Source organism: Mesocricetus auratus, unplaced genomic scaffold (assembly GCF_017639785.1).
Source record: "Mesocricetus auratus isolate SY011 unplaced genomic scaffold, BCM_Maur_2.0 Super-Scaffold_100691, whole genome shotgun sequence".
In the NCBI taxonomy this organism is placed as follows: Eukaryota; Metazoa; Chordata; class Mammalia; order Rodentia; family Cricetidae; genus Mesocricetus; species Mesocricetus auratus.
The window spans coordinates 34,173,182-34,430,186 of record NW_024429267.1 but is presented as its reverse complement, the minus strand read 5'-3'; the positions used below and the strand labels follow the sequence as shown (position 1 = coordinate 34,430,186).

The window sequence follows — 257,005 nt, the reverse complement described above, 5'->3', positions numbered from 1 at the left end:
CATGCTCCACCCCCACACCTTTTCTCTGGGGCTGGTGATTGAACCCAGTGCTTGGTCGTACTAAGCAAATATTTAATCAGCTCAGTTACATCTCCAGCTCTAATCTATTTTTAAAGATCTATTTTTATTTTATGTGGACGAGTGCCTGTTTGCCTGAATGTGTGTATGTGCCAGGAATCTATCCATAGAGGTCAAAAAAGAGTGTTGGATTCCGAGGAACTGGAATTACAGATGGTCATGAGCCATCAAATGGATGCCAGTGAGGGACCGTCTAGATTAGGTGGGCATGCCTGTGGAGGAGATGTCTTGATTATGCTGATTGATGTAGGAAGAGTCAGTCTAAAAGAGGGCCTTGCCATTCCCTGTTTGGGTCTGTCTATAAGCACAGAGAAAGTGTCAGCTATGGCGATGCCCATCTTTAATTGAGTACTTGAGGCTGAGGCAGGAGGATCTCTGGTTTTTATACAGAGTTCTAGACAACCAGAATTAGAGACACCCTGTCAAAAAACCAAAACACCAAAGCAAGAGAGAAAGTATGCTAAGTACTGGCAAAGCTTCACACATGCTTTGTTCCCTGTCCCTGATAAAGGGTGCGATGGGACCAGCCTTCTCTAGCTCCTGCCAAGCCAGTCCCTGGATGATGAACCGGACCCTGGAGCCACGAGCTGGGTACTTCATCACAGAGCTGGACGGAAACTCAGACAATTGCCTTGGCAACTTCTGATGGTCTCTCCGAAGACTCAATATTGTTGATTTAAAATTAAGGAGGAATTTGTGTCATGATATTGAATAAGACAGATTATTTTATGACAAAGCTATATATAAAATTCAAATTTTAGAATTTCTAAGTAAAGTTTGAATAGAATATAACCATGTTTATTTGTTCAAGCTGAGAGCAGCTATGACGCAGACCATATGGTCCTCAGTACCTAACATATTATTCTCTAGCCATTTGGTGAAGTACCAACACCAGGCCAAAAGCATGCCCAAGGAAACAAGAAATAAGAATCCCTTTAAACCAGATACTATAACAGGTGAAGTTCTGAATATTATTAGTAGACTAAAAATAATTTACTAAAACATGGTTTACCTCAACTCATCTGTCCTCATCTGTCCAACGTGTCCCTCCACCTCACCTCTAACTCACTCTTCAGTACCCTATAGGGATCTCCCATGTGCTTCTACACACTGTGAAGAGGTGTTGCTCTCATTGTTAATAAAAAGCTGATTGATTGGCTGGTAGCTAGGCAGGAAGTATAGACGGGACAACCAAACTGAGAATTTGGGGAAGAAGAAGGAGTTATCAGAGACGTTGCCAGAATACTGCAGACGGAGCAAGACATGCTGGAGGACAGACAGGTAAAGCCACAAGCTGTGTGGCAATACATAGGTTAATAGAAATGGGTTAATTTAAGTTGTAAGAGCTATTTAGTAATAAGCCTGAGCTATCGACTTATTCATATTAAGTCTCTATGTTGGTTTGGGAACTGGCAGGAGGGGGAGAAACATCTACCTACCTATACCACTTTCTTTAAAGAAATCAAATCAGACAACTTTGATTGAAATAAAACCAAGAAATACAACCAGAACTTCCCTACAAATCAAAAAAGTCACAGAGAATTCAACATCTCACTTCCACTCAGATACCTGGATTCAAGGTATACCATGCTTCCTACCCAGGATGGCACAACACTGAGGAAACCCAGTCTCTAGGGTCTCAATGGGGATTTTCTAATACAGAGAAAAGGTCAGGGCACAATTGTAAACCTATAACCCCAGCATTTTGGAGTTTGAGCCTGGGGAATCAGGTGTTCAATTCTTCACTGATTCATCAGGGTTGACATCACAGGACAAATAGCTGTCCTAAAAACTAGAAATACGAAGAACAGCTTCTCAGAAGCCAGGCACTGCTGCAGGAGCCAGGAAGGAAGGCTGGTACAGCGACTGACTAACTGCTGCAGAATGTAAAATAAGAACTCGTTGGGTCCAAATCTGTAAGGATGAGCTTTTGGCAGGGGAAATGAAGCAATCACTGTGAAACAAGCCCAGATGGTGCTGTGTTCCTTAAAATTGGTCGGTCTACAATCAGTAACAACAATAAGAACAACAAAACAAACAAAAACATCAGTTCAGCAGAGCCTGACCAACTTCACTTTTACCTGAGTGAGCCAAAAGTAAGTTCTAGCATCCCTGACTCGCCCAACAAGCTGAGTACCTGTGAAAGTCACTCTCTAAAAGACCGACAGGTAAAGGATGCTTCCCCTTCATGGATGTCATCTCCTCCTCCTCCCAATGTAGCCAAGCCCAGCTTCAGACCTACTGCCAGTCTCCTGCCTCAGCTTCCCAACTGCTGGGGTTACAGGTGTGCAACACCACGCCCGGTTGTATTACAGCATTTGACCCAGGTGGTGCTGCACAGATATTTACTCCCCAAGACCCTGAGTGGCGCACTTCGGTTCTGCCCATCCTCCGACAGTGCTCTGACAGAGCATAAAGATTTTAAACCCAGGAACCAAATGATACTGCTGTCTTCTCCAGTATCACAGAGTACTTCCTTTCCCCCCCCAAACAGCTGGGTTATTGTTCTTGTTCTTTGAAGTTTCCTTCCCCACAGTCATGATCACACGATCTTTTCTTACCTCAGGCAGGTTTTGTAAAATCCAGATCAATCTTAAGGTAGCATGCTGGGTGGAGAAATGGAAGCGACTGACTGTCAACATTAGTTTACTTCTACTGAAAAAGTGAAGGGCTCGGCAGGAGCCACGCAACAGCTGTTTAAAATCAAAAGATATTTTCAGAAAATACATTTAATGGTACTTGATTCCCCCCCCCCTTTTTTTTTAGATAGGGTCTTACTATGTAGTCTTGGCTGGTCCTGAAATAGAGCTCCACCTCCTTCTGCCTCCCAAGTCTTGGGATTAAAGTCTTGTGCCACCAAGTCCAATTTAAGTAGCTGCTTTCTCTCTCTCTCTCTCTCTCTCTCTCTCTCTCTCTCTCTCTCTCTCTCTCTCTCTCTCTCTCTCTCTCTCTCTCTCTCTCTCTTCCTTCCCTCCCTTTCTTTCTTTAAGATTTATTTATTATTTTATGTATGAGTGCTCTATTGACTTCATGCCAGATCCCGTTATAGATCTTTGTGAGCCACCATGAGGTTGCTGGGAATTGAACTCAAGACCCCTGGAAGAGCAGGCAGTGTTCTAAACCACTAAGCCATCTCTAGTCCTTAAGAAGTTTCTTATAAAACAAAACACAGAGGCTGGAGAGGTGGCTCAGTGGTTAAGAACATCTGTTGCTCTTCCAGAGCAACTGGGTTTGGCTCCACCATCCAGAGGGTGGCTAACAACCTTCTGCAACTCCAGCTCCAAGGGATTCAACTCCCTCTTCTGACATCTGTGCACAAACACGCATACAGACAAAACACTCATACACATAAACAAAGAAACGAATGAAGTCTTTAAAAAAAAACATTTTTTTTTTTTCGAGACAGGGTTTCTCTGTATTGTTTTGGAGGCTGTCCTGGAACTCGCTCTGTAGACCAGGCTGGCCTCGATAAAAAACATTTTTTAAGAACAAACAAAAACACAACATGAAGCCTGGTGTCGTGGTGCATACTTCAACCTCAGCACCTGGGAGGCAGGTAGGAAGACCACAAGTTCAAAGTCAGCCTGGGCTCCATAATGAAGGCTAAGCCAGGGGCTACAATAAAAGGTAGGGGACTCTACAATTAAGTCTGCAGCTAAGAGATATTTATAGTAAAAAAGGAAAAACATTTCATTAAAAAAATTACCTTCATTACAAGAGAATTATTCCAGGATTTTACAAGTTCAGCTGCCCTTAGGTCTTGCCAACTAATAAAGTTGTGAAAATGATGTCCTGTTCTCCTAAGAAAGATGAAAACAGTAAAGTATAAATCAGATACCATACCAAAGGTCTGCCACAGAGGGCTGGGTACATTGGTAGGACACTTGCTAGAATGTGGGAGGCCCCAGGTTCAATTCCTAGCATAAAAAAAAAATCTGCCCAAAGAGAAAACATAATAAAGACACACCGTAATTTTAAATAAAAAAGACACTATAATTTCAAAATACAATAAAGTAAATGGAACTTCCTATTGAATTCTCTTTGGTTTTTATAAATTGAACACATGATATAACAATTGTGTGAGATTAACTGGTTCATAGCTTATTCAGCATTTAAGAGGCTGTATCAGGAAGACTGCCAGGAGTTTCAGGCCAGCCTGGGATACAGAATGAGACCTTGTTTCATAAGCAACTGCCCACCCAGAAATATTATGTAACACATAGTATCAGATTTTGAATAAACTTTACCCCAAAAGACTGTCCTTTTGAAACAATGTGATATGTATACTTTCAACAACAAAATTACTGCCCAGGCCTTACACATATGCTTTTGTGTTTTTTGTTTTTGGGGTTTTTTTTGTTTTTTGTTTTTTGTTTGTTTGTTTGTTTGTTTTTTGGTTTTTACGAGACAGGGTTTCTCTGTATTGTTTTTGAGGCTGTCGGTTCAGCTCAGCCTCGAACTCACAGAGATCCGCCTGCCTCTGCCTCCGGAGTGCTGGGATTAAAGGCGTGTACCACCACCTCCCGGCTGCTTTTGTGTTTTAAAGAGCCACAAGGCCTGACATGGTAAGGACAAGCCTTTAATCCCAGCACTACAGAGGCAGCCTGGTCTACACAGCAAGCTCCAGGTCAGCCAGGGCTACACAGTAAGACTCTGTCTCACAAAACAAAAAAATAAAACAAATAAGAAACCAATAGTTTCCCCTTCCTCATGCTTACCTGACACAATCACATACAAACTTCTGACCCACAGCGGGCTACAGGACTCTTCAGCCTCTCCGTATCTCTCAGCTTTAGACCTTGGTATCTAATATGATTACGAAGATGTAGCCAATCAAGAAAAGTCCAGGGCCAGTGAGATAGCTCGGCAGGTAAAAGTGCCTGCCACTGAGCCTAATAACCTGAGTTCAACGTCAGTGGGAGAATTGAACAAACTCCCAAATGTGTTTCTACACACATGGTGACACATGGTGACACATGGCCACACATACAGACACATGCAATAATATTTCATTGTATCTGTATGTATGGGCCTTTTGTCTGCATTATGTCTGCATACCCCATGCACCAAGAGCCTGCAGAGGCCAGAGCTGGTCATCGATCCCCTAGAATTGGAGTTTATTAGCCATATTAGATGGTTACTAGTCATCATGTGGGTGCTGAGACTCAAACATGGGTCCAGCTCCCAGTAATAAAATGTTTTTAAAAAAGAAACTAGAAAAACAAAAGCCAGGCATGGTGACACATGCCTGTAATCTCATTTAGAAGGCCCAAAGCAGGAAGACTGCAGCAAATGCAACACCAGCCTAATCTACCTGGGGTAGATGAGACCTTATCTCAAAATTAATTAATTATCTTCCAGTAGTGGTGGTGGTGGCGGCGGACACAAGTAGGAACACTGAATAGGCAAGAAGATGAGTTCAAGGCCTGCCTGAACTATACCATTCTCTTTGAAAGAACAAGACAAAGCAAAAAAACAAAACAAAACAAAACAAAACAAAAAAACAAAACAAAAAATAGCAAACCCTGAGTCAATACTGTAATAGCAGTACACAGCTAAGAGATATAGAAGAAAAAAACCGTCTTCTTCTGAGGCTCCTGCGGTGGGTACTAATACTTTTCCTTCAAACATTTTTTTTTTTTACAGTGCTGGAGATTGAACCTGGGACCTGAGCCGCACACCCTAGTCCTGACCTCTTCCACCCGAACACAGGTCATTTTCAGCGTCAATGTAAGCCTCTTCATTCCTAATATTATCATTCCACCGTTCACTTGAGTAGCCCCCAGCCGTGGTCACTCCTTCACTAGTTTCAGCAAACATTTCTGGAGGTACTTGTTCCAGAAGACAGAGACAGAAGAGTGAACAGAACACAGGCCTTTTTGCTCTGGGACTCAAATGAATAATGACTCCCTCGCTTACAAACAGCAGGAACAAGCCCTGTGAAGGAGAAATCCAGGCTCCGAGGAACCACAGTGCGAACTAGGAGTTGAGTACTCTGACAGAATCATAGGCCCTAAGGTGGGTGGAGCACAGAGGAACAGAAAGGTTAGCTGGAGAGGAGAAAAATCACAAGACGGAAACGGGGCTAACTTAAAATGCAATACAAAACAACTAGAAGCTGATTTCAAGTGCTGGCATACAGTCCAATATTCATGTGACATCAAGCTAGGTTAGTTTCAGCTCTCTAAGAGAAGAAAACAGAGAGGAACACGAATGACAATACCAAACAAACGGGCTTCGGTCCTGGGAACACTTTAACCCTTCTGTGGCTGTTAACATACTTGGTGTCAGAAACAATTAGTAATAACCATTAAGACAAGGACCAAATGCTACAGTGAAAGCCTCATTTGGCTGAGAACAGAGTCTTATATAGGGCAATGGGAATATAAATCCCCCGAGGGCATTCTCTTTCCCTCGCCTTTGTATTCAGTTCCACAAGCAGCAGAGTCAAGGGCTGAGAACCTCAACAGTTATTGAGTGATCCCAGATTGTGACTCACATTTTACACTGCTAATTGGCACACACCCTGATCTGGGGTTAGCTGGCAAAATTTCCCTGGGAGACTCAGCAACTGAAGAAACAAACAAGTCGTGATTTTTCAAAAGCAGCGAAATGGAGGAAATACGACTTATAATTATTGTAGAAAGCAAGCTAAGTACACCATGGAGTAAACAAACAAACAAAAAAAAGGTTTAGCTGAAAAGAATATATAAAAAAATTAAGGACTAAAGAGCATTAACACTGAGCTTCCCGGCTTTGTGGGAGTGTAGGGCAGGGAGGCTCAAGGAGAAAACATCGTTCCAAGTTTTAAACTTCTTGATACGAATGCCATAAGGAAAATCAGTTTCTAAGGCCGTGAAGACAGGAATATACCATAGTCACAAACAAACAAAAAACAAGGCCCAACATGATGGCTCACACCTGCTATCTCCAATCCAGGGGCTGAAGCAGGAGGATTACCACAAATCTGAGGGCAGTTTGGGCTATTGAGTGATTCGGTGAAAGCTTATCTCAAACAAAGCTACATAGCCAAGGAGATGGCCAGTGGGCAAAAAGCCACATGCAGTGTGCACTTGTAATTTCAGAGCTGGAGAGGCAGGGACCGAGGACCCCCTAGTGCTTATTGGCCAGACAGTCTAGCCAATTGGTCAGCTCCAGGTTCAATGAAAAGCCCTGACTCAAAACTAAGGCAGAGACCAACAGAGGAAGAGTGTTGACCTTTGGTCTCTATATATGTGCACGTACACACACACACACGAGAGACAGAGAGAGAGAGGGAGGGAGGGAGGGAGGGAGGGAGAGAGAGAGAGAGAGAGAGAGAGAGAGAGAGAGAGAGAGAGAGAGAGAGAGAGAGAGAGAGAGAGAGAGAGAGAGAGAGAACTGACTAGTTGTTGCACGGGTTCCAATCTGTCTTTCTCTCAGTGGAACATGACACACTCACTGCTCACTCTGATCTGGTGTTGTCTTTGCCATTTATGGGGAGTAGGTGGATGGTGCCATCTTGACACCATAGTAGCTCACTACTGCCCAGTGGGCAGAATAAGACTCCATTGTTCCATTATAAAACAAGGGTGGGGCCATACACATTTCTTCAAAATGTGTCCATATTTCAGATTCTGCCTGCTAAAAGTTTTTCCAAAATCCATAAAATATAAACATTTCAAGACAGAAAAAGTGAAAACAAATTCACAATAAACTGTTTGACTGTTACACCAGTACGGTACCTGAACTGTATCAGAGCCCGAGCCGCTTTCAGAAAAACTATTGCCTAATACTTGCCTTCCTGCCATGGATGACAGAGCAGCCTGGTTTTAACGAAAACAATTTATGGGACCAATGACCTCCTCTCCAATTCTGACCAATAGGGCTATCTCCAGCAAATCCCTTCCCTGGGAACTCTCTCCAACCTCCAACTCCCCATCCGATACTTCTCACATGCACTTTGGCATTGCTTGGCCAGCCTTCCTCCCCGCCCTGAATCTGTTTAAGGCTGAGGGAAGAAAACCTCAGTGTAAACCTGCGTTCTGCTTCTCTTTTCTCCACACAGTGTCTACCAGAGATAACATGCCTGCTTCTGGAGACTTCTGCTGACTGTTTTCAAGTGAGAGCAATTTTATAGTGTCTGGAGACATTTGAATTTGTCCTGAGGGTGGGACACCTACAATGCACAAAGAATCCTGAATGAGTCACCCAACACAAGGTGCCACAGGCTGGATCTGCAGCTCCCTCGGATTTATTTGGCATTATAGATTTTTGTTTGTTTTTGAGGTTTCACTATAGCCCAGGCCAGCCATGAACTAGTAGCCTCTTCCTGCCTCGGCCATGTGAATGCTGGGATTACCAGGGTGAGCCACCAAGCCTGGCTACATTTCTTCCTCTGGCTTAACATGGAATCAAAAGCCTGATTCTATCTTCAGGCTTAGCTCTGCCTCTCACCTTTTCACCTGGTTGCCCGAGCTCAAGACGTCCTACAGCATCTAGAGCTTCAATTCAATAAAACATCTCAGAGTTTTGTTTCTCCTTTCATTTTGACTTATTTCTCTACAATGCTAGGCTGGTCTTGAACTCCCGGATTTTTTTTTTTTTTTTTTTTTGGTTTTCCGAGACAGCGTTTCTCTGTATTGTTTTGGAGGCTGTCCTGGAACTCCTCTGTAGAGCAGGCTGGCTTTGAACTCACAGAGATCCGCCAGCTTCTGCCTCCCGAGTGCTGGGATTAAAGACGTGCGCCAACAATGCCCGGCTTGAACTCCTGGACTTAAGCAGTCCTCCAGGCCCAGATGCCTGAGTGCTGGGACAGCAGGCACATGCTACCACCATGCCCAGTTCCTTTTCATAGTCATTTTTGGTTGGGGTCCTAGCCTTTAATGACTGAGCCATCGATCCAGCCCTTCTTGTTATTTAAAAAGCAGAACCCCCCCCCACAAATACTGTAGGCACCATGGCTGTACTTGAAAATAACAGGCTTCACAGTTAAACCAACAACAACAAACGAAAGACAAAATGACCTGTGGCTGAGGATACAGCTTAACGGCAGAGCACCGGCCTAGCCCTTTGAGGCCCTAGATCCAATCCACAGCACTTTAAAAAAGTGAAATAACAAACAGAAAAGCAAGCCAAAAGCTAGTTTGGAATCCTGGCTCTAGAGTGTTCTTGAACAACCTACTGACATCTTAGCTTCAGTTTCTTCCCTGGTCTGTTGTCCCGAGAGTGAGTTGGAACAGCAAAGGTGTGTATCGCTTGGCAGCTCTGACACTGCTGTCACCTTGCATACACCATCCCCGCCTCCGATGCTGCAGACACTTACACGCTGGCCTGAGAATGTAAGCCTATGCTAGTGCTGGGCTCTCACATGTTAGGACCTCTGACTCTCTGTACGCATACGGCAACTTTTTCAGACCTTTGGGTTCACTGGGAAAGTCAACTTACCCAAAAGAGAGGAACAGAGAATTTCATCTCCTCATTGTTATTTCAAGTTTTCTTTTGAAATAAATGGGTACTCTCTGTGTTGCCCAGGTTGCCCTCAACTCAGCTCAAGCGATCCTCCTGCCTCAGCTTCTCACGTGCTGGAATTATAGATATGCATGGACCACCCTGCCACTTCCTTTTCTGTAGTTTTGATTTCACTATCTGTACTACTAAGGTGGGCGCCACACCTGGCTTCCTTCTCATTATTTTAAGATCAGATGAGCCCTTTTTAATCCCTTATAGCCAAACACAATTCTTTCCCATTCACAAACTGAAAACTCCCCAGACAGGTTCCCCAAACAGCCAACTCCCTGAAGCAGTGCGGGCCGGGCCACACAAAGCACTTACTTGTTCCACGTAATAAAAGTGGCTCTCTGTGTTGATATGCCAAGTCCGACAATTTGATGCATCTGGACTCCTGCAGCTAAAGAGAGATAGGACAGGTTTAAAAGCCAGTGAAGTTTAATTGTTTAACATACAGTATGGAATCTCTGACAAGAATGTCTGAGCTCAATAAGCAAAGCCTTACTAAGATAAATTTTCCATTATTTTTACTTAAAAGGAAAAAAGATACCCTAATAATAACAAAAACGCATCTTTAAAAGTTTAAATATTAGAAAAACAAATACTGTTCAGTCACACTGCATCTTTTATTCCTGATAATACCAAAAGCCTTTGTTTTGTTTAGGCAATAACCAATTATAATAGAAGCTGCCTGACGATGCTGAATGGAAATATTTAGGGAAATTAGTGTAATTGCTGAAGTTGAGATTGTATTTTTCCAACATAAACAGTATAGAAATAAAATCATGAATTTTGTTTTTGTTTGTTTTGTTCTTCTGAGACAGGTCTAATTTCTGTAGCCCAGGCTGGCCCAGTACTTACTACCTAGCCCACAGTAATCCTCTTGCCTCACCAACTTGAGTGCTGAGAGTATAGGCGTGGGCCCCCCACGGTTAACATTAAGACTTTTATTGCTGTTACTTTGTTATTCCTTTGTAAAGATTTATTTTTATCCATCTGACTTAACAATGGAACCATCTCTCCAACTGTCTTCTTTTCCTTTCCTTTTCTTTTGTTAAAAATGTTTATTTTATGTGCACTGGTGTTTTGTCTGCATCCATGTCTGTGTGAGGGTGTTGGATCCCCCAGAACTGTAGTTACAGACAGTTATGAGCTGCCATGTGGGTGCTGGGAATTGAACCGGGGTCCTCAGGAAGAGCAGCCAGTGCTCTTAACCACTGAGCCATCTCTCCATGCCTCTTTTCCTTTTCTTAAGACAGGGTCTCCTAAGTAGTTCAAGCTGATCTCAAGTGTTACAATGGGTAACACTGCACCAAGGAAAAATTAAACTTATCTTGCAGTAAAGGTAAATGGATTGTGAAGAAAGAACAGTACACGGTAATGGTTTCTAACCCTCTGGATGCTGTAGCCACCAGGAAACCAGATGAGTCCGAGCTGTGGCCTGGGGCATTTATTTATCCTACAGTGGAAAAACTAGGACATGACTGCTGCTATTTTTTCCTTGACAAAGTAGTTGACTGTAAATCACAAATCTCCCAGCAAAACACTGGGAAACTGTAATACCAAGATATATATATATATGTGTGTGTGTGTGTGTGTGTGTGTGTATTATCACATTTATCACATATATAAAATCATACATATGTGATAATATGATAAATGATATATGTAATACAAGAAGACTACATATGAAATATACTATGATAAATGATATATATAAATGATATATATTTGTATTTATATATTTATATGTATTCTATATACTAAAAATGATATATATAACACACAAAATATAAAAGACTATATATATCATATAAATTTATGTATACTATATATGTTACAAATAGAAATCCACAAAATTATCCAAAATGCTGAGGAAAACTCATCAGGAAAAAGTCCACCGTAGGCCAGACAATGGTGGTGCACACCTTTACTCCCAGCACTAGGGAGGCAGAGCAGGCGAATCTCTGTGAGTTTGAGGACAGGCTGGTCTACAGAGCGAGTTCCAGGCCAGCCAGGGCTGTTACACAGAGAAACCCCATCTCAAAAAACAAAAACAAACAAACAAAAGTGCGCTGTAGACTGCAGTCTTTTTGTAAACCCTGTTACCTTTGACAGCATCTTTTATTACAGCAACAAACTGAGCCCAGAGAGCATCAGGATCGATTTCAACCCAGCCAGGCTGAGGGTAAACATTTTCCACCTATTCGTGAAAACAGAAGGTTTAGAGAGAGTGGAGTTAGACCAAGGTGATAATAGCTCATCTTAAGACTACTAGTAAAAATAATTAACATAATTGCATTTAATGATGCTCTACTGTTCAAAAAGAGAGCTGGGTATAGCAAAACTATGGATCCGTTCTCCACCTCACCCCCAAAAGTTGAAAAGAAAGTACATGAGTGAACAGAGTCGTGTACCAACACCAACACAGCAGTATTCATGTGCTTACAGAGGGTTTTACACTCACTTTATTTTAGCTTTACATTCATTCTTCAAGATTTCTACAGTAAGGTGTTTTGTAATGATGATACAAAAGATTTTACACGCATTTTGTGTAAAACAAAGAAAAAACTTCTGAAAAGAAAAGAAGAGGAGGAAGAAAGCATGGCAGTCGGGCTCTGATGCCAGTCCAAGAAGCCAAAGCAGAAAGGGGGCCTCAGGTTGGAACAGCCTGAGCTACACTGTGAGTTCCAGGACAGCCTGGGCTACACAGCAAAACCCTGACTCAAAATTAACAGCAGCAACAACAAAGGTTAACAGGAAGAAAGGAAGGAAGGAAGGAAGGAAGGAAGGAAGGAAGGAAGGAAGGAAGGAAGGAAGGAAGGAGGCAGAGTAGGCAGATCACTGTGAGTTCAAGGCCAGCCTGGTCTATAGAGCGAGTTCCAGGACAGGCTCCAAATCTATGGAGAAACCCTGTCTTGAAAAACCAAAAGAAGAAAAGAAAAAAGAAAGGAAGGAAGAAAGACTAGCAGGGAAAAGAGGAAGGAAAGATAACACGGGAGGCTGTGGATTAACCCCTGGGTTCACAGGAAGCCGGGCTGGTAGGGATGTGTCACTACAGAGCAAACCAAAGATGTTAGATGAAGACAGATCACAGCCCAGTTCCTGCCTGATTACTCGGTTGTGCACACACAAGGACATATTTGAAACAACACAAGATGTGACCCAAGCACAGTGGATCCTAACACTTGGAGGCAGAGGCAGAAGAACCATGAGTTGTAGATCAGTCTGGACTACACAGGGAGGCCTTTGCTTAAGAAACCTAAACAAACAAATGAATAAATAAACCATAATAAAAAAGGCAAGTGAACTATTAAAATGAATGTTCCTGGCATGATAGCAGCACAGCCTATAATATCCTACTAACTGGGAGGCAGAAGCAGGAAGTTCAGGGGTTCATGGATAGTTCAAGGCTAACCTGTGTCATGAAATCAGAGAAGGGAAAGAAGAGGGGAAGGAAGGAGGGGAGAGAGGAAGGCAGGGAAAAAGAGGGAAGGAAAACAGAAGGGGAGGGGGAGAAATCCAGCAAAGTGAAACAAAGCATACATTAGCTGCCTATCAATATCCAACATAGACTTAGATCCAGAATATATAAAGAAAGCTCAACAAATGACAATCCGATTTTAAAATGAGCAGAACATTCACTCATATATGGACTTTAGACATTGAGCAGGGGAGTGCCAGCCTACAATCCCACTGCCAGAGAGTCTGGGAAACAGGGAGGACCACAAGAGAGATATGCACAGTAACCCAGAGAAATGGGACAGGATCTCCTGGGAGCATGGGGCAGTGCGGGAGCTGGGAAATAGAGAGGGGAAGAAGAGGAGGAGAGGGGAGGACATGGGGGAGCAGGAAGGTTGAGTCGGGGGAAGAATAGAGGAGAGCAGGATGAGAGATACCATAATAGAGGGAGTCATTATAGGTTTGAGGAAAGATCTGCCACTAGTGAGATCTACAAGGATGACACCAACTAGCAAACTAAGTAATAATGAAGAGGCTATGTTACATGCCCTTCCCAGATAATGAGATTGACAACTACCTTATGTGCCATCCTAGAGCCTTCATCCAGGGGCCAATGGAAGCAGAGGCAGACACCACAGCTAAACACTGAACTGAACTCCTGGAACCCAGTTGCAGAGAGGGAAGAGTGATGAGCAAAGGGGTCAATACCGGGCTGGTGTAGCCCACAGAAACAGCTGACATGAACAAGGGGAAGCTCATGGACCCCAGACTGATGGTTGAGAGACCAGCATGGGGCTGATCCAGACCCTCTAAATTTGGGTGTCAGTGAGGAGGCCTCGGCAATATATGGGGCTTGTGGTAGTAGATCAGTATTTATCTCTGGCATACAAATCAACTTTGGGATCCCATTCCACATCAAGGGATGTTGTCTCAACCTGGACACATGGGTAAGGGCCTACGTCCTGCCCAGGATGATATGACAGATTTTGGAGATCCCCCATGGTGGGCCTCACCCTCCCTGGGGGGTGGAGTGAGGATTGGGTAGGGGACTGGGGGGCCTGGTGGGGGGTAGGGGGAGGAGGGGAAGGTGACGGAGCTGTGATTGACATGTGAAGCAAGCTTGTTTCTAATTAAAATCTAAAAAATGAGCAGAACAGTAAAACAAGCATTTCCCAACATGGTCTACATATGGAAGCCTTACCTCAACAAAACTTTAAATAAATAAATAAATAAATAAATAAATAAATAAATAAATAGGCAAATAAACAAATGTAAGAAAGAAAGAAACCTGTTGGAATTGGAGAGATGGCTCAGCAGTTAAGAGCATTTTGGCTGTTCTTTTGCAGTGGACCTGGATTCAATTCCCAGCATCCACATGGTGGCTCACATGGCTCTCCCAATTTCAGAAAATCTAATGATTTCCATTCTGGTCCCCATGTGCACTGCACATATATGGTGCACAGACATACATGCAAGTAAAAGAGTCATATACATAAGTTAAAAGTTTAAAAATATAAAAAATTAAAAATAAATAAACAAAACCAGTGTGTTACCACTAACTATAGATAAGAAAAAGGTTAACAATAAACTAGGCACTGGCGAGAATGCTCAGTGATGAAGGTGCCTGACTCCTATCCTCAGAAGTCAGACAAAAGGTAGAAAGAGAACTAATGTCACAAAGCTGCCCCTCTGGCAACCATAGGAGCGCTATGGCATAGTGCCCACACACACACATACTATACATTCCCACACAGGCAGACAGGCAGACAGGCATGAGCAGGTGCACACACACACACACACACACAATAGTAATAGTAAATGTAAATAAATACATAAGCCAAACAGTAATAAATACTGGATGGATATGCAAAATAACTGGGTCTCAGCGATTCTGCTAGAAAGAATGCAAAATGGTACAACCAATGTAGAAAGGGCTAGCTCTTTTTGTTTGGTGTGCTGGCTGTAGTGCTGTTTGATATGATTTTGAGGCAACATTTCACATGTAGTTCAGACTGAGCCCATACTCTTGGTTTAGCTGAAGATGACTAATTAGATGAACTGCTAATTCTCCTGCCTCAACCTTGCAAGTATTAGGATTACAGGTGTGTGTCTACACCCCTGGCTCAGCAATTTCTTACTAAGATAAACATTCCTTTCCAGGCATGATGGTGCCTTTAATTCTAGCATTCAGGAAACAGAGGCAGGAGGATCTCTGTGAGGCCAGCCTTGTCTACATAGTGAGTTCTAGGTCAGACAGGGTTACATAGTGAGCATGTGTCTTAAAAAAAAAAAAAGATAAAACACGTATTTACCATATGCTAACACACCCATTCCTAAGTATTTAACCTAGATAAATGAGAACACACGCTCCCATTGAATTCTGTTTATAGCAAAAATAAATGTTTATATTTTCTATTCATAACTACCAGAAACTGAAAACAATGCAAACATACCTCAATAGGAGAATGAACGTGGTAAGTCTGTACAGTGGGTTACCAACAGAAATAAGATGAGATGGGTTGGGTTTGTGATTCAATTCAGTGGTAGAATATTTGCCTAGCCAGTGCAAGGCCCTGGTTCAGTCCCCAGGACCAGCAAGAAAACAAACAAACAAGCCAAGCCAACTATGGATACACATGGGTGCATCTCCAAAGGGTATCGGCTGAATAAAGCTGCCCTGAGATGCCTACTTACTATATGACTCTATAGAAGACACTCCTGTTTTCATTGTTCTTGGGTTTTTGGTGGTGCTGTTTTTGATTCCAGTAGAGAGAAATGCTTACACAGCACACTGTGTGGAGGGTGTGTGTGTGTGGCAGGCTGCAGAACCACAACCGTGAGTTGCCCCTCCTGCCTCAGCCTCCCATGATTAAAATCACATCCAATTTTTGTATACGGGACATGTATGTTTGTGTGCATGTTTGAATGAATGTGGGTGCACACACAGGCATGTGTGTATGGAGATGTCTTAGTTCCTTTATCTCTTGCTATGATAAAATACCCTGATAAGAGCCAAATGAAGGGCAACCCTTTCTCAGGACTTCCTCCAGTTACATAGGCGCTGTCGTTTCCCTTCTCTTACATATGCTCTCATGCATATGGGTATTTTGGCAGTACATTTGCCTGTGCACCATGTATGTAGCTGATATGTACACCAGAGGAAAGAGTGCGCTAGACCTTTGGAGGCTGGAGTTACAGATGGTTGTGAGCCACCGCGTGGGTGCTGAGAAATGAACTCAGATCCTCTGGATGAACAGCCGGTGCTCTTAACCACTGAGCCATCTCTCGAGCCCTTAGGTTGGTGTCATAAGTACTAAAATTCATAGAACTATATACAAAATAAAAAAAACTCCACCCGAGTGGTGGTGATGCACCCCTTTAATCCCAGTACTTGGAAGGTAGAGGCAGGCGGATCTCTGTGAGTTTGAGGTCTACATATCAAGTTCCAGGACAGCCAGGACTGTTTGACAGAGAAACCCTGTCTCGACTCCCCCTCCCCAAATCCCCATTTTACTTTTTAACTTTGTGGTAATTTTTTTAAAAATTCAGATAGAGTTCCAGGACAGCCTACGCTACACAGAGAAACCTTATCTTGGAAAAACAAAACAAACAAAAACTCCATTCCTTTTGGCTGTTGGGTGGGGTGTGTGTGTGTGTGTGTGTGTGTGTGCGCGCGCCTGTGTGGAGGTCAGAGATCACCTCCAGGTGTCTTCCTCTCACATTTCCACCTTATTTTTTCCAGACATGCTTTCTCTCTCTCACTGTTTCAGCAGGAACGGCTGGCCACTGAGCTCCAGGGATCAAGGGTGCCCATACTAGCATAGTAGCAAGCATGTTAGCCACTGAGCCTCAGCCCAGCCCAGGTGCTCCAGTGACTGAGGATTTGCTATGCAGCTCAGGCTGGCCTTGCTCCTGGTATCTAGCTAGGCTGGGCCACTGCACCTAACCTGTTTTTGTTTTTCATTTTATCTCTGCTAACAGTTAAAATGAAAGTGTTCTAAGGGGATAGAGAGACGGCTTAGTTGCTAAGAGCACTTGCGGCTCTTACTGAGCAGCTGAGTTCGGTTCCCAGCAACCACGTTGGGCAGCTCACAGCTTTCGTTAGCTCCAGCTCTATCCTCGGCAGGCAATGGCATACATGTGCCACACACTCTCACACACTAACATACATACCCATAAATAAAAATTTAAAAGTATTCTTTAAAAAATGTTCTTAAGAGCCTATAGCTTACAGTTTAACTCATGATTTGAACTTATCCCCGACACTTTTCAAGACTCTGCTAAAAGAAAGACTTCAAAATTAGCTTAAAGATAGCCAGGTATGGGCTACACACCTGTTATCCCAGCACCCAGGAGGTCTGCTTTGAGTTCCAGGGCAGCTTGGATTACAAACGGGGACCCTGTTTCAAAAAGAAGGTTCCAGGACATGGACAAAGGGCACAAACAGGATCACACAGGATTTGATATAAGTGCACAGAGAAATGGGCAGTTGCCAAAAGCCCTGCTCGGATTACACTGCCACTCCCAACCCCTCCTCATTTCACTCCAAGTAGAGCCTTTATTCCTTCTAATACCCTATGAGACCCGAGTCAGACTGCCTCTCCTCTGTCCCCAGATAAGGGCACCCACAGGTGTCTCCTCTGTTCATTTTTCCCTCAGCATCTGAGTGCCTATAACTTCACAGGCACCTTGGAGACAAAGGGGGCCTGTGCCAGTCACCAAAACTCTCAGAGAACAGCTTATAGTAGAGACCAGAGATTCTAAGCCTGGGAAAGGGAGGACACAGAAATGGAGTGAAGTCTTTGTAAGGTTCCCTGATCCCACTTAACCCCATCACTGCTTCTCATCGCCACGCACCAGGTACTAGACTCCTCCCTAGGGAGGTTGAGCCTACACATATTTAGCCAGAGTTTGGTGCTTCTGGGAAAGCATGGTACTGAAAAAATGAGCAGACAACCCACCAAGAGAGCCATTTGAAGGAACTTTCCAACATGGAAAGAGTGCTCACGATCGGAAAGTCGGAGGTGACTTAAGTATCAAAGTGATGGGGGGGGGCACTGCTAGTCTCTATTGTGTTTCTCAAAAGCAGGTTCAACCAAATCTACTCTCCTCCCACCGAGCAATTCTGCAAGGCTTTTCTGATTGTTAGAATGTTTCAACTGCACAAACAAACTCCCTTAAACAGCCTTATGTGGGTAACCTTGCTTTAAGTTTCCAAGCCTTTATTACTAATGGTTGGACTTCCAGATTACATCCCCACACTGCACCCATCTGGACAACTCATGCCATATCCGTTTTCAGTTGCTATAACAGAACACCTGAGGTTTTCATAGCTCAGTTTTAGAAGCTTATAGTTCAAAAGTGGGGGCGCAGGGAGGAGGGAAAGGAGGAGGAAGGGGGAAGGAGGAGGAGGAGAAAGAGGAATGGGGGAGAGAGAAGGAAGAGGAGAAAGGAGGAGGGAGGAGAAGGGAGGAGGAAGAAACAGGAAGCAGAGAGCAGGAAGGCAGTGTTCTGGCTGTGTGTTAAGCAGGAAGTACCTTAATCCCCTCTAAGGACAGCTCCCTTGTGATCTGATGGTTTCTCCCTACCACCACTTACAGAGTTACAGCTCTCAAAGCACCACACTGGCTGCCAAGATTCCAACACTTAATTAATCCTTAGGAACAAACTCAAACCACTGGAATCCCTGAACATATAACATGAGAAAGGTGCCCCCCATGGCAGAGGACTAAACCAACAGGAGAAAACAGTGAAAGCGAAGAAGAAAACGCTTTCTGCTGGTTAAAAGGCAGAGAGTGAACCTAGCTTTGCAGTGCCAGAGGTCCTTACCTCTGTGCTGAGCCTTCTATCCTGCTCCTCCACCCATCACACGTTACGGGTTTTCACAGAAGCATGGTGTCCCACTGCCGAGGAGCACGGGAAGTTTTCTCCAATTTCCAAAACAAAGTATCAAATATACATGTGAGGGCTGCAAATATGGACCATTGTTCTAGTAATTAACCCAGATATTTAAGGGTCCATTATAAAGACTTGGGTTTTTTGTTTTGTGTGTGTGTGTTTTCTGTGTGTGGATAAACGCTTGTGCCACAGAGCATGTAAGAAGTCAGAGGACAACTTGGGCTAGTCATTTCTCTCCTTCTATCACCTGGATCCCAGGAATCAATCTCAAGTGATCAGACTTGGCAGCAAGTGACCTTACCCATTGATACAGCTTGATGGCTCCAAGAAAGACTTTAAGAAACAAAATGAAACACAATTACTGGGGTTGAGGATGTAACATGCAGGATCTTGTGGGGGTGGGGGTTCTCCAGCATCATCATAAAGAAATGAAAGGAAAATATTACTGAAGTCTCCTGAGACACCTCATACAAACTCAATGCAAAGGAGTGGATTTCAATTTTAACTTAAAGATCATGGGAGCCTGTCCTGCTTGTGCATCCAAACGACAACCTCTTCTTGCTTTTTATTTCTTTTTCATGTGACTTGTTTGGCTATATGAATCATCCACCTATACTATGATTTTAGTTTTTTATGAATAATACTTCCATTGTATTAGAAGGGGTATGACTTCCATTAAGAAGACAGACACAGGACCAAAGTGACAACTCAGAGGTTAAGAGCATTGGCTGTTCTTCCAAAGAACCTGGGTTCAATTCCCAGCACCCACATGGCAGCTCACAACTGTAACTCCAGTTCCAGAGGATATGGCACCCTTACACAGACATACACGTAGACATAACACCAATGCACATAAATAAATATTTAAAAAGACAGACACAAATTATATGGTTAAGTCACATAGCCCATGAAGTAAAATGAACTCTTAGCACTTTAATTAACTGTATAACATTTATTCTATTTTTACTTCATTTAATTTTGAGACAGGATCTCACTATATAGCCCTGATTGGCCTGAAACTCACTCTGTAGACTAGGCTTGGCCTTGAACTCAGAGATCCGTCCTCCTACCTCTGCATCAAACTCACAGAGAGCCACCTGACTCTGCCTCCCGAATGCTGGGATTAAGGGCTTGTGTCACCACTGCCTGGCGTGTCTACCAACTTGCTAAATTTTCTTAAAATTTATATCTATTGGGGGGGTCACACTTGTGCTATGGCTTAAAGTACAGAGGTCAGAGGACAATTTGCAGGAGACAGTTCTCTCCTCTCTCAATGCCCCTCCCAGGGATCCCATTCAGAGTGTCAAGTTTAGGAGCAATGTAGAGTCATCGATACCTGCTGAGCTCTCTCTCTCTCTCTCTCTCTCTCTCTCTCTCTCTCTCTCTCTCTCTCTCTCTCTCTCTCTAAGACAGGGTTTCTTTGTGGCTTTGGAGGCTGTCCTGGAACTAGTTCTTGTAGACCAGGCTGGTCTTGAACCTCTGCCTCCTGAGTGCTGGGATTAAAGGCTTGCCCTGCCATCTCCCGGCAAGGTGTCTCCTTTTTGATCCAAATACTCATTCAATAAATAGAAGAACTAAAAAGTATCATTGTGTTTGTGATAAAGACTTGCAACACACAAGAGCTCAGTGTCTGCTTTCTATCTCTCCTTTCATGTTGGAACAGGGATGAGTGAAGTGTTGACCATGCTCTTACACAGCTTGCCAGAGAGGGGCTACTGCAGTCCCAACTCACCTCCTAGTACAGAACCCTGAATGAAAAGTCTATTTCCTGCCCAGGGCTGTCACTACTTTCTCACTCTAGCCAATGGGTTTCTGGGAAACTGCGGAGATGAAAAACACCCACCAGGGAGAAGGGCAGTAGCACACTGAAGAAGAGTGCTGCGCTGTAGGGACGGGTTAGATGTCTCGCGTCTTCGCTGAAAGTTTGAACATTAGAAAATGCTGTATTGGCCGGGTAGTGATGGTGCATCAGGAGGCAGAGGCAGGTGAATCTCTGAGTTCAAGGCCAGCCTGGTCTACAAACTGAGCTCTAGGCCATCCAGAGCTATTACACAGAGAAACCCTGTCTTAAAAAACTAAAAGAGAAGGAGGAGGAGAAAATAATGCTGGTATTGAAAGGAGTAAATGAGAACACTACACCAAATCAACTGCATTGACTACTGTATAGAAATCAGCACTCTGGCTGCTGACTAATATCATCGGCAGTTTAAGGCTTTGCTTACAATGACCAACCGTTGGCAGGCTTCTCAAGCCAGAAGGTATTTTTATGAATTCTCAAAGATGGAAAGAAGTACGGACAACTCAGCTTTCAAAACTTGTTCAGTATCTCCAATATCCGTGGAAGTCAGATGATAATGTGAGGACCTAGCATTTTTAGGAACACAAAGATGACAACTAGTAAGATGGCTTGGCAGGTAAAAGTACTTCTACCACACCTGACGACCTGAGTTCAATTCCAGGGACCAACATGATGGAAGGAGAAAACGGATACCCAAGAAAGTTGTCCTCTGACCCAGCAAAGCGCACCATAGTCAGTGAGCACACACAGATACACATACTAAGTAAATGTAATGAATTGTTTTTAAATGACACAACCGAAAAACCTAAGTTTACAGCCCACCAAAATCTGAAGAACTAAATAGTGTGAACACAAGAGTTGGAAAGTCGCTGAGGAAGTGCAAAAAAACCAAACAAATCACAAACCTCCTTCTGTCCACATACACGCAGCCTGCCCACGCCGCCCCGCGAGTCACCTCGGTTCCACCCAGGTAAAGCTAGAACGATGAATCCCGCGGGACAGGAAGCGAGGGACAGGCACCGGGCCACACCGGCCTGAGTCCCCAGAGGTGCAGAAAGGACGAGGGTACAGTCAGAGCCCCAACCCACCCTCCGCACCCAGTCACCTTCTGTGCGCTGGAGCCTCGCACCCGTGCCGTCCGGTCATAGACGTGGCAGCGGATCACCGTGCTGCCCACGTCCAGCCCTAGCACGAAGCGAGAGGGCGACGAGGCCCGCGCGCTCGGCTCCTCGCGCCGCTGCTCTGCACCCGCCTGCAGCCCCGACATTGCGACCCCGCGCACCACCGGCCGCCCAGCGCCGAGCTATAAACGCCAGACCCCGGGCGGAGCGCGCGCGGCCGGGACACCGCCCCCGCCGCGCCCTGCCCCGCCCCTCCGCGAGACCACCGCCCCGCCCCTCAGAGAGATCTGGCCCCGCCCCGCCTCGAGACCCCGCCCCGCCTCGCCCAGCCCCTTCGTGAGGCCCCGCTCCCTCGCCCCGCCCCCTAGCCGCGTGACGTCAGGGCCGCGCGCCGAGCGCCGCGTGGTAACTTGGCGAAGATGGCGTTTACTGCAGCAGTGTACTGGATGTCACGGTTCAGCGACCTTTCCTTTAGGACTTTTAAGTTCCCTTCTGACCCAGATTACTTTTTACGAAGGTCTGCTAAGAAAAATCATGGCACGTGAAGGAAAAGTATTAAGGTTTTTCATGTAGATGTATATGTCTTGCCTGCGTTTATGTAGGTGGCCCGCGTGTGTGCCTAGTGCCTGTAGAGGGCGGAGGAGGACCTGGCATGGTTGTGAGCGGCCCTGCAGGTGATGGGAACCGAACCCAGGTCTTCTGCAAGAGCAGCAAGTTCAGTTAACCACCGAGGCATCTTTCCAGTCCCAAGAAAAAACATTTGAACAAAAGTAAACAAGGTCTCTCATGACTTCTCTAACCAGAGAAGCTTGCGTGTATAATACACAGCAAGAACTAGATGTCCCTGTGATGAGGTAAGGCACCAACGGGCCTTTGCCACACAAAGAAATAAAGCTTAGGGTTATTTTGCATCGCAGCGTCTGGCAGTTGCAGACCTGGAGAATCTGGGAGCCTCAAAGGCGCACTGTATTTCTCACTGCTGCTTCGGCATATGGTAAAAAATGTGCAAGTAGCCCTCCAGCCTCAGGCTCCTGGTCTGTGGGAAGTGGTAATGCCTGCCCCGCCCACCTCCGCTTTGCTCTGTAAAACCGGGGACTGTAGAAGTTCCTTGGCTCTTGTAAAAGTGTCAACGCTAAGTTTCATGAAAATGGTTTGTGGGATAATTTATCAGCTTAAAGGAATATTATCTTCTTATTAGCTTGTGGGCTCACTTGGTTTCCACAGATTTGCTTCATATTTTTATTTGTTTGTTTGCCTCTCTCTTTATAGTCTGTCCCTGCACAACAATACCCATGTGTTCCATATGGCCTCAGCCTGCCCTACCACTGCAGACATTTGGTCAGGAGTGTGTGTGTGTGTGTGTGTGTGTGTGTGTGTGTGTGTGATTCCCACATTGTAATTATTAGTCATGTACATGACTAATAGTCCTATGCTGTCCTGGTTCTCCTGAGAAACTGAAACTGAACAAACACTGGAGGGGAGAGAGAGCCAGGCCTGAGAGCCACAGGTTAGCTTCAGCTTGTTCCTCAAGGCAGTCTTTCACTAGGACTTGGGACTCCCTGGGATTATATAAGCTCTTAGTGTGAGCTCTGGGTATAAACTCAGGCCCTCATGCTTGACTGGCAAGCACTTCACCTACTGAGCTTTCTTCCCTGAGGGAAAGAGGCTTTAAGGAATTTGGTATACAGTCGTGGGGCCTGGCAAGCCTGAAAACTTGAAGGGCAGGCTGACAGGCTGGCAGACAAGGCACATTTCTGTGCCACAGTTTTGAGACTTCCTCCCTCCCCAAAACTGCTCTTGTCCTTAAAACATTCAACTAATTGGGTGAGGCTGAGTCACATTTTAGTGGCAATATTTTTTACTCAGGGACACTGACTTTAGTGTCGATGATGTCTAAAATATACCTCCCACACCAACATGCAAGTAACCTAGTCAAGCTTATACATACAGTTAGCCATTAGTTTCCCTGCCTAAACTAAGGAAAGTTCTAGCCCGGTGTTGATGGTGCACACCTTTAGTCCCAGCACTTGGGAGGCAGAAGCAGTCGGAGCTCTGTGAGTTTCAGACCAGTCTGGTCTTCGGATCTAGTTCCAGGACAGACTCCAAAGCTACAGAGAAATCCTGTCTCAAAAAACAAAACAAAACAATAACAACAAAAAAACAACTAAGGAAAATTCTGTATTACCAATATCACCAATGTTAATATTTGGTCTGTTTCTCACAGCAGTATTTCTTGAGGTTCTTGGACTCTGATACTTCCTTTGTGATCATATTCCAAAGCTCAACCATCAAAGATTCTGAAAATGTAAACCTTAAAAGCTAGAATTTTAAAAACGGTTTTCTAAGTTTTGTTCTATTTCTCTTTAGACAGAGTCTCACTGTACCAGAGCCTGACCTACCACACAAGGCAATTCTCCTGCCTCAGTCTTATATTGGGATTGTAGCAATGTGCCACCATGCCAAGCTTTTCTTTTCTGATTTCAAACGAATCTGAAACCTTGGTGAATGCCATCATCTGAAGAAAACTTGATTTTTTAAATATCTTTTATTCTTTGGTAATTTCATAAATTCACACAATATACCTCTTTAAACATTCAAAAATTATTTTATGTGCATTGGTGTTTTGCCTGCATGTATGTCTGTAAGGATGTCAGATTCCCTGGAACTGAGTTATGAGCTGCCAATGTGGGTGCTAGGGATTGAACTTAGGCACTCTGGAAGAGAGCAGCCAGTGCTCGTAACCAATGAGCCCCCCCCTTTTTTTTGGTTTTTCAAGACAGGGTTTCTCTGTATTGCTTTGGAGGTTGTCCTGGAATTCTCTCTGTAGACCAGGCTGGCCTTGAACTCACAGAGATCCGCCTGCTTCTGCCTCCCAACTGCTGGAATTAAAGGCGTGTGCCACCAACGCCCAGCTGAACCCCCTTTTAAACATTTTTATGTGTATGAGTGTTTTGCTTGTGTGTATATAAGTATATAACATGTGTTCTTGGTGCCCTTGGAGGTCAAAAGAAGACATCAGAGCCCCCTGGGACTGGAGTTACTGATGGTTTTCAGCTGTTATGTGGGTGCTTGGAATCAAACCCAAGTCCTCTGCACAGGCAACAAGTACTCTTACCCTCTGAGCCAATTCTCCAACCCCATACTATTTGTCTTGATTATATCCACCCTCAGCTCTTCCCCTGGACATTTCTCAACATGTCTCCCACCCCTCCCTCTCTATTCTCCCCAACTCACTGGATTCCATTGGTGCTGCCTGCTGGACTTTTAACTGATCTTTTGACTTGATCTGGTCAAGTCAGTCACCAGCAATAGTGAAGTCACTAGTGCAAACGCCATGCCATGTCCCGCAGCGCTCCTCCCCATTCTCCTTTCCTTGCCTCCCTCCTGCCCCTCTTTCATGGTATTCCCTGAGCCTGCTGCAGATGTGCTGTGCAGGGATGAGCACAACTCTTCAGCAAACTATGAGCCTCTTGCATGGACTGCTGCCGACTACATAAAGAAGGATCCCTGGCCAAGACTGACAGCAACACTACTCTGTGTGCATAAATAGAAATATTTACAAGGCAGTTTGACAATGTGAGCACTCAGCAGAACAACAGTCATAGGTTCCCCCCTAGGGCCTCCACAGCCATGGACTTTTGCCCAGGTTTAAAATATCACAGATGAATTTCCTCTTGTGAAGCAGGCCTCAAATCCAGTCAGCAGGTGGTTACCTCCATAACTTTCATACCACTATTCTACCGTTTTAGCTTGCCCAGCAGCTTGGTGGTGTAGCATTTGGAGTTCACTGTGAGGTAGGACCATTGGTGATTTTTCTCCTCCAGCAGTCTGCATAGCTCCTTCCTTCCATCACTATTAAAGCTAGCCAGCAGGGAGGAAGTTTGCAGGTCACTCCAGCTTGAAATCTCTGTGTCCTACAACTGAAGTGTGTTGTGTCTTCAGCAGAAGTCTTACCACCTAGTTAAAGTGGATAACTGAGAACAGTAGAAAGGGCCTGTAGTTTCTTATATAGGGCAGCTTTGTTTCAGTGGGTTTGGTTTTCTGACACAGGATGTGGTGGTTTGGATAAGAATGAGCCCCACAGGCTTGTATATTTGGAAGCTTTGTCATCAGAGAGTGGCACTATTTGAGAGGGATTAGGAGGTGTGGCCTCGTTGGAAGAAGTGTGTCACAGGGAGTGACTGTGGTGTTTCCAAAGCTCAAGTGAGGCTCAGTGTCTCTCTCTCCTTGTTGCCTGTGGATCTGGATGTACATCTCTCAGCTGCTTCTCCAGCACCATGTCCTGCATGCTGTCATGCCGATAATGATTCTATCTCTGAGACTCTAAACCAGCCCCAGTTAAATGCTTTGTTTTGTAAGAGTTTCCATAGTCATGGTCTTCAGGCAGCCCCCCTCTGCCTTTTCTCCCCAGAATTCTCCTTGTCTGGTAGCTCTGCCTATACTTCCTGCCTGGCTACTTGGCAATCAGTGTTTTATTCATCAACTCATAAGAGAAACAAACATACAGAAGGACATCCCCCATTAGTGGTGTCTATTCACAGCATCAGAACATTGACTAAGATACAAGGTCTCATGTAACTCATGCAAGCCTTAAACTATATTGCCAGGAATCACTTTGTACTCGTAATCCTCCTACCTGTGCCTCCCAAGTGCTGGCATTACTGGTAGGTATCACCTGTGCACAGCTACAGGTAAATTTTTCACACAAATAGATATTGGTTGTCAGGGAACTAAACATGCAGGGCTCATTAAAAATCACCACCACCCTAAGAGGACAGATTGCCACTTGAAGAGGCCTGGAGAATTAAAGGGTGTTTCTCCCAGGTTCATCATTCTCAGCCAACACTTCTCACCCTGCTTTGCCCATAGGGAAAAGAGTCCCTGCAGCAGGGGCTTAGAGGTTTCTAAATGACATTTGCTAGTGGGACAGGCAACCCGTTGTGGATTATGCAGAGGCCGCCGCCTCCCATGGCCTTAACTCCCACCTGGTCTGACTAGCCCTCTCCGGCTCTAGGTTTGGCTCTTCTCCCAGGCTCTTTCCCCACCACAATCGCTTCTTACATTGTGTCCTCTTTCCACAGTTTCAGGGTTAGAACCATGCACCTGCCTCCCCCACACTGAAGGAACGTGGACACACTTCCCAGCTAAATCAGAAAGCCACCGTTTCTCCATATTTCAGAGAAATGGATGATACTCCAGGTCTCGATGGCCTTCTTCCTTCAAGGTTACTTGTCCTTTATTGACCCTGCTTTCCCAGGACAGAGGAATTTTCTGGAACACAGGCCAAAGCAAGCTGGACCATTGATGCCCCCCACTCCTCCCAGAGCTTCAAGGCCAGCGTGCATTTCCACCTTCCAAGCCCCTCCTGCACGTGTGTTGGGGGCTGGAGTTCTCAGCGCACTTGTCTAATGGAGAGAAGTGGTGTCCTTGTGATTTCTGTCCAGGATTTCAACTACAGAGTGTTTAGGGGTCATTACTACTTTTAGGCAATGAACTTGAGGGAAGGCACTGGGGCTCAGTCTTTTTCTATTTATTTACTTATTGGCCTCAGGCCAATTAGTGTGTCCACATCCTTCTAAGACCACATCTGCTTGGCTTGACCACAAGACACACAGGCTCCTGAGCCCCTCCTGGTCTCCATGTTAATGGGGTCATACAACCACAGGCACACAGCTGGCCAGCTTACCTGAGAAGCCTGAGTAAGGTGTAGATGACACAAATGCCAAACCACTGGCTTGAAGCTCAGGCAGCAGATCCCTTATCTCCTGCTGAGGCCTAGAAAAGAGTCCTAAAAATTCTCAAAACCTGTGCTGTACAGCGTTTATAAGATGAGGGATTTGGATAAATTGTTTTTTGAAAGCAGGCTTCTCAAATTGTACAAGCTTAGGGTCCCACAGACCTTCATCCCTTCTCCCTTATTTAGTTCTTAGAAATCCCTGCTCTCCTAAGACCTGAACTCCCTCTTCTGCACACTCAAGTTGTGGTCCACAATCCGGCCATGCACCCACCCAGAGTAGCAAACCCACTCCTCACTATCTGAAGCCCCTCAGCTCTGACGCCAGCGGAGGCTGAGCCAATCCTCTCAGATAGCTGTGTACGGTACTGTCTAGCCCTGGCTTCTGGGTGGACAACTCCATGAGCATGAGAGTCCCTTTAGATGAGCTCCTGCCCAGGCCTCACCATTGTTCCATTGAAGTTCATCCCATTCTCTCTCTGGAGCAAATAAATTAGAACGAAGAACTTCAAACTTGCAGCCTGGAGTCCTTTAAGATCTGGAAAAAAAGAATCAGAATATAAAGAAGTATTGGAAATTTCAAGATGAAATAATAACAGAAAACCCACACTAGAGAAAGCAACTTTGTAAATCAAATGAATAGGCAGAAACTTAGTTCCGTGTCTTTTGGCAATCAAGGCTGGGAACCTTGCCATGCTCTGCCCTAGGAGAAAGGATATATGGACCTCAAGACCCCTTTGCTAGTGGGGTAGTAGGACAGCTTGACTGCCTCCTTCTCTCCCTCCCCTGTTTCTTCTTTCTTGCCCTCCCTCCCTCCCTCCCTTCCTTTCTTGTTTTCTCTTCCTCTTTCTCTTTCTCTGTTCCTCTCTTTCTTTTCTTCCTTTCCTTCGTGTGTCAGCACCTCACTGTTTACTTGAGCCTAACTCAAACTCATGACCCACTTGCTTCAGCCTCCCAAGAGCAGGGATCACTACAGGTGTTCACCTTGATCTAGAGGTCACTGCTTCACTGATCTTTACCACCTGACGGACTTAACCTTCACCCGGCCTGGCTACAGCTTCTCGGCTTCTGGGCTTGGCTGCTGTCCTGCCTCTGTCCTCATCTCTGTCACCTTGTATACTCTGTCCTCTTACATAGACCAGGGTGACAACTCAGTGTACCAGCCTTCCACAATGACCCAGAAATCTGGACAGAGTCCCTGGCACTGGGTCAGCCAGAAGCCATCCCAGTCACTGCAATGGAGCTTCCTGTGCGAGCCTGGGTTTAAGTTTCCCAGAAGCCAACAATGGGCCACCACTTTGCTGCAGTAGGTGATGCTACCCTCCCACATAGTGGCTCAGCCCGTAGGTGATGAAAGCAGGGTTTCTCTCTGCTCAGTAGTTCTTTGGGCATCCCAAGACCCTTATTCAGAGGTAAGAACTAGGGCTTGACTTGTCACCCGGATAAGATTGCATAAGAGCCAACAGCTGGGCAAGTTTTATCTCTGCAGCCAGCTTCTCAGCCTCAAGAGAAGCTTGAATAGCCACAGGTTTCATCCTGGCTAGACCTGACCAACGCTGGAGAAATGGTGGTCTTTCTGTAGTTGAGCCTTTGGGAGACTTTAAAAGGGTTACCATCTCATCTACGGGAAACCAAAGTCACAATGACACACCTGCCCTGTGTGTCTGCCCATCTCCAGGGCCCTGGGCAGCATCCAGTATCAGATCATTCCTCAGGCCTTCAGTCCTCCCCTCCTGAGGTTATTAAGTGACAGGAAATCCTTTCACCCAGCGACTTATCTGTATCAGGTCGTGGGAGGGAAGAAAGCACACAATGCGAAGGTGCTCCAACTGACTTCTAAAGCTTATGGCTCCCCGGGGCTAGATATCATTAGAACGATCTTTGAGAGAAGCACCTGCCTCTTGTTCTCCTTTCAGCGACAGTGCTTCCAAAAGATAAGTTGAGGAGGTCTGGATGTCCAGGGCATGCCACCAGCCGAGGCCTGTGGGAGGACTTTGGCAGCAGGCGCTTGTCTCCTGTTATGGGTAGTACATGTTCAACTAAAGCGGAGACATCAGTAGTTGGAGTGTCTGTGGGAGGAAGGCCAGAAAAGCAATCTACATCTGTGTGGCAAGGGGTGGCAAAGCACCTTGATGAGTTGGATCTGGATCTGTTGCGTGAGCACGGAGATACCCTGAGAATAGGTAAAGATTTAGGAAAATGTTTGCAGTCTTTGAGAGGAGCACACAAAAATTCAGAGTATCAATAAATTGCCGAGGAGGGAGCCTGGCCAATGCTGAATGGAGTAAGAAATGCATCTGAGGCCAGGATGGTGGCCAAGCAGGGATTTGTTTGTATAAAGGAAAAATTGCAACAAAAAAGGTAGCTAGCTAGCATCAGTTGGGAAGCTCCACCCAGCCCCACTCCTCCCACTCCAGACCCCACCCCTGAGAAAGCCCACCATCGCTCCCCCCAGATGCTCAAGACCACACCTACAGGGTATTTAAGGCCCTGCCCATAGACTGCCAGGTGTTCTCTCTCCTGCTTCCCAGAGAGTCCCTCGGGAGGGCTCTGCTTTGCTTGACTCTGTTTATTAAATCTGGATTTATTAATTCGGTTTGATTTGGCTTATCACATTGGTGGAGGAACCCAATAACCCAGATCCAATACTTATCAGCACCCTCCGTGTCAGTGTTTGATTTGTTGAGTAATTTAGATATACAGAAGATGACAATACAGGTTATATCTGTGCTGAAGTGCCGACCAAAAAGCTTGGAACGCGAGGGGAAAGTCAGATGAGCAGAGAGAAAAGTGAGGCGAAAATACTAGTAAAGAAAAAGAAAGGCGGCAGAGAGGGCCCAGCGGTGAAGAGCACTCGCTGCTCACGCAGAGGCCCCGGGTTTCACTCCTGCCATCCACGAGATGGTTTACAACCGCCCGTATCTTCAGTTCCCAGGGATCCAGTGCCCTCTTCTGACCTCTGCTGGGGGATGGGGTACCAGGCCCAGACATGGCGTATATACATGCATGCAGATAAAACACTCATACACATCAAAGTAAATGAATCAGCTGCCTGGCAGTGGTGGTGCACACCTCTCGTCCCAGCACTGGGGAGGCAGAAGCAGGAGGATCTCTGTGAGTTTCTGGCAGACGTAACTCGGAATTCTTGAACTTAGCACCGGTTTCAAGCATCTGAAAATGGTGCGGTTTCCAGATGATCTTTAAGCTACTGTGAAGATGATTATTATTTCAGTTGTACATATTGGACTGTTATTGTTTTTGAGACAGGGGCTCACACTGTAGCCCAGCAATGCTTTGCCCTCAGCCTCCCAAGTCCTGGGATTGTAGGTATGCACAACCACACCCAAACTATTCCCCGTCTGCAGGCAGAGCATGCCGTATCATGAACTTTTTTCATTGCTTTGCTAAGATACCCGGGAGAAATGCGTTTTTGGCTGAGAGTTTCAGAAGTATGGGCCAATCAAGTTTGTGATGGCTAATCCCAGCTAATCCTGATTGTCAGCTTGACAGGACCTGGGGTCAACTAAGAGGTGTGTCTGTGGGGAGGTCTGTGACGACATTCCCAGGAAGAGTTATCTGAAGGGGACAGAGCCTCCCACAGAGTAGGCCGCACCTTCTGACGGGCAGCACGGGTATGAATAGAAAACACTTGTTCCTTGACTGTGTCTTTGCTTGTTGCTGGTGAGTTCATGCATTCTTCCCTGACAGCAGACTGCAGCTTCTTGGGCTTTCCCCCCTTGACTACTCATGGACCCTCCAGGCCTTCAGTGCCAGATTGAGACTGCGGAGGCCCCAAGCTTTGTGAGCTAAGCAGCAACTGTCTCCTCGGCCTCTTAAGCGTGCACATGGCTGTTGTTGGACTAGCCAGCCCTGCGTGTCATAAGCCATCCTAGGAAAACTCCTCTGTAGCTTCTGTACCGTCTACACACTCTGGTTCTCTAGAGAACCCTGCCAGATACAGATGGCACGGTGGGAGAGAGAAGGTCACATCAGGGAATGAAGAAGCAGAGAAAAGGCAAAAGGAAGGAGTCAAGGACAGGGACCCACAAGAACCTTCTTCCAGTGACTACTTCCTCTAATGAGACTCCATTTCCCAAAATGTCCAGAACCCCACATGGTGCTTCTAGATGAGGACAAAGCGTCCAAAATATGAATCTTGGAGAGACAGCTCCTGTTAAAACTCTAGCACTGTGGTAATCCAATATACGGAAATGCAAATCAAAATAACGAGACTGTCTGATGTGGCTCTCAGCAAAGGACAAAATTACCAAGTGCTGAGGGGAGTGTTCAGGAAAAGGAACTCTCAGCTCAGGTGCACACCTGGAATCCCCACACGTGGGGAAGTACGGGTTACATGAGAGAGACTGTGTTTCAAAACAAAGATAGAAAGAAAGAAAGGAAGGAAGGAAGGAAGGAAGGAAGGAAGAAAGAAAGAAAGAAAGAAAGAAAGAAAGGAGGAAAACCCTGGCTATGAAAGGAAATGACAGGTGTGGTGGTACATGTCTGTACCCCCAGTATTCAAGAGGCAGAGGTATAAGGATTTCTGCAAATCTGAACCCAGTCTCAGGTACAAAATAAGTTCCAGGTCAGCTGGGATCTTTAAAACAAAGGAACTGTGGAATAGCTCAACTGGTAAGTGATTGCCTTGCAGGCACGAAGGGCCTGTGTTTAATTCCTTAGAACTATTTTTAAAAACAACTGGGCACATGTATAATGCCAGTGCTAGGGAGGCAGAGCCCCCCAGCTAAGGCCAGTGAGAGACAACATCTCAGTAAGAAGTTAGACAACACGGAAGAATACCCCTGAGGTTGAACTCTGTCTCCACAAACATGGGTAAACACATGTAAAACACACACACACACACACACATACACCATGTGCCTGGCGAGAACAAAAGAAATTATAGCCAGTTGTTATGTGTAAAGTCTCTGCTAAACCAGGTGTGGTTGCTGGTAAGCAGCACTTGGTAAGCTGAAGCAAGACAGTTGCCACATCACTGTGATGCCAGCCTGGGGTAGAATGAGACATCGTCTCACAAAACAAAAACAAGGGCTGGGGAAATGGCAGGTAGAGTGTTTTCATATATTTGAAGCCCTGAGATGGGTCCCCAACATCACAGAAAGCTAGGTGAGGTAGCATACGTTGGTAAAAGAAAGTAAACAGTCAACCAATAAGACTGAATTAGCAAATACTGGATCATTTCTCTAAGAAGAAATTGAGATTGGGCTCCTGTACTCAGATGGTCACATTTTCATCCCGTAGTCAATTTTTAACTCTATTTTGTGCATGCTTCTGTCTAAAGTCACCTCATGGAACATGCACTACTTATCATCAGTGTAGAAGCCATGGCCAGTAGCAGTGTCACTGGAGCCTGGGCAAGCCTCACATAGGACACAGCCTCCTTCTTTTGGTTCTGCTTTATTTGGGACAGGTCTTACTTAGCCCCTGTTGCTTTTGGACTTGCTGTGTAGCCAAGAATGACATTGAAATCCTGGCCTTCCTAATCCTCTCAAGTGTTAGGGTTATAGGCATAGCACAGCAGCAGCATTTTAATTGAATTGAATGTATTTACTGGGAGAGAGGCACGCACATGCCCACTGTGTGTGTGGAGGTCAAAGAACCTCTTGTAGGATTGGTTCTTTCCACTATGAGGGTCCACCCACAGTGGACTGGACCCTCCCACATAAATCATTAATCAAGAGGAGCCTCTTATGCTTGAATGTGCCTTTAATGTGTAGACTGGGGGCCTCGGTGGAGCAAAAGGAGACAAGAAAGGAAGCGCCAAGCGGCAGCACCCGAGCATCGTTCCCTAAGTGTCTGGGGCTTTGCTGCCTCCAGCCTTCTTGCTCCTCCCACCTCCCAGTGTAGACCTAGCACCGTGACTCTGGGCCTTCAGCTTTGGGCCAGGCAGGGATGCCTTGATAGTTCCCCTGCTGTGAGGCTTCCAGTTTCTGGAGTGAACAGCTACTGGGCTCTGTCTCTCCAGTGTTGAGTGGTCCACGTGGACTATCCATTCCCTAATCATGAAGTGAAGCACATAAACCTCCTTTACAGCTTGGATGTTTTGAGATGTCACATGTAGGCCAGGCTAGCCTCTGGTTCAAATGTACCTTATAGCCAAAGATGACCTTGAACTTGTGACCCTCTAGCTTCTACTTCCCAAGTGTGCTACAGTTATAGGTATGCATCATGGTGCTACCCCCCCCCTTTTACAACTGTCTGTTCTATGTCCTGTCAGTCCTGTTCCTCTAGGTAAGACCAGATTTTTAAAATTAATTAATTAATTAATTAGTACATTTCCAGTTTTTTGGTTTTTGCTTGTTTGTTTTGTTTTTTTGAGATAGGGTTTATCTGTAGGTTTGGGACCTGTCCTGGAACTTTCTCTGTAGACCAGGCTGGCCTCAAACTCACAGAGATCTGCCTGCCTCTGCCTCCCAAGTGCTGGGACTAAAGGCGTGAGCCACCACTGCCTGGCTGAATCTCCAGTTCTTAAAGTATGTAGTCATCTCAGCAGCTCTAGATATATTTTTTAACATAATCTCAAAGTTACAGAAAAGTTACAAGTTAACAGGAAAAATTTCCATGTGACCCCTACCCACCCGCCAGACCTTAGCATCTTACCAAATACACCTGACCTTTTCTACTTATTTGTGTATATTTTTCTTTTTGAGACAGGGTGTCATGTTGCCTAGGTAGCCAAGGATGACCTTGAACTTCTCATGTTCTTGTCTCCACCTGCCAAATACTGAATTTCAGGCAGTGCCACCTAGACTACTAACGAATGCTGGAGATGGGACCCACACTACTGATGGAGCTATGTCCCTAGCACCAACTGCCCACATTTTATTCGGAGCCATTGGAAATTAGTTACAGGCATGATATTTCTATTTAGACTACTTGACTTAAAATTTCCTCAAAAACAAATTTATTTTCTTACATAATTGCCATAAATAATACTGTGAGCAAATCTAGGGATCTCATAGATATTCAACCCATTGCACAGTTTCCCTTACAGGAAAAGAAAACTCCAGATCATGTTTGCAGGCCATATGTCTTTCAGTCCCTTGTGTTCTGGACCATTGCATAATCTTGTGTTTAGTTACATTGATTTTGTTTATTTATTTAGACATGGTCTCAATAGTTTATGGTGGCCTGGAACTGTTTTACACAGCACAGGTTGGCTCAATCCCATGTTACTCCTGCCTCAGCCTCTTGAGCGAGTGTATCAGGTGTGTGTTACCACGCCCAGATGACCTTTCCTCTTCCTCCCCCTCTCCTCCTCCTCTTCATTCATCTCTTGTTTTTCTTTTCTGTGCTGGGTACCAAAACTTCTGCATGTTAGGAGAGTGCTATCCTCAGCCCTCCTCTCTCTCTCTTTCTCCCTTCCTTCCTTGCTTCCTATGACATTCGAGGGTAGGAGACAGACATCTTGTAGACTTCCCTTCATTTGGGGCTTGTCTGGCCTTACGTCATGAGTACACTCAAGTCACACATTTTTGTCTGGGACAATTTCTGGATTGTGCTCTTGTCAGCAGACCTAGTTTCCCAGTCTGCTTTCTGTCACCGAGATGGACACTTGACCAAAAGCCGCCCGTGGAGGAAAGGGTCTGCATTGACTTCCATCTCTGAGGGAAGCCAGGCCAGGAACCCAGAAGCAGGAACTGAGGGCCATAAAGGAAGGCTGCTTGCCGGCTTCTTCCTGTGACTTGGTCAGCCTGACCACCTGCCCAGGGGCGACTAGGCCACAGCGAGCAGGCCACTCCTACATCAATCATTTATCTAGAAAATGCCCCCATGGACTTGCCTAACGGCCAATCAGATGTAGGAATTTTTTTCAGTTGAGGTTCCCTCTTCCCAGACGGCTCTAGCTTGTGTCAAGTCAGAAAAAACAAACAAACAAACAAACAAACAAACAGCAAACGACCGAGCAGTCAGCACAGGTGCCTAGCAGGCAAAGCACTGCTTCTCAGGTCCCTGCTAGGGCAGAGCCAGCCACGCTGCCTAGTTTGCCACACACCAGTCACCGCTCTGCTTCTCAGTGTGGTGCGAGCAGGAGCACGGAGTCTGCGCAGTGCCGCGTGGTGCCTGCTGGTAACTCGGCTCAGGTGTTGTCGGTCACATTTCCTTATCATACAGTTCTGTTACTGCTTTTGTTGTTAGCCAATGTCTGAGGTACTCTGAGGTCACACATGCGCCCTGTCACTCATCAAGCTTCCACCGGTGGTGTTAACATCCACTGATGACTCTTGGTCTAATTAGTAAGGACAGCGGCTTCGTGGTGAGATTTTCATTCCACTCTTCCTGCTGTACCTGTTAGTTGCTCCTCTGGGGCAGAGAAATTTCCTCCACATTCCATCTCTCTTTATGTTAATATACACTCCTGGATTATGATAATCCAAGGGTCACAACTCATCACTGTCCTTATTCTGATACTAAAATGTGAGCCTCTTTTTTTGTATTTTTTATGACACTCTCATTCTATAAGCATTCCTTAATCTGGAAGCATCTCCATCCTTCTATGTGAGTCCTGGGAGCAGCACTTCTTCAGGAAACCTTTGAGAAGAAAAGAAAGGAAGGAGGAAGGGAGGGAGGAAGCTAAATCTTTTAAGCATAGACAGGTGTTAAAAGGTACACCTGTTTGATGGCTGAGAGGCCATCATGGGACTGATCCAGACTCCACGAATGCAGTGTTAGTGAGGAGGCCTCAGAAATCTCTGGGGCCTTGGGCAGTGTTTACCATGGCGTACGAATGATCTTTGGGAGCCCATTCCACATGGAGGGATGCTGTCTCAGCCTGGACACATGGGGAAGGGCCTGCCTTGGATGAAATGGCAGACCCTGTAGGTTCCCCAAGGAGGGCCTCACTCTCCCTGGGGAATGATGTGGGGATGGGGTGGGGGACTGGAAGGGACTGGTGGAAGGACAAGGGAGGAGGAGGGGGGGAGAGGGAGCTGGGATTGACATGTGATGCATGCATGTTTCTAATTTAAATAAAAACATATATTGGGGGGAAAAGGCACACCTGTGCTCTAGCTATGCAATTGCTATTGGAGCAGAGCTTCATCTGGGTCCTGTCACTCACATACATGGGTATTTCTGTTTGCATTTACATCTATCTAATCTATTTTTTTTCAAGACAGGGTTTCACTGTAGCTTTGGAGTCTGTCCTGGGACTCACTCTATAGACCAGGCTGGCCTTGAGTTCACAGAGTTCCACTTGCCTCTGCCTCCCAAGTGCTGGTATTAAAGGTGTGTGCCACCACCACCCCGCCTAATTTTCTACTTTTAAGGATTTGCTTTTATTATTTTTTAAATGTATGCATCTGTATGTGTACAGGTATGTGCACATGAGTGTGGTACCCACAGAGGCTAGATGTGTTAAATCTCCTGGAGCTGGAGTTACAGACAGCTGTGAGCTGCCTGACAGGAATGCTGGGAACTAAAACAGAGCCTCTTCAAGAGCTGAGCCATTGCTTTTTGAGACAGGGTTTCTCTGTCTTGCTTCGGAGGTGGTCCTGGAACTCACTGTAGACCAGGCTGCTTCTGGAGCGCTGGGATTAAAGGTGAGCCGCTAACGTCAGGCAGAGCTGAGTCATCTCGTCAGCCCTTTCGCCACCTTTTTTATTAAAACTCTATCCCAACCTCTCATGTAAAATGTCTATGGTTGGAGATGAGAGGGCAACTGAAATGGTTCTCTCCTGTCATGTGGGTTCAATGGGTCAAACTCAAGGCATCACACCAGGCAGTGAGTGCCATTCCTCTGGACACAACTATCCTTTAGCTTTCAGAGATTTTATTTTTATTGGCGGATCTGTGTGAATGGATGCCATGTGTGTTTGGATATGTGCAGTGGTCACAAAAGGGAGCTGGAGCTACAGTTCCAGGTAGTCGTGAGCCTCGTGACATGGGTGCTGGGGCCTGGACTTGGGTCCTCTAGCAGCAAGCACTCTTAACACGAGCCAGCTCGGTGGCCCAACCTGTTATGTATTTAGCGTGCATTGGTGTTTTCCTGCCTGTATGTGAGTGTGAGGGTGTCAGGTCACCGCGAACTGGAGTTGCAGACAGTTGTTAGCTGTCGTGTGGGTCCTGGGAGATGAACTGGGAACCTCTGGAAGAGCAGCCAGTGCTTTTAACCACTCGGCCATCTCCCCAGCCACCCCATGCGGTGGAGCAATCTTTGTATGCTGTAAACATGGATCACTCTCATTGGTTAATACAGAACTGACTGGTCTATAGCTGGACAGGAAGACACGGGGCGGGAGAGCAGACTAGGAGGATGCTGGGAAGAAGGGCAGAGTCTGAGGAGGCACCAACAGATGCAGAGGAAGCAGGATGTATAGAAAATGACATAACAAGCCACGAGCCGCGTTGTGGAACTTAGATAAGAAATGTGGGTTAATTTAAGTTGTAAGAGCTAGTTAGTAACAAGCTTAAGCTATTGCCTGAGCATTTATAATTAATATTAAGACTCTGTGTGGTTATTTGTGAACTGGCCAGTTCATGGTGCCCACTTGGGGCAACCTACGCCCACATAAAACCTGAGAAAGCTTAAGTAAAAGTTCCAAACACATAAAAATGGAGCCAAGTGCGGCTTCGAAGTTTTGTGTCTCTCAGACTGCAGTACAGGAAGGCATCTCCTGGCCACTGCCCATGAGATGGAGCTGGCCACCAACTGCCACGCACTAGCACCATGTGTAAACTGAGCAGTGCCAGTGGCCAACATAACAATTTAAGATTCATCTCATGTGATCAAAAAATAATACAGATGCTGAGTAAACACAGATCTAGATGAAAAAAAAACTCTAAACAGGTTAGAGTGTGTTTAAAAATATACATAAGCTTGGGAGAGAAAAGAGAAAAGATATATATAGTCATAGATTAAAAAATAGTTTAAGAATAATAAAATTCTTAAAGAGGAATGAAGTAATAAGAAAATGAGCCATGTAAATATGGGAAATATACAGAGAGTCTTGATCCTGTTATTGTTTTGTCTTTCAATTGTTTGATTCTGATGAATGAGCAATAGATGCTAACAGATACTGGATTATGAAAGCTGCCAGATTAAACCAGCCTATATATTAAACAAATCTTGACTTCAAATGGAAATCAAAAGGTATGTCACTTTGGGGAAGAGGCTGTTTTTATTTCTACAGTAAATAAATTTCTACAGGAAAAGAGAGGCTGTGGATTCATCCTGGGTTGATATGGATCAGGTTTGATTGAGGAAGACCCCCTGAAAATTCTGGCTACAGACATGAAGAAATAAAAACTACAAAATACATGATGCATATTTTACCTGTTCAAATATCAAACAAAAAATCATCTCTGGCTAACTTGTGTGCAACACACAGTCTATAATTGTATTGATGCAGATATGTATGTTACCTTTAAAAGGTTATGAATTTTCAGAACAAGGGACCAGACACCAATAAAGACAATTAACCTAAGTGATCCAGCCTCTCAAAATGCCTCTGTTGCAGTTTCCTCAGAATTCTGCATCCAGGTTGCTGGCTGAGATGGTCCAGCCTCACAAACTACTCCAGCTAAGACGTAACAATTATCTTGATTTTATCAAGGTTCCTTCCCCAAATTTCCAGTGGCCCTAGACAACAGGAAACACTCTGGAAAAAACCATGCACACTTACTCAAAAGATTGGTTATGGATGTTCATCATCATTTAAAGGGAGTTGGTTACAAGTTGTTATTGGTCACAGTCAGAAAAAAAGCTAAGCAAAAGAGTTCAATTCAAAGATCTCTTTCTAAAGGAAAAAAGGGGGGATATAAGAATGGTAGGAAACAAACGAGTAGATTATTGAATCTACTTTAATCCAAAAAACAACTATCAATCTCAAAATATTTTGGATTTTGGTTTATTAATACAAAGGTTGTTTGTGGTATATTGAAGGTTATTTTTGGTATATCGTATGTATGTATATATGTATGCATGCATGTATGTTTCTGCTCTTGTTTGGGGTATTGTGCTTATAGCAGCTCATTTAAAAATGTAATATATGGTGGGGTGTTGGTGGCACACACCTTTTTTTTAATGTAAAGATTTGTTTTATAGAGTGGGGAAAGGAGAAGGGTAGATATAACGGTTACCAATTGGCTGTCCACTGTGTACACACATACCCACATACATACATATACATACACACCAAAAATTCCCCCCAAAAACAAAAAACCACCCTCAAACTGTACCAATACTTCATATTTTGACCAAAAGAATAGATCCTGGGAAGAAGTGCAAAATGCAAAATCAAATGACCAAGAAATGCTGAACAAACAGCATTATTAATATACAAAATATTTATATTACTGAACTAGTAACAGGTGATGTTCTCCGTGTCTGTAAAACTTTGGAACAACAGAGCTGATTGTTAAATCTAGTCCATGCCAGCTTCCAAAACCCAGAGGATTTTTAGTTAGCTTCATTTTTCGATGCTTCATCAAAATTTTCTACAAGATCTGGAACATCATCATCCTCTTCATCAATGTCCTCTGGTTTCGGTGCTTTACTATCCAATACTTGTCGTGGGAACTGTTCAGCTAACTTTCTAAGGCTTGTTAAGCTGTCAGCACCAAGCTGACTTAATATTCCAGGAAGCATTTCTGTGATTGGTTTGGCTTCTGCATGACCAGTAATTGCAAAGGTGTTAGCGGAGAGGGAAGCTTGGACTTTGGGGTTATTGAAATGAATGACTGTTCCATCATCTTTAATCATGTTCACCTCTTCAATACCAGCTATATTGTTCACAGCCAGTTTCTTTAAAGAACTCTGAAGCTTTTTGTCATCAGTGGTAGCTGTCCTATGTACCACCTTCTTTCTGCGAGCTGTGCCCTTGCCCCCTATCCGGACCTGAGCTTGAAGTTTGGCTAACTTTTCTTGATTCATGCTGTTGGTAAATCTCAGTTTCCCTAGCCGTAGACTGGGAGGAGCAAATGAGATGACAACAGATAAGCTGTACAACGCTCAAAGCGTCTGACGTTGTTGTTGTGAATAATGAGTGGTGGGACATGGAGGGGTCTACCCTCCTGGGACTGGATCTGCGAGGCCAGAGCCCCGGCCCGGTTCCTCCACAGCGGGCGATGGTGCTGGGGACCTTCCCTCAGGTGCCGACCCCCAGCTGCGCCGCCCGTAACCGACAGGCCGGGCCGGCCGCCTCCGCCCCCACTCGCCGTGCCACGGCGGAAGTGGCAGCCCTAGCGGACGGCGGGTGTCGGGAGGGGAGGGGGGGGAGACCGGTGGCACACACCTTTGATCCCAGCACTTGGGAGGCAGAGGCAGGCGGATCTCTGTGAGTTCGAGACCAAGCCTGCTCTACTGAGCGAGTTCCAGGACAGCTTCCAAAACAATACAGAGAAACTCTGTCTTGAAAAACAAAACAAAAAAAATGTAATATATAACTAAGAAATACAGATTAGTAGTTAATCATTTATAATAATCAAACTTATAGTCATGTTAGTATGTTTTCAAGGTTAAACAGATAAATTTAGATAGGTTGTCTTCAAACACTTCAAAGACTTACAGAAGATGGCGTTTAAAATGTTTTTTAAAATTTTTTATTAGTTTACATTTTAAATTCCAATTCTACTTCCCCCTTCCTCCTCTCCTCTTGCCCCCCCCAACTTCCTCCTACCTCCTATCTGCTCTTTGGAGAGGGTAAGGCCTCTTCTAGGAAGTCTACTATGTCTGTCCCATCGTCTCATTGAGGCAGGACCAAGGCCCCTCCCCACCCACCACACCTCTGAATCTAGGCTGAACAGGGTATCTCTCCACATAGAATGGGCTCCACTAAGTCAGTTTGTGTATTAGTGTTAGATCTTGGACCCACAGCCAGTGGCCTCATATATTTTCCCAGTCACACCATTGTCACCTATATTAAGGAAGTCTAGTTCACTCTTATGCAGGTTCCCCATTTGTCAGATCTGAGTCAGTGATCTCTCACTAGCTCTGGCTAGCTGATTCTGTGGGTAGCATTTAAAATGTTTTAATAACATAAGGCTTTTCTTGACAGTGAGACACATTTGCTCCTGGTAGCACCAATTTACTTCAAAGAAGATGATGGGGTGTATTTTCTTTATGGCAAAAGCTAGTCATTTGTAGGAAAAAACTACCTTTGTTTCAATTGCTTCCAGTCCAAACTGGACCAGCAGGATGAAAAAAAAAATCATACAAAAACCCAACAAAACAAAATGATTCCAAACTTTGCCAATGTGAGGTAGGACAGTTCTTCAAATTCCCTGTTTCTCAGAAATGTTGGGTCCATATAGGTCAAAGATGGATGCCTCAACATTACAGAAGAACTTTGGCTAACTGTTCAGACAGTCAGATGTTCCTTTTGTTAGGTAATATTCTTTCTGGGGTCTTTGATAAAATTAAAGACTAAATAATTAGACTTAGAGTTTTCCTTAGTTATGATAAAAGGTAAATTAGGTATAAAACTTTAGATTCACAAAGATAAATAATAGAGTATTTTCTCTAATTTTGAAAAATACAAATAGACTGGATATTGTAACTGTAATTTTTGTGTATATAATTTTACTATGTTAATTTTAAAACCTTCCTTTCTAACTAAACAAAAAGGGGGAAAGTCTGTGGAACAATCTTTGTACATTGTAAATATGTATTACTCTCATCACTAAAGAGCTGACTGGCCTATAGCTGGGCAGGAATAGATTAGGCAGGAATAGACTAGGAGGATGCTGGGAAGAAGGGCAGAGTCTGAGGAGTTTTGAGCCAGTCTCAGTGGAGACAGTACATGTAGAAAATGCGGTAAAAAACTATGAGCCTCTTGGTAGAACTTAGATAAGAAATATGGTTTAGTTTAAGTGTAAGAGCTAGTTAGTAACAAGCCTAAGCTATTGGCTGAGTATTTATAATTAATATTATGAATTCTCTGTGTGGTTGTTTGGGAGCTGGTGGGGGTGGGGTGGGGGGCCCCAACAAAAACTTCTCTTACACCCCCAACCTCATTTTGAAGGCACTGTTTATAGTGAGAATTCTGATTTTGATTCTTTGAATGAGTCTTTCTAAATTTTTCTTTTCTGTGTATCTGTAACTCCTTTCTTTGCCAGTGAGAAGTCTCACTCCTATGACTTATGTCTATTTACTAATTCAATTATCTTAGAATGCAAATAAATTACTTTCAAAAGGGCTACTCCATATTTGTGTGAAATCAAAGTCTACTAGCTAGAAGCCAATATTTGTTTAACCTGAGGGCAGAGGGTCAAATGTTCTTTGCTGCAATCCTTTCTCCCCAAATGTGGTTACATTGTTCATTTGAAATATGATTTAACACCAGCTGTTTAGCTCAGTTGCTTACAGCATGGGGCTGAAATATGATTTAGGGAGTCATGTAGTAAATATCAGTACTGCCATCACTTGAGAGGCAGAGGCAGGAGGATCAGTGCAGCCATGAATCCAGATGGTCTATGGAGCAAGGTCTAGGTCAGCTAAAGCGTTATAAAAGAGCCTATCAAAAAAAAATAAAATAAAAACAAGAAAACCACAAAGATTTTAACTTCTCTTTGTATTTCACCTTAGGTTTCCTGGTTTCATTCACTTACATATTTTGAAATATGTAAACATTTACATCTTTTAGAAAACCATAATTATATACAAAGGTGTGCTCAGAGATGACCATCTTCTTGTTCTCATTCTTCTATTCTTTCCTCAACATCCGCATGACCCCAGACAATCTCTCCTACTCATTCCTCCCTCCCCTTTTTCTTTTTCTTTTAAAGCTACATCTTCAGCCTATCATAAATTGTATTTGCTGTATTTTATTTTATTTGTTTATTAATATTTCTGAGACAGGGTTTGTCTTTGTAGCCCTGGCTATCCTGGAGGTAACTATGCATATCAGGCTAGTCTTGAACTCACAGAGCTTCTGCCTCCTGTTGTTATATTTATTTATTAAATTTCCCTCTATTTGTGTGTGTGTGTTCCACATTGTGATTGTAAAAGTTAGAGGCAACCCATACATGTTGGTTTTGTCCTTACACCACATGGGTTTCAGGGATGGAACTCAGGTCATCAGAATTGACAGCAGATCCCTTCAGTCTTCTGAATATTTTCATTTGCCATTGTAGTAGTTTGAATATAACTGGCCACCATACTCTTATAGGGGAGTGGCAGTATTAGGAGATGTGGCTTTGTTGGAATAGGTATGGCCTTTTTGGAGGAAGTGTGTTGCTGTGGAGGTGGGCTTTGAGGTTTCTTATGCTGAGGATACCAGCCAATGTCCCAGTCCATTTCTTGTTGCCTACAAGATGTAGAACTCTCAGCTACTCCTCCAGCACCATGTGACCCTGTACCCTGCATGTCTTGGTAATAATGGACTTAACCTCTGAAAGTGTAAGTGAGTCTCCTCAATTAAATATTTTAATTTGTAAGAGTTGCTGTTATCCTGGTGTCTCTTCACACCAATAGAAACCCTAAGACAGCCACCTTTTTTCCCGAATCCTGCCTACAGGTGTGAACTATCAAGGTTGGTCCATTAAATTAATCTTTGGTTTGTTTTTCTTTTTGCATAATTGAGTAAATGCACTTTTTCCTATCTATCTATCTATCTATCTATCATCTATCTATCTATCTATCTATCTATCTATCTATCTATCTATCTATCTATGTATTTACTTATTTGGTTGCTGGGAAGGCACTCAGGGCCACACCACATCTGATTTCTCTTTTGTTTTCTAAATATTCCCTATAGATCCCCATGTTTACTGTATTTATTGATTTGTGTTACCTTATAGGTAACTTCTCTGACACATTTTCAATCTATTCTCTTTGCAGCCGTGTTTCTGATATAACTAAGTTTTTAAAGTTCTACAATTGAGACATTTTGATGTAATACTATGAATTGTATCCAGGGTACCACCATATCTGCTTTTTTTCCTTTCCTTTTTTTTCTTCTTTAAAATGGGGTCTGGTATAGCTCAGACTGGCCTTGAGTTCACTTTTCAGACAAGTGTGACTTTGAACTCTGGCCTTCCTGCCTCCACCTCTAAGTGCTGGGATTGCTAGTGTGCCTGACTATGCTCAGTGCCTGCTTCCACCCCAAGTGGGGATACAACCCAACCATGGCTTTGTGAAGACTAGACAAACACTCAAACAACTGAACTATATCCCCAGCTCAAATCCTATCTGTTCTTTCTTCTAATGACTGTGGTGATATTTTGTTTATGATATAACAAATAAACCTTGCCTGAAAATCAGAGTGCGAGGCTAGCCACACTAGTTAGCCATAGAGACCAGGCAGTGGTGTCCCACATACCTTTAATTCAAGAGAGAGGCAGATGGATTTCTGTGAGTTCAAGCCACCCTGAGCTACATGAAATTGATGCAGTCTAAAGAGAAACAGAGCTCACACAAAGGTGATCTCATCCCTTGAGATGTCACACCTTTAATCCCAACACTAGATAGGACTATAAAGCAGGAGGAGACAGGAGCTCAGTGCAGTCTGGTGGAGACAGAAGCAGTCTGGAGATGCAGTCTGAGGGCAGGATTGCTCTTTCAGTCTGAGCATTGGTAGAAATGAGAACTCTCTAGTGGCCGGCCGCTCTGCTTCTCTGATCTTCAGCTTTAACCCCAATCTCTGTCTCTGGGTTTTTATTATTAGGAGCAATTAGAATCAGTGCGACAGATGATTCTGCATTATTCTTTCATTGAGTATTTTTTCTTTGCTTTTCTTGTTTGGTTATTTTGAGCACAATAATTGCGAAGTTTCTCACATTTTTTTTTTGCTTATCTCTGGCTCTCAGGGTGTAAATGTTTCCAATTAAGAGTTCTCACTCTCTGCAGTATGTTTCTTTCTATTTTGTTGTTTTTACTGGTCTTGTGTGTGTGTGTGTGTGTGTGTGTGTGTGTGTGTGTGTGTGTGTGTGTGTACCATAGAACTTGAATGAAGATTTGGAGACTATTTAGAAATTAGCCTGTGGGAGTAGGTTCTCTCCTACTACTATATCCTTTCCAGGGATCAGCTCAGGCCTCTGGGCCAAATTGCCAGTGCTTTATTCATTGAGTTCCCTCACTGGCCTGGTTTTATCTTTTTTTTTTTTGCACTGTGAAATTCACTTTCATAGGGTTCTCTATAGAAACTGTCCACGTTATGGATTATATAACAATCCTTGTGCAAGTTCATATTTGCTCTTAAGGCTTCCCTAGCTTCAGGGGAGTTTTTGTGTTGACCTGGGGTTTGGGGGCCTGGCACAGTGGTAGCTCACTTGCCTAATGGGCAAAGCCCTGCCTTCAATCCTCAGCACCAAAAATAAACAGGAAAAAAAAGGAACTTACCTCTTCCAGGAGCTGCTGCCTAGACTGGTTTCTTTATAATCCATGTTTGGGTTCATCAGATAACCGTGTGAACTTTTCTCAGGCCTATTATCAAGCAATAATGAAATCAGTGTACTCTGATTACAGAGGTTTCATGTTGCAGTAAGACAGATTCCCTTTATAAGTCTCTACTTTATTATCTCAGAGGCTGCTCACCATGTACATTTCCCTTAAGACTCAAACCGGGCATTGTGGCTCATTCCTGTAATCCCAGCACTAAGTCAGGATGGCTACTGTGAGGTTTTGAGCTTGGGCTCAAAAAATGACACACTGGGTTTTGTTTATTTGTTTTAAAGATCTTTTAAAAAACAAAACAAAACTGTGCACCAGTGAGATGGTTCAGTGGGTAAGGGTGCTTGCTGCCAAGGCTGGCAACCTGAGTTCAATTGCTGGGCTCTGTATGGTAGAAGGAGAGAGCTGGTTCCCACAGGTTATGCTCAGAGCTCCACAGGTACCTTGATGTGTGTGTGCACATACAAGATAAATTAGGAAATGTAATTAATAATTGAGATGGGCTATGGATGTAGAGTTGCCCAGTATGCATAAGGCACAGGGTGTGATCACCAGCCCCACATTAGCTCTGGAAGATGGCACGCACCTGTAATCTCAGAATTTGGGAGATGCAGGGTCATTCTGAGCCATATAGCAAGCTTGAGGCTAGACCCTCCAAGAGAAAAACTGTAAGTCTTGCCACTCCTTTACTGACTGAATAAATTTTAGCTTGTTTTTATGTGTACAAAAGATACATTTTGAGTTGAGTCTGCCTTTATTCTTAGCACTTGAGAAGCATAGGTAGGTGATCTCTGAGTTTGAGGCCAGCCATGGTTGTGTGGTGAGACCTTGTCTCATAGCAAATTTAGTCATTTATTGGAATTTCCCCACTTAGACAAACTAATTCCTGGCAGGGCCAAATCCATTAGTGTTCACTGAGTTAATTTCCATGCTCCCCTGGTCCTTGGGCATTTAAAAATTTGAAATACACATGAAGCATTAAGCCCTTATCTTATGTTCATTATGGTTTCCATGGTTGTTGATACAGTTGATGATGTAGCCACTATCTAGCTAAGAGTTATGGCCTCCTCATCCATTAAAAGAGACACTATAATTGGGTTATTTGTAGTTTTTTTTTTTTTTGGTTTTTACGAGACAGGGTTTCTCTGTATTGTTTTGGAGGCTATCGGTCCAGCCCGGCCTCGAACTCACAGAGATCCGCCTGCCTCTGCCTCCCGAGTGCTGGGATTAAAGGCGTGCGCCACCACCGCCCGGCTGTAGTTTAACTTTTAACAAATTATTTTGAAAGATGAATGGGATTTAGTTGAGGAGACTCACCATGTCCTCACTGTATTTAACATCTATTACAAAAGCTAAACTCTGTTGATCAGATTTTAAGATTTAAATTTCAGTTTAACCTAATGCCTTGTAATCAGGATACCCAGTTCTTCTCCACCTATCTCTTGCTCATTGAAAATAGATTATTTTCTCATACAATATACTCTGATTGTAATTTCCCCTCCCTCGACTTCTCCCAGTCCTTTCCTTCTTCCCCTCTGTTATGGTCCACTCCGTTTCTGTCTTTCATTGGAAAAGACCATGCATCTAAGAGATAACAATTAAAGATGACAAAATAATATATAATAAGATGAAGCAAAAAACTTTCATAACAAAGTTGTACATGGCAACCGGACAAGAGGAAGAATCCCAAGAGCAGGCACAAGAGTCAGAAATCCACTTGTTCTCATAATCAGGAGTCCCATAAAAATATTAAGTTAAAGCTATAATATATAGGTAGAGAACCTGGAGCAGACTCTGTAGATCCTGTGCTTGCTTCTTCAGTCTGTGAGCTCATATGTGCCTTGTTTAGTTGATTCATCAGGTGTCCTCCAAACCCTCTGACTCTTAGACTATTTCCTCCTCCTCTTTTGTAGGGTTCTCTAAACTCTGAGGGAAGGATTTGATGGAAACATCCCATTTAGAATATCTCTCTCCATCATGTCTGGCTGAGGGTTTCTGCATCTGTTCCCATCTTCTGCCAGAGAAGCCTCTCTGATGGTGCCTGGATAAGGTACTGATATCCTTGAGTATAGCAGAGTATCATTAGGAATCATTTTATTGATTTTTTAAAAAGACTAGTTGTTTTGTTTTTTTCCCTAAGTCTCTGGGCTATCTAAATCTCTGATTCTTGGTTGCCTTAGCAGCATCAGGTATGGGTTCCTTCTCATGGAGCAGGCCTTCAGTCAAATCAGACATTGGTTGGTTGCTCCCACAAGCACTGTGCCACCATGGCCCTAGCATATGTTTCAGGCAGGACAGGTTTTGTGGCTGGGTTAGTATCCGCATTTCTCTTCTGGTAGCCTGCAGAAGACCTTCCTGTACCAGAGACTAGAGCACAGGAGTGAAGGCCCCATGTGGGCACCAGCTCCACTTCTCTAAGTTCAGTGAGTTGTGTACGTGTTGTTCTTAGCAATGGGGCTCCACTATCAGTTTGTGGAGAGCAACCCTTAGCATCAGCCTGGGTTGTTTGGTGATTTCCATGGGACCCCCTTGACCAACAACTCAAATGAATGCAATTCAGCCCCTCCACTGGTAGCCTTGCCTGGCTACAAGAGATGGCCAGTTAAGACTTTGTCCCCCACTACTAGTAGTCCTCATTAGGCTCACCTTCACAGATTCCAGTAAGTTTCCACTGCACTAGGTCCACACTATCCCCCAAATGCCCTCTAATTCCAGCTGTCTCTCCCTATACTCTCTACCTCCATCCCACCCCCCTTCCTTAACACTCCCCGCTAAACCCTCCTCTTTACTAACCTCTCTGAGTCTACAGAGTGTAGATTGGCTATCATTTACTAAATGGTTAATATTCACTTATAAGGGAATACATACTATATTTGCCTTTCTGGGTCTGGGTTACTTCACTCAGGCTGGGTTTTTCTAGTTTCATTCATCTGTCTTCAAATTTCATGTCATTTAAAAAACTAATTTATTTTTATTTTATTAGCAGTGATTGGTGTTTTACCTGCATGTATGTCTGTGTGAAGATGTCACATCACCTGGGACTGGAGTTAGACAGTTGCGAGTTGCCATGTGGGTGCTGGGAATTGAGCCTGGGTCCTCTTGAAAAGCAGCCAGTGTTCTTAACCACTGAGCCATCAATTTAGCTCCACTCATGTCGTTTTTTAACAGCTGAGTAATACTCCATTGGGTAAATGTACCACATTTTGTTTATACTTTCTTCTGTTGAGGGGCATCTAGGTTGTTTCCAATTTCTGGCTATTATGAATAAAGCCACAATGAACATGGTTGAACAAGTGTCCTTGTGGTACGATAGAGTATCCATTGGGTATACTGGGTCTTGAAGGGAGATCCATTTCCAATTTTCTGAAGAATCGCCATATTGATTTCCATAGTGGCTGTAAAAGTCTGCACTCCCACCAGTAGTGGAGGAGTGTTCCCCTTGCTCCACATCCTCACCAGCATGAGCTGTCACTTGTGTTATTGATTTTAGTCATTCTGACAGGTGTAAGATGGTATCTCAAAACAGTTTTATGCGACCCCCGGGAAGGGACCCCCGACCTGCGGGGGTGAGGTGATGAGGGTCGCTACTAATTTAGTGGGCCTTCACGAGCAGATCCGATCTGGAAAGTGAACTTCAAGAGGTTAATGAAATCAGGCTCAAGACAACGTTCGCTGATCAAGAGCCTTTATTTTTTGGGGCGCGCTGGAACTTATAGAGGAAGGACCTCAGGGGGTGGTACAAGCATGTCAATCAAGTCTCAATTCAAATATACACCAAATACGGTAAAGACAAAGCTGTAATTTTCCATCAGTCATTAGTTACATTCCACAAATGCTTGTCAGTGTAAGTCAGGTGCAAGAATTAGGGAAGGATAGGAAGTGTACAGCAGAACGCTATAATCTTGTTAACAAAGACAATTGCTCTGTAAGGGTATTTCCCCTGGCTAGGCGGGTGGGCTGCCCTGTGTAAATTTAACTTTAATGGTTAGCCTTTTCCTTTGTCTCAAGGGCATGTGTGCTCGCAGTCACGTAGGCAGAAGGCCAAGAAACGGTTGACAGACTCCATTTTGTTCAAGGTTCTAGCAGTCCCCAACAGTTTTAATTTGTATTGCCTTGATGCCTAAGGATGTTGAGCATTTGTTCTTTTAGCCATTTGAGATTCCTCTGTTGTGAATTCTCTGTTTAGATCTACTCCCTAATTTTAGGGGTAGTTTATTTTTTTTCTGGTTTTTCGAGACAGGGTTTCTCTGTGGCTTTGGAGGCTGTCCTGGAACTAACTCTTGTAGACCAGGCTGGTCTCAAACTCACAGAGATCTGCCTGCCTCTGCCTCCTGAGTGCTGGGATTAAAGGCGTGGGCCACCACTGCCCGGCAGGGGTGGGGGTTTTAAGGGTTTTTCTGTGTGCCCTTGGTTGTCCTGGAACTTGCTTTGTATACCAGGTTGGCTTCAGACTCACTGAGATTCATCTGTCTCTGCTTCCCAAGTTCTAGGATTAAAGACATGTGCTGACACTGCCCAGCTTCTGTACCCCATTTTTTTTTTTTTTTTGGTTTTTCGAGACAGGGTTTCTCTGTGGCTTTGGAGGCTGTCCTGGAACTCGCTTGGTAGTCCAGGCTGGTCTCGAACTCACAGAGATCCGCCTGCCTCTGCCTCCCGAGTGCTGGGATTAAAGGCGTGCGCCACCAACGCCCGGCTTACCCCATTTTTAAATTACATTATTTTATTTTTTTGATATCTAGTTTCTTTCATTCTTTACATATTTTGGATATCAGTCCTCCCTTGGATGGAGAGTTGGTAAATAGCTTTTCCATTCTGTAGGCTGCCATTTTGTCCTAATGATGATGTTCTTTGCCTTAAAGAAGCTTTTAAGTTTTATGAGGTCCCATTTATTGATTGTTGATCTTAGTGTCTGCACTACCGGTATTAGGTTCAGAAAGTCATCTCTTGTGCTAATGTGTTCAAGGTTGCTTTTTCGTCTATCACGTCCAATGTATCCACTTGGACTTTCAAGTTTTATGTAGGGTGGTATGGATTTATTTGCATTCTTCTACATGCTGATATCCAGTTAGACCAGCACCATCTGTTGACGATGCTTTCTTCTTTCCATGTGTCTTTTTGGCTTCTTTATCAAAAATAAGGTGTCCATATGTGTGTGGATTTATGTCTGGTTTTTCAGTTCAATTCCATTGATCAACATGTCTGTTTTTATGCCAATACCATGCAGCTCCCTCCTGAGGGAACTACCAAAAGAAAAACAAATTAAGCTTAAAGTTAGCAGGAAGGAAGGGAGAACAAAAGAAGTAAGTCAAGTTGAAAACATAAAAATCAGTGAACGCAAAAGGTGATTATTTTATTCTTTTAAAAAGTATCTTTATAGGGTATAGACAGAAGCTCCCGTCCATCCAAGACAGACAAAGTGAAAGCTAAGGCGGAAGGGATGAAGGTCCTGACCACAGAATCCAGACCTCAGAGATATGGGAAGATAGTCCATGGTATTGAGCATAGAGAATTGCAACCCAGGAGCACAGAGGTATCTCTGCTGGAAGAGAAGTTGAATATTTTACAAGCATTGTGCACAACACAATAAGAACATCCATGTGTTCCTTTTTTAACAATGGGGAGAGATATGACTATGAAAACTGTATGGAGTCCACTCCCTTCTGGCTACAGTGGTGCAAGCCACTGTGATAACTGGATCACTGCACTACTCTGAACTTTAGGTGCAGGAGTTGTGCTGTATTATCAATTGGGATTGGACCTCATAACTCTGCATTTTGATTGGTTGTAGTTTTTTTAAAGATTTATTTATTTATTTATTATGGACAGTGTTCTGCCTGCATGTATGTCTGCAGACCAGAAGAGGGCATCAGATCTCATTCAAGGTGTTTGTGAGCCACCCTGTGGTTGCTGGGAATTGAACTCAGGACCTCTGGAAGAACAGTCAGTGCTCTTAACCTCTGAGCCATATCTCCAGCCCTGGTTGTAGTTTTTTTGTAATGGTTTCCATCTGTTGTGAAGTGAAATTTCCTTGATGAGGGGTGAAGGCTATACTCACCTGTATAAAGGCAGATATTTAGGATGTAGCTAGGGATTACACTGGCTTGGTAAAGTAGTGGTTGTAGGTTCTCCTCCAAGATTTGTGATTTCACTAGTCCTGGATTTTTGGCTAGGTTCCACTAGTAGGAATGATTTCCTCTTGTTGAGCATGTTAGAAAAACAAGGTATTCAAAAACCCCTATTGCACCCTTAGGGTTATTGTGCCATACTTGATGTTGTGATTTATAGGTATTACAGCTTGGTAGTACTGCTGGTGGCTTCCTTCCTTTGGAAGCTTGTATGGAATTTTCTGGTACCACAAAAGTGAGTCCTCAGAGAGGTTTTCAGATCAGAATTCAGTTGAGGGGCCTCTGTCACAGTGTGTTTTGTATATTATGCTTCCAGCGATAGGGACTTATATTCCACCTCTGGGGGAAAACTAAGGCAACAGCATCAGCATCTAATGTTTGGTGCATCTCTTGGACAGCCCTGACTAACATCTCAAGAGGGTTTCTCGTGCCTGGTGTTGGGGGTTTTGCTAGATGATCTCTAGCTCTTGGAGGCAATACTGTAAGCACAGATGAGAGAATTTTATTAAAAGAATACATACACACATATGCAGACTTAATGTGTACTACAGGTATTTTTAGGTAGTTCCTAGCATGATTCCCTACCTTTCTAAAAGGATCCCCCACTTTTCCCATGTCCCCTTCAGTTCGCGCGCATCCTGCTACTCCCCCACACATGCACTGGTCCTTTTACTCCCCCGGTTTCTGCAGTTACTCCAGGCTGTGTACTCACACCTCAAGATTTGGAGCTAGGACCTTAGATGAGAGAACATGAGACCTTTCAGCCTTTTTGGGTCTTTTGTTGTTCTGTCATTTACCCAGGTAGACCCTGGGGAAGGGTGTCTGTCTCCTTTCTTTAGGGGTTGCAGAGTCTGAAACAAGAACTTCACATTACTTATGTACTTACAAATAAAAAGATGTAGAGCCATCATGTGACTCATACCATACGATTCTGTAATTCAGACCTTCATCAGCCACGGGCTCAATTTACAGTAACGGAGCACTAGATTAAGAACTAAAAGGACATCTAGGTGGGGCATGGTGGCCTAGGCCTGCAACGCTAGCACGCAGAGTCAGACAGGAGAACCCCATGTTTTGAAAATGGCATGGGAAATGAGACCGACATGAAATACTCCAACTCCCTTACACACAGTGGGGCCGAGAGAGCAGCTCCACTCCCGGCTTTCGTATGAATGCACAGAATAGTAAACAACAAGCACATTTGCCACCCTTCATCTTTAATCCAAACCACAGTGCAGCCAACGCACACACAAGTCCAAACTGTCAATGACTTTTGTATGTAGAAATCCCTTTGCACAAGACATTGAGGCTAACTCCATGCTATGAATTTACAAATGTACAACATAAAAATACATTTGGAGTCCATTCCATGGACATTTAAAATACTTTAAATATAATTGACATACAATGTAAAGATAGTTAAAATAAAAATTACAAAACGAGCACAAAGAAGTCTTCCCTTTGTAATATTTAATAAAATACTGCTCTGCCTAAGATCTAATGAAAAATTCCAGTTACTTACAAAATAGTTACATAAGGAAAGAAATCAAGGGTGATAGATGTGTATGAAATCACACTGTTTAAATGAGGAGACACTTTGATACACAGCATTCCGATTACTCAAATGCAAAATGAAAATACTCAAAGTAATTTATTTAGAAAAAAAGAAATATAAGATACTTGAATCCCCCCACACCCCAAGTTAAAAAATAAAACCCAGCAGTGTGTTGATGCTACACACCTTTAATCCCAGTACTTGGGAGGCAGAGGCAGGAAGATCTCTCTGAGTTTGAGGCCAGCCTGATCTATAGAGTGAGTTCCAGGACAGTCATGGCTACACAGAGAAACCCTGTGTTGAAACACAAAACAAAACTAATATACATACAAAATATGGGCGCGCGCACGCACACACGTGCACACACGTGCACACACGTGCACACACACACACACACACACACACACACACACACACACACACACACACACACACAGCCGTAAAGGAAAGGTAGGATTAAGAGTGTGAAGCACACTGGTCATAGAGCCATACTCTGTAACTTGAGAATCTAGGAGGAGGAGGCAGGGGGACTGAGAGAGCTCTGTAGCAAAAGGAAGGAGGGCAGAGAGGAATGGAGTGGAGAGGGGGAGGAGAGATTGAACCAGAGGGAGCACTTAAAGCAAGCCATGGAGCAAATTCTCACCCCTATCATTCTGAAACAGAATAAGAACTTGGTTTCTAATCCCCAAGCAGCTACACAGAGCATCACCTGCTGCAATAATCGGTAGTAATGGGCCAAGAGTGGGAAAGTTAGCTTTACAGGTTTCACTATGCCAGAGTGCAGTGTGTTGGGAAGCAGTCCTGTCACCAGCTGCACTTGAGACCCATCACTCAGAGCAGGGAGTTTTTGCCTGACACTTGGATTCTCAACATTCTTAACACTTGAACTCTTTTCCTCCTGCCCTCTTTCAAAAGGAAAATCAGTGCTATCTAACTCAGCATGTGATATAAAACTCAGACCGGCTTGTCTGCTCTTTCCAGGTACCTGAGAGCCGCCATCCCTCTCTAGCTGACTCTGTGCCTGGCAGAAACTAGGATGTCTAATGGGAATACAAATTGTCAGTCTGAAAACACTAAAAACTCAAGCTTTATTTTTTGCTGGCAAAGGGAGTGCCTGCAAAAAACACTACTTCGTTAAAAAACCAAACATAAATGCACACAAAGAGCTGCAGTTTGAATCCTGTCACTATCTCTTAAAAAATATTTTAAAAAAAGATACAGAATACCTGTCATAGTAATTTCTAACAGATTCTCTTCTATAGTAAAAGAAAAGTCTGGAAGCAAGATGGCATAATATAGCAGAGAAGTGTGTGAGAGCTTTCTTCAATGGAGAGCCAGAGTTGTGTCATATAAGGCGGAAACTAAATAACCACTATGAAAAAAATCTTTGTTGACACAAATAGACACAAAGGGGGAGCAAATAAAATGACCCTATAGTTTATTTCCTTAAGATAAAAAAGTACATTGAAGTCTACAAATACTATTGGATCTTATCCGACTCCCTCTCTTTGCCTCCTCCGCAAGAACCAAGAACCTAAAAATGTCTAAACACAAAGGATTGGAAGCAGTACCAGGAAAAAAGAAATGGCACCAACACTCTTCACTGTGCTCATCAGAGGAAGAAGGGACTAGCCTGTCTTCTTTGAAAAGGAAGGGAAATCTCGTTTCTAGGCAGCGTCTCCATAGCCCAGGCTTGGCTTCAATTCCAGTCCTCCTGCCATAGCTTCAGAGTGGCTGGCATTAGAGATGGGCAGTACCATTCCCAGCAGAGGAAAACCTTAAACTGAAACTAAGATTCAGAGGAAATAATTTTTTGACACAACAGAGGTTTAGATATTTAAGCCTTTTTAGTCTATGAAGTGTTTAAGCCAATTAATGCATTTTATCTACCAAATTTGAAAATGAAGGTAGTGAACGGTAAAGCACAGAATTGTGAAGAGAAACAATGGCTGAAAGGATCCATCTTTAAATTAACTACATTTGCTTAAAAAAGAAAGGCTTGTTGAACAAGGGCATTTGCAACAGTCTCCAGTGAGGAGAGGAAGGCTTAATCAAATAACTTTTCTAGTTACATGAAAACACGGTCTGGGGGAATCTTTCCTTTTGTGGCCAAAGTTCACCATTTCTTTTTTCTTTTTTGTTTTTTTGAGGCAGGGTTTCTCTGTGGTTTTGGAGGCTGTCCTGGAACTAGCTCTTGCAGACCAGGCTGGTCTCGAACTCACAGAGATCCGCCTGCCTCTGCCTCCCAAGTGCTGGGACTAAAGGTGTGCGCCACCACTGCCCAGCAAGTTCTCCATTTCTACCAAGGCTTATTTTAGAAGCTTGAAGATCTCAGACTACTCTATCCCAGAGGGGAGATCTGTATGACTCCTACAGTACAACTATGTTGCAGATGTGCTAGATCCCTTTAGATGTGCCAAACAGATCCTGTGTCCTTAGAGCTACCCAGCTATTAAGACAGTCATGTCTCAAATCTTCCATAGGTTGCACGTTTTCTAGATGTCAGACTTGCACTGAGAATAGGGCTATGGGGGAAGAGTCATCACACTCTATCTACCAATATGCAGTCCTTTGCTATTTTATTTTCTCCTGAAGCTTGACCCTTAGAATTTTTGTTTTTGTTTTCAAAAGGGAGGTCTCCATATAGAATTACTAGCTTGTGCTCAAACTTTAGAGAAATACTTTCACAGGTTCAATGACAGGATGTTTACTAAAATCTCTCAGGGGGTTTGCAAAAGGAATCCTTCCTCTGGGTTCTACAGGGAACATGGTTATCCACCATGGTGGGATCATTACACAGGAGTAAGTGAATGGTAGAATAAATATCAGTGAGTTTCTTGGAAGGAGTAACTATAACATCATAATAACTGAACATTCCCTTGTGTTTCCAATGGATGCTTCCCTTGAACATAGAGTTTGTGAAGCAATGAAGACAAACACTGAGAATGACCTGACCTTACCCCTGTGTCCCACTGCACGCGAGGAAGTGCTGGGCACTAACAAATAGCTGAACTTCTATTAACAGAAAACAAAGTCACAGGAAGTCACATGACCACAGAAAATGAAGATAATGACCTCTTATAAAGGCACTACTAGCATACATATATCCTGCCATCAATTAGAGAGACACTGAAGTTAGCAGAGAAAGGAATTAAGTTTTATACCAGCATTTTAAAAAACAGTCAAACAATTTTAAGACTTATGGCAATATTTTCAATGAGCTAAGGAAATCACATACAACAGTAAGCAGCTCCATTTAAAGACTGGTTTCTACTTTTTTGTTTGTTTGTTTTTGTTTTTTGAGACAGAGTTTCTCTGTATTGTTTTGGAGCCTGTCCTGGAACTCGCTCTGTAGACCAGGCTGGCCTCAAACTCAGAGATCCGCCTGCCTCTGCCTCCCGAGTGCTGGGATTAAAGGTGAGGGCTACCAACACCCGGGTTTCTACTTTTTAAAAAGTATGATCATTTTACTCCTTAAAAATATAAACATATCACAAAACTAAAGAATAAATATATGTTCATATATAAATGCAGGCCCTGATGTCATTGAGAAGTTTCGTAAAATCCAAATCATTCCAACACTGTGAACACAGACATCTGTGAGGGACATGCAGAGACAAATGCACATCACTGAGTAGTTCAGCAAGTGCTAAAATGCACGGCTAGAATGGGACAGGCAGGAAATAATGTACACACAAACATCTTGGAATTTTTAAAAAGTTTTTAAAAAGTATTCAAAATGATATCAGTCCCAGGAAGCGCTACACATGGACCCATGATGAGCTCTCACATATGTGAAGTAAGCACAGGTGGTGTGGTGATGGCATGGCTGGGATTCCAGAACTGGAAGGTTGCCATGAGTACTAGGCCAGCCAGGACTACACAGCAAGACCCTGTCTCAAAACAAACAAAACCCAAGAAACCTAAGCAAGAATAAAGTGATTAACATTTTGTACTATACTCTACTTGAAGACTGATTTGTAATCATGGTATCCTGTAGATTTTGAAACTTAATTTTATTAGGAATTCTTAATGCTGGCTCTTGAATAATCTAAAAAAAAATCGTCATTTCTCAAATCTAGATTGCTATTCCTAGTTCGAAGCAGTCAGATGAATGACCGGGAGGGTCTTCTAAAGCTGCTTTGGTACAAGGTTTAGAACACAGCAACACTGGCAGCATCAGCCAGTGAGCTGGCTCTGCGGCATCCTGGGACTGATTCTGGCAATAAACTGATGTGAAGACACAGTAAAGGCCAAGACACAGTAAGGGCCATTCTCCCAGCCATGTTGCTACATCATTAAAGAGAAATAAAACCCACACTTAGGAAATTATGAGGCCTAATTCATGCTGCATTTAATTATCCCTCAATAATAGTGTAAAAAAGCTTATTATTATGATAATAAAATGATTAATTTATAGTTCAAGGATGCTTCTAATGAGGAAGCCAACTGTTAGTGGTACATTTAAACTTTAGCCCACTGATAATTTATGTTTTTGGTTTTTAAAGCAAGGTCTCAGGCTGGCCAGGAACTCACTATGTAGTCTTAGCTAACCTTGAATATATGGCAATCCTCCTGTCTCAGCCTCTCAAGCATGAGGGTTATAGGCATGAACTACCATGCCCAGTATGATATTTATTTTAATACAAGATTTAATTTGATTTTTTACAGCTTTATTGAGGTATCACTGATGTACAACAAATTGCACATATTTAAAGTGCACAATTTGATATTTAGTCTTAAATAGCATGAAAAGTGCCTGATAACTTAAAAATAAAAAAACATTCAATCTAAACATATTCTAAAATAGTACATTTCTGACACATAGATATCAATTTATAAAAAGGTGGATGGAAATAAAAGAAATTAATTCCCAGGTATCAAATTTATTCAGAAGGTTTAGGAATGCTAAAATTGACAGCCAGTTTCCTTGATTTCCTTCTCGAGGAGCTCGATGCTGGTTTCTGGTGGGTCACACGATGGCCTTGGGAGGCAGTGTCGACTTGAGACGACTCAGGTTGAGCAGCCGGAGAGGACTTCAAAGAGACTGATGGGCCTTCTTGTGGAATTATTTTGGTGGCTTCAGAACACCCTGGCTTGCTAGTCTGAAGTGGTGTGGCTTGAGAACTCTGGGCCTCCTTAGTCTCAAAATTCTTTCTGTTTGCAACCCTTTTTTTTGTAACCTTTAAGGAATAAAAGCATCATTACTAACAATGTAGGTAGAAAAAACAAACAAAAAAAACCCAAAAATCTTATGTCAGAAAACACCATAAATCAGGCTGCTAATATTTGCCAATCACTGCTGATTTTTGGCTTCTACTTATTAATAGCAGCAGAATAATTGTAATAAGGGCTGGAGTGATGGCTAGGGGATGCAAGGGACCTGAGTTTGGTTCTGGGTATCCATATCTGCTGGCTTGTGACTGCTTCAGGGGATCCAAAACCTCTGACCTCCTTTGTGTACAGCATACCCTCCCTCATGCACATAATTAAACCAGAATAAATCCTTAAAATATTTATATTACTTGCTACAATTAGTATTACTTATTAGAATATAAACTCAGATCAGAGATCAGCTGAAGTGTATCACTACTATAAGCTAAGTTCAAACTAAGGATTTCCAGTTAGTATTGGGAGTCTGGGAGTCAGTTTTTTCCTTCCACGGTAAGAGACACAGGAAATTAACTCAGATCTTCAGGTTTTGCAGCACAATTACCTACTGAGCCATTTCTCTGGCCCTGGTATTTTGAATTTCAAGGCAACCTGTTTCTTTTTATTAAATGTTGTTCATTTCAACCTAGAGATGCATGTCCTTTAGTTCTAAGGACATTTTTTTAAATCACATTTTGCTCTGAATATTTAAAGGAAGTAACTCTGTTAACAAACCAACAACACAATTTTCTTTCCAGCCCTCACCTGCAGAGGTATGAACTGATTGTGCACCCCGCTTGGCATTCCTCCAGCCAAGGGCATGGTTCCAGGATATGAAGGATGATGGAAGGCCTTCCCAGCAACTGGCACTGGTGGTCTCCATGGCACTGAGCCAAAGAGATGAGATGGTGAAGGCATTATATTAGCTGTCAAAAACCAAGATCCAGACATTAAGACTTCTCTCTGCTAGCCTTTTTTTTTTTTCTTAAAGCTCCACCTCATTTGGCCTCAATTGTTACTGTTCTTGTCTATTACATCACTCACCCCTAGGATCCTTTCTTAGGGTCATAATATGATCTATAGAAAAGCAGTTATTGTGAGGCCAATAGTGCCAAATGCTGACATGAGCTTTAGGAACAGTTGTAATTGTGGGACTTGGAAGAAGCTGGACTTTCCTGTGGTATCATTTTGGTGGGTTCAGTGGCTTGCTGGTATGAAATGGTATGGACTGCGAAGAAATCTGGCCCTTCCTTATTCCCAAAATCCTGTTTAATGATCATGAAGCTTCTCCTTGAGGAAGGTCTGGGGATAAAGACAAACCATAATGCTCTCACCTGATCCAAATGCTAAGTTGTGTCCACAGTGAGCTCAGCAGACAAAAAGCCCAAAGCTCATGTCCTGAAATATGATCACTTTCATGGTACAGGTCTCTTTTTTGTTGCCTACTGGAAACACACTCAACTGGTGATTCCTAAAACTGTTTGTCTCTCTGAGACACTTGGAGGGTTTATGAAATGCAGACCCCTATGGAGAGTGATTGAAATCTAGCAAGCCAGATCCTTGAGGTCTCAGGAATCTTTGTATGCAGATCAGAGGACAATTCATGGGAGCCAGTTTTTTCCTTCCACGGTAAGAGACACAGGGATTTAACTCAGATCTTCAGGTTTTGCAGCAAGCACAATTACACAGTTACCTATTGAGCCATTTCTCTGGCCCTGGCATTTTGAATTTCAAGACAACCTGTTTCTTTTTATTAAATGTTGTTCCTTTCAATCTAGAGATGCATGTCCTTTAGTTCTAAGAAAATTTTAACCTACTTTCCTTCTTACTCATCTCTTTCTCTGGAGTGCCTATAACATGGGTTGCAGATCTGTGCATTGTTACTTTAGAGCCTCGATGATTCATTCTCTCTCTCTCTCTCTCTCTCTCTCTCTCTCTCTCTCTCTCTCTCTCTCTCTCTCTCTCTCTCTGCTGTTTGAATATGTGATCTCTTGGCTTTTGGCTTCAGTTATCCATTACCATGTCTCTGTTTCTATTATGGATTCCCCATCTGGTGTTTTATGCCAGCAACAGAAAAGCAACTGATACAGAAGTTGGTACCAGGAGTGGGGTGTTGCTGTGGATTTGTTGTATTTTGGAGGAATTTTGGACTTTGCAAGTTTGGACTAGAAAAGTGGCTGAATGCGGAAACCAGCACTTAATGGGCCATTCTAGGAGACAGAAGGGATGAGAGTAATGCAGAAGATAGAAGCCTAGCTTATGATGACTGTATTTACTACTGCAACAGAGTCAGTATGGTATTTTTGTAAACAATTTCACTGTTTTCTGCCCATGTCTTTAGAATTTACACGAGGCTGAACTAAAAAGACTAATTTCTTTGGCAGAAGAACTTTCAAGACAGCATAACATTGAGTCTATGGCACGGTTCATATTGATAATGTATATACAGGTCTATAATAAGAAAGGGCAGGTGGGGCAGAAAGAGATTTTTAAAAAATGCACAGTCTGGAGATAAAAAGGTGATTTCCCCTTTACAACCATAAGCTAAAATAAACTATTCCTTTTATAAGTTGCTTTTGGTTATGGTATTTTAGGTACATTAGCAAGACTAATGTACTATGAAGGCATGTGCTAAAAGAGGTTGTCATTATTAAGGAGATTAGTGCCATTAAGGAGAGACCTCCTGTTCTGCACTGGAACAATGGGAAATATGCCATAAGGGAAGATCCTACCTATCTAAGCCTCCAACTTGTAAAAGGAAAAAGCCTAAAGGGCAGCTTGTTTCTAGAAAGCAACTGTTTCAGCCAAGGAAAGCTGCTACTAAAGTGGTTGAAGGGGGTGCCATCCTAGATGGCAATCAAACTTGTCAGTGTACCATCTTTGGAGGCATGAAAAATGTAAGAGTGAGGGAAAGGGGGGGATCATGGATTCTATCTTCATGGTTTCAGAGAGGCCCTGAGGCCAGACAATGTGTGACAGAGGAATCCCTGTAAGGAGCCAGTGAGAGATCATTATATATAGCTATGAAAATGAAGTCTGGGTTATGGTGGAGACCCCATGATGTTGAAGATCACAGTCATGAGACATCTGCCAAAGAGAGCTGCATACAGGGAGTGGAACCACACCCACAGAGAGAGAGAGAGAGAGAGAGAGAGAGAGAGAGAGAGAGAGAGAGAGAGAGAGAGAGAGAGAGAGAGAGAGGGAGGGAGGGAGGGAGGGAGGGATGAATGTTGTTGGCAGCAAACCTGGAGCCATCTAAGTCTTGTGAAATTAAAGTACCAGACATGACATAGAGTTAGAGGATTTTGTGTTTACCTTGCTGACCTTAGATTTTGTTCTGATTCACTTCTTACTATGCCCTCATTTCTCCCTTTTAGATTAGGGATGTATATTCTTTTGGCACTGTATGTTTGCTGGAAGTATGTAATTTGCCTTTTGACTTTACATGGGGTCACAGTTAAGGGACTGCATTGGGTCTCAAAAGTGACTTGGGCTTCGGACTTTGGCACAATGTTGAGACTGATAAGACTACTGGGACTTTTAGGGTTGGACTGAATGCATTTTGTGTTATCAGATGGCCATGAGCCTACAGAGGTCAGAGCAGATTGTGGTAGGAGAAATGTGCCTTATAGGCTTAGATGTCTGAACCCCTGTTCTCCCAGCTGGTGGTGCTATCTGGAGACTTAAGAACCTTTAGGAGGTGCAGTCTTGCTGGAGAAAGTGTGTTACTGGAGACAGGCTTTCAGAGTATATAGCCTTGCTCCATGCCCAGTTTCTTTTCTCCATTTCATGCCTGGAGTTGAACAGATGAACTTTCAGCTTCTGGCTGTAGCCCCTTGTCACCATTCCCTCCCATTAGGGACTCTCCTCTGGAACAGTAAACCTAAATAAACCCTTCCTACTGCAGGCTACCTTTTGGTTAGGGTGCTTTATCACAGCAACAGGAAGTAGCACACAACCACAGATCATTTTTTCAATTATTCCTTTTTCATACAATCTTGCTTTTATTTTGCTAGCTCTGCAGAGTTAGAGATTAAATTCAGGGCTTCGCTTATGACAGGCAAATGTGGTCAGTGAGGAGGATGAAGGGCTCTGTAACATCCACTGTAGGGACTGTGGTTTGCAATTTAACCCTGCTCTCTAAACTGATGACTTCAATGTTTTACTCACTGCAAACTGTTTCCAAATTGCTAGTCTGATGATATTTCTTCTATTTCTCCTCAGAGGTTTTGTTTTCAAAATTTCTTATTATGTAATAGAGTTTGGGCAGGAAGCAAAGGTAACCACAGATTATAAGCTTTTTTGATTTTTAGTGACAGTTTTCAACTTAGGCAGTGGGTTCACTGTAATCCTAGTACCCACCACCCAGGAGAAATGAGAAATTCAAAGCTGGTCTAGGATATACGAAACACTGTCTTAAAAAGAAATCAAACCCCAACACCCTAAAAAATGGTACACATTGATGTATGTGTATTCATACTAAATGTGATTAAAACCAAACCAAAACAACCCCCCCAAAGCCCCAACAAAAATGTGGTTCTTTAAAGAATTTAGAGAAAATAATAACTCAAGGATAATACCTAGAAAAGCAAAATATCTTACCAGTGGGTTGGGGGAAAATGGGAGGAACGGTTCCGGAAGGTACAGCAGGAGGAAAATTTGGAAACATTGGTGGAGGCAAAGGATAATTTACACCAAAGGAGCCCTGTAGAAGTATTTAAAAATTATAAAACAACAAAAACATTTTTGTAAAGACTAATTAAAACCTAACAGATGACTTTGGTGGCTGAGAGAGATGGCCCTGAGGTCATAAGAGAGTGGGGGAACAGGCCCTGCACCTCACCTGGGCAACACAGTAGAGCTAACCCTGTCAGCAGGTGAGTCCCTCCAGAGGGCATGAGAGTAGGAGAGCTGCCCCTGCCCTTGCTTGTATGCCATATGTTGGCATGGGGGAGGGAAAGATGCCCTTCCATCCCTTGCCACCTTTGGCAGGTGGGAGAGTTGACCTGAGCACAAGAGCACCTCACCTGAACAACATAGTAGAGCTTGAGTGAGACGTGAGAGGGTGTGAGAGCAGAATTGGCCTGCTCCTTGCTGCCTGCTGCACTGAGTGAGCTAGCTGGGACAGTGCTGGAGAGCTCACTGTGGTGGTGGTAACGAGGCAAAGCTGGCAGGCTGACCGCCCCAGCTGCCACCACACTAGACACAGGCTATGAGCTGGTCCATCCCAACATTCATATCATCTGTGAGCTGCTGGAGCATGTGTAAGGGCTAAACCTATAGATCCAAAGCTGCAGGATCTCCATGACACAAGGTAGTGACAGATTATCCAAGAGGAGTCCCAGTGAGGGCCTGTATCAAGGGTGTAGCAGAAGCTGGAGGCCTCAAACCGGACCAACGACTCATTGCAATGAATACTTACAAGTAAAGATGTATGAAGTAAAGGGGATATTGTGTGACTTACTGTGTCACACTACAGTTTCCATGCTGAGAATTAAAAAAAATATTTCTTATTTTTTTTAAATTTTATTTCATTTTGAGAGGGGAGGTGGCAAGAGCAGAGGGTGGATATGAAAGGATGGAGAGATGAATTCCATCAGGATGCATGGATGTGAAACCCACAAATAATCAATTAAAAAAAAAAAGGACAAAACAAAAACTAACAGGCTGCAGAGATAGCTTGGTTGTTAAGAGCACTTGCTGCTCTGCCTGAGGATCGAAGCTTGATTCCCAGCATGCATGTAGGGTAGTTCACAAGCACTGTAACTACAGATCTAGGGGATCTGACTCCCCTCCCCCTGCTGCTCTCTTACACACACGGGGATACACACATACACACAAATAAATTAATCTTAAAAACTTAGTAGGAAACCCATGAATGATTCTTACCAGTTGTTGTAAAGCAAAAAGTGCAGCTCTCTCCTTGGCTTCACTTTCAGAGTGGCACTGTGGCCCATGGACCAGTAAACCATTAGACAATTTTACCTGACAAACTGTCATTGTCTAAAACAAGAGAATATAGATGTCCATAAGATTATCTGTCTAGGAACTAACTTCTCCTAAAGCTCTGTCAAGTCTCATTTCACTTTCAGGTTTTCAGGAAAACTTTTTAGAATTGTGCCTTATCTTTCTTTCCTTAAAAAAATAAAATAAAATAAAATAAAAACTCAGGGTCTATGTAGTCCTGGCTGTCCTGGAACTCTCTATGTAGACCAGGCTGGCCTTGAACTCAGAGATATGCTTGCCTCTGCCTCCTGAGTGCTGCTCAGCTCAGAGCCTTACCCTTTAACATTTACAAGATAGAATGGTCTCTAGAGCAGGCACTGAAGTCCTATCTTTTTGGAATACTGAAGGGGTGTTGGGGCCTGAATATGATATTTCAGATATAGACCTCAGCTCAATTCCAGGAGCATGATCTCCTATTGTGTTTTAGATGTCGGCTGGTTACTTCTGGATGACCTAGCCACAGCAGAGAATGGCTTCTAGTTTGTGTAACAATAGGCCTAGGCCCAATGCCCATCATGAGGGCTAAGTGGGATGTGGCTGAAGACTGGAATGTCTGAGAGCTTGTGTGTACGTGCATTCTAGGACCATCTCTAGAGCTAAAGGGAGTGTTTCCTAGTCAGCCCTCTATCTGCCATTATCATCCCCCCTGCTTTTGGAAAGCTATTTAGGAAGATGCTTGAACAAACGATGGTCTCCAGGATTGAGTGAGAGCCCTCCTGAAATCATAAGATGTCTTTGTCTTTGTCTTGTCCTTAACACCGCTTGGTAGCTAGAACTTCTCTGATCTACACTGCCACACTCAGAGTCGGAGGGGCTGTTTGGCTGGTTCTGAACACAGCCCCAAAGACATTAGTCCTGAATAGATGGCCCCTGTAGCTTAGGATTGATACAGGTTGGACCCCAGCAAAGGGGAAGACAGGATTGTTTGAACTTAGGAGTTAGAGACTAATGTGACTACATGGGAAACAAATTTAAAAATAGAATAAAAGAACAAGCTATCAAAACAAGACTAAGCATCAAGCATTTCAATGAAAATGAGGGCTAGCAAAGCTTTTTTTCTCTATTCTAAGAATTGGCAAACTAAGCCTTTTGCCTTTTGCTAACAAAGTTTTACATTAAGATACAACAACAACAACAACCCAGCTGTGGTGGTCCACCCTAGAGGCCAGCCTGGTCTACAGAGTGAGTTCCAGGACAGCCAGAGCTGTTACAACAGAGAAACCCTATTTTGAAAAATGTTAAAAAACAAACCAAACCCAAACCAACCCTAAACCCAGAATTGCTTAGGAAGAATTTCCCACTATTGTAGAGATGAGAAACCGTGACAAAGACTGTATGGTCCACAGTATGAAACACTGGCCATTGATAGAAACAGCTTGCACACTTACGTTTCCTATCACCTCAAGCAGCAGTTAGAAATATAACTGCCCAAGTGTGAGAAACTCAGAGATTTTGGTTTGGTTAGAGCCTCTAGCTCACCCCTGCATGGTCTGGAAAGCCCCCTCTCCTCTTTCCCCTGCCCCCTCCAAACCCTTACCCACCCCTAAGGAAAGGCACTAAAAAGCCCAGTTCTGCATTCTTCGTGGGTCTTGCAGCTTCTTCCTCCAAAGTTGCCAGTGGCTCAAGTTCCTGCCTAAGTACTCAGCTTTTGACCGTACTTGGGCACAAACCCAGCTACTACAGGATACATCATCAGCCCTTGCCTACAACCTAAATCTCCCTGTTTTAGTTCAGGCATTCGACTTCTCTGGCCTTGATCTATGGGACTGGAGAACCAGCCTGGAAGGTGCTCTGCCCAATATACTCAATGTTTTATTTTTCATATAGGCTTGGTCTGGTTTACTGCTTCAGCAGAGAAACATGGGTAGATGGGTGCACGGAAACCATTACTGTCTTTGAGCTTTAGTAGTAATCTTATATATTCTGTTGGTACAGTATGTGAACGTGAGGCCTTGAGTAGAATTCCTAGTGCTGTTGAAAAACAACTACTTCTCAAACTACAAACAAATAAAAAACCTCACACTCACAGAAATAAAACAACCTCCACACTATTGTATTTTTTTCTAGCTAAAGATTTTTCAGTCAATTCTGCTCAGTTAAAGATTTATATCTGTGTAGACATCAAATAGCAGCATACCATACCTGTGTTGTTCTCAGAAAGGAAAAATCTGGTTGTGGCATTCCAACAAGGGAGCAAATTCGAGCAAGTTCAGTTACTGGTGTGGACACAGGAGGGATATGGCCAGGCCAACACATACTCTCCACAGATGGAGCATTTTGGTATTCATTGGTACCACGGGGCTTGTTCATAAAGCATGCTGTCAGGAGAGAAAAGGGAATAGCCATGTTAATTAAAATGGTCTTGGACTATCCAGTTGTAATGGTTTGAACTCATAGGCGCCTATATTTGAATGTTTAGTTACTAGGGACGGGAGCTGTTTGATAGCACTAGAAAAATTCAGAGGTGTGGCCTTGTTGGAAGAAGAATGTCACTGGGGGTAGGCTCTGAGGTTTCAAATCCCGTGCTAGTAGGCTCAGTTCCTCTCTGTCAGCCACTGCTTTAGAGCCATGCATGTGACCATGATGATAGTATACTAAACTTCCCAAACTGTTAAGCCCACAATTAAACTCTTTTATAGGAATTGCCTTGGTCATGGGGTCTCTTCACAGCAATAGAAAAGTGTGACCAAGATATCAGTTATTGTAGGTTTTTAGTAAATCAAACAGAAAGCTGCTAAATGGTTAAAAAATGGCAGGCTGGCATGGCGGCTTGCACCTGTGATCTTGAGGCAGATGGATTGCCACCAGTTTGAGTCCAGTCTGGGATACAAAATGAGATTCTGTCTCCAAAAACAATGGCAGCAGGGGCTCTCCTTAAACCTGGGGCTTGGTTTTCTTGGATAGGGTGGAAGAAAGCAAGGACCAGCAATCTTCTTATTTTCCTAGTAGCTGGAATAATAGGTGTTTTTGGGCTTGTTATATGTGTGCCACACAGGTGAACTCTGGTCTGGATAAATATGTGGCAAGTATTCTTAACTGCGGAGCCACTTCTCTAGCCCCCTACTTTTAAAAAGAACAAATGGGGCTGGTGAGATGCTTAGTGGGGAAAGGTGCTGACTGTCAAGCCTGATGACCTGAGTCAATCTCTGGGATATACACAATGGAAGGAGAGAACTGACTCCTCCAAGTCGTCTTCTGATCTGCACATGTGCGCTCTCTATGTAAACACACACCAAACAGACAGACAGGAAGACAAACATAATCACCTGTTTTGGAAGAAACCAAATGAAGCAAACGTTTGGAAATAATATTCACTATTAGCAACTGTACTTGGTTAACTCACCCAGCTTCTTATTTTGTTCAGGATGTGATAGCAGTCCATGCTCATCTCTTTTACTGGAAGAAGCAGTGACTTCATTATCAAATTGCTTCCCATCATTCTTACTGTCTGTTGTGTCAGGGCTATCGATTTTTAGAATTTCTTTTAGCATCCGTGTTCCTTTCTTTTTAGAAAATGATTCATAGGTAGATGTGGGGGGTGAGAAGAAAATAAATGTTAGGCTCATATAGGTTGTTTCTTTTTCTTCTTGGTTTTCTGAGGTTATTTCTTTTTTGTGGTGTTGTCCCTGTATATGCTAGACAGGAGCTCTACTGCTGGCCATCTCCCCAGCCTTTGCTCTTGCTTTTGAAAAGTTCTTGTTGTTAAAATTAAGATGCTAACTAAGCTCATCTAAGATAAATAGATGGTCATGGGCTGAAAAACATTCACATTTCAAGGTACACAGATAATATTTATCCTATTTAACTTTTAGCCCTGTCAACAGCAATGTTTAAAAAGCAGGAATCTATGGTCTAATGGGAAAACAAAAACAAAACCTTACAAAAACAACAAAACATATGGGATGGCTAAATTATTCAAAGCATCCTGGTCTTCCTCTCTTGATGACGATAGCAATGCAAGAGCCAGGTGTTGGTGGCCCACGCCTTTAAACCCAGCACTCAGGAGGAAGAGACAGGTGGATCTCTGTGAGTTCAAGACCAAACTGGTCTACAAGGTGAGTTCCAGGACAGTTAGAGCTGTTACACTGAGAAACCCTGTCTGAAAAAACAAGCCAAAACAAAACAAAAAGTGATACAGGATACCATCCAACACGAGACAGGGTTTGAGCAGACTCACGGGGTAGGCATGCATGGCCAAGGGAAGAGAAATGAGTATAGTTCTAAAGCTGCTAAACACACAAACCATAGCAAACGACTGCGGGGACAGATGCTCCTCATCTGGAGACTCTCCGTGATGAGGTGACTGCACTTCACTTTCTTTAGAGATGCTCAAGGATGCTAAAAAGTTCTCAATTCCAGAGTGAGGCTAAAAGAGTAAATATTTTTTATGAATAAGATAGAAGAATCAAGTAGTAAAACGCTAGATTTCACTCTAAAAATTCAACTTTCACTCAATCATTTCCCTAAATGTAAAGTTTGGGAAGAGACATCTAATAAAGGATTTATTTATTTATTTACTTACTTACCTTATCAATCACATTTGGGTAACCAGCCACAACCTTCTGGGATTCTGAGGCTCCTGGACTTTCATTTCTCTTCAATAGTTTAATATTACATTTGGCAGACCCTCCAGAAGTCTGTAAGAAAGAATAAGTTTTTGTGCAAGTAAACTTACAGCTACTATTTTAACAGTGTTCTAAATAAATTGATCAAAGTATTTATTGATTTTCATGTGTGTTTTCCCTGCATGTATCTCAGTGCATCACTGTTTACGTGAGCTGCTGTGTGGGTGCTGGGAATTGAACCCAGGTCCTGTGGGAGAGCAAGCAGTGCTCGTAACTAGTGAGCCAACTCTCCAGCTCCAAGTACTGCTTTCTTTTAATGCCATAAGAAAAAAAGGGGGGAGAGGACGCTCTTAACTTGAATGGGGGAAATTATCTTTATTTTCATTAATCTGAGAATAAGATTTAGATTTATTTCAATCTCAAATATGGACAATAACCATGGACATGGACTGTGTGTTTGTGCTCCCCCATCTCAATCAGGAGGCAATCAGCTTCAGGAGGTCGTGTTCTCAAGATGGGATTAGCATTTGTAAAAGGAGAAAGAAAACAGTATGCTCTCTCTAACATGTCAGAATTTAAGACAGGAGCCTCTAACTAAAGGTCAATAAGGAAGTCCTTAGAGAATATAGACACTTACCAGATCCTAACTGTATTTCAGTACTGTTGTTTCTCTCAAATTTATGTATTTTACTTTACTATTTAAAAACATTATTTTGGCTGGGGTAGTCATACAAACTTCTAATCTCAGTACTCTTTTGAAGGTAGAGGCAAAAGGACCATGAGTTCAAGGCTAGCCTTACCTACCTACACAGTGAGTTAAGAGGTCAACTTGTGCTACAAGAGACCTTGTCTAAAAATAAGCATTTGCTCCCAAGCCTGGCCACCATTAAAAAAAAAATTTCAGTGGTAGAAACTGAATCAGGGCCCTCCACATAGTAGAGAAGCATTCACCATTATGCTTCCCAAGAGATCCACTCAAACATGTGCAGTAAAGCATGATACTTATGCATAAAAGTATACATAATCACTGGGTGGTGGTGGTGCAAACCCTTGATCCCAGCACTCAGGAGGCAGAGGCAGGCGGCTCTCTGTGAGTTCAAGCCCAGCCTGGTCTACAAGAGCTAGTTCCAGGACAGCCTCCAAAGCCACAGAGAAACCCTGACTCAGAAATGGAAACAAAAAAGTATACATAATCATGTATGCCAAAATTCTTTGATTCTTAACAGTCTACATGCTCTTTATTAAACAGTAGAGACTTTGTAAAACAAAATAAAATGTATGAGCTCAGCTCCCCCATTCTAATTCTATAAAATCTAACTTTTTAAATGTTGCTACCAGTGTATATACAAATAGACACTCTTGAATATTTTATAATATGTGAGAAAAATTTAAGCGAACAATAGTTTATTTCCATCTTAGAGATAAAGAACTTGAGGCTGTTAAGATTTGCTCAAGACCACCCAACTCTTAAGTGGTAAAATGAGGATGACCAATGTCTCTATTCTGAACCCTTGACTACAGCTGTGTAACCATCCATCCAAATGACTGTGACAATAGGTTTTGCCGCATTCCTTACAGATTGTTGAAAAGGCTGTAAAATTCACTTAGACGCTATACAACAGCCAAGTACATAAGAACACGTAGCTTTTAACAATTGCATTTCAAAAAAAAATTACCTGCTTATTGGATGACTTTTGTGTCTGGCACTCAGCTTTAGGAGTCTTATATTCTTCCTTAACTGGAGACAAGAAAACAGAGATTTTGGGAAGCAAAAGAGCTTACTAACCACCAGTTAAATTCATCAACTATTTGCCACAGCAAAACAGTTTTAAAGGATTTCAAGAAAGTGTATAATTTCCTCCTGTGTCTGTGCTGTCAGTGCTGGAGATCAAACCTAGGTGCTGGTCCATGCCAGCCAAGGGCTCGTTCACTGACCACAGCCCCAAATGAGAAGATGCATGAACTGAAGGAATTTATAACCCAGGTGAGATAGAGAAAGATAATTGCAGATGGTCAGATGGGAAAGGAAAGTGGCATCTGAACCAGGCATTGAAGAGTGGTAGGTTCTCCAAGTGCAAAAGAGGAGACTTGGAATACTAGGAAAAAAGATGTGAAAGCAGAAAGGACTAGAAAGGCCTGCACCTATGCAATTCTACATGGGTGAGTTCTGCGGGAGGATAAGGAGTAACACTGAGCTTAGTGGAACTAAAGAGGCACTTGAGTCATATGGAATTAAGTTGTAAGCAATGGGCAAGTATCACAGAAAGGTTCTGAGCAGGTAGTAATCTGATCAGAATTATAATTTAGTAAGATTAAATTATGAGATAAAAGGAGAGAGTAAGAGACAAATAAGTAAACTCTCAAAATTTTATTTCTGAAGTTCGGTGGTGGTGGTAGTGCATGCCTTTAATCCTGGCACTGGGAGGCAGAGGGAGGAGGACCTCAGAGTTTAAAGCCAGTTTGGTTCAGGACAGCCAGGGATACACAGAGAAACCCTGTTTAAAAAAAACAAAAGCAAAAGCAAAACAAACAACCTTTTTTTTTTTTTTTTGAGTTTATGGCATGTTTGTTTTTATGTATGCACATGTGCATGGAGGACAGATGTAAATAAGGGGTTTCTTCTTATCAATTCCCACTTTATTTTTCTGGATAGGGTCTCTCACTGAATCTGCAATTTCCCACCTGGCTAGAATGGTAGGTCAATGAACTCCATGGGTCTACCTCTCTCCACTCCTGCTCCCTCAGTGTGGGAATTGCAGGTAGCAGCCCCAGTGCCTGGTTTCGACATATGTGCCGAGGGTCTGAATTCAGGTCCTCATGCCTGTGCTACAGGCACATTAGTGACTGGAGTATCTCCCCAACCCCTAATCGCTTTATTTTGAGACAAGGTCTTAATATGTATCTTAGTTTGGCCTGGAAATTACTATGTAGCCCAAGGCTGGCCTTAAATTTGTGATCCAATCCTCATGACTCATCCTTTATAATGTTGGGATTATAGGTGTTTAGCATCATGCCCATAAAAAGTAACTTTTACCATTCCTGTTAAGAGGAAGCTAAGAGACAATAGAGGAAATAAGAAATTGAGAGATTATCTTTAGAAGATTTAGGAAATGAAAGGATATAGAGATGACGTACATGAAGGTAGGAAAAGGACAGCAGTTAGTGTGTAATCTATTACTAGATATGCTAGGTTATACAGTTGTTCTATAATTTTTCACTCTTTACCACTAGACTGTTTATTAAGCCAATGTGGAAAGGAAGGAATAAAATACTGGGCATGGCGACACATGCCTGTGATCCCAGCGTTTGGGTAGTGGAAGCAAGAAAGCTGCAGTTCAAAGTTATCTTTGGACACATAAGTGAGGTCCCAGCCAGGCAGGACTTTGGGAGATTCTGTGTCAAACAACAATAATGAAAACATTATCACTACACCAGCAGCAAATAGCAGGTGAGGAGAGAAGAAAGGAAAGGAGATACCGAGGGAAGAGCATGAAGAAAGTCACAGGACATGAGAAGGGAGAATAAAAAAGGGAAGAAAATAAGGAAGACAGGAAAGGAAGAAAATGAAAACGTGAGGACACACATGACTAGAAGCATTTGTTGAGGTTAGGCAAGAATGCTTGCTAAAAACCAAACAAACAAACAGAAATGAATATATGGCCAATGCCTTTAATTCCAGCACTCAGGAGGCAGAGGCACGTGGCTCTCTGTGAGTTCAAGGCCAGCCTGGTCTACACAGAAAGAGTTCCAAGACAGCCAGGGCTACACAGTGAAACCCTGGCTCGAGAACAAAAACAACCAGAAACAAAACAAAAACAAAAATCAAACAAACATAGCTTTATCAATAACAGGATCAAAAAGAATAATAGAGGAATAAATTTAACAGAAGAAAAAGTCTGGGGTTTCTGCACTGTAAATGATAACACATTAATGGAAGAAATTGGAACCAAATAAATGGAAAGGCATTTGTGTTCACAGGCAGGGAAGTGTAAGACACTGTATACAACAATGTGAGCTATGAAAACTACAGGCACATGTTTGAGGAAATAGATAAGATTATGGAAAATCTATATGGAAATGCAAAGACCCAGAATAAATGAAAGCATCTTGAAAAAGGCAAATAAAGATGGAGAACTAAAAAATGCTTGATTTCTACAAGAAAACTGCAGTAAGGAAGACAGCATGCTGTTTATATAGATGTGCACAGATCAGCGGGTTGGAAACAAGAGCCCACAAATCACCAAAAGACAAATACCTTGTTAATGCAATGGGGGAAAGAATAGTCTTTATGATAACTGAGCTGCAACAACTGGGCATCTCCATGCAGAAGCATAACTACCCATTCCTCATCACTTAAGACTTTATAAAATGATGATTGTATCTTATTTGTTACTCTGTCTCTGTACGTGTGTTGTGTGGGTGTGTGCATGCCATGGCACACACGCAGATCAGAGGATAACTCTGGGAGCTGTTTCTCTCCTTTCACCATGGGTGTCTTGGGGATTGAACTCAAGTTGCCAGGCTTGACCCACCTCACTTGCCTGATGAATTATTTTAAAGTATGAATTATATTTCAACAAAGTTGCTCAACAAACAAACAGACAAACAACAACACCAAAACAGACAGCACATCAACACTTTTCTACCTTAGAACTTACATTTTCGGTGAGGGTCATGTTTTCTTTGCTGAATTTTGACACCACTGTCATTAAAGCCAGATTTATGTGGCTGAGATACTTGACTTATTTCTTGAGGTAGAACTGCAACCTGAAAGTTAAAATTCTCAGAAATCATAACCAAATGTTATAACTTCAAAAAAATCTGAAATTTAATTCAATAAAAATTATACAGTTTATTAGAAAAGCACAGAAAACTATATATAATTTTAAAAACTGTCCCCAAACCACTCTGGATTAAGAATCATTAATCTAATGGCCACCACACCAGGATTCCTCTATGTGTTAGTTAGAAAACAAGATAAATTCCCTAAGTTCTCTTTTCAATAGAAATAATTCAATCTAACTTTACATTAAATTAACAAATATAGAAACTAAAGGAAATGCTAATCTTTGAATGTTTCTTCTTAATAGAAACTTCTTTAAATCTCTTTTTAAGATTTCCTTTATTTTAAGAGTATGGGAATTTTCCTGCATGTATGTCTATGCACCATGTATGTGTCTGGTGGTTAAGGAGTCAGAAGAGGGCATCAGATCCTCTGGAACTGGAGTAGCAGATGGTTGTGAGCCACAATTTGGCAATGGCAACCAAACCTAGGTTCTCTGCAAGAGCAACAAGTGTTCTTAACCGATGAGCCATCTCTCCAGCCCCCTAGAAACTTGTCTAAAAATTTCTCAAGATTTGTTTCCAAACAAACCCACTTTTAGTAGAAGTGGGGATAAGAAGTGGGTTGATAGGAGCAAGCTAAGGAATGGGGACAGGTAGATTCACCTGAATGATTCTCTCGAGTCATTAATATTAAAGGGTTTTCATTAAAAAGCTTTCAGATTAACGATTTTTCTTGCATTTTATGAAAGTTGAGGATATTATCTCATTTACACTCTTTTTTATGTTTCTTCCCCAATAACTGATTTAAAATTAATATTTATACTGCCAAATAAAACACATCTTTGCAACAAGATTGACCACAAAGCTGTAGTAATTAAGACACTTTATAAATAGGCATGATAGTGAAACGACATGATTAAGTTTCACATAAACATTTTATAAGATCATTTTTCATGTGTATGCATACTGTTGTGTGTATGTGCTTACATCATAATGTCAGCATGCCTCCCTCAATCACTTCTCCACCTAATTTCTTGACAAGGTCTCTCACTAAACCTGGAATTCACCATTTCAGCTAGACTTGACTGGCCAGCAAACCCATAGGATCTGCCTGTCTTCACAACCCCTAGTATTGTGGCTACAGACGTGACTTTTTATTTGAGTACTAGGGATCCAAATTCATGTTCAAGCATTCTACTCATTGAGCCAACTTTTTAATCTTGAAATCCTTTGTTTTTTGAAAGGAAAAGAAAGCCTGAGGGCAAAAAGAAACAACTTGCTATAGCTGAATTTGCAAGAGGAAGTAAAAGCAGAGGCTGGGAAACTTTAACACAAAGTAATTTTCATCATTTTGCTCTTGGCAAGTCCTATTTATTTTCAATTCTGGGCACATTGTGTACAAAGGCACATCATATCCTAGCAGGCACTGATCTTGACCTAAAACACTTGTGATATAGGATGGAGTTTGGGGAAAAAAACCTCAGTGAGTTCACATACACAGCATCAGCCAAGGCTCTTTTTTCATTACTAGTCACATGGCATGAGATTCTACCATCATAGCAAGACAGCTGGTAGAGCTTTTGGGAACAGTAGTACTTTCTAAGAGGTTTGGGTCTAAGAAAGGGAATGAGAACATAAGGACCAATAGATAGGTATACATAAATATCATGTGCCTATTACTGCTAGGAATGTTAAATGTATTTTGCTCTTATTACCTCAGTATCATTATAGTAATGCTACCATCATAATAATGTTATGACATATTTTTATTTTGTCTTACATGTAAACAAACTGAAGTCCACAGTGATAATTTTATTGAGTAATTACTTATATATGAGCTCAAAGTCCAAAATTTAAGTTTAAAGTATGTTGAAAAACATATATATTCTAAATGGAAAGCAAATATTATAGTTGTGAATAGTTCTTTGGGTCATTTTTTTTTTTTTTTTTTTTTTAACGAGACAGGGTTTCTCTGTATTGTTTTGGAGGCTATTGGTCCAGCCCGGCCTCGAACTCACAGAGATCCGCCTGCCTCTGCCTCCCGAGTGCTGGGATTAAAGGCGTGTGCCACCACCGCCTGGCGGGTCATTTTTTAATTAATAGAAAAAACCCTTACTATTTATGTGTGTATGTCCACGTGCTGGAGTTAGAGGTGTTTGTGAGCTGCCTGACATAGGCTCCGGGAACCAAACTTGAGTCTTTGCAATTAGCAGAACCCACCACTCTTAACTGTGAGGCACCTCTTCGGGTTCTTCTGTTTGATGTCTATGTAAAGACATTTGTGTTGGGCATACTGCTATATATTGCTAAGGATTGCCTGAATTTTTTTTTTAAACTCTTCATGAGTTCTCTAGAATTTGCTTAAGCTCAGCTTCTTCTTCTTCCTCATCTTCTTGGTTTTTTGAGACTGGTTTCTCTGTATAGCTCTGGCTGCCCTGGAACTACCTATGGAGAACAGGCTAGCCTAGAACTCATATTCACCTGTCTCTACCTCCTGAGTGCTAGGATAAAGGCGTGTACCACCATGCCTGACCAAGCTCAGCTTCTTAATACTTCATGGGTTTAAAAGTGTTGATTTAGGTAGCTTACAATACTTGGAATATACAGGAGATAGACAAGACATGACTGTGTTCAGCTGAAATAAGTTGTATGTGATAACAGAAATTACATACAGATTATAAAACAATATCTCAAGGAAAGAACAGGCTTGAGCCAGACCTAGAAGAACTAGCAGTAAAGAAAGAAGGCATGTTCTAAGTAGACAAAAAGAACCCACAATCCCAAATGGGAATCATTTGTGGGAAATGGAAAGTAAAGAGTGCTATCTGAAAACATTATTTTATTCAATTGTTGGACATTATGTGAATTAGTACAGATCTCGGACTTGAGTTCTCAGAGGTTTCTGGTCTTAGAGAAAGAATTCAAAGAAAGACAGAGAAGAGACTGGACAATGACAGGTTTGTTAGAGCAAAACACCAGAGCACTCTCAAGACAGAGGGCAGGCGGCTCGAGAGTCAGGGTCTGTCATGATGCCCTCTGAAGCCTGGGTTTTTCATGTATCCTAGATCTTTCCATCCATCTAGTAGGGGGGCTGTTTTTATCTTGAATGGCCCCACAAGGACTGTCATACCACATGTTATGTACACTGCAATGAAGTCACAGATATACTTTTAAAAGCTAATTTCAATGCCATTGTTTTTGGCCAGTTATTTAATAACTCTCTACCTGTCTTCCACATCAGTTGTAGATTACAAAAGACCTTATGAATGGAAGAACTCATGCTGAAATACAATGGTACTGAACTGGGTGCCCAATGCGTTCAAAATTATTAGAGTGACACAGTTTTAGGGCTGGCAAAGATATCAGCGGTCTCCAATGCCTTTACCATATATGTGTGATCATCGCAGTTCAAAGAAGCACATTTGTGAAACTTGTATAATGAAATCTGAATTCCGGAACCTGAGGTTCAGTATTTACTACAATCTACTGCTACAGGGCACAAAGTGATTTTTGACCCAGAAGAAACCTTACCCAATATGCCTTGAGGCCTATACAGGTGAAAGGCTCTTTCAGAAGATTAGGAACTATTATATATAAAGAACTCTAAATGAAAGAGCTAGCATATGGGAGAACATAAACTAGAGTTTAGGTGAGGCCTGTGAAAAACTCTAAAGTCTAACTGTGGGAACTGAACAGTTCAAGGATTTAGGAAACAGAAGACAACAACTTTTTGTCTTGTTTCAAAGTGCCAGGGGAAACCCATGGAAGATTAGGGAGCTCTACATCACTGCCTGCAGTCTCAGACCTCTTCATAATCTTTGTAAACGTTTGCTTACTACCAGTAAACACTGTATATTCAAGTGGGGAATATAAGTTAATGAATGCCATTAAGGACTTTATTAAATTCAAAATGTAATTATTACATTTTTGTGAACAAATAAAAATTATGCCAAAACTCATTATATTCCCACTTACTGGCCCAAATTTATGTGTGCCTAAAAGGAATTATGAAAACTCATGATTGAAACTGTCATGAAATTTAGAGAGAAATAGATCACAGTAAATGGAAAGAAACTAACCTTTTCTTGTACCGTTGGCTGAAGGTGTTGAATTTTTCCAGATCCCTGTAGAGATTGCCAAATGTTGCAAAATTCATCATCACCTTTTGGAGGTACCTAATAAATAAACAAAAATTATAAAAAATATGATATTAAAAATAAAACTATTTATTAAAATTACTGAGTGATAAATAGGATACTTAACTTTCACTATTTGAACTTTCCAGTTTCCCTGCTCTGGAGATGAGTATAGTAACTGTTAAAGCACTATACTGGAATGTAACTAGTCTTCATAAATATATGTTCTCAATGCTCCAAGCCAACCATAGTATTAAGATGATACATATAGGTGGAGGTAGGAAGATCATGAGTCTGAGGTCAGCCTCAACTGTGTAACAAGTCTGAAGCCAATCTGGGCTTATGTGAGACCCTGTCTCAAACTTCCCTTCAAAGGATGATAAAAATATCCCCACCACCAGATTTATATTTTGTTTTCTTATTTGTTAATCTATTAACTTACTCAATCTTACACCTATAGACTTTATTTGAAAACCTTCACCTTTGCTGGCCTGGTGGTACACACCTAGAATTCCAATATTTGGGTGGTGTCATTGAGAACATGAATTCCAGGCCAGGGTGAGCTACCCAGTAAGAACCTGCCTAAAAACAAACAAATCTCCACCTAACACAAAAATAATCTAATAAATTTTAAAACTAGTAGAGTAGGTTTCATACAGATTAAGACTGGAAAAATCATGCACCAAAACTTAACACTGGGTCAGTGGAGGTGGCGCTTGCCTTTAGGTCCAGAACTTAGGAGGTAGAAGCCGCAGCAGGAAGAGCTCTCTGAGTTCAGCCTGATCCACTCTATATATAACAGTTATATATATATATATATATATATATATATATATATACACACATATATATATCCAGTTATATATAACTATATATAACTAGGCCAGCCATAGCTACATAGTGAGACCCTGCTCAAACCAACCAACCAAACAAACCCCCAAAGAAGAAAAATTCAATTGTAGTTACTTGTATAATTAGGATTTTGTTTGTGTTTATTTACAACTAATTACTTGTTTTTTGAACTGCTTTATAATAAACATATATCAGTTTTGCAATGATAAATGATACATGGCATTGCGCTAAAAAATATGGCCAAACCCAAGACTTGGGACCATGGAATTAAAACTGTTTCACAGACAATAACCTCATTTTTATGCTCAGAAAGATGAAGAACATGATCATAAATGTATGGCAGGAATGTGAAACTTGCCTCTTGTTAGGTTTGCACAGAAGGGCCTCAATCTCATGTAGTGGAGGATGACCTCAACACCTGAGTCCCATGCCTCCAACTTCCAAGTACTAGGACCATAGGTATGTGTTATCACATCTAAGCTTGAAACTTGTTTTTTATGAGTATGACATAATCATATCTCCATTATAGCTCAAATTTATTGTCACTCATAAGAGGTATCATAGGGCATTTAGATTATACAAGAAATTTAAATGTTGTGCTAGTCAGTTTTATGCCAATGCAAAAGATGGAGTCATTTGGGAAAAGGGAGTCTCAATTGGGAAAATCCCTGGAGGTAAGCTTATAGTACATTTTCCTGATTGATATGGGAGGGCCTAGCTTACTGTGGGCAATACCACCCCTTAGGCTGGTGATCCTGGATGCTATAAGAAAGCAAACTGAGCCAGTTGGTGGTGGCACACACCTTTAATCCTAAAACTCTGGAGGCAGAGGCAAGCAGATCTCTGTGAGCTGGTCTACAGAGTGAGTTCCAGGACAGCCAAGGTTACATAGAGAAACCCTGTCTTGAAAAAACAAAACCTCACAAAACAAACAAATAAAACAAATGAAAGCAAGCAAGCAAGCAAACTGAGCAAGTCAGTAAGCAGCACTCACTCTTCCATAGCCTCTAAATCATCTCCAGCCTCCAGGTTCTAGCCCTGTTTCATTTCCTGTCCTGACTTCCTTCATGATGGACTGAGACATGGAACTGGAAGCTGAAATAAACCCTTTCCTCCCCAAGTTGCTTTTAGTCGTGGTATTTGATCATAGCAATAGACACCCTAACTAAAACAAGTATCAATTACAAAATAACTATATTAAGAGAAAACAAGAATATTCTGGAGCTTGTTATTTAGATAATATATTCCTTCTTTGCTGTAAGTATAACTTTATAATAGAGGTAGAATACTGTTAATAGTGTCAAGAATATTCATTTTGTTTGTTGTTGATACAGGACGTCAGTTTGTAGATGACCAGGAACACAGCATATGTGGTTAGGGTAACATCCTACTTCATCCTTCCAAGTGCTAGAACTAAAGGTGTATGTATCTAGCTAGGTGGTGGTGGCACATGCCTTTAATCCCAGCACTCAAGAAGCAGAGGCAGGAGACTAGTTTATAGAGCAATTTCCAGGAAGTCAGGGATACACAGAGAAACCCTGTCTCAGAAAAACAAAACAGAGCAAAAGAATAAACAAACAAATGGTATGTGTATCTTTACATCAGGCTTTGTACCAATTTTTTTAAGTCAAAAAAGAAAACTCAGTCAAATGAAGTTCCACTTAGGAGTTCTCTATGATTTTTGATTTGCAAAGAGTGGGAGAAATAAAGAATGAGAACCTTACTTGAGTAGGGACAAAAAGTGACTGGGGAGAATGGTTGAGGCCTCCCAAGTGCCCAGATGAAACAGATGAGTTTGAGCTGGAGTAATTCATTGCTGGTTGTGGTTTCACAATGGCTGTCAACTTCTGATTTCCAGTTTCAAATCGACTCCCATGAGAAAGGTTCACCAAGGCACTTGTTGGCAGTCGGTAACCCCTACCAGGTGAGCACCTACAATTAAAAAGTTAGTTTAGGGCTGGAGAGATGGCTCAGCGGTTAAGATCACTGGCTGCTTTTCCTGAGTTCAATTCCCAGCAACCAAATGGTAGCTCACAACCATCCGTAATGAGATCTGGTGCTCTTTTCTGGTGTGTGGGTGGACATGTAAGCAGAACACTGTATACATAATTAATAAATCTTTAAAAAAGTTAGTTTAGTAGTGGGTCTGGTTGTACATGCCTATAATGCTAGAAGTTGACAGGTATGAGTAGAAAGATTAGGGGTTCAAAGTCATCTTCAGACACAAAGGCAGTTCAAGGCCGTGAGTTCTACAGAGCAAGACCTTGCCTCAAAAAATGGGGAAGAAAAACAAACAAACAAAAAATATATTGGAAATGTAACTCAAGGTTGGATCCCTGTACTTGAGAAAAGGGAAGGGGAGAAGTCTTTTTGTCAACTCTTAACTTTATTACCTAATACTTTCTTCTTTCATCTTCTTTTCTGAAGGACATTGAAAAAGTAGAGTTCTTTTGTGAGTTTCAAGTTGCTACAATGTATGTGTTTTCATGAGAACTTACTACTGATTCTGCATTAAAAACTACTCACATGCAGTAATCTTTCACCCAGCTCTTTATCAGATGCCCTTAATTAGGAGAAAAAGATACTAAGAAAATACCGCCACCACCAAGCTAGGCCTGCTGGTGCATGCCCGTATCATGGCGGCCATAGAGGATGAGTAAGGGACAGCAGGTGCACAAAGCCAGGCCTGCTACATTTCAAATTTGAAACTAATCTGCCTACATGAAACCTTTTGTCAAAGAAATTAAAACAATGAAAAAGAAAACAAAACACAAATCGTAAAACATACAGGTCATTTTGACAGCATTCTGTCACATGGCTGTCGGTCATTCCTGCATTTGGAATGTAGAGCAAAGAAGATCTTGGGTTTAAGGCCAACTCTGATCAAGATCTTGTCTCAAAACAAACACACACAAGAGAAAACAAAAAGTCATGTAATACATATACTAAATACAAATGGGAGTTATAGCCAAACAACTGAATAAGAGATCCAAATTCTGTTGCCACATTTGAAGAGCACAAACAGGAAGGCCTTATAGGAAGAACCATATTCAAATTTCAAATAATAAAAAGTCTTCTGTTACTGAGTGTGCACATGGGCATGAGGTCAGAGGACAGCTTATGCAATCGTCTCTCCTTCCCCAGCTTCAGTTGTGTCCTGGGGATAGGACACATTGCCAGGCTTGGGTAGCAATCACCTATACCTGCTGCATCATCTAGCTGGCCCAATAATGGCATCTTGTAGAAACCACTCAGTATAGACAAGATTTTATATCAAAAGTAGTGTTAAAATTAATTGCCCATAACCAAAACACAGATGCAAAGGAAATTAAGTTCATGTCAGCTTTGCAGTTACAGTTTAGAAAGAAAAGTTGGAAAAGGATCCAATTTCCTCCTCCCAATATTCTAGTAATCTTTAATACATAATCTAAGTGAGACAGCTCATCCTAACTAGTGTCTCCTGTAACTTTAAACTTTGTAATTTGTGAACTTAAACTTTGTATTAGAGCTTCCTCAAAATGACATCTGACTTCATTTGTTTTTAAATACAAATGACTCAACTCTACTGCTTTAAACCCGGTAACTTATGCTGGGTGGTGGTGGTTGGACCTCACCTTTAATCCCAGCACTAAGGAGACACAGATAGATGCATCTCTGTGAGTTTGAGGCCAGTGTGGTCTACAGAGTGAGTGCCAGGACAGGCTCCAAATCTACAGAGAAACCCTGTCTCAAAAAACCCCAAAAGCCAAAAGAACCCAAAAACAAAACAAAACAAACAAAAAACTAACCTAAACCTGGTAACTTCCAATGACTGCTTTTCTTTTTCAGAGTTAAATTTCCTGTCTCCATTACTAGATTGCCATTCATTTCTCAAGCCACTACAATCTGGCTAGGCACCTATAACTCCACTCCATTAGACAACAAAGACTTACATGTCATTGAATCCAGCTAGCTCTACTCCTCAAGTCATTTAACTAGAAAATGTTCTTTGTTACATATTCCATCCTGCCTTCCTGAGTACTTTTAATTCTGTTCTTCCGTCTTAGCCCAGTTAACCACTATTCATCTACTTGCCACATTTTAATTAAACAATATAGTCAGTTGCTGAATCTCCTTTGCTAAATGAAAACTCCAGAGGGCAGACAGGTGTCTTACTGACTGTTATAATACTAGGAGCAATTATGATGTCAAATTATGGGCAAACACATTTAAAAGTAACACAGCATCAGTGAGATCCTGCTTGGGCTATTCACAAGGTACAATTACTATTTGGAAATACAAACCTTATTGTTAAGCCTCCAGGAAACTCCTCATCAAATAATACTTCAAATAGGACATCAGCTTCTCTACTAGCTGTTGAAGATGAAGGGAGGGAGTCAGACCGAGAGGCCAGTAGTAAGGTGCCCAGAAGCTTTTGCTTTATTTTAAACATTCACAAAAACATTTTAATATGAAGAATGACACAGAAACACACAGACTGTCATCCAAAGCAAGAAACAATGCAAACGCCTTAGAAGACCATTGTGTCCCTAAAAGGCAACCACAGCTTTTACCCTAGCAGTTTAGTTTCCTATACACATATTTACACTTTTACTGTCTGTGGACATATCTGAAATAATGTATAGCAGTGTTTTGCAAGTTCATTATACATATCTAAACTATGTAATGTAATACATTTTACCATATATAATTAAAGAAGCAATAAATGAGACAATTATTCTCAAATTATTGTGTCATTTTGTAATAAACACCTTATTAATCAGGAAACTACTAAAATAGAAAAGTGAATATATCTAAAACTTTTTTTTTGGTATTTTTTGAGACAGGGTTTCTCTGTATTGTTTTGGAGGTTGTCCTGGAACTCGCTCTGTAGACCAGGCTGGCCTCGAACTCACAGAGATCCGCCTGCCTCTGCCTCCCAAGTGCTGGAATTAAAGGCGTTTGCCACCAACGCCCAGCTTAAAATTTTATTTAAATAAGATGATATAGCTTATATCTCTTTTGTCTGGCTTATTTCAGCACAATTAAGAGCCATCCATTTCAGGGCTGGAGAGATAGCTCAGTGGTTAAGAGCACCAGCTGCTCTTCCAGAGGACCTGAGTTCAATTCCCAGCAACCACATGGTGGCTCACAACCAGCTGTAATGAGATCTGGTACCTTCTTCTGGTGTGCAGGTATACATGCAGGCAGACACTGTATGCATAATAAGTAAATAAGTCTTTAAAAAAAGTGCCATCCGTTACGAATGTATCATTTTTTCTTTTTCCTTTTCTTTGTTGAGAAGCATTTTATTACATAGCATATAGCATCTAGTTTATCCATTCACTTACTGGCAAATATTTGGATTTTTTTTTCTAATTTTTTATTATCATACAAGGCTTGGTGTAAATTCAAGCCTTGTTTTCTCCTGGGTTGGTATCTAGGAATGGAATGACTGAGTCAGATGGTGTATGTTCACATTTTAAGTACTTATAGCTGGTGAAATGACCTGAGTACAATCCCCAGGACCCAAATGGTAGAAAGAGAGAATGATTCCTGCAAATTATCCTTTGCCCTCCACACATCACTGTGCACTCAAGTGAGCAAACGCACATTGCCTCATGGTGTTCATCACAGCAATGGAAACCCTAACTAATACCCAAGATTTTATGAGTTCTTGGGATGGAACTTGGGCCCATATGCTTATTAGCAAGCCTATCCCCATTTTCATATTTTTCAGACAAAGTCTCAATCTGTAGCTTAGAATGGCCTGGAATTCTCTATGTATCCAAGATAACCTTGTACCTGTGGTAATCTACCTCTTCAGCTTCCCAAGTGTTGCGATTGCAAGTGTAGACAACCACAACTAGCTATAATCTAGTTGTACTCATAAAAGTCAAATTAATATGCACAATCATCTAAAATCTTTTCCCTGTAAGTAGCATAGTGTTTATTTTGAGAGCTTTCCAGATTATCACGCTTATTCAAACTATAGATTATAAATTGAGGGAAAACTATGAATAAGATTAGTTAAAAGTATAAGATGTGATGAAAATTTCCTAAGTACACCCTTTAGAGCTTGTTTAATTTTAGTGTGATATACATAAACTACCAAGTTATAAACAGATCTTCTCAACTTCCCTGCCATTCATCTACTTCTCAGATGATTATGTGAAACAGAAAGAGAATTTTCTCTACAATTCCCTCAAAAATAAACAGATTTTGCCCTTTCTTTGATTTATTTTCTGCTTAGATGAACACAACACACAAGACTATGTTCTGCTTCACAATGTGAATGCAGTTGAAGACATCAAGTATTGAAGTCTTACCTCCTTTAATTCCAATGACGGTGCCTCGGAGGCCGACTGGCACTGAGAAGTTCTCTCTCACGTTTACAACACGATCAAACAGACGGAACTCGGCATCCCGGTCAGGGATGACTCCATGCTGCTGCTCCAAAGGCTGAAAAGAAGACAGCATGCATTCTAAGGAAAGAGCCCCCTTGTCCCACTGGAAGCCTCCTGTCTGTCTGTGGAGGCATAGTGTTATGGAACCCAGGCTGAGTGCAAACTTCTCCAGACTCAGCCATCTTTTGACTCCATCTCCTGAGTGTTGGGATTATAGGCATGTCACCATGCAGGCAAAGTGAAAAACAGCAACTTTGTACTTACTCTGTACAGCAGATGGGGCTTCACTGTCACTCGCACTTTCTTATTATTCTTTCTTTGCTGAATAAGAAAAAAATTCAAATGAGAATTATAAAACCATTCACTAGTTCTAACATCTATGAATTTTAGAAAGCAAAAAAAGGTATTAATCTTAAGAATACCTAAAGTTTTGTACCTGCAGGAGTGAAATACAAATTCATGAGATGAATACAGCCTAAATTCTTTTTTTGTTTGTTTGTTTTTTTTTCGAGACAGGGTTTCTCTGTATTGTTTTGGAGGTTGTCCTGGAACTAGCTCTTGTAGACCAGGCTGGCCTCGAACTCACAGAGATCCACCTGTCTCTGCCTCCTGAGTGCTGGGATTAAAAGTGTGTGCCACAAATGCCTGGCTCCATCCTAAATTCCTAAATCTTGTTATTTTAGTTATTATGTGTTGAGTTGGTTCTCCCCTTTATTTTTATGAATAGTCCAGAGATCAAACTTCAATCATTGGGTGGCAAGTGCCTGTTACCTGATAAGCCATCTTGTTCCCTAATTTTTGAAGTAGAGTCTCAGTATGTAGACCTGGTTGTGCTGGAACTTGCTGTGTAAACCAGACGGGCCTTGAAATCACAGAGATCCACTTGCCTCTGCCTGCCAAATGTTGGGATTAAAGGTATATGCCATGGCTCTAAATTCTTATTTATAAGTTTTAAAGTAAAATATCTAAATTAATTTACTTATATTTTTAATTTTTTGTGTATGCATGTACATATGTGTCATGGTCTAGGAATGGAGCTATAAGGACAACTTGAAGGAGTCAGTGTTCTTCTCTCATTACGTGGGCCCTGGGTATTAAATCTCTGGTCACTGGATTTGATGGCAAGCATTTCTACCACTGAGCCATCTCACTGGCCCCAGGAAATTGTTTTGAAGTATAAAACAGAAAAATTCAAAGTTAGAAGTACACGTGGATAAATTATTTTAGACTACTCAAGTGCAGTAGTGAGAAGGGATATAAGATTAATCTTCACAGCATGAACAGATTTGCGAAGTGTCGTGTCCTCTCTTTGACATACTCCTGAACCTAGATCTGACATCCATAGCCCTTGCAGTCAAGTTTATAGGCATCTTCTAAAGGTCTAGTTTTACCTACAATTGTGACAATCTGTAGTCAAAACCAACCCATTTCATACTTACAGGAAAGAAAAAAAATACATGAAATATTCTTTCTAAATATGATATCATGTGTCTATGTAATTTTGCTTTTAAAATTAATTTTTAAAATAAATTAATAATTTTTTTGAATTTAAAAATAAACAAATAAAAACTTTTCCAAAAGATGCAGAAAAATAAATAATAAATGTTCCTGGCCAGGAATAGTTACATGTAAGCAAATGTCACTTCCCTTAAAGAATGTAGTTTCTCATATTGTCCTCTATGCCTCTGTCAGAACTACAGGCAGAGTACAATGCAGCCTCTCACCTGCTCAGGGCTCAGGAAACTAGGCATTGTTCTGAGGCTATGCATAGGCGATCTTCTGCATATCAGAACCCAATAGACCCAGTTTATTTCTTTTCCTTTCAATAGGGTCTTGCTATGTAGTCACAGCTGGCCGGGAACTTGCTAAGAATGAGCCGGGTTTACATTTATGGCAGTCCTCCTGTAGCACGCCACTGCATCCCGTGTGCTGGGATTACAGGTGGTACCACCACATCTGGCTTTTCAGAGCCAGTACTTACCAGGATTCCATGGTGGTTTACTTGTACCTTAAAGCTGAAGGACCACTGCACTTGAATAGAACCCAGAATGTTTAAAAATATCCTTCCAGTATGAGAACTACTGTGTATGTGTGTGATTTAATCCAAATCTCAGACATTTAGGCAAGTGCTCTGCTAATGAAGCATATCCTAGTCTAAAAGTTACTGATATATTCACTGGATGATGGCTCTGTATTAGAAAGAAGTTTATATCATTTCCTTTCCTTATTACTATAACAACATACTAAAACCCTAATTGCACTCCTTTCACACATAAATATGCTTTAAATTCTTGTCTTACTTAAATGCAATAAACTATAATTTTGAGTATTTTAGGTTTGCAAAATAAAGAAAAATGGGTAAAACACTGTTATATTGTGTGTGAATATATGAATGAATATATATGTCTGTGCTTGCAGACACACATGGGGAGGCTGGAGGATATCGGATATCCTCCTCCAGCATGCTCTGCTTTAGACTTTGAGACAGGGTTACCTTTCCAATCCCCACCCCCAACAAGACTGGCAGCTACCACACTTCAGAAATCCTGTCTGCCTCCTAACCTCTGCTGTACCCCTGTACTCCCATGTAGTGCTGGGGTTACAGGCATATGTGCCCATGCCTGGTCTTCTATGGGACTCAGTTCTATGGGAACTCAGGCCCTCAGGCTTGCACAGCAACCAAACCTACCCAGTGAGCCATCTTCCCAGCCCTGCTTTTATTTTTGAGACAGGGTCTTACTCTAGCCCTCGCTGTCCTGGAACTCACTAATACAAACAAGGCAGGCCTCAGACTAGAGCAATTCTCCTATGACAGCTTCATAAGTTCTGGGATCACAGATGGGAGCATCATAGAATCCTTTGTATCCAAATGAGCTCACTGTCCTGAAAAAAGTTTTTAAATATTTATTTTAAAGTGTGTATAGATGTTTGCCTGTGGTATGTCAATATACCACAGGCATGCAGTGTCTACAGAAGGCAGAAGTGGGAGTTGGAGCCTCTGGAACTGAAGTTATAGATGGTTTTAAGACACTATGTAGGTGCTGGGAACTAAAGCCAGGTCCTCTCCAAGAGCATCAAGTGCTCTTAACCATGGAACCACTTCTCCAGTTCCTACCCTGAATAACTGAACTCTTAGCGCTGATGATATCTCAGTGGCAATGTCCTTGTCTAACTCAAAGTATTGAAAACAAAGCAAAACACGGATGTGAGTCTATTAATTATTCTTCTAAGTGGAAAAGTCATGTAGTTGTGGTTTTCATGGCTATTACCACAGTGTTTTTAGTTTATGCCACAGGAATGAAAACACTACTACCACCAGCATTCATAGCAGCTGTGTACTGTGAGCAGACTTTTTAAAAGGTTTCTCTGTGTAGCCCTGGCTGTCCTGGAACTCAATCTGGCTCTCTTACCTTTACTTCTGGAGTGCTGAGATTATGGGCATATACCACCATACTTGGCTTGATGTGGTGTTGGGATAAGATCAGGCCTTTGTGTATTCTAGGAAGACTCTTGTCAACTGAGCCACATTCCCAGTCCTGAGAAAACATGTTCTATCCCAGCCGGTTTTACTGATGATCATAGTTTATGAAGTAGGCATTATTTTATTACTGATTTACCAAAGATGAAATAGAGGCACGAAAATAATTAAAATATTTACAATCTTTTACAAGTTCAAGGGGTCAGGAATGGCTCCTGAGCCCAAGTCTTAACTGATTGTGTATTAATTTAAAAAGAAAGTGTGTTATCAAAGCATCATTAATAAAAAAGCAAATTAGGAGAAATTAAAGTTTAAACAATATCATTATAACAATCCACTTCTATTGTACCATTTATTTAAAAAGGATAAAATAGGCTAAGTCAACTATGTAAGTTTGTTGCTTTGAAACAGCAGAGTAGAAAAGACAAGAGAGCAGTGTGTGTGTCTGTGTGTGCATGTCCCTGGGGGAGTGCATGGAGCATGCGCTAAATGTGGAGGTCAGAGGACAACTATAGGGGAGCTGGTTCTCTCCTTCCACCATGTGTGCCCAGGGATCGACTTCACCTCATCTGGCACCTTTACCCACTGAGCCATCTCATTAACTCTAAATTGTCTTTAAAGAATGTAATTACAATCGTAAACAAAAGGAAATCATCATTATTTCTCATCCACAAACTTTCTAGTGTGACTAGAATTATAAAATTAGAAATATTACAAAGAAACAAACTTCAAAATTTATAGTTTTGGCACACTGAAGTATGTTCACACTTACTGGTTTAAATTTCCTAATGGTTGCTGGAAATGCTACAGGATTATTCAGTATTAATGAGAATCATTAAGTACATACATGAGTTGGTGGAAACACAGACAAACGATAACATGCTGTCCATTTTAATTTCAGCTCTCATCAGTAACCATAGTTACTGAAAGTTAGTACCTTGCACTTCTCAACTTCTTCCTCTATTTTTTCAACAATGGCTGCATCCAAAATGTGTAAATCACAAGAAGAACGGGACAGCGTGCTCACAGGATGTCCTTTTAGCCAAGTAATAATTTCTTGAACTTTCTCAGCACTACAATAAAAACAGTAGTAATTTTTCACACTGATTAAAACTTTCTGAGGGCTTATATACGGATCTGATAACAACTTTCTGGGATCTGCAAATTATCAGATTTAAGAAATTTAAATAAAAAATAAAGCAATATAAAAAAAGGTAACATTAGCTGAACTTCCAAATGGAAACCTGGAATTGAACTATGGGGCAATAAGTACCATAAATATTCTCATAGAGATCCACCTGCCTCTGCCTCCCAAGTGCTGGGATTAAAGGTGTGCAGCACCAACGCCTGGCAAGTACCACAAATCTTGCTTACCCATTCTCATTTTCTCCGGGCCAGATGTCATCTTCATAGAACACATCCTCTTGGCTGTTTTTGGCTATATAACTGAACAGTTCCGGAGCTCTAGTCAACAAAGAAAATATTGCTTTAAAATATGCAATTATCTTCATGTAAACTTCCCATTAAGTGTTTTGGATTTTAATGGGAACATGTGGAATATTCTGAGGATTATTATAGTATTACTAAGGGGTAGTATTAATAAGGAATGAGACTGAAAGGTTTGATAGAGTATTCCTATAGCTCCAAGAAAATTCCTATTGGCTGAGTGAGAAATGGTTCAATTAACTAAAAATCCAATTATGATTCTGATTCTTCTTTGATTAAAACATGAGGGATTAGATGCATGAAAATAGTATTTGTGAATTCATCTTTTTTTCCTTATAGATACTATACAGCATGTCAGGAGCATGACATCTCTAGGAAGCAGACTCTGAGAAGGAGACAGACATGGATTAAAGACAGGATTCCTATGTAACCAAGGGTAACTTCCTGTTCCAGTTTTCTTAGTGCTGGAATAACAACTGTGCTACAATAATATATAGGTTTTAAAAGTTAATTTTCTAATTTTTGTAACAAAGCTGGAACATTTCATAATGTAGCAAATTAAAAGTTTATAAATTTCTTCTGATATTCTTCAAAATTACATTTCTTTTGGAATCATGTAGAACTCTGAGCATCCAAGCAGAGTGCCCAATTCATTAAATATAATAAAGTAGAAAACTGGACATACACCAAAAAAGAGAAATTAAAAGAAATGGAGTATGTAATGTCCTACAATCGGGGAACAAACTTTTAGAAATTAGACACTGGAATGATGAGATTCAGCTGAACTTATGGACAGGAATAAGAAGAATAAACAAATAGGGCAAGTCACGAGATGAAAGAGCAGCTGCCAATCACAAAAAGGTCAAACACTTCTGCCTAGGGTTTCATGAGCTATACTAAACTCAAGTTTCTTACTAATTCAGTCTTTCACTTATGGACTGCTCTTTAGCTATGCACAATAAACTAATACAATTGAAAAAAAAAGGGTAAGCAAAAAAAATCTAAGTTGTTTTTTGAATCTATAAACACTCAGGAATTTTGGGCTTCAGGCATATTTAATAGCATTTACATTGAAAATGTATATAGCAAGCAGTTGGAATAGACCTGCACTAATACCTAACAGCTATATTTTAGACAGGTCAGCCAAAAAATACCCTAGCATTGGTTATAGTAGAGACAGAGAGCTGTAGTGGGTAGGGATGGTACAAGGGACAAAGGATAGGTGCTGTACTGTAGTGGAATTCATGCACATGTAGATACTATACAGCATGTCAGGAGCATCACATCTCTAGGAAGCAGACTCTGAGAAGGAGACAGACAGGCAGAAATTTAGTGGGGAGACTGGTGAAATCAACACTTGTAGGAAGGGAAAAGAAAACAAGCAGAACTGGGCAATGGAAACAGGAAGATGTTGTGCTGTGAGTTGTTCTCAGTGAATTTCCTGGCCAGTCCCACAAAGGTCTCAAACTAGGATAGCCCTTCACATTTGTCCTGGATGGGGCAGGCAGGTTGCTTTTGCTTTTATATCTCCTACACGAGGTACTATGTTGTGGAAAGGGAACATGACTATAGATGAGGTAGTTCACTTTATCTACAAAACTCCAGAAGAGAGTTTGCAGATGAGGGCTGTTAGCAGCATTGCCTCTATCAGAGGAAAAGATCCTTCAGTCTAAGAAAGATCTGGGTGGGTGGGAAGTAATCACAGAATCCATGGGGCAACAAAACCCATTTTACCTGGTTAATTTCCAGAATACTAGCAGTTTTGTTCCTTACATCCATCATGCAAGGAAAAGGCTAGAAGATACCTCTCTAGGAAAAATTAGCCAGTTAGAAGATATACATACAGGGCAATGATATTAGACGGTTGTTTTTAGAAATAGTAATGTCCCATGTGAAAGTCCCACCCAAATGCACTAAATTCCTAATAGACTTTTTGTACATCCTTTTAATACAGACACCAAGAAGCACTAGAAAGTGGAGAAAAAAAATCTCTAACATAAAAGGTGCAATAAATCAAATAGAGGAGAAAAACATAATTTGGAGAAAATGGAAATAGAAAGACTTTTCAGGGGCTCACAAGTGCCTCTAACTCCAGTTCCAGGGGATCTGATGCTTTCTTCTGGCCTCTGCAGGCACGCACAAACATGTGCTATATGCAGTCACACTAAAAAAAAAAGACCCCTCCTCTATGTATGTACATATATGATGAATGATTGTTGACACATGCCTATAATGCCAGCACTCTGGAGGGTGAGGCAGGAGGATTACAAGTTTCAGGCTAGTCTGTACTCTTTTTGAGTTTGAGGCCAGCCTGACAGGAGGGTTACCATAGTGGGAGGCTTTGTCCTTAAAAAGAAAAAGAAAAAAAGGAAAAAAACAAACCAAAACCAAAATCAAAACCAACTAACTAACCGACCAACCATTCAACCAACCAAAAGCAAGATAAAATTGAGGATGTCTCATAGAGTAGGGCAATATGGAAAAGGATGAGAAGAAGACACAAAGAGACACAAACATCAATGTAGGAGACCCACAGAGAAAGAAAAGAAAAAAGGTTGATTTTATCAATTATTAAAGAAATATCATAAGGCAGTCTCCCAGACCGTAAGTGTTATCAGTTCTAGGGGTTAACCAACAGAAGAGATGGAGACAGTATCTGTACCAATGCACGTATCATCATCACAGTCAACAGAATTGACAGATAGAAAGAGTCCAGAAAATGAAAATAGATCACCAAGGGATGGAGATGGCTTACAGGTTAAGAGCACTGGCTGAAAGAACAGCCAGCATGTCCTTTCATCAGCTTGATACGGCATAAATTCTGATGCTAATAGTGAAATGTTTCACTAAAGCATGCCCAGTGATTGGACAAAAGCAAAAATTGTAAGATTGTCATCAACAAAGAAAAAATCCAAAAGAACTCCCAGCACAGAGGACAAGAACCATCTGGTCAGAGTTCAAGTCAGAAGGAGGGGCTGAAACCTTTTTGGATGATGGATTAGCCCATAGAAAAATGATCTGCTATAAATCAAACAGTGAGGGAGAAGATGAACAGGAACCTCATTTACACATCATAAGTAACACAGCTCTCTGAACAAATGTAGTTTCTTCTGTGTCTCAGAATCTAAACTTTTTATATGTACTATTTAGCTGTTACTTGACTTAAACAGGGTTATTGGGAAATGTTAATCATTTTTACTATTTTCTACAGGGAAATTATTTTCCAGTTTCAAATAAGTCTGGACTTTAGAATTATAACCCATTTTTATGTTCAAGTTGTCTGTATTGTTCTTCCTGCCATTGTACATAAAAAGTTTTTGCATTTAATTGAGTTACTGTATAAAGTACTGCATTATGCCATAATAAAGATATTAATGCTTTATAAAAAAAAAAAGAGGACTGGCTGTTATTATAGAGGACCAGGGTTCAGTTTCCAGCACCCAAATGGCGACCCACAGCCACCTGTAACTCTAGTTCCAGGGGATTTGATGTCTTCTTCTGACCCTCCATGGGTACTAGGCATAAAGTAGTGTACAGGCATACATGCAGACAAGACACTCTCAAACACAAAACAATATGAAACAATAGTATCTTTAGAAAAAGCAGATGACAACACAAAGATTCAGACCAGGACTCACAGGATTTATGAATGGCAATAAAGGAGACAAGGAAAGAATGGAGCAGTGTTTTCAAAATCCTGAGTGGAAATAAGGTTCCATCTAGGGCTTTCTACCTAGATAAGCTACAATTAAGTGTAGGAGAAAGAAAAAAGTATTTGCAGACACAAAGCCCCTACCCTAAAGGCTACTGGGGTTAAATGTACCATCAACATAGGACTATAAAAATCAAGGGATGGGAACCAGAAAATGAAAGAATTTGCAATGGGGACATAGAGACAGTGTCTTTAGACTGAGAGCTAAGCTATACGCTCAGTCACCAGTTTAAGTTGACATAGAGACCGAAGCTTTGGGACAGAGATGGAACTAAGAGAACCCCTAATCTGTATAGCAGAATTCTCAGCTTAGTTAATATATATGTGTGCAAATAATAATCAAATGAAAATAAAAATGTGGACAGGGAAGAAAATGTAATCATGAATACATTATATGGTCTAGCTGTGAATATTTATTATAATTATGTAAACCTTATAAATTTAACCCAAAACTGTAATAAAAACTGTATGAAATATGTTCATGTCTGAGAAAATAAGGAAGAGTTACAACTCATAGAGAACTCTTTCACAGTTGGAAATCAATGGGAAAATAAAAACTTTACTTTTTGTATTACTGCAGACCAAACCCAGAGCCTCGAACATGCGAGGCAGGAGTTCTTAAATCTCAAAGTCAAGAAAAAGAAGTCTGAACTTTTAAGGAAATTTGGAAATGAGTACAGAAACAAGCTAAATTTTCATATGACAACATGGAACTGAATGGTATCCCTGTTTCCTTCAAAAGCAACAGAATGTTGAGTCAGGTAGATGGCTCAGTATAAAGGTATTTGCTTCCTGATGATGTAAGCTTGACAACATCAGGTAAATTATTGGAACCATGTAAAGGTAGGTGGGAACGTCCTCAACAAGGTTGTCTTCAGAGTTTCCCACCCATATGGTGGGACATACACCTCCCTAAGTATGTGTGCGCGCACTCTATTGTGCATGCACACACATGCACTAATAGCAAATTTAAAATAATATTTAAAATAGATACAAAATATGACTTTATTTGGAAATGGGGTTCTAATAGAGACAACTATTAGAGAGCGCTTTAACTCAGTCACTGGTACCACTGCAAAAAGGAGAAATGAAGACAGACACAGGGGAAAACCCAGGCAAAGACACTGTCACTTGAAGATAGAGGATTGGAATGATCAATCTACAAGCCAAGTAACACATAAAACTACAGGAAAGTAAGAGAGCTAGGGGACTATAATCCTGTTGACACGCTGATTCTGGTTACCAGAACTGTGAGATAATTAAGTTCACCTTGGTGAAACCAGCTAGTTTGTGGTCCTTTTTTATGAGAGCTCTGTGAAACCAAAACAGGGATACTCAACGACAAAGAGACTAGAAACCTGTGCAATAGTAGAAAGAACATTAATTAACATATTAATATATCAACTATAACTCCTTCTAAGTAACTCAGTTAACATTTACTAGTAAAAATGTTAATACATTTCCTATGGGATTATTAATGCAAATATGTTGCTGCATTTTTTTTGAAACAGGTTCTCACATAGCCAAAGCTGGCGTTAAATGCACTACACAGATAAGAATGGCCTCCAAATTCTGATCCTTCTACCTTTACCTCCCTTGTGCTGGGATTTGAGGTGTATGTCACCATGCCTAGATGTTGCTGTATGTTTTATTGACGGACATAATCTCCCTTCCAGACTGGTCTGAGCCAGGCAAAGTAAGCAGTGCCTGAGTGAACTGAGAGGCTGGGGAGAAGCTCGCTCGCCGACTGGGCACTCACCTTTCTATGTACTCTGCAAGAAGCTGCTCCGCTGCCGAGGAGTACATCCACTCGGTCCCAACTTTCTTGGTGTATCCAGGGACTTCCTCATTCTTCTTGTTGAATTTGAGATTTAAACCCACGTTTGCTTTATGGTCTCCATGAGGGCTAAGTTTAAACCACATATACACACAAGTGTTTTAAAATTTGTTCAAAAATAGTTTTGCTTTTTTTTTAACAGTGCTAGAGACTGAACCCAAAGTCCTGTGCATGCCAGACAAGTAGTATTATCACTTAGCTACATCAGCAGCCCCAACAGTATTTTCAACTTTAGAAAAGGTCAGTTCTGATTATTTTACACTTTAATTTTCATGGTTACCACTAACTAATTAAAAACTACAGGATACGTTTTAAAATTCAAGAAAGGAAAGCATATAAATTATGTAATTAGAAAAAAGGAAAATAGAATTCACAGAAATATATTACCAAGGCTCACACACACCCTTTGATACCTTTTTTCAAGGTTAGCTGCTAAAAATACACATCTAAAACATTTGCCGTTCATGTAAAGCACCACCAATGGAGGAATTTATGGGCAAGTTAGTCCACAGTCACTAATTTGAGAAAATTAATACCGAGATAGTAAGCATTTAATCTCTATCATTTAATTTTTCTGCCACTTTAAGCAAATATCCCTAACACAAACTTACTTTCTCCTAGATCCTCTTCCAATAAAAATACTTCCTGTAAACCTTGAAACAAGGTATCCACTCACTCCAAGGCGACCGGCCAACACATATCCCGGGTTGTACTTTATAGAGTATTTCTTTAAATATAAAAATAAAGAGATCAATTATGGAAACACATGTTTACATTAAATACTAGCTGGTTACCTTTGAGATCTGTAGGTAATTAATACACCACTGACCCACTGGATTTTGGCAACATAAATATACATGGTCACTTGGCTCCCCCTACCCCTGAAGAGTCTGAAAGCACCTCTCTTTCTCTTTAAATCAGTCTTTTCAAGATAAATCAAGAAGTAGGAAGCATAATTTGTAAATCTGTCTCAATAAATTCTGCAAGCACTACAGAAAATTCGTCACACAACATTTTTTAAAACTAATTTTCATATTTTAATCAGGGCTAGCTAGCAAGTACATGGAATAAAACAAGGCCTCAAAAATTACTACACTGAAGTCAAGCATAATTACATCATTCAAACAGTTGCAAGTGAGGGAAGTAAAAAGTGTCCTTCATATATGAATGTAAGTACTAATAATTTTTACTATTATATGAAAGTCACAGTCAAATAAATGGAAACTTATTTGTATAGGTAATGACTGTGAAAATAAGAAAAAGGGAAAACTGTGATCAGAATATATTTATGAAAAAGTCTATTTTCTTTCTTCCTTCCTTTCTTTTTCTTTTTTTCTTCCTTCCTTCCTTTCTTTCTTTCTTTCTTTCTTTCTTTCTTTCTTTCTTTCTTTCTTTCTTTTTTGGTTTTTCGTGACAGGGTTTCTCTGTATTGTTTTGGAGGCTGTCCTGGAACTCGCTCCATAAACTAGGCTGGCCTCGAACTCACAGAGTTCATCTAATGGGTCAGTCTCACATCTTCTGGCCATCATGTCTAAATTCTTTCTACAACAGAGAGTCAATGGTAAGATTTTTAGGGACACCTCTGCTTTCTCTATCTAAAGTTCTCTCATGGCTATGGTGATCCTTAATGCTTTAAGTCACATCATGACAATACAAAATAAACACCAATTAATAACAAAATTTCTGCAGTTTTATTTTTTTGCTAAAGATTTACATAGGAATATATATTGTTTCAATGCCAGGTATTAAACATGGGTACTTACTATGTTACACTAGATTTATATGAATAGGTATACATGAATTTTGGGGAATAGATTTATACTTTTCCCTTATATTTCGGGAATGTGTATGTGTTTATGAGAGGGCATGCATGCCACAGTGCATGTGTGGAGGATGACCTTGGTGTCATTTCTCAGATGCCATATACTTGAGATTTTCTTTTGTGAGGCAGGATCTCTAAGCTTGGCATTCATCAACTAGGCTCAGTTGGCTGGAAAGCTAGCCCCAGAGACCCATCTTCCAGCACTGGCAGGACAGTAGGTGCCATTAGCTCAGGTTTTTGTTTCTTTTAACTACTTAACTTTTATTTTATGTGCACTGGTGTTTTGTCTGTATGTCTTTGTGAGGGTGTCTGGTCCCCTGGAACTGGAGCTACAGACAGTTGCAAGCTGCCATGTGGATGCTGGGAACTGAATCCAGGTCTTCTAGATGAGCAGTCAGTGGTGCTCTTAACCACTGAGCCATCTCTCCAGCCCCCAATCCCAGTTTTTAGCCATGAGTATTGCAGATATGAACTAGGGTCCTTTTGCTTCATTAAAAATACTTTACTGACAGAAGTCTCTCTCTCTAGCCTCTTATTCTTAAATTAAATATTGAAATTAATTTTAAGGAGGAAGAAAAATATGTTAGCATTAAAAAATTTTATTCTAAACAATACCAACTATTGTACTTACATGCTGGTTCTGTATCAAAGCATCAAGATTTGGTTCACATGGAATGCTGAAAACCACACGAATCCTACCTTCTGTGATCACATCACCTGAATCCTGAACCTGGGGGTAGAGCAATCACACTGTTTTAATTTTTCATTACTCATTTCTTTTTTCCTCATTTAAATGCTAATCTTCTAAAATAGAATTTTATTGTCATAAAATTAGAGTGGGAATTTTGTTGTAGTTTATAATAGGTTTTTAAAATATCCTAAGAGTGAGTCATTTTATATTTATTTTAATAGGTGTTAGTCACATATAAAAATAACTTACTGCAGATAACTTGAAATTACTAAAATATTGCAAATAATATCTGAAAACATTGATATAGATTCATGCATTATTAATACTATAAAATATGTCTTTAACATTTGTATACAATGTGCATATGCACATGCATACAACTACTACAACAACAACAACAACTAATACTAGTATTTTGGAAGAGGGTTTCAGTCTGTATTTCCAAGCTAGCTTTGTACTTATTGTGATGTCTAGACTGGCCTCAAACTTGGTGATCCTAGCTTCAGCCTTCTGAGTGCTGGGATTATAAGCATGAACTATAAACCCCAGGTTGGTACCTTATAGACACTGTGTCCTTTACCTGCAAGTATTTTAGTGTATATCATTAAGAATACTTTATTATAAAACAACAGTATCACTCTTAGGCAGGTAAATTTACACTGATACTTTAGTCTTAGCCATTCTTCATAGTTGAATATTTAGCATCCTTCAGTCTAGATTATATCCAGATCATTGTTGAGTGTTTTAAAAACAATACAAGTATTCTGAAGAATGCAATTTGTTCCTCACTTTTCATTCTGCCTTTCTCCTTTGTGTAATACTGGAGATGGAACCTAGTATGTTAGGCAAGCACTCTACCACTGAGCTGCAGCACTATTCCCCTTAAAGTTCCTTATTTTACTTTTTTGTAATGAAGTTATATGTTGTGGAATATTAGTTTAAGATGTGTTACATTTGTTTATGCTATGAACTATTTGTTTAATGATGCATTCTTTTATGTTGCATTTGTTTAACTCTGTGAAACTGTGTTACTTTGCCTGTCTACAACATCTGACTGGTCTAATAAAGAGTTGGACAGGCAATAGCTAGGCAGGGAAAAGGGACAGGCAAGGCTTTCAGGACGAGAGGATAAATAGAAGAGGAGAGAGAAGAGGAGAAGCTAGAAAAGGAGGAGAGGAGGGTGTCATGGGCCAGCCACCCAGCTATAATACAGTCAGTTACAGAGTAGGAAAGAAAGATATAGAATAAAGATAGGTAAAAGTCCTAAGGCAAAATGTAGTTAAAGAGAAACAGGATAATTAAAACTAGCTAGAAACAAGTCAGGCTAAGGCCAGGCATTCATAAGTAAGAGTAAATCTCTGAGCATTTATTTGGGAGCTTGGTGGCAGGCCCCCGAAGAAGAGTAAAAAACAAAACAAAACAAAACAAAAACCCAACTACAGTTAGACATTATCTGCTCCCAGGATAGCCTCTATGTGATGTGTCCGTGTTAGGGCATCATACCTGGAGGTTTACAGCATCAATCACTTCCCAACTGTTACTAACTGATCACACTGTTGATATGCTGTTCAATTTCTCCACTGTACAATCATAATTTTTATTTTCCTTGTAACTACATCCACAATAGAGGCGTTTCTTGTTTGTCTTTTTATTATTAGCATGCAATGATGAATTCTTGATTTCCCTCAGTTACTTCTAATTTGTTACTGTAGTTAATTATTCTGCCACTCAAACTATTAAGAGCTGACCAGTAGGAGCCCTTTCACCTTGTTCCTGTGCTGACTGGCATGGGTCTTTCTTCTTTTGAGAACTTTTACTTTTTGGCATCTGATGTATCAAGCTCATTTTGTATCTTACCTGCTCCAGATCTAGAATCCGATACTTTAGTGAAAAGGACTGTTGTTTTCAGTGAATTGTTACTATCTTAGAGGTCAAGATCTGACTGTTATGTGTGTCTACTGCTACCAGAGAGCCACACTCTTTTGAAAAATATAGTTAGAAAAATATGCATGTATACTCACACAAACATGTGCCATATGTTTCACAGTTCCTAACAGTATCACTAATCTGTCCCCCAGAGACTCTTATTTTATTTCTGTATGTACTTTTTATCTATGTAAGAAGTAAAATTATTAAACATATCAATACATTAAAAAATTCATTACCCTGTACTTAAAATATTTTTTTTTTTTGGTTTTTCGAGACAGGGTTTCTCTGTGGCTTTGGAGGCTATCTTGGAACTAGCTCTTGTAGACCAGGTTGGTCTCTAACTCACGGAGATCCACTTGCCTCTGCCTCCCGAGTGCTGGGATTAAAGGCAAGTGCCACCAACGCCCGGCTACTTAAAATAATTCTATGATTGCTTCAGACATAACCTATTAACAAATATATTTAAAACAGAAACCAGGTGATGGTGCGGTACACCTTTAATCTTAGCATGAGGCAGAGGCAGATGAATCATTGAGATTGAGGCGAATCTGGTCTACAAAGTGAGTTCCAGGACAGTCAGGGCTACACAGAGAAACCCTCCCAGAAAACCAAAAACCAAAACCACCAGATTTTGAATTCTTTTTCCTACCTCCTGATCACCTGCTTATAACTCAACATTTTGCTCTTAAGTTACACAAATGAATTCTTTCTTTTGCTTCCCCTTTAGCATTACATTTTATTTTATATTTAAGATGAATAAAAGTTAATTAATAACAAAATTGAAACTAACTTCTCCAGTGCAGCCATAATAAGGAGTTCCCAGCATAAAGACCATACTTCTTGGAGGAAACAAGTCACCCAATGATTTGATACTGGAGAAACGAGAGTCAAAAGCTCGGATGTCCTATACAAAATGAAATATAAAAGTTAATTATCACTTTAGTATTTCTAAAGCCTGGATATCACCTTTTTTTTTTAGATTTATTTATTATGTATACAGTATTCTGCCTGCATTCATATCTGCATGCCAGAAGAGGGCGCCATATCTCATTACAGATGGTTGTGAGCCACCATGTGGTTGCTGGGAATTGAACTCAGGTCCTCTGGAAGAGCAGTCAGTGTGCTTAACCTCTGAGCCATCTCTCCAGCCCCACCTTTTTTTCTTATAGGATTAAATCTGTTTTGTCTGCAAATGTCAGATTTGAAGATTTTCTATACGATAATACCCAAATCTACAACACACTGACTTGCTAAACCTTCTGTCTTCTAGACACTTTATACATTTATCTACTTCATTTACTTCTTACACAACCATCGGTGGCAGAAGTTTACTATTAACCTCATTTTATGAAGACTGGCAAACAGGTAATGAATCTTGTCCAAAGTAACAATTGTAAAGAAGCCACTTTCAAGTAATCTGTGCTCTTAATTACTATACTATAGCTTACATCTCAGATTACAGGGTTGGTACAGATAGCAGTATCCCCTTTATCCACGGGATAGGGTTAGATTTCAAGACCCCTCCACACTGTGTATGTTTGAAACAACAGTCAGTAACAAAATGGATAATTTTTTTATATACATGCACATTTATGAGTTTACTTTATACATTAGATACAGTAACAGAAGACTAGACTATGTGAATGCAGTTGCTTCCTTTCAAAGAGTCTGCACCTTTTCCTTTCATGTGATGACGTGAGAATACATGCCTCCATGATGAAATGTGGTGAACGACTGAGAACTTAAGAAATGTGGACATTATGATCCAAGTGTGAAGTGCAGCAGCAACAGAGAATCAATCTCTTTCCCTTACAATCTCATGAATGGGATATTCATTCTTACAAACTGTAATTGCACCATCCTCAGCCTAAGAGGAAAAGTTTCTTCTTCCCCAGGAGGCATGTCCTGTCAGTGCCATCACTCTTGCAATTTGGAGTCATTTAGTAAAATAAATGTTACCATGCGCCAGGTGGTGGTGGTGCATGCCTTTAATCCCAGCACTCGGGAGGCAGAGGTAGGCGGATCTCTGTGAGTTCGAGGTCGGGCTGGACCTACAGCCTCCAAAACAATATAGAGAACCCTGTCTTGTTAAAACAAAAAACAACAACAAAAAAATGTTACCATGCACCATGATCCTGTAACAGTTGAGCTGGTGCTGAGATACCATATGCCTATACAGCATGGATGCAATGGACAAAGACATTTCCATCTGTGCAACAGCACAAGATTTGTTTCAATATTCAGAATGGTGATCAATTTAAAATGTATGAATAGCTTAGTTTTGGTTCCTTTCAGGTAATACCTTTAGACCTTGGTTGAATGAAGGTAACTGAAGCTGTCAAAGAGCAACCCTTGGATAAAGAGTACCAACTGTCCCCTTACAACATTAGATGTAGTGAGAGATCTACCAGAGGCACCTGTGGCGCTGACCACAACCGTTTGTGCGTGGTCACAGGTATGTATGTGAGTGTGTGGGATTTGGTCTGGGTACCAGACGGGCTTGTTCTCTCTTGGTTCCAGTTGAGTCATAGAGGGCAGATGGGTGTTGATCCTCCAGAGTTGGAACTTCTGATACCAACTTGTGGGCTATAGGTTTCTCATGTAAGTGACTTCTCCCTGAATAAAATTAACCTATATTATCCTAGTCCTGTGTATCTTAATTTGCACATTCATATCTGGTGTCAGAAGTAGGATCCCAACCCACGCCTCAATTAGAGACCAGATTATGCACACACAGGCAAAGCCTTTAATATTCATTAGTTTATTTCTAGAAAAAGAAGTTTTCTTAAAGAAAAGATCTTGAACCAGGGAGTGGCAGTGCATGCCTTTAATCCCAGCATTTGGGAGGCAGAGGCAGGCAGATCTCTGTGAGTTTGACACCAGACTGGTCTACAGAGCAAGTTCCAAGACAGTCAAGGCTGAAAAGAAGTCTTGATATGTTGTCCACCATGGTCTTCAATACAAATCTTCTTGCTGCAACTTCCCAAGTGCTAGGACTACAGGTGTTCATTATTATTCCTGACTAAGGCCAGTATTTTTGAAGGATAAAAAAATGTCAACATATTAAGAATAGTGTGTTCTAGGACAACCAGGGCTATATAACAAAAAAAAAAAAAAAAAAGCAAAAAACCCACCGAAACAAAACCCTCCAAAAACCAAAAAAGCAATGAACAAAGGAACAACAACAAAAAACTACTGCAAAATCAAAAACATGTTCCCTACTTGTACATGCTGAATGGGAATGGAATAATCCTTATACAGGATAATATTAAAAAATGTAAAAAATCAAAACCAGAACAGAATCATTTATTTAGTGTGTGTGCTTGTGTCAGATGACAACTTGTAGGAGCTGGTTCTCTCCTTCTAGCACATGGGTTCCAAGGATTGAATTCAAATCCCCATGCTTGGCTGTTCCACAGACAGAATTCAGGTTGTCAGACTTGGCTCAAGCACCTAGATTTGCTGAGCCACTTGGGCAGCTCCCAAAAAATATATTTAGTGAAATACATACATAAATATATTTAGTAAAATACATACATACATATATACATGTAACATCTTATTGTACATTGCTAAATTATTACTATTATTATCCACAAATAAATATTAATTATTTTGAGTGTCCTGTTTTTGGCATCACTGAGTCCTCAAACATATAGGACTTCATGAATGCTAGGCAAGTATTCTATCACTGAACTGCATCTCTAGTCCTTAAAAAAAATTGAGATAGACCTTGAACCTTGTAATCTTTCTCCTTTACCCTCCCAAACAGGTGGGATTACACAGGCCTGAGTGACCAGACCCAGCTGACAGCCCTTTTTTTTTCATCCCAAGACAGGGTTTCTCTGTGTAGCCCTGGCTGCTCTGAAACACATTCTGTAGACAGACTGGCCTTGAATTCAACAGAGATCCTCCTGCCTCTGCCTCCCAAGTGCTGGGGTTAAAGGTGTGCAACACCACTACCCAGACGGCAATCTTTTTAAAACAATGTCTAATAATGTACATTAAGAAAGAATTGAGACTTGGGTAGGGAACCTTACCTTAACAATAGTTTGATAAACAAAAGGAAGAATTTGTTTTGACCACTGTTTTTCCAGATGAACTTCACCATTTTGACTGACTTGATATTTGCGACCTGTGAGCAACTGAGCATACACAACAGCAGATGTTTCATTTATTATTATTCCCTTTCTTCTTAGGTATCTAAGGAAAAAGAAAAAAGATATACATGTAGAGGTATGTATGCAGTCCATATCATCAATCAAACATATGCACTGCAAATAAATGCACAGCAGTTCTCAGCACCCTAGAAAATAGTGGTTCTCAGCCTTCCCAATACTGTGACCTTTAATGCAGGTCCTGATGTTGTGCTGACGCCCAACCATAGAATTATTTTCGTTGCTAATTCATAACTGTAATTTTGTTACTGTTATGAATTGTAATGTAAATATCTGTGTTTTCTGATGGTCTTAGATAACCCCTATGAAAGGGTTGTTTGACCTACAAAGGGGTCTCAAGCCATAGCTTGAGAATCACTGCCATAAACTTTTGCTAGTATTGATTTTAGTCTGTGGATCATTTCTCCACTGTCTATGTGCCTTAATGAAAAACATCAATGTATAAAAACTCTAGAACTTCACATTCAAGGAAGGTTACACACACACACACACACACACACACACACACACACACACACACACACACACAGTAATAGAAAATTTAAATTTAAGATAAAGTGAAAAAAGGCACCATGGAACTCACCAGGGTATTTTTTTTTTAAGTATGCTACTCATTGCAAAGGTTCACTTGTTACATTTATATGCCATATAAACTTTTCATAAATAATTACCTTTGCCTTGATGATTACTTTGGCTTTCAATTAAACTTGCATACTTCTTAACACTCCAATCTTTCTCTTTAAATGACTTCAGGGATTGAATGCAAGCTTTGAACATACTGAGCTACAATCCCCAGTTCTCTGCACTCTTTGCATCTGCATTTCCTAGTCACATATCTGACACTGTGCTTCAATCTCATAGTGCTCTTGCCTCAGTTTCCCAAGTGTGGTAATTAAAGTTGTGTGCCATCATACTCAACTAAGATATTTTAAAAAATGTATTTATTTAATGTGTGTGGATGTTTGGTCTGCATATTTGTGTACTATATGTGTGCCTGATGCCCTGGAGATCAGAAGAAGAGGGCAATGATGCTCTGAGACTGGAGTTAAAGAATAAGTAAATCACTACATGGGATCCTAACTCTGATTAAATGAAGCCAGTGTTCTTAACCTCTGAGCCATTTATTCAGCCCTCAACTAAATTCTCTATGATACTCACTGTTCTGAAATTCCTTGTATTTCTTTAGTCCAGTTCGACTGTTCTTTATCTGCAAGTTGGATGACTTTAGATGGTGGAGCAGTTTTCCCCAAATAAACCTTCTGTGTCCCTGAAGGTTCTTCCAAGTAAAACCTTAGAAATAAAAACAAAGCAGAAATTACGTAATCCCAAATTTGTGCTTTCCTGTAGAGCTTTTGCAGGGTACAACTGTAAAAATAAAACCCCCCAAATGGTTTTTGAATACAGTAATTTAAACTGAAGAATAAATATGTGTAGAAATTTCCTACGTTGGGTACGTTGGTATATATCTGGACACCCAGTTACTTGAGGAGCTGAGGGAAGAGAATGTTTTGAGCATGAGTTTGATACCAGCTCACACCACACAGCAAGACTCTGTCTCACCTTAAGAAAAGATGAACTATTCAGATATAAACATAACAAGATGATAAATCATTAGTGTAATGAAAAGATAAATCACTAATAAAAGAAAGCAAAATTTAAATAATGGAGAGGAACACAGTATTCATGGGTTAGACAACTCAATATAGTAAAAGTATCAAACCTTCCCAAATTCATCTATAGGTACAAAATTTTTCTTTTTCTTGTTTTTAAGTTTTTCTTCCATTCCTCTTCCCCCTTCTCCCCTTCCTCCAATCTCTCTTTCAAGACAGGGGCTGGCTATGTAGCATAGGCTACCCTTAACCTCTACATAGCTTAGGGTAGTCTTGAGTCTGTAGAGATCTTCATGCCTCAACCCAGAGTGCTGAAATTATAAGTGTGAGCAATTATATCCTTTAGATTTAACAAAATTTGTATAAAAATTCCTTCAATATTAATAGATACAGAACAATCTCTCTTAAAAAATGCAACAAATTAGAATAGCTAAAACCATTTTTTAAGACAAGTTATAGCCTGGCAGTGGTGGTGCACACCTTTAATCCCAGCACTCAGAAGACAGAGGCAGGTGGTTCTCTGTGAGTTAAAGGCCAGCCTGGTCTACAGAGTGAGTTCTAGGACAGCCAGAGCTACACATAGAAAACCTATCTTGAAAAACCAAAAGGAAAAAAGGAAAGTCAAATGTGTCACTTTGATGTTAAGACTTGGCATAAATTTATAATCAAGAAATGGGTACAGGGCTCTTAACTGCTCTTCCAGAGGACCTGGGTTCAATTCCAGGAAGCCACATAGTAGTTCACATCTGTCTGTATCTCTAGTTCCAGGGCTTCTGACACCCTCAAACAGACATATATGCAGGCAAATACCAATGGACATAAAATAAAAAAATAAATAAAAAGAAATGAGCATAAAAAAGTCCATAAGCATAAATAGGCTTGAGAGTCAGAAAAACACCTACACAAATACACGCACTATAAAAAAAGGTTTGTTATTGTTATGTCAGGGCTTTGTGCATAGCAGATGAAAGCTGTAAAGCACTCTGCCACTGATGAAGATTCTCAGGCTGGAACTAATTTTTTTTCTCAACTTTTAAAGATTTATTTTTATATGTATAAAGTGTGAAAGCCTGCATGTATGTATGTATGTGCCTTCAGTGCATGCCTTGTGTCTGAAGAGGCCACACACGGGCTTGGATTCCCTGAAACTGCAGTTACAGGTGGTTGTGAGATGTGCTGGTGCAGGGACCCAACCCAGGTCCTCTGCGAGAGTGAAAGGGCTCTTAGCTGCTGAGTCGTCTCTCCAGGCTCTGTGCCGACTTTTGACAAAAGCAACCCAACAAAGAAAAGGTATCTTTAACAAATGATGTTGTAGCAACGGAATGATTCATAGGCAAATTATATATTAAACAATCTAAATCTGAAAAATTATGCAAAAATCATTTAAAACGGATCATGGCTTAATGTAAAAAATGGTAAAACCACAGAATACTTCAAAGAAAATATTAGCAATCTGGACTACCTCCCAAAGGGAGAACTAAATTTTACTCTTCCAACAAGGAATCCTCAATATTTCTCACAGAAATGCCAGCAACTACAATTTCAGTTCAATTAAGTAATCAATAACATTTATGCGAAAACATAACCGGGAGATGTGTGCAGGCTAAGGGAAAAGGAGAGTAGACAAAAGACTGGTTTTCTAAAACTGTAATCCAATGTATCATTAAAAACAAAAGGATATTTTTTGACATGTAATAACTCAGAGAATACAATTGTGACCCAATTTCTATGAACAAAACTTAGCTTTAGCTACATGCAAGTAAAAAAGAGGACAAGCTTTATAAGAAATAAAAGTTTAAAATTATTAAGAAAGGCCTGCCTAACTATTCATTGATTAAAAGGATATGAGCTTAATTAAAATGGCAAAAAGTTAATCTTAAAATATAAGACAGAGATTGCTGGAAAGATAGTTCAATTTCTAGCACCCACATGAAAACTGCTAAGTCGTCTCATCTATAACTTCAGTCCAATACCCTCTTCTGGTTTCTGCAGGCAACACTCATATACATGGTACACAGACATATATGCATACACAAAATAAATGAGCCCCCCAATAAAAAGGACAAGCATAGATATAGTGGCCTACTCACATATCTTCCACTCTTAGGGATGGAGTCAAGAAGATGTGTACAAGTGTGAGGTGAGCCTTGTTAATAAAATATGTTCCAGACAAGCCAGGGCCACACAGTCTCATTTATTTGGTTTAAAAATTACTGTATTACCTATTTTAGAAGGCAGAAGCAATTACTGCACATGCCTGACAATCCCTACAATCTATGGTAGAAGGAGAGAATAAACTTCTTTTTTCTAACCTTATTAAAAATGGTTTAATAAATAAAAGTAATTATGAAATAAATGTTAAAACTTTAAATACTAACTCAGGGGAAATACAAATTCAGTAAGACTCTTTCTCTAACAATAACAGTTTTCTATAACCAACAAAAGGTATCTAGTGTTTTTCTTATGAAGATTACTAATAAAATATAGAATCAGTGTGCACATTTTAACAACATGTGTTTGACAAGCAATGCCAAGGTTTATTAAGACTGCATTTATGAATGCACCTGTTCTTGTAGAAGTGACTAGCAAGGAACTCATTTACATAACCATCTCTCTCAACATTTCAATTATTTTTCTGGTTCAAAACGTTGTCCTCCGACTTCTACTGCATGTCCACACTCATCCATCACACACACACACACACACACACACACACACACACACACACACACACACACACACTAAATCAGTGTACTATTGAATGAAATCTGGGAAGAATATGGAAAAGTTAAGGTTATATATGTTGTTAATTCTTATTAGAAAATATATTTGTTAAATAATACAATGGTTATTACTCAGAAAAGAATTGGGTGATAAAACTTCCAAGTTATTAAGAATAAAAGGAACTAACACAATATAATGTATCTACAATATCCCAGGGGTGTATATAATAAACTATTAACAGTGGTTGACTTTCAAGTGGTTGAGAATAGTTTTAGTTTTACACTAGAGTGTAAATGCTTTTACAATAATTTTATCTCCCAAAAATAAATGAAAGTTATCAAATAGCAAATCAAATATGTTAGAGAAATCATAAATGATATCTTACTTAGTTTCACCATCTGATACTGCCACAACTCTAGCTTCTTCCAGATGGGGCCAGTTAACAAAGACCGACTTTCCAAGCACTGATGACGCTATGTTTTCAATACTCTTAAAAGCAAAAACAGAATATTTCATTCATAGTTTAGATCCAAGAGAAAAATTTTCAGAGGAAAATTCTCCAATTGCATTTAAGTTTTAATTTGTAAAGTGAATGAGGTTACAAAATTCCCTCCACTATATCCTGACTTTACTGTAGATACATATTTCTCTTTCTTACCTCTCTGATAACAAGGAAAAGTGAAAAGAACAGTAGTAATCTCTTTGGTTTTATTTTTTCATAAAGAAAAGAAGTACCTCATTTCATTTGTGGCACATTAGCAAGAAAGAATATTACATTTAAAGCCAGGGAACACAGCTCCAAATTATCATTTTATCCCTTTCAGAATCTGATCAAATTATGTTTCTCTTTATGAAGAGAAAGGACAATGTCTTCCTTCCAATGTTGAGGATAAAGTAAAATAATATACTATTCTGTACAAGGCAATATTTTAAGTAAAAAAAAATCCTAGCTTTGAAAAGAAGATATTCAACTTACACATTTAGGTTAGATAACAACTTTGTAGTAGAAACTGATGTGTAAATATAAATCTTATTTATCTTTTGAATTATATTCAACCTTTTTTTTTGTTTGTTTGCTCTTTGTTTTGAGATAAGATAGGTCTTATGTAGCCTAGGCTGGCCTGGAACTTGCTATGTAGCCAAGGGTTACCTTGAACTTCCTGCTTCCACTTACCAAGAGTTGGACTATAAAATGTGCCCCTGTAACCACACCCACTTTAACATGGTTCTGGGGATCTAACCCAGGCTTTGTGCACACTAGACAGGCACTCTATTACTAGAGCTACATTCCCAGCTGAGCTGGTGGATGGCTGGCTTAGCATTCACAGAGCCTTGAGTTCAATCCCCAGAACTTCCTAACAGGGTGCAGTGGTGCATGTCCTCTATCCTAGCACTTGGGAAACAGAGGCAAGAGGATCAGGGATTCAAGGAAGTCTGAGACCAGCCTGAGATCCATTAGAACCTGTCTCAGAACATACATATACACATACATGAATCAATTTTGAGCAATAAGAGATGATGCTTTTTTGGGAATATTATTCTGATAATCAGACTTTTCTTAAAGTGAACATAAAAAACTACAGAAAAACAATTCTTGCTAGGCAAAGAAAAACAATTCATGCTGGATGGTGGTGACGCACACTTTAGTCCCAGCACTTGGGAGGCAGAGGCAGGTGAATCTCTGTGAGTTCCAGGTCAGCCTGGTCTACAGAGCAAGTTCCAGGACTAGCTCCATAGTTACTGAGAAACTCTGTCTCAAAAAAAAAAAAATAAAATAAATAAATAAAATAAAATCGAAGCAAGCTTCAACATTAGAACTGGGTTCAGCCGGGCGTTGGTGGCGCACGCCTTTAATCCCAGCACTCAGGAGGCAGAGGCAGGCGGATCTCTGTGAGTTCGAGGCCAGCCTGGTCTACAGAGCGAGTTCCAGGACAACCTCCAAAGCCACAGAGATAGGGTTTCTATCTCGAAAAAAACCAAAAAAGGAAAAAAAAAGAAAAAAAAAGAAAAAGAAAAAGAAAAAAAAAAAAAGAACTGGGTTCATTAGTCATTCTTTCTGAATATTTGTCTGTGTTCATTTATCTCAATCCCACTTTTAGTTGTTTTGGAAAAAAAATCCTTCCTTTACCAGATTCTTTCTGAAGCTTTAGCTGAAATCCACTATTATGTCATGTGCAGTCTTGCTATTATACATCCTTTTCTATTACAAAAGCCTGACAACGTCCAAAGAATTCTACTTTCTTCTGTAGCAATTTTTCTGGATGGTCTTCTTCTCTGCCTATAGTTATGCTTGCAGCCTTCTCTGTGCTAATAAAAGTAATTCTAAAAAAACCTTTTTTTTTTTTTTTTTTGAGACAGGGTTTTGGTGTGTAGCTCTGGATGGCCTGGAACTACGTAGACCAGACTGGCCTCAAACTCATGGAGATCCATTTGTCTCTGCTTCTGTCTCTCAGAGTGCCAGGATTAAAGACACATAGCAGCTAAAAAAAGTCCATTTTTAGTTCATGTGTACATGTGTGTACATTTGTGTGGAGTGCCCGGTCCCCAGGAGCTGGAGTTTTACAGCAGTCTGAAATGGGTGCTGGGAACAGAGCTTGTCCTTCACAAGAACAGCAAGCACCCTTACTGTTGGGCCATCACTCAGGCCCCAATCACAGCTTGATGAAGAAAACAACGCCTGCCTCCTTTACTGCCTATCCACCCACTCTTCCTATTGCCTATCATTAAGAATTGAACTTCTGCCTTCACCAATGTACTGGAATAAAATTTAGACTTTGTTTCAGTTTTGTAACATAAAATTTTTGCTTCAAGTTTTTGATATCCCAAGTTGTGACAATAACTTGGGAATGATTCTTTTTTACTTCTGAATCCTCAATGTCACTTTAATGGCTCCTTTTGCAGTCTTCATAATTGTGGATTTCTTTTTGTTTTCCTTATATTTGTTTTTCAAAATAAGACTTATTTATGTTTATGAGTTTTTTTTTATTATACATGTATGTACATCACAAGAATGCCTGGTACCAACAGAAGCTAGAAGATGGCATTAGATACCCTGGAACTGGGCTGTTGTGGGTGCTAGGAACCAAATGCAGGTCTTTCTGGCAAGAATGACAATTCAAGCCATCTCTCCAGCCCTAATTGTGGAAACCTCCTTAATCAAGTTGAGACCATTACCATCCAATGTAACTTTGTATATCTCAAGACCTCAGTCATCAGTTCTTGTTAGGAACTTACAGTAACAATATCTGTATCCAACCTCTAGCCTGAGAAATTTAACTGTATACCAGAACACACCCCCTCCACCTGAGAACTCAGTTCTGTAGCCCAGGCTGGCCTTGAACTCACAGATATTCACCTGCCTCTGCCTCCAGAGTGCTAGGATTAAGGGCTTGTGCCACCAATGCCTAGCTTACCAGTAGCTTTTAAAATGAAGTTTTAGCAGACATTGGTGGTGCATGCCTTTAATTCCAGCACTTGGGAGGCAGAGGCAGGTGATCTCTGTGAGTTTGAGACCAGCCTGGTTTACTGAGCAAGTTCCAGGACAGTGTCCAAAACAATACAGAAAAACCCTCTCTCAAAAAAAAAAAAAAGAGAAAAAAAAAAAGAGAAGTTTTTTTTACTTGAACCACAGTTCATAAATAACTGGGCTATTTTCTCAGTTTTTCTAAGACAGTACAATGTTAGTATATTCTAAATGCACAGTAGGTTTACTGTATACAATAAAATTCTTATTTACAATGAACAATTGAGGTTATTAGAATTTCTATCTTTGTGAAACACTAGCTAAGAAAGGTTACTGGGATAGCTTTAGTTAAATATCTTAGTAGCCACCTTAAGATTTCATCATGATTAATCTCCCAAACCAACAACTTTCCTATTTTAACTTTCCTTGTCCATCAAACTACTATTACTATTTCATTAGCCTGGACAGCTGAGTTAGTTACTATTTTAAAGATCTATTGCCATTTTATTTATATCCTTATCATTTAAGACTACAGACTTTGAATTTCCTGGTTTTACTGGTTTTTTTCTTCTTTTTTCAATTTGGTTTAGAATATTGCTGATAGATTAATCTTTATGAAGATATCAATTTCAAAATAAGTCATAGGAGGAAAAAATCCAAACTCCTTAGCTTGGTATTCCAGATGCCCCTTAATCTGCCTCAGTTTATCTTCTAGCCTTATCTGTCACTACTCACAAGTCTTTTGCTTCAGTCAATTTTATCTATTCCTTCCTTCAAATACATTGAAATTGTTCAGAGAAAAAGATTTAAGAAATATTTCAAACACAAAGGTTAAAAATGAAGCTGGGCGTTGGTGGCACACGCCTTTAATCCCAGCACTCGGGAGGCAGAGGCAGGCGGATCTCTGTGAGTTCGAGGCCAGGCCTCCAAAACAGAGAAACCATGTCTCTTAAAAACCAAAAAAAAAAAAAAAAAAAAAAAAAAAGAGGTTAAAAATGAGACAATACATCCCAACTACTTATTTTGGAGTTGACACTACTTCCTTTCCTTCAAGGAGGGTGCCTTTCCTCTCTTTGTCCCAATGTCTCTCAGCACCTAACTTGAAGCCACTGCGCATCTACATTGTCCCTAATCACCGGCCAGCAGAGTTCATTTCCTCTTCAGATCCTGTTCATGGTGCTAGTTACAGAGGCTCTTAGTGCCACCTAATTCATATTTCTGTGCTTCATCTTAAACACTGAATCTGAGTTATGGCACATTAAGTTTCTTTGTTAAACACCTTAGCAGGTACAAGAATTTTTATGCATCACAGATATTCTGTAAATGAACAAACAAACAAATAAAATACTTACAAGTTCATCTGGTTCTGTGTTCACTAAGATTTCCAACATCATGTTCTCACCACGACTGCTCTGCTGGAATACTTGAACACCACTTTTCTTCAAAAAAAACTTTAAAAGAATTCAAAGAATTTAGTTTAATTCTTTATGATCACTTCACTTTTAATAAAGTGAAAAAAATCTGAATTAAATAGCCACTGACTTTATGTTTGATGTGTTTCAAAGTAGGGAATCCACAGAAATATAATGCCTTCTGGTCAACCCTGGTTATTCTGTTCTTGTTTATGTCTACACGCCAAGCATCTAATGATATTATTTTATACCTAGAAAATGAATCAAGGTATTTAATTTAAAATTCAAACATTACAAACAGTTACAACTTTCAGCTTTCTCCTGACTCTTTCACAAGAATCACTGTTGTTTAGAAAGGGGGATGTGTATTGTGGCATATGTCTATAATTACAGCACTTGAGGTACAAGTTCAAGGCTATCCTGAATTACATAATGACTTCTAAGCTAGCATAAGCAAGATAGTGAGACCTAGAAATACACACACACACACACACACACACACACACACACACACACACACACACACACACACGGCCACGGCAGTAGAGGAGAACTGTTCCTTGAAAGAAATAATCCAGGCATAGTGGTTTATACCTATAATCTCAAACTAGGGAGGTTGAGGCAGGAAGATTGCTCTGAGCTCAAAGCTATTCTGGGCTACAGAATGAAATCCTGCCTCACAGAAACAAACAAACAAACAAAAACAAAAAATATGGCTTTATAGCAGGCAAGGAAAATCGGTCCTCAAGGACAAGAGTGAACCTCGGCTCAGACTGATTTTATTGTAACAGGGGCTGGACCAGATAATTTTACTTTAATTCTATTTAAGCACAGTACAATTTGGAAGAGAGTATTTGGATAACAATTAACTCAGCCCCAAGTGCACAAAAATTTAAGACATGTTTACATTGAGATTCTTAATAAACTACATCTAGATACTTTTACAAGAATGGGTACTGTTGACTCAGACAGAGTCCCCAAGACTTAGGGTCTAGGGAGCTTGACTGAGGTAAACAACACCCGTGGGAGTCAGGATTGGCCTGGCCCTAAGATAACATACATCACTTAGGCTATTATAAAGCACAAATAAGAATGGATCTATGACCTAAAAGCAATGCTTACTTGATATCAACTAATTGTCACAAGATATTAATTATTCATAGATATTCAAGCCTCTCTCTCTGTGTGTGTGTATTGTGTGTATGGGAGTTATTTTTTATTGGGAAAAATTACAGAATAATATTACCTTGTACAGCATCGTTCTATGGCAGGGAACTTCTCTGGCCATGGAGAGGAGTAGGTAAACTCTGTGTCTTTATCATACCAGCACATTAGACATTCACTGTGTTGGTTTCTTTTTCTTTCTTCCTTTTTGAGGGAGTGATTACATGTTTCCATGGCGTCCAACAATCTCTTCTGATGTAAAGAATAATAAAAGATTTTTAAAAATCCTGTAATCTCAACATACAGAAAAGTATTTTTCCTTTGTATAATACCAGGCTGTTAAAAAATAAAAACTTGGGCTAATGGGGTGGCCCAGCAGGTAAGGGCACTTGTTGCTGTCTGATGACCTGAGTTCAGTCCCTGGGATGCACATGATGGAGGGAGATAATCAACTTTCACAGGCTGTCCTCTGACCTCTACCTGTGCAACATGTCATGAATGAGTGCATTAACACACACAGATGTGTGTGCATGTACATAGAGAAAATAAAATGAAAGCAAAGCGAGAGTTCAGTGTCATTTTCAAGTATGTAGCAGGTTCTGCACCAGCCTGACTTAAAACACAAAACAACAGAAAAAGGTCCAGAGAGAAGAAACTATGGAGTAATAAGGTAATCTAGAAGCTGCCTCAGTATAGAGGAGTGAAAGACCCCGGCCCAGCGCAAGCAGCTGAGGCTTATGGAAAACTCCTTTCCCCCACAGCTCAGCCATTTTTTATCAGGAGGGAGCTCAGCTCAAGGTCTTCGCAGCTGAATAGTCACTACTATCTCTGTCCAGATAGGGGCACAGGTGTCTATGGTCTGCATAGCCAGCCCAGAAAGATTGGGCAGGCACAGAAACCCTTTGTTCTTCAGATAGGGCCAAGGCCGAGAATTGAGTTCTGAGAGAAACCTTAATTGCCTCTCTGTCCAGATGGGAGAAACCTTAATTGCCCTTGTTCTGAGCCCCAGCCTCATTTAAATTACCCAATCAGGGTCCCGTAACTAGGCTTCTCGCTTCTGTACTGCGCTTTTTGCTATAAAAGAACCCCTGAGTCCCCAGCTCGGGGCTCTCAGTTCCCGAGACTGAGATGCCCCGGGTACCCGTGTATTATCAATAAAGCCTCTTGCTGTTGCATCCAAGCTCGTGGCCTCGGTGTTCCTTGGGTTCGGGTCTCCCTCCCGTGAAAGTCCCCCGCCTGGGGTCTTTCAGGAGAAGATTAAGTGTAAGTATATTTGAATCCAAAGACAGAAAGAGAGGAGAACTTAAGGGGCAGGTTATGTACTGAAAAGAAGTACAACCAGCATGTAGTACAATCAGGAGACCAAAGAACCACAACCAAGAACTCATGGGATAAAAAACTAACAATTAAAAGCATAGACCAGCTATTCAATGAAATTATACCAGAGCATTTCCCAATTCTAGAGAAAGAAATCAACGTCTAACCATAAGGGGCATTTAATTTTTTTTACTTATTCACTGACTTATTGACTGGTGTGCACACATGCAGGTATGCTTGCTTGTGTGAGAGGTTAACATCAAGTGTGTCTTCTTCTATTGCTCTCTACCATATAGCTGTTTTTATTTTACTTACTTTTAACTTACTTATTTCATGTGTATAGGTGTTCTGCTTGTATGTAAGTTTATGCACTATGTATGTGCCTATTGCCTATGGAAGCCAGAGGAAGGCATCAGATCCCCTGAAATTTGAGTTACAGAGGGTTGTTAGCTGCCATGTGGGTGCTGGAACCAAACCTAGGTCTCTTGGAAGAGCAATCAGTGCTCTTCACTGCTAAGCCATCTCTCCAGTCCCACTTTTGTTTTCAAAAATTAAGCTATTTAGTGTCTGTGTGTGTGTGTACACACATGTATGTGGATGCACGGATGCCATAGCACATGTGTGGAGATGAGATGAAAGAAAAGTAGAAAAGAAGCCAGGTGGTGGTGGTCTCAAATAAATTAGCAAATAATATACCTCAAGTCTTTAGAGACAAAATAAGGTATATCACTAAACAGTAGATTACAAGAACTTTCTGAGAGGACCCAAAGAAATACATGATATAGTCCCAAGAATTGGAGGAGATTGAGTGAAATTAAGAAATTTCGAACAGTAAATAATCTGCAAGTAAAGAATGGCCTATAAAGCGGGAGAAAATCTTTGCTAGCTATTCTTCTGATAGGGGATTAACAATAGAACCTATAGTGACCCTCAACAATTAAGTAGAGAAAATCATTTAATGAATAAGTAGACAAATAAACCAAACAGACAGTTCTCAAAAGAATAAATGCAAAAGCTAATATATGAAAAAATGCTCAACATTCTTAGCCATCAGGGAAATACAAATTAGAAGGACTATATCTCACCCCAATTAGAACAACAATCATTAAAATAACAAATGATAGGGACCGGGAAGATAGCTCAGTCGGTGAAGTGATTACACGTAAAAACATCAAGATCGGGTTTGATTCCTAGCTTGCCCATGTAAAAAGCTGGGCATGGTGGTATACACTTGCAATCTAAGTGCTGGGTAGATAGAAACAGCTAGGTCCCCTATTAGACCAGTGGATGGTATCTGAAGAATGACACCTAAGACTATCTTTTGGCCTACACACACATGCACACATAAAAAGACTATGTATTTATATGTAATCATTTCATACACTGACCTCATCAATAAACGGTATTAATACCACAGCTTCCCATTCCTGTTGTTTCCCATTTAGATCAGTTTTAAAATCAGGTGGATAATATTCTATAATTGGTGAATCTTCGCTGGTCATCAAATGCTGTGAAAATATAAACAGAAAAGCAGATACTAGAGACACTATCAATACAACTTTTCATTAACATACTTGGAATGCTTCCCCTTACCTTACTAGGTTGTAACAACATATTTGGTACATTATAGCTTCCAATTAAATAAAACTTTTTTGTTTTCTTTTTTTCTGAGACAGCTGTCTCTCCCTGGTCCTGAAATTAAGACCACCTGGTCTCAGCCTCCCCAGTGTGGGGAATACAAGCCTGTGTCAGCTTGTTCAGCAAACTGTAGGAATTTCAATTGTGCTGCTACACATTTCTTTCCTGTTTCTTTAATTTAGTTATGTAGCAAAATTACTTTTACTATGAGTTATTTCTCTTTCTCTCTCAATTCCTGTCTTGAGACAGAATTTAACTAGTCCAGGTTGGCCTTGAATGCAAGAGCCTTCTGCCTCAGCCTCAAGAATGCTGGAATTAGGGCTGGAGAGATGGCTCAGAGGTTAAGAGCACTGACTGCTCTTCCAGAGGTCATGAGTTCAATTCCCAGCAACCACATGGTGGCTCACAACCATCTACAATTCAATCTGCTGTATATGTAATAAATAAATAAATCTTAAAAAAATGTTAAAAAAAAAGAATGCTGGAATTATAGGTGTGCACCACCACACCCCTGCTACTATTAGTTTTGATTCTGTATTTTTTCTTAGAAACTTTTATTGATTTAAGTATTTGTGTGTGTGCACATGCATCAATGTGTGCACGTTCATGGTGTGTGTATGGAGGTCAGAGGACAACCTGTGGGAGCCTGTTCTCTGCTATACCATGTGGACAGTGGGGACGGACGTCACCAGGCATGGCAGCAAGTACCTTTTGATGAGCTTCTTGCCAGCCCCATTTTTATTTTCCTATTGTGTTTTTACTCTATAACATCTACCACCTAAATTCTGTTCTTTTACTTACACTATTTCCAAGAGTTCTCTATTTCAACCTCAAATTAATAATTTATTTCTATGCCCTAATCAGTTGATTCTAGTAATATGATTACTAGCATCAAAGATAATCTAAAAAGAAAAAAGTAAAACCCAAGACTTATAATACCATTAATAACAGAGTTTAATAACATAGATTTTATTATATTTTATAAAAGAGATAGACAAAGAAAGCATACCAATATCTTATGCCAAAAAAGCATTAGGAAATAAAAAAGAAAGATTATAAAATTAAAAAATGAGGTAGCATATTCCTAAAGTAATAACCTAAAATTTAATTGCTATTGCATGAACACTAAACAAATAAAACAAATGTGATTATAATATACTTATTGGATAACAGTGGTAGGCTATTAAAGTTTAATGTAGCTGAAGGAAAAAATAAAAAAAGACATCAGAGATATTTAAGAAAAGGAGGCTGAGGCCAGGATCAGGTATAGGTTAAGGCTCAGAAGAGGCAGAAGAGAACATGACAATGTTAAAGGAGCAATGGGCTATATGTGTGCATCTACTCCAAGTCATGGGACTAGACATGGAATGAGAGATACGAACAGACCCTAGAAAAAAATAAATGACTTTTATAATCTGTTTAGTATGCTTAGTGTGACTTTGGAACCCTGTCTTCTTTTTGTTATATGAAAAATGTTAATAAGAGAAAAGTCCTTCAATTTGATACAGTGGATGGGAGATAGGAAGGGTGGAGGAGGGGGAGCTGGGTTTGATATGTAAAATGAAAAATAAATAAATAAAAGAATGCTTAAAAATCTAAATATATTCTGGGGTGATGCTAGTGTTAAAATAACAGCTCATTAGAACTGCCCTCATTCTAATAGCAGAGGATGAAAGAAAGCAGGAATTAATCTTACAATATGTAGAAAAGGAGATGGCATCTGATCTACCTGTTTTAGGTTAACTCTTCAGGGTAGAGAGGTGTGCTTAAAGTGATGAAAATGAAGAAACTAGGTATGGAAAAGTTTATAGTGCTTGCATTTTTAAAAAAGTCAATTAAAAGTGAAGAAATGAATTGTCAAAGATTTGCTAAAAATGTAATGTTGCATTTAACTCAAACTCAAAATAAAACCGGGTGGTGATGATGCACATATTTGATTCCAGCACTTGGGAAGCAGAAGCAGGTGGATCTCTGTGACTTCAAGGCCAGCCTTATCTAAAGTGTAAGTTCCAGGATAGCCAGGGCTACACAGAGAAACACTCTCAAAAACACAAAACAAAACAAAAGAAACCTGAACATAAGTATTGCCTAAGAAAAACAAAAATTTGTGTATTAAATCATTATGGGCAGCAGTGTTTCTAGGTTTATAAGAAGAATTAAATACAAAAAGATATATAAGGGGTTGGCGAGGTGCTTCAGTGGTTATAAATCCTGTCTTATCAGTACCTACATGGAAGCTCACAACTATACATAACTCCAGTTCCAGGGAATCCAATCCCCTTATCTGTCTTCTGTGTGCACCAGGGTGCATATGGTACATAGATAAACATACATGCAGGAAAAACACCCACACTTATAAAAGTAAATCCTTAAAAAAAAAGAATATTAAGAAAAATCATTCAATTCCAAAACCTACCTGGTAGCATGTAGGAAGCAAATTTTTGCTAGCTGATGGAAGGACAGCAAGAAGCTGCTCGAATGGCTTGAAGGGTTTCCCCAGTTCAAAGTGGATTTTAAGTGTACTAATGTTGCGTATATCGGACAGGAAGGGTGCATAATGATAGGGATAAAACCTATGAAAGAAAATGAGTTTTTAACTGAAAACTTTATTCAAAGCAGTCGATATTAAAATTTTCCTACATTTATTTAATAATATATAGGCATAATTAAAAACATATCATCCATAATTCTATCACTTAAGCACCTATGTAAAGTTTAGCTCACAGGATAGCAATAAATATATTTTCATATATATATGTATGTATGTATGCATATAGATAGCAGGGGACTTAGAAACAGGCTTTCACCTAGGAAGCTAGGACTAGCTTCAAAAATCACAACTTTCTTAAATGTGCATGGTGGCATTAGGCATGTTCCTTTTTAAGTCCCAACTGTGAACCACCAATCTTTCAGTCAATGTACTGGACAGTAATCAGGTAGTTAGATGCTTCAGTCTAGTCACTTGAACCTGGGAACTAAGAAAAGGGCTGGGCACTCAGTATTCAGCGAACACTGACACTAAAGGAAGGACAGTAGGTGTAGACTCATACAGCCTTATCAGTCAACTCTAAGAACCTTTATCTTTGAATCAGTGTACCATAAATCAACCCCACACACTTTGTTTATACTATCTTATCTTTAACTACAGGTATGTTTCAATAAGACTTTCAATATAAAATTAAAAACATTTCAATAGACACAGGGAGACAAAGACTTGGGATATAGAGAGAGAAAGGAAGAGGAAAGAGGGAGATGAAACTTTTTTTTTTTTTGCTTGTTCTTGTTTTTGTACACAGGGTTTCTTTGTGTAGCTTTGGAGGCTGTCCTGGAACTTGCTTTGTATACCAGGCTAGCCTCAACCTCACAGAGATCTGCCTGCCTCTGCCTCCTGAGTTCTGGGATTGAAGGCATTTGCCACCAACATGCGACTGACTAAACATTTTTTAAATGACATTTTATTTACTTTGTGTAAACTTGTGGGAGTCAGCTCTCTCTACCATGTGGGTTCCAGTGACTGAACTCAGGTTGTCAGGCTTGGTGGCAAGTGCCTTTCTTTATCTGCTTAGCCAACTTGCTTGTCTGAGAGACTCACATTCTGTAATTACAGAATATAACTCTAACAGATAGGAAAGTTTAGAAGGCAGAATGGCATAGGAATAGTGTAAAAGATATTGACATACTAAACAGATAGGCTTGACTTTACTTTTGCACAATCTTGGGATGATTAGTTTTATAGGCTTTGATTTCATCTGTAGCAAGTAAAAAACATTATTTACTCCAAGTATATGAAAATATGGTTTTGAAGTGCCTGATTTTAGTGCTTGTCAATTTAACAGGAATTACTGGCATTTTGCTGTTTTTAAAAGTAACAAATAAGGATCTTTAAATTTAGATGATTCTTGAGACAGGCCCGAGAATGTAAGAATTTTTTTCCAGAGCTGGCTAATAAGTGAATTAATGGCTAATGCTACATTATTTGCATTGTTTTGAGCTTCTTGAGAATGTTCTAGAGAGTCTACCACAACTGCTGTGAAGACCAATAACGCAGCCGTCATCACAATAGTCTTTAATATACACTGCCATTAAAATCTGCACTTGCTTTTTTTCTTCCTTGTCTTCCTTTCAGGCAAGGTTTTGGTGTGCAATATAGTGGACCTTGAATTTGTGGTAATCCTCCTGCCTTGGCCTCACAAGTGATGGGATTACAGATACGAGCTGCCACATCTGGATATCATTTTTATATCTTAGTGAATGAGTAGATGCAATTTGCTAGGATTAGAAGTATTATGGGTTCGATATGAAGTATTGCTCCCTGCCCCCATACTCATGTACAGAAGCCTGGTTCCCACCTGTTGTGCTATCTGGGGGTTCTGGAAATGTTAGGAGGTGGAACTAATTGGATTTGGGTCACTGGGACATGTCTTGAGGGGACATATCTTAACCCGAGCTTTCCTCTACCTTTCTCTCTACTTCTGGTTACAATGAGGTATCAACTTGGCTCCTCCATGTCCACCCTGCCATGACACTTTGCTTCACCAGAGCCTAAAGAGACTGGAGCTGGCTGAGCATAAACTGAAGCCTGAAATCATGAGACACATGATCTTTCTTCTTTTAAGTTGTTCTGTCAGGAAATTTTGTCATTAAGAAAATCTGAGCAATATAGGAAACAGCAGAGAAATGGTGAAGAGTACTATTTTTAGTAACATAAGCAAAAGCCTTTTTTTCAGCCACACATATAAGTAGTTTTCGATTCAGAAATATTCCTGGTAAAGAGTACTGTTTTTGAGTACACAAAATATTACAAACAACCTTATGTAAACTATCATAAGGGACTTAACAACTGGGACTCAAACAGTTGTTAAGACACTGCCGGGAGGGCACGGGAGGAGGGGAGGGGAAGGGAGAGGGACCTGGAACTGACGTGTGAAGCAACCTTGTTTCTTATCTAAATTTAAACTGAAAAATAAATTAAAAAAAAAAGACACTGCCATTCATAATGGATTCTTTCATTCTTACTTTTCTGGTGCACCAGTAATCAAACCCCAAACTTCATGCATGCTAGATAAGTGCTCCATCATGGAATTATAACCATGATTTTCTCTATGTCTTCTGGTACTGGATATCAAAGCTAGAGTTTCATCCAAGTGCTTTATCAAGCCCATGTTGATTCAGACTGATAAAGTATTTTGCAACTTTAGATTAACAAAGGCTAGGGCTATACATATCTTTCTTAGTCAAAAGTCTTTAAAATATTTTCATTTAAAAACAGACTCTGTTTAATTTAAACTTGACTGTATACATATATGAAAATCAAGTAGAAATAAAAGAAAAAAGAGATATGTAAATGAGACTCTATTAGTAGGAACCATTATAAAATGAGATGCCTTTACCAGCTCCAGGATTGGACTCCATGATAGTAATAGTGTAAGATCCACTGTATAGCCTGAACATAACAAGCAGCTTGGTCAGCCAGAAACTCACTGAAACATAAAGGGGCATTTTCATTATAACATTATTTTCTGAAGATAGGCAAATTCTTCAGTGTATTTTTAATACCTAAAAATTATAAACAGAAAAATTCCAAAATATTTACAATTTCATATTGTAACATGAAAGGTTACTTTACAGTTTTGTAAGCCAACTATCAATATAGTTAAATTGATGTGCATACTTAAGTTGTCAGTATGTCCTAATTTTGCCTTAAGGTTGGAAGATTTATCTAATGAACTTTGATATTAGCACTATTACTCTCTTAAATATCGGGATTGAGAGTAAACCCAGGAGTTCTTAGAAATCTGGTGACAGCATTTATAACACCTTTTTAAAAGTGTTAACAAGATTCCCTCTAGTCTCCTTTCTCAAAAGCCAAATGCAAAACACATTTCCTCCATATCCCATGTTAATTTTAGTCAACTATGTTGAACTCTGATTTACCCATCTGAAGTACTACCAAGAATTTTATTCTTTTGCATCTTTATTCAAAGTATCCCAACTGACAAATCTGGTTTAAATTTTTGAAGGCTCCTTGTTGCCTAGCTTCTCTGGAGCTGTAAGTTGTAGTCTAGTTATCCTATGCTTTACATCTAATATCCACTTATGAGTGAGCTAGCTCGTGGGAGCCCATTCTTTATGGTGAGATGCCATGCTCAACTTTAACACAGGGAAGAGGTGTTAAAGCGGTCCTGCCCCAAAATGGGCCAGGGTTTGTTTACTCTCCATGGGAGGCCTACCCTTTGGGAAGAGTGGATGGGGATAAAGGAAAGTGGGAGTTGGTGTGGGAGTGAAAACTGTGATTGAATGTAAACTGCACTTAAAATAAATAAATGAATAAAAAAAAAGATTTGGGTAAAACAAATCTTCAAATCACTACAACAAAACAAGTCATAGTCTAAAGCCAAAAATAATCACTTAGAAATTTCTTATCTCTGTACTTCTGGCAGGTATGCTTATATATTTAAAATGTCTTATTATTATAACTTAGTTGTGTGTATATGCATGTCATGTACTTGTGTGGAGGTCATGAGACAACTTTCAGGAGTTGGTTCTCTTTGTAGGTGTGCTTTTAAACTAAATAAGTAGTTCCTGATTGCTAAAAATCTGGATAATGAAGAAAGCCATTCTTATCATTTCCTAGCAATTACTCATTTCTGTCTTCTGCTTTTCAGTATGCTGATATGAGGCCATGCTATCTTGCCCAGTGAATTTCTGGGCTTAGCGTCCCAAACAGCTTGGACAGGCCACGCACTACTACCCCAGTGTTAGCTGTTCTCCTTTACCCAATTTTTAAAAAGTACCAATAAATGTGTGTATTAAGGACTTGTGCTTCCTGTCATTAGATTATAAGCCTCTTTCTGAGTTGTGGGGAACTTTTTGCAACCACCATTGGATAGCTATCTAGATTTTGGAGATGAGGAGAGGAGAAATGATGAGTCAGAGGCTATGGAGTCTTCCTTTTTTAAAGACAAGATCTTTCTATGGAGGAGCTGGCTTTCATCTTTCATCCTCCTTCTTTGGCCTCCTGACTGTACTCAAATGTCTCAAGTCCTGGCTCTATGGTGGTGCTTCTTATTAGACTTAAAAAAATTATTTGGTTGTTTTTGAGACAGATTTTTTTTTTTTTTTTGGTTTTTCAAGACAGGGTTTCTCTGTGGCTTTGGAGGCTGTCCTGGAACTAGCTCTTGTAGGTCAGGCTGGTCTCAAACTCATAGAGATCCACCTGCCTCTGCCCCCGAGTGCTGGGATTAAAGGCATGTGCCACTAACACCCAGCCGAGACATTCTTATAAGGTAGCCATGATTAACCTGGTCTCTTACGTTAAATTTTTCAATTTCAGACTTGTAGCAATCCTCCTGTCTCTGCTTCCTGATTACTTCCTAAGGGATTACAGGTACTTGCTATCACTTGAACCTTAGACATTTATTACTATTATTTTTTCTGATATTGGAAATCAAACTTGGGGCCTCATAGAGTCTAGGCACGCACCCTTCCACTCAACTGTATCCTCAGTCCCTCTATTGAACATTTAGATTGCTTTTAAATGTTTAGTGTTTTAAACAATTTTGTAATCTGTATAAGGATGTTTCTATTTGCTAATTAAACCAATTAAAGTCATTTTTATTCATGTGTAGTAGGCATGCTTGCATGTGTGGGTGCATATGTGTGTATGAGGATGCTTGTGCACATGTGCACTTGTTTGAGGGGCCAGAGACACGTTGGGTATTTTCCTCAATTGCTCTCCACCTTATAATTTGAGGAAGTGTCTTTCGTTGAACTGAGAGGTCACCAATTTGGTTATTCTAGCCAGTCAGATCTTACTGGGGACATCCTACTTCTACATTCAGGACATCCTCCTGAGCTCTAGGACCACAGGTGGGCTGCCACACCTACCTTGGTATTTACACTGGTGCTAGGGATGAGAACTTGGGTCCTCAGGTGGTGGGGCAAATGCTAGCCACTATTTCGTCTCTACCCACCAAGCCATCTCCCTAGTTCATCTCGTCAGCAATTATCACAGAAATAGAACACATGCCACAATTACTATCATGAAATGCATAAGTTAAGAAAACAATAAATCTCCCATTACTTCATTAAAATAACGTTTTTTTGAAAAACTTCAAAATCTACTTTTTCTACTGCAAAATAAAACAAACAGAAAAAGCATACTCAGATACTACATCAACCCCCATCTTCGTCATATAGTATGTTCTTTTATATTGTCTAAATTCAGTTTCAAACAGATCATCATCTTCAGTCTCATCTTCAACATTATCTGTGAGAAAAACCAGAAATATGTGACTGATAAATATGAATATTGCTTTCTACCTAATGTTGTAATCAATGCATATCAAATTGATACTTACAAACTATCATAGGAATTTACCCAATTCACTATTGCTGGGTTAGTTCTATTAAAGGAGGGCATAACAACTACGTGTCAAGGAAGTGGCAGTAAAAGACAGTTTGGCCTCACCTTTAGAAGCCACTCCTCCACCTTCACTTTTGTCTAAAGCAGCCCAACTTAAAGAATTTTCCTGGCCCTATAAGAATGAGAAATTACCATAAGATGAACAGTAAGACATGTTTCCAAGTAAGATATGTAAAAAGAAAATTAGAAAAATACTAAATAAAACTGAAATGATCTTTAAGGGATACTCTGTAGCAGCTTACTTTAAAAATATGATTTAAAAAACCCCTTGAAACGACATCTTTTTTGGTTATCAATTGTTTTCTAAAATCATACATTTTATTATATAGAACTGATATACAATAAATGATTACCACTAATATAAGAGCATATTTAATTATATATACCAAGACCAAGTATATCTAAAAATTTATCAATTACAATACAAACAAAAACAAAATAATTTTACAACTTATCAAGTGAACTTTGCTAGACACCAAATTTTGAGCTGCTGCTAATACAACCTATCTGTTTGATTTCAATGAGCACTTTCTGAATCTCAGAATCTTGTTTTTCTTAAGACTACTCTCCTGACCTACTATGTCATTCATGCCCTGCCCTGTTTGTATTTATATGATCTTAACCCTTTCATGTTTCTGATAGCGACTCCCATTAGCTTTTCTTTATATGACTCTGGTCTCTACCAGTGTCATGGTCATGGGCCATGCCTGCAAGTATTTTTAATATAACTCACATATTCCTGGAAGACTGATAAAGTTTATGAAGTTTAAGGACTGAGCTAAAGTAGGGGGCTAGGAGTTATTAACATGTAGGTTTTGTGAATACAAGTTTCCTCCAAAGTTGCAAGGTTTCTTCTTTCTTTCCTTTCTTTCTGTTTGAGATAGCCTTACTGTGTTGCCCAGGCCTGATCTGAAATTCAAGATCCTCAAGTTTCTGCATTTCAAGTAGGATTTATAGGTATGTACCATCACACCCAGCACAAAGCTTGTTTTCTTAGGAGAAATACATGTGGTAGAATCAAATGGATTACTGCTGAATGCCTCTACAAAAGAGCTGTGCCCATATGTTAGCTGGGGAGATAGCATGGTGGATAAAGCACCTGATGCCCAAATGTGAGGATTGGAGTTAGATCTCCAGCACCTACGTAGAAAGCCGGACAGCTGTGGAGGCTGCTTGGAATCCCAGCACTTGTGAGCAGACACAGGAGTTACCCTGAGCAAGGTGGCTAGCAAACTAGCTGGATTGGTGAGTTATAGGTCAGCTGTGTTTCACCTGCTTCAATAAACAAAGTGAAGAGCAACTGAGGATGACAATGACCAACGCACACATGCACTCACACACACAGATACACACAAACACCACACACATAAATGTGAAAAAAATGAAAAAGAAATAGAAAAACTGTGCCAGAGAAAATCGGGAATATCTACATTTCCTAGGGGGAACATTTACTAGTCTTGAGACTAAATAGAGCCAGGATCCCATCATTATAGAAAGGTTCAAGAAAAGTTAAGGTCTCTTTTACAGGCTAACACAAGGAAGACAATGTTTAATTAGGGATGCTCAGTAGACACTAGAATATTCCAAGGTAGTCATCATTCATTACTAATCAGAGACATTTACTAAATATTGTACTACTTTAAAAGATTTGTTTAATTATATTTTGTATATCTGAGTGTTCTGCTGCAGGTGCTGGATACCTTGGAACTGAGTTACTGATGGTTGTAAGCTGTCACATTCATGCTGGAATAAAATCTGGGTCCTTTGCAAGAGTAGCAAGTCCTCTTAACCACTGAGCCATGTTGCTAGCTCAGTGGTTATTGTTTTATTTAACTATTCTTAATCAGTCTACTGCTGGCTTAGTGTCACAAATTTAAATGCTACATATATTTACATGTAACAAACTAGTTTAAGACTATACCATGTAATATACTTATAAATCCCATCACTTAGGAGATGGAGGCAGGAGATCAGGGCTAGCCTACAGTACATGAGTACTGATCTCAAACAAACAAACAAACAAGCAAACAAACAAATAAAAAAACCAAATGTCTGAAGTAAATATAAATTAATCCAGTGGTCTGCTGTTTTCAAATAATGCAACTTGATAACTGATTTTAAAAGCTTATTGGCTTCTTAAATGTTTTTTAATCATATACACACACACACACTCTTTGTCTGAATGAATGTATGTGCACCACATGTATTACTGGTATTCACGGAGGCCAGAAGAGGATGGAAGATCCCCTGAAACTGTCACGTGGGGGATGGGAACTGAACTTGGGTCTTCTGCAAGTGCTCATGACTGCTGAGACATCTCTCTAGCCCTATTTATTGACTTCTTGACAGAGGAAACATAATGCTATTCCTTAGAGGTAAAAATAAAAAACTCATTTTTTCCTTAAATACATATTTATGATACAAGAGAACCACACAGAGACAGAAACCAAAACAATTTTAGATGCTCATGGAGAAGAAGAAATGAAAATTATAACAAGCCCTTGAATATTAGTTTTACTATTACAGTTTTTTAAAAAAGGAAAGGAAGAAAAGATAAAGGAAAAGGAACACTAGAAACTGGTCACCTTTGATTTTCTTTTTTCCTTGCAGTTCTTGGCTTCTTCAGCTGCCACACCCGCTGCTTCATTGAGATACTTGTTACCAACTTTGCTTTCAAACCACTTGAGGTCCACAAAAACTTCACTGAAGTGCTCTCGATCAAACTGAACAAAAATAATGCTATCTTAAAATGACTTAAATATATGTGAAAGAGTACAAACTAAATTTCTAACAGGAACAATTTCTGGGGCATATAAAATAGGAGAATTTACAGAAATACACACACAAAATATCATTAACTTGGAAAATTGTATATATGTGTATATATATATGTGTATACATACACATTATCATTAACTCTGAAAATTAAACATAAATAACTAAAATGAAATAATTCAAGTAAAATTATACAGAATGAATAATCAGAACAAAGGTAAAAAACAGCTTTTTTTTCTGTTAATGGTTAATGACAATTTACAGTTATACTAGAGAAGGAAAAAAAAACCTTGTAGTTACTTACATCTGACAGTTTCACAAGGTATCTCTCAAATCGAGATAAGTTGAGATGTCCACTTTCATTAATATAACCTAAAATAAACCAAATCTAAATTTGTAGTATAAACTGACATTATTTTCTAAATAGCTCTATAAAATTCTTTCACAAACTGCTGAATAATTCTTTTAATGAAGAAAACCTTTGTTTTGTTGTCTATATCCTTTATATTACTATATTTTAGGCACTGAAGTAAAATATTGGAAATTCCAGTTACATAATGATAATGCTTCCATACTTCTGACCATATTTCTAACAAGCTCATATGTATTACAGTCTGTCTTGACCATTCAATTTGACATGTTAAAATAAGAAATGGTGTAGTTGGCTGTGGAGGCACACACCTGTATACCATCATATTTAGGTTACCATAGGCTGTGGCAGGGGAATTTTGAGTTTGAGGCCAACCTGAGAATACATAGTAAGACTTTGCCTCAAAAAGAAAAAAAAAAAAAGAAAGAAAGAAAGAAAGGAAGCATTTCCTGTAATTTAGAGGAATTACTTAACCAATTTCCCATTATGACTGAAAAAAAAATTTGGTTCATATTAAATACTTTTATGGGGGCTGGAGAGATGGCTCAGCGGTTGAGATCCAGGTTCAAATCCCAGCACCCACATGGCGATTCACAACCGTCTATGAGATCTGATGCCTTCGTCTGGCCTGCAGGCATGCATGCAGACAGAACACTGAATACATCATAAATAAATAAATATTAAAAAAATACTTTTATGTACATTTAGAACAGCTGGATTTCTAGAATGAAATGATATTAATGAGACTTGATTGTTTTCTTAAAGTATTAGAGGTGACATTAGTTATTTAATGAGTGAGGTTATTTACCTGTATTCAGCTGTATTCATCCATCCATCCATCCATCCATCCATTCATCCATCCATCCATCCATCCATCCATGGTTTTTTTGAGACAGGGTTTCTCTGTGTAGCCCTGGCTCTCTTAGAAGTCAGAGTTTCACCTGCCTCTGTCTCTTGAGTGCTGGGATTACAAGTGTGTGCCACCACGGCCTAGCACTGTAGTCAGTTTTAGTGACCACTGAAAATGACAACCTCAGTGCCTGCCACTTAGACTAAAAGAAACCCATTGCATTTTCCTAATTTGGTCATGCATGCAATTGTCTAGTAAACAGAGGGAAATCTCTATGGTGAGCTGGCACTAAACTAGCAGTAAAATGTGGTCTTACCTCCAAGTTTGGGCAGGATGGCAATGTAAGTTCCATAAAGAAGAGGCAGTGCGTCATGATTAATATGCAAATGAGGTAGATGAGGGATAAAATCATTGCCAACAAGAAATCCCATCAAAATCCAATCATCTATAATTTTTTCAATATCATACTTAAAAGTGATCTTTTCCTATGGCAAAAGGGAGAATAAATTGAAATCCTATGGAAATTTCTGTATGCAAAAACTGTGGTCCATGACTATATTAATACTTACTTTTAATGCTGAAAATTCATAATCAATATACTCTCTCATTAAAGACAAGTGTAGGAGGTGAAATGTTGTTTCTTCTGGTGCACAAACCCTGTAATTAGTCAAGTGATCAAAACAGAGTAGTCCAACTTCAAATATGCAGCAATGGTTAAGTAAAAATTATCACTAATAGGTAATTTTTATCTAAAGCAAGTAATTTACATACAATTATATGAGAATGTCATCATAATGGGTGAAATATGATAAAGTTCAAAATAACTGGTTTACATTATACTTTTGGTGGAAGGATTCTTAAGAACTCATAAGGTCTAACCACACAATACATAAAAGAAACTAGTGTGATCTGGCCCACTTACTACTGGTCATTGAAGGAAGTGTACAAATTAGTGAGGGTGTGTATGCAGGCATACACTTAAATTTATGCAATATAGTTTATCTTTTGCATTGGATAGGATGCTATATTGGCTTATACTCCAAGTTTAGCTATAAAAAATAATATTAGGGGACAGCAACATATTTAAATAGACAATACATAAGCAAGATTTATTAGAAGAATCCAAGGGCAGTTCAACATAAGGAAACCAAAATCTTATAGCACATGAATAGAATGAAGGGGAAATTTTTCCATTATCATTTTGCAGAAAAAGCATTTAACCACATTAAACACTCCCCTGTGGTAACACTGAAATGCAGTACTCAGGAGGCAGAGGTAGAAGAATAATGAGTTTGAGGCCAGGCCTGGTCTACATAGGTTTGGCTAGCTTGGCCTATAGAAAGAAACTGTGTTAAAACTAGAGAAAGTGGGCTAGCAAGAGGCTCATTGGGCAAAGATATTTGCCATTAGGTCTGATGACCTGAGTTTGATCTCCAGAGCCTACTTCTACAGGCTGTCCTCTGACCTCTACACATGGGACTGCACATGTGCACGCACACACACACACACACACACACACACACACACACACACACTCTCTCTCTCTCTCTCTCTCTCTCGCTCAATCTCTCTCACATACATACACACACACAATGTAAAATATACTCTCAAAAAAAAGAGAAAAAGAGCTATAGAAATAAATTTCCTTAATATGACAAAGGACATTTATGAAAACACATAATTAACATTATAGGGTGAAAATATTACCCCTAAGATCAGGAATAAGACAAGGATACCTACTTTACCACAGTTATTCAACACACCATAGCTATTCAACACTGTTCTTTAACTCCTAGCCAGGGCAATGAGGCAAGAAAGATAAAGAAATGGAATTAAAATTGGAAAGGGATAAGTACAATTTTATCTGTTTTCAGATGGTGTTTCTACATACAGAAAACTCCATAGAATATATAAAACCATATTAGTGCCAATAAACAAATAACTCATCTACAGGGAACAAGATAGGTAGTATTTCTGCACACCATCAAAGGACAAACCAAAGAGAAATGAAGAAAATTATTCCAAGGGCTGGACAGGTGGCTCAGAGGTTAAGAGGACTTGGGTTCAGTTCCCAGAACCCACATGGTGTTTCACAACTATCAGTAACTCTAGTTATGGAATCTGACATCCTTTTCTAGGTTTGGTGGGTACCACACATGCATGTGGTGTATATACATATATTCAAGCAAAACACTCATGTACCTAAAATAAAATTTTAAAAAACCTGAAAACATCATTCCATATACAAACAGCATCTAGAAGAGTTAAATACTTAGGAATAAACTTAACCAAGAAGTATATCAGGGAAACTACTACAAAATTTTGCTGAAAGCATCTACAAGGAGACACAAAATGTGTATGCATGGATTAAAAGACTCAATACCAAAATCTTTTAAAAAGATCTATAGATTTCTTAGATCTTTCTTAAGCTATCCCTATCAAAATCCCATCGATGTTTTTCACGAAAATAGAAAAAAAAAATCTATCCTTAAAAAACAAAAAGAAAGCTGGGCATTGGTGGCTCAAGCCTTTAATCCCAGCACTCGGGAGGCAGGGGTAGGCGGATCTCTGCGAGTTCGAGGCCAACCTGGTCTACAAGAACTAGTTCCAGGACAGGCTCCAAAGCAATACAGAGAAACCCTGTCTTGAAAAACCAAAAAAAAAAAAAAAAAAAAAAAAGGAAAAAAGAAAGAAAAAAGAAAACAAACAAACCTACCATGCTTTCCCTAAATATACAAAACAATCTTGGAAAAAGAATAAATTTGGGTTTCATCTTCTTGATTTCAATGTTAACTACATTAAAATCTACATGAATACACCAGTAAGAGTATACTTTTCAATAGGGAAAGGACAGTTTTCTCAACAAATAGTGATGGGAAAATTGAGTTTCCATATACAAAGAATGGAATTGGATTTTTACCTTATACCATATACAAATACTAATTCAAAATGGATCAATGACTAACTGCAAGCTACAACTATGTAACTCAGAGTGGAGCATGACTCAGCAGCTGAGTGCTTACCACTGGGTTCAAGCTTAGCATTGCAAAATGACCAAAGCCCCACAGAGCAAAACAAACCCTCTACAAAACTTTCAGAATAAAAAAATATAGGGGCAACCTTTATGACATTAGATTTGACAGTGTTTTCTTGGATGCTACAAACATTAAAACCATAGGCAATAAAAGAAAAGGATAAACTGGACTACACTAAAATAGGCATCTATGAATTAAGAGAAAATATATGCAGAGCCCCTCTGTAAGGGATTAATTACTAGCCATGCTTAATTTTTGTTCTGTTCTCCAACATCTGATTTACCTTTGTGTTTTTTTTCCACCAAACCGAACTTCTTCTCTTAAGAGAGAAAAATGTGCCTCGTGACTTGTTAACCCAAGCATGATCTGTTGAGAAATAATTATGAAATATTTTTATTCTACTTTTGTTCATACCATTAGGTTTACAAAAGCAACTTAATAAAATTTCTATGCAGATAACAATTTAAAAGTCTAAATGTGAATATTAAAATTAAGTATGCAGATATCACAAAATGATTCAATCACAAGACACTGATGGAATCAAGTGAGTACACTTTTCTAGAACTGTGTTCACCTTGGAGCCCATGAGCCTTGTAACTGACACCACATTCCCCAGTTCTCCTCCCTAAATCAAAAACTTTCTCTGGATTTTCACAAATTCTTACTTTTCATGAGGATTAGAAATTAGAAGCAGCAACTTTCCAATACTACAAAAATATAGAGAATCCTTAGAGTTTAGGGTGACCCTAATATGGAAATTCATTCCAAATAGAAAAGAGTACTTTAATCTTCTCATATGTTCTACTTACTCAAGTGAACTCAAAAGTCTAGTGAACATGTGAATCAACAGCAATATATATTGTTTATTTTACTTAAATTCTTATTCAAACAACAAAACAAAATGAAACATTTATGAAGCAATCAGGAGATGTGGTTATTTATGTTAACCAATTATTATTTTTATGTGTGATAATGGCATTGTGGTTTGGTACCTTAAAAACTTGTTTATAGAAACATGAAAACACATATTTATTAAGTGAAAACTATATGGGATTTGCTTCAATCCTGTAGAAAAGAGACAGATGATATTAAATTTAAAAAAATTAATACCTAAGGAAACTTGCCTGGTGTGGTGGTACATGCCTTAATTCCAGCACTTGGAAGGTAGTGGCAGGCAGATCTCTGAGTTTGAGGCCAGCCTGGTCTACAGAGCAAGTTCCAGGACAGCCAGGGCTACACAAAGAAACCCTGCCTCAAAAAAAAAAAAAAGAAAGGTAGCTTGCTCGGCTAGTTTTGGCTAGTATGAAAAGTTCTTTGATAGGGAGGGGCTGGAGATGGCTCAGTAGTTAAAGAGAGTTTACTGCTCTTGCAGAGGACCTGGGTTCAGTTCCAGGTACCTACAGGACAGTTCATAGCTATCCCTCACTTCAGTTCTAGGGGATCCAATATCCAATGCCCTTCTTAGGCACCAGGAACACATGTGGTGCACATACATACATGCAGGTATTTGAGGTACTTGAAGCATGGAGCTGAATTAGGAGGTTTTCATGACTTTAGGTAAAGCAGTCCTCTTTCCTTGGTTTCAGCACCATAGTCACAGAACTAGGGTTACTCATTTCTGTAGACTATACTGACATCAGTTATTCATAATCTATGACAAACAAAACTTATTTCTCTAATTCTTCTAGAAATTAAACAATGGCAAATGTAGTAATCATTGCCTTTTGTATTCATTGCTACAGCCAGTGAACTTCATGCATTAAAAATTCCATCTCTTAGGTATTTAGTTCTATAACACAAGCTTATAATGACAATAAGGGTTATACCTACCAAGTCAGCATCTAAGCCATAAAGACAATGTCTGGTGTTTGGATCATGATCTGGCTTTGCTTTCTCCGATCTGATAAATTCCATGATTTTATGCTCTCCTTCTCCAGGAGTCTAAACATAATGTTTAAAAAAGAAGGTGGTAATATGCTATGCTTCAAACTTTTAAAAAATTTTAAACTTTAAAAAATTCCTTAGATTAAAAAGGATGATAACCTCATGGCCTGAGAAGTAGATGGTAACGCCTTGCCATGATTTGTCAGTGGAAATTTTCATATTTACAAAATACTTCAGATGTTCATGCAACCTGGCCATGAATTCAGTCCCTATAAATAAAAAAATTTAAAAAGGTTAATTTGAGAAAGATAAAAATAACAAAACCAGTTAAGTTCCCAGTAACAATACATAATCAGTATCTTCAAAGAAAGCTCAACACTCTCTTGCAACCAAGTATAAGATAATGTGTCCCCTAGCAAGTATCTCCAATGCTTCAAATGTCACTAGCAATCTTGCTTGTTTCATTTCTTTTTTGGATTTTTTGAGACAGAGTTTGTCTGTGTAGCTTTGTAGACTAGGCTGACCTTGGAACTCACAGAGATTTGCCTGCCTCTGCCTCCCAAGTACTGGGATGAAAGGTGTGCGCCACCACCACCCAGCTGTCACTAGCAACCTTAAATGAAGTCAGTGCCACAATGGTCGTCATGAATTTTACACCATCTATAGACTGTGTTTTAAGTATTTTACCTAAGAGCAGTTTGAACTCTAACTCTAATTTTCTACATTTTTGCTGGATTCCTAAGCATATTATTACTTTTATTTATTATTATTATTATGTCTGTATACACTGTGTAATGTGTGAGGGAAGTATATGCATGCTATAGCATATATGTGCGGGTTAGAGGACAGTTTTTTGTAGTTCATTCTATCCTTCAACCAAGGTTTCTGGGCTTTGAATACAGGTCAACTTGTATGGAAAGTGCTTTTACCCAGAGAATAATTTTTCTAGATCCTAAAGTATTTTTATAAGACATGTAGTTTTAATCAGGTTGTCAATTAATATTTGCTTTTTTTTGTAAAGAAAATGTCTGTAGTCCAGGTTAGCCTTGAACTCACTACTGCTGATCCTCTCCCTCTATTTCCCAAGTCCTGGGATTGCAGGCATGCACAACCATCCCTGACCTATGCTATGCTAGGGACTGAACGCAGGAGCTCATGCATGCAAAGAATGGACCCTACCCCCCATCCAAAAAAAAAAACCAACTATATTCCCACTTCAACAACTACTAGTATGTGTATATACAGGTTCATGCAGAAGCATGTGTTTATATGGAGCCCAAAGGATAACTTATGGTTCCTTAGTTCTTCCTTAGATACCATCCACCTCGTTGGGTTTTATTTTTTATTTTTTAGTCAGGGTCTCTATGTATCCCTGGCCGCCCTAGAACTTGCTATGTAGATCAGGATGGCCTCAAACTCACAGAGATCCTCCTACCTCTGCCTCCCAAGTATTGGAATTAAAGCTGTGTGTTACCATGCCCAGTCACTTTGTCTTTTGAGACACAGATTCTCACTGAAACCTAAGACACAATAAGCAGGCAAAACAGGTTGACCAGTGAGCCCCAGGAATCTGTCCATCTCATTTCCCCAGCAAGATTACAAGTGTGTACCACCATACCCAGCTTCTTATCTGGGTGCTGGGTATTGAACTTAGGTCCTTATGTTTCTGTGATTAAGACCTCTATTGGCTGAGTTATCTCTCCAATAGCTGCTATGCTTTAATTTTTAAAAAAATACACATACATGTGTTTTGCCTGCACACATGTATGTGAGCCATGTGCATGCAGTGCTCTTGGTCAAAAACTGGTATCTTATGGAGTTACAGAAGGTTGTAAGCCACCATATGGGAGCTGGGAATTGAACCCAGGTCCTCTGCAAAAGTAATCAGTGCTTTTAACCATTGAGCTATCTCTGTAGCCCCAATAACTACTATTCTTAACAAGAAAAATGATTTTAATTTGTAAAGTGAGTATACAATGATTATGCCATAGGAAATCTGAGATGAGCAACAGTAAAAGGCAATACTATATCCAGGAAAGAAACTGGTTACTAAATTGAGCAATGTATATCTAAAACAACAACTGAGCAATGTATATCTAAAACAACAACAAAGCCACAAGTTTGTATGGAATTTAAAAAGCTTCATTTAAGATTTTTGTTCCAAATAAAGGACTATAAAAATGCCCCTCGAGAATATAAGTAGGGTGATGTATATAAAGTTAAGTTAAACAAATTACTAATAAATTACTATTTTTTTACATTTACATTTATGTACTTATTTTATTTGTGCATGTAGAGGTCAGAGGACAACTTGCAGAAGTTGGTTCTCGCCTCCAGCATATAGGTTCTGGGAACTGAACTCGGATCATCAGGATGGGCAGCAACTGCCTTTATCTGCTGAGCCATTTCACTGGCCCTATTTTTTTAAAGTCATAGAAATCCTAGATTCCTTTAGGAGGTAGGAATAAACTATCTGAACTGAAAGAATGGGTTTCTCATTCTGAAACCACAAGGTAGGTATAGAAACTTATTTATTTGATACTGGTAACTGACCAGAATAAACTGAAAATCCCTGTAAGTTCCTTCCAGGTCAGGAACTCTATGTATAAGGCTTCTCCATATCTGCTCACCAACACCTGAAAACACTACAGTGGGTCTTTATAGGAACCTTCACAAGAAACATGAGATCACCTCATGAGTAAGACACAAATGGGAAAATATGGCTAATGAAAGTCTAAGGACAAATAGGCTAAGAACAAAAATATGTTAGAAAAATGTTCGATTTCTACCTTAAGTCTTTCAGAATGCCACTCAGTCAATTTACCTGGTGTAATACAGTTAGAATCAAATCTGGCTTCTGTAGGAAGCGTTTCTCCCTTTTCTATTGCTTTTTTAATTTTGTCTTCTGCCTCCTTGGCTGACCTTAAAAGTCAAAGAGAAAAAAAGTCTTACATTTTCTAGAAAATAAGCATTTTTATACAAACTATTATTTAGAACCTTTTTTATATAAAACACCAATTTGCCAATCTTAAGGTCCAAAGCTATACAATTTTTTTACTTATTTATTTTTTTACATTAAAACTATAAAATTTTAAAAATAATTATACTAGAAATGAATAAGCTTAAAATTCTTTACTTTTGCCGGGCGGTGGTGGTGCACGCCTTTAATCCCAGCACTCAGGAGGCAGAGGCAGGCGGATCTCTGTGAGTTCGAGGCCGGGCTGGACCGACAGCCTCCAAAACAATACAGAGAAACCCTGTCTCGTAAAAACAAAAACAAAAAAAAAAAAAAACTTTACTTTTACTTACAGAATTGAGTTATTTTAAAATATAAAGACTATAGAAGCCAGACATTAAAATAGTAAAAAGCACACAAATCATTACAAGCACTTAAGTAATTCTAACATAAATACATAGCAAATTTATTTCAGAAATAAGGTCATAGGCTTTAAGTGTCAATTGTTTGCTATACTTTATATCATTTAATGATTTTAATAATTTTACTAATTATCAATGATATGAGTATATAAAATATAACCAAAAATGATTCCAGGCTTTAGAGAATACACTCTGCAAGGGAAGAAATATGAATAGCCATGTTTAATCTAGCTGCAACATAGAAACGACTATTAAAATAATCTAAGTAAAGATAATCACAGCCTACACTGAGATACTAGATTTTGACAAAGATGACAAAAGGAAGTATAAGTAGGTTATAGATGCGAGGAATGAAGAGAGAGAAGGAGTGAAAATCTCTCTTGGTCTTTGGGTAGGGCAGCTAATCACAGAAGACGGAAATAGGAAAGAGAAAAAGCTGCTTTGGGAGGATGAATTCAGTTCTGAACACAGCAAACCTTCTGGGATCTAGGCTATCCAAAAGGAGACAGTCACAAGTATTTCAATAGAAAAATAACTTTGGAGTGAGAAAAACACTGTAGATAAAAGTGGGCGTCATGAGTAGAGGCATACTAAGTAGTCATTAGGTGTCTTCACTCAGGGCCCAGGGACAGAGACTCAAGGAAGTTAACTTTAGTGCTAATTTAAGAAAAAAAGAAGCAGAGAAAGGGAAGATGACGATAGCCCAGCATGACACAAATAGCAAAGCTGCATGAAGGTCAAGGGAAGTAATCCCGGAAAGGAAGCAGGACCGTCACTGTTAGTTGATGTGGGGGGAAGAAGCAATGCACATTTAGTCTTTGCATTAGGACATCAGGCTGTGCTCTTGTAATGGCACAGCAGAGACAAAAACCAAAAGTCAAAGACATCATGCATTAAAGCATGAAGCTGCTGGAGGACTTTCTAGAAAATATGGGACTCTCAGTGACAACCTAGCATTTAATATATGTTTATGGTAGTTAACCCCCAGCCAGTAGTCTCTGATATGAAAAGGTTATGAAGCTAAAAAGAGCTGGAAGCCTTCCCTGAAGTTAAGTTTCTCCAAATGAATTGATTTTTGCTAGTTAGATGCCTCCATAAAAGTTGATACCAACATGACAGTTGAGGCATTAGGGGTGTTGTGGGTGAGGGTTCAGCAATGATAAGAGTGACAAGAGGAGACCCCAATACTTACATTTCAGGTACCAAGAAACAAGGAGTAGGATATTTGTTTTGTCTAATGTAGGTCTAGAAGACAGAGTACATTGATACCGTCTGGTGGCTAAACTTTATGGAGACCAGGTTGGCCTTGTACTCAAGGAGATCTCGTCTGTGCTCACAATATTGGGATAAAGGCCAGCACCATCAGCATCTTAATATGAGTTTTTAGGCTAGTGGCTCCCTAAAACTAGTTTAATAAATACCATGTGTAGATACCTAGTGTAAATAGTTTTCCAATACCTAGAGATTCTGATTAAGTCTTTAGGCAGTCCTTAGAAATCTAAATTTTTAGTTTAAAAAAAGCCATTGCATTTAATGATCCTAGTATTTTCAATATTTTTTGGACTCTTTTTTCCCCCCTTTTAATAGTTAAACCAATACTCTACCATCCTATCCTTAGTCTCACCAGAAGGTTTCTCTAAGACACTGTTCCAACTTTCTTGACAACTTTGACATTTGATGCATGAATACTTCTGGTTTTTTTTGTTTTTTGTTTTGGTTTTTTGAGACAAGGTTTCTCTGTATTGTTTTGGAGGCTGCTCTGTAGACCAGGCTAGCCTCGAACTCACAGAGATCCGCCTGCCTCTGCCTCCCCAGTGCTAGGATTAAAGGCGTGCACCACCAACGCCGGCCTACTTCTGTCATTCTTTATCCTGCCATTATGACTAAAGGAGTCCTTATGCTAGCACCTCATCAAACACTCTGGACTTAGGACACCTCCAAACAGGTATGACACCTGACTTCACTGTTATTTAGATATACTTGACAAATCCATGGTTTTGATTTTAAGACTCTTTTTATCTCTAACCTCTTTACTTAGTTCCTAACTCAACTCTCTTCCCATATTCCATCAATCATCTTCTAATCTCACTTACCTTAGTGCACAATTAGGGCTCATATTTACTCAAAATCAGCCTGTAGACCAAGGTCACTGTCATTAGAATAACTTCCTGGTACATTCTGTAGTGACTAAACCAAGGTGGATCACCACAGGTGTTGTGCTCTACTTCCACTTTCAGATTATCAAAGCAAAGTTTGAAAACTTGTAACTGAGAACAGAATGACTATATATGAAACCCAACACAAACTTTGAAACATAACTCACCAAAATTACTAGTTTACTACTTGACTAGTCAAATGTGCTAATTAGTATGAAGTATACAAATTACTTTGAGGATTTAAATAGAAAACAAATGTGAACAGAAGATGCACTGTATTATGTCAACTGCTTTAAATGATGTACCTAAAACGCCTCCCGCGTTGCTGGTTCATTTTTGCTCGAGGAGCCACGCCATCAACAGCCATAAAGAACACTTTCCTAGGTTTAATAATTCGAAACAACACCTCCAAGTAGTGAAAAATATCAGTAAAGATTTTGTCATCTGAAATTCTGAAGTGAACATCATCATCATTAGGATGGGAACATTGATGTATAATTCCATTCATATCCAGATACAAGTTATCAAATTCTGGAATCTAAAAAGAAAAAAAAAGTTCCAGATTATTAATTATACTGGCTCTTTTAAAGCCTGGCAAAAATGATTCTTCAATGGTTCAAAACAAAAAACAAAACAAGCAAACAGGATTTAATGTATTCTGATTATAAGAACTCGAGGGGCCTCTTCTGTACAACCACAGCTATGCACAAGCAAAGTGCCTGCATCTCCAGTCTTTGAGGGATCCAATGCCCTCTTCTGGCCTCCAAAGACAATATATGCATGGGCACAAACATGCAGGCACACATACCACATACATACATATATACATGCATATAAAATATATCTTTAAAAAGTGAATAAACAGTCACAGTTGAATAAAGTAAGCAAAGAAAAGCAAACGAGAGCAACTAGGAATTCAGAAAGAAATTATGTAGTTATATAATGAACGACTTGACCTAATTTACTACGAGGAAATAATTTATTTAAAATAGGAGAACACCAGAGAAAGCACTTAGTTAATATGGCACTCAAAATATTAGTTTCCTTCATGTTTGTTACTTGACATCTTAAAGTCTCAATCTCTTCTATAAATGGGAAAATAGTGCCTATTTACATCAAAAGGTTTTATAAAAGAGGATTAGAGGTTTTACAAGTTACTTAATACCTTTTCCACTTGGTTCACTCAAACAGAGCCACTTACTTGTTATATTCGTTTTTAAAAGCTTAGATTATCTGAAAATGGAAGCAAAACAGCTGAGCTTATGTAATGGAAAGCCAGACTCCAGTCTGTCACTGTGGGGATTGGTAGGGATAGGTGGGGCATGTGCTATCTACTTTATAGAAGGTCTTCATGACTCTGGCTTTCAGTTATTATTATTATTTTGTCTAAACAAGCACAATATTGACATAAATGTATATCGTCAGAGAACTGAAATGGCTGCAACTATCCAGTGTAACCAAAGACTTTTTTTTACTAGTCTCCTTTATATATTAAATAAAGAAAATTAGCTTGAATCTAATTAGTAAACACATGCAGGTAACAATATATTTTCTCATTATTGAAAAACGGCATGCCTTGTGAGGTTTGAAGGTGGCAAGTTTTAAATTATTAAACACTTCCAACGTTTATCTAAAACTTATCTATTTTACAGAATTAAGTGACAAATAAAAAACTCTTTAAATGTTATTGAGTAACACATAGGATCACCTGAAATTAGCACCTGTAATGAGATTTTTAAAGAGCATTTAAGCCTTAGTATTTGTTTCAAGAATCTGAAAACCCGAACTGAAACCTCACTGTTTATTTCTTGAGAATGAAATAATTTATATAACATGATTCAATTTCTTTAGGAAAATAAGTATGTTTCGATAGTAAGGAACAGTATTAAAGGCAGAGTAATGAAGGGAAATCAGCCTTCAATGACTTCAAGTAATAGATTGAAGGAAACAGAAGAATGCAAGTGTATATGAAATTTCAGAATAGAAGAACATTTCTAACCACTAAAAGGAGGGTACAGAGTATTTGCCCAATCATCAGAAAACAAGACTAACAAAAGCGTCAAAGGCATGTTTTGTTTTCTTAACTACTCAGAACATAGAAGCAGGAGGGTTGCTTGAGCCCAATAGTTCAAGGTCAGCCTGAGCTGTTAAAACGCGGAAAAGTGTGTGTGTGTAAGTATTTTGATGATCTAGTGCAAGGAAAGCCCCAATCATAAACAAATAAATACTAAAATGGCAATATAAAAATACATTGTTTCAGGGGCTGGGGAGACGGCAATGGTTATTAAGAGCAGTGACTGCTCTTCAAAGGACCCAGGTTCACTTCCCAGTACCCACATGGCAGCTCACAGCTGTCTGTGACTCCAGTTTCAGGAGACCTGACACCCTCACACAGACATACATACCTACAGGCAAAATACCAACACACATAAAAACAAATAAATAAGACTTATTTAAAAAAAAAGTCTATAGGATGGCTGAGGATGGTAGCCGGTGCCTATAATCCTAACATTTGGGAGGCAGAGGCAGAAGGTCTGCAGTTCCAGTAGGGAAAATGTCTAAAAGTTTCACACAGAAGAACCAGGAAGAAAAGTTGTTTCAGATACTGCTCTAGTACTTATTTCATTGGTTCTGTAACAAATGTGGCTGACAATGGCTTTGTGACTCAATTTTCCCAGGTTTCACTTACAAAGACCAAGTAGATAATACTGTAGACTGGGTGTGGTGTGGCTGGTGGTGTATACTGGTAATGCCAGTATTTGAGAGGTGAAGGCAGGATTAAGAGTTTAAGGTCAGGCAGGCCAGGGAAACCCCACAGTAGGAGTCAGAGGGGTTGAGGACACCATGAGAACAGGGCCCAGAGAGGCTCCCAGGGACTGAAAAGATAAACACGGACCATATGTGAGTCTGAGCTAGGTGAGTCTGCATATACCTTATGATTGCGTGGCTTGGAGTTTCTGTGGAACTCCCAACAGTGGGAGTGGGGAGTATCTCTGACTTTTTTGCCTGCACTTTGGACTCTTTTCCTCCTACTGAGTCCAGCCTTGATGAGGGCTTGTGCCCAGTCTTATTGCATCTTGTTAAGCTATATTTGGTGTATATCCCTGGGAGGCCTGTTCCTTTAATTAATTTATTTTTTTAAAAAAGGAAGGCAGAAACCGGGTGTTGGTGGCGCACACCTTTAATCCCAGCACTCGGGAGGCAGAGGCAGGTGGATCTCTGTAAGCCTGGACTACCAAGGGAGTTCCAGGACAGCCTCCAAAGCCACAGAGAAACCCTGTCTCGAAAAAACCAAAAAAAAAAAAAAAAAAAAAAGGAAGGCAGAGGAGTGGATCCGAGGAGAAGAGAAGTGGGGGAGAAGCTGGAAGTTGTGGAAGGAGGGTCTGAATGTAATGTATGAGAGAAGAACAAAAGTTTAGAATAAAAGTTAAAGGTTATACAGCAGTTTCAAGGCCAATCTGTACTATATGAGACCCTGTCTCAAACCCCAAAATACTATGATTGCTATTTTAAATAAGTGAATGCATGTAACCAATTTAAAATTTTTTAGTTCATAGTAATAGTTAACAAAATTTAGCTCTTATTTTTAATATTTAGATATAATTATTTTTAAGATAAAATGTGTGTGTAAGTGCTCATGGAAGCCAGAAGAGGGTGTCAGGTCATCTGGAGCTGGAGTTACAGGTGTTGTGAACTTCCCTAGGTGATAGGAGATGTAATTCTGTTAATCTGTCTCTTATTGGTTGTTGAATAAAGCACTGTTGGCCAATATGGAAGCAAGATAGGTGGGACTAGGAGTCAAGGAGAATGCTGGAAAAGAGAGAGTCAGAGTCATCATGTAGCTGCCATAGAAGTAAGAGGTCTCGACCCTTTCTCCGGTAAGAGAAATACTTAGATGGGTTAAATACTTTAGTCAGAGCTAGCCAGCAAGAAACAAACAAACGGCCAACAGCTTCATAATAAATAGAGTGTCTTGTGTGTTATTTGGGGACTACAACGCGGCAGAGCCCAGGTGACTGGTGGGGAAAAACCAAAGCGGCTGGCAAGGAAAAGACTTCACCCTACACCTAGGACCTGGGTGCTGGGAACTGAATGCCAGTTTTCTACAACAGCAAGTATTTTAACTATAGAATCATCTCCCTAGCCTCAAACTTTTAGCTATTTTAGTATTAACAGCATTGTGCTAGATTAAAGCTGTACAGCTTTAAGAACTTATGATGCTAGTTGTATGATTTTTTTTTGTAACGAATACAGATCAAGGATATGTGTTTACCTTCTTTCCTTTCTGAACATCCTATGAGAAGCCTCAGACAAGCATAGTTTTCTAGAAAGAATGAATGGCTTGTACTAATAGGTTTTAAAAAGGAAGGCTTTCAGCCGGGCGTTGGTGGCGCACACCTTTAATCCCAGCACTCGGGAGGCAGAGGCAGGCGAATCTCTGTGAGTTCGATACCAGCCTGGACTACCAAGCGAGTTCCAGGACAGCCTCCAAAGCCACAGAGAAACCCTGTCTCGAAAAACCAAAAAAAAAAAAAAAAAAAAAAGGAAGGCTTTCTGCACATTATGCAATGTATACCCAGGGCTTTATGCATATTAGTTAAGTGCTGTACCATGGAACTAAGCCTCACTACAATTGTTATCTTCTCCCTTCTCAGTGGTGGTGCTACTGACTCTAAAACCACATCAGCAGTCCATCTACAATGAAATGAAATGTTACTAGCGGCAGGACAGGGCAGCAGTGTGGCCTCTGTCAGCAGTGCAACTTGAGGAGTTCTCTGAATCTTGGAGACACCTGGGTCCTTGCTGTCCACCACAGAAAAGACTTTCATGATGAGTGTGGCTGAAATAAAGTTAGCAACTACTTTACCAATCAGAAAGACAACAGGTACTTGAAGAGAGTCAAATGTGGGTATTGTGAGAAAAATGTATGTAGGGGTATGCAGAAGCAATAAGTGGCTAGAGGCTTGAAGCTACTCACTCTGCAACTAAGTTTAAATATTATGAGAAAGGGAGAAAAGGCATATTTTTCTTACTAGTAGATTTTTGTACTTGAAGAGATGTTTTCTAAATACACTGTGCAGGTTGGTAGGTGAAGTGAGTACAATCAGAGATAAAACATTGAACAAAATAATTCTTTACTTATCCATTAAGATCACACAGAGGCTGGATTTACAGAAGAGTTCATTAGCTACTTTAAACATCGCAACAGTGATGCTTCCTGAAAGGGGAGTAGAGCTGTAGGTGAACTTTCTTTGTGGCCACCAGCCCAAATAATGATTTGAAGATTTATTATTAATTATGAAAGCTTGGCCTTTAGCTTATGCTTGTTGCAAACTAGCTCTTATAACTTAAACTAACCTGCTTCAATTAATCTACATTCTAACACGTGGCTTTTACCTCTCTCCCATTCTATACATGTAGACAGATTTTTCTTTGAACCACCAGCTCATAAAAAATGACAGAGACTTATTATTAAGTATGAAAGCTCAGTCTATAGCTTAGGCTTGTCCCACTAGCTCTTATAACTTAAATTAACCCATTTCTATTTATCTACATGTTGCCATGTGACTCACGGCTTTTACCTCTCCTCCTGCATCTTGTTCTCTCTTTTCATCTGGCTGTGGATTCTGCTTTTCTTCTTACCAGCATTCCCTGTGCCTCGAAATCCTGCCTACCTATTGGGCCATTCAGCTTTTTAGTAAACTAATCAGAGGGACACATGTTCACAGTGTACAAAAAGATTATTCAACAACATTTCTCCCTTCTTGTCTAAATAAAAAGTAAAGGTTTTAACTCTAACACAGTAGAACTAATTATAATAAGAACAATTATCAGGTAAGAACTATATTTACAATATCCAGTTCATTGGTATTTGGCAAATTCAGAGAAAGTACTGTATTATCTAGTCTATCTTGGTGATTACTTTTTATTATAGCTCATATTGCCAACTTAAGATATCATTTTAGACCTTGAAACATTTTCTTAGATAAACAACTTACACTTTTATGTCTTTCAACCTTATACACTTTACACCTCTCCTATTTTTTTTTAATTTGGTAACACAGAAAACTGTAACTATAATTATCTTGCCTTCAAATCCACCCAAGGATAAGATATTACTTGAGTAAACATGAAGTACAGAACAAACATCTTCAAAAGCTAAGAAATGACAGAGACATCTGGTTGCCTGGACAGTCACTCAAGGTCAGTCTGTAACACTGGTGTATCCATCTTCAGCCTACAGGCCTAGAATATCTGACAGACTTTTAGGTGAGGCAGGAATTTTGAAGGACTATGCCACCTTTTCTTGACAAGTATGGTAGTTACTTTCTTTTGCATCCTGTTGTCCAATTTGGACAGCATACTGTCAGCCGTGGAGGCAAGGACATGAAAGGATAATGCAAAGCTTATCTAAGGTCCTGGCTAGAATAGTCTGTGAGGCTGGGCCATCTCATTCAGCAGCCTTGTAGCTGTTGGATGAAGAACTCTGAGGAAACTGCAACAGAGGCACTCAGAGAGGCTGGACACCTGGACCACCAGTTTTCATTGGTGTCTGGTCCCCTTGCTCTAAAAACACATAAACTTTCAAAGTTAACATATATATTTGCATTAACACAAGTATGGATTGTGTGTTGTACATAAACGAGACAAAGATGAATTTTTCTTTTATGTTTGAGCAGGTAAAATGTCACCTGTCTTGTAGTTTTTTAGGTTTATTTCTTTATGTCGGTAGCCAGGATTTTCAGAGGGTTGATCAAATCTGATCTATATCAACCTTGAATGAATCCACAGTCTTTCATTTTCTGTAGAAACAAAAGCATAACCTTGTCTTCAATGCAACATATTTTTTGGCTTCCATTTTGAAGTTAAGACATTTTAAAAATAGGTTGGTTTATTTCAGCAGTTTTCATAATCAATGTCTCTCAGCAGCTATTATTTGCTCATTAGCAATCCAATTCAAAGTCAGTAACTGACACCATATAGGATCTAGACTCTTTATTTTCCATTTTTATGTGGCTTGTCCTTTTTATATTATTTTATTCTCTCTTTAAAGACTTTATTTATAAACTATTTTTCTATGACTGTCTATATCCATTTTCATTTTTAAAGCCTGTGCATATCTTTTAAATACACTGTAACCTGTTTAGAGGTTTTGTCTGAATACAGTCTTTACTGAGCATCTATCTGCTGTGTTCTCTGATCATGTGAGGCAAATCTTAAATGCCATGTCAGTTGCTGTGTGGCTCAGCATGGAGCATGGCCCTGGTGCATGGTACTGGAGGCTGCCTCCAACCACAGGAATCAGCCAGTTGCACCTCTGTATGCTGCCGAGCCTACACAAGAGACAACAGTCACCAGGAAGCCAGCCATGTTTGACTCTGGGTTCCTAACCTTTTTTTTTTAAAGCCTCTTCAGGCCTTATGTGGCCACACGTTGAGAGCCATATGTAGAAAGATTTTTCTTTTGGCTGCCAGCTCACCAAAAATGACATGGAAACTTATTATTAATTATGAAAGCTTCACCTATAGCTTAGGCTTGTCCCATTAGCTCTTATAACTTAAATTAACCCATTTCTATTTATCTATGTGTTGCCATGGAACTCATGGTTTTGACCTCTCCTGCATCTTGCTCTCTCTGTGTCTGGCTGTGGATTTCACCTTTCTTCTTCCCAGTGTCCTCTGTGCCTGGAAATCCTATCTAACTATTGGGTGTTCAGATTTTTATTAGACCAACCAGAGTGACACATCTTTACAGTGTACAAAAAGATTATATTACAGCACATTCTACTTGCTCGATGTTTTGCTGGCATCTCTCCACCTCTCTTTTTCTCAGAGTTCCTCTCTCTCCATCTCTGGAAACCCTGTTTATTCTCTCCTGCCTAGCCACTGGCCATTCAGCTCTTTATTAACCCAATCAGAAGGCATCTTAGGCAGAGAAACATTTTTCAGTGTACAAAATGATTATCCCACAACATACAGCTTTTGTATATGGTCTGGTTAATTATATCAAAATTCCTGGGTGTCAGACAGCAAAGATAAAAATAAAAACCAAAAGATTGAGGGGAACCCTTCTGTTTATCCCCTTTATTTCCTAAGTCACTATCTTGCCTCAGAATAATATGGGTGAAAGCTGTTCCTAATTTTTTTTTTGAGACAGGATTTCTCTGTATAACACTCTGTATAACAGCTCTGGTTGTCCTGTAACTTACTTTGTAGACCAGGCTGGCCTAGATCCACCTGCCTCTGCCTCCCAAGTGTCACCATCATATGCCACTCTTTCTAATTTATAAAACTACTTTCATTTTGTCTACTTCTATCCATCAGCTGTTGAAGGGACACTAAGAGGGGCAGATCTGCTGTTTCTCATTTAGGAAATCTCAAGCTAAAGTTACTATCTTTTCTTTTCCATGAAAGTTGGTAATTTTAACTAGACTATGTTTGGCATTAGTCAACTGAATAAATATTCTCAGGTATATATATTGTTTAACATGTTTCTTTTTTTAATTTAGAGAAAGGTTTATAATTTGCTTTGCTTTCCTTTCTTTTTCAGTAATATCTGTTATTTACTTTGTTATCTCTTCTACTGTTACTTTCTCCCATTTGCTTTCTTTTCCCTCTGTGTTGAGGATAAAACTAAGGGCCTCCAACATGACAGGTAAATGTTTTTACTGCTGAGTTGCATCGCCCCACCCCCCTCAGCTGCATTCCCCTCTTGACTCATTTTAACTGTTTTTAATTTTTAAGATTTCTTCTTCCCACCTTACATTAGTTAGAGTTCTCTAGAGGAACAGAATTGACAGAATGAATCTCTCTCTCTATTACAAGGGGACTTATTAGAGTGACTTATAGATCATAGAACAGTTAGTCCAACAATGGCTGTCTCCTGAAAGAAAGTCACACAAAGCTGGGTGTCTCAGCTGGTCTTCATTACATTGGACTCCTGGAGTAGGTTCTAATCCCAGAGAAGGAATGTCTCAGCAGCAGGAGAGATGACCTTGCCTGCTGGATTGATAGACAGGCAAAAGGAAAAGCTTCCTTCTTTTACATCCTTTATAGTCTGCCACCAGAAAGGGTCCTAGATCTACAGAAGCTCTTTCTACCTCAAATGATCCAATCACGAAATGTCCCTCACAGGTGTGCCAGGCTGCTTGGTTTGATTCCAGATGTGGTCAAGTTGACAACTAAGATTAGCCATCACACACTTCTTAAAAATTTCCCCTGGAGTGTCTGCATGTATGTACATATGTGCTATCTGGTTTGTGTCCACACACCAAGGTCAGAAGTGGGTACTAGATGGGGCTGGAGAGATGGCTCAGTGGTTAAGAGCACTGACTGTTCTTCCAGAGGTCCTGAGTTCAATTCCCGGAAACCACATGGTGGCTCACAATCACCTTGAATGAGATCTAGTACCTTCTGCTGGCCTGCAGGCAGAAGGCTGTATACACAATAAATAAATAAATAAAATATTTTAAAATAAAAAAAAGTGGCTACCAGATCTTTGGAAGTATAATTACAGATGGTTCTGAGTCACTATGTTAGTACTGGGGACCAAACCAGGGTCTTCTGCAATAGCAACAAGTACTTGTGACCACTGAGTTATCTTTCTAGCCTCTCCATCTCTTGAAAAATTCTCATAGCACTATCTGTTCTTGCCCTTTTCTATCTTAGGCATCTTTTATGGAATGATTTTTTTCATTTATTTTTAATAATCTCTAGGTTCTGTTTTCATAGCTGGTAAGCACAGTTCTTTCATGGTTTATGTAATGATTTTAGTGCATGCATTTACAAGTTTTAAATGTATGTAGGAAAATTTTGTGCTTCTTTTTTTTCCTATTACAATGTTATTTGACTTTTTTCTCCGTTGTTATCTGCCATAATGGACTGACACTTCTGAAAGGTTCTCTTCCACACACTCCCAACTGCCAGTGTTCAGCCTTAGTGCATGGGCAGTAACGTGAACTCTGAGATGGGTCATTTGAGAGTAAAGTTCCAAGGCCTGGGCAGTAGAGGAGAAAAGCAGCGGACTGTTGTGTGAATCTCTGGGTTCACTAGTTGTCAAGAAAAATTCATGAGACATAACCTCTATACTTCTTTGGAGCCTAGAATCCATATTTAGTTGCTTGAGTGACTTTAGGGTCATTTCTCTTAATATTTAATCTACTATGTGGATGTAAGAAATGAAAAAAAGTACCCAAATCTTCAGCATGCAAGGGAGGACATAAATTGGGCGGAGTGCAGGACTGTGTCCATGGGCCTCATTTGAGGAAGGGTAGTACTGCCTCCCAGAGGACGTCCCAGTCAAGTGCAATCAACTTGTATTGCTTACAGCATGGAGTCAGCTTTCTTTCCACTGAAGTCAGGTAAAAATTAACAGTTGCTGGCAAAAATAAATAAATAAATAAAAATTTAAAAAAGGAAGAGGAGGAGAAAGGTAGACAAAGATTCAAAACTCAAATAATTTCTCTTGTAAGATGGCTCATGCCCGACAACCTCAGTTAGATCCCTGAACCCACAGTAGGAGAAAGGCTGACTCCTGCATGTTGTCTCCCTCTACAATACGCCATGCCATGCTCCCACATTCACACACATGTGCTGTTCATAACAAACGCTTACCAATAAAAAGGTTTTTTCCTCTCTGCAGTTTTGGAACATTAAACTCTAGAGCTTGCTATGCTAGTGCTGTTTACTGAGCCACAACCTCAGCCTCTGCCCCGCTCTCCCCTTTCTGTGGCACTGGGAGATTAAACCTCTGAGCTTCATGTAGGCTAGGCTCGTGTTCTAACACTGAGCTTCCTAAACCTCCAACACTGTTTTCAAAAGTTTTTACTTTGAGATGGTTTCTGTAAGTTACCCAAACTATTCTTAAATACATTTTGTAACCCAGTCTCTCAGTAGCTGGGATTTCAGGTCTGCCTCTTGGGGTGGGGGTGACACACATGGCATGACACTCAGTCTTTGCTTTTCTTTTTGATATAGTGTCTTACTATGTAGTTCATACTAGTCTTGAAATGTCCATCTACCTACCTCAGCTGCCCCCATGCTGGGATTACACTTTGGATCACTACTGTTGGGCAGGGAAGTAAACAAAAGCTTTTTAGTCAAAGCTGGAGAGATGGCTCAACTGTTAAGAGCACTTGTTACAGAGTACCTACCTTTGGTTCCCAGAAGCTACAAGGTGGCTCACAACCATCTGTATCTCCAGTTCCAAGGATCCACTGCTCTTTTCTGATCTCTAAGGGCACCAGGCATGCTATGCATTGGTACATAGACACACATGTAGGCAACCCACTCATACACACACACACACACACACACACACACACACACACACACACACACACACAAAGAAAGAAAGTAAGAAAGAAAACTAACTAACTACTAAATAAATAAAATGTGGCTGGGTAGTGGTGGCACATACCTTTAATCCCAGCACTTGGACAGTCAGATCTCTGTGAGTTCAAGTCCAGCCTGGTCTACAGATCGAGTTCCAGGGCAGGCTTCAAAGCTATGACAGCCTGTCTCAAAAAACTAACTAACTAACTAACTAACTAACAAACAAACAAACAAACAAACAAACAAACAAACAAATAAATAAATAAATAAATGTAGGCCATTTGGCCTCAGTCTGTTTATTTTTTATATTAACTGAATTTTCTTGAGCTTTAGAATGAGTAGGGGTTCAGATAAGCTTCAATTTAGTTTTCTTTTGCAGTTTTTAGTAAGTTTTAAAATATGATAGCTTTTTCTGAAAGATCCCTTGACTCCAATTTTTCCTAATTTTCATCTGACCATCTTCTCTCTATTTCCAATGTTCCTCCCATGACATTTACTTTATTCTGTGACAACATTCACTTTACTCTCAGCTGTTTCTCCTTAGGGTGTACTGTGTCCCATGATGGTTACTTGGTAGGTCAGGTTTGAGTGTACATGTGGGTTACTGCTTATTCTTCTGATGACTCTTCACTCAGTCTTAAAAAGAATACACCCTCTCCTCCCAGTTTTTTGTTTTTTTTTTGTTTTTGGTTTTTACGAGACAGGGTTTCTCTGTATTGTTTCGGAGGCTGTCGGTCCAGCCCAGCCTCGAACTCACAGAGATCCGTCTCCTCCCAGTTTTAAAGACTGTTATTTAATTGGCTAGCATAGTCTTTTTTGAAACTAACAGGGTAAGTTTATGGAGCTCTGTTCAAAAGTTCATCAGTTGTTTCTTCCGCTTTGTCTTCTAACCCTGCCTTGAGTCTATTGGTCCTTTGCCACCATCTAGTAGTATTTTGAACCAGTAACATGGGGATACTGTATCACATGGCTTGTTATAATTGTTTTATGGACTTTAAACTTTGTTATCTAGTTTCCCTTTTTATTTTCATGTGAGGATTCAAAGACTGTGTTGATAACAATCCTCTCTCTGGTCCCCAAACCTATTCCTCTCCATTCTGTCCCTCTAGGTACTCTCCTGCTCACCCTGTCACCCACACAGCAGGCCAAAGGTCAACTCTGGAGTTTTCCTTAATTCACTTTATTTTTTGAGACAGGATCTCTCAGTGAACCTGAAGCTCACTAATTCAGTGGGACTAGCTGGCCAACGAGTCCTTAGGACCCACCTGTCCCTGCTCTCCAGTGCTGGTGTTACAGTACCCTATGCCACCCCCAGCTTTTAGTGGGTTCTGGGAATCCCAACTTTGATCCTTCTTTCTTAGTCGCCCTTTTTTGATCTCTTTTTAATAAAATATTTGTGGATGGCATTACCTTGATACACCTAGCCTTTATATACGTGTGTGTGTGTGTGTGTGTGTGTGTGTGTGTGTGTGTGTGTTTTGCCTTCACGTATGTCTATGTATAATGCTCTGCAACTGGAGTTACAAACAATTGTGGGCGCCAGAATCAAGCCAAGGTCCTTTTAATTACCGAGCCATCTCTCAGTCCCTTATTTATTTATTTGTTTGTTTGTTTGTCTGTTTAGAGTTAGGGTCTCACTATGTAACTCTGGCTGGCCTCAAACTCAGAAATCTGCAAGCCTCTGCCTCCAGAGTGCTGGGATTAAAGATACCATGCCATGTTGGTGCACCAGGCTTTACAGTGTAATTTTAAAGCAGTCCTTACTTTCAATTTCAATCTATCTTGCTGTCCATGTCATAATGTTGCTTTTAGTGAGTTTTGTTTTTGCAACAATATTCCTCAGTATAGAGAATCCAAGATATTTTATTGTTTTGTTTTGTTTTTTCGGTTTTTCGAGATAGGGTTTCTCTGTGGCTTTGGAGGCTGTCCAGGAACTCACTCTGTAGACCAGGCTGGCCTCAAACTCACAGAGATTCACCTGCCTCTGCCTCTCAAGAGCTGAGATTAAAGGCGTGCGCTACCAACGCCTGGCTCAGTCAAGCTTTAATAAATAATATATTACTACATATGCCAAGTTTCATGAGAACTTATTAAAAAATACCTTTCCAGAGACTAGACTTCATCATTATCCTTCCAAGTACCTTAACAAACAAAACAAAAACCCATATAATTGATAGCTCTTAGTACTAACACAGTGCTACTTATCACAAATAATTCAATTAGCTATACAAGTTTCAAAAACGAGTTCTTTTTTTCTGTAAACCAAAGTCGTTATCAAAGTCATTCAATGTGACATACTAAATTATCATTCTACGTCTAGCTCACCTATTAGAACACTTGTTTTCTCTCCTCTGCTATTTAAACATGCAAATATATTCCAATACATAGATATACAAATACACACGTTTAGAACTCACATAATCGCTGTTGTGGGGTCATTACACAACAACTATTAGTAATAATGTTTCGAGCTTTTTCTGCCACATCAAAGCCGCTAAGCACCATGCACCCCACCTCCCCATCCCTGCGATCCATCTAAACGTTTTGTTCGTTTAGACAAAAGGGGGGTCGGCACTGTTTGGGAGCTAACAAGAGTATCAAAAGGTATCACAAATACGAGTCACAGGCTACATCAATCGGTTCGGGCGTCGGGGTTAGAGGCAGCTCTTTACGCTGGAATACTAGGCGATTCCACCGCAGGGACGTTTGTTAGTGCTTGTACACAGGTCTGGTGCTTTGCGTGGGGCGAGAGACCCGGGGAAGCATCCCACTCAGCCTTGCAGCCTAAGGCGAAGCCAGTTGCAGCTCCCAGGAGGACAGAGGGCTCACTAAAAGCCTCCTCACTAAGGGCTCCTTTGGAAGTCGCGGAAAGCTCTCCCAGGTGGAGCTCAGACCTGCCGTAAGCAGCTGGCGCGGCCACAATGACCAAACCTGCCTCTACCCGGTGCGGCTCACCGGGAGGCCGCCAAGCCTCTGTCCTCCGCATCTTCTCCTGTCCCGCTGCTGACCAGCACCGCTGGCAGCTGGAAGGCCCGGGTCCCACAGCGCAGAGAGGGCCGCGGGCCCGCCTTTTGCGCCGCGGCCTGTGCTCACCCACCTGATGCTCCTTCACCACTTCGCTGAGGCAGGGATACCGCTCCGAGATCCATCGGTAAAACTTGGGGACTCCCATTTTGACCGTCGACACTAATTCCAGTCGGTGCAGAAACGAAACCAAACGCCCCGCCCGGGCCTACGCCACCACCTCAGGCCGTCGCTCGGAGGATGACAACACAAGGTCCGCCAGACCATAGAGCAAGCCGCAGGCCTAGAGGGGCAGGACGGTGCCGGTGGGCGGGGCGTCCTGCCTACCTCGCTGCCTTTCCGAACTCGTTGGTGGCGGCGCTAGAAGCGTGATTGCAGTTGTCAGCTCAGTTTTGAAAATGCCAATTAGTAGAGGTGTGGACTTGCCGATGGTAGGAAAAAAGTTAAAGGACAGTAGGGTGAATGGATTGGTTAGTTTTATGCAACTTGACACATGGCGGAGTCATTGGGAAGAGGAACCTCTGAGAGAAATGCTGCCTCCAGATTGGCCTTTGGGAATATTTTTGATTAATGATCGATGTGGAGGGCCCAGGTCGTTGTGGCCTGGTAACGTCCCTGGGCAGGTGGTCCTGGGGTGTATGAGAAAGCCAACTGAGTGAACAAGCCCGAAAGCAGCATTCCTTCGTGGCTGCCGAAAGTTACTTTGATGTTGAGATGTGGAAGCATAAGCCAAGTAAACCCTTTCCTTCCCAAGTTGCTTTTGGCCACGACGTTTATCACAGCAATAGAAACCCTAAGAGATGGTATTGGATAGTGGATTTTGTGCTGCGGGCCCGTCCTCCTGGGATCGCTAAACTATTTTCCAACACGAACTGGAAGAGATCTGGTTCGTTTGTGAGGAGAGTTATTATTTTCTGAGTAATGTAAATCTACATTGGAATTTCTTTTAAAGAGTAATTTTCCAGCGTTTCGAGACTGGGGTTTACTCCCCTCACCTCAATTTTTGATACTGTTTCAAAACAAACCCATAAAACCCCCCAAAACGTGGTGTGGCCTTACACACCTATAAATCCCAGCATTTAGGAGGCATAGGAGCATCGTTTAAGGCCATAGCAAGTTCAGGGAGATGCTGGACAATATGAAAGCCTATCCCAAACCAAAACTCAGAAAGCCTGGTGTGGTATGCAAGTCTTAATCTCAGAACTTGAAGGATGAAGGCAGGAGGGTCAGTCAGGAGTTCAAGGTCATCTCATCAACACAAGTTTCAGACTAGTCTGACCTACAAGAGAATTTGCATCAACTAAACAGGACAAAAGCCACCATGAACATCTCTGTACAGGTCTCTATCATCATGTGCCTTTCATTAGTTTTATCGCATTCTTTCCTTTGGTACTGCCTGTCTTCCATGATTGGGATTTGGACAGCATCCATCTTTAGTCAAGAACCTTCCATTTATGTAACTTCAGTCTCCATGCAAGGACTATATAGAGTAGACTCATTCTCGTGCACTCTCTTCTTAATGTGTACAAACTCACACACTAAAACTGTTATATTGTTTTGTTGAGCCTATGTAGACCAGATTAGTCTCAAACTCAGAGATCCACTTGCCTCTAACACCCAAGTACTGAGATCAAAGGTGTGCACCACTACATCCAGTTTGTTTTAAAATGTCTCCAAATCTCATGGTTTTTAAAATTAGGTTAGATTTGTAAAAGAAAAATGTTATTTTGCTTTGGGGAAATGAAAACCAGTTTGAATTATTTAGATTTAAAGCACTAAATACTGAAAATGATTCTTAAGAAGAATGACGTTGTATATCACTTTTATGAAAATGGATGGAGATAATTATATTTCATGAATTAAGTCAGTGTCAGAAGGATAACATTTTCTTTCATTTACGGCTCCTAGATTTTATATAGCTACTCAAAATCATATAAGTATATTAATGATAGTCAATGCTATAGGAAAACAATGTATTTATTTACGAGAGAGAGAGAGAGAGAGAGAGAGAGAGAGAGAGAGAGAGAGAGAGAGAGAGAGAGAGAGAGAGAGAGAGAAAGTGAGAGTCGTACACCAGGAGTTAGAAGCGTGGCTGGCTTCCAGGAGAAAAGGGAGGTTCCTTTTTCTTTCACTTCCTTTTATATCTACCTGTGTCAGTTTACATGTCCCCGCCCTCATGGACGGATAGCTTTGTGGGGTTCACTCCTACAATTCCCCTTTTAGTCTAAATAGAAGATTTAAATTTGATACAAACTCAAACATATACAACATATATACATAGAGGGTGATAATAATCTACTTATCCTAAGCTAAACATATCCATTCTGGGCGGATAGCTTTGTGGGGTTCACTCCTACATAAGTATATGTGACATGAAAGCAGAAACAACACTGTTGAGGGGAATAAACGGGATTGAGGCAGAGAACAGCAGGAAGAATGGAAGGAAGTTTTCAATATACATTATATATTTGTATGAAATGATTCTTATACTATATATAACAAATATACATCAGTACAAATTACCTAATTAAACATGTCTATATGAACAAACCACCAAAATCAAATTAAAATGGCTAAAAAGCACACACATGCCCCCACCCACCCACAGAGTATTGAAATTACCCTGTCCTTAACTGTCAGTATCAAGTTCTGGGTAGTAAATTGTATGTTCAGTTTTCACATTCATACCTTCTGGCTTATTATGTTTTACTTCATTATAATTTTACCCACAGGGGGAAAAAAGCAGAGTTCTATTTGGCAATTTTCCATATATATGTAATAAATGTATTATTTTGCAATTCTTTTCATTTTAATATATAAGAAAATGTACAGAAAAAACCCAAATACATTCAAAAGTTTAGATTTTAAAACCTTACAGAATTTTAAGTGTTGTGTTTTCTATGACCATTGTACTGCGTATTGTGGCACACTAACACACTAACAGCATGGTAGTGTTTTTAAAATTACAGAATGTTGGGGTTGAGCTGCGGCTGAATGGTAGAACATATATCCCTAGCATGGTTCAATCTTCTGTACTGTATCACCAAAATAAATAAATGAGTAACTACAAAATTCACATTCATGTTTCTTCAGTTTCTCTCCCATGATCACTTTTCATGTATATTACAGAGCTTTATGGAGTGAATTTAATGATGTGCTATATTCCCTAAGGGCAGAAGAGGTATCTCTGTGTACAGGTCCAGTCCAGTTCCTGCCCACAACTAAAGTCAATATAACTTTGTTGCTGTTCAAATGAAAGGAAACCTTATGCTAACACTTTGAAAAAGAAATTGATAAAAAATACAAAATGAAATTAGGTTGGCTGATTCCTTGTTTTTTGATCATCAGAATATTCTATTTCTCGATTTGGAATATGCAAGTATGCACTAAGAAAGCAGTGTTTAAGAATTGAATGCATTTCTCTGTGAGTTCAAGGCCAGCCTGGTCTACAAAGCAAGTTCCAGGACAGCTAGGGATACACAAAGAAACTCTGGCTTGAAAAAACACACACACAAAAAGAATGGAATTCATTATTTTAAATACAATCAAATACAGTCTTTGAAATAATTTTATTTTACATATATGGGGTCCAACCAAGGTACATCTGACATAGTAAGTTTTCATCAGTAGCTTCTTGTATGAGGTAATGCACATGTCCTTCAATAGATAATGGCAACCCTGTTACTCTATTTCGGGTTTTGATTACACCTTGTAGTCGTTGTTCAATGTCAAGAACATGGGTCTTGGCCTAAAAAGATATAAAAAGTCGTTACAGCTACAGACCGAATAACAGGTAATGCTGGTAATTTGGAGTTTCTACTTTTTTCACTACTTCATTAATGTTAGTGCTGTTTTATTAAACAATATCCCATTTGTAGCAATAAAACAAATCCAGTTAAATTGAGATGCTGATTTTGATGTTTACAATGGCTAACATCTACTAATGGGCCATGTTTCTGTAAAACACCAGGTAACTCTACACATCCCAATTCCAGAAAGGTAATACTTTAAAATATCTGTTTTGAGGGCTAGGTGGTAGCTGGCTGGTGGAATGCATGTTTGTTTAGTAGACAAGAGACCAAGTTCTATTCCTTTCCACTATCAGAAACAAAATAAAGCAAACAAAAGGCAACCTATTTTGAAATGTTAGTTCTTAAGTATTTCAGTGAAGATTCTAATGAATTTGATGGCTGATAAATTTACATTAGTGCATGCAAATGGAATTTTAAGTAAACTATTTAGAATTCTTTACAGCTTCTTACAAAAAAGCACACCAGAAGCAAAATTGAGAATGATGTTATTAGAAAAATAATTTTCAGAATGAGGATGAAGCCTGGTGGTGTTGAAATTAATTAGTGCATGTACTTAGCAGACACAAGGCCTTGGGTTGAATTCAGCATCAAAGTGAAGGGTGGAGGAGAAAAAGACTCCTCAGTGTATTTTTGTCCACTTGGAGGTTGTAACTAATTTTAGATTTCAGAGTAATCAATTGCTGTGGAAAATCCTTTTGAACACTGAAGATTTGTCACTGTAATTGGTTTAGCCACTAGCTCAACAGGATATAGGTGGGAAAGCCAAACTAAGAATGATGTGATAAAGAATGGAAGATTCAGGGGAGTTGCCAGAGGGAGCAGGGGATGAACGTGCCATGCTAATAAAAGGAACTGCCACAGGGCAGAGCATAAACAAGGAATATGATTAACTTAAATGTAAGAGGTAGCTAGTAACAAGCCTGAGCTATTAGCTAAGCATTATAATTCATATCCAGCCTCTGAGTTGGTTATTTGGGACAGGCCAGTCAGGACAGGAAATGTCCATTTACTATCAATATTTAAGTTGCCAACAGTAATATTTGGAATCAGATATCATCTAAAGAGAGAGAAATTTCAGCTTATGCCAAGCTGCAGCTTTTACTAACCTTTTCATTGACAACTTCCCCAGTTTCATTCAGTGGTGCTTTGGAATGTCCTTTTACTGGTTTACTCCATTCCACGAGAGGATCATGTAGAAAAGTCTTTAAGACACTAAAATTGAAACATATAATAATGATAAATTCTTTACCTCTGCAAAAAGGAATCTTACTAAAATCAATATTTAAAAATAGAATAAAGGAGGAATAGAAAGATAAGGTAATATCATAAGTTCTAGGACTATACTACATTTTAAGATAGTTTATGTGAAATTATTTTGGGGGTGTTGAGGGGGCAGGGGGAAAGGGAAGGTAAAGAAGATAGGGTAAGGGAGAGTCAGGTGTTTTGGGGGGAATAATATGAATTCTGTGTGACATCTCAAGATCCATACTGTTCCCTGTTAAATGGGTATTTATTAACTTATCTTCTACCATGTTCAAGGAATATACAATACCTTCAGTTATCATACAGACTAAGCCCACACCTTTCTTCTGTGCTTGGTTAACTAAGATTTCAGTCACTTCAAAAGGTATTTTGTGACTTTACTAGAAAAAAGTGTGCTGTGTGTATGCTCTCTTAATGACTCATAACATGATTTCCTCTGAGTGAAATATTCCTTTGTCCATGTTTAACAGAGTATTCTCCCATAATATCTAAGTTCTTTAAAAATATGTTTTTCTCGCCGGGCGGTGGTGGCGCACGCCTTTAATCCCAGCACTCGGGAGGCAGAGGCAGGCGGATCTCTGTGAGTTCGAGGCCAGGCTGGACCGACAGCCTCGAAAACAATACAGAGAAACCCTGTCTCGAAAAACCAAAAAAAAAAAAATGTTTTTCTCAACTGGGGAGCTGATTCAATCAATAAGATGCTTGCTGTACAAGCCTCAAGACCTTAATTCTGATTTCTAGCACCCATGTAAAAGGGTAGGAGCAGCAGTGCATGTCTATAATTTAGCCACTGAGGAGGTGGAGATGGTGGTGACTGGAACTCAGTGTCCAGCCAGTCGACCAAATAAGTGAACTCCATGTTCAGTGACAGGCCCTACCTCAAAAATTAAGTGCAAAGCAATTAATGAAGACAGCTGATGCTGACCTGTGGCCTCCACATGCACAACACTAAATTAAAAGTGAAAGACTGACTGCCTTATCTCTAAGATCAGCAAAATTCCCTTTCCTCCATGTTGATTAAACCTGGCAATTAAGCCAACAAAAAGAAAGAAAAAGCATTATCTGTAGCTTAGTTGCTGTTGTAGAGGGAAAACCTTTAGGTATTCACAGAGTAACTACTTAGAGCAAATGAAATCCCGTAGGCTTCAGGACAAGAGCAGCTGTACTTCCGTAAACTAGCAATCAACACCAGAAATAAAACTGACAGAAAAATTGTGCATGACACCTGTGTGGAGGGCAGAGCATAATCTCAGGGGTTGGCCCTAAGACTCCGTCCACCTTTCTTCTGAGACCAAGGGGTCTCTCACTGGCAGACTTTGCCATGTGGGCCAGACTAGCTGCCTAGCACCTCCAGTCATCTGCTTGTCTCCACTTCCTGTCTCACCACTGACGGGGTCACAGGTGCCTGCCACAACACCCAGCTGTTTACATGGATTCTGGGGATGTGAACTCAGATCCCCATGTTTGTGAGGCAAGTGCTTCTAAGAATGAAACTTTTGAAAAAATGGGTGTGTGCACACACAGAGTACAGATGCCTAGGGAGTCTAAGACATGAGCCCCCCCCCGTTCCCCTGGAGCTAGAGTTACACGCAGTTGTCAGCTGCCTCACATAGGTAATAGGAACTCAATTTGGGTCCTCTACATACAAGAACAGCATGTGTTCTTAACCACTGAGCCATTGTTCTACCCTCAGGAAAGCAATTTTTACAAGTGGTTAAGAGCACTGGGGGCTTTTCCCAGCACCATCATGGCAGCTCGTAACTACATATGACTCCAGTTCAAAGGATCAAACACCCTCTTCTGACCTTCACAGGCACCATGCACACATGTGGTGCATAGACATTCATTCAGTCAAACACCACTACACATAAAATAAAAAGGTAAAAAATGAGAGAAAATATTTGTTTATCATATATATACCACAAGGTTCTTGTATCCAGAGTAAGTAAAGAATTCTTATAACTCCTGGATAAAAAACAACCCAATTAAAAAACAGGCAAAGGAGACATGCAAAGTGGTATGCATCTATATTTCTAGCTGCTAGAGATGCTGAGGCAGGATAGATTGAGTCCAGGAGTTCAAGGACAGATTAGGCTAACACAGCAAGAAAATAATATACTAATGATATGAATATATATTTATAAAAAGAAGACATACAAATGATAATAAGGGAATAAAAAAACCAATGCTGAACATTCATGTTTGTGGAGGAAGTCCTGTGATTATGTCAATAAAGTACTGTTGAGCCAATAGGAATCTAGATAGGTGGGACTAGGCGTCCAGGAGAACTCTGGGAAGGAGAAACACAGGGAGTCGAGATGTAACGCCATGGGATAGGAAGCCCGAAAACTTCTCTGGTAAGAGACATACTTAGATTAACAATTATGGGGTAATTACTTAAGTCAGAGCTAGCTAGTAAGAAACAAGCAAGGCCAACAGCTTCATAATTAATATAGCCTCCTGTGTGTTTATTTGGGACTGATGCGGCTCTAGAACCAGGCTGGCGGGAAGGCTTCTCTCAAGGAAAAAGCCTCCCTTTACACATGTTCATTTGGAAAATAGAAATTAAAACTACAACAGAATACTATTTCATCCCCAGTATGATGATTTAAAAATAATAATGACATCTTCAGTATTGGTAAAGATGTGGAAAATGGAATTGCATACACATTACTAATGGAATTATAGTTTTTACAGCTGCTTTGGAAAACAGTGTGATGGTTATTCAAAGTACCACCATTCAACAGTTCCACTCCCAGGCATACACAAAAGAACTGGTAATATTCATCCACGTAGAGCTTTAGCACAAAGTTCATAGCCATGCTATCAATAATAGACAAAAGGTGGGACCAATACAAACATTTCTATTAGCTGATGGTTGAATAAATAAAAGACCGTATCATTCATATAATAAAATACTACTTGGTGCCGGGCGGTGGTGGCGCACGCCTTTAATGGCAGCACTCGGGAAGCAGAGGCAGGCGGATCTCTGTGAGTTTGAGGCCAGGCTGGACCAACAGCCTCCAAAACAATACAGAGAAACCCTGTCTTGTAAAACCAAAAAAAAAAAAAAAAAAAAGAAAAAATACTACTTGGTAATTAAAAAGAATGAAGTAATTACACATGATGAATCTTAAAACCACTGTCATATGAAAGAAGACAGACACAAAAGGACACAAATTATATGACCAAACTGACATTAATATCAACAGTAGGAAATCCAGAGATAGGAGTGGGTTAGTGGAAGAAGAAAGGAAGAAGTTGAGAATGATTGTTAACACCTCCTCAAGTATCTTATGGGGCAGGAGAGGTGACTTAGCTGTTAAAAGCTAGGCTCACAACCAAAAAAAAAAAAAAAAATATATATATATATATATATATATATATACATATATATATAGGAAGTGTTTTGTGTCAGGTATTGAAAATATTTTAAAATTAGAGAATGCTAATGAATTAATAATTATGGACTATACCAAAACCCACTGAAAATCAGGGTATATTTTTTGGGGGGGGATAGAGGGCAGACCTTACTGTGTAGCACTGCCTGGCTTGGAATTCAGTATGTAGACCACCAGGATGGCTTAGGACTTGAATTATTCTTCTGCCTCTGTCTCTTGAGTGGGATGACAAATGTGGACCATCATGCTAAGACTAAGTTATTACCTTTTAAAAATATACTTTAGCTAACACAGAGTGGTTTCTATATAAAGAAAATGTATCAAGGGGCCAACATTTACATTCAAGGTCACTAGTAAGTTATTTACAAAGCACAGATGATTACCTCATTAAAGGTTCTCTCTGATCCCTCATCAGCCTCAGTGTAACTTCACATGCTCTTCGAAACAGACCCTCTGTTCCCATAGGACCCATTCCATTAACCATATTATGAGTCAGCCGAAATGGTACAATTTCTGGAACTTCAAAAGTTTCTCCCTTTAAAACAAATAATTTTATTATATTTATTGTATTGTAATAATAAACTCATGAAACACTTGTTCAAAGGGTTTGGAACTTCATGTCTAAACTCCTTTAGGGAGGCAGAAAAAAATACCCTCCAAATATTTATGTAATTACATTAGAGGAATCTCTTGAAAAGAGCCATATAACTCTACCTTTATAAGTGAATTGATTCACTTTCTTCAATTTAGTATACTGAATATTGGTATAAAGATTATTTATGCATTCAATATTTAGTTTCAATAATAACATAATTATTCTCATGTCTGTCTTTCTTTCCTCCTCTTTCTTATTTTCTTTTTACAACTATCACTTTAAAATAGAAAACAGCCACAGATTTTTCTCTCAGACATGGAAAGAAACAATTTAGTCCAGCTATTCATTTTCTAACATTATTGATCATGTCTCTCCCATAATTCTTTTATTCCGATAGTTATCCCAAATTGTCCTTTTGTTTGGTTTGATCTATACCACTTAGTATTTTTTATCTCTTTTTAACTGAATCTATGAACTTTTTCATCTTTCTGTAATAGCTAAAGGCAACCCAAAAAAGACAGGTAACACAAAGAAACTGAGATGACCTTCTAATCTTTCTCCAGAATTGTAAATGTAGAAAATTACAGAAGTTCTTAGAGATGTAAGATTTACTTGCTTTACTCTCAAGGACCCACCCTAGTACTATTTGTTGTAGCTGTTATTATTTGGTTGCTAGGGTTTGAATTCAGAATCTAGCACATACTAGGTAAGTGCTCCACTGAACTTTCCCAGCCTGACACTTTTTCTTTAACCAGAATCATTCTCATATGTTGTCAGATTTGGAAATATTAAATAACTCTGACTTTTTGAAACTGTCTGTAAAATGAATTGATCTGCCCATGCTTATATACCTAGTACCTGAATCAGACCTTAAGTTCTTGTTAACTTTCATACATCATTCTTCCAAGTTCTGTTTCCTAAATAGTTTTCGTAAGGGATCCACTAAAGAAAACCAGTCAAGGGACACCCAGAGTTATGCAGGTATAACTAATAGGTACAGTTAAGAGAAAGCAGTGGTTCGGGAGAGAAAATTCAAGGGACTATATTCAATTAACTGAAGTCACATCTTACCTTATTAAAAAGACAGTTGAAGTCTACATGTACACATTCACCAGTGAAAGAATCAAAAAGAATGTTTTCACCATGCCGATCTCCAAGTCCTAGGATATAGCCAACCATTGACATGACTGCAGTAGAACGACAGTATGCAGATCTACTACTATACCTAAAGAAACACAATGCCTGTCAAATACTTTGTGTCAGGTTTAGTTTTTAAAAAAGGCTAAAAGTTTTAAAATAAACATTCAACTATAACAATGTATTATATTTTTGGTAACTTGCCATGATGTAGGATCAGGGAATGTTCTCAGAAACCACTCATGAAAAACAGGAGGGTGCCTGGGCAGAAGTAAGTCTTGGAATACTTTGAGTTTTTCAGATAAAGCTGCTGACTTTGGTAGCATACACTGGCGAAGCTCCTTTCCTGTCATATACACTCCTACAAAGCAGAATGGTTTTTAATTACAGTCAAATAAGTAAAGAAACAAAAATAATTTTGTGGAAATATGACAGGAGGTGTCAATTTTTGCTCTAACTGAAAAGAATGGAAAAATACCAGTTATACATCTAAATGGTTATAACTTGATAGCGTAACATAATAATAAAATCTGTTTTTCCTTAATATTTAACAAAAGTATAGCCTCTTTTTTATTTTGGTTTTACGAGACAGAGTTTCTCTATGACTTTGGAGGATGTCCTCGAACTAGCTCTTGTAGACCAGGCTGGTCTCGAACTCACAGAGATTCGCCTGCCTCTGCCTCCCAAGTGCTGTGATTAAAGGCATATGCCACCACTGCCTGGCCCAAATATAGCCTCTTATTGATGAAAATTAATGTAACAAACAAAAACAATTTATGATCAAATAACTTCAGAATATAAGAATATAAGATTCAGAAAAATTTAGCTGTGAAAATGCTGCCACCCTTATTAAAATTATAATTATATAATTAAAATTATAGTGATCTCTTTTAATCAGGATGCCATACTAAGATAACCACAAGTTAAAAGGAAATCTGGTATTCTGAATAATATAAGGCATAAGGAAAATCATGGGTTACTGTAGTGGCTGGAAAGAAAATGGCCCCCAAAGGGAGTGGCTCTATTAGAAAGTATGGATCTGTTGGATAGGTATGGCCTTTGTGTGTTCACTGTGGGGGAGGACTTTGAGGTCTCTTTTGCTCAAGTTTCGTGTAGCGTGAGTCTCAGTCCACTTCCTGTTGCCTTCGGATAAAGATGTAGCCAGCACCATGTCTGCTGCACAGTGCCATGCTCCCTGCCATGATGATAATGGACTGAACCTCTGAAACTTTAAGTGAGCCACCCCAATTAAATGTTTTCATTTATAAATGTTGCTGTGGTCAAGGTGTCTCTTCACAGCAATAGAAACCCTAACTAAGACAGTTACCATTATTGATGTTATTTAAATAGGGCTCTCACATTGTAACTAGGGCTAGTCTGGAACTTAGGAATTTATTTTGTAAACCAGGTAGTCCTTAAACTTCTGGATATCATCCTTCTGCATTCTGGTGCTGATATTACATGTTTGTGCCACTATACCTAATATATTCTTGACTCTCTTTTCCTTTTTGAGACAGGGTCTCACTATGTTGCTCTGGATAGCCTGGAACTCACTATGTAGACCAAGTTGACCTTAAACTCAAAGATCCTGCCTGCCTCTATCCTGAGTGCTAGGATTAAAGGAGTCTAACCATGCCTGGCATGTTACTAACCTTGTTTGTTTGTTTTGAGATAGGGCCTCACTATGTAGCCCTGGTTGTCCTAGAACTCATTATATAGATCAGGATGGCCTTGAATTCACAAGATATCCACCTGCCTCTGCCTACCTAGTGCTGTGAATAAAAGCATATGCCAATACACTTGATATTAGTAATTCGTAAGATAAAACCTTAGGCTGGAAAACATCTGTATACAAGTTTTTATGAACAAGCTTATGGTTTGAGACTTTTTGCCTCATTCATTACATCGTTCTACTATTTTTATAAGATGGATCCTTAACATCTGACTGATCTTTTTTTCAGTTTTAGTTTTTCATTCACCATGTAAAGTTTAACTAGTTATTTAGATAGTTGGACTTGTTAATGACAATGAAATGATCTATAGAACATGCTTAGTATAATACCCACACTATAGTAATTTATCAATATTACTTATTTTACGGACTAAATCGTGCTCCTTAAAAAAGTATATTAAAGCCGGGCGTTGGTGGCGCACGCCTTTAATCCCAGCACTTGGGAGGCAGAGGCAGGCGGATCTCTGTGAGTTCGAGGCCAGCCTGGTCTACAAGAGCTAGTTCCAAGACAGCCTCCAAAAAAAAAAAAAAAAAAAAACAGAGAAACCCTGTCTCGAAAAAAACCAAAAAAAAAAAAAAAAAAAAGTATGTTAAATAGCTGGGGTGGTGGCACATGACTTTAATTCCAGCACTCAGGAGGCATACAGGATGATCTCTGTGAGTACAACTTCAGCCTGGTCTACACAGCAAGTTCCAGGATGGCCAGGGTTACATAGTGAGACCATGTCTCAAAAAATATAACAACCTTCCAAAAATTTGTTAAAGAAGATAACTTTATTTGGAAACATGGTCTTTGAAGACAGAACCAGGTGAAGAAGAGTTCAAGGTGGAATTATAATTCAAGAATTGATATTCTTATAAGTAGAAAAAAAAGAGACTTAGGGCAGGGAGATGGGTGAGTGGACACACTGCCTGCTCCATAAACATGAGGATCTGAGTTCAGACCCTCAGAACTCATGGAAAGCTGGATGCAGAAGTGCACATTTCTCATCCCAGTGTTCCCAGATCAAGATGGCGGGCAGAGACTGAAGAATTTCTGGAAACTCCAGGCCATTTAGCCTGGCCTCTAGAGGTAGCAACAAGAGACCCTGTCTCAAACAAGGTTAATTAATATCTATCAATATTATTTTTGCTATGGCCGAGCATTGGTGGCACATGCCTTTAATCTTTAATCCCAGCACTCGGGAGACAGAGGCAGGCAGATCTGTGAGTTCAAGGTCAGCTTGCTCTGTAAGAGCTAGTTCCAGGGCAGGCTCTGAAAGCTATACAGAGAAACCCTATCTCTGAAAAAGGTTTTTTTGGTAAAGTTATCTCAAGTTAGAACAGCCTTCTAATCCAACCAAATACTTTCCTTTCTCTAATAGTGAGAAAACAATCTTTCATCTTTCATAGAATATTTACTTATTTGCTAAAGGTACATGAAGTAATTCCAGAATTGCTAACAAATATTTCAGAAAAATAAAATGTTCAGTTTTTTTTGTAAGCTACCTCAAAAGCTTTTCACACTGAATAAAGAAAGAGTTCAAAGGAAGGAAGGGAAGAAAGAATACCTTATATGCTTCTGTTTATAGAATACAAAGTTCACTAGGCTTAGGTAAAATATGTGCACTGATACAATAAAAACAATTATATACCTATTTCACATTTGTAGCTAACCCATAGCATACATTTCTACTGTGAAAATGAATATAATACCCTTTTCTTTATATATTTTGGTAAGAATAGGTCTCAAGCCAGCAGTGTTGTTCACCCATTCAATAATCCCACATTCATCATTCAGTGGAATAACCGCATATGTTCGGATATGAAGTTCTCTTCGACGTGATTCTGCATCTTTTCGTAAGCTCTAAGAAAAACATAGAAATAGGAAAAAATGTAACTCAAATTCCTGACATACCAAATCTAAATATTGTATGTAATCATTGTTCACTTTGTGGGAAAAGTGCTGATGGAGGTCTTCAATGAATAATTCTGAAAGTTAGAGGAGGAAGCTATGAATGTAACAGAATATCATATTTGAAAGATAGTATTTATAACCATCACAAAAAGTACTATTGTTTTGTTTTGCACTGCATTACAGATATCATTGATGTTAAGTATTTATGCACAGAGACTGATGTTTAATTTTATCTAAAAACTACAAGAAATGCTGTTATCTTACCTTCCTCTCTGAAAAAGTCATAAGGAATCATAATATCTACTTAAAACAAAAAGCCTATCATAATCACCATCATCAAAGCTTCATCCAGCAACTGATGAGAGCAGAGGCAGAGACCCACAGCCAAACATTAGGCAGAGCTTGGGAAATCCTGCAGAATAGGGCATGGAAAGACTAAAGGAGCCAGAGGGGTCAAGACACCACAATAAAATGTCCAACAAAATCAACTAACCAGGGCTCATATGGGCTTATAGTGGCTCAACCAAAAATCCAGGAGCCTGTATGGGTCTTACCTATACCCTTTGCATATGTGTTATGTTTATGCAGCTTGGTGTGCCTGTGACACTCCTAACAGTGGGGGGTGGGGGGTCTCTGAATCTTTTGTCTCCTTTTGGGACCCCTTTCCTCCTACTGGCTTATCTTGTTCAGCCTTAATGAGGGTAAGTGCATAGTTTTATTATTATTTGGCATGCCATGATTGGTTGATATCCTTGGAAGACCTACCCTTTTCTGAAGGGAAAAGAGGAGTAGGTTCTAGAGGAGGGGGATGTGATAGGGGAGAGATACTAGGAGGGGAGAAGGGAGAGGGAACGGCAGTCAGGATGCACTACATGAGAGAAGAATATATTTTTTAAAAAGTTAAAAGAAAACCCTATAATGCATGTAAGTCTGTGTATAAATATACATAGCTTAAATTCTCATCTGGGCTGACAATGCTCCCTGCAAGAGAAAATGATGGACTATATAAAAAAATAAACTATAGTAAAAACATAAGAAAAAAGCATGAGTGTATGATTGTTGGGGAAGTCCTGTTATTTGCCTGTGCATTTGTCAATAAAGTACTGTCTGGCCAATAGAAAACCTAGATAGGAGGGACTAGGAGTCGAGGAGGATTCTGGGAAGGGGAAACACAAGAGAGTCAACATGTGACGCCATGGGGGTAGGACGCCGGGAACTATTCTCCGGTAAGAAACATACTTAGATTAACAATTATGGGGTAATTACTTAAGGCACAGCTAGCCAGTAAGAGACAAACAAGGCCAACAGCTTCATAATTAATATAGCCTCCTGTGTGTTTATTTGGGACTCATGCGGATCTGGAACCAGGCGGGCAGAAAGGCTCCTCTCAAGGAAAGCTTCTCTTAACATATGATATCAAAATTTCTTTCATGTTCTTATATTTAATTGTTATAGTTTTATTTCAAAGTTATCTGGTAGAAGAAAGCTTTATGGTTCATTTGATGAACGCTGTTATACCAGGTATGGACAAACAGTAGAATGTTTAATCCTTGAACTTTTTGAAGGAAACTTAGCACATTTCTCTAACAATTGACCTGTTCCTCTGAGAAACATGATCAACTGACTAAAAAACACCATTTAAGCCAAGCTTGGTAGTATATACTTGACATCCCAGCACTGAGAGGGAGAGGCAGGGCCATCAGGACTACAAATCACCCTTAGTTACATAGCCAGTTCAAGGGCAATCTGGGATCTCAAACTAAAAAATAAAAAAGAACAAGAACATAAACAAAACAAAAGAGGCACCCCTACCCTTGTACAACAAACAAAATAATCTTTAAGAATAAGTAGTTGTCAGGTGGTGGTAGTGGAACATGCCTTTAATCACAGCATTTGGGAGGCAAAGACAGGTGGATCTCTGTGAGTTCGAAGCCTGGTCTTAGAGATAGTTCCAGGACAGGCTCCAAAGCTACAGAGAAACTCTGTCTCAAAAAAACTAAAACAACAACAACAACAAAAAAGGGTAGCTGTCACCAATGGTAGGAAACATGTACAAATCATTGTCTAATCTCTACAACCAACATGCTCATGGTTAGAAACTTTTCACATTTTCTTCTTTGACCATGCTAACAAGAAGCTTTAACATATTAAAACTTACTACATCTAAGTTAACAGTAACACCAGCCCAACTGACATTTAAGTCAGAAAAACACTGAAGGAGCTCTGGTATTAATGGTTTAATCATCTATGAAGAAACATCCTCCATTTTAAGAGAAACTTCTCACCATATTGCCTTTAAAATGATTATGCAGTATTAACTTTTAAATTAAATTTGGTTAAAGCAAGCATAGTCTATATTGTCTTTTGGGAGGAGGGGCAGGGCAAGCTTGAGCCCAGACCTCAGCGTTCTTTCCAATATCCCCAGTCCATAACTGTTTATGCTATGTAGTTATGTCTGGATGAAGAATAATTCAAAATAGATAAGACTATATAATTGACTTTATATGTTGAGACTGGGCCTTGTTTATAAAGTTTACTAATCAAAAAAATTGAATTCCACTAGTCTACAATCCTCACCTTAGTTTTGGCTTACATATCATGATGTATTTGACTTTTTTTTTCTTTTTAAACAGAGATCTTTGGCTTCTGAACAGAGACATAAAGATGGTGAGTGCTACATTTAAGTCAAGGTCAAGATTCTTTGTGGCCTATGTATGCTTGAAACCTTGCTGCTTCAGGCTCCTAAACGGTGCTACCACTGCCGCTCCTGGCTAATAGTAAGCCTTGAACCTGATTTCCCGTATTTCTTTGAGACAGATAGCATGCACTTACCAACAGAATGGGGAAAAAATGCTAATGATTACTTTTGAAGAATGAAACCATGCAAACAGAACCTGATTTTTTTTTCCTAGCATTGAAAAACAAAGCCTAAATAAGTCTAGATAAGTGGAGTGCCTTATACAAAACCATTAAACAGAAAACGTTTTCTTTTATTAATGTCTTATATTCTTCTCTATAAACAAAATCATAATTGTTAAAAGTTAACTGAAGTAGACAATTTAAATCTATGTATATATCCAAAAATCTGATGAAGGACTTAAAACAGAGACTGGCATACTCATTCAAAATTCACATGGGAGAAACTCAAGCATTCATAATGGATAAATAAAGAAGATGCAGGAATTTCCATAATTACAATATTATTCAATTTTAAATGGAAGGAAATTTTGAATCTTGAAGACATGCTGCTGAGTAAAAAGAGCCAGCCACGAAAGGACCATTTATAAGAGGTACCCAAAGTGGTGACATTAATGGAGGTAGAAAGTAGACCTGCAGTTGTTAAAGACTGGATGGAAGACACAATGGAGAGCTATGGTTTAATAGACACTTTCAATTTGGAATCCTAATATAAAATCTTTGAAAGGTATGGTGAGGATAGCTGCACAACAATGTGAATACACTCAAGGGCATTGAAACACATACTTAAGTGATATAATGTACATTTTTATCACAAAAAGGAGAAAATGAGCCCTAGAAAGAATGGATCAGCAGTTAAGAGCACTGGCTGCTCTTCCAGAGGACCAGGGTTCAATTCCCAGTTGTGGTGGCTCACAACTTTCACAACTAGAGTTCCAGGGAATCTGGCACCCTCACACAGACATACACATAGGCAAAACACCAACATACATAAAATAAAAAATGAATTTGAGAAGATGAAAACATATCTCAAGAGTGATTTAATCGCCTACTGAGAAAGTCCATATTGCTATTTTCTTAATTCTAAAATAAAAACAATGGAACTCGACAGATGGTTTAGCAGGTAAGAGCACTTGCTGCTCTTCTTGAGGACCCAAATTTGATACTCAATACCCTTTTCAGGTGGCTCACAGCCATCTGTAACTCCTGCTCCTGGTAATCTCATGCCTCTGGCCTTAGCAGACACCTGTACTCATGCACATGTTGAAAATATTTTAGAAAGTCTTTTAAAAAGCAAACCACTTCCAACCTTGTTAATCAGAGAATTGAATTCCATTAGTCTACAGTCTTTCCTCAAGTCGTCTTTTGGTTTACACATCATGATGTAGAATTTCCCATCTGAGCCCTTTAAGGAGATCTTCTTTGGTTTCTGAAGAGAAGAAAGAATTTCTACCTGAAAAAATAATGAGTGTTACATTTAGGGCAAGGCTGACATTCTTGGTTTAAATTTCAATATTATAAATATTGAGTTATGCATCATAATAAAAAAGAGTAAGTAGGAATATGTACTAAATTAGTATTTCAAATTTTCCTTTTACCTTAGTTAATCAGAAGTTAAAGAATAAAGTCTAAGAATAGGGACATACTTTCTTAAGTATTAGGAATAGATATGAAGTAAAAAATAAAACAAAAGAACAAAAAAGAAAATCCCCCCAAACCAAAAACCTGACTTTGTCAGCAAAACAGGTACTTACACATGCATATTCAGGTAGTCCTTTCAAAACAGTCACAACATTTTACATAGCAAAAAATGTTTACCATAACGTTGGAAAGGTATTATGAAAATACATCATAGAAATGTTCAAAGAATAAGTTTATAAAATGAAAGTAATTTTCTTTTGAAAAAAATCTTCTCCAAAATGAAGCCTACCTCATATGTAAACTAAAAAAATACTGCTTATGTGAAAAACAAAACATGGTAATTATAATGTACAATGTAAATGATTCTAAAAACAGTTGTTTTTTTTTCCCTTCAAGATAGGGTTTCTGTGTGTAGACCAGTCACTCCTGGTACTCACTGTGTAGACCAGGCTGTCTTTGAACTCACAGACCTGCCTCTGTCTTCCAAGTGCTAGGATTAAAGGCGAGTGCCATCACCATTCGTCTAAAAACAGTTTTAAAATGTCCTAAGCCATAGAAAATTTGGAACAAATATGGAGTTTTCAAATGCTTTCCCCTCGAAGTACTCCCGTACTATTTCTTTAAAATAAACAAACAGTTACAGCCATGTTTCATGGGTGGGCACATGGAACAGAAGAAAAGGCTATGCTTAGTAGGGGAGAGGCCACAAAATAAACAGGGAGGGGCTGAGGTTATGTTCATTGAGTGGAGCACTTGATACCCAAGTGTGCAGACCTGAGTTTGGAGCATGTCTGTAATCCAATGCTTTATGGTGAGATGGGAGCAGAACCAGGAGAATTATGGGAAGCTCATGGGTCACCTAGCCTGAAACTCTATATGAAACAAGGTGAAGATGAGGACCAACACTTGAGGTTATCCTCTGACCACCTGTGAGCTGTGGCACATGCTCACGTTAACTCATGTACACATGAACAGTAAAAAATTATCTGAATTTTGTTTTCTCATAAGAAGCAAATCAAACTTATCTTGTTTCATCTGCTCTCCATTTTTTAAGACAAAAGAAAATAAAATTGTGAAAACATAGTGAAATATGAGCATGTGAAGGGTGGTTATGATTCTTTATCACTTAATTTTGTACCACAGAACAAAACAGTTCTATACTTCTCTACATTTCTAAGATTTTCTTTGCAAACAAACTCACTTAGATTTTTAGCTTAACTACATTTAAAAGTTATAGTTGTAAAAAACTGAGGTTTACCACATCATCGAATCCTGCAAGATAGGCCCAATGCCCAGGAAATGGGTCATGATTAGCATGGGCACCCAAAATTGACGGAAGAGTAGGGATCATGACTGACTGCAAAGGAATGAGGATTTCACTAAATGTTGGCTCTTCTACCAGCTTTTTAAGCATTTTAAAGTGAGTGCTCATGCTTAATGTGGAGTTACTTCCATCAACCTGGAAAAAAAAAACCCACAAACAGTATATTTCAATTTTTCTGAGTTTACCTTGAATGAGAGAACTTTAAGTACAGTAAACATTTCATTTTTACAATCTCAATTGCTCAGTAGTGTGCAATGTTCTAAGTATTTTTTTAATCATCTCATTTAACCTTTTACCTCATAAATAACAATTCCTCTATCACACAGTACTGTGTAATTGCTGAAGGAGATTTGGAGAAATCAGGGATCTACTTTTAGACATGAGAAAAATCTGTAAATAACTTCTTTTGGTTATCAAATCTCATTTGGGAACAAAATGATACCTGAATTTCTTAGTGTAAAGATCAAGCACTGTATATTTTACTATGGGATATTCCAACAGATTATTATCAGTTACAATATCCAGTATAAAGTATGAGTACCTTTAAAGTCAGAAAAAGAATTGAATTCCTAAGTGTTTTTTGCCAGATGAAGAACTAAGTACTTGATATGAAAAGCACTTCCAAGGCCAGTAACCAAAAATAATCATTTTTCCTAGTGTCAAGTACATAAAAGGTCAAGTAGAATTAATGGAAATAATGAAAGACTATCCTTTTGAGAATAGTTTATTCATGAGAGGAAGAAAAATAGGGCCACGTGTATCTTTTTATCTAGAAATGGTTAATGGATTTTGATTATTTGTCATATGACACTATTTACCTGATAAAGAACCTCTCCCTTTAATAATCACCCACACACTTTTCTCTCTCCTACATTGTTTTGTTTTGTTTCCTAATTCCTTGCATAGAATAGTGATCTACTCCCTTAACTACCTTCCTCCGTCAGTCACAAGTATACTGAAAATAATACATACTACTCTAAATGACAGCCATCTGCTTATGTTTCTACAAATCTATCAGCAATTCAAGGCAGCTTTCTGTCTGTCATCTTTATTCCCTCAGCACAGTGTCTATGCACTGACATATATATTGAAAAAACAAAAATTAAGGGCTTGCGATAAAGCTCATGTGTAAAGTGCTTGCCTACTATGCATAAGGCCTTGGGTTCGATAATCCAACACTACAAAAGGCAACCAACTAAGAAACAAATCCTCCCCATTCTCTTTCCTATCCTATATGCAGGTCAACATACAAGTTTTCAAAGATAAAATATTGCAATATAATAAGACTGCCTTTAATGCGTATTTTATGGTTGATTTAATCTTTTACTTAAAACCATTGATAACTATTAAAATGTATTTTCAGAAAAATCCAGAAATGTAGAGGACATCTGGAAGAGGGACATACATTAGCAAGTTTAAGAAACAGATTTATTAAGATAAATCATACAAGGGTTAGAGGTGTAGCTCAGTGGTAAAGCCCTTGCTTAGCAAGATCAGGTTTCTGGTTCAATCTCTAGTACTACAAAGAATGGGGAATGGGAGGGCAGTAGAAAAAAATTAAAATATACCATTTGATATATTTTGGTACATGTATATTGCCATACTTATATTTTTGGTTATGAGCCTAGACTTTAACAGCTGAGCCATCTCTCCAGCCTGTATATTAACAAACTTAAAAAATTTTAATTTGCGCTGGAGAGATGTCTCAGCGGTTAAGAGCACTGATTGTTCTTCCAGAGGTCTCGAGTTCAATTCCTGACAACCACATGGTGGCTCACAACCACCTTGAATGAGATCTGGTGCCCTCTGCTGGTATGCAGGCAGAAGAATGTATATGCAATAAATAAATAAAATATTAAAAAAATTAATTTGATGAAGATCAGCTCAAATCACATATAAGTTTTTGTATAACATTATTGAACATTGGTTGATAAGCACTAAGATCTATGACAGTACCGATTTGTTGCACAATTCTAATAGCTTGTCAGTTAGGCGAGTTGCATCTCCAACAAACTTTTCTAAAGACTTTTTCATATGGATAGCTTTGGTAAGAATTTCCTTGCATCTGTTCACACGCATGGGATAAGATGACTGTCAATTAAAAAAAGAGTAAATACAATTATATATGAAACCTGATTGGCAAGAATCAACTTAAAAGAATATTCATGATGAGATTTTATAATGATAGGCATATAGGAAATCAGTTTGGTAGCATCAAGACCTATAAAGAAATTTTAATCCTATAATTGTGAATTCCCTTGATGGGATTTACACTGAAGAAACAACTGATATTTTGAGATGTAGAAAATAGAAAAAAGAGAAGTAAAACAAAAAACTTAATGATTTAATGAACAGTTAAAGCTATTTTACAATTTATCCAATTACTAAAATGTGTCTTCAAAGAACATTAATACAATTTATCTGTTAAAGTTAATTTAATATTTAAGTGAAAATATGAAATTATCCATTTAAAATTACTGTTAAAATATGGTTAGAAAAATATATAAGTTACAAGAAAATATTAATGAATAGTCTGAAATTTAATTTTCTTTTTATCTGTACATTAACTTTTCTATATTTACCCATTAAGTATACTAATTAATATATACATACCCACTAATGATGTCCTTGTTTTTGCAGTAGACTAAGTATTTTGAATTAAAATACTCAGGGAAAGAAATCTATCATAGGGCTGGAGAGATGGTTCCGTTATTAAGAGCACTTGTTTTCACAGAGGACCTGGGTTTAATTCCCAGCACTCACCTTGCATCTTTTTGTAAGTCGAATTCTACTGGATCTAACACCTTCTTTTGACCTCTGTGGGCACCAGGCATGCAAGTGGTGCACAGAAATATATCCAAGCAACATATTCATACACATAAAATAAATCTTTAAAAAACTGGTTATTATACTATTTACTAAAAACTTCATGAAGAAAGCACATGTTCAACACTGGTCACTTCTTTTCATATGATAAATACCTCAAAATATTTAAACAAGGTAAAAATTTTCTCTGTTAGCAAGTATTTAAAAGTTATAATCTTAATATAGGTCAGAACCCTGGAACTTGTATTTATATATTTGCTTTAAAAATCTATGGCATAATAAGTGTTAGGAGACACTGCTGTAACTAACTAATGCTTTATTACCTTTGACACAGCTGTCATCATCCACATTGCTTGCTGAGGGTAGGCCAGAAACACCTTGGCTATTATTTCCATCAACACAACAAAAACTTCATCGTGAGAATGACAAATTCGAGAAATCAACTGTGAAAAAGCAGTCAAAAACTGATATGGAGCTAGCCGATTTGTGTGCTCTGTGAGAACACTATTTATTTTAGCCAAATCATTTCTCATTTGCACGCGATCAGAACGGCCACCTAGGAGAAAAAAAAAACAGAGTTTAAGACAGAAAGAACAACAAAAAAAATCCTCAACAACATCAGTGTATCAATTCATTTCACAGGAAAAAAATGTGATTAAAAACTGCTTTTAAAATACATTATCAGCAGGCCCACAGCTAGTTCACTGTCAAAAGACAGCTTGTGTAAACAGAAAAAGCATTTAGGTCTAAGAGGTATCTATTTTTATCATCCGTTGTAAATGAGGGTAAATTACATGCTTAAGCTGACATCTTGCAAAGTGTTAGGGTTATTAAGAAATGAAAAGACTATAACTTTTCATTCCTGAATTACAAGCACTTTAAAAGTCTATCTTTCCCTTTCTTTTCATAAGATTTAGTCTTACTATTTTTCAAGTGTGTGTGTGTGTGTGTGTGTGCGCGCGCGCGCGCACACATGTCTAACACGCACATGTGTACGTGAGTACAGGTATCTGTGGAGGACAGAAGCTTTGGATCTACTGCCTGCCAGGGGTGCTGGAATTAAACTCGGGTCTTCTGCAAGAGCAGTATATGCTCTTAATTGCTGAGTCATCACTCCAGCCCCCACACTTAGTTTCTTAAAACATTGTAACAATCCCCCCCTATATTTTCCATCTTTATGTGGCTTTTATTACTCTATTTCTTTTCTTAACATTATAACATTTTAATTATTAAATTATTGGTTTTTATTAAGAAAGATTGTGATGCCAAATGTTACTTTATACCAAAGTTTTAATTCTTCCTAGTGCCTTAAAGTTTTTACATAAAGAATTATACCTTTCTCCCATTCATATGCCTTAGCACCAAAATCAAGCCATAGTGATAACATTCGTGGCATTGACTGATATATGAACTGATTTCCATACTGAAGAGATCTGCAATTATATAAACAAGAAATATAATTAGCACAGAACTTTAAGTTATATGAATTAGAATTTAAAATCTTAAACTACCATTCAATTATGTACAGCCTTCTGAAAAAACCTATGGTATCACCCACCTATCCATCTCTCTGGTCTTGAACTCAGTATGAAGTGGAGGATGAGACCCTGAATCCTCTGCTTCTATCTCCTAAATCAGAGACTACAGACATGGGCATTTATCTGGTGCCACATATCAAACTGGGGCTTCATGTATTATGCTAAGCAAACACCCAAACAACTGAGATATACCCTTAGCCCCTGAAATAATGGTACTGGTATTTCTTCCTAGTAGGTCATTGGCCCTCCATCTTTTCTTGCTAAAGTATTCAGTTAGCATTAAAAATTACAGATATTTTAAGGGTTAGTCAAAGTCTTTTAATACTTTCTTCAAATGGTCCTTAAAATCTGTATTTTCATTTGTATTCTATGGTAATAAGCTTTGGTCAGGCCTAAGCATTCTACTTCTGGGAAATTATATTTCTGCATTTTTCTTTGTGTTTTTTCCTTTATAGCTGATGATGAAACAGATATTAATAATCATAAAGCCAGTAGCTTGTGTTTTTACCACAGACTTGTCCTAAGTATATAACTTTTAGATGTGTCTGCTTTATTTCTGGTATGCTGCATCTATATCTCCATCCATTCACAGAAAAAATTATAAACACAAACACCCACAACCACATATTATGCAGTGGGTTTCCCCACATTTGGAGAAACCATGGGGGTCAGCACATCTAGGATATATCTTAGGAAAACCATCTTCCTGAATCTCATTTATAATTACAATATCTCTCTCCACAGACAAGTTTTTAATTTTTTATCATTCATTTTTATATCTGTACACAAATTCTATTATTACATAAATGTTTCATATATTTAAAATTTCATTCCTTAAACTATTTTTGAGATAATTCATACTAAAGCAGTAACAACATAATTATTTAAGATACAATCAGTTACTCAAGTGAATATATCATAATAGCTAATTTTACTCCTTTAGAAATATAAATTTAAGGTCTGGAGAGATGGTGCAGTGACTTTTGCTCTTGCAGAGGACCCAGGATCCAGGATCAATAGCCAGCACCAACACAGTGATTTATTATCATTCATAACATTCCAGAGGATCTGATGCCCTCTTCTGACGTTCATAGGCACCAAGGACATACATGGTACATATATGCAGGCATAACACACGTAAAATAAAACAAGGAAATCTAAAAAAAAAACTTTAAAATATCAGTATAAAAATATCAAAATAGCCAGGCGGTGGTGGCGCATGCCTTTAATCCCAGCACTCGGGAGGCAGAGGCAGGTGGATCTCTGTGAGTTCAAGAGCTAGTTCCAGGATAGCCTCCAAAGCCACAAAGAAATCCCGTCTCGAAAAACAAAAAAACAAAACAAAAAAAATCAAAATTTTCAGTATTGCAGCTATAAGTATGCCATAGAAGCAAAACATGGAGCTACACATTTAATAATCCCAGCATTCAGGAAATTAAGACAGACAGACTGAGAGGTCAGCTTAGTCTATACAGGTACAACCCCACCACAAACAAATAAAATCACCATCAACAACAAAAAACAGTAACAGCCAAAACAAAACAAAAAATAAATAAATGTAAGTAGCTTCCCTTCTTTGAAATGTGATTTAAGAAATATAATACGTGTGTTCGATACACTAAGGGCCTGATACATAACTATGATTAAAGAAAAAAATTTATATTATTTATTCTAGAAAAGAAAATTCAATTAATAACTGTCTTGTTTCTTGTTCCATTTCAAAATGCCAACAAGCCAGGAATTCTTCTTTAATAACAAAGCCACTAAGAAAACCAATAATATTTATAATTATTGGTAATTACAACTAAGGAAACAAATTAATGAAATTGAGTTAGAACTCACAAAAATTGAAATTTCCTTAGGAACAATAAATTTGGCTAAGAATTGTTATTCTAATTTGGGGTATATAAATATCGCCTTAACTACTGAAGAAAAATTTAACTGAGACTTGATAAAACATGAAAATAAGTAATTTTAGTATGTTTATTGCTGTTAAGTCAGAATCCTTCAGTAGAAAATAACAGCACACGAATACAAGGAGAATTATGAAATGTCATTACTCAATAATTTGCAAATTTTAAATACTAAGCATGACTATATATATGCATGTATATATGTATGTGTGTACTGGCATCTAAAATTAAAAGTTATTTTCCCGACAACAGCGGGAGGATTGGGAAGTTCAGTCCAGACTTAGCTACAAAGTGAGTTTGAGGTTAACTTGGGCTACATAATACCCCACCTCACAAAACAAAACAAAAAGTTGTATTTCATCCTCTGACCACTTCAAAAATAGGTTCCTGACAAGCATGGTGGTGCACTCCTGTAATCCTAGCACTGAGGACACTGAGACAGAGGAATATGAATTCAAGAATGGCCTGAGCTATAGAACAAGACTCTATTTCTAAAACTCAAAAGCAAACTAAGAAAGAAACAAGCTCTTTTGAGTCTTCAAAATAATGTCAATATCTGTTATTTTTTTTTACAGGATTTGACTAAGGAGAAAATACTTAATTACCATTAGATTTAACAAATAAACAATATATGTTTAAAGCCTTCTAAAATACTATGTGCAGTGATTTGAGGGATGGGATGCCTTCTGAGTATTGGTATTATAGTTATGGACCACCATGTTCAGCATTTGTTGTTGTTAAACATGCTATTCAAGTGCTCTACTATTAAGTTATATCTGCAGCACAGTACTGTTGATTTTCTAAAACTGTATCTGCATATACCTTTTACACACACAGAGAGAGAGAGAGAGAGAGAGAGAGAGAGAGAGAGAGAGAGAGAGAGAGAGAGAGAGAGAGAGAGAGAGAGAGAGAGAGAGAGAGAATTTTTCAAAACTAAGGAAAAAACTGAAGAAAAACATTCTGGGATTAGAGAAATGGCTCAGCTATGGTTGTTCTCACAGAGGATCCAAGTTCAATTCCCAGCACCCACAAGGCAGTTCACAATAATCTGTAACTCCAGTTCCAGGGGATCTGGTGCCTTCTTCTGGCTTCCAAGAGTACTACGCATGCACATATGCACATGGCAAACAAACTTAGATGCAGGCAAGCAGGCAAACACTCATACATGTGAAATAAAGGTAAACTAAACATTAGAAAAAAAGAAAGAAAAATATTCTCTCTCAGTTAAGTTGGCAGAATGAATCCATGCAAGGGAAAACAGAAAACGTCCTGAATATGCTATTGTATGTGATAAAATTCATCCATATTTAATCTTAAACATGCAGTACTCATACTCACCTTCCAAAATGCAGGACTATATACCGGATGAGATCACCTTGCTTTTCCATTTTATTGTCTGTTACCATGGGCATCAATTTGTCATAGTACTTGGCAAGGTAGAAATGCCCATCTTCCCACTCTGGCAGAAACAAAGTCACATCCTGTGAAAAAGACAGGATACATATCTAAGCAAATCTCATACTAGGCTGAGGCTTAAAGTGATAATAGGTGATTAAATATCAAAAGTACACAGCACACAGCAAATTCAAATTGTTGGGTGTAATTCTGGTTTGATACATAGTATTCCATCAAAATAATAACCTCAAATGTATGGTGTTAATAAACATTGTTGCCTAGTGATAGATAACACCTGTAATACTAGCTCTCAGAAAGCTGAAGCATCAGGATTTCAGTAAGTTTGAGACAAATCTGGGATACATATACATAGTGAGTTCTAGACCAATTTGGAATGCAGAGTAAAGTCCTGTCTTAAAACAACATACACAAATCCAGGCCCTCACCCCCAACAATCAGAAACCAAATACCACCTCAAACAAAACATTTTTGCACACAACCTATGCAGGAATGCTAGGTCAGATTATATTTATATGAGCCTCTTATGAAATTAAAGTTTTCCCTATGGTTAATGTTGCTAGTTTGTTTATAAACATGTCTCACCATGTTGCACTGAGGTTGCTGAGGCAAAAGTGCCAAGTGTTTGAAGCTAGTATGAGCTGCATTAATGACTACCAGGTGAGTCAGAGATGCAAGGCAAGAACTGATTCAACTACCCATTGCACCCCTAAAAAGGAAGTCCTGGCTTAAACTATCAGCTGATTTGTTTATGATGTGAAGAAGGGATCAATTTCCTCCCTGTAAAACATCTAAATGACACAGTACCATGTCTTGAGAATTATTTTTTAGGACTCTATGATAATTTATAATCTGACTATAAAATTGTTCTGTTCTACTGGTTTATTTAACTGTATATGGATATAGTATACTGGTTAGTCTCTGGTTTCTCCAATAGATATGTTACTAAGCTATAGCTTTTCTACCCTGCTTAGGGATGCAAAAGATTGGCACTGATGATTTCTATCACTGAGCCTGTTTACCCTCTAGCTTCTAATCAGGGTTAGTAGACTAGAGAGCACGAGTGAGTCAAGGTTGTTAAAATCTCTGGTTTTCTTCCTGCTGAGCTATAGCTCCGATTCTGCTCCTATGTTCAAGGTGTGGTTCAATGACTCCTTCCTACCTTAATGTTTTAGTCTAGTAAATGTTCTCCCATCTTGTTCCTTCTAATGCAGAAGTGGTAATGATTCATCATCCTCTCTGTTGATCTGCTTTAACATGGTTATTGATTAAACTTGATTAACTCTTATTTTGCCATTTATTATCTGCTTGCATTCAACCTTATACAACACTGTAAAGACATTTTGGATATGCTAGAACATGTTAAGGCTATATGACAGCTAATACTATATAGGATCCTAGATTGGATTCTAGACATGAAAAAGAAATTATTGACAAAAGAGGTAAAATTTCTGAAAATAGAACTATGGTTGTAAAAGTTACTAAAATTAGAGAAACCTAATTCCATACATGAATTCTCTGTGCTTCTTTTGCTACCTAATTTTTAAGTATATGATTATTTCAAACTAAAAGTTAAAAAACTAAGGTATTAGAGAGAAAAAATTTCTTGGTTATTATTAGACTTTGCATTTCAATGTAACTTTTAAATTCCAATTGTCAAGTACCTATTAGTTTTTGGTGAAGACTGCATCAAACTTACAGATCATTTTATAATGAAATGACACCTTTACATTATTGAGTCTTCCAATTCAAAACTGTGCTACACTTCCAATTTATTTAGCTCTTTTGAAAATAGCACAAGAAGCCAGGTGGTGGCATACACCTTTAATCACAGCACTTGGGAGGCAGAAGTAGGCATATCTCTGTGAGTTCGAGGCCAGCCTGGTATACAGAGAGAGTTCCAGGACAGACTCAGTGTTTAGGAGCACTGGTTGCTCTCCCAAAGAACCTAGGTTCAATTCCCAGCACCCATACGAAAGCTCACAATCATCTGTAACTCCAGTTCTAGGGAGTATGGTGTATGGTGCACAGATATCCATTCAGGTAAAAGACCCATACACGTAAAAATAAATAAATAAAATGAAAAACTCACCCAATAATGTTTTGGAATTTATTTTACTGTAGAGGACTTTTTTCTTTAATGTGAGATTATAATTATATCATTTCCCCCTCCCAACCCTCTCATATACTCCTTGGTCTCTTTCAAATTAATGGCTTCCTTTTCATTAATAAACACACACATATAGATACATTCCTAAATGCATGTATACAACCTTTTCAGTTTGCATGCTATTTGTATGTATGTTTTCAGGGCTGAACCATTTGATACTGTATAACCTACAGAGGTTTTACAGATTTTTTTTTTAGTAACTTAATCCTAGGTACTTTATATATTTTTTGGTCTTTTTGTTATTTTTTCCTTTGGTGGAGCTAAGGACCTAACCTAGGACCCTGTGATTGCTAAAGCACTCTACCACTGAGCTAAACGCCCAATTCTGGTACTTTATATTTTTGATGCTATTCTAAATGCCTTTTTTTTATTTTACATTTTTCTTTTTCATTTCTCATGTACATGTATGGTATGTGAATGTATATGTATAAGCATGTTTTTGCATGCATGTCAGTGCACATGTGAAGGCCTGAGCTTTATTTCTGGAACATCCTCAATTGCTCTTCCATCTCACTCATTTGAGGCAGATTCTCTCCATCATATCAAGAGCTTGTCAATGTGGCTAGTATTGAGGGCGAGCTTGCTCTGGGGCTGCCCTGTTTCTGCCTTCCTAGGATGCAATTACAGGTGAGTTGCCACATGCTCACAGCATCCACACAGGTTTCTGGGAAGGCAAACTACAGCTTTCATATAGGATAGCAAGCACTTTAACTGCTAACCATCTCCCCCCAGCACCCTAAGTTGTACTTTTTAAAAATTACATACATTTTCTTGAGGCATAATTTTCACATACACTATGTACCCTGAGAATATAGGTAGTAGATTAAAGTAGGTGTAGCGTGTACACTCTAACCCTGGCACTAAGAAGAGAGGTAAGAAGATCAGCTTTTTCTACATAACAAGCTTTTAACCATGACACCTACCTAAAAAACATTTGGGCTCAGATATGGTTAACATTGTATAGGAAGATAAGAATATTATTGTGGTGAAAGTAGGTCGTTACAACGGGCTAATTATACTATTTCATGTTGTAGTAGTTGGTTTAGAGAGTAGATTCACTTGCAATAATTTCTAACCTGGGATGGTAGTTTCATGCATGAGGTTTTTTTTGGTGATAATTCCATATATTATGATCTTTATTTATTAAGTTTTCCTGAATACTATTATACATATGCACTTCAATATAGACTTATCAATTCATTAAAAAACCAAATGGTTTACATTACATATATATTTACCTTATATTTCTTCATAATCGCATTGCTTTCAAAATTAGCTGTTTCTTCCATAAACCGGCCAACTAGCAGTGTAGCTCGTCCGTGGATTAGCATGTGCTTACTCTCAGTTGGGGATTTATTTTCAGGAAAACATAATTCAACACCCTTTTGAAGTACAATAAGTGCCTGGTGAACATCACCCTGAAAGAAAAGAGGCAATTAACAAGTTTTTAATTTAAGAATATATTCTTAGTCAGACAGTGGTGGCACATGCCTTTAATCTCAGTACTTGGGTTGCAGAGGCAGGTGAATCTCTGAGTTCAAGGCCACCAGAGCTACACAAAGAAATCTTGCCTCAACAAATTCATTTGTAAATTAGTGTTTATCTCTCCTTCCTAATTAAAGTCCTAAGGAAGCACCGACTCAATTCATGTAGAACTCTTTAATCATTCTTCTGTTTACTCATTTATTTTAAAATTAAAGGACAAGGAACTGTACTTGTAAAATTTGGAACAATAACGATGCATAAATTAAAATCTCTGACTAAAAAGTCTAGTTAACTGGATGTGGTATTGTATATATATTTCCACCACTCAGAAGATGCAGGCAGGAGAACCACAAGTTCAAGGTCAGCCTCGACTACAGTTGAATCTTATCTCAACAAAACCAAACCAAAAGAATAAAAGAAGTTCACAATCAACCGAGGACCCAAACTATATAAAACACCAAGTACTATAACATATAAACATATTTTAAGGGATAGAGCAAGTAGTCCCCAAAATCTTTCTAAAAGTACAGGAAAATAAGGAAAGAAAAAAAAATCTGGTTTTGAACTTAAACAGAACAAAAAATTGAATTTGGTTTTAAAAATAGAAATTTAGTGGATGGAATCTTAGTTAGATTTTATTCTATGTGTACAAGTGTGGACCTAACTGATTATGTGTATTGCACCACATATGTGCAGGTGTAGTGATAGGCCAGAAAAGGGTATCACATCTCCTGAAACAAATGGTTATGAGTCACTTGATGTGAATGCTGGGACTAAAACCTAGATCTTCTACAAGAGAACAAATATTCTTACTAGTCATCTCTGCATTTCAGAAACACTAATTTTTAATTTCGGCACTTGAGGGTTTGGAATGGGGTCATGTATGGCCCTGACTGGCATGGAACTCCTTATCTAGACCAGGCTGCCCTTGACTTGTGATGATCCTCTTGCATCTCTGTCTCCCCGGTACTATGATTACAGACCTACACCACCACACCAGGCAGAAACAGTACTTTTAAATTATGATCTATGACCATATAGTGATAGTGACTCATAGTTCCCAGTTTACATATTGATAAAAATAAACAGTTGATACTTAATAGTATGCACAGTCCCCTTTCTCTACAAGAGATATGTTCCAAGACATCCATTAGATGCCTCAAAATGTGAACAGTAATACTAGATTTTTCTCAAACATATATCCCACAGTAAAGTTGAATTTATGAATAAGGTACAATAAGAGATTAATAAAACTCACTAACAATAAAAGAACAATTAAATAATATACCATAGTGAAACTTATTTAAGATTTATCAATTATTTCTAGGATTTTCCATTTAACATTTTCAGCCATAGGTTTGCCTCAGGTTACTGAAAGCAGGGAAAGCAAGGCTGGAGACAAGAAGGGGGCTACTTTAACATTGTTAAAGTTCAGTGTTTCTTAGGTCTGATACATTAAATGTACTTCTGACTTAAAGGCATTTTCAACTTATAATATGCTTATTGAGATATAACTCCAGCAGCTTCATTTTGGGCAAAACCTATATAAAGCATTTGTGAAGCAGGGACAAATGAAGCTGAAAGAATAGGATAGCCCTCAAAAAATAGGATAGCCCTCAACCAGAAATGGTCTTGTGTACTTCCCAGAATTCAGACAATCTAAAGTGTAAAGAATACTTTGAAGTATTGAATCTTTTGAAGAAGCAGTACATTTCAAAGTGCATTTTGCAAAGGTTACAGACTACAGTAATATAAACCGAGAAACTGTGAGATCCATAAGAAGGTTGTAGTATGGTTAGAAGCTGAAAATGAATTAAAATAGCATGAAAAAGAGAGATGATTCAAGAAACATTTCTAAAGTTAAAGAGCAAAGATTTAGCCAAAAGTTGAATGTGGATAAGCCCAGATTTGTTTAAGAAAAAGGGATGGAAGTGAGGTTTATTCAGAAAAAAAAAGGCAACATGAGGAGTAGGTATTTCATTTCAAGCACATTGAGTTTAGGCAATATAAAGACTAACACTAGCTCATAAAATAACCTGGTGTCATCTAACATAGGCTCAATTACCACTTTACCCACTGGTCTAGCAAACATCTCCCCTGTCCTCTCTTAGTCACTACCAAGTTTCTACAATCACATATAGCATCATCTATATCTATAAAACGCACTATACCTAACATTAATTCTAAACAAGGGACTACCATTCAAATATGGGGCATAAAATTAGTTAAGTAGTCCATATATTTAAAAACTTCCTATTTTTATTGCTGGAATCTGGGGGCTGCTGGGAGTGTCTGTTCTGAAGCTAAGCCCTTCCTGACAAGTGATGACAGAAGTACATCTTGACAATAACACTGGCAAGTCCATACAGAAGTATTTCCCAATGCCATTAAGTAAGAAAGTGTTATAATCATTGATGAAATACATACTGAGGACCTACTACACACACAGAGAGTAAAATAAGGTAAGAATTGGCATTTCCTTCAGAAATATGTAGGACAGATGAAAACCGAGAGAATTTTACCTTAAGATTTAAAATAGGAAGGTATTTGAGGACTGCAGAATAGAAGAAGCAATCTTCCTACCTAGACTACAGTAAAGACTGAAGAAAAGGACAGAAAAAGGAAGTTCTGAATTTGGACTTTGGGTTTTCCCAGCTGGATGTTGGTAGAAGAATATAATTCCAACAGAACATTTTCTGATGGCCAGTACCTTGGACCACAGCCATTTTGCCCTTTCCACATACAGTTCGGCAAGTCGCGATTCTCCTGCATTAAGGAGAGCATTGTAGGCTGTCTGATGGTGCCCAGCCTTTCTAGCTACTCTGGCACTCTGCAGCCAGCATTCTCCAACCATTTCGTTGTAATCTGGCCTAAGAAAAAATGTAGCAAAAATAGGAGAAAAAGAACATTTGTGAGCAGCTCTTCTCAACACAGAACCTTCTCAGTGTACTATTTCAATGCTTACTTTGTAAAGCAACAAGCAAATACTGGTCTGAACTATTTTTATACTGTTCCATTTGTATCTTATAAGTCTATCTAGAGTTTATTCTTTTTTGTTGTGGACTTTTCTTTTTTTGCATTTGCGAATCAAACCCAAAGTCTAATACTTGATAGGCAGGTACTCTACTACTTAAATATATACCAACATAAGACTTTATTCTTGACTTGTATTGGTATTTACCTCCCAAGATTCATTAGTTACATTTTAAAAATTAAAAGTTAAGAACACACATATATATGGCTTGTATTTTTTTTTTAACAAAGTGTTTATGAAAAGTGACTGACATCTAAGAAGACCCCTCCTGTACTGGCTGCCTGAATACTGAGATTATAGGCATGCAATATTAGCTATAAAACTGAGTCTTTAACATTTTCTTTAAACATTTTAAAATTTCAGTTTATCTTAAAATTTATTTACTTTTATGTGTGTAAGTGTTCTGCTTGTGCACTACATGTGTGCCTGTTGTCTACAAGGGCCAGAAGAGGTATTGGATCCCCTGGACCTGGTGTTACAGATGGTTGTGAGCTATCAAGTGGGTGCCTAGAACTTAATCCTGTTCTTATGCAAGAGCAGCAAGTGCTGTTAACCACTGAGTCATCTCTCTAGCCCTTGGTAAAATCGATTACTGTGGTCTAGGTTTGTTTCAACTATGTAATGAATTCATAAGAACTGAAAATAGGAAATGTAGATGTAGAAAGAAAATACAACTCAAGAAAGTATGAACATGATACTAAATTCGAGACAACTGACTTTTTTTTTAAGTAGTATGAACCACCTTTTGTTGAGGCTTAATAAGGCTCTCCGGAGGGCCAGGATAGGCTCTTTGGCTCTATAGGAATTCTGGGTCATTTCTAGCCGAGCTGCCCAGTTCAGAGAGTCTTCATTACAAGTGTCACCAGGAGATTTGTGAAAAAGTGGTTTGATGCTATGCTCCAACTCACACAACATATGCAATCTGAAAAGACAGAGCATGTTAAATTATTACCACATTCAGTCTAATTAATCTCATATATTAAGTATGTACTTTAGATCAGCTATGAAAAACCAAATTTTTATCATATTTTCTTTCTATATACACAGCAACATTTATATGATTTAAAATTAAGTGTAAACCGGGCATTGGTGGCACACACCTTTAATCCCAGCACTTGGGAGGCAGAGGCAGGTGGATCTCTGTGAGTTCGAGGCCAGCCTGGTCTACAAGAGCTAGTTCCAGGACAGCCTCCAAAGCCATAGAGAAACCCTGTCTCGAAAAACAAAAAAAAAAAAAATTTAAGTGTAAACAACTTATTCTCATTAAAACATTTAGTGTCTTGAGGTCACCCCAGAATTCATGTGAATTAAAATGAAAGATATATAAAAACTAAACTCAAATGTATGAGAATCAAACTTTACTGCCTCCATGAAAATAAAATGTAGATTCTTATGAATATAAGATATTTATATAATACCTGTACTAATATAAGAGGGTTTGATATAGTAAATACAATAAAAATAAGCTTGTAAAATGATAGTAAATTTTTTTCCTAGGTGATAGAAGTCATGATATAGTCCCACTATCTCTTGCATTTTTTTTTTTTTTTTTTTTTTGGTTTTTACGAGACAGGGTTTCTCTGTATTGTTTTTGAGGCTGTTGGTCCAGCCCAGCCTCGAACATCTCTTGCATTTTTATAATAATCAGTGTCTATGACTCAGTGTTGAAGGTACTAAAATATAGCTGAGTAGCTACAGAATGAAATTAAATTCAGTGATCCAAAATCTAGTTCCCCTAAGTTATTAGACAACCATACAAAATATAGTAAATCCTAAGGACAAAAAAAACCTGTATGTTGTTTTTAAAGTTACAATACTTCAATTATAGCATTTTTTTTACCATTTTTTTTCTCAGGCGAATAAGTAGATTTAAAGGAGACTATGTTAGGATATTTAAAAAAGAATGTAAGAGCCAAGTTGTGTTGTTAAGCAATATACCAAAAATGCTATCAGAATTATTAACGCATAAAAAGTTGTATCAGGTGACATATATAAATGAGGATTATAAAAGTGGTATCCCCAAAATACCTCACAATAAATTCATATCCCCGTTGGTAGGAGCCTCTTTCAAAGCTTGCAGCTGAAAGAGGTACAATTTGTTCTGTTCTCACTAGTTTCAATGTATCATAGAAAGCTGTGGTGTCTCTTTTTTTAGCTGATAACAGTAGCTGTCCCAGTCTGACACTCCACGTTGTAGATTTCCCATCTGAAATACAAGTCAAGAAATGCTGTGATGAGTGGGGTTTAGGAGTCAGCTTTGCTGGTTTTATAAGATGGGCAGCAGAAATACTAAACAGATGGTTTTGTTTTACTTCAAATAGGCAATCATAAAATAGGCCAGACTAATTGTGAATGTTGCTAAACTATCTAAATTGGAATATTTATAGCAAATTAAAGCTGCTAATATTTTAAGAAGTAACTTTACCTCCTGCCAAATAGTTTTCCACCAAATCCCATTGTGACAGTTTCCAAGCTGCTTCTACTCTGTATGTGTTTAATTCATCTGTCCATTCAGACCTGTTAAGAGAAATGCATATCAACTACATTTTAATCTATTTACATTTAAAGTAGTACATATTTTACTTATTTACTGATCAACTGTACTTATATTATACTTCATAGTTTGATACAAAATAATTACCCAAAACAACCGAGAAAATCTTAAGTCGCGTGTTGCTGAAAAACATTTCCACTCAATTTTATTGAGCTGGGCATGATTGTATACAACTTTAATCTCAGCACTCAGGGAAGCACGGTCAAGTTTATCTTTGTGGGTTTGAGGCCAGTCAAGGATACATAGTGAGACTCTATCTCAAAATACCAACCAACCAACCAAACAACCAAACAATCCCACCCAAAAAACTTATTTAGTTTGTATGCATATGGATATACATATATGCCACAGAGTACCCATGAAGGTAAAAATACTCCCTGGAGGCTGTTCACTCCTTCTACCATGTGGATTATTGAGACTGAACCCAGCTGAGTCATTTGGCTGCAGGTGCCTTTATCCCAGTGAGCATTTTGTTGACCCTCCACTAATTATTTCTGACAGGTATGTTTAAAAATGACATTTTGCGAAAAAATGAATTGTGGCATATATTAGGAGAATTAATTCCCCCATAAAGACACAGTTCTTAATCAAATTATCTGAGTGCTTAATTTAAGATCAGAGAAGAGCCAGGCGTTGGTGGCACACACCTTTAATCCCAGCACTAGGGAGACATAGGCAAGAGGATCTTGTGAGTTTGAGACCAGCCGGGTCTACAAGAGCTACAGAGACAGCCTCCAAAGCCACAGAGAAACACTGTCTTGGAAAAAACCAACCAAACAAACAAAAATCAGAGAAGAGTAATTCAACACGGAGTAAAAGCACTTAAAATACCCAGGGTTTTTGATGTGGGTCATAGACAGTTGGATCCTGCTTATGAAATAATTTAAGAAAGTAACTTACAACATGTAAAAAAAAATCAACTGTCTACAATATATGTTTTCTTAATTTACTTTCAGCTATTTGGAAATTTTTGATTTGCAAAATCAGTAATAATTCTCTCTCTGTCTCTTAAAAGGTGGCTTTATTATATTAGCAAAGCTGGCCCCAGATTCATGGGGTTATTATGCCATTCTCTGTCTCAACCTCCTGAGGAACTGTAACACTCGTATGCCACTGTCCTTGTTTCTTTAGTTGTCAATTTGACACACCTGAGAACAAAGAACCTCAACTAAGGAATTGCTCCTGTCAGACAGGCTTGTGGACATGTTATGGAACATTCTCTTGATTGCTAATTGATGTAGGATGATTCACCCCACCACGGGTGGTGCCATCTCTGTCTGGGCAGGTGGGCATGGTCAGCATCAGAAAGGGAGCTGAGTGTGAGCCTGGGAGTAAGCAAGTAAGCAATGTTCCTCCATGGCCTCTTCTTTTATTGCTTTTTGAAGTGCCTGCCTTAAGTTCCTGCCTTGGCTTCCTATGATGATGAACTGGACCTTATAAAAACCCTCTCCTCCCCAAATTGGTTTTGGCCAGTGTCTTATCACAGTAATAGAGAAATAAACTAGAATAGCTACCCATACCCAATTAATGGGCTATATTCTTCTAAGGATTCTACTTAGGTGACACTAGGGATGAACCATGTTATTTTGGGTTCTGATTGCATAGGAGCACCTACTCTTTTAATTTTTTAAATTACATAATTTTAGTATTGGTTATAAGTTAGAGTCTTTGTAAATCTAGGTAAAGAATCTAGCTTATAACCAATATTCAAATTACATAATTAAGAAAATAAACTGCGCAGTGATGGCATACAATTTTAATCCCAGCACTTGGAAGGCCGAGGCAGGCAGATCTCTTAGATCTCTGTGAGTTCAAGGCCAGCCTAGCCTACACAGGACAGCAAGGACTGTTATACATAGACACCCTGTCTCGAAAAAGCAAAACCAAAAAAAAAAAAAAAAAAAAAAGATTCCTTATCTAGTAATATCACATCAAGGTACATATATACCCATATTATTAAAAAACAACAACAAAAATGAACAAAGCAACAAGTGGCTGGGTCAGGACTAAATACTCTTATTGGTCTTTCTGCTGCAAAAGAAGAAAATATGCCAAATAACCTAATAATTTTTAGTTTTAAAGGTCTACAAATAGGGTTAGGGTTTAGCTCAGTTGGTGGAGTGCTTGCCTAGCAAGCACAAGACCCTAGGCTCATAGAAACCCACTTATGGTGCTGCATAGTCATGATCCCAGAACTTGGGAGGTGAAGGCAGGAGGCTCAAAGTTCAGGTCATCTGTGGAAACACAGTGAACTCGAGACCAGATGGGGCTATATGAGACGTCGTTGAAAATGACCAGTTCCCAAAGTCTAAAAATAGCAGTATACCAAGCATACTCCAATTTCTAAATATTAATGTTACCAAAGCCAATGTAGAACAAAGCTAAGAGTAAGGTAATAAACATTCAAGATTTAAAAGTCTAACAAAAAGCAATTTTAAAAGGTTAGCATCAAATGCTGAAGTATCAAAATTTCAGAAAAATATAATTATTATTGAAGTATCAGACATGTATCATTCCAAGTCTAATACCAAAAGTACCAAATGATGAGGATGAAGGTATGAGAATTTATTAATGTAAGTAAATAAATTAAAAGGAATTATGTATAGGTTAAGCACAGAAAAAGAACTATTTAAATGCAAACAGAGATCCTCTCCAATGAAAATATGTGCCCTTGTTGGCCATTTTGTTTTATTATGATACAGTATCCTTTCATGGAAGTGACCAAAGCCTTTTTACAGCCCAAAGACTGAGATGTATTAGGTCCTGAACAGAAAACAAGAGGAGTCTAACTGTACATTGAATGTTTTAAAGAACTTGACACATCAATTTGTACCATGACAAAGTCCCCTGTCAAACTCCAGTAATCTCTTATTCATGAGGTATCTCAATTTACAGAAACACAACTACAGCATCTAGCAATCTCCCCATGTCTGTACAATTTCCCCCATTACTTCATGAGTTCCACTGTGGTAACTATTAAACTACAGTGAATGTATTTGTCTAGGACAAAGTAGAATGGAGGCCCTTGTTGTAACTGTTTTTTTTTTTCCTGTTCAGCCCCCCTAGGGGAACATCTCAGCAAAGGTTCTCCTTTGTTTTTCCTGCTCAGCTCCCCTAAGGGAACATCTCAGTAAAGGTTCTCCTGGTCTGCACCAGGGAAAGAAAAGCTTCATCCAAAACTCTTAAGAAAGAGATTTGGGAGGGAGGAGTCCAGGAGAGTGGCTGCCTCTGTCAGGGAGGCAAAGGATAGCTGGCAACTGAACTGGCAGGGGAACTTTAATAGGGCCTCTTAGGGGCAGTTTTCCCAGGGAGACTTTCAGTTGGTCAGGGGCAGAGCTGGCTCTAGTTTCAGGGCCATGCTGTGTTTCTCTCACTGGTCCTTTTTAGCTTTTTTGTTCTATTTTCAGGGCTAAGGTGTATTTCTTTCACTGGTCTGGTTCTAGGGCCAAAGTGTGTTTCTTTGGCTCTGGTTTTCAGAGTCAGGGTGTCTTTCTTTGGTTCTGAATTCAGGGAAAAAGTATTTCTTTCACTGGCTCTAGGTTTCCGGTCAGGGTGTTAGATTTCATGCTTAGGGATTGGTTGATTTCATGTTTCAGTTGGTCAGGGGCAGAGTGGGCACTGGTGTCAGGGCCAAACTGATTTTTCCCTGGCCCTTTTTAGCTTTGTGGCTCTAGTATTGGGTCCAGGGCATATTTCGTTCACTGACTCTGGTTCCAGGGCCAAAGTGTGTTTCTTTGACTCTGGTTTCAGAGTCAGGGTGGGTTTCTTTGGCTGGTCCTTTTCCTCTACACTCATCAATCACAGATTTTAACTTAAAGAAACTAAAGATAAACATTTTCAAAGTGTCTAACTACAAACACAATGTGTATTCTCTGATTAAGTGAGATCCATTCCTTGTGGACCAAAATCTGCCAACCTAGAATAGCTGGGGTGTAGAATGTATGATAAAATGGGGGATTTTTGGCTTTCAGAGAAAGCAGCTTCAAGAGCAGAGATATTTCAACTAGAAGAAATGTTTGACTGGAAGAAGTGTTTAACTTTTATCTTTGCCATGAGCAATCTATTTTTCTTGTTGTTGCTGTTTGGAGATGTACAATTTACTACAATAAATTCATTTTCTTTAGGAAGATTGCTTTCATAATTATGGATCTTTTAGATAAAATAAAATCTATTAGTAATACTTTAAAAAAACCACTCAAAAGTTTCCTCCTGTTCCTCTACTTCCAGGAGAGAAAACAACTGGTGTTAGTATTACAGGCAGAGCTTGGGTGAGTTTTGAAGTCCGAGAATTATCTATATGAGTCATACCAGTGACAGGTGAACTCTGTGAAGTTCCTGCCTTAAAGAACAATCTAATTTAGCTGGGTGTGATGGCACACACCTTTGATCCCAGCACTCAGGAGGTGGAGGCAGGTGGATTTCTGAGTTTGAGGCTAGCTGGTCTACACAGCAAATTCCAGGACAGCCAGGGTTACAGAGAGAAACTATGTCTTGAAAAACAAAATAAAACAAACAAACAAACGAAAAATCTAACTCAAGAATGACTCTAGATTCGAATGGATAAAAGATAAGCTACTGACTGGGAGACTAAAATACTAAAAAGTCAGAAAAGCACTAGCAAGAATGTTAAGTGGAGAGAGACATTTGCTGTGTTAGCCTGACACCTCAGTTTGATTCCAGAACCAACATAAGGGTAGAAGGAGAGAAATGACTCCACAATATTGTTCTCTGACTTCTACACATGTATGCTTCTCCCATCAAACCCTACCCCTACAATAATAATTTTGGGGCTCTCTCCAACATCATAAAAGCATATACAATATTTCATTGCTTTAGCGAACCTAAATTCATGCAACTGAAAAATCAAAAAGTCCCTATCCATAATAATGAAAGAAAACTATTCATTAATAAAGCATTACCTGTTAGCATGCACTCCATTCACCTGAGTGATTACAGTAGACAGCTGACCAAGACCTAACATGGACTTCACTACGCCATGATAATGAATGATCTAGGAAAAAAAAACATTTATGACAGTAATTTCATTACAAATAAAGCTGAGGGAATAAGAACAGTTTAATTTCCTGTATTTCTGCTTGCATGTCCCTTTCCTAGTTTGGCAAAACTATGTGGTTTGGCTATGTAGTAGCACCAATGTCCTAATATACTAAAAGTAACAAGAAAAAAAAAGAAAAGAAAATCCAAAAATAATTTCAGATTGAATTTATTTTTCCATATGTATTCCAATTTCAGATCAAACATAGAATGTAAAGTACTCAAGTGTCTCAACATCTTGCTTAAAGATTATGCATCATGCCGGGCGTTGGTGGCGCACGCCTTTAATCCCAGCACTCGGGAGGCAGAGGCAGGCAGATCTCTGTGAGTTCGAGGCCGGGCTGGACCGACAGCCTCCAAAACAATACAGAGAAACCCTGTCTCGAAAAACCAAAAAAAAAAAAAAAAAAAAAAGAGTATCCATCGTAAGTCAACAGATACAATGTTATTAATACGAGTTTGTTGATGGGATCTAGAACCACCGAGGAGACAAACCTTCAGGGGCACTTGTTCAGCTCATTTTCTTCACCTTACACCATTCAAGAACCCCTCAGGGAATAGTCCTACCCACAGTCAAGATGGGTCTACCCATCAGCTAAAGTAATCAAGATAATCCCCCATAGGCATGCCTAAAGTCTCATATCCCAGGTGATCCTAGATTCTTTCAAGATGATAATGCCAAACATCATGACAAGACAGTTTGAGACCAGACAAAGCTACATGACACTCTTCCTCAAAAAAAGAAAAAAAAAATGATGAGTTTGATTTTTCTGTTTCCCACTTTGAGATCAGCTCCTCATGCCCCGTAGCCCTCTAAGTCTAACAGACTAGTTCGCTAGGGAGGCCCAAGAATCTGCCTGTCTCAGTCTCTCCAGTGCTAGTATTACAAGTGCATGCCACCACACCTTATGTTTTCATGTGGATTCTGTGTAATGAATTCAGGTCTCCATGCATGACAATGACTTTACTGAACTATTTTCACAGCCCTAATTTGAGCGGTTTCTAAAGTCATAGGAATTTGGCACTGAAAAGAATCTTTGACATCATAAAGCACAAGTCTCTACTTTACTGATCTGGAAATTAGTGTTAAACGTTTCCTAGCTACATTGTGACATTGACAAAGACAGTTTTGAAAACAAGGTTGCCACCATTCCTATAGCAGTTTTTAAGTGATCATCTTACCTGGTCTGGTTCTAGCTGAATAGCCCTGTCATAACAGGCAGTGGCATCCCTCAACAAGCCAATACTTTCATGTTCAAGGATCTGTTCCTTTAGGGATGGCTCTGCTTTTCGAATTGCACTTACTCCAGCCACTCCATCCGGCTCATGCATAGCAGCATACAATTTCTTTGTTGATCCATTAAAAAACAAAAAGAGGGGAAAACATAACAAAAATTAAGCAAAAACCATTACATAAACAGCATATATGAAAATTTTTACTGTAAATAAGACTTTTGTGTTACTTGTTTTTTGTTATTTGTATTTGTTTCCAGGCAGAATTACAGTAAAATTATAAACAATTTTCAGGCATCCTGTTACCTTGACACTTTTATTCCACTTAAATACACATTTACCATTAGTAACTATTATTGATCCTGAGGACTTCAGAGGACCTCATGTCCTGAATTTTTTTTTGAGTCCAAATGAAAATAGTTTTTGTTTAGTATAATTTATAAATGTTTTATTGTATTTCAAAGGTTTTTAAATTTTAAATAAACATTTTATCATACTGATATTGAGAAAACTTTAATAAACCCAAGTAATTCATAATTTGGGCATGGCTAGATATGAGGGTACACAGCTCATATGGTCTAGTCTGGTCTTGAATTATTTATATGAGGTTACAACATTATATAAGATGAGTAAGCCACACTGACTCTAGTTAATAGCACAGTCTTGTATGTTTAGAGTTCAATAAATGTTCTTATGTTAAATGCTTTTAACACATACAATCAATCAAGAGTATGGGGGACATTTTTGGAAGTAACAATGTTCTTAGTATTGATTATGGTGGCGGTTTGAGGGTATATTATCTACAAACATCATGTTGCGCATGTACAACTCTTTGTATACCAACTGTGACTCAATTAAGTAGTTTTTGAAGGTGGGGAAATGCACTGGCAAGAGAAACCAGAGAAACCAGAATCTGGGGAGGGGGGGAATACTCCTGTAGCCACTGGAGAAAGGCAAATGCCTCCCAGATTAAAAGAGAAAACAACAACGACAACAACAAAACACTGTTTTGAGACAGAGTTGTATGAAGTCCACAATAGCCTTGATGAACTGGAACTCCTGATCCTCTTGCCTCTACCTCCCAAGTGCTGGGCTTATGAATGTTTACCATCAAATGTGATTAAAATCAAAAGTCTTGATGAGAATAGGAAGGTTCATCCAAAGGTACTGTGAGCTTAAGAAAATAAGGACTGAACTTGGTAACATGGAGGCCACTAATTTTTTTAGCAAGAATAGTACTGAGACAAATGGGTATGCTGTCTTAGACCCATGTACTTCCTCTTTTGTTTCTCACATAGAACATTATCTTCTAAACCTTTGTTTCATCAGCATTCTCACATTTCCTTATTCACTTACCCCACGAGAGGTCACTCGATGACATAGGGTCTTTCCTTTATCAGCTCTAAATGTCATTTTAAAAACTGACATTTTACTGTTTGCATACATGATGCTCTTTCCTAACTCCAAAGAGCAATCTCTACTAACTATGATTATATCAGACATTATCGACATGAAGTTATTCTTGGATCCCTCATTCCCCTACTCTTAAGGACAATGCAGATCCTTCAGAAATGCATCAACACACTTAGATAGTATATCAAATCTGTTTCAATCTCTTCCCACTATCAGTAAGCATCTAAAGTATTACAAGTATTTAGTAGCTAGCAGAGTGTGTGAAATAGTAAAATCAACAATGTCATTGTAAATGACTGCCAATGTGACTTTTATTATTAAATCAACTATATTAATTTCAAACCTGTAGAAATCCAAGGTGCTTTTGAATGTTTTGTTTCTTTTCAGTAATAAATGATTCAAAGTGCATTACGGCTCGTGTGTATGCTTTGGAGCGAAAGGAAGCTACAGCCAGAGTATCCTGAGGTATGAGGTCTAGAAAACGAGTTACACTCTGGTAGTCTTCAAAATTCACATTTGAAACTGGATAAAAAGAAAATTGAGTAGTTAAAAACTGATAGTATAAAAATTTAGAAGATGAATTAGTCAACCTTTATTTTTTCCTTAAATAATACAAATACATTAAGGACTACTATTTTAGCCTTAACGAAGAACAAGATGACTGCTCAGAGGATCTTGTTCCAGTTCTACCATTATTATTAACTTAACTGTGGACTTTCAACTCACTGAACCCGTTTCTGTCCTGTTAAAGGGAAATATTGATATTTGCCTGTCTTATAAGTTATCTCAAGGAATAAATGCAAAACTGTGATTGAATGTTAAAAAATATGAAAAGAAAGTAAAAGAAATAAAATTATTTACTACTCATGACTAAAAGTTACTGATAAGATACAATTATTCAGTAAGGAAAGTTCAGAATTATGGAAGTGGACATTTTATTTTAAAACTTAGAAGCTTTTTTTCCCTTTCTCAAGTACTTAGGATCAAGTCCTAGCTTTTGTTCATGCAAGACAAAAAATAACTCTGAGCTATTTGTATTCCTTGCCTATAAGTGTTAGTCTTAAAAGACAGAATTTAATTGCAGTGTTAATGAAAATAATAGTCAAGTTAGTACTTGCTTTTAACAGTAAGATTTTCACAACAGAACTAGGAACAAACACTTAATTGTTAATTAATCATACTCCATAGAAAACATTCCTGCAAACAGATAATTGTCTGCAAATATAGAAAAATTTATAAAACAATAACCTACTGTCCTTAACAGGCATATGGATAAAAGAGGAGTGATTACAAAACGGACAATTTTGTACATGAAAATCTGTTAGTAATTATCACATTGTTTAATTTTTAAAATTAACCCCAAAACCTAGCAAGAAAAATGTGAAAGCTATGAGAATGGCTGAGGGATAACAGTAGCAATAGGATTATAACCATCTATGAACTGCAAGAGCAATAAAAAAGTGGTCCAAACCATGAAAATTATTCATTACTGTGTGATCAATATAATTCTTGTCACCAAATGATTTTATCACAGGGGCCAATTGATAAGGTAACTAACTTTGAATGATTCTTCAATCTTGTTAGTGAAAGCTGTAATACCATAAAAACAAAATTACAGACTAGTAGCTCTAACACTGTGTAGCACAACAGCCTGCCCAGGGTGTTTGTAGATTCTGCTTAGTAACAGATACTACTTGAACACAGGAAAATAAACCAAATGAAATAAAAATCTTCTTAAACATTTAGAACTTAAAATGTGAAAATAATGATACACACAAATACAACACACTGAAGCACAGGAAGCGAATTAACAGTAAGGAGTAGCAAAATCACAGTTACTACTCTATCATCTACTTCATAGATCATAATTTACACTCATATATATCATCTCATCAAATCCTCACAAAATCTCCTAACAGAGAAATCCCATTTATATAAAGAAAAATTAGGTATGTATTTTGTTCATGGAACTTAAAAGAACAGCTTCTTGGTTTTTGTTTTTATTTTTGCAATTCTGGATGCAAAAACCTTGGGTCTCCAACATACTAGATAAGCATCCTATCTCTGAGCTACATCCTAACCCTAAAGTGAGGTCATATACAATAATTGCTTTTTCTCAGTGAAAAGTGTATATTATTACAACTTAAAAATGCATATGGAAGCTGGGCGGTGGTGGTCCACACCTTTAATCCTAGCACTCAGGAGGCAGAGGTAGATGGATCTCTTTGAGTTCGAGGACAGCCTGGTCTACAGGTCCCTCCATAACAGGCTCCAAAGCTACATAGAGAAACTCTGTCTTGGGAAAAAAAGAAAAGATGCACATGGGCTGAGGGTGTGGCTCAGTAGTAGAATGCTTGCCTTCTATGTATAAGCTCTTGGGTTCTATTCCCCAGTAGTGCATAAACAAACAAATGTTTAAAATCAAATTTTTTAAAACTAATGTTTAGCTAGCATGATAGAGCACACCATTAATCCTAGCCTGATCTATATACCGAGATTTAGGCCAGCTGGGGCTACATACTGAAACATCGCCTTAAACAAACAAACAAACAACCACTAATGCTTAAATTGTAGAATTAACACAAGGACAAATTAATTAGTAGATCTTACAAGAAAATATTCACACATTGAGTTTACCTTACCTGCTTTTAGTTTGTTTTGTGGATGTTTCTCAGTATTTAATGCCTGAAATTTGTGCCTTGCCCATTGCGTGAGATGGTCAAGCATAGAGAACACGGTCTGTGTACTCAGTTGGCACAGATCAGATGCACTGTCTTGGGTACTGATGGCATGCTGATCATCATGTTTTAACACTGCCATAATTTCTGCATAAACCTAAATAATTTACAGTTAATAATGAATCTTTATAGTAACATTTTATTTTATTAATATCGGATATATAAGACTAAACATTCTAGCAGTAATGGAAAGAAACAGTAGATTAGTAATAATCTTTCTTATCTAGAGTAAAATCAATGAGAAAGAAAAACTGATTAAGAGTGACTAAACAAGCCCGGCATTGGTGGTGCACGTCTTTAATCCCAGCACTAGGGAGGCAGAGGCAGGTGGATCTCTGTGAGTTCGAGGCCAGCCTGGTCTACAGAGCAAGTTTCAGGACAGCCTCCAAAAAACAATACAGAGAAACCCTGTCTTGAAAAAAAAAAAGTGACTACACAGGAGGCTGGAAAGATGGCTTGGTGTTTAAGAGCATTTGCTATTCTTGCAGAGGACCTGGATTCAATTCCCAGCATCTACATGTTGACCCACTACCATCTGTAACTCTAGTTTTAGGGGATCAAATACCCTCTTCTGGCCTCTGTGGAAACCAGGCACACATATGGTGCATAGACATACATGCAGACAAACCACCATACACAAAAGATTGACTAAAACTGGCTAGAGAGTGATGGTTCAGTGGTTAAAAGTGCTTGCTGCTCACTCAGGGGATGGGAGTTCAGAAGACACACATGAGGCAGCTCACACTGCTTATAACTCCAGCTGCAGGGACTTTGACATACTTCTCTGGTCTCCCTGGGCACCTACAAATATATATGAGGCCCATACATAAATAAAAAATCTTGCTAGTTGGTGGTAGCGCACACATCCCAGCACTTGGGAGGCAGAGGCAGGAAGATCTCTGTAGTTCAAGGTTGGCCTCGTCTACAAAGTGAGTTCCAGGACAGCCAGGACTGTTACACAAAGAAACTCTGTCTTGAAAAAGAAAAAGAAATTTAAGAAGAGTGATTATAATGAATTTCAGAATAGCTAAGTATACTGATAATAATATTAGTGTTTCGTATTAAATGTATTTTTTTTAATTGATAAGACAAGATTTTGTTTTTGATGGGGGCTGGAGAGATAGCTCAGAGGTTAAGAGCATTGACTGCTCTTCCAGAGGTCATGAGTTCAATTCCCAGCAACCACATGGTGGCTCACAACCATCTGTAATGAGATCTGGTGCCATCTTCTGATGTGTACATGGAGGCAGGGTGTTGTATTCGTAATAAATAAATAAATCTTTAAAAAAAAAGATTTTGTTTTTGAGATGTATCTCATGTAATCAAGCTGTGCAAGCAGTACTGGCTATGTAGGGGAGGATGACTTCCAACTCTTGATACTCCTGGCACTCTGCCTCTTAAATGCTGGAATTTATTATTTGTATATGTGAGTGAGAGAGTGTGTGGGTACAGTGTTTCACAGTATGCATGTGAAGGTCGGGCACAACTTTTAGGGCCCAGTTCTCTTTCCATCGTGGAATCAGGACATTAAACTCAAGTCATCACTCTTGTGTAGCAAGCATTTTATCCACTGAGCCATCTTGCTGGCACCTACTCTGTAGCTTCTAATGCTATCTATATGTTAGAGAAATTAAGTTTCATGTGTTTAGAACTTATGTCACATGTCTGAAACCAAATAAAGTAACTCTCACCTCTTGCTGATCTTCTTGATTACAACCCAACAAGACATACACTAGAATATGTGGAAGAAGATAGATGGTAACCTTGAAATCATGTTTCATCATTATGCTACAGCATGTAAAGATTTTACTGGCAAGATCATGCCGAACCTGTAAATTCAAATGGTTTAAGAAAGATTAGTAATTTTACACATTTTATTCTATTGAATGAATGTTAAAATGTTGCATATGAGATAATTCATGACTAAGTATTCTCCATGCAGTGAAGGATGTGCATTAAAGCAAGGAAAAGCTTCAGATCATCTCTCTAACTGATCCCAAATGCCAGAACTGAGACCCCTACAGGCAATGTAGAGCTAGCTGCTAGCTTATATTAGTATATATATAGCCTTGCCCTTTCTACAGCTCTTTTTCAATGTGTTACATTTTATTATCGATTAACTTTCCTAATTATATTTAGCGATTATTAAATTTAGTGTGCTAATTCCTTAAGTGAAGTAACAACAACAAAATAGTATGCTGAGTCAGCACATTAAATAAGTGGTTGGTACTTTAAGCAATGTGCAATGACAAACTATAAGATAAAAATAAACAAAAAACTTAGTTGGACATAAAAAGTTCAAAACATGTATACTTCCCTCCCCATGTATACTTTAAATCAACACTATTTTCAGATTTCAACTTAAAGTCAAATGTAAGATCGAGTCTTCAATTTATGATTACTGAACTGATAGAAAATGTTTTAAATTTGGAGCTAGAAATAGTCACTTTAATAATAGTCAACATTTCACACGTATTTTTGTGTTCTTAAAAAAGTGAAAGAAAATGCTTTAAAATTGTCATTTAATACTTGAAATATTTAAAAATACTAATAAACAACAAAAACGTAAATCTAAAGCAAAAATTGTATTTAAATATGCCTTAAGCATTTTCTTATAATGTACAGTATAATTTTGTTAGTTAGGCCCATACAAATTTCAAATTACGGAAATTTTACAAAATACCTTTAGTTTTCCAAGAAATTTCATTAAAAATATACTTTAGATAAAAGTATAAATGATACATCTTCTTTCAAAAATATCATTAAATGCTAATATATCTTATTTACATAAAAATATATAAACATAAAAATAAAAGTATTATCTTTTAATTCTGTGAGCCTGCATATCCTCTTATATGTGCTATGCATTCAGGTATATGTTCTGTATTCTTCCAGAATTTCTGATCAGTTAATAAATTCTAAACTAGGTTGTCTTACCTTTGTTATAAGATAACCTGCCCAAGATGATGACCATTCTGCAAAGTTATTACCTAATTTACTTAAGTAAATTGGCTTCTTTACTCCAGACCAATCTGTTGACTTCTGGGAACTCTTATATCTGTAATTTTGAAGATTTATTTACAAATATATATTTAGAAATACTGTAAAAAAAGCATAAGAAGTTACATGCACCTCTTCACTGAGAACTGTACTGTATTATATTTGCTAAGTTCTGGTGAAAGGCAGTATTTTTCTACTACTATGTGTCTTAAGAGTGGAGTATGTCTTTTCCTCAGAGCCTTCCAACCTCCAGTCAAGTGCAAGCTGCTCAGTTACATTATTCCCCATTGCTCTTCATTATGGACATCCACCAAACTCACTGACTACCACATTAGTTGACAATTTCAGTGCACTGCTGTATTTTCTTCCTCAAGTTTTATAATCATAACTGGCTTCAATGTTTGGCTAGACTACTTAACTGAATGCTAAGCTTCTAAAGAATCTTCTCCTTCATTCAAATTATCTGTATCATGTCTACTGCCACTTTTGGCCAATGATCTCATCTGTACCTCTGACTTCACAAAGGAAAAAAAATAAACCACCACTATTTCTCAAAAATCTAATCTGTAAACCCAGTTAGTGCCTTTAGCTTTCCATAATAAAATGAGAGAAATTCTCCCATTCTCTCCCATTAGTTCAATGTAACTTTCCTTTTTGTCCTTGGCATTACATTTTGTTAACCATGTTCGAACAGCTCTCATCTCATAACTAACTACATAGCTGTAGGATTTTCTGAAAGGCATAGGTTCTTTTAGAATCATCATGTAAGTTCAGGAATTGATAAATATAATAGTTGCTCTATACTCAAGGTCTCCAGCAAGCAAAATACATTTTACTGTATTCTGTGTTTTAAAAAATGAGAACTCTACCACAGGTGAGGATGAACCTACCTTGAGGGCATGCATGTAGGGGAGCTGACTCTACCACCTCACCTGAGGCGGGTGGCCACAGGTTTGGTTTTTTACATGGGTTTAGGGATCCAAACTTACACAGTAGGCACTTTACTGAGACCCCCAGCCTCTAATTACTGAGACCCCCAGTCTCTAAAAATACTTTTGATGTTAAAAACTGTATGAAGGTAATATTAAATTTTACAAAATTAAAAAAATTATGAAAATAATTTCAATGAATAGACATACCTAGTATTGAGATGAGGTTCTAATATTTCCCGGACATGCTCAGGAAATCTCTTCCACAGCTGCTGACCTGGGCCATTGCTCTGTATCTCTCTACAGTCATAAATAGAAAGTAATTCCTACAAATACATTTTACAATAATAAGTCCACAGTGAAATAGATAAATGAAAACTTTTATGATCCCGAATTTCTTTAAGGCATTTATCTGAACGGGGGTCACAAAGCTATGATAATACTTAATTATGAAGCCAGTTCTGTGGTGATATGGTGTTTATGCTATAATAAATAAAGCTTGCCTATAGATCAGAGTCCAGAGCTAGCCACACTAGTTAGTAATAGAGGCCAGGCAGTGGTGGCATACACCATTAATCCCAGCACTCTGGAGACAGACAGATCTCTGTTAGGTCAAAGTCACACTGGGCTACACAAAACTGATCCAGTCTAAAAGAAACAGAGCTCATACAAAGGGGATACCAGCACTTGGGATCAAACACCTTTAATCCCAGCACTAGGGAGGTAGAGAGAGACAGGAGTAATATGGCTCTGCAGAGAGTGGAATATAAGGGGGGAGGAGACAAGAGCTCAGTGCAGTCTGAGCAGCAGTCAGTCTGAGGGGGCAGTCTGATCAGCAGTCAGTCTGAGGGGGCAGTCTGAGCAGCAGTCAGTCTGAGGGGGCAGTCTGAAGCAGTCAGTCTGAGGACAGGAGTGTCTCTTTGGTCTGAGCATTAGTAGAGGTAAAGACTCTCTAGTGGCTGCTCTCCTTCTCTGATCCTTCAGCTTTCACCCTGATAGCTGACTCAGAGGTTTTATTATTAAGACCTATTAGAATTTGTGCTACACAGTTCATGTAAAATAGCCTCTAAAACATAAAATGATGAACTATTCTGAGACAAAAAGAACTTCCTATATTCACAAAACTACATTCCTTAGAATGTTTCTTCAGGTGCTAAGGACTGCTAAATATGCACTCTTCAACTGAGATACATACCCAGGCCCTGACCCCAAGAATCTGATTTCTTTAGAGTTATAATGAAAGTAGCTAGATGTCCAAAAGAGTGCATAAATTCAAGATATCTTAACTTCTAGATATAAAATACTGAGTTTAAACCTGGGTGGTGGCAGGCAGACCTCTGAGTTTGAGGCTTGACTGGTCTAGAGTTCTAAGATAGCCTGGACTACACAGAGAAATCCTGTCTCGGGAAAACAAACAAACAACTGAGCTTAAAATCCCCCAAACAGGATGCAAATGTTAAAGACCAGTTCATGCCTAGGTATGGTAGAACACACCTACAATCCCAGCAATTGGGGACAGTGAGACATAGGATCTCTATAAATTACAGGTCCTGGCCTTGAAACAATGGACTTCAAAGTGAATTCCAGGCCAGTCTGGTCTACATCATGAAATACTGTCTTGAATCAAACAAAGAAAGCAGTTAAAAATCCCAACCCACCATTTTATTATTCAAGCTCAGAGACTAAATTATTCTGTTTTTGTTCTCATACAGAACAAAACGAAACAAACGTAGCTGGGCATTGTGGTACATGCCTATAATCAAGCACTCAGGAGGTTGAAATGGGATTTAGAATTGGAGGCAAGGATGACATACATAATTAGAGCCTGTCTGAAAAACCTGGGAGGGAATGGGAGAGATAAGAAGGAAGGGAGGAAGAAGAGGGGAGGAAGTGGTAGGGGGAGAGGAAAGAGGAAGAGAGATTTATTTTGATGCTTTTAAACAAAGTGTGGGGGAAGGATTTTATGACATAAACTCCCTGTCACTAATACTCATCTTTAAAACAAGGCAAATAATTTAAGGTATTATTTTTTTTATTCACAGTATTCTTTATTTCCTGTTCTTCTGAAAATAATCACATGAAACAGATACATGTTTTTCTGGTATTTTTAAGAAATAAGCAATTATCAAGCAAATCATTATCTTATATTTATCTTGTACCTCATATTTAGTTTTTTAAATTAAAAACTAAGACAGTATTTTTAAAAAATTCAAAAAGTACTTAAATTTTATTTTTCATTTAACCTTAAAATGTTATTAAAATTTTGTTTTAATCTAGCCTTTTCTAGTTTGGCAAAGTCCCTTTAAAAGAGCTCTCATGCGACTGGTGAGATGGGTTAGCAGGCAATGGACCTTGCCACCAAGTCATCCAATGAGTCAGAGCCCTCTCTGAAGTTGTTCTCTGACCTCCAGATGGGAAGTGCACACATGTGAGTGTGTACACACAAATACTAACAGAAATGAGAAAATAAAGCATGCCTCTTCTATTAGCAGGATGTAAGATCAGCACAGTTACCTACCCTGTTAAAAACATCAATATGGGGTAGGTATGGTGCTGCACAACTTTAATCCCACCACCTGGGAGGCAGAGATAGGCAGATTTCTATGAGTATAGGCCAGTCTACATAGTAAGTTACAGACTAGCCAGGGCACCATAGTGAGTTCCTTAACTCAAAATAAACAAAAAACAACAAATCAGTAATATGTTTATATATACAGACATTGTTTCAAATTTCATAGAGAAAACAGAAGTAGTTAGGTGACTGCCCCCAAACCTCCATTCCTAGAATCTATGTGAGCCTGGCAACACCAGTTACTTCTGCACCTTTGACTTGCTTTCTTTATTGTTATTACAATTAATTGTTAATTCTTTTTTGTTAAATTTCATTATTTCATTTTATGTGTATAGGTGTTTGCCTGCATGTATGTCAGTGCACCACATACATGTCTAATATTTATGGAGACCAGAGAAAGGTACTGAATCCTCTGGAAATGGAATTTCAGACAGTTGTGAGCTGTCATGTGGGTGCAGAGAATTAAACTTAGTCCTCAGGAAGAGGAGCCAGTGCTTTTAAACTGGGCCATTTCTTTAGCTTCAATGGATTATTCTTGTTGTTCTTTTGAAGCAGGGTTTCATGCATCTCAGACTGACCTCAAATAAACTACATGAGGATGGCCTTGAAGTTCTTATCATCTTGGCTTTATCTCCACAGATATGAGCTAGCATGCCAAGGCATGCTGCAGATCCACAACAGACTTTATGCACGATTGACAAACACTGTGCTAACAGATACATCCTCACTCCTGTTCTTATTTTTAATGAAGGCTAACTAACCACTCTACTGCATTCCATGTCTCCTAACCTGCTTAAAATGCTGCATCAGGACTAGGGTACTGCTCAGTGGTAGACTGCATACTTAGCATTAACATCCCACATTAAAAAAACAAGCAAACCCCACTTCATCAATTCACTTCTATGGTATCACTGTCTCCTTTCTGATGATCTCTTCCTAGGCAATACAGAAATACTGCTAGTTTTTTTCTAGCTTTACTGTTCTTTAGGCCCCAGCTCCTCTCCATTCTTGTGCTTGATAGGAAAGTTCTTTAAGAACCGGGCTTTTGTCATCGCTGTACCTCGTCCCTCCCCACCCCTGCGCCCCTTTTCATTTCTCTCGTCCTATATTCTCGATAAATGTCTGAAACTGATCATGTCAAAGTCAACAACTGCCTCTGTTTCTATGTAGTCAGTGGGCTGTTTTCAGTTCTTAAACTACTATAGCTGTAATCAGCACTTAATACAGATAACACAGAGAAGACTCCACACTTTTATCTTCTAGAACAGCACATTCTCCATTCTCCTACCACCAATGGCAGCCCTCTGTTTTGTCTGCTTGTTTGTTTGTTGTATCTTTATCCATTAACTTCTCATCTGAGGACCAAAGACTGGAAAACTTACTACTTTTCTGAAATAATCTTGATAAGTGGCCTTATCTAAACACCTTAGCTAAAGCAACCCTCCTATGCTTCCTGAGCAGCTGGGATCAAGCAAGTACCACCACTGACTTACAGAATCTTTTAAAGCTAGTCTCAACTCAAAGAGATCTGATTACCTCTGCCTTCCAAGTGCTGGGATTGAAGGCGTGCACCACCATTGCCTTCAAGATGTAACATTTTAAAATGCCAAATCCATAAAGAAAAAAATACAAATGTATAACTATAACCTAGACATTTCAGTGTGATTTCAGAACTAAATGTCTAACAAAACAACCAACACCTCCCCCTCTAAAAATGGAAGAGAATAGCTGTAATGAACAACAACAACAACAAAAAAGTAAAATTCTTACAAAAGGCAGGGCTGTCAAATTTGTGAATTTATAAAAATAAAATCTGTCAATGTAAACTATATAATTGGACTAAGGTTGGTTTTAATGCCAGTTATTTATACAACTAACATATTAACATATGTATAAAATACATGTTCTGTGAATCTTTTTTTATTTATCTTTGAGAGAGGGTCTCATGTATCTTTGACTGTCCAGGAACTCTCCAGATAGATCAGGCTAGTCTTGAACTTATAGAGATCTGCCTGCCTCTACCTCGTGGATACTGGGATTAAAAGCATTTATTTTTACTTAAAATTTGTGGGCTATTCAGAGACAAGGCCTCACTATGTAAACCAGGCTGCTCCGCAACTTAGTTAGTCTCAGATTTGTGGTGATCCTCCTGCTTCTGTCTTTCAGGTACTCAAATTACTAGTGTGCACCACCATTCCAAACTCCTAAGTCATGAGTCATGTTTTATAAATGCAGTAAAGCAACCTAGATGTTTCAGGCAAATTCTTAAATACACTGTAATATTCATATTGAGTATCATCCAGTTACTGCAAAGAATGAATTAGATATGTTACAGACACAGAAGATTATCTAAGATAGGCCATTAAACACAAGAAAATAAAATTGAGAACCATAAATAATATTGCACATTATTTATCACAAAAGGCATTTTGTATTTGTACAGGTAATAAAATTTTTAAGTATTATAGTATGTTAAATGCTTTTTAAAAGTAATATTACTGTAGCACGACAAATAAAAGATCCAGAGACAGATATTGGAGTTCAAGCTTCAAGCTATAGATCAGAAAAACAAAGACAGCAGTCACTAGCTCTTACCTCTAGCTCAGGCTGAAAAGCAATCCTGGCTCCACCAATCCTCAACTATAATCCCAGACTGTTATGCTCTACTCATCGTGGCTGGAGAATCCTGAGACTGAATACCTTCCTATCCTCAATGTGGCTGGAGAATGGATACCAGCTCTGAGACCCTGTTCCTGTCTTAAATACCTCTCATGAGTCCTGGGACTAAAGGTGTGTGCCTGGCCTCTATGGCTAACTAGTATGGGCTTCTTTGCTATTTTGATCTCCACTGGCTTTAATAAGTCATAAACAATATGTCACCACAATGTACTTCTTAAAAACTAATTTTATGTTTACAACAATGTAACGGATTTCATTAAGGCTTCTTCTTCTCCCTTCTTGATTTTTAGTAACATTTTTAATAAAGAAGGTACTGGTAGCAAGATAGTAAATTTTGTTCCCTTTTAAAAAAGATGGTGCAATAATGGTTAGTATAACTAGAAGTCACTATCTCTGGCATCTTTGTGAATCTATAACAGTAATTAAGACATTTTCATATGTATGTGTTATTATACTTCGTTCTTATTCAAGAAAATATACTTCCATACTCTCTAAAATATTTATTATGAGTCTGTATCACTTAGATGGTAAAGATAATGGTTAAGGATTTTACAGGTATGGGATTTATAGCTTTCTTACTAGTATTCAATACTGTAAAGTCAGTTAATGGCCATTACATACAAGCATGCTAACCTGAATAGCATAAGCAGCTGAATCTTGTGCTCGGCTATTATCTGCATACGCAAGGTAAGCTCTTGTTAGCTCCATCAGCAATCCGTAGGCAAAGCTTAAATCTTCTACTCCAGACTTAATAAAAGCAAAAACAAACAAACAAGAAAAAAACTCTCAATAATTGATACATAAATTTTCTTCAGGTGTTAGATACTGTGGTACTTAGAAAAGGGAAAGAAGAAAGAAGCTCAAAGCTGTTATCATGGCTGAAATATAATCTATAGCTAAGAAGTCAAATACTGAATCTTCTTAGGATGCTATGAAACTTTTCCAAAATCATTCAACTTTAAGTTGTTAAGTCAGTTTGCAATGTTTGTGTTTCAACATGCACAAAACAAACTATAGGGTCACCAAGATGGCTCAGTGGGTAAAGGTACTTGCAGTATACAGCTGGTGACCTGAGAGTTCAATCCTTAGAACCCATCTACAGGTAGAAGTAAACTAACTTCTTAAAGTTATTCTCTGACCTCTACCTGTGTGCAATAGCACATGTGTCCATACACATACCTCTCTCTCCCTCTCCCCCCCCATACGCCTGAAAGTTGCTTTACAGAATATGGTTACTCCAATGTAATTTCAACATTCTTTCTACTCAGATTCACTAAGTACAATAACACGAAAATTTTCATTTTCATTGGTGATGTATCTCCGTGAGAAAGCACTTGCCTAGTAGCAAGGCCCTAAGTCCAAGCTCTAGCACCGAAAAAACAACAACAACAACAAAATCACACCTATACATATAAGCAAACAAATAAAAACCAACAAAAAGTTAAAATTGATTGTTATACATGGATTTCCTTAAATACACATTACTAAAATACCCTGAAGAACTAGTATTCTATGGAAGCACTAGCAATTATGTTTAAATGTTAATCTTTAGATAACATTTTAGATAACTTATTAGACTTTAATTATTATCATAATTATATTAGTAAGCTTTGCTTCCAAGAACAGAACACGTTAGATTAACTATTGGCTCAAACTATTGCTTGGCTAAAGAGTTCCATGATAGTATTTAAAAGCTACTTAAAATTTCTGGATCCATAGCAGAATATATAAACCTCAGTTGAAGGGCAAGAGAGAGTCTGCTCAGCAGTTGAGAGCACTGGCTGCTCTTGCTAAGGAACAGGGTTCAGTTTCCAGCACCCACATGGGAGCTCACAACTGTCTGCAATTTTAGTTTCAGGGGATCCAACACCCTCTTCTAGCCTTTGTGGACACTAGGCATGTATGTCATGTAAAGACATAATTCAGGTAAAACTCTCATACACAGGATAAAAAATTCAAACAAAGCAAAACAAAACAAAAATAACTTAGAGAAATATTAACACTCAAAATTATCATCACTTACCACAAATGTAAAATCTTTTCCTTGAGTTTCTGTTGTTGAGAAATCTAATCGTCCTGGATCTATTGCCCCCAATTCTCCTAAACATTCCCCACACAGTAAGCGAGCTTGAGAGTTTGCATCTTGGCAGCCTTTCAAAATTACTGTCACCAGCTGTGAAATAACAGGCTCCACGGTTTCACTATCAGTTGCATATTTTATCAGTTTTTCCTAAAGTAAAAGTAGAAAGTTTATATAGAACTCTTTCAGCATGTTTTTCTAAAATAGAACTTAAAAATATTAAAACAAACAAAATTAAATTTCTGTATCTTCAGTCTTTTCAATTAGTTCTTGATGACTTTATATAAAATAGCTCACAAGATGTTTTGCAGCAGTAGTACTACTTACTTAACTAAGCCCTCTCTCTTGTCCAAGAATCATCTTTTAGATGGTATTATTTTCGTACTTATTTTCTTTTTTTTCCATATTTTTTATTTAACTTTTTACGCATGTCACTTTCAGTTCCCTCTCCCTCCCTCCCTCCCTCACCCCTAATACTTATTTTCTATTAAGCCTATACCTAGTTTGCCAGTTTTAAATGTATATAATGACCCACATATATTTTTACTTCTAGCAATTGCTCATGTAACAATTACTGAGTTTACTTATTAGAGGGTATACATTCATAGAGATTCTCTTGACCAAGTATTAATCTTAGATTTACAGTTAAATATATAAATAGCAGTTATAAGTCTTCTTTACAAACTTTCCTCTGTCATTTGGACAAAATGAAACCCATCCTTAAATAAAAGTCTTAGGAAGGGCTCACTTGTAAAAATAGTACTTCTTTAGTTCTTGTGTATTTAAAACTGTTCTCAACCATTATATTCTAATAAGCTGGAGTCTTTTTGTTTTGTTCTGTTTTGTTTTTGGAGACATAGTCTCTAGACCCCTATCAACCTAGTTTCCTTGCCATTCTAATTAATTCTAAAGGGTGGGAATGCTAGAGAGATGGCTTAAGAGTTAAAGAGTACTTGCTCTTACAGAGGCCCTGTGTTCAGTTCCCAGCACTCACAGTGTAGCTCATAACCATCCATAATTCCAGTTCCAGTTCTGACCTATAGGCAATGGGCATGCATGTAGTATATACAATAGGTGAAAAATTCATACGCAGAAAAATAAGTCTAAAAAAAGTAAACAAATTTTCAGTTTTGGGACTAGAAACTCTGAATTTTTTTGTATTACCAAAGTCTATGATTTATCTGAGTTGACTACTTGGCATTTTCTTTGTATAAAATGATTACTTTAGCATTTATAATAGACATTTTTTCTAGAAAGATCTCTTTAATTAGTTTTAAATATTAATTCTGTCCTATTGCTTCGGCATCTTAAGATATTATTTTTAATACTTTATCAATGACACTTAAATATTTTAGTAAAATGTATTCTAATTTGCTCATTTTTTTTCAGTTGACTTCTTGAGTTCAGTGACCTGTAGTTCATATATTCTTGGTTATGTCCTTTAATCTCATTTATTTATTTATTCATTTAAATTTTTCTAAGGTTGTGTGTGTGTGTGTGTGTGTGTATGTATCTGTGTCCAGGCGAGTGTATGCACATGTAGCATGCAGACACCAGAAGAAGACATTGGATGCTCTCCTCTATCACTTTGTACCTATTCCTTTGAGGCAAGGGCTCCCTGTACTTGGGACTCAAGTTTTCTAGGATAGGCTAAAAACCCCAGCAATTCATCTTTCCTCTCAAACTCAGAGCTGGGATTATGGGCATATATAAATGCATGATTAATGTCGTTGTTGAGATCTGAACTTTGGTCTCCATGACTGGGAGCAAGCGCTATTAAACAGTTAACTACCTGTCCAGCACTGTCTAATTAAAATTAAAATTCTCATCAATTTTTTAAAATTTACAAGTATTTGAAATTCTTAATTTAGGTTATAGTGCTAAATCTAGTTTTCTTTTACTTTTTGGTTGCTTTTAAGAAAGAATTGTCACAACCAAAAGACTTTAAGACAGGTTTTCATGCTGTCCCTTGGGTTGGTCTTAAGCATTCTTTCCTGAACCAGTCTTTCAAGTACTGGAATTACAGTACCATACTTGGATTTCTTTTTCACTTTCTTTTTTCCTTTTTCTTTGGTTTTTGAGACAGAGTCTTACTATACAAAGCCTTGGCTGGCCTCAAATTCTCTATGCAGACAAGGCTGGCTTTAAACTTTCTGTCTCTGTCTCCTTGGAGCTGGGATTAAAGACATACACCACTATACCCAACTTTTATTTTATTATCTTATTTAAATTAGAAACAAGCCTGCTTCATATGTCAATCCCTGCACCCTCTCCCTCCCCTCTTCCTCCGTTCCCCACCAGTCCCCTATATCCCATCTTCCCTCCTCTCCCCAGGAAGGGTAAGGTACTCCATGGGGGATTCCCAAAGTCTTGTAACATCATCCGAGCAGGGTCCAGGCCCTCCCCCATGTGTCCAGGCTGAAAGCACATCCCTCCATGTGGAATGGGCTCCCAAAGTCCATTCATGCGCCAGTGATAAATACTGATCCACTACCAGAGGCCCCATAGATTGTCGAGGCCTCCCCACTGACATATGTATTTACACCCACCTTTCTTATATGTAATTTTTCTATTCATACTGTAAATCATCATATTAACTCTAAGAATATGTATTTTGCAATGGCTTTAAGATTTTTATTTCATAAATACCTATACCAGCATAGTACAGCTAATTACTTAAAAATAAAGCACCATTTTAAAATTTATTTCTACAAGACTTTTAAGTCTTCTCCCTGTCTTCTTTCTGTTTATAACAAGGTCTTCAAAGCATGGTTCCTCTTCCTCGTCCCTATTCTTTTACTTCTCCCAGGGACAATGACTGTCTGAGACCTAATATCTATATATTTTCCAGTATCTTCTCCATAGTCAGTACTCAGAAGGCATTTCTAGTTTTGATAAACTGTGAATGAAGCTCTAGTTCTGGTCTTCCTCCTTACACTGTTCAAAACCTCTGATTCTCTGGATCTATCTTATAATGATACTGAAGGTGTGGATTATGCTAAGATTTATGTGTTCTTCTTATTGTTACTTTTGATGTTGGAGAGTTGATTCAGGCATCATCTTTATTCCAGGACAATTTAGAAGTGTCTAGCATAAGTCCCTGGCATTTTATTCTCAATGAATTCTTCTCTACTTTGTAATAATTAGTACATATGAGTTTTAAATAGAATTCTGCATCCTATCAAAATTAATTTGAGCTTCTTACGATCGTCTTATCCTTCTGGAATTTGCCACTCCCCCCTCAAAAAGACCCCTTTTAATATAAGTAGCACAACTAGAAGTGTGGAAGAAAGAAGCAGAGGGAAGGCAAGAAACAGGGCAAAAGCAAAGAAAGAGAAATATCAACATGATGGTATAAGCCTATAATTCTATCTCTCAAGAAGCTGAGGCAAGAAAATCATGAGTTCAAGGCTATCTTTGACTCAAAGTTTGAGGCTAGCTTGGGCTACTCAAAATCCAATAAACAAAAAGTAATAAAGTTAGCTCAGTCCAATTATATATAATAAAATCATTGAAATTTTATCTGACATATCAATAGGGTAGTTACAACAGAAAAATTCACATAAACTGCTGATATACAAACATTCAAATCCGGCTGGAGAGATGGCTCAGCGGTTAAGAGCACTGACTGTTCTTCCAGAGGTTCTGAGTTCAATTCCCGGCAACTACATGGTGGCTCATGGCTCACAACCACCTTGAATGAAATCTGGTGCCCTCTGCTGGCATGCAGGCAGAAGACTGTATAATACACAATAAATGAATAAAATACTTAAAAAAAATGATGGGGGAAGTCCTGTACATTTGTTAATAAAGCACTGTTGGCCAACAGGAATCTAGATAGGTGGGACTAGGAGTCCAGGAGGATTCTGGGAAGGAGAAACACAAGAGAGTTCGAGATGTGACGCCATGGGGTAGGAGCCCGGAAACTTCTCCGGTAAGAGACACACTTAGATTAACAATTATGGGGTAAATACTTAAGTCAAAGCTAGCCAGTAAGAAACAAGCAAGGTCAACAGCTTCATAATTAATACAGCGTCTTGTGTGTTATTTGGGGACTACAAAGCGGCAGAGCCCAGGCAACTGGCGGGGGATAAACCAAAGCAGCTAGCAAGATAAAGTTTCTCTTAACAGAATGGTTGTCAGGAGTGGGATTGAATTTCCACGCAAAACAACAAAAGCTTTAAAGGAATTTTAGAAACAGAACGGAGAGAAGCACAGATTTTTCATAGCAGCATTTTCTCAGGTGGGCTCTGTTTTGCTATCGACAAGCTGAGATTCACGTGGCTCGCTTACGGGAGTCTTCCTGACTCAGCATAAAAAGAAAAAAAAAAACAAAACAGCAAGGTTGTTTTAAGAGACTCTGCTAACAATTGAAAAGTTGTACGTACAGCTGGTAGTGGCAGCTTTTGCTGGAGGTCAGCATGGACTGAGGCGGTAAGCTGAAGTCACGCTTACGCCCGCCATCTTGAAAACGGCAGTTTAAAACAGCCACGGTTTTAACAGATAAGACACGTGGCCAGAAAAACAAAGATTTACAGTAAAGTCAGACTTGGATAAAGGAAAGCCTCTAAAGGTTTACAGTGTGTTTAAAAATATATGTGAGATTGAGAGAGAAAATGAAACGACAAAGTGGTATATAAATACAAAAGCCGGCGTTGTGGTGGCGCACGCAGGTAGGATTTACTCCAGAGGCAGAGGCAGGCAGATTTCCAAAGAGAAACCCTGTCTCAGAGAAAAATAAATAAAAGTAAAAGAAATAAAGTAATAATAGATAAATAAATAAGCCACGTAAAGATGGAAAATACACAGAAAGTCTGGATACTGTACGCTATTGTGTTTTTCAGTTTTTTGATTACTCAGGAAGGAACTGCTAAGGTACACTTGATTATAAATGCTGCTGAATTAATCCAACTTCTATCTTTTAAAAATGCCTTGACTTCAAATTTTAAGTATAAGGATATGTTACTTGGAAAAGGAGATTTTACTTATGTTTCCACAGAAAACGAAAAGCTGAGGATTCCTTCCAGGCTTCTGTGGTTTGACGAACCAAGACCCCCGGAAGCAGTGGACCAGGTGTTCCAACAACTGAAACAGCTAAGATGATGGAGCTTTACAGACCACGAAAATAAGGACTTATACAGGTTTCTGAGTTTTGTCATGATCCCCATGGTATAAACAGCGCCCCCTTCCAGCACAAAGCAGTTTGGAATGAGCAACGTCCTAATTCCCATCTTGTTTATAAATCTTTGTTCTCATTTAAATAGGGTTATTTATAATTGGCTAGTGATCACAGCCAGTCTTTTTTAATGGTAAAAAAGGGAATTATGGTATGGGTATTGTTTTTCATTTATTGATACAAATTCAAGGTCAATTTTGTGATGTGTATATTTCTCCTCTTGATTAAGTATTGTGCTTATACTGATCTTTTAAAATGTAATGCATAATTAAATATAGACTATAGATAGTTACTTATAATAGTCGGAATTTGTAGTTAGGTAAATTAGGTTTTCTAGATATACAGAAATATATTTGAGATAGGTAAACAGTCTTCAAACCTCTCAAAGACCTTCAGAAAATGGCATTTAAAATGGTCTAGGGTTTTTCTTGACAATGAGAAATGTGTGCTCCTGGCAGCACCAATTACGTCTGAGAGGAAGATGGGCATCGAAGAAATTTGTTATGGAGTTTGCTTTCAACATGGCAAGATTAGCCATTTGGGCAAGAAACTGCTCTTGCCTGTACTGCTTGACTGTTGTTGTATAATCTGGACATGCAGGACCCACATAAAAGTAACTGCTGAACTCAGTTTTACAGAGTTCCTGCTTCATGGAAGAGTCTACCAGACTTTCTGCATGACACAGAAAAATGACTGACAGACTGCTGATGCAGATGGACAGTTTTGAAATTTCCTGCTTTCCTGAGAAATCTTCTGGACACATTGTGGCCTATGAGCTGAAGATGGATGCGCCAACGTTACAGAGGAACTTCGGGTGACTGTCCAGGCAGTAAGATGTCTCTGTCAATCCTAGTGTTTATATATTATCCTTCTGTGGTCTTTGATGGAGTTGAAGACAGATAGTTATAGTTACAGTTTTCCTTAGTTATGATAAAAGATAAGCTACATATAGAACTTTGAACTCACAAGGATGGGATGGATGATATTTTCTTTAAATCTTGCTAAAATATTGTAACTATGTTCTTATTTGATAACTGTTCTGTTATATATAATTTGACTATGCTAAAGTTAAGACCTTTCTTTTTGTTTAAACAGAAAAGAGGAGATGATGGGGGAAGTCCTGTACATTTGTTAATAAAGCACTGTTGGCCAACAGGAATCTAGATAGGTGGGACTAGGAGTCCAGGAGGATTCTGGGAAGGAGAAACACAAGAGAGTTCGAGATGTGACGCCATGGGGTAGGAGCCCGGAAACTTCTCCGGTAAGAGGCATACTTAGATTAACAATTATGGGGTAAATACTTAAGTCAAAGCTAGCCAGTAAGAAACAAGCAAGGCCAACAGCTTCATAATTAATACAGCGTCTTGTGTGTTATTTGGGGACTACAAAGCGGCAGAGCCCAGGCAACTGGCGGGGGATAAACCAAAGCAGCTAGCAAGATAAAGTTTCTCTTACAAAAAAAGAATACTACAAACATTCAAATCCTTATTTAAGATCATGAAGTCGTCAAGGCTGAGGGGATGGCCCACTGGTTTAACAGTGCTTGCCGTGCAAGCATGAAGACCTGAGTTCAAACATCTAGTACTCATTTTAAAAAGTGGGACATGGTTGTACATGGCTGGAAACCCAGGATTGGGAGGCAGAGACAGGAGGACACCAGAAGCTCAGAACTCAGTTAACCTAACCTAAACAGTGAGTTTCCAGTGCAGTGAGAAACCATCTTAAAAAGGCAGAGATCGACAGAGGAAGATGCCTGAACACATGAAAATACGCTACATATTCATGTCACATAAATACCACACCAAAAATAAAAACAATTCTTAAAAATTCAAAGAAGATGCAGTAGTCTAAAGTGAAACTATGAAATCAGGACCCTTCAAAACAACAGAATATTCTGCAAATTTTTAAGACTGAAGTTAATGGCATCTATTTCATGGACTATTTATTCATTCTTCAGGCAGATCTGATAATCTAGGTAAAGTAAATATGACTAAGTTCATTAAGCAAAAATGCCAATCTATCATCTTTCCTTTAAACTTAAACTCCCAATACTTTTTTCTTATAATCAGAATAACATCACTTCAGCATACCTGATTTGATTATTTATTTGTCTGTTTATTTTAGATAGGGTTTTTCTGTGAAACAGTCCTGGCTGTCCTGGAACTCACTCAGTAGACCAGGCTGGCCTCAAACTCACAGAGCTCCATCTGCCTCCCAAGTGCTGGGATGACAGGTGTGCACTACCACCACCCGGCTTGCATACCTGATTTTTATATAAGGTTTCCTTCAAGCTGGTAAGAGCATGGATACGAACATCTACATTTTCGTGTTGAATTGCTTTCATGGATAGCTGGAGAGTGGTTTGAAGGTCAGTACTCTCAGATGTCTCCTAGACAAAGAACAGAAAACATACCTTATAAACTATCCTAACAACCTCTGAAAGGCCTATGTTCTCTACATAAGAAGTTACTATTAAAATAGCTAAACTATAACCCAACTAAAAGTCTTTCTATGCCTTCTTTTGCAAAGTCTGTCACTAATAGTTTTTAGGGGAAATTTTTTTATTCTAAAATCTTTAGAACTAGACATTTTCTTCCAACTGAATAAAAATTTATCTAAAATAAGTGCTTCTAGATAAGAAATACAAGCTTTCCCTAATTTACAGAGGTTACATAATGACCTTGAACCATGTCTGTGAACTCTACTCAGTCCTTTCACAGCTCAAAGTATTCTAGTTTCTGTCCTGAAATCTATGAAATCATAGTATTTTTATAATTTCATAAAGTTTTTAAGATTTCAAGATGATCAAGAATAATTTATATCTGATATAGTGATACTATGACTTCTAGCAGGATATAACTGGGATCATCCCATACTTTTCCCACAGGAATGTAGAGAGGAAGGCTTTTATTTAATGCTAATATGTCTCTCACATAAATAGGATATGGTAGCGGTAGATGACTATAATTCCAGCATTTGGAATGCTACGCAAGTAGATAAAGTATTCAAGACCAGCGTCAGCTACATAGTGTATGTGAAGACAGCCTAAGCTATAAGAGACTGTCCCAAAACAAAGCAAAACAAAAATAAAAAAAATTTTTTGAAATGATAAAACTTTCCTTCCAACATCATGGATTCATAGTACTATTACCTTATATCTTTCTTTTTTTTTGAGACAGAGTTTCTCTGTGTACTCCTGGAACTCATTCTGTAGACCAGGCTGGCCTTGAACTCAGAGATCTACCTGCTTCTGCCTCCCGAGTGCTGGGATTAAAGGCATGAGCTACCATACTCAGCTTTGATTATAAAGGATATTTTTTCACTTTACTGGAATTCAGGAGCAATTTTGTATTTAAGATCTTCCATATCATAAGTAAAGAAATGAAATACCTTTCTATATTCCTGAAGAACTGCTTTTATCTTTTCTAATTCTGGATGATCAGGCAAAAAATATATTTCATGAAGAAAATCTTGCACAGCATCCCTAATAGAAAGATTTGCAACTATTAATGTAAAGCAAAATGTGAAGATAAAAAGCTAATAAAATTCATACTTAAAAACTCATTGTTACTATTCACATGCAAAGCAATCTTCCTGGCCATGCCTAGGATCCCAGCTAAATTAACAATTTAACAACTACAACTAATTAGCAATTGTATTAGGAATAAGTCAATGATAGAGTGATTGCTTAACAAGCAGTATGACTAGGCTCAATCGATAGTGTATTACAAGCTAAATAAGGTAAACAAGTAAATTAGAACACTTAATAATGGCAAATAACCGACAAAAAAAATCATCCTCGATAGTCTCTCACACCAGTGACTCACAATACCATGTTTCTCAGTATGCACTCATATATATCCCATTATTCTTTAACACAGAACAGGTACAAGAATTCCTTTATTGCTAAAAACATGTGGGATGTAGCATGATTAATAAAAACCCAGAGACAGATATTGAGGTACAAGATGAAGATCAGAAAAGCAAAGCAGTCAAGTCAGTAGAGTTCTTACCTCTACCAAGACTCAGACCAAAGTGGGGTGGGCGATCCCGTCCTCAGAGTGACTGCAGACTGCAATGCTGTTCACCAAACCTCAGACTGCCCTGAGCTCCTGCCTTATATTTCTCTCTAGCGCTGGGATTAAAGTCATGTCATGCCACGTGCTGGGATCAAAGGTGTGAGCTCTGTTTCTCTTTTAAACTGACTTACTCTCATGTAGTCCACGCTGGCCTTGAATTCACAGAGATCCATCTGCCTCTGTCTCCTGAGTGCTGGAATTAGAGGTGTGACCACCACTGCTTGTCCTCTATGGCTAACTAGTGGCTTAGGTATGTGGCTAACTAAAGGTTTAGTGTGTGTATGGCTAACTAGTGGCTTAGACCTTAACTAGGTGTGTGGCTAACTAGTGGCTTAGCTCAGCACTCTGATCTTCAGGCAAGGTTTATTTGTTAGATTACAAACAAAATATCACTACAATGAGGAAAGATGTTGTGAATAGGAAAGGGCTTAGGCCTAGCAGTTCCATTTTTGTGCTCAGGAAAATGCTGAGTCATCATTCAAGAAATCTGGTTATCAACATGGACAAGACAAAGAGGAGAAGAGCTCTAACATTACATGGACACAGAGGTGTCCACTTCAGTCTATGTTCTAGCCAAATGTGGCCATACCAGTGATCTCTGATGAGATCAACAGAAGAAATAACAATCTTAACAAAGTCTAAACTACAAAATCATGAGCAAATAAAGGAGTTCACTGTTTCTAAGGCACCACATTTGGAGTGATCTGTAATAGCAGAAAGTAGTGGATATCTATCCCCAAATACAAGTTTTCCTAAAGAATTTTTAGAGAAAAATATGCAAATAATCTTTATTGATGCTGTAACATTTTAGCTGCTTAAATTATAATAAAATATTTCTAGGTTTAAAGCATTTTTAATTCTAGTCTTTATTAACGCATAAAAAATGAGAAATACCTAGCATGTATACTGTTAGATGCTAAGTTCTGTGCTAGACATGGGATGAAATAATCAAAAAAACCAATAAACAAACCCAGGACAAATTTGTTCACTCAGGAGGGTGAAGGCCTTCTGAGCACCAAGTGAAAGAAAATGTTTCTTATGACATGAAAAAGTCAAAAAAATTATTCTACCATCTGTAACAATGAGCATATGAATATTTTTGTAACTGAAAAAGAGATGTGAAAAGTGATGTTAGTGATTTTACTGTTCTAGAATGTAGAAAGCCAAAAAAAACTAAAAGTATTTTCAATGTATAAAAAGATATTAATCTTCTCTTTTGTGTTTTCATGTCTGAATGTTTACTGGAATAATTTAAAGGAATGACAACAGCATATGGATGGGGGGTAGTACTTAAATTCTAACATTTCAGAGCAATTATAATATACAGAAGTTAGTAACAGGAAAAAAAAAGCTTGTAAATGTGTTGGAAGATATTTTAGGTTAAGAAGCAGCCTGTGTAAAAATTTAAGTGGGGATAAAGTGTGGTCCGTTCTGTCCCTAGTCCATGTTTGCTACAGCATCCTGCTATAGAAATCAGTAGGACTGGAAAATCAGTAGGAAAAAAAATTTCAAGAGACAAGATGTATACAGCTTTAAAGGTAAATCTAACCAATTTGCAGTTTAATAGTTAGAAAATAGACAGTTAGAGAAGATTTCTCTATGTTGAAATAATATAAAGAGATTTTTTTTTCTTTAAAGACAGAAATGCCATAAAAGTCTCAAGTAAGGGAGGCTGGTTCAAAGGTTACTGTGATACAATAAGGAATTCCAAGTAATTATGGTAGGGTTCAAAAAGTGATGAGTATCTCTCCTAACCTTCCTCGAGATACCTGATTTAATTGAAAAGAAGAAAGGTAAAATTATTTTTACCAATTGAAAATCAGTGAAAAAAATTGAATTGCTGATCTATTAACTGATGAGTCTCAAATATATTTATAATAGAAACAACACCTATGCTGGGCATTGGTGGCACACACCTTTAATCCCAGCACTCGGGAGGCAGAGGTAGGTGGATCTCTGTCAGTTTGAGACCAGCCTGGTCTACAGAGCCAGTTCCAGGACAGCCTCCAAAACAATACAGAGAAACCCTGTCTCGAAAAAACCAAGGGGAAAAAAAAAAGAAAGAAAGTAACAACACCCACTGAAAATCTATCTACAAAATAAGTAGTTACATACCAATAATTTTAATTTACTCAAGGACTCTACATTTTAAAAAGGTAACCCCACATTATCAAAGGGATACCAATATTTTGAGACCCAAAAAAATCCATTTTAGAATATTTTAGTGCTGGAGAGATTTTTCATTGTTAAAGCACTTGTTTGTAAGCTTGTGAACCCACATTGGATTCCCAAGTAACCACAGGAAAGTATGTTCCTATAATCCCAGTACCAAAGAAGCAAAGACAGGAAGATTCTTGGGGCTTTGCTTGCTAGGATGACTACAGGAATCAGTCAATTTAAAAATTCTTTGTCTCAAAAAATAAGGTGGTACCAGTTAATTCCAGCACTGGGGAAGCAGAGGCAGGCAGTTCTCTTTGAGCTCAAGGCTAGCCTGGTCTATACAGTAAGTTCCAGGAAAGCCAGAGCTACATAGTAAGATCCTACTTCAAACAAACAAACAAACAACAACCATAAAAATAAGTTGGAGAATGAGTGAGGAAGATACGCAATGTCAATCTCTGGTTTCTGAGTGTATGTCACACACACACACATACACACACACACACACACACACACACACACACTCTCTCTCTCGCACACACGTACGTACATAATTCTTTTATGCTTAATTTCAGTTACATTACCTGTTTTCAATGATGAGGTAGTGAAAGATAGCAGCAGTTTCTTTTGGCTGCATGTGTATGAGAGGTAACAAAGCTACTATGACATGACTGAGCAGGGGGCCCAGGTAAGCATGATCCAGGCAACGAACAAAGCAGTCCCACGCTCTAAGTGAAAAACAAAAATTAATTCAAAGTATTTTTTATTTGTAAAGTAGCATCAATTAGTTGTTAGCTGAATGATGATATATACATACAAGAGATTAAAGTAGTCTTTGATTAAAAAGATCAATGTGCACACACACTCACGAAGTGATCTCTATATTAAGTCAAACAAAACTTAAAAACACCAACTATAACAATATGGTGGCTCACAACTATCTGTAATGAGAAGTTTAGGTACATTAAGAATATATTTTCAAAAGAAAAAAAAAGAATATATTTTCAGTCTCAGAATGATGGGGAGTGCCTATAATTTCAATACCTTGGAGGCTGCGGTAGGAGGACTTTTGAGTTCTGGGACAGCTTGGGTCACACAGCAAGACAATGTCTCAAAAACACAAAATAATATATTCCAATTTGCGATATTTTCAACTTACAGTGTGCTTTTCAAGATGTCATAATCTCTCCACACTCCTGCAAATAAAGAATTAGCTATGCTTTTAAAGAGGGCTAACTGGGCCCCATGGTGTATGCCTGTTATCCCACTTGAGAAGTAATCACTATCTACATATCATGTTGAATTTGAGGCCAGCCTGGGTTACATGATAACCTGCTTAAAACAAACAAATAAATGACAGGTATATTGGTACAGGCCTGTAATTCCAGAAATCAGGAGCCTTTAGGTAATAGTATGGCCACAAGAAACAAAAACACAGATGTGGTGGCACATACTTATAACTCCAGCTCTGCCCCCACAGAAAGTTCCAGGCTAGCCTAGGAACTACAGCAGATGAAAGAGGCAGGTGAAGAACTATGCTAGCTGGTTTTATGTCAACTTGATACAAGCTAGAGTTATTTGGGAAGAGGGAATCACAATTGAGAAAATGTTCCCAGGACATCAGTCTGTAGAGAAGCCTGTAGTACATTTTCTTGATGATTGTTATGGGTAGGCCCATCCCAAATGTGATGGTACCACCCCTGGGTAAGTGGTTCTAGATAGTATAAGAAAGTATACTGGGCAAGCTATAAGAAGCAATCCAATAAGCAGTATGCCTTAATGACTTCTCTGTCAGTTTCCACCTCCAGGTTCCTGAGTTGCTTGAGTCCCAGCCTTGATGTTACTCACTGATAGACTATAACCTGACAATTAAAAGCTGAAATAAACCCTTGTTGTTTTATTACAGCAATACAAATCCTAACAAAGATAGAAAATGGTACCAGAATCATGGTGTGAATCATTGCTGTGGCAGACTTGACCACTGTGTTTTTGGGAGGACTGTAGTGCCATTTGGGCTGGAAAAGTCACTGAGTACTCAGAGTGCAGGGGGCTGTCCTGTGGGAGCTTGGAAGGTAAGTATGTTGAGAACAGTGCAGATGAAGGAAGCCTGGCTTATATAGCTTCAGATGGATTCAAAGACTCTGCTGAAGTTGTTTGATATTCTGAATTAAGAATCTATAGTTCTGGCCAGCTGGGGCTGAAGAATCAGCTATAATTAAGAAGAGACCAGCACCTCTGAAGTGAAATCATTATTTAGCAGGCACAACTGATTCTGTTAGCTGGAGCTGAGAAATTATTAAATAAAAAGATTGGCTTTTTTTTTTTTTTTGGTTTTTCGAGACATTGTTTTGGAAGCTGTCCTGGAACTTGCTCTGTAGACCAGGCTGGCCTCGAACTCACAGAGCTCCACCTGCCTCTGCCTCCCGAGTGCCTGGATTAAAGGCGTGAGCCACTAAGGATTAGCATTCTTGAAGATCACAAATCTTGAATTATTTTCTCAGGGCCAGCATACAGAACCTGTGGCCCAAAGGGGCAAAGGCTGCATCTCATGCTAGCAACTGAACTTGGTAGTGCAAGTTACCCACAAGGTACTGGTTTTGAAGGAATAAAGGTGTCATAGGAGAGTAGCTGAGGCTTGGCACCATGTGGCAAGGCTAGGATTTCTGAAGAGAGCCCACTAGTGAAAGTGCAGCCCAGATGCAGCAGAGACCCCAGCATTTTAGAGATGTCAGTAACATGGACAAGTATGAGGACAGCAGCAGCTGTGAAGTGGAGCCAACCTGATCCCAGAATGACACAGCCAGAGGAGGACTGTCCAAAGCCTTTGGTGCACAGAAGAGCCTGAGTTAATTCTAGAAATACAAGAAAACATATCAACTAAGACAGTCATTTACCTGCAACATAACTCAGGAAAATCATCTTTGAATCTAAGGCCAGTTCTCAGTGTGGTCATCATTTTTACTCTCACAGAACTAACATGTTTAGGTCCCATCAACTTCATCAAAGACATCAAACTATTCAAAGCCTACAAAGAAAATAGTGGTTAAAAACAGAACTTATAAGCAAGATGTTAGAAGCAGACAAGTGTAGAAGTGTCATGATATCAACATGCATAACACAGAAGGTCTAATAAGTGCTGGCCAGTTTATTTTTGTCAACTTACAAACTGAAAAACACAAGTTGCATTATTTTTGTTGCCATTGAAAGTGTTTTGCTAGTTTGCTCCAGTGATTCTCTAAAACAATAAATCTTGATGATACATTTTAATTTCCTTCAAAGATGTCTCACACCACTAATGTAAATTCAGATAAAGATTGAACTTACAGTTATTTATAAAATAATTTAAACAGAATGCTTCATAATAAACAATAATGGTTTTAATGATAATAAATTCAAGATTTCTGAATTTAACGCAACAAAAAAAACTGCTGGATATACTTAGAACAGAAACAGAATGAATTGCATTAATAATTGTTCTAATGAACATGAAGTCTCTGGTTAATCTTATGCATGTACTTAGAAGTTACTACCCCTGTGTTGAAATACTATGTTCAAAAGCAACTTGGGGAGAAAAGGATTTACTTGGTTTATGCTTCCCATATCACTGTTCCATTGAAGGAAGTCAGGACAGTAACTCAAACAGGGCAGGAACTTGAAGGCAGGAGCTGATGCAGAGGCCATGGAGGGGTGCTGCTTACTGACTTACTCCCCATGACTTGCTCAGTGTGCTGTCTTATAGAACCCAGGACCACAAAGCCCCAGGGCTGGCCCTACCCACAATGGGCTGGGCCGTCCCTCATGGATCACTAATTAAGAAAATGACCTACAGGTTTGTCTACAGCCCTATCTTTTGAAGCTATTTTCTAAATTGAGGCTCTTTCCTCTCCAATGACCCTTTGTGTCAAGTTGACATAAAACTAGCCAGCATATGTACCAAAACATGGAAGCTCTTTAAGGCTTATAACATAAATTTCACTTTCCTAGACTTAAAGTCATTCATTCTCTCATTTGGCATAAATGTTTCAGGAGTCATAGAGATGTAATAAAAGTTATTGAAAATGTATTAGTTAACACTGAAATAAAAGGTACTGACTTAGAATTTGTAACTAAATTTTTCTATATGTCTTACATGGATCCTTAAAGTTATCAGAAGGGAAATGCATACTAAAATTTCTGGGCCAGCAAGACGACTCTCAAAGCAAGCCTGACATATAATGGAAGAAAGTCTGCATATTGGCCTCTGACCTCTACATGGGCGCTGCTGCAAACTCATGCTAAGATACATTCATATAAAAATAGAAATACCAACATCAGACCCAGGTGAACCATAAAATTCAATTATACAACTGATGTTCAAGCTCTCAGTTTTCCACTGGGCTGGATATCATGATGGCATGGGCCTGCAGTCATTAGTATTATTACCTAACAAGTACAAAGCGAGTTGAGCAAGTAGGCTGTAATAAACCCAGCACATAGGAGGCTGAAGCAGGAAGACTACCAAAGTTCAAAGGTACCCTGAGCTAGAACAACAAAAGTATAAAGTTAGCCTGGGTGAATCTGACCAAAGATACTGATTCTGAAATCGTCTTTGAATCTAGAATCAAGTTATGGCTGAAGTTACATTATCTTTGCATATTTAGTTATAGAGCCAAAAAATTCTTTAGGCCAGCTTGAGTTGGGTTTCCTATTTGTCATTAGCGAAAGAGCTACAAGTGGTACAAATTCTATTTTTACAATGTCTAAAGAACAAATATATGATATTCAGTCACAAATATTAAATGTTTGGTTGCTTCTCTTTTTTGACAATTTCATACTCCGCTAAAGCTTGTTTAGAACTCATATGTAGACAAGGCTGGTATCAAACTCCCAGCCATCCTTTCAGCCTCAGTCTTGCACATGCTGAAATTACAGGTGTGAGCTACCACACCCAGATTGTCCAGCGCCTTTTTATATTTGAATGTTTTTAACTAGAAGCAGAACTTATGTTCCCTAAATATTCAGTATGAATTTTATTCTGGACCCTTAGAATTCAAATACTACTTACCATTTTCTTATCTTCAATGCCAACACTGGAGCTCAGTAACTGCATATTAAAAAAGGCCAGAATGCCCAACAATTTTGGTTGCAAATAATCAGCCTATGGATTTAAAGAAAAGATATTATATGTAAGTGTCTCTCTTCTTTCTGTCTGAACTGGAGATTTATTACAGAACTTCTAGTGGGCAGCTTTCTACCACTATATCAGGCAGGAAAAAATGACAAGAAAGAGAGCTAGTGATGAGTGGTAACTGACATATGTTCCAAGGTAGCATGGCTTAATGCTGACTGAGGCATCTGATTCAGGCTACCTTAGAATTACAGTCACAGATAAGTGCAGAAGAGGGTTAGGTATCTATCCTACATGTCTCTCTAGTATAGAAACTCTTACCAAGCAAAGAAACTTACCTTTTGGTTTGTGAACTTTTTTTTTTAGTCATCATTAATTTTTTTTGATTAGTAAAGTACTGGGTTTAATCACATCATCTCTATACTATACTATCTCTATAATTCCCTATCCTATTTTCTTAAATAAAATGTAGATATAGGTGTCACTCAAATCTACATAAATATTCTAACTTTAAAGTTCCTGGCATCCAGACAAATAGTCCTTTAGTATGTATATCTGCCATTTTCCCCAAAAACACGGCAAATTAGAGGAGACACTAAATAAGTCTACACATAAAGATGGTTGTGGTAAGTGCTGTAAGAAAATAAACATGAGCATGTGATAGGAACTAGAAAAATGAATTTAGTTGGGGTGATAAGGAAACTTTGAAGAGCATCCAAGAAATTATTATTTTAGGTACAGAGATCATCTAAAGCCAACAGCTACAAATCTGGAAATTTGTCATTTTAGAAAACAAAGCAAATAGAGCTAAAGCAGTGAAAGGAAGAGTTTAGCAATAGGAGGGTAGAAAGGCACACTGTCGAATATGGTCTTACAGATTTAACATGAAGAGCTTATACATTATTTTCAGGTTTTGGCTGAAGCAATGGGTAGATAATGGTACAAAATACCATTGCCCAAAGTAGGGAAGATTAGGGAAAACAAGTCAGGGAAGAATAATAAAGATATCTTTGAGGTCTGAGGTTACAAATAGATAGCTCATTGTAAGGTAGTTGCTGTGTTGGATGACAACCCTACACAGGCTAAGGTCAACTGAAAGGAGGGAATCTCAATTTCCATCAGATTGTGCTGTAAGCAAGCAGGTAGGGTATTTTCTTAATTAGAGATTGATGGGGGAGGACCCAGCCCATTGTGGGTGGAGCCACCCTTGGGCTGGTGGTCCTGGGTTCTATAAGAAGGCAGGTTGAACAAGCCACGGGAAGCAAACAAGTAAGCAACATTCCTTCATGGCCTCTGCATCAGCTTCTGTCTCCAGGTTCCTGCCCTCCTTGAATTCCTGTCCTGATTAACTATGATGATGAACTATGATGTGGAAGCCTGAGTCAAACAAACCCTTTCCTCCCCAAGTTTCTTTGTTCATCACAGCAGTAGTAACCCTAAGATACGTGTACAAAACTCTAGGCTTGATCCCTGGTACTGCAAACTGGGTTCTTTAAAATTTCCTTTTAGAACTAGCACTATTCACTGAATATATTTTCAGATAAACACTTGTGTGCACACCATCTATTTCCTCCTCTGATCCAACCTATATAAACCCCAAATTCACAATCTAAAAGTCTGAATTGAAACATAAACAATGGAATCATCAAAATCATCCCATCAAAGGGATCAAAATGAGATCACCATGATAGGACAAAAATCAACTACACTATTTCAAATCATTGCAACATGAAAAGACAGAGAAAAGAGAAAGCTGGATGTATTGGCACAGACTTGTAATCCCAGAACTCAGGAATCAGAGGCAGAAAGATAAGAGGTTCAAAGCCATTCTCAACTACATAGGGAATTTGAGGCAAGCCTGGATTTTAAGAGACCCTGTCTCAGAACTAACAAGCAAGCAAACAACAAAAGGAAAAAATGTAGAAAAGGAAAACACATCTTTCCTTTACTCCAACACTGGGTTTAATTTAGCTTGCTTTGTCAAGGATTAGTTGTAAGAAGAAACAAGATGAGAGGAAAGTTGTAAATATATTCTAATGCATATTTAGCAATTACAGAAGAGAAATAAACCTTACTTATTTAGTGAAAAAATAAATCATGCCAGGTGTGCTGATGCATTCCTTTAATCCCAACACTAGTAGGCAGATCTCTGAGAGTTTGAGGTCAGTCAGGTCTACTAAGTGAGTTCTAGGTCAGCCAGGGATATATATTGAGACCTCTTAAAAAAGGGGGGAGGGTGCTTAGAAAAAGAAAAAATCCCCAAGAATCACCTGGAAATCCACATTTTTCAAAGATATATATGCAGTTAACATCTGTAACCATAAAAGAAAACTCCCAATTAAAATGTAAAAGAAACACCTATACTTGGAAAATGGGGTAAGAAGTTTCCTTGGCTTTTTAAGTAAGCTACAAAAACAGGAGAAAAACAAACCAAACATCATGTGCCTTACCATCAGTTCAGGTGATGTAATATCTCGTGGTCCCTGATATGGATCATCACTAGATGCAAATGAGGCAAGTATCGACAAACCATTGAAAACTTGTTGATAATGTTCTCCAATACGTAGTAATAATTCATTGTGCAATCCCTGAAAATCCTGTCTTAACAAACTCCCCAGCTCAATTTCTGTTTCATTCTAAAGATATTTAAAAAAAATTTCTCATATTAGCATCTAAAAATAAGTACACTGATTTTTAACATGTTATTAATAAATCAAGAGCTCTAGGTCAAATGGCATAGCTTACTAATAGAATTAAGAAAAGATAATGGCAAAGAATTGTAATCTTGTTCTCTCCTGATAGGTATCAAATAGGCTGTTCGCAATGAAGAAAAGTGATCGGACAGTAATTTTGCAATAAAATGTGAAAAAGTTTTATGTTTGCCTACAGGTTTTTCACACCAGCAACACAGTATTTACAGATGCATAGACACTGGGAGCAAGGACAGTGTTATTCAGCAGGTTTTTGGTCATAATGCTGGATTTTTTTTTTTTTTAGGTTGTCCTGTGATTTAGAAAAGTTACCTAATCTCACTGCCTTAGTTCCATCATCTGTAAAACAAAACGCTGGTTGAATATTTCTAATTAAAACCCAAATATCAATCCTTTTGAACACTATCATGATACCAGAAACAGAAAATTTCATAACTGACTTGAATTGTAGGTTACAGTCAAAATGCAGGCACACTGAAAATTATTATTATTACTATTATTATTTTTACTGATTTTTGAGACAGGATTTCTCTGTGTAACAGCCTTAGCTGTCCTAGAACTCACTTTATAGACCAGGCTGGCCTTGAACTCATAGATATCCACTAGCCTCTGCCTCCCAGGTGCTGGGATTAAATTCGTGTGACACCACACACAGCTGGACTATATGCTTAAGATGCGTGTGAAATATGAATGAATTCTGTGTTTAGACTTTGGTTTCATTCTCACGATATCTCATTATGTATATGCAAATATTTCAAAATGCAAAAGAGAAAAGAAAAATCTGAAATCTAGTATCAAGCATTGTGTACAGGAGATAAGCTGTACTACCTCTATCTTGTCAAATAACTGAAATGACCTAGATAGTATGTAGACAGAGAAGTTTCTGACATATAGCATGTAATCCATAAATATTATCATTCTGTCTCTATAACACACATTTTAAAAAAACCATTAATCGTCATTGGTTCTCAAGTGAAAAGAGATCTGCTATCCTCTTAAAGAAAAATAAAATTAAGGTCTTCTATTTCTATAGTCTTATATTCCTCAAAGACACTGTTGTCGGTGTAAAATCAAAAAGAAGCCCACGCTATAATTTTATACTTAAAAACTAGCAAGACATGCAAACCTAACAGCCTAAATCCATAATGAAATGAGAGAATAAAATCTCAAAAGTTGTTCTCTGATCCACACATGCACAATGGCCCATAGGCACCCATGTACTGTCTCTCTCTCTCGCTCTTCTCCACACACACACACACACACACACACACACACACACACACACACACACACACACACAAATATTAAGATTCATATTCTTTTCATGCCTATATTGTTTTACCTATATGCATATATATGCACATGGGTGCTTGGTGCCACAGAGGTCAAAAGAGGGCATCGGACCCAGGACCTGGAGTTACAGGAAGATAAGATCTGCTATGTGAGTGTTGGGAACTGAACCCAGGTCTTCTGCTTGAACAAGAGCCATTTCTTCAGACTCATCAAATTATTAACAATTTAAAAAGTAGGACGAGCCAGGCGTTGGTGGCGCGTGCCTTTAATCCCAGCACAGGGGTGGCAGAGGCAGGCGGATCTCTGTGAGTTCGAGGCCAGCCTGGTCTACAGAGCAAGTTCCAGGACAGCCTCCAAAACAATACAGAGAAACTCTGTCTCAAAAAAAAAAAAAAAAAAAAAAGTAGGAAGAATTATAATCAGAGTAGCAAGTAACTAAACCAAACACAGGCATACAGTTAAAGGTAGTTGTCTCTTTTTATAATTACTTGCACATTATCAGCTCTTAGCTCTTATAACTGTAATCTGTACAAAATGATAAAATTATATAAGAATCTCATCCATGAAAGGATGACTATTCTATTCCATTATGGTAAATGATCAGAGAAAATATCAAAAGAACAATTCTATTTAGAATCCTCCCAAGACAATGATTATTTAACACAACAATATTTGTACATATTCTTATAGTATAAACTGTAAATTGCTCTCTGCCCTCCTACATTACAATGTTATAATAGTTTTTCCAATAATGTTAACTTAAATAAAAGAGTAAAACACAAACAAATATTCAAATACCTTCAGATAATGAAGGGCACGTTCCAATTCATCTTTGGTACAAGAACAAACCAAATGAGAAAAAATATATTTGAAGTTATTTATTAAAATCTCTCGACGATTGACATTTAATTGTTTTCCTAAAGTCCGAATGAGAGCAGATGCCGCAGGGCTTGCTTTAGCAGCAAGATCCGGCAGTAGAACTTGCAATGTCCTCTGAAAAACAGCACAATAGTTATTATCACAAAGTACATTTGTCTGGGTGATAAACTGTTCAAATAAGCTGTCTGCAAAAAACATTCTTTAATGCCACATGAAGTCATGCATGAATTCATACTTGTATTCAGCTTTGCCATTTACTCACTTGACTACAATACACTGTTATTACATGATCTGGGCTCTATATATACAGCAATGAACAAAACAGGCAAGGTACCAATGGCATAGAGCTTCTATCATATGCATTAAGAGACAGGGAACAATAAGGAAATATAAAAATAATGAAGATTGGATTCATCCTTATTCCTATTACATTGTATGCTAACTCAAAAGAAGTAAATTTCTCGTGAATGTGCTTTAAAATATATGCACAACCTAAAGTAAAAATCTTAAATCTAATGTATCTTTTCCTGCATTTGGAGAATAAGCATGTAGAGAACAGCCATAAATGCAAACCTAAAGAATTTTTTAGATTACAGAATTGATGCTGCAACATTACAGAAAACAGTTAAATACAACTAACATCCAATACTGCAACAAATCTTCTTTCATGTTTCATCAATTTCTTTTAAGTTCTAACTCATTAAATTCACACAAAACCCAAAGATAAAATAGTTATGATTTTGTTTATTTATTCTACATGTACCCAAAGAATACTACTACATGTAAGTCATTATTCTAAACATGGGATATGACAATGAACAAGATTCAGCCCTTGCCTGATGGGTGTGACATTCTGCCACTCAAGAGACTGAGGTAGTAGGGTAGCACATTTGAGGACAGCCTGTGCTATAGAATGAAACTGTGTCCAAAAAAGAAAGAAAACAAACAAAATAACAAATAAATAGGTTTGTCTTCATTGACATACCTTATGTTACTCCTATTTAGGTTAAGATGGCTACATAAAATGGCTTAAATATCAACATTTAGTTTCTTCTCAGAGTTTTATTTTGCTAATGGGTAATGTTGCAAACAATATTTGTGGTTTTTGATGGAATTAATGAGTAATGAAGTATGAATACCCTTGTAGTTCTTATACCATCCCACTTTCTTTGTATATATAACCAATTTATAAGCAATTTAAGTTTGTTAAAATAATACTGTAGGGGAAAGCTCTGTATGAACTGATACCACAATTTATTAAGAATAACAGTAAGTCTGACTTAGGGGCAAAAATGAAAAGATAATATGCTCCATCATCCTTTAAATCTTAGCACTAATGATTTCACAGGTTTCCTAAGCCATCACATGCTTCAAAGTCTGACATCTGAATTCATAGCAGGGCATACCACTAATTCTGTATTTTATAATTCAACTTCATTATTTATTTATTTATTTGTTTGTTTGTTTGTTTGTTTGTTTGTTTTTTGAGATAGGGTTTCTCTGTGTAGCTTTGGAGCCTATCCTGGCACTCGTTCTGTAGATCAGGCTGGCCTCGAACTCATAGGGACCTGCCTGCCTCTGCCTCCCAAATGCTGGGATTAAAGGCGTGCGCCACCAACACCTGGCTTATAATTCATCTTCTTAAGGGTAAATATTAGCTTTTCCATAACCATTGGAATCCAAGATGGTACTGAAAACATAAAGACTCAAATAGTTAACCTGAATATAGTATCACTGAATATGACACATAGAACAGTAAATACAGATACACATAAATTTAAGTTTTACTGTGTAAGCAAATAATCTCATCAAAGTAAAAATAAATATACAATTTAGGGGCCGGGAGATTGTTCAGGTGGTAAAGAGCATGCTGCCCAAGCATGAAGACCTGAGTTCAATGCCCCCAAAAATGCTGGGCATGGTGACACAAGCTTATAATCCCAGTGCTATGGAATCAGAGACAGGAAGATGTCAAAGGCGCTGCCCCGCCATTCAAGTTTATCTGGCAAACTCTGGGGCATTGTGATAGATTCTGTCCTCCACACTCACCTCCAAAAAAGTGATGGACAGGGCCTGAGCAACAATGTTGTTCTCTGACCTACACATGCATGCATGCAATCATGCACATATCCACGTACACAAAGATTATGGTCCTAAATGTACTTGTAAGGTTTTCTTTACAAACAAAAAAATGAAATATTTAATTGAAAATTTCAAATAAGTCAACTATACACACATATTGCAACTTACAGTTAGGAAACGATTAAGATCAGGAAAGTCAAAAACATTGGCAATTTCTGACAAGGTATTTAGAGCCATTTCTCTGTGGTGAGCTACATCTTGTTTTCGCATCTCAGCAGTCTGGCAAGGAGTACCTGGGAGTGCTGTCATCTGACTGGAGTGGAGAGATTCCACCAAAAACTAAAGCAAAAACATTTTTCTTAGTTTTCAAACAAGGAAGGAATTCTAACTAGCCCCACCTTCCTGCCCTCCAACTAATATTTTTTAAACTAGCATAAAGAGTAGTATCAATTTCTATGCTGCCAGAGTTAGACTCATTCAATTCTTGTAAACAATGAGATGAATTTTGTCCTAATCTCCATTTTACAGAAAAGCAACCAGACTTTGTTAAGAAACTTTAATATCATGCTAAGGATTATATCACAAATACAGGGTAAAACCAGTATTTTAACATGATCTAATTTTTCAGTCACTGATTAATATACTTTTCTGAAAACAAAGTGTCATGTTTATAATATCAACATATAAAAGTTTATCATCACTAAAAAGGATAAAAACTGATGACAGCTGAAAGCTTATCAAGAATATAATAATTTAACAAATTATTATAGATTATATTCCTTTTCATTTATAACCCATGTTTTCAGACCAAATTACTTCAATACAAATGGTAACAATTCAGTTCTAAATAAATATAATTTTAAAAATAATTTTTTAAAACAAGTAAAATAAGACTTGCACGCATGTTGTTTGTCTTAAGACCAGTCTGTTCGAAATCCTGGACTTAAGAGACCACACCATCGCAGCCTTCCAAGTGAAATAATGGAGAGTGCCAGCACACACACTACTTTGCCTGGTTCCCACTGCTATTGTCCACTGAAAGGTTGAATGCTGGCTTTCACCTGACAAATGGGTTTCTTGTATTGGCTGAAAAAATTTTGCAGTTTAACACTTTTAGCTGCAACTAGTGCTCGAATCTCTGTGTACGCCGCTCCAGAGACAGACGCTGACTTAGACAACAAGCAATGCAGTAAGTGTAAGAGTGCAAAGGGTATCAAATCCCCTTTTGCTGCCCTGAAAATAAAAAAAAAAGGTATACATAAGATCCACAAATAAATATATGCTGAATCATAGTTTCCTATGATATACATATCACCATTTACTCTTTTTTTCCCCAGGGTTAAAGAATGAACCCAGGCTTTTGTGTACAGCAGGCAAGTATTCTACCACTGAACTACATCTCCAGCCCTCACTGTCTCTAATGCTAGGCAAATAAAACAGTGACAAAATAAGTAAGTTTCATTCAAACCCTGCCAAACATACCTTCCAATGTCTCCTGTTGTAAGAATCAAGGTATCCTTCAGTTCGTTATTTCTTGATATTTGGGCATGTGTATATGCTTCCTTCATTCTTAAAACAAAAAGCTAGAAAAGCAAAATTTATTGATCAGAAAAGCTCTAGAGCTAGGTTTATAAAAATCTGTATGTTTTAATTTAAAATTTAATTTAAAAATTCCAACCTCTTTTATGAATCCATCTTCAGAGTTCAAAGATTCCAAAATATACTTAATATTTCCACTAAAAGCAACTCTCACATCCTTGTCTGGATCCTCCATTAAATTTAATAAAGTCCCAAGAACTGCTTTAACCTCTGTTTCATCTTCTTGAAAATCAAGATGCTTACAAAGATGATGCAGATTGTCTATGAAAGCTAAAGTGAGACAGTATATATCTTTTAATTTGACACATCATATATCACAGTTGTACTTAAAAATGTCAGCAAATAGGATACGGAAAACAATCCCATGTTGCCTTATATATCAATGTCTAGGCATACATAGCACATATAATCTAAGGAAATTAGAACTTATTAATTGATCCATTTTTGTTTAGTTTTTGTTATTTGTTTTGAGACAGTTCTCACTGGGAAACCTGACTGGCTGGCCTAGAACTCACCCTGAAGACCAGGCTGGCCCTGGCCCTAAACACAGAGAGATCCACCTGCCTCTGCTGGAATTAAAAAGGCATGTGCCTCTACAACTAGTAAACTTACCAATTTAAACTACCTTATACTCAATAAAAGTAATGACTTAAATATAAATTCTAGAATCTAAGTTACCAAATTATCATTTTTAGGTTTTATAGACAATTGTCTCTTAGGCTTAAAAATAAACTTTAAAAATTCAACTAAGAAGGATCTTACACTTACTATCAATTTTATAGAACTTGGGGTTCCTAGAATCACTTAGCAACTATATGAAAGCTTGTGAATGAACTGCAACTTACTACTAAACACATGGATCTTCCAAATGTGTGAGGAAATCTCAACCCTCTAACAAACTCACCCCCAGTGTCACTGCAAAGAGTTTAAACCTAATTGACTACTCACCAAGTTTTACTGGACTAGGTGTTTTTTTTGCCAGCAAGAAAAGGAATGGCTTGCAGATAGAAGCTCGTACTTGAGAAGATGAGCATTCGCGCTGAGGAGTGGCTTTCAGGTTCTTACAGAACAGGTCCACATGTTCGACAAGAGGCTCTACTGAGGAACTTGTCAAATAAAACATGCCATGAAGAGTACAGACAAGCTGACCAAGGATAGAAGCAAATTCTTTTTTGACAATGTCAGAATCATCTTTGACTCTATCTCTGTGGAAAAAAGAAAAAGTACTAAATTTTCCTAGTAAATATTTTGGATTAGATTTCCTTAATTTGAGCCAAAGGGAAAGAAAAGATAAACTTAGAGGGAAAAATATAATTTTCAAGCTAAAAAGCACTATTTGCTTTATTTATTCTGCAATAATAACTTAGAGAGACACTCAGATTAATGGTTTATACAATCAAGCCATATATTCAAATTGAAGTCTTAATACATACATAAGCATCTGGGGAATTTGGTTACAAGAATTCTGCTGCTGCATTAAGATAAAAAATCCTTTAACACAACTAGCCCGGATTACTTCATGGGAGCTCTTTAGGGCCCAATTATAAACTGCTGTTCTCCACTCAAGGAATATTCTTCTTGGAAACAGTGTCAGAAGAAACACACATTGTGACTGTGCCTGTGGAGCTAAAAAGAATAAACTTTATTAAACAAGATTTCCTTTAAAACATTTGCTTATTATTTGGGGGGATAGGCAAATGTGCCAAAACTCTTGTATCGATGTCAGAATTGTGGGAGTCAGTTCTTTCAACAATACACATCCCAGGGATCAAACTTAGGACATCACATTCAGTGGGCAGGAGCCTCTATCCACTGAGCCACCTTGCCAATCATTAAGCAAAGTTTCTAAGACGTTACTTTTACATATGTGCAGGTGTGTGCCTGAGTGTATACATGCCTGTATATGTATGCTGTGAAATTAGCATTTAAAGTATATACACTATGTGATGTTCTCAGAAAATAAAGCAAGAACACTGGAAAATGTTTACTTACAATTCTGTTATGTAATTAGGGAAATACAAATTGAAAATCACATATATAGATGGAAAAACATTAAGAGAGTTATCTCACTGAATTTTTATCATTCTAAATAGCAAGATATTTTAAACCTGGTGATGTCATGTGCTGAACACAAGTCGCATACTCTGCTAGCAAGAATGTAAACTGGTGCATCTTTGGAGAGCAATACAACAGAACAGAATACAAGATGTCAAAACCCTACAGCCAAGTAATTTCACTCCCAGGCAACTGTCCTCAAATAGTGCTTTAACTAGTACACATATGAGTATCATGATCTTATTGAAAATTCAGATTCTCAATCAGTATATTCCAACAGAACATAATATACTCTATTCTGTTTTTAAATCTTGTTTCTTTATTTACTTTTATTGTATAAAAGTTTTGCCTTGCATGTATGTCTGTTTGCCACATGTGTGTCTGGTCTCTGTGGAGGTCACAAGGGAGTATCCTAGAACAGGAGTTACAGGCAGAAGATACTCTATAAGTCCCCACAAGCTTGCACTACTAGTCTATGAATAATACTTCAAAGATCAAGGCCTTGGGAAGATTTAATTAATAAAAAATATTCACAGACTTAAAACTGTCAACAACCAGAAGCAACTAAATTGTCCATCGATGCCATGATAATGTTTATCTTTTTAAAGACTTAGTTGTATTGTTTTAAATTATGAATTGAGGTGGGGGAGAGGGATTGTGCATGTGAATCCAGGTGCCTGAGGAGGCTAGGAACATCGGACCCTTCTAGAGACGGAGTTACAGACAGTGTAAGCTGCTTGATACAGTGCAGAGAACAAACTCAGGTGCTCTAGAAAGGCAAGCAGCACATGCTCTTAAACACTAGACCATCTCTCCAGCCCTGATATTGTTTGTCTTATTGTTGCTTATTAATAAATAAGGGAGATTACTTGAATTATCATGAATAAATCGCACAAATACATTGCTGACCCAGTCCACCACTAGGGTCCACGACTGTAATACCAGTATTTATGAGATCAGAAGTTCAAGGCCAGCCTCAGCTACACAGTCATTTGGGGCTACCTATTCTACAGAAAAGTCTATCTATAAAAGACAGTATTGACTAACAAAATACAAACTGTGAAACTGTTTTTTTTTTTTTTTTTTTTTTTTTTTGGTTTTTCAAGACAGGGTTTCTCTGTATCGTTTTGGAGGCTGTCCTGGAACTCGCTCTCAAGACCAGGCTGGCCTCGAACTCACAGAGATCCAACCTGCGTCTGCCTCTGGAGTGCTGGGATTAAAAGTATACGCCACCAACGCCCAGCTGAAAATAATTCTTTATCTTATATAAGAAATACATATATAATAAAGGTAGTAAAATAAAGCAAGAATGGTAGTTATCTCTAAGAAAAGGAGAGGAATAAAACTGGCAAAGAACAATCTCAGAGTTAGTTTACTTATCTTTCTTGCTTTGAGTCAGGATCTCACTATGTAGCCCAGACGGGCTTTGAATTTGTAATTCAATTCTCCTGCCTTGGCCTCCCAAGTGCAAGGACTGCAGGCTTGTCCCACAACATTCATCGCAAAGACTCTCACCAAATCCTTAACATTTTTTCTTTTATGATTTTTGTTCTGAGATATTACAGGCCTATAGGGCACCACCTTTCCATTTTAGTGGGCACTGGGGAATCAAAACTGGAGCCTCTAGTCTGCTAGGTCAGAGCTCCATCTACTGAGTAGGTACACTCCCAGCACCAACATTTTTACTTATTGAAGTAGGAAGTTGAAATGAATATTTAGATTATTCTTTTTATATACAGTCCTAAAATAGATTTCTTAAAGATTTTTGTAATTTTTTTATTTGTTTTGAAGACAGGGACTTACTCTGTAGCTCAAGCTTGTCTAAAACTCATGCCAATCCTGTCTCAGTCTCCTGAGTGCTGAGATGGCAGGAATGAGCTACCACACCCAGTTCAAGATGAAGATATTTAAGAATACATTTCAAAATCCAAAATCTGAACAGATAGAAAGGATATAGGTATAGGGCAAGTATCCCTTCTCTGTGTTTTTGTACTCTTCAAAGTATTCTTTTAATTATTGAAAAATGTGTGCTAAAGTATTATAAATTCTACTACACAGACATCAACTACACACAACAAAATAAACTATAGACAATTTTGTGATTACTTACAATAACTATCACAAACTCTCTGGCTTAATGGCAGAAGATTAGTAGCAAATGTGGTCGACTTTAAAGAGTTATCATCAGAATGGGAATAAATCCATGGAAGTGAGAGCATTCCACATAACTCTTCCAGAATATGATCCTCAAATGAACTTTTTACTACAGAGACAGAAAATAGGAAAGAGATAATACCTATTCCTTCATCATATTTTTTCAGGAATGTGGACATCCAAACATCAAGTGGAATTATAACCAACAATCAATGAACAAGGATTTTTTTTTGGGGGGGGGATGTTGAAACAGGGTTTCTCTGTATAACCCTAGCTATCCAGCTCACTCTGGCCTAGAACTAACAGAGATCTGCCTGCCTCTGCCTCCTGAATGCTAGGATTAAAGGCCCATGCCACGACCTGCTAGCTCTAAATTCTTTTTTTTCCTTCTTAAAACAAAGGTTCATAAACAATCCTGTTTTAACTAGGGATGGTCTGTGGCAAACTCAGAGCCTTGCACATGTTAAACATACACAATACCGCTGAGCTATATTTATAGGCCCATACTGAAGTCTGTTAGGCTAACAAAATCAAGTGTGACTTAAAAATATACATATCTGGGGTTGCAGAGATGGGCTCAGAGGTTATAGTGACTGTTCTTCCAGAGGACCCGGGTTCAATTCCCAGCAACCACATGGCAGCTCACAACTGTAATTCGAGTACCAGTAGATCCAACACCCTCACACAGATACATATACAGGCAAAACACCAATGCACATGAAATAAATAAACTGATTAAAAAAACACTGGGAAGTTGTGGTGCATGCCTGCAGAGGCAGCAGATCTCTATGAGTTTAAGGTCAGTCTGATCGACAGAGTGAGTTCTAGGACAGCCAGGGCTACACAGAGAAACCCTGTCTCAAAAAGCAACAACAAAACATATACATCTATTCACTGTTCTATATGGATCACAGTAGTCTTCAGATTCTCAAACTAAAACATTGAAATATTTCAAATAAATATCTACTGACTAAATCAATCAAAATATTACAAAAATAAATACAAAGCTCACAAACTACTGTGAGTTTAATTAACAGAAATTTTGAAAACATTTTGAAAATTGTGAACACTTTTTCATTTAAACTTTAGGTAGAAACAGAAAGCCTATTTCTACAATGACTAAGGTTAATCTATAACTTATTTGTACTCACCTTGTATATACATCAAAGCATCATAAATTCTCACCATGTTATCAATGACTAATTCCAGTTCAAGTTTCTGAACAGAGCCTAACAAACTCCTGCAGCTCTTAAGCACTTTTGTATAAAAATCCAAAGACATCCAAGTTATTGCTACTGGAGGTTTCTTCTTATATTTTTGTTGACAGTCCTTGAAATTCTGGCTGCAATGAGTACATTTTTAAAAAGATATTAGAACTAAGAATTCTATTATAGTCCAACATATTTTAATAAATCCAAAATTAAGTATAGAACTAACCTATAACCTTAAGTCAATTTAAAGTCAGTATGCAGACCAATCTTATATTTAAGTGTATTCTCTTAATGTTGGTTTAAGCCACCTTTTTTCTGTTGTTTGTAGTATGTGTAGGGAGGTGTGGGAGACATACAGACACACTGAGTCTAACTTTGTAGCTTAGGCTGGCCTAGTGGCAATCCTCCTGTCTTAATCTATTCATCAGTCTTGTGATATGGGGATTGATCTTGGGTCTTTGAATGTTGGCATTACCAGGCTGAAATAATGATAGAAGACATGCCTGTGCAATTAGTAAGTGATGTGATAAACACTCTTCAGAAGAGATCAAGAATCTAATAATCTATTCCTTCAATTTATCTCAAATTCTAAGTTTACTAGCATTTGAATTAATATAATTTTCCTAAAATCTCTTCTTTTGGGGCTGGAGAGACGGCTCAGAGGTTAAGAGCACTGGCTGTTCTTCTAGAGGACCCCGGTTTAAACCCCAGCACCCACATGACGGCTCACAACTGTCTGTAACTCCAGTTCCAGGGGATCCAACACCCTCATACAGGCATATATGCAGGCAAAAACACCAATGCACATGAAATAAAAATAAATAAAATAAAAAAGAAAAACAGATAGATGCAGGCTGGTTGACTTCCTGATTGGTATTTAAAAACAAAAGAAAACAAACTCTTCTTCTATAGCTATTTATTGGTTAGTTGAAAATTAGTCCAAAAGTACAAAGCAATCACAAACTGTCCTAAATCATGGCAGTAAAAGTAAGTCTTCAAAAGGTCATACTTGTTTCTTTTGATAGAAAATCTATTTAAGGATGCTGACCAAAAAATCTGCTTCTTCTGCATTCTAAATTTCTTATATATTTCAAGAAATATAGTCAAAAGAACATTGAGTTTCTGAATTGTACATTAAGTATGTTCTGCTATCTCCATATCGTGTCCTTGGAAAAAGTTATTTAGGCTTAAGGGAAAAAAAAGTCTACTTTTTTCTGCATTTTAACCCCCAATCAGTAAGGAAGGTATAATAGCATTTACTTCTAGAACTGACATAAAGATTAAGATGGAAGCAACATTTAGCACAGGACCTAACCTTTGGCAGACATTTAATAGAAAATTTCTTACCTATTTCCCTAACAAAATTTGTGTCCTAAGGTCACAGAAATCAAATGAGTAATGAAGTTTCTTTTTCTTTCTTTTTTTTTTTTTTTTTTTTTGGTTTTTCAAGGGTTTTTCTGTATTGCTTTGGAGGGTGTCCTAGAACTCGCTCTGTAGATCAGGCTGGCCTCGAACTCACAGAGATCTGCCTGCCTCTGCCTCCCAAGTCCTGGGATTAAAGGTGTGAGCCACCAGCGCCCAGAATGAAGTTTGTTAAATGGTAAATACAAATTCATTAAAGAAAGCCCACATAGAAAATAAAAAAAGTTGTTTATGGGCCAATGAGATGATTCAGTGGGTAAAGCACTTGTCCCAAAAGCCTGATGACCTGACTTTCTTCCCTGGAACCTATGTAAAAGCAGAACTGATTCCACAACGCTGTCCCCTGACCTCCACATGCATTCCATGCATAATAAAAACATTCTTTAAAAATCTTTTAATGTTTCTTTTTTACCTATCCATGTCTTGATGAGAACAGTGAACAGTGCAGAGAGCAGTCAGCTGTAATACAATAGTGATTCCTTCTAACTTCTCAGCAACAGAATTCCTTAGAGTACCACATTCAAGGGAAATCTGAAGGGATTCAGCTTTCTGCTTCAGTACATTCCATAATATGCTCTTTTTGTCCATATCCACATGAATAATTCTATAAATAATTATAATCACAGTAGAAGGTATTACTATACAATACAAATGCATTTCAAACAAAATACGCAGTGGGGTACAGCTCAGGAATAGAGTAATGACTTAGTATACACCAGGCCCTAGGCTTATACTCCAGTACAAAATTAATAAGTAAAACACCTGAATTTAAAACAAAAGAGCCAGCAAGATGGCTCAGCAGATAAAGCCACATACTGCCAAACCTAAGAATCTGAGTTTGATCTGTGAGGACCCACATGATGGAGGAGAGAACCCATTCCCACTAATATCTATGGTTGTGGTATACACAGATGTAGACAAGACAGACACACATACACACATACCAGTAATTATAATAATAAAACAAAAATTGCTATGTATTATCAACTTTTATCTACATTAGGACAGACTTAAAACAATGTTCAATTTGGCTGAACTAAGGCAATTCTTTGGCTACATTCAAAAAATAGTGTATTTACTAAGATACGAAATACAACAAAAACACAGGCTGACACTTCAAATATTAAAAAGCTAATTAAACAGGCATGGAAAAACATTCACAGTAACTATATTTATACATATCATGCCATTCTAGAGTAAACCACAATGACTAGTAAATCACAATATTTTAAGCATTCCTATTGCTTATGTTTGGAAAGATGTTCTTAAACCAGAATATTTAGCAAAAATTTATTTTTAAGGCAAATAAAATTTATGAACTGTCTAAAATAAAATTAGATGAGGTCATACTCTTCAGACTGTCTGGATGGCCTTTTGGAAGAGTTGAGAGAGGAGCTGAGTCTACGCCTCTTTGGTGACACCTCATCATTATTATCGCTGAGATTTTCCTGTTGAGTTTGGCACTGAATTCTCTCCATAATTTCTATACTTTCCATTTTCAAGGCTGCATAAAATGGTCCCAACAAGTACTGAGAAAACAAAAATAATTTCAAAATACTACCTTTTAGGAGATGTTTACATTAACAGAAAAGTGCATTAGGTGTTGGTTACATGTTTTCTAGGAAGATAAACTATTTCTGAGGCTTAAAAAGCAAATCAAATATCTGCATTAGCCAATATTATTTTACATTCTATCAACTTAGAATAGTTCTATAACTTTAAAAAGGTCTATAACACAAATACACTATAATTTTTCCTCTCTCAAAAAGATATGCAGAAACTTTTATAAAGGAATCACTAACTTTTTCATAATATAAAACTAGCAAGACCTATAGATAAAATAAGTTAAAATATTTAATGTTTAAAATACTGAATCAAGTTACTATATATCTGCGTATTATTGCCTGTCTTTTCCCACAGTCAGAACAGGAAAAATGATATAATCTGATATCACTAAAATCATTGACATATAAAAATCTCAATGATTAAGTCATTATCTCCAATAAGATAACTACCCCCTTTCAAGTAATGCTGTTATAAACACATATTTCATTAATTCTACTTAAAAACAATCTATTCCATTGGGAGTTCACTAACATAATTAACAAATTTTTCTGAAATGGAAGTAAAAAGTCTATGACAGGGAAAGAGACTAAACTATGAAAATCATCATGCCTTCAACACACATCATTGTGCAAGATGTTCCTTTTTTTTGTTAATACATCCTATAGATTTAAATGAACAAAACACCTAGTGTGCAGTCTTAATACTTACCCCAATATGTTTCTGAACTCCAAGAACATCTACAAGCGCTCTACAAATATTCGTCACATATATCTTCCTGACCTGTAAAGCCGATTCATACCCAGCTGGCACAAATTTAAGGAAATACTGCAGTAAATGGCACAAAGCTGCTTTCAGCAAATCAGACTTGAGCCGCACAAGCACGCGATCTTCAAACATGGCACAGAGTTTTTCCAGAAGCACATTTAAGTAGACAGGTTCAATATTTCTATAAGCCTCTGCTTCAAAGGGGAATATTGTCTTTACCAGTTTTGACAACGGCTCTTCATACAGTTTCAATTGGTCAGCATCCATTCCTACAAGGTGTTGTAGCAATTCCAAAAATAAACTGAAAAAAGTGCTGGCTGGTTGTGCTGGTAATCCTCCAAGTTCAAAGAGTTCAGTTAAAAGGCTAATTGCTAAAGATCTGATTTTGGGACTACCATGCTCTAGCAGAGCACAGCCTATCTGCCACAGTAACAATTCTTGTCGTCTAAAAAACATAGTTGGAACAATATGAATAAGAACCATTAATAAAGTGACTTCAATAAATTCTACATTTTGCATGTTCATGAATTGCAAAGGAGCTGGCTGTAAACATCCCATATATTCATCCAATCGGCTTAAAAATCGACTAACAACCACTGGCCATTCCATAACATTATCCACTGCATTTCTTTTGTGGAGGTAAATTAAGTCTTCAAAAAGATAGAGTAATTCCCTTGTGAGTATCCCAAAAATAGGAGGATTCTTGCTTTTAAAAAGAAATAATAACGAGCAGATAACTTCACATATTTTCTTGTGTAACATGTGGCAAGATGGAGTTGCTGCAATTCGTAAAAGTCTTGTAATGATCCAATGACTGAATTCTTTGAAACAAACAGAAAATACATTAAATAAGTATATCATAAGTGTGAATTTGCTTCATGATTGATAGACTCACTAAGAAGACAGTCTAGATTTCCCACATGATGAAAAGTCTGTACTTTAAAGTATCAATTTCTGAGCTACACAAAAAAGGTTCTGACTTACCATCTGCTAGTTAAGTCCACTTCACCTCTCTAAACATACGTAATGATATCTATGCTACTGGTTACTGTGAGGATCAAGTTTACATAATGTATGTGAAATAGCACAGTTCCCAAAGCACAATAGTCAACAAATAGTAGCTACTATTGTTCCATCAATAAAAATCCTATCTTTCTTTTTTGAGACAAGGTCTCATGTAGCCCAGACTGGCCTAAACTAGCTATTTGGCCAAAGATGACCTTAAATTCCTAATGATTCTCCTGCTCTCATATCTTAAGTGCTAGGGATTAGATGCATAAGCCACAGCACCCAGCTTCCTTCAATGAAAAGTTGCTGAATGTAGAGTTGGATGTGTTTCCGTGATAGAATACATATCTACTACATTTAAGGTGCTAGATTCAATCCCTTATCCATATGCACATATCATTTACTTATCTGAGACAGAGTCTGTCTACATATTTGTTTGTTTATTTGTTTGAGACAGACTCTCTACATAGCCCGGGATGTCCTGTAACTCACTGTGCAGACCAGGCAGGCCTTGAACTCAGAGACCCGCCTGCCTCAGCCTCCCAAGTGCAGGGATTAAAGGCATGTGCCAAGTCCAGTTCATCTTGTTTTAAATGTTACTAGCTCTCAAGTTATTTCATGACTCACTTGTGTGTTATAGTCCATACTTTAGAAAATATAACTGAGACTGACAAAATGATTGTAATATAATTTAAGAAGTTATGACTGAGGAAATACAGAACACAGTAATAAGAACACATAAAGCAGCAGCAATCAAGGCAGACCTAGGTGGCTAGGAGGAGTCAGACAATACCTTTGGAAGGATATATTACCAAAGCAGATATTTGTAATACTCCCAAAATTCTAAAATATTTCATTATATAGGAAAAAGTTTACTTTGCATCCCTTTTTGAGAGAACAAGAAAAAAAAAGAAAAAAGGATCAATGGGGTAGTAGCAACAAAGTAAAAGCCTAGAAAATAGCTTCAACATATAGAATTTTTTCTTAAAAGGCAATATAGTAAGTTTTTGTTGCTGTTGTTTTGGTTTTTTTTTTTTTTTTTTTTTTAAACAGGGTTTCTCTGTGTAGCACTGACTGTCCTGGAACTTGCTCTCTAGAGAAGGCTGGCCTTGAATTCAAGAGATCCACCTGCCTCTGCTTCCTGAGCGCTGGGATTAAAGGCGTGCACCACCACACCCAGCATAAATAAGTAGTTTTGAATAGAATGTCCAAATAGGCTTTGTAATAACTAGAGAGGATATTCCAGTAAAACTTAAAAAAAAAAAAAGTAGTTAAAGCTGGGAAGTGGTGGTACATGTCTTTAATCTCATCACTCAGGAAGCAGGCAGATCTGAGTTCTAGGCCAGCCTGTTCTACAAAATGAATTCTGGGTCAGCCAGTTACATTGTGATCCTAATTAAAAAACAAATGCAAACAACAACAAAAAAACAAAACCGCTACCATGTTTCCCTTCAAAATAGAGCAAATATAACTTTTGGGAGTATATAATCTTGTATGTGTGATATTCAGAAAAGCAGAAAAAGATGAGAGCTCATAAAACAATAGACAGTTTACATAAAATAATAGCACTTACCAATACAACTGTCTTTGGCCTCATTTTGTTCCTGGCTTCCATTCACATTTACAAACATAAGTGGAGAAGACTTCATAATATGCTGAATGAAATCAAGTAACATCACAGAGGTCGGTTGAGCATCAGTTTTCTTTACAAGTTCTAGAGCAACTAAGAAATAAAAGATTATTTTTAACAAGTCATGATAAAATAAACAATAGAGCTTTTGTTAGGAAACTAGACTTTGTAATCAAAACTTTTGTCCAGTAGAGTACTCATGCTAAACTGATATGAAGAAATACTATGATCTTATCCAATATTCTTTGTATGTGTGTAGTGTAAATGTATGTACATGTTCATGGTGTGTGTGAATGTGTATGTGAAGGTCAGAGGTCAATCACATTTGAGACATATTCTCTCTCTGAACCTAACTTCACCAATTTAGCTAGACTGGCTAGAAGCTCTATAGATATGCTGTGAGACTGCAGGTGTGCATAACCGCAGCTGGCTTTTTAAGATTGTGCTGGGGATTTAAAGGCAGGCCCTTAGTCTTATGCAGTCAGCTCAATGTCTGAGCCATTTCTCCAGCCGGCTGCCTAATTTTATAATCACATACATTAATTTATCATACATCCCATTCTACAAACAAATGTACCACAGTCTACAAGATGTCAGGCACCATGCTCTGAAGACAAAAACAAAAATGATAATCTGGTGAAGGAATCAAAAAAATTAAAAAAGTAGTACAACATGGTAAATCAGGATAAGAGGAAACAGTTCTGGAAAAATACTGTGAAGGAATCCCTAGATAAGGAGTTGGCAGAGGGAAAAGGCAAGTGCTCCAACCAGAGAGTGCACCATATGGAATCATATCTTGCAAGTGTTTGTAGTCCTCTGTTGTTTTGGGTTTTTTTTTCAACCTATAACTTTGTGGATTGAAAAGAACAAAGTTTAAATGGTTATGATTAATCATAAAATGTGTTGGTACCAAATTCCACTCTACCATAATCTTTTGCTATGGCAGGGTTTTTATGGCTGTTTTTTGGTGGCCTTCGCTATATGTCTACCATCAGCACAAGATGTCAATAAAAAAGTCCACATGTTTGGACTTGACCAAATGCTCTTTAGCTAGCACATCAAAGAACTCTAGGAAGCCAGTGGAAAATCATGGTTATTAATAGAAACACAAACTTGGTCTTAAGGTCTAAATTATATATGTTTAAGTAACAAGCAACACTGGGGAACAACTTGGTTAAAATTAGTATCTCTAACAAATATTAATTCTATAATTAAAATTGCCTAAAGGTAAAAAAAAATGGTAATATAATGTTACATGGAAAACCATCTAATTCCTGAAGTTCCTGTAAGAAATAATTCCTTCTTACCAACATTTACATCTGTAAGTATTCGGTCAATGAACTGGCAGAGAATTTGTCTTGGTTTCTGTACAATGGTATTATATTCCTCTGGAGTAGCACTAAAATACAAAGAAAAGCTTGTTAAAAGAGGCAGAGGGGGAGCTAGCAAGATGGCTTAGCGTGTAAAGGGACATGCTGCCAGACCACATCTGAGTTCTATTCCTAGAACCTACAGGGTGGAAGGAGATCACCACCCCCAGTAGCTATCTTCTGACCTCCACATGCACTACGCTGTGTGTGACTCTCACTCCTGATAATAAATTAATGTAAAAAAGTTTTATGAGAGGCATGGTAGCACATACCTAGAATTTGGAAACTGAGGCAGGAGGCAATTCAATGCCATCATCTGCTACTTCGATTCTTTTTCACAAACTAAAGCAACATAAAGCTTTTAATCTTTAAAAGGACTCACCTTTTAATTTGTAAGAAAACTCTCTGATGTTGAACTTGTCAAATTTGATTAGTTTAAGTGTTAACACAGACAGTATTCTACTGCTTAAAAATGAAAATCTAAAGACATTACTAATGGGGGGGGGGAGAGGAAGGGTCTTAAATGCCAGCACAGGAATCTGACCTGTAGATTTTAGAAATGTGCATTCAAAACGGTAACCATTAGCCACATGTGACTATTTAATACTTGAATTAAGGTTACTCCAAAATAAGATGTGTTATAAGATACATATTGGATTACTAATACTTACACAAAAAAAGAGTTAACATTGCATTAATCATCTTATACCAGTTACATATGAACATGGTATTACTGGATATAATGGGTTAATACATAGCCTATAAAGCATTGCTAACTTAATTTTACTTCTTTTTAAAATGTGTTTAATAGAAAATTTTAAATAACTACATATGTAGCTTCTACTATAGTTCCATTAGACAATACTGATCTAGATCTTCAGAAAATCTGTAGCAGAGCTTCTTTAAGAAACAAATTCTTGCCGGGCGTTGGTGGCACACGCCTTTAATCCCAGCACTAGGGAGGCAGAGGCAGGCGGATCTCTGTGAGTTCGAGGCCAGGCTGGACCGACAACCTCAAAAAAAAAAAAAAAAAAAAAAGAGAAAACCTGTCTCGTAAAAACCAAAAAATAGTAATAATAATAATGATAAAATTTTAAAAAAGAAAAAAAAGAAGTCTCTTTTCTTTACTGGTAATTATTGACATGGATGAAATGATGTCTGGGATTTAGTGCAGAATAATATGTGCTGAGAGAAAGAAGGCTATGAAGGAGGAAATCAATATGTAATTTTTTCTTTTGTTGTAATTGAAAATTTTCATATTAAAAAGGTAACAAAAATGCTAAAATATATACATAAAGTATTAAAGAGAAATACAGAGCATTTGCCTACCACATGGGAGACCCTGGGTTCAATCAGCACTGGGAAAAAAAAAAAATGAGAAAAAAATTCAACAGAATTGTTTCCTAAAATCCTGAATAAATTCAGCTTCAGCTCTGTAACTTTATATAAAATCACCACAAAACAGAAAATGAAAACTGAATAGAGTCTGTGCTACAATCCATGATAATGACAACTATTCTTAGAGTTATTGGAAATTTAGTGAGCACCTATAATACATCAGGCAATACACAAAAAGCTAATGTTGAGAAAGCAAAAGGAGCTCAGTGGAGACTTGATAAGTTAGGGTAGACTGTGAGGCCATTTACCAAACAGCTAACACATGAAGCACAGAACTGGAAGAAAAGTAAAACCAGCTGAAATATTCTTTGAGGTTTCAAGGCAACAACTAAATGAGATATCTACAAGGTACATGGATACTTCTAGATCTTAAGATGCACAGAGATGGCCGGTAGTGGCGCATTCCTTTAATCCAAGCACTCCAGAGGCAGAAACAGAGTCTGATCTCTGTGAGTTCTAGGACAGCCTGGTCTACAGAGCAAGTTCCAGGACAGCCTCCAAAGCTACACAGAGAAGCCCTGTCTCAAAAACAAAAACAAACAAACAAAAAGATGCATGGAGATACAGTCAGTCAATGTATACGAAATAAGACTAAACATTATTGTCAATGCTACTCCAACTCATAAGCAACAAGATAGGATAATAAACCTAATTTGGATATGAGGAAGCTGACAGTTCTGGAAAGTAAATCACCCAAGGTCACACATCTCCTATTAGGGGAAGCCTGGGATATAAATGCAATTGTAATTAATAACAACACCTAAGCTAAAGTTAGAAAAGCCATAAGGAGACACAGAAAGGCCAGACAAACAGAAATCTGAGGTTGATTCTAAATGACTGGAATTTCATAAAGGAAGCAGTAAACAGGATCAGATCCATTTTAGAAAGTTTTTTGGGGTTTAGTTTGATAAAATGTAAATTTTACCATTTTATGATTTTAAAGTATATACTTCTATAGCATTCAGTTCATCACATTCCCACTACCTGTCTAGAACTTTTTACCTTCTCATACTCTACACCTTATCAACAATAACTTAAACATTTCCCCCTCTTCTACTTCCTAGCAACATTCATTCCACTATTTTATCTCCATGAACATGACTACTCTAGGTATCTTACATTAGTTGCATATCATATTTACCACTTGTGACTTCATTTAGTTCTCAACTGTCCTAATGCTGTAACCCTTTAATACAGTTCCTCATGCCCTGGTGAACCCCAATCATAAAATGATTTTTGTTGCTACTTCATAATTGTAGTTTTGCTACTGTTATGAATCATAATGTAAGTATTTTTGTGGAGGCAGGCTTGCCAAAGGCACCATGACCCACAGGTTGAGAACCACTGATTTAGTATAAAAATCTGTGCTGTGCCTGTTAGAATTTCTTTCCTTTTCACGCTGAAAATGTGACATTTATGTCACATTTGAGAGGTTATGTCTACTTATCTGTTGGTGAACATTTGCTTTCACCATTTAGGTATTGTGTGAATAATGCTGCTATGAGCAATAGTGTAAAAATTGCTGCTCAAATCTCTACTTTAAATTCTTTTGGGTATAAATTTAAAAAATTGCTGGGTTATAAGTTAATTCCGTGTTTATTCCCTTCCTTCTTTGTAGCCCACTCATTCCATTTTCCACAGTGGTTAAGTTATATCATTTTATTGTTTCCATATCTTTACCAAATATTTTTTGTAAAAAAGTTATTTTTACATATACAATAGTTATTATAATGGTCTAGAAATAGGATCTCCTTGTTTTGTTTTTGAGACAAGGTTTCATCACACAGCCCCTTTTAACTCCTTGGTAGCCCAAGCTGTCCTCAAATTCAGTGACCCTCTTGCCTTGGCATCCCAAGCTATTGTCACATCAGCTTCCTTGAGATCTTCATTTGTGTCTTATGTCTTATTAGTCATTTACTTGTCAGCCATTTTTATGCCCTCTTTGGAGAAAAATATGTTCAATTTCCTTATCCACTTTTTCAACAGATAATGAGATTTTTTTGTTGAGTTATGTTTTTTAGTATAGCAACAGCTGTTGAACTCTTTTAATTTTTTTAATTGTTTTTTAAGTCTGTACGTGTGTATGATGTATGTATATACACCATCATGTGAGTACAGGTGCTCATGCCAGGGTGCACGTGATGAGGTCATCTCAGTGAAACAAAATCTGTATTATCAGTTTCCCAAAATCACCACCTCTATCCATGCTTCTAGAAAGACAGAAATTACTAGATACTCCCATACAGTATATTTGCCACAATTATGCAAAGTGAAAAAAATCACAGTGATGATGCAGTTATGACAAACAAAAGTGGTCTTTTCACTTATCCTCCAATTTAGGTTTTTGGCACGACCAGCAGGAGGAAATGAACACAGCTGCGATGCAAAATTAAAAGCTGAAATTCCACAGACTTAAGGTTTGCACTGACTTTACGTGCAGTTTCTAGTTTAAGAAATAGGAAAGCTATAAGCTCCTGATAGAGGGAAGCGACGAGGGGCGTGGCAAGCACTAGCTCAGCAGATTGGAAGCTGGTTTTCATTAGCCCCTAGGGGTAGACAGAAACAAGGCATTTGTTTTGGTTTTTTTTTCCCTTGCCTTGTAGACCTGGCTGGCCTCAGGGTTCGCCTGCCTCTGCTACCCGAGTTCTGGGATTGAAGGCGTGCGACGCTCCGTCAGGCCGGAGAAAGGCATTTACAAATGGAATACCAACTCAGTGTGGGGAGCGCTGAGCACGTTACTCTGTGGACCTGGGGCCAGCCCCTCGGATTTCTGACTAAAATAATGGGCCGGTCAACTCGGGGCCGGGGAGGGATCACATCTTCATTAGGCTGGCCGAAACGTGGTCTCTCCCGGAGAAGAGCCCTTTCAGCCACTGGTTTCCCTCGCTGAGAAGCGGGGCCGTGATTCTGAAACAGAACCTAAGCCAACGAGCTCCCCTGGCCGCGAAGAGAAGGCACAGAACCGAGGGAGGGCTCTCCAGAAGCAAACGAGTGCTAAAATGACCGGGAGAGACCCTTCGCGCGAAGCAGAAACCCGCGAGGGCACGTCCCCTGCCCGGGCACCCGGCACGCACGTCGTCGCCGCGCTCCCGCCAACTGCCACCGAGGGGAAAGCGCCCCCAGGCCGCGGCGCCGACTGAGAAGACACGGCGTCCGGCGACGCGAGGCTGGCGACCACGCGCGGCCCTACCTGCCCAGCTCCCGCAGGGCGGGGATCATGGACGCCAGCTCCAGCCCGTGGTCGCCCATGCTGACACCGTGCGGCTCTCAAAACAGCCGCCGCCAGCGTGGGGCTCCTCCGCAGCCACCTCCGGAGAAAGCGGAGCGCCGACGGGTGCCCGCGAGGTCCAAAACTCTTCCCGGAAGCCGCCGGCGGCCGCAACCCGCAGGCGCTTGTTTCCGTTCCTGTTAGGACCTGGGGGAAATCCCGAGGGCGGCAGGGGCGGAGCCGGCAGCGGACGTACCCACCCAATTTTCCTCCCCCCGGAGGGCGTGACCTCCCGCGGGTGTTTTTTGCTTTGGAGATGCTCAAATATGGATGCTCAGGGAAGCCAGAGCCCAGGATCTGGGTTGGAGAGGGACCTCACGACGCGACAGTTAAGAGTTATGCATTTCACTATGTCAGAATCACGCAGTTAACTGCGGAAGGCCACTCAGTAGTGTTTACATTTGTTGTCTGACACATAAAGATAATTACTGCAGCCTCCAAAAATAAAAATAAGAAGTGGTGGAACGGCAGCCAGGTGTGCTCCAGACTGCAGGATTTGAATTTGCTGTACCTTGACCCCTCTTCCCTCTGCCCCTTTACCTAGGTATGCTTGATGAAGTGGCATGAGTCTTATACAGGCCAGCAACATAAACTCACCCCTCCCACCTCCCTTACCCTGTTTTCTTCACAGTACTTAAAACCTAATGATATTGGCTGTGTCTTAGAATGTAAGGTTTTGAGAGCAAGGTCTTTGTTTATTTTGTCTGTTGCTGGCACCCCATGAACTGAACATAGTTCATGTTTAGTAAACAATTTTAATAAATTATTGAATGTTAGTAAAAACAGGATTAGGAGTT

At 38.8% G+C, this 257,005-nt stretch overlaps 4 protein-coding genes across 7 annotated transcripts in view; all 4 read right to left on the bottom strand.

Moving 5' to 3' along the window:
• The window catches only part of Gk5 (glycerol kinase 5), a 52,316-nt gene extending 30,254 nt beyond the window's left edge, over window positions 1–22,062 (bottom strand). The window contains exons 1-5 of the mRNA XM_040740022.1: window positions 21,831–22,062; window positions 11,677–11,770; window positions 9,892–9,967; window positions 3,785–3,878; window positions 2,640–2,771 (exon numbers count right to left, since the gene is read on the bottom strand). Coding sequence (XP_040595956.1) covers window positions 2,640–2,771; window positions 3,785–3,878; window positions 9,892–9,967; window positions 11,677–11,770; window positions 21,831–21,992 — 558 coding nt within the window. The 5' untranslated portion in view covers window positions 21,993–22,062. The remainder of the gene's footprint in view (window positions 1–2,639; window positions 2,772–3,784; window positions 3,879–9,891; window positions 9,968–11,676; window positions 11,771–21,830) is intronic.
• Window positions 22,063–39,776: 17,714 nt separating this feature from the next.
• On the bottom strand, window positions 39,777–40,570 carry LOC121137593 (transcription factor BTF3 homolog 4-like). Its single transcript, XM_040740200.1, has one exon. The coding sequence runs from the start codon at window positions 40,473–40,475 to the stop codon at window positions 40,002–40,004; it is 474 nt and encodes a 157-aa protein (XP_040596134.1). The 5' UTR covers window positions 40,476–40,570; the 3' UTR covers window positions 39,777–40,001.
• A 17,908-nt stretch (window positions 40,571–58,478) lies between these two features.
• On the bottom strand, window positions 58,479–155,392 carry Xrn1 (5'-3' exoribonuclease 1). Of its 4 annotated transcripts, none has more exons than XM_040739578.1 (42): window positions 155,218–155,387; window positions 141,093–141,325; window positions 138,078–138,175; window positions 135,413–135,522; window positions 135,200–135,310; window positions 133,653–133,735; window positions 130,904–130,991; window positions 130,651–130,819; window positions 129,419–129,486; window positions 128,925–129,062; window positions 126,385–126,451; window positions 126,078–126,183; window positions 123,305–123,394; window positions 120,331–120,487; window positions 117,665–117,784; window positions 115,042–115,211; window positions 113,926–114,046; window positions 113,736–113,834; window positions 109,306–109,409; window positions 105,745–105,876; window positions 104,449–104,611; window positions 101,199–101,312; window positions 98,420–98,518; window positions 96,578–96,693; window positions 95,889–96,035; window positions 90,346–90,435; window positions 89,909–90,044; window positions 85,758–85,814; window positions 85,416–85,548; window positions 83,391–83,460; window positions 80,832–81,039; window positions 78,199–78,294; window positions 73,993–74,101; window positions 71,011–71,072; window positions 69,296–69,406; window positions 69,013–69,135; window positions 68,113–68,272; window positions 66,912–67,087; window positions 64,653–64,766; window positions 63,366–63,468; window positions 59,529–59,650; window positions 58,479–58,795 (listed from the first exon to the last, which is right to left on the bottom strand). In XM_040739578.1, the coding sequence occupies exons 1-42, from the start codon at window positions 155,290–155,292 to the stop codon at window positions 58,499–58,501; spliced, it is 5,145 nt and encodes a 1,714-aa protein (XP_040595512.1). In that variant the 5' UTR covers window positions 155,293–155,387; the 3' UTR covers window positions 58,479–58,498. The 4 variants fall into 4 exon arrangements, 3 of the variants coding, with proteins under 3 accessions (XP_040595512.1, XP_040595511.1, XP_040595513.1); XM_040739577.1 differs by having other exon boundaries at window positions 59,529–59,689; window positions 155,218–155,386; XM_040739579.1 differs by lacking the exon at window positions 141,093–141,325 and having other exon boundaries at window positions 59,529–59,689; window positions 155,218–155,239.
• Window positions 155,393–158,694: 3,302 nt separating this feature from the next.
• On the bottom strand, window positions 158,695–256,247 carry Atr (ATR serine/threonine kinase). Its single transcript, XM_040739930.1, has 47 exons — window positions 256,131–256,247; window positions 251,480–251,571; window positions 250,116–250,265; window positions 247,478–248,355; window positions 246,554–246,732; window positions 245,616–245,807; window positions 243,722–243,912; window positions 242,527–242,679; window positions 239,795–239,987; window positions 239,310–239,566; window positions 238,441–238,631; window positions 238,245–238,345; window positions 237,824–237,995; window positions 236,931–237,101; window positions 234,600–234,794; window positions 232,248–232,433; window positions 229,735–229,827; window positions 227,585–227,715; window positions 225,275–225,418; window positions 221,842–221,935; window positions 220,715–220,840; window positions 213,219–213,425; window positions 211,829–211,942; window positions 206,155–206,270; window positions 204,953–205,073; window positions 203,707–203,844; window positions 201,920–202,112; window positions 199,621–199,799; window positions 197,814–197,978; window positions 196,496–196,587; window positions 191,448–191,539; window positions 191,051–191,228; window positions 189,765–189,944; window positions 188,699–188,858; window positions 185,742–185,921; window positions 182,259–182,401; window positions 178,805–178,902; window positions 177,793–178,025; window positions 176,600–176,734; window positions 174,578–174,778; window positions 172,988–173,131; window positions 168,780–168,930; window positions 165,557–165,713; window positions 165,287–165,440; window positions 164,004–164,155; window positions 160,063–160,168; window positions 158,695–158,892 (listed from the first exon to the last, which is right to left on the bottom strand). The coding sequence occupies exons 1-47, from the start codon at window positions 256,187–256,189 to the stop codon at window positions 158,719–158,721; spliced, it is 7,911 nt and encodes a 2,636-aa protein (XP_040595864.1). The 5' UTR covers window positions 256,190–256,247; the 3' UTR covers window positions 158,695–158,718.
• Between the last annotated feature and the right edge of the window lie 758 nt (window positions 256,248–257,005).

Bases quoted from the DNA above. Each gene is read 5' to 3' on its own strand.
- LOC121137593 (XM_040740200.1), bottom strand. From the start codon at position 40,475: ATGAATCAAGAAAAGTTAGCCAAACTTCAAGCTCAGGTCCGGATAGGG.
- Xrn1 (XM_040739577.1), bottom strand. From the start codon at position 155,292: ATGGGAGTCCCCAAGTTTTACCGATGGATCTCGGAGCGGTATCCCTGC. The intron at 126,452-128,924 runs GTGACCAGTTTC...TCATTCTTATAG, and splicing joins AGGAAAAAAGAAAATCAAAG to GGCCAGGAAAATTCTTTAAG. The intron at 78,295-80,831 runs GTAAGGTTCTCA...TTTATTTATTAG, and splicing joins CACTTTTTGTCCCTACTCAA to GTACCTCCAAAAGGTGATGA.
- Atr (XM_040739930.1), bottom strand. From the start codon at position 256,189: ATGGGCGACCACGGGCTGGAGCTGGCGTCCATGATCCCCGCCCTGCGG. The intron at 227,716-229,734 runs GTAAGTAGTATT...TTTTCTTTGTAG, and splicing joins GCATTGAAGATAAGAAAATG to GCTTTGAATAGTTTGATGTC. The intron at 165,441-165,556 runs GCAAGTTACCAA...GTGTTTCTTTAG, and splicing joins TTCCCTGATCCTACATCATG to GTATAGTAGTAGATCTGCAT.